General features: G+C 39.8%; 2 protein-coding genes, 2 long non-coding RNA genes and 1 other non-coding gene across 9 annotated transcripts; 2 read left to right on the top strand and 3 right to left on the bottom strand.

Moving 5' to 3' along the window:
- Positions 1–6016: 6016 nt before the first annotated feature.
- On the top strand, positions 6017–118393 carry EPSTI1 (epithelial stromal interaction 1). Of its 4 annotated transcripts, none has more exons than XM_057533001.1 (11): positions 6017–6298; positions 27798–27856; positions 30923–31006; positions 35261–35334; positions 43186–43269; positions 53035–53108; positions 67736–67829; positions 77149–77229; positions 105284–105357; positions 110483–110582; positions 117798–118393. In XM_057533001.1, the coding sequence occupies exons 1-11, from the start codon at positions 6123–6125 to the stop codon at positions 117804–117806; spliced, it is 909 nt and encodes a 302-aa protein (XP_057388984.1). In that variant the 5' UTR covers positions 6017–6122; the 3' UTR covers positions 117807–118393. The 4 variants fall into 4 exon arrangements, with proteins under 4 accessions (XP_057388984.1, XP_057388983.1, XP_057388985.1 ...); XM_057533000.1 differs by having other exon boundaries at positions 6017–6301; XM_057533002.1 differs by lacking the exon at positions 77149–77229 and having other exon boundaries at positions 6017–6301.
- Positions 36100–125370, bottom strand: LOC130705618 (uncharacterized). 2 transcript variants are annotated; one of them, XR_009005938.1, is made up of 5 exons: positions 125234–125370; positions 79807–79918; positions 77870–77974; positions 76509–76648; positions 36100–43185 (listed from the first exon to the last, which is right to left on the bottom strand). It is a non-coding gene; the product is annotated as an uncharacterized LOC130705618 (long non-coding RNA). The 2 variants fall into 2 exon arrangements; XR_009005939.1 differs by having other exon boundaries at positions 125205–125332.
- Positions 125371–125372: 2 nt separating this feature from the next.
- LOC130705617 (uncharacterized) lies at positions 125373–178744 on the top strand. The gene is made up of 3 exons (XR_009005937.1): positions 125373–125699; positions 157722–157809; positions 178425–178744. It is a non-coding gene; the product is annotated as an uncharacterized LOC130705617 (long non-coding RNA).
- LOC114238477 (U6 spliceosomal RNA) lies at positions 132398–132503 on the bottom strand. The gene has a single exon (XR_003623829.2). It is a non-coding gene; the product is annotated as a U6 spliceosomal RNA (small nuclear RNA).
- A 20613-nt stretch (positions 178745–199357) lies between the features above and the next one.
- Positions 199358–204626, bottom strand: FAM216B (family with sequence similarity 216 member B). Its single transcript, XM_007187053.1, has 4 exons — positions 204622–204626; positions 203602–203713; positions 201283–201403; positions 199358–199575 (listed from the first exon to the last, which is right to left on the bottom strand). Exons 1-4 carry the CDS (start codon positions 204624–204626, stop codon positions 199358–199360), a joined length of 456 nt encoding a protein of 151 aa, XP_007187115.1.
- Positions 204627–243793: the final 39167 nt, after the last annotated feature.

Below are 243793 nucleotides of genomic sequence, written 5' to 3'. Positions count from 1 at the left end.
AGCTCTGTAACGTTTTAGCGATTGAAAGCCAAGAGCTGCTGGAACTGAAGTTAAGAACTCTTTGAGGACAAATTTAAGTATTATTAGAAAACATATATAAAGCTCTAGCCTTGACAGCTCAAAAAAAATAACTTCCATTTATACATCATCAAGGTGCAATTTACGAACCACTTTCACATATGTTATCTCATTTGACTCTCACAAACCCCCAAAAGTAGATTGGACAGGTGATATTAGGATTAATATTTCCATCTTACAAATGAAGCAACCAAAGTTCAGAGCGTTTTAGTGGTTGCCTGAGGTCAAAAAACTCTTAAATAGCACTGCCCGGTCTCAAGGTCAGGTCTTTTGCTTTCCCGAGCCGGCCTCCCAGAACCACACATTCTCTTAATGACCCCGTGATATTTACAAAGGGCTGTGAATGCTCACAACAGAGTTGGCTTAGAGTTAAAACATCAGAACAGTAAGGAGTTCCCTAAGAGGGGGCACTTTTGGAAAAGGCACAGTGATTGGATAAAAAATAGTGCTCTAGAGAGTTTCTCTTTGATTCATTCATCACAGCTAAAGAACCAGTTCAGGGGAATCTCTCTCCCAAGCCACTGACTTGAGTCTTCAGAAGTTTTTCCAAAGTTAAGGGAGATTCCTTTCTCCCTGCAGCCAGTAGAGGTCTTGTGATGGCTACTACACAGTGTTAGAACCCAGAGACGGAAGCAACTACCTATTCCTCAGATTTGAATTTACAAACAACGAAATTCAACCACCCTCCAGAAGATAAGAAATATCACGGAAAGCACATTTCTATATTCCTTATTTTCCCAAGTGACAGGACACATTGTCATCAGAAAAATAGAGGGAACAAATGTACATCTTTCCATTCTTAAGTAGAATTCTTTGTGATACACTATAAAGCTAACTATTTTAACACTGTTAAAGAAAAGGAATTTGAACCAAAATTAGCATGTTTGATATTCATGAAAATTTGACATGTTATATAAAGTACTGTCATTGTATAGATAGTTTGATCATGTAATTATAGGGTTGAATATTGGAGTGTTAAGGCTTTTATTAATGTAGATTCTGATAGGTTTAGAAACTTTGACACAACTGCTTTGGAAAATAATATACAGCTGCTCTTTAGGAAAATTATAATAATTGAGAAACGTTCCAAATTTCGAATTTTGTCAAAAAACATATTTTGTCACAATCATCTTTCAAAATGTAAAAAGCTAGACTTGGACTCAGAAGACCTAAATTCAAGTTCTGGTTCTGCCATAGATTTGTTAACATAATGCTGACAAGTCACTTTACCTCTCTAAATTTCTGTTACCTAAAATAGGTGGTAGTTAGATAACCTTAAACATGGAGCTAGAATAACAAGGTTCTGTTTGTTCCCCACTGTAGTGTCCGGGTCTGATAGAGTAGATGGCATATACTTATCATTCAATAAATATTTCTTACATGAACTTAAGGTAATTTATTACTGCAACATTCCTGATTTTATGTTACAAATTTGAAGAATTTCTAAAGAATATGAAATTGTCATGATTGATAGAAATATGCTCACTCACACAAACACACACACACACACACACACACACACACACACACACACACTTAAAAAGAGGAGATGCCAAGTATTAGGTGTTTCACATAGCTCCTTTGTTAGAAGAGGGAAAAAAAGCTTTAGAATAACTGCTGTCCTACATCTATTGGATTAATCTAGCTTTCCACTGCAGAATCAAATTTAAGGAAGCAAGACTTTTTAGAAGTTTCAGACTGTTTTCACGGGACACTTAACAAGAAAAAGCCAAGTCTATGTGTCTCTATTTATATATATTTATTCACACTAATGAAGGAATAATCTAAGGCAACCAATTTAAAAACCAGATATATATTCCCATTTGTTTCCTCAGAAAATAAAGACATACTTGGATGTTAGCATTAGACCAGATCAGTGAAGGTTCTTTTTGATGTAATTTTTGCTCATTGGGCTAGCTAAAATTGCTTACTGAGCCCTGAATTCCCATTTCCCGACAATGTCTCATTTTACAGCATTTTCTTTTGCACAGCTTTTGAAATCCTCCTCTTTTCACTCAGCTTCCCTCTTACCCCACCAAAATGTCTTTTGCTCAGATTAAACTCCTTTACCTAAAGGAAGGAATAAATGATTATTTCCCAGAGGCAGTTCTGTTTTAAAAGAAAACCATTTCCTAAACAAATCTCTAATTTGCCAAATTTCAGGCAATTTAACAATCTCACTAGACTTCAGGTGTTCCCCAGGTCCCTTAAAACATATAGGCAATTGTCTAGTATAGTGGTTCTACAAACTTTTAAAGCCATGGAACTCTTGCTTCAAACAAAAATCAGGCAGCAGTCCACTGTATAGAAGAGATAAGGGCTATAGTACTACGGTGGAAACAGTGATGGGGACCCAGAACTTTCCCTATTCTCCCTGCTTCTCTCCACCAGCATTGCTACAGAGGTGCACACCTCAGGATAACCCATGTAAAGGCCATCTTCTCATACAAATGCACACACATAAGGTGAGATAATGGGTGATAAGCCAGTAGATGACTCACTCTCTTTTTTTTTTTTTTTAACATCTTTATTGGAGTATACAATGGTGTGTTAGTTTCTGCTTTATAACAAAGTGAATCAGCTGTACATATACATATAGCCCCATATCTCCTCCCTCTTACGTCTCCCTCCCACCCTCCCTATCCCACCCATCTAGGTGGTCACACAGCACCAAGCTGACCTCCCTGTGCTATGAGGCTGCTTCCCACTAGCAAGCTATTTTATGTTTGGTAGTGTATATATGTCCATGCCACTCTTTCACTTCATCCCAGCTTACCCTTCCCCCTCCCCATGTCCTCAAGTCCATTCTCTACGTCTGTGTCTTTATTCCTGTCCTGCCCCTAGGTTCTTCAGAAGCATTTGTGTTTTTTTTTAGATTCCATATATATGTGTTAGCATACGGTATTTGTTTTTCTCCTTCTGACTTACTTCACTCTGTATGACAGTTTGTAGGTCCATCCACCTCACTACAAATAACTCAGTTTCATTTCTTTTTATGGCTGAGTCATATTCCATTGTATATATGTGCCACATCTTCTTTATCCATTCATCTGTCGATGGACACTTAGGTTGCTTCCATGTCCTGGCTATTGTAAATAGAGCTGCAATGAACATTGTGGTACATGATTCTTTTTGAATTAATTACTTTCTCTTTCAGATTTTTCGTCTTTAGTGTATAGGAATGCAGGAGATTTCTGTGCATTAATTTTGTATCCTGCTACTTTACCATATTCATTGATTAGTTCTAGCAGTTTTCTGGTAGCATCTTTAGGATTCTCTATGTATAGTATCATGGATGACTCACTCTTGAGCACCCTGAAGAAGCTTTTAGATGTCTATTGCAATTCACATTTTAGAAAGCATATTCACATTTTTAAAAACACTTTGAGAATGTAGCAAAGCAAGAAGTGAACAGAATAAGCAATTTAGATTTTGCCCATTATCTTCTATTTCTATCTCATGTTTGAAACGTGGGTGTGTTACATGGTTGTGTTGTAAAATAAATATGGTCAACTAAATGCATTCCTGAAGTCAGTATTAGTATTACCAGCTTCTTTAACAGAACTGGTTTTCCCCTAATGGGCTTTCCCTTACTGAAAATTTGAATTTAATCCAACCACCAAAACAACTACTTTCTCTTCAGAAAACAAAAGTTTCTGTGGTGTTTTCCTAGCAGAAGAGATTTTGAAGATCACCTCCAGAAAGGCCACCCAGATCCACTATTTGCATTTCTCACCCTGCAGGCACCTCCAACCCAACTGTTCTCAAACTCTCACCTTCCTCTTGATTCATGATGAATGGTTGTACCACCTACCCATTTTACAAAGCTAAAACCTTAAAGTCACCATAAAAACAGCAACCATTAAATTATTGGGGTTCTCAACTAGACATATCGTGTAGGTCAGGATTTTTTAACCTGATCTACTGACATTTGGGGCAGGATGATTCTCTGTGTGTGGGGCTGTGCTGTAAACAGTAAGGTGTTTAGCATTATTCCTGGTCTCCACTAGATGCCAATAGCCCTACTTCCACCTGCTTCCAGGCTTCACAATAAAAATGATCTCCAGGCGTTGCCAAATATCTGCTGGAGGCAAAGTCAACTCCATTTGAGAACAACTGATGTAGATTAACTCTTTACTCTTCACAATACCCCACAGGGTCCCACCCCAGACCTACTGAATCAGAAACACAAGGGTTAGGGTCCAGAAGTCTGTTTCAATACACCTTCCAGGTGGTTCTGATGCGCTCTGACATTTGAGAACCCGTGGTCTACCTGACAGACCTCTAACGCTGCAGGTGGCATAGAAACCCTGACTTCCTTCCCTAACAAGTCCCTTGCCTTTACCTCCTTCTCTCCTGTCCTACTCCACGCACTGCCCACCCTTCATTTAAATCTTTCATTAGCTACCAAACATGTGTTTGTCTTTATCTTCTAAGCACCAGTAATATAAGCAAAACAATCGAACTCCTAAGTGGCTTGCTGACTACAGGCTGGGGTGTTCCAGCCATCCTGCCCCACCTGGAGTAGGTACACACCTTGTCAGTGTAAGCCACAAGCCTCCGGCATTGTGCCTCCCTCTTCTTGGTGAACCCCTTGACTTTTGTGGCTCATTCTCAAATGTCCCTTTTCTTTGAATTATTCGGAGGGCTAATCCCTACTTTCCCTGAACATCCAATAGCCTTACACATCTTCTTATTTCGCTTATCCCATGGTGGCATTAACGTTTGTTTACGCGTCTCCTAGAGTAGCGGTTGGGTGAGGGAAGAGCCTTCTTTTATCTTTGTGTAGCCAGCTACACAAAGGACAGTGGTGATCATCGCAGCACACATCAGAGTCATCTAGGAGCTATTAAAAAATTGGATGCGGGCACTCACCCCCGGACCTATAGAATCTTGCAAATCCATATTTTAAACTATTCCCACACCATAGTTGAATTACTGCCCAATGTCTTGCACAGAGCAGGTATTTAATCAAAGTTTCTTGAATGTCTGATCAATCACGTAGCAGGGCTGCATAGAGAATCATCTCTGTCTTCCCCTCAGCTTGCTGCTCCAGTTCTGCTTTTTGTTTCACTTTTGATTTCACTTTCCATTTCCTTTAACTTGGAAGTACTTGGCAGGGGCTTCCCTGGGCTTTCCTGGTGGCACAGTGGTTAAGAATCCGCCTGCCAATGCAGGGGACACGGGTTGGAGCCCTGGTCTGGGAAGATCCCACATGCCACGGAGCAACTAAGCCCGTGCACCACAACTACTGAGCCTGTGTGCTGCAACTAATGAAGCTTACGCGCCTATAGCCCGTGCTCCACAACAAGAGAAGCCACCACAATGAGAAGCCTGAGCACCGCAACAGAGTAGCCCGTGCTTGCTGCAACTAGAGAAAGCCCGCGCGCAGCAACGAAGACCCAACGGCAGCCAAATAAATAAATAAATAAATAAATAAGTAAGTAAGTAAGTAAAATTTAAAAAATGAAAGTACTTGGCAAAAACCAAACAGTCAAAACTGATAAAAGGCCAAATTTTGTTTAGATGATTTTAATTATTGACCTAATCTCTGGAATCTGAAGGTTAATATATTGTTCACAGTCTCAAATATCCTGCAGGAACCTCAAATTAGGGTGACCTGTTAAATAGTCCTAAAGTGTCTTTCAGGATTTCAGTTACCTGGTGGCTACTTCCTACTCCCCGCTTGCATGAGGTCTCCGTGATTGATCATAGATAACGTTATCACCCTTTAAGGTGGTTGTGAGACCTCAAGCCAACTCACCTGTATGTAGCTGGCCAGGCGCGCTCCATTCAACATCCCCGGCGGGGCGGCGCGGCCGGCGCTGTCACCTGCGATCAGGTCGGAGGGCGCCAGGGAGGAGCAAGGTCGGGGAAGTCCTGGGGGGCGGGGCAGCCCGCGGCTGGTGGCGAGAATCGAAACTCAGCTGCTGAAACCGCCGTTCACGCTCTTCTGAATCGCATCTCGAGACCCGCGAAGTGTCCCAGCTCGGCCCTCACCCTTCCCGCAGCGGCGGCGGCCCGGGCCCCGCGGGCTCTGAACCATGTACACCCGCACTGGGGTGCAGGGCTCCGGGATCGGAGCCCCCGCCGCCTCCCGCCCGGCCCGGGACCCCCCTGCGTGGCGCAGGGAGCTGGGCCCGCCGCAGGGCCCCAGGCGGGGTTTGGAGGAGGCTCTCGAGAGCCCTTCGCGGGAGAGTCCGGAGCACGCGGGCCGGAGGTTGTAAGTATTTAATCACCTGTCCTGCGGGGCGGAAGCCCAACCCCAAACGAGCCCCCAGGTTCTTCTCGAATCACTGAAGTTTGAACCACAGGGGCCCCATTACAGGGTCTCTAAGAAAATGAAGGCTCGTTTGTCTAAACAATAGCATCCATGAATTACCTTATAAATTGAGTGTGCCGGTCCGGGATCCTTACTGAACATCTGAGCCCCCGTTCCCTTTGAGGACACTACTTTCCTGATTCTTGTGACTGGCTACAGGGCTAGGCTACTACTGGGTGTGTAGTAACTGCCTAGGCTTCTTACTGATTTTCCAGATACCTCCAGAACTCATGTTAGTATGAAAATATTTTTTTCCCTTCCTATCTTAAGAAAACTGATGCCCTAAATAGTATCTTCACATCAGCTGGGAGGGTAAGGGTGAAGAGGGAATGTGTTATGGGGTAGAAATGCAAATGCTGCCTCTAGGAGCCTGCATTCCAACAAAACTCCCGGATAAAGTAGCCTCTTAGGACCAGAGGACTGACCCGGAGAGGAAGTGAGTGGGTGCAGTGTTTCTTGATAAGTGCTCTACACAGGAACAGGTAGGTAGCCTTTATTCCTGGTCTTTGGTTCAGGGACTACAGTTACTATCCTGGAAATATTTATTATGAAAAGTGTCAGTGATCCTTTCCCACCAATGGAATGAGATGCTTTAACCCAACAGTAGGGTTTGTGAAGACATGACTGCTTTTGAAGTGCTGCTTCTGTGAACTGGAACTTTCCAGATGGTTTCATTTTCAGTTCCCCCTTTTCATTAACTTCTAGTTACATGAAAGACAAACGTTGGTTTCTAAGGAACAGTATATAACCTTATGCCCAATAAACAGATTTTCTTTCATCCCTTAACTTTTGAAAGAATTCATAAGTACCAGGCTTTTTAATATTATTCAGCTTTGGGTTGCCTTTAGGTGGGGTGGGTGATCTGCGTGATTTCAATTAGAGATTGCTGCGTTTCTTTCCTACTCAGAATGTGGGGCGGGGCGGGGCGGGGGGGGGCGGAGCGGAATTCCCCAGCGGTCCAGTGGTTAGGACTCAGCGCGCTCACTGCTAGGGCGGGTTCAAGTTTGATCCCTGGTGGGGAACTAAGATCCTGCAAGCCGAGCGGTGCGGCCGGAAGAAAAAGGGGGGGATATCTGGTCATAATGGAAGTCCTTTAATTCTGAGTAATCTACATCTCTGTAAGCTGTAGCATTTGATGTAACAGAGGTCACGGATGTATGGTTTCACGTTGATGATAAATACGCTCTATGTGCCTTTTCTTCTATTTTAAAGATCTACTTAGACATAATCATTTAATTGCAAGCTCATAACATCTCATAAACATTAGCAGTTGCATCTGTCTGTTTTCTTACTTGTAAATTAATTGTAAATTATCCCAGAATCTTGCTGGACTAAATTACTCAGAAAGGGGCAGTTTTCTAATTAATTTTCCAGGCCTCAGTATCTGATGACCTCACTACATTTTGTGATTTCTAATTTGCCAGTAGACCATTAGAGAATACATGGGTGAGTTCACTTGTGTTTCACAGAACTCATTATTTTCATGTGAACCAGTTGCAATAAGCAGAACATTATAAGATACATTTCCTTTTAGGTATATAGCAAGTAAGATCCTGTATGGACCACTCTGAATTCTTCTTACATCTCCATTAGTCACTTGTATCTACTGTTTATTCTTGCTTGTCTCCTTTAATGGAAGCAGGAAACCAAAGAAAATTGTTGAATGGCAAATAACATCTCAGTAAAATTGACCAAAAAATGCCGTTAAGATTTGATTTATTTTCTTGGAGAGAAATTAGAAGCATTTTCTGATAGAAAATTAAGAAAAAGGAAGGATAGAGTTAAGTGCTTAATTGTGAAACTTCACTTGTTCACTTGCAATATGAGCTTATTTATATGATAAAGGGTTGAACTTTGACCTTGTTTTGTGTGCATCCTTCCATTTATTCATTAGGGAAGCCCCAACGTGGGAAAAGGAGCAGGAGCTTTGATGCCAGGCAGACTTGGGTTCAAGTTCTGATTCTGCCATTACTTACTCTCTGAACTTCAACTACTTTATGTCTCAGTGTCCTCATTAGGTGAAGTGAGATAATACCAACCTCTCAGGGTCTGTGTATGTGTGTGTCTGTGTATGCATGAAACAATTTCATGCCTGGCAGAAAGCAAGTATCCAGTAAATGTTGGGTGCTGATAGCCTTGAATTCATTTAACAAATGTTTATTATTATTATTTTTTAAACATCTTTATTGAAGTATAATTGCCTTACAATAGTGTGTTAGCTTCTGCTTTATAACAAAGTGAATCAGTTATACATATACAATATGTTCCCATTTCTCTTCCCTCTTGCATCTCCCTCCCTCCCACCCTCCCCATCCCACCCCTCTAGGTGGTCACAAAGCACCGAGCTGATCTCCCTGTGCTATGCGGCTGCTTCCCACTAGTTATCTATTTTACATTTGGTAGTGTATATATGTCCATGACACTCTCTTACCCTGTCACATCTCACCCCACCCCCTCCCCATATCCTCAAGTCCATTCTCTAGTAGGTCTGTGTCTTTATTCCCGTCTTGCCACTAGGTTCTTCATGGCCTTTTTTTTTTTTTTTCCCCTTAGATTCCATATATATGTGTTAGCATACTGTATTTGTTTTTCTCTTTCTGACTTACTTCACTCTGTATGACAGACTCTAACTCCATCCACCTCATTACAAATACCTCCATTTCATTTCTTTTGATGGCTGAGTAATATTCCATTGTATATATGTGCCACATCTTCTTTATCCATTCATCTGTCGATGGACGTTTAGGTTGCTTCCATGTCCTGGCTATTGTAAATAGAGCTGCAATGAACATTTTGGTACATGACTCTTTTTGACCTATGGTTTTCTCAGGGTATATGCCCAGTAGTGGGATTGCTGGGTCGTATGGTAGTTCTATTTGTAGTTTTTTAAGGAACCTCCATACTGTTCTCCATAGTGGCTGTATCAATTTACATTCCCACCAACAGTGCAAGAGTGTTCCCTTTCCTCCACACCCTCTCCAGCATTTATTGTTTCTAGATTTTTTGATGATGGCCATTCTGACCGGTGTGAGATGATATCTCATTGTAGTTTTGATTTGCATTTCTCTAATGATTAATGATGTTGAGCATTCTTTCATGTGTCTGTAGGCCATCTGTATATCTTCTTTGGAGAAATGTCTATTTAGATCTTCTGCCCATTTTTGGATTGGGTTGTTCGTTTTTTTGTTATTGAGCTGCATGAGCTGCTTGTAAATCTTGGAGATTAATCCTTTGTCAGTTGCTTCATTTGCAAATATCTTCTCCCATTCTGAGGGTTGTCTTTTGGTCTTGTTTATGGTTTCCTTTGCTGTGCAAAAGCTTTTAAGTTTCATTAGGTCCCATTTGTTTATTTGTGTTCTTATTTCCATTTCTCTGGGAGCTGGGTCAAAAAGAATCTTGCTGTGATGTATGTCATAGAGTGTTCTGCCTATGTTTTCCTCTAAGAGTTTGATAGTGTCTGCCCTTATACTTAGGTCTTTAATCCATTTTGAGTTTATTTTTGTGTATGGTGTCAGGGAGTGTTCTAATTTCATACTTTTACATGTTCCTGTCCAATTTTCCCAGCACCACTTATTGAAGAGGCTGTCTTTTCTTCACTGTATATGCTTGCCTCCTTTATCAAAGATAAGTTGACCATATGTGTGTGGGTTTATCTCTGGGCTTTCTATCCTGTTCCATTGATCTATATTTCTGTTTTTGTGCCAGTACCAAACTGTCTTGATTACTGAAGCTTTGTAATATAGTCTGAAGTCAGGGAGCCTGATTCCCCCAGCTCCATTTTTCGTTCTCAAGATTGCTTTGGCTATTCGGGGTCTTTTGTGTTTCCATACAAATTGTGAAATTTTTTGCTCTAGTTCTGTGAAAAATGCCAGTGGTAGTTTGATAGGGATTGCACTAATCTGTAGATTGCTTTGGGAAGTAGAGTCATTTTCACAATGTTGATTCTTCCAATCCAGGAACATGGTATATCTCTCCATCTATTTGTATCATCTTTAATTTCTTTCATCAGTGTCTTATAATTTTCTGCATACAGGTCTTTTGTCTCCTTAGGTAGGTTTATTCCTAGATATTTTATTCTTTTTGTTGCAATGGTAAATGGGAGTGTTTTCTTAATTTCACTTTCAGATTTTTCGTCATTAGTGTATAGAAATGCAAGAGATTTCTGTGCATTAATTTTGTATCCTGCTACTTTACCAAATTCATTGATTAGCTCTAGGAGTTTTCTGGTAGCATCTTTAGGATTCTCTATGTATAGTATCATGTCATCTGCAAATAGTGACAGCTTTACTTCTTCTTTTCCGATTTGGATTCCTTTTATTTCTTTGTCTTCTCTGATTACTGTGGCTAACACTTCCAAAACTATGTTGAATAATAGTGGTGAGAGTGGGCAACCTTGTCTTGTTCCTGATCTTAGTGGAAATGGTTTCAGTTTTTCACCATTGAGGACAATGTTGGCTGTGGGTTTGTCATATATGGCCTTTATTATGTTGAGGAAAGTTCCCTCTATGCCTACTTTCTGGAGGGCTTTTATCATAAATGGGTGTTGAATTTTGTCGAAAGCTTTCTCTGCATCTATTGAGATGATCATATGGTTTTTCTCCTTCAATTTGTTAATATGGTGTATCACATTGATTGATTTGCGTATATTGAAGAATCCTTGCATTCCTGGGATAAACCCCACTTGATCATGGTGTATGATCCTTTTAATGTGCTGTTGGATTCTGTTTGCTAGTATTTTGTTGAGGATTTTTGCATCTATGTTCATCAGTGATATTGGCCTGTAGTTTTCTTTCTTTGTGACATCTTTGTCTGGTTTTGGTATCAGGGTGATGGTGGCCTCGTAGAATGAGTTGGGGAGTGTTCCTCCCTCTGCAATATTTTGGAAGAGTTTGAGAAGGATAGGTGTTAGCTCTTCTCTAAATGTTTGATAGAATTCACCTGTGAAGCCATCTGGTCCTGGGCTTTTGTTTGTTGGAAGGTTTTTAATCACAGTTTCAATTTCAGTGCTTGTGATTGGTCTGTTCATATTTTCTATTTCTTCCTGGTTCAGTCTCGGCAGTTTGTGCATTTCTAAGAATCTGTCCATTTCTTCCAGGTTGTCCATTTTATTGGCATAGAGTTGCTTGTAGTAATCTCTCATGATCTTTTGTATTTCTGCAGTGTCAGCGGTTACTTCTCCTTTTTCATTTCTAATTCTATTGATCTGAGTCTTCTCCCTTTTTCTCTTGATGAGTCTGGCTAATGGTTTATCAATTTTGTTTATCTTCTCAAAGAACCAGCTTTTAGTTTCATTGATTTTTGCTATTGTTTCCTTCATTTCTTTTTCATTTATTTCTGACCTGATCTTTATAATTTCTTTCCTTCTGCTGGCTTTGGGGTTTTTTTGTTCTTCTTTCTCTAATTGCTTTAGGTGCAAGGTTAGGTTGTTTATTCGAGATGTTTCCTGTTTCTTGAGGTAGGCTTGTATTGCTATAAACTTTCCCTCTTAGCACTGCTTTTGCTGCGTCCCATAGGTTTTGGGTCGTCGTGTCTCCGTTGTCATTTGTTTCTAGGTATTTTTTGATTTCCCCTTTGATTTCTTCAGTAATCACTTCGTTATTAAGTAATGTATTGTGTAGCCTCCATGTGTTTGTATTTTTTACAGATCTTTTCCTGTAATTGATATCTAGTCTCATAGCGTTGTGGTCGGAAAAGATACTTGATACGATTTCAATTTTCTTAAATTTACCAAGGCTTGATTTGTGACCCAAGATATGATCTATCCTGGAGAATGTTCCATGAGCACTTGAGAAAAATGTGTATTCTGTTGTTTTTGGGTGGAATGTCCTATAAATATCAATTAAGTCCATATTGTTTAATGTATCATTTAAAGCTTGTGTTTCCTTATTTATTTTCATTTTGGATGATCTGTCCATTGGTGAAAGTGGGGTGTTAAAGTCCCCTACTATGATTGTGTTGCTGTCAATTTCCCCTTTTATGGCTGTTAGTATTTGCCTTATGTATTGAGGTGCTCCTATGTTGGGTGCATAAATATTTAGAATTTTTATACCTTCCTCTTGGATCGATCCCTTGATCATTATATAGTGTCCTTCTTTGTCTCTTGTAATAGTCTTTATTTTAAAGTCTATTTTGTCTGATATGAGAATTGCTACTCCAGCTTTCTTTTGATTTCCATTTGCATGGAATATCTTTTTCCATCCCCTCACTTTCAGTCTGTATGTATCTCTAGGTCTGAAGTGGGTCTCTTGTAGACAGCATATATATGGGTCTTGTTTTTGTATCCATTCAGCCAGCCTGTGTCTTTTGGTGGGAGCATTTAATCCATTTACATTCAAGGTAATTATCGATATGTATGTTCCTATTCCCATTTTCTTAAATGTATTGGGTTTGTTATTGTAGGTGTTTTCCTTCTCTTGTGTTTCTTGCCTAGAGAAGTTCCTTTAGCATTTGTTGTAAAGCTGGTTTGGTGGTGCTGAACTCTCTCAGCTTTTGCTTGTCTGTAAAGGTTTTAATTTCTCCATCGAATCTGAATGAGATCCTTGCTGGGTAGAGTAATCTTGGTTGTAGGTTTTTCTCCTTCATCACTTTAAGTATATCCTGCCACTCCCTTCTGGCTTGCAGAGTTTCTGCTGATAGATCAGATGTTAACCTTATGGGGATTCCCTTGTGTGTTATTTGTTTTTTTTTTCCCTTGCTGCCTTTAATATGTTTTCCTTATATTTAATTTTTGACAGTTTGATTAATATGTGTCTTGGCGTGTTCCTCCTTGGGTTTATCCTGTATGGGACTCTCTGTGCTTCCAGGACTTGATTAACTATTTCCTTTCCCATATTAGGGAAGTTTTCAACTATAATCTCTTCAAAAATTTTCTCAGTCCCTTTCTTTTTCTCTTCTTCTTCTGGTACCCCTATAATTCGAATGTTGGTGCGTTTAATGTTGTCCCAGAGGTCCCTGAGACTGTCCTCAGTTCTTTTCATTCTTTTTTCTTTATCCTGCTCTGTAGTAGTTATTTCCACCATTTTATCTTCCAGGTCACTTATCCTTTCTTCTGCCTCAGTTATTCTACTATTGATCCCATCTAGAGTATTTTTAATTTCATTTATTGTGTTTTTCATCATTGCTTGGTTCCTCTTTAGTTCTTCTACATCCTTGTTAAATGTTTCTTGCATTTTGTCTATTCTATTTCCAAGATTTTGGATCATCCTTACTATCATTATTCTGAATTCTTTTTCAGGTAGACTACCTATTTCCTCTTCATTTGTTAAGTCCAGTGTGTTTTGAGCCTGCTCCTTCATCTGCTGTGTGTTTTTCTGTCGTCTCATTGTGCCTATCTTACTGTGTTTGGGGTCTCCTTTTCACAGGCTGCAGGTTCGTAGTTCCCGTTGTTTTTGGTATCTGTCCCCAGTGGCTAAGGTTGGTTCAGTGGGTTGTGTAGGCTTCCTGGTGGAGGGAACTAGTGCCTGAGTTCTGGTGGATGAGGCTAGATCTTGTCTTTCTGGTGGGCACGTCCATGTGTGGTGGTGTATTTTGGGGTGTCTGTGGCCTTATTATGATTTTAGGCAGCCTCTCTGCTAATGGATTGGGTTGTGTTCCTGTGTAGCTAGTTGTTTGGCATAGGGTGTCCAGCACTGTAGCTTGCTGGTCGTTGAGTGAAGCTGGGTCTTGATGTTGAGATGGAGATCTCTGGGAGATTTTTGCCGTTTGGTATTACGTGGAGCTGGGAGGTCTCTTGTGGACCAGTGTTCTGAAGTTGGCTCTCCCACCTCAGAGGCACGGCCCTGATGCCTGGCTGGAGCACCAAGAGCCTTTCGTCCACACGGCTCAGAGTAAAAGGGAGAAAAAATAGAAAGAAAGAAAGAAAGAGGCTATAATATAGTGAAGTAAAATAAAGCTATTGTAAAGCAAAGCTATACAGACAAAATCTCACCCAGAAGCATATACATATACACTCACAAAAAAAAGGAAAAGGGGAAAAATTAATATCTCCTGCTCCCAGAGTCCACCTCCTGAATTTGGGCTGATTCGTTGTCTATTCAGGTATTCAGCAGATGCAGGCACATCAAGTTGTTTGTGGAGCTTTAATCCGCTGCTCCTGGGGCTGCTGGGAGAGATTTCCCCTTCTCTTCCCTGTTCGCACAGCTCCTGGGGTTCAGCTTTGGATTTGGCCCCGCCTCTGCGTGTAGGTCGCCTGAGTGCGTCTGTTCCCCGCCCAGACAGGATGGGGTTAAAGGAGCAGCTGCTTCGGGGGCTCTGGCTCACCCAGGCCGCGGGGAGGGAGGGGCACGGAGGAGGCGGGGCGAGCCTGCGGCGGCCGAGGCCGGCGTGACGTTGCACCAGCCTGAGGCACGCAGTGCGTTCTCCCGGGGATGTTGTCCCCGGATCCCGGGACCCTGGCAGTGGCAGGCTGCACAGGCTACCGGGAGGGGCGGTGTGGAGAGTGACCTGTGCTCACACACAGGCTTTTTGGAGGCGGCAGCAGCAGCCCCCGCGTCTCACGCCCGTCTCTGGGGTCCGCGCTGATCGCCGTGGCTTGCGCCCTTCTCTGGAGTTCGTTTAGGCGGCGCTCTGAATCCCCTCTCCTTGCGCGCAGCGAAACAAAGAGGCAAGAAAAAGTCTCTTGCCTCTTCGGCAGCTGCAGACCTTTTCCTGGTCTCCCTCCCAGCCAGCTGTGGTGCGCCAACCCCTTCAGGCTGTGTTCATGCCGCCAACCCCAGTCCTCTCCCTGCGATCCGACTGAAGCTGAGCCTCAGCTCCCAGCCCCGCCCGCCCCGGCGGGGGAGCAGACAAGCCTCTCGGGCTGGTGAGCGCCGCTCGGCGCCGAGCCTCTGTGCGGGAGTCTCTCCGATTTTCCCTCTGCGCCCCTGTTGCTGTGGGATCCGCGCTGATAGCCGCGGCTCGCGCCCTTCTCTGGAGTTCGTTTAGGCGGCGCTCTGAATCCCCTCTCCTTGCCTGCCACGAAACAAAGAGGCAAGAAAAAGTCTCTTGCCTCTTCGGCAGCTGCAGACCTTTTCCCGGTCTCCCTCCCAGCCAGCTGTGGTGCGCTAACCCCTTCAGGCTGTGTTCACGCCGCCAGCTCCAGTCCTCTCCCTGCGATCCGACCGAAGCCAAGCCTCAGCTCCCAGCCCCGCCCGCCCCGGCGGGGGAGCAGACAAGCCTCTCGGGCTGGTGAGTGCTGGTCGGCACTGCTCCTCCGTGCGGGAATGTCTCCGCTTTGCCCTCCGCATCTCTGTGGCTGCGCTCTCCTCCGTGGCTCCAAAGCTTCCCCCCTCCGCCACCCGCAGTCTCCGCCCGCGAAGGGGCTCCTAGTGCGTGGAAACCTTTCCTCCTTCACAGCTCCCTCCCACTGGTGCAGGTGCCGTCCCTATTCTTTTGTCTCTGTTATTTCTTTTTTCTTTTGCCCTACCCAAGTACGGGGGGAGTTTCTTGCCTTTTTGGAGGTCGGACGTTTTCTGCCAGCGTTCAGTGGGTGTTCTGTAGGAGCAGTTCCACGTGTAGATGTATTTCTACTGTATCTGTGGGAAGGAAGGTGATCTCCGCGTCTTACTCTTCCGCCATCTTCTCCAATCCTGCTTCTACTGTTTCTAGGAGGATCAACAAATGTTTATTGACCAAGTACTGTGCTGTCACCCTGAAGTGTTTATGCCTTGTAAAAACACACTGATTTAAAACGCTGACTTACATATAAATATAAAGAGACTTTAAGGCAAGTTGTTAGAATGATTCCTGAGGACCTCTAATAGACTCTAAGGCAAGGCTGAGCCCTTAACTATATTTGGATTTAAGTAAAGTGTTTACTAATAAATATTGGATTTCCTAATTATTTTCAGTTCGTGATTTTATCTTGTCCTTAAATATTGTAAGCTCTTTATACAGATTTAAAGAGAAAAAAAGTTCACACAAACTTCTAATCCAAAGTAATCCTTTACCCTTCCCCCAAACTCTAGATAAATATAAGGCTAAGGCATGGGTTTTTCTGGAAGGGAATTTTACCTCATTTTACCCAATTCTGGGCAAAAGGCTCTTGCCTATGACAGTAATACAGGCAAGGTTCACTTTGTTCAGATACTTGTGTATAACCGTACCTAGAGGTGGTCCTTTAGCTTGATGCTGTTTGAAGGAAATATAAAGATATTCTGAAAATGAACCCATAATGTGGAATTTTACTATACAGTTAACTTTAACATAATTTGTATACAAACTCAGTTTACCTTAAACATATTTGTGGCCAACTTTATAGCAAAAACTGTAGAGACTTAAAGATTAGCAATAATAATGGCAAGCACTTATGTATTTAACTTATGTTTGTTAAAGTGCATTACATATGTTAACTCTTTTTAAAAAATTTATTTATTATTTATTTTTGGCTGCATTGGGTCTTTGTTGCCATGCGAGGGCTTCCTCTAGTTGCGGTGAGCGGGGGCTGCTCTTCATTGCGGTGCGCAGGCTTCTCATTGCGGTGGCTTCTCTTGTTGTGGAGCACGGGCTCTAGGCGTGGGAGCTTCAGTAGTTGTGGCACAGGGGCTCAGTAGTTGTGGCTCGAGGGCTCTAGAGCGCAGGCTCAGTAGTTGTGGTGCACGGGCTTAGTTGCTCCGCGGCATGTGGAATCTTCCCGAACCAGGGCTCAAACCCGTGTCCCCTGCATTGGCAGGTGGATTCTTAACCACTGCGCCACCGGGGAAGTCCTGACATTCTTATAACTTAGAATTCCGAGCATTTTAAGGAGCTCTGAGCCAGGAGCCAGGGACAATGATTGAATACTTAAACTTTATTATACCACGGTAGTTTAAATAGCCTCTATGACAGCCAGAGAAGCTTGCCATTCAGATCTTCAAAAGACTTTACTGTGGGGAGCACAGTTCAACTGCCAGCTCTAGTTGCCATCCTTTTGAATCCATTGTATCCTTTGCTCTGAGAGCACACTTATTCTGCACTCTTCCCACCAGTGTCTGAGCATTCCAGGTGGGACTCCTTTATGGGGCAACTTTTGCCAGAAGACTCCCCATTGACCTATCCAAGATTTTCTCAGAACCGTATACCAGTCTGAGGCTCTTCCTACTCAATCCTCCCTCTCTCCTTTCACAGGTGTCAGACCTGCTCATGTTCTTAAGGCTTTCCCTGCCTACTGCTGCTTGCTTACCTTTTATCCTTCACAAGCCTTCCTCCCAGTAAATCTCTTGCTTGTCTAATCTCATCTTGATGTCTACTCGGAGGACCCAAACTGACACAGCCTTTAAGATACACCATACCCCTGACAATAGCAGCTTAGACACCACGGCTGTTGGAGTGCTTATGTCCTGGGGAAACCCACTCCTTTTCCTTATTTCCTCCCTTGGGGCTCAGGGGACATTCGCTAGTTTCCTTCCTCTAACTTCAATACTTTGCCCAGTTTGTTGTGCTCCAGGGAAGAAATTAACCCTGGTAACTGATATGTTTTTTTCCCCTTCACCCTCAAACTCTCAAGGGAGAGCGAAGGGAGAATAAAGAATGGCTTGGTAAGCCCACTTATTAATGGTCAATTCCTGATTTTTCTCTCTTAAAGAACCCTGTGTTATTTTAGTATTAAACATTTCGTAAATGTAAGATGAGATATAAGATGGGATAGATGATAACAGTCATTAAGTTATAGCATTAGTTCTATTTTTATAAACATCACTATTTAATCATTGTTGAGTATACTCTTAATCCTGATGTATAATTTATACCCAAGACAGACCATCAAAAACTTCTTAAGTCATTCTTGACTCAGCTCATTTGAATCTGAACTAGCCACATAAAATAGTCTTAAATGAAGTGCAAGTTTTTACAAACTTATGAGAGCCTACAGGAACTACTTTCACTTTTTTTTCTTCACTGCAAATGCCCCAGATTTCTCTTCTGTCTCCTCTTATGACTGTGAGAAAATAAGCTTTTGCCTGTAGTTGTTAAATGGCATGAAAGCATCAGGCTATTACCCCTCCTTGGAGATGGAGAAATGAATAATGCCTGAGTTCCTTTTAGTGCTCTGAAATAATGGTACCTAGGAAGAGAAAAATCTATGATTGATTCTAATGAGTAATCTTCTTGATGGCTCAATATAGATAGCGATTCATTAGGGAACTATTTAACTCAATCTCCAGGCAAGGCTCGTAGGCATTCAGAAAGTTTGTAAAACAACGGACAGTACTTAACTCAATGATAATTTTATGACTCAGTGAGCTGGGTAGGTGTCTCTATGACCAGATTCTACTACCAAACTAATCAGTAGAGCTCTGCCTATTTGACTGCTTTTAGGTCTTGTGCTCTTTGGAAGCCTCTGTTTGACTGCTTTTAGGATTGAGAAATGTGACAAAGCATTGCAATACTGTGGTAGCAGAAAGGAAATTAGTTATGACCTAGAACAGTTAAACCGGGTACTCCGAGGAACTAAAACAAAAATAACAATCAATAGCTCTAACTTTTATGTCTTGAACTTACAACCACGTGCTAGACCCTGTGCTACACGCATCATATAATTCATTTTTCTCTTCACAATAAACACTTTGCCCCATTATAGTTGAAGAAACTGAGTCTTGAGAGAGTATATGATTTCCTAAGTTCTCATGGCTTTTTTTAGTCACAGAACCAGCCCTCAAACCTGAGTCTGTCTACCAAAGTCTGGATCCTGAACATGATGGACCTGGAGGACGGAGTGACAGTGCAGCTCGTGAATTTCCCATCAGTGGTCCTATTTTCACATCAAGAAAATAGAATTTCTATAGACTAAAGAGAGTGGTACTATAGAATCAGCAATGTGACATTTATTTACAGCTTTAACATGATTTGGATAGAGAAGTAGTTTGTAGGAGCAAAGTTTCTGTGGCGATCCTGTTTTCTCTGCTGCTTTTCTTCATGACAGCTTGGTTGGCTTACATTAGAACAGCTTTCTCACTGTCACTGTTTCTGAGCAACCTAAACCACATACTGCCTTCCAGAGATCTTTCAGACTTCTGACCACAGCCTAAAGTTAGCAATGCATTTGACATTCATGACCTAGTACATGTATGGGTATATGTGAGTTTATGTATAAATGAAAAAAGTGTCAGAAAACAATTCTCACCCTTACTATATGTGATGGACTTTGACATTTTCTATTCTTATTCATTAAAAATAAACCCATTAAGTTGATTTCATGGCCCATTAGTGGGTTACCACCTACAGTGTGAAAAGCAAAGCATTGTTCTTTGCATGGCAGAAGAGATTGTTGGAGTGGATGGAAAGAAAAGACATTTTGGTTTGATTAGGTCAAATTTACCTTTCTGTTTATACAGGAGGGGAGAAATTATGGTCCTGTTTAGGATGAATTTCCAACTTTTCTGCACTAGATTCCACTCCTTAATATGGTATGCCTTTGAATTCTGCTAAGTCTTGGGGAGCAATCATGTTTGTTCAAATACAATATCAAAAATGAGTGGGCATTTCTCAAAAAGTCTGACACTGAAACAGTGAAACAATAAATCAACGGGATGATGAAAGCTTGAAAACACATAAAACCTATAATAATCGGTAGAAGCATAGCAGAAATGAGAAAAAAGAAACTTAGTTCAATTACACAGTAAGGTTACTTACTTCAAAGTCAGTAGAATGCTGTAAGGTTATACTATTGTTAAGGTTAATTGCATCTATGCAGAATGTATTTGAATCTGAAACAAAACCTTAACAGGAAAAAAATCATCAAAGGGAGAAGACTGCATTTGAAGGGTCTGTTCTATGTCAGAGAATCAGGCAATGTTGGTTCCTTTGTTCTGTAATGTTTGTAATTCATGCCCCCCCCCACCATGAACACTTAAAAGGCAATTTATTAAAGTCCTGTAGAAAAACTAAAGACGTTTCCCATCATTAAAACTCAAGAGCTGGTATTGCCCAGTGTTTGTTTTGCTAGGGAACCAGTGAGAGCGGAAATCCTGTGCTACCTAGTCCTGTAAGAAAATCTGAACCCCTGATTTAAGAAATCTTTATTTTAAATATTTTCTCATTTAATACTTCTTGGAATATTTTTTCATGGTTGTAAAAGTAAAGTCATATCTGCTTGTTATAAAAATCTAAACATTACATTGGGAATTCCCTGGCGGTCCAGTGGTTAGGACTGAGCACTTTCACTGCCGTAGCCCAGGTTCAATTCCTGGTCGGAGAACTAAGATCCCACAAACCATGCAGCGCGGCCAAAAAACCCAAAAAACTAAACATTACAAAACTAATATAGAAAGGAAAAGTCCCCTGCAATTCAGATCCTTAGAAATAAACACTTCAAGCTGTTTGATACAAGGACCTCTTTATCTTTAAAGTGTAAGTTGTTCTTTTTGACTTTTAATCCAAGTAGAAAGACTTAGAGCCATTATGCCCTTCAATTTCTACTGCTAATAGAAGGTGACAATAATAATAAGTGTCTTATACATAATATGTTATATATAATTATTATAATAAAATAGATATCTCCAAATAGGTGTCTTAAGCATAGGTGGCTTTGTTTCTCTCCTATAAAGTAAGTCTGAAGGTAGGTAGTCTGGGGCTGATATAGTACAAATAATAGGCAATCATAATAGAACATTTGTTATTTCCTAGCCTTGTTCTAAGCACTTCGTACACTAAGAGATAGATATTTGTTATCCCCATTTTACCGGTGAAAGAATAGAAAAACTAATTTGCTCAAAGTTATAGTTAGGAAGTAACAGAATTAGGGTTCAAAGCAGGGCAGTTTGGCAACAGATTGCCACTAGTGTGGTAGTTTTACAGATTGCTTCTTTCTGCTCTGCTGTTTCTGGTGCATGTCTTACATATTCAAGTTGCCTCACTGACCAAGATGGTTGCTTGAGCACCAGCTTCCACTTCAACCTTCCAGGAAGGGGGGAGGGCAACAAAAAAGCTTTTCCTGTCCATCTGTCTATCTTCATTTAATGGAGCTTTCCTAGAAATCCTTCTCAATGGCTTCCCCTTATATCTCAATTTGCCAAACTTAATCACACAGTCATATTTGGCTATAAAGAAGGTTGGGGACTATAGTCTTAATGGAGCACATTGTTAACCTGAATAATATAGGAGTGCTTTTAGTAAGGAGGTGGTGAGAATGAATGGTTAGGTAGGCCAGCATCTATTCTGGTTTAGGAATTGAGGAGAGTCAAGCATAAGAGCAGAAATTAATCATATGATCAAACTGTCGCTGGAACTTTGGAAATGCAAATGGGATATCTAAGGAAGAAAATTTTAAATGTAGTCCACATTCCTGTTCAGAGTATTAATTTTAGAGGACTGTTAAGGGTTTTCTTCTGGATAATGTTCTGTGCAATCTTTGTTTTATGCTTTGCACATCCTGCAGGATTGTTTATAATAGTGAACAATTGAAACAACTGAAATGGTTAAGTGTGTGGTTATAGTAATGGTGCATTGATGTTGTGAAATATTATGTAGCCATTTAATATTAAGCTTGTTACGTGCATAATTGGGAAAACCACTTATAAGTGAAAGCAGCATATAAAATTGGACTTAATATATGACTGCAACTGTGTAATATGTACAGAATATAGACTGAACTGAAATTAACCCAAATAACACTGTAATTGAGATCTCTGAGGAGTGGGGTTATGAGTGACTTTTAAATGTTTTAAAGATAATTTTCTGCATTTTCTCATGTGAGCATATGTTTATTTCAAAATCAGGATGAATTTCGTTTTTAAATATTCTATGCAGATATTTAGATATAACTACTTTATGTCTTGCATTTCTAGTTTTCTCCTTTAAGTTATAGATGACCTTGAGGAGCAATGCTTAAGACATGTGGACATATGCAGAGCTTAGCCTAATGATAATAATAATAATAAGAGGAATAATAATAATAGAAAACGTATAACAATTTGATAAGTGTTTTTATGCAGATGCCAATTTTATCACTAAGCCATTCTTAAATATTCTCTTGTTGGAAAAGATAGTCCTCCTTGGGCCTCTTGCACTCTAGATGTCTTGCTGGGTATGCCAAGATTGCGTACCTGACTACTCTAACCTGGACTATTTCTTAGGGTTGTTGTGTAGCTGGGAACCTTGAGAGATGAGGTGCATTCTCCCCAGAACAAAGACCAGGCTTGCTTACTATCTGCTATAAAAACGGTGGATTCCACAATTCAGGGTTCCTCGGCTGCAATGCAAACACACTGTGTGTGTGCAGCACCCATCATGCTGACTTGGAGCCAGAGAGAACAGACATAAATACGCTGGTGCCGTGCCATGAGTGATGAAGTCCACGTCTTCTACCAGCATCCATGAAACAGTAACAGCCTAACTGTTAGGCTAACTTTAGCTTGCAAGTAGGTTCAGATCACATCCCAGACCTGACATCTCTATGTTCTGAAAATATGAATTCCGTGTAGTTACTTTTACTGAGGAAGCAAGTTAATACATTTTGCAAGTATACTTACCAATTGGTCCCCATCTCTACTTCCATCACTGGTTTTTGCCCTCATAACGATGGTGAGTCTCTCCGATATTATATTTCATATATATTCTTTGTATCTTTAGAGTGAATCTTGCTTCTTTTTTTAATAGATGAACTTATTTTTATTTATTTATTTATTTTGGGGGGGAGATTGCGATTGACACATATACACTATTTTTAATTTATTTAATTTATTTATTTTTGGCTGTGTTGGGTCTTCGTTGCTGTGCGGGCTTTCTCTAGTTGCGGTGAGCAGGGGCTACTCTTCGTTGCAGTGCACAGGCTTCTCTTTGCGGTGGCTTGTCTTGTTGCGGAGCACGGGCTATAGGCGCTGGGGCTTCACTAGTTTTGGCACGCGGGCTCAGTAGTTGTGGCTCTCGGGCTCTAGAGCGCAGGCTCAGTAGTTGTGGCACACGGGCTTAGTTGCTCCACGGCATGTGGGATCTTCCTGGACCAGGGCTCGAACCCGTGTCCCCTGCACTGGGAGGCAGATTCTTAACCACTGCACCACCAGGGAAGCCCTCTTGCTTCTTTTTTCATAGCTTTTATCATTTACGTGTATATGTGTTTTAAGTGAAGAAGCACAACATCTTTCAGGTCTATCCTGTATGATTGTGCCAGTTGGTAACTATACAGACTTGCCTGGCTAAGGTAGTAATTTGAAGCTGAAATACATACCAAATCATTTGCCTTAGTGTGGGGTTACCTCCACCTGGCAGAAGGGGCACTTTTTTCTAATTTGCATAAATTTACCACCTCTCACTAAGCTGTGGGCCTATGTGAGGATCCTGGGATGGCTATGTGTGTGTGTGTGTGTGTGTGTGTGTGTGTAACAAAGGCCATCTGGGCATCTATTCCGCCCTCCAACAGAAGCTGTGAGTTATAGAACTCACCAGCTTCACATCAGCCTCTTGGGTGTGCAAACTATGTCTGGGGCTCTGCAGGCTTTGAGACCAAAGAGAGTTCATTAGTCCTTCCACACCAGAGATGTGGAATGTAGGATCAGGGCTGGTGTGACGGGCTTAGGGGACAAGGATGATTTACTCAGTCTGATCTTGGTATTTTTTTTCTTAGGAATATGGTCTGTTTATAAAAGAAGTTTTGCAAACCTGAATGCCTCATAAGGTTTGGTTCACGTTGGTTAAAAACAGTAAGCTTCAGAGTCCTATGTTGAAGACCATATTAAAAAAGCAATATAGAAAAACATACCTAGAATCTAAATCTCTATCCAGTGTCTTTGATTAACCAGAAATTTTCCTTTGTTTCAATTTCACCCAAGGATAAGATTTTCTTGAACTATGAAAACCTCAAACCAATTTTTTGTAGGACAGTAGACTTTATGTGTCTACTATTCTGCTTGAAATTATCTGTTTGTCACTTAATCTCTTTCTGAATTTTTGCTCTTGAGTACATTTCTTTTTTACTCAAACCAGTGTTGTTCCTAATTAGAAATTTAGATTACATCTGCTGCAGTTTGTACACACCAGGATATATTTATGTAATACTTTTAGCCAGCCAAGATATTTTTCATGACTCCAACATACCATTTTTTTTCATAGAGTGCTTATTGATGAGACCTTATAAAAATGCGCAAGAATGTGCACAGAGAGGCAGTTGCGTAGCTCAGGAGAGACCTCACAAGGAAGAGATTTCTTAAATATATATATTTAAGAAATATATGGTACAGAAAAACACGTCTCCCTCTGTCTTAACGCTGTTCTTTATACGTTCTCCCTTAATATATCTCATGGATGTGTGCTGTTGGAAAGTGAAAATAATCTTACAAATGGAGATATTTCATTAAATTTCAATGAGGTAATTAAGGAAACTCATTTTCAAAGATATACATTTATTTCAGTGGCTTGAATGTTGCTTCATCAGGAAATGACCAGAATACTAAATACAGGTAGGTTGGGCTTGTCTCCATCAGTAGCTTTGAGAGTCAGGCTGTTGAAAGGGATGACATGGAGGTTAAAACAGCAGAGGCCCTTGCTGTGGGTGGAAACTAATTGGCTGAAAACATGAGTAAGTTATACTTGTTATTCATGTCAAGGAAAAGCTAAGAGAGAAGGGATGAATATTTGTATCTACCCAGGCATTATGCTCTGCCACAGGATATTAAAAAATAAAAAGCCGATATTTAGACTTAAGCTCCTCTTCCTATAGGAAGGAAGAGGAATAGAGGCTCCATTACTTGGCAATGCTTTCTTCTGAATATTATATTTCAGATTTGACATTTTAAGCCAATAAAATATTGCTAAGAAGGTTGCTAAGGAATTCTCTAACATAAAACATTTATTACTGGGACCACTGTCCTTGAGCCTGGGGTTATGTTTGAATGTTTTCAATTAAAAGCCTCTGATTTCAAGGCTAGATAATTCTCCCCCTTTTTTCATGGCCCTATATTGTCTGGGTACTTGTCAGCTACACATGTTGGCCATAGATTGACCACAGTCCTATTCCTAAGACTAAAGATTCTAGTGTGATGTTGTCACACTTAAACTTAATCAGATTAGATACTGTAGAATAAAATCTTTTACAAACTGTTTTTTCTTTTCAAACCTTTCCTGATATTTTCATAAGAGAGATTCATGGAACTTGGAAAATTCTCTATGAAGCTTCTTTTAGCAAAGTGCTAGCACAGAAACCCTTTTTGCCACTTGAGATCCTATCCTTTAAGCCTCAACTTGCTATTCTTCTCTGAAATTTTCTACTCCTCTGGGGTCTCACTGACTCCCCTCCACCTTGCATCTCTGACTACTTCCATCATCCCACTTTGAGGCTTGTTTGAATATCCTTGTGGTCTGCTCTGGTGGTTTCATGAATTGTTCCTAATTAAAGTATAAGCTCTGTTAAAGTGGTTGGTGTCTGTTTTTTTGGTATCTCCCCTCATGCCTCATAAGCCCCTAACATAACAAGTCCATAATGGGTGCTTGGCTAAGTAGATTTACTTTGTTTGGAAGTCTATCAAGAGGCCGAAGTTAAGGACAGTTATATTTTATGTTTTCTACATTGAGCTGAATACTTAGCTCCAGACACCCACCTGGTCTAAGTCAAAAGTGCTTGGTTTGAGTCTCAGCACTATTGCTTAATTAACCTCATGATCTTTGGCATATGATTTAACGTCTGTGTCTTTATCAATGATTTATTAATCCCTCAATTCCCTTTTAGTCCAAATGTTTGAAGACAGCTTGATTGATCTACAGCACTGGTTCTCAAAGTGTGGTCCCCAGATCAAGAATATCATCATCATCTGGGAACTGTTAAAAATGCAAGTTATAGATGCCCCCCATCCCATACCTACTGAATCAGAAACTCAACATTTTACAAGCCCTCCAAGTGATTCTGATGCATGCTAAAGTTTAAGAACAACTGATTTGCAGTGTAGTCAAATCCCTGGTATGGTGAGAAGCTCCATACCACAATGTTAACGGACATTGATGATTCTGCAGTCATTTCATGGTTGGCATTTAAATCCACTATCTCGTTTCATCTTTAAGTCTCTGAAGAATGGCTCACTATTGCATCGTACTCAAGTTTGCAGGTACTACCCACAGAACTGCAGCTCCTAAGCTTCTATAAAGTGTGGACAATTGAGGAGTGAAAAATCTTTCTGAGGGTGAACAAAGAATATGCAATGGACAGGGGATTAATTTCCAGCGGCTGCCTCCTAATTTTGTATTCATCCCATTGTACGCATGCTAGGCTACACATGCAACGTCTGCTGATATACATTAGGTAACTGGGCATCCAGCAGCCCTGGTTGGTTGCACACCTCCCATGTACAACTCTAAAATTAAAGCCCAGTTTGAAGCTGGCTGAAGGCTTACTGCTAGGAAAATGAGATAAGGAAGAAATGGCTTCTGTTAATCAGCGCTTTTGGCCTCTACTCTTCAATCTTTGCTAATTTGTCCTTTGAAATTGTACGTTCTGTGTTGGACAAAGACTTCTAAGAGTATCTGGGATTTTTATAAAAAGACTTACATTTATAAGCTGATTGTATTTATCCACAACATTTCCCCTCACACTATACCTACATGTACGCTGCAGTCTTGCTGTGCTATATTTTTGCTCTATGAAGTATTCATACTTCTGTGGGACTACATGTATCATCATAAAGAAGAGCCACCCCAGCACAGACTCACGGACTGGGTCTCTGGCATCATTTCATTTCAATTCAGCCCACATTCATCAAGCAGCTACTTTGTGCCAGGGGCTGGGCATATATGGATCCCTCAAGCACAGTTTCTGCCCTCAAAAGCTCACAATATTGTAACAACTTCTTGTACCTTAGTGGTGAATATTTTTGCTTAAATGAAGTCTTCCCTGGTTCCCGCTCCATCCCCCCCACCCCCCCACCCCCCCAGAGAACTGAAGTGACTCCTTACTTCTCTGAACTCCTGATTATGCTCGACCTGTGTCCCCAGGAGAATGAGGGGCCCAGCGGACCCCTGCCTAGAAGTCAGAGCCCCAAAACACAAGACTGTGGCCATCTGGCCACTCAGATGGGTCATCAGGAGGTGGTGGCTGCATTGCAAATGGCCCCTACGCCCAGTTTGTGGGAGCAAAAAATGTGTGAGTGTTTCCTGTACTCCTGTAGTGGGTGACATGGAAGAGAATGCCAGTCATCTCAAAGGGATGTGCCCGTGAGCGCCACCTGGAGGCACAGTGGATCCCTACAAAGACAGTTTACCAAGAGCTGACCCTGAAGAAGTCACTTGTCATTCTTCATCAACTGCTTTATATTTCCGTATGTGGCCATGTGCACTTGTTTTACTTTACCAGCTAGATTGTAAACTCCTGGAGAACACACCTGGGTCTTAAGAGGAATATTATCTTTCCTAGTACCTATTTGATGGTGATGATCATAAATACAGTATATTATCAGAAAGAATGTATGGTGCTTTATATGCATTAATAATTTCTCATGATAATCGATTTTTTTCCTCTTCATTCTAGCACAGGTGCATATACCTTGATAGTACCAAATGAAAAACGAAGAAATGAGATGCAACAGAGTATGTATATTATTTACCATTCAAAATACGTCTCATTTTCTTTCTTTTTGTTTTTAAACTACAGTTTTTGTTACTTTATTCATAATTTTTTAAAAAATTTATTTTTGGCTGCTTTGGGTCTTTGTTGCTGCGCGTGGGCTCTCTCTAGTTGCAGCGAGCGGGGGTTATGCTTCATTGCGGTGCACGGGCTTCTCACTGTGGTGGCTTCTCTTGTCATGAAGCACGGGCTCTAGGCACGCGGGCTTCAGTAGTTGTGGCTCACAGGCTCTAGAGCGCAGGCTCAGTAGTTGTGGGTCACGGGCTTAATTGCTTCCCGGCATTTGGGATTTTCCCAGAGCAGGGCTCGAACCTGTGGCTCCTGCATTGGCAGGCAGATTCTTAACCACTGCGCCACCAAGGAAGCCCAACTTTGGCAGTTTTAATTATACCTTTTAAAATTATTCTATTGTTAGTGCTTCTAAATTTGTTTCTCTGTGTTAATAGCAGAACTCATTGCACGGTTATAAATCTGAGGTTTCTGTTGGGCTTAAACAATTTCACACCTATTGTCAATAGACCTATCAAGTTCCTGTAAAATTGGGCTCACTGCAGATATCCTTACAGGACTTGGAACACTTTTGAAAGAGACAAGTGATATATGAAATAGATTATAAAATTCTCTTTGTAGATCTGTCCCATTCCTTCTTTTTTTTTTTTTAATAAAGATGACAGGGTTTTTTTAAACTTTGGGTTTATTTTATTTATTTATTTATTTATTTATGGCTGTGTTGGGTCTTCGTTTCTGTGCGAGGGCTTTCTCTAGTTGCGGCGAGTGGGGGCCACTCTTCATCGCGGTGCGCGGGCCTCTCACTGTCGCGGCCTCTCTTGTTGCGGAGCACAAGCTCCAGATGCGCAGGCTCAGTAGTTGTGGCTCACGGGCCTAGTTGCTCCGCGGCATGTGGGATCCTCCCAGACCAGGGCTCGAACCCGTGTGCCCTGCATTGGCAGGCAGATTCTCAACCACTGCGCCACCACAGAAGCTCCCATTCCTTCTTTTTTATAAATTTTTATTTATTTATTTTTATTTTTGGCTGCATTGGGTCTTCGTTGCTGTGCGCGGGCTTTCTCTAGTTGCGGTGAGCAGGGGCTACTCTTCGTTGCGGTTCCCGGGCTTCTCATTGCTGTGGCTTCTCTTGTTGCAGAGCACGGGCTCTAGGCATGTGGGCTTCAGTAGTTGTGGCACACGGGCTCAGTAGTTGTGGCTTGCGGTCTCTAGAGCGCAGGCTCAGTAGTTGTGGCGCACGGGCTTAGTTGCTCCGTGGCATGTGGGATCTTCCTGGACCAGGGCTCGAACCCGTGTCCCCTGCACTGGCAGGCGGATTCTTAACCACTGTGCCACCAGGGAAGTCCCTGTCCCATTCCTTCTTAATGGAATTTTTTTTTAGTCTCTGTGTTCCCATAATTTTGTAACTATCAGCAGTTTTTATTCGTGACTTCACTACCCTCAGCTGTTTTTATTCGTGACTTCACTTTCCTTCTTTAGATTATAAGCTCTTTGAGGGCAGGGGCTACATCTTACTTGTTTTTGTGCTCCGTGTACCTAGTGGGCATATAACATGCTTAACTGAAGTTGTACAGTAAAATAAATGCTGCCCTTTAAAGTTACAGTATTATACCTTAGAGTTGGAAGGAGAACTAAAGTTCATTTAATTCACAAACAAGTTCTGAGGCTTGTTCAAGTCAACTGTGGGGCTAGCACTGAGATTCTGTGCTCTCCTATCTTGATCTTAATAGGAAATTTAATTTTGTAATGACCAATGGACATAAGGGCAAAGCAGGAAAGCAGCTTTATAAAGGTCTCCACTGGACAGGTAGGCCCCTGGGTGGTACATCTGAGTCTGTGCAGAATATGACAATCACATCTATGCTAACACGGTGACTGTGGGCACTGCCTGCAGGTGACCAACGGAATCCCAAAGATTCTGGCATCTTACAAGTTTTTGATTTAAATAGTTAACAGGAATTTAAGCCTCAGTGCAGTCTGGATTTTTGAGATGTTGCAGAAAGTTTTATTCCCTCTAATAATTAAAAAATATTATAAATGGACGTTTGAAATAATCACTTCTAATGAGATTCGGGCATACGTTGGAAGAACAGAACTAGTGTCTCTGGCGCCCCCTGCTGCCAGTCAGTGTATATTTGGGGAATGAGCACTGCTCTACAGGGAGTAGGCTTAGCCTAGCGGTTCCAAGTGCCAGGAATCTGAGAGGCCTCGTTCCTCATGGTTACATTAAGCTTGGGGAATATTTAAAATAAAGTGAATACGGGCATTAGAATTTTATGGGGATTTATGTTTACTGTGTGTGAAAAGTTCTTATTGACACATGAATGTTTTGCACACACTCTCTATAGGAAACTTTTAACATTAAATGATATAGGGTTTGAAAAATGCCAGAGTGGGAGGAAAAACTAAACTTCTTTATTTAGTAGGAGTTCAGGTTGTTTTCAATTTTTTAAAAAATTTCATTTAATTTATTTATTTTTGGCTACGTTGGGTCTTTGTTGCTGCGCGCAGACATTCTTTAGTTGCGGTGAGCGGGGGCTACGAGCAGGGGCTACTCTTCGTTGTGGTGCGCGGGCTTCTCATTGCAGGGGCTTCTCTTGTTGCAGAGCACGCGCTCTAGGCGCAAGGGCTCTAGGTGCGCGGGCTTCAGTAGTTGTGGCACGTGGGCTCAGTAGTTGTGGTGCACGGGCTTAGTTGCTCCGCGGCACGTGGGATCTTCCTGGACCAGGGCTTGAACCCGTGTCCCCTGCATTGGCAGGCGGATTCTTAACCCCTGCGCCACCAGGGAAGCCCCTGTTTTCAAATTTGAACCTTCTGTGCAGACTCTTGGAGAGAAAGTGCCTTAGGGTGACCCCAAGGGGTTAGGACTGGGTGGGTGGTGTCTTCCTTTCCTGGATATCTTGTCCACTCATGCTTGCATGTAGTAAATTGTCCATCTGATGGTGGTTTGTTATGCTTTCAAGGGAGCAGTTCCCTTTTCACGCTCTAATAATTGATGATTTGATATTTCTCACCTGGCTTAGTGGCTGCAAAAGAGCTGAAGGACCTGGAGAGGTGGAAGGAGCAACAAAGGACGAAGCCCATTAACCTGGCACCCATGCAGCTAGGTAAGCCAGCAAGCCAGTTGCTTGAATGCGGAAGGACAGGGCCACCCAAGGATCCTGTTAGCATCTTGCCCACATCTGTCTTTCAATGTACGTTATAGGTCATTGGACCATTGTGCTGCTTGAAATGGAATGCATTTAATGTCAAAACATGCACTTAAAGTCAAAAGTATGCAGGTATACTGTTGTTTCTGATTTTCTGCAAGTAGCAAATGGATGATGCCACAGTTATGTGGGAATAAAAGGATGGCTTAATTGCCAAATAATCTAGAGCCTCTTAGTTGATCACCTCTAAAGAAATCTTACTTGGGCGCTGCATATGCCCTGTCATAGCTTTTACTCCCATCCTGGTTAGTGCTATCACAAGCATATTAATCATGGCAGTTAACTGGTTATGGGAAAAAGAATGAATGGAGAGTCAATTCCAACACTAAGATGCGAGTGGGCTGGGGACACAGGGTGGGTATAAAGAGAACATCGCCTGTGTTTTCATTCACAAGTAGAGACTCTTGGGCCTCTGGAGCACGTGGCAGTGTGATGAATTGTCTGTGCTGCCTTTGCCTGGTGTTTGAATCATTCAACAGGGAAGCCCTCTAATGGGAATCATTCACATCTTCTCTCTTCCAGAAGCAGCTGAGAGCTTAAAGGGCTGGACACACAGTTCCCACAGATTTAGTTCACACAAATGTGTTACGAGTCAGAGGCCACTTACTCTCACAGTGGTTTTATCTATTTATTTATTTTTTGGCTGCACCGTGTGGCATGTGGGATCTTAGTTTCCCTACCAGGGATCGAACCCACGCCCCTTGCAGTGGAAGTGCAGAGTCTTAACCACTGGCCTGCCAGGGAAGTCCCTCATAGTAGTTGTCAAGAAGTATTTTTTCCAAGATGTGGGTAAAAAATAACCTAATTTGGTAATCACTTAATGGGTGCAAGTAATAGTATTATCATCATCATCCCACTGTATTTCATGAAAGGGGTTAATCTCGTGTCACCATTTTGCTGAATAAGCTGCATTTGAGGGGTGCAACCTGGAGACAGCTTTGTCCTTCCTAACGGGCCCCCTCACACTAGCTATGTGGGTCTACTTTTTCTTATGTTCTTTGGATGAAATTAGATCTTTTTGGTATTTCTCAAATAATAAAGTTGTCCAGCTAATTCTAGGCATAAAAACAGTGTCATTTCAGTAATTAAGTTTAGTCCTAAATACTGGTCAAAACTTTGTTACTGACAGAGATTAAAGCTTCTTCCCTGCTCCAGCCCAGGTCTATTTTGGATAGAAAGTTGGCAAAGGAAATGGGGTGTGGCTGAATTTTTCACTATTGACTCCACTGTTCCCAGATTCTGACCCCTCATGGGTCAAAGGGAGAAGGGGAGGTTAGGGTCTATAGTGCACCGATCCCAGTTTCTTCAAGTTTTGGTGTGTGTTTACTGTGCATCTCACCCCTGGGGTTCTTGGAGTTCTTCAGAGTCCCTCCTTGCCTGCCAGCCATCTCTCACCTGGATTTCCTTGATAAATATGATACTTTTTCCTGCTGGCAGTGCTTAGCTTCACCACTGGCTCTTGGTAGCTGGACTATCTTTGTAGAGCTCCATTGTACCTCTGGGTGGCCCACATGGGCAAGGCCCTTTTTAATTTTTTTGGCCATGCCATGTGGCATACAGGATCTTAGCTCCCCAACCAGGGATCGAACCTGTGCCCCCTGCAGTGGAAGTGCAGAGTCTTAACCACTGGACTGCCAGGGAAATCCCGGGCAAGTCCCTTTAAGATGACTTTAGATTGGCATTCTCTTTCATGACAACCAGATTGGGAGTGCAGGAAACACTTGTGCATCCTTCCCACAAACTCTGGGAATACAGGCCATTTGCCCTGCAGCCGTCTCTTCTTTATGACCGGTCTGAGTAGCCACATGAGAGCAGCCATGTGCCTTTTGGCTCTGACCTTCCTAAGCATGGGTCCACTAGGTCCCTCAGTCTCTTGGGGACACAGATTGAGCTCTTCAAGTGATTTTCATTAAACCTCTCTTACTCACATTGATGTGAAGATTCCTCCTTCCCCAAACACATACACAGAGAAGATGAAATTCACAAAGACATCTTCTCTCTGATTTCTACCTTCCTTTGACCTAGCTAACCTCTTTTATAGACTGAAGGTAGTTGCCAATTAAGGTTCCCCAAACTGGTTTTCAGTTACCCCCTTGCAGATCCTGCCTAGGGAGCGAAGCACTTGCCTTGGGGATTTGGAGTTGTTGGTGCCTACTGTCTTGGGGCCTTAACCAAGAAAAGAGCAGGAGTTCTGCTATATGGTGTACCTAGGAATGGTCAAGGCGGAAGAGGGTAGCGAGTAGAAAAGAATTCTAGAATGTTTTAAACTTTGAGATGAGTTTTAAAGAAAACCTGCAAATGCTTATACATCTTTTTCCATTTTTATTTTTTAATTTAATTTTTTAATATTTTGGCCACGCCATGCGGCATGTGGGATCTTAGTTCCCTGATGAGGGGTTGAACCCGCACCCCCTGCAATGGAAGCATGGGGTCTTAAACACTGGACTGCCAGGAACATCCAACTTGCTCCATTTTTAAATTCTCAACTCCTCCTCTATTCCTCTACCCTGTAAAATAAAATATTGGAATGGTTCTAGGCGATACTGAAAGTGGCTGTAACATTAGATAAAAGCCTCAATAGCCCTCACTGTTTCTTTCCTTAGGGCCAAGACCAAACAGGTATTATAGAGCTTTTGGGACTCAGAAGTCTCTGTGGTGTCTTTATCTGTTCAATTATAACAACTATGATGAATGCAAATTGTTTTACTGCATCTTCTGTGCAAGTGAATCTTTCAGAGAACTGACACTTTTAGTGACCAAATCACCAGAGAATTATTTCAAAGGAATCTTTAAAATATGCACGCCAAGCTTGCAAGAACACTGAGAAATCCCTAAACAGTAATTCTTAGATGATTGTCAAACTGCAAGGATTTCTGGCCCCCAGTTATTATAGGTTTAAGAGAGAGCAGACGAATGATAACATCCATATTTTTCTCTTGAATACCTAAAGAAAAGAACAATAAATAGTATGGATTGACGATCAATTTTAATTAGAATATTCCCATTGTACTTTTAAAAACTGGATTATAAAGACTGTATACTCGTCTCATGGCAAGACCTCTGAGGCTTTCCTGAGCTTTTGCTACTTGAATACAGGGCAATAGAGTCAGAAGAAGAAAAACATTGGAAGCATCACTGATCATCATCTTTATTAGGTTAAGGAATGGTCATACTCTAGCAGAAAGAATGTTCTGGAATTTCCAGAGCACTATTTCTTATTATTTAGCATGGACCTTCAGGTGTGATTTCAGTCTAAAGAAAAATTTGAATACCTACATGATTGAAAAACCTTAGTAGCATTGTCCTCTTCTTGGGGGAATATGGCCTTATCTTTCTGTCCAGCTCTTTATCTTTTATGCAATTACTATTGTTTAATGTCTTATTTAAAAAACTGGTTATGTTACCGAACCAAATCTGGGCCTGCTCACCCATGCGCAGTAAAGCCAAGCTACTGACACTGGGTTGTGGTGAAGGGAAGTGCAGTTCAGTAAGGCATCATCAGCCAAGGAGTTGGGGATAGCTAGTGCTCAAAAAACCTGAACTCCCCGATGGGTCTGAGGAAAGCATTTTTAAAGGCCAGGTGACAGAGGGGAGTGATCAGCTTGTGCACAATTCTGATTGGTTGATGGTGAGGTAACAGGGCTGGCTGTGTCACAGGGGTTAACGTTATCAATCCTTAGGCTCCAGGAGACTTGGGGGCTGTGTGCTCACGGTCATCACGTGCTTACATCTTCCATTTGGTGGGGGTTTTAGCATCTGTAAAACAACTCAGGAAATGTGCATCAGGTACTATTCTGTAGGTACTTCAGGGAGGAGCTAAAGCAGAGGATACAGGGGAGGGGTCTGTCCTGGGAAGAACCCATAGGGTCTTGCTCAGTTACAGTTCCCCATTTTCTTTGATACTCCTTAATCTTGAGAACAGGTGTTGGACAAGAAAGGGAGTAACGTTTTGTATAGAGAGGTTAATCATAAACTCGGCAGAGGAACTTGGTTTTAGGGGGACTTGGTTTCAGTTATGTCCTTATTTCCAGGGGTATGAAAATGTTAAAGAAACTCATGGTGTAGACTTATCATGTGTTTAATTAGTCTTTGATGGCTGACAATTAAGCTTAACATTCATGTTTCACCTTCATGACTTTTTTGTTTACTTAGGTGGAAACCAGTCAGAGGTTGAAGTCAGGCAGAGACAACAACTTCAACTGATACAATCTAAATACCAGAAAAAGGTCAGAATCCATCTCTTTTAGCTTAAATTTGGCAGGAAATTAGAGTACCAGCACTTTCAAAGTAACCATGAAATAACACAGTAACTTTACCAAAAGCATAAAACCTTCGAACAAACTGCAAAAGAAAGTCTCAAAAATCAAAGAAATCAGGATGTGAGAAGTGAAGGGATAAATACTGCAAATTCTCACCCAAGCTGTCTATCAGTCAGTGAGACCTTTGGTAAAGGGGTTTTTTCCCCCCTAGTTTAAGTCTCTACTATGTTTTGAATATTCGGGTTCCAAGAACATGGATTTGTTTACTCCATTCCAGTCCTGAAAGTACTACAAAAATTTTTAAGATTCCAGCAATTTTTTTTTTTTAACAGTGAACTCTGAGTTTTATAATCAGGAAAAATCACCTGCCCTTTCTTCTCTCCAACCTGGTGGAGGTGGGTTGGGGACAGAGGAGACAGAAAGACAGAGACCAAAGAAGAAACACAAAGAAATTTCATGGGCAGCAGACGTGGGCTGACCATCCTCTGTGATCTAAGTAGCTCGAAGAACCAACCTATAATCATGGCACGCTATAGCACAAAAAATACTGTAATATGCCTTTCATCATAATTTTTTTTAACATCTTTATTGGAGTATAACTGCTTTACAATGGTGTGTTACTTTCTGCTTTATAACAAAGTGAATCAGTTATACATATACATATATCCCCATATCTTTTCCCTCTTGCCTCTCCCTCCCTCCCACCCTCCCTATCCCACCCTATAGGTGGTCACAAAGCGCCAAGCTGATCTCCCTGTGCTATGAGGCTGCTTCCCACTAGCTATCTATTTTACATTTGGTAGTGTGTATATGTCCATGCCACTCTCTCACTTCGTCCCAGCTTACCCTTCCCCCTCCCCGTATCCTCAAGTCCATTCTCCAGTAGGTCTGCGTCTTTATTTCCGTCTTGCCCCTAGGTCCTTCATGACAATTTTTCTTTTTTTTTTAGATTCCATATATATGTGTTAGCATATGGTATTTGTTTTTCTCTTTCTAACTTACTTCACTCCATATGACAGACTCTAGGTCCATCCACCTCACTACACATAACTCAATTTCGTTTCTTTTTATGGCTGAATAATATTCCATTGTATATATGTGCCACATCTTATTTATCCATTCATCCGATGATGGACACTTAGGTTGCTTCCATGTCCTGGCTATTGTAAATAGAGCTGCAATGAATATTGTGGTACATGACTCTTTTTGAATTATGGTTTTCTCAGGGTATATGCCCAGTAGTGGGATTGCTGGGTCGTATGGTAGTTCTATTTGTAGTTTTTTAAGGAACCTCCATACTGTTCTCCATAGTGGCTGTATCAATTTACATTCCCACCAACAGTGCAACAGGGTTCCCTTTTCTCCACACCCTCTCCAGCATTTATTGTTTGTAGATTTTTTGATGATGGTGATTCTGACTGGTGTGAGATGATATCTCATTGTAGTTTTGATTTGCAATTCTCTAATGATTAATGATGTTGAGCATTCTTTCATGTGTTTGTTGGCAATCTGTATATCATCTTTGGAGAAAAGTATTTAGGTCTTATGCCCATTTTTGGATTGGGTTGTTTATTTTTTTGATATTGAGCTGCATGAGCTGCTTGTAAATTTTGGAGATTAATCCTTTGTCAGTTGCTCCATTTGCAAATATTTTCTCCCATTCTGAGGGTTGTCTTTTCGTCTTGTTTATGACTTCCTTTGCTATGCAAAAGCTTTTAAGTTTCATTAGGTCCCATTTGTTTGTTTTCATTTCCATTTCTCAGGAGGTGGGTCAAAAAGGATCTTGCTGTGATTTATGTCATAGAGTGTTCTGCCTATGTTTTCCTCTAAGAGTTTGATAGTGTCTGGCCTTACATTTAATCCATTTAATCCATTTTGAGTTTATTTTTGTGTATGGTGTTAGGGAGTGTTCTAATTTCATTCTTTTACTTGTAGCTGTCCAGTTTTCCCAGCACCACTTGTTGAAGAGGCTGTCTTTTCTCCATTGTATATTATTGCCTCCTTTATCAAGGATAAGGTGACCATATGTGCGTGGGTTTATCTCTGGGCTTTCTCTCCTGTTCCATTGATCTATATTTCTGTTTTTGTGTCAGTACCATACTGTCTTGATTACTGTAGCTTTGTAGTATAGGCTGAAGTCCAGGAGCCTGATTCCTCCAGCTCCATTTTTCTTTCTCAAGATTGCTTTGGCTATTCGGGGTCTTTTGTGTTTCCATACAAATTGTGAAATTTTTTGTTCTAGTTCTGTGAAAAATGCCATTGGTAGTTTGATAGGGATTGCATTGAATCTGTAGATTGCTTTGGGTAGTATAGTCATTTTCACAATGTTGATTCTTCCAATCCAAGAACATGGTATATCTCTCCATCTATTTGTATCATCTTTAATTTCTTTCATCAGTGTCTTATAGTTTTCTGCATACAGGTCTTTTGTCTCCTTAGGTAGGTTTATTCCTAGATATTTTATTCTTTTCATTGCAATGGTAAATGGGAGTGTTTTCTTAATTTCACTTTCAGACTTTTCATCATTAGTGTATAGGAATGCAAGAGATTTCTGTGCATTAATTTTGTATCCTGCTACTTTACCAAATTCATTGATTAGCTCTAGGAGTTTTCTGGTAGCATCTTTAGGATTCTCTATGTATAGTATCATGTCATCTGCAAACAGTGACAGCTTTACTTCTTCTTTTCCGATTTGGATTCCTTTTATTTCTTTTTCTTCTCTGATTGCTGTGGCTAACACTTCCAAAACTATGTTGAATAATAGCAGTGAGAGGGGGCAACCTTGTCTTGTTCCTGATCTTAGAGGAAATGGTTTCAGTTCTTCACGATTGAGAACGATGTTGGCTGTGGGTTTGTCATATATGGCCTTTATTATGTTGAGGTAAGTTCCCTCTATGCCTGCTTTCTGGAGGGTTTTTATCATAAATGGGTGTTGAATTTTGTCGAAAGCTTTCTCTGCATCTATTGAGATGGTCATATGGTTTTTCTCCTCAGTTTGTTAATATGGTGTATCACATTGATTGACTTGCGTATATTGAAGAATCCTTGCATTCCTGGAATAAACCCCATCTGATCATGGTGTATGATCCTTTTAATGTGCTGTTGGAGTCTGTTTGCTAGTATTTTGTTGAGGATTTTTGCATCTATGTTCATCAGTGATATTGGCCTGTAGTTTTCTTTCTTTGTGACATCTTTGTCTGGTTTTGGTATCAGGGTGATGGTGGCCTCGTAGAATGAGTTTGGGAGTGTTCATCCCTCTGCTATATTTTGGAAGAGTTTGAGAAGGATAGGTGTTAACTCTTCTCTAAATGTTTGATAGAGTTTGCCTGTGAAGCCATCTGGTCCTGGGCTTTTGTTTCTTGGAAGATTTTTAATCACATTTTTAATTTCAGTGCTTGTGATTGGTCTCTTCATATTTTCTATTTCTGCCTGGTTCAGTCTCGGAAGTTGTGCATTTCTAAGACTTTGTCCATTTTTTCCAGGTTGTCCATTTTATTGGCATAGAGTTGCTTGTAGTAATCTCTCATAATCCTTTGTATTTCTGCAGTGTCAGTTGTTACTTCTCCTTTTTCATTTCTAATTCTATTGATTCGAGTCTTCTCCCTTTTTTTCTTGATGAGTCTGGCTAATGGTTTATCAATTTTGTTTATCTTCTCAAAGAACCAGCTTTTAGTTTTATTGATCTTTGCTATCGTTTCCTTCATTTGTTTTTCATTTATTTCTGATCAGATCTTTATGATTTCTTTCCTTCTGCTAACTTTGGGGTGTTTTTGTTTTTCTTTCTCTAATTGCTTTAGGTGTACAGTTAGGTTGTTTATTTGAGATGTTTCTTCTTTCTTAAGCTAGGCTTGTATTGCTATAAACTTCCCTCTTAGAACTGCTTTTGCTGCATCCCATAGGTTTTGGGTCGTCGTGTTTTCATTGTCATTTGTTTCTAGGTATTTTTTTATTTCCTCTTTGATTTCTTCAGTTATCTCTTGGTTATTAAGTAGTGTATTGTTTAGCTTCCATGTGTTTGTATTTTTTACAGATTTTTTCCTCTAATTCATATCTAGTCACATAGCGTTGTGGTTGGAAAAGATACTTGATACGATTTCAATTTTCTTAAATTTACCAAGGCTTGATTTGTGACGTAAGATATGATCTATCCTGCAGAATGTTCCATGAGCACTTGAGAAGAAAGTGTATTCTGTTGTTTTTGGATGGAATGTCCTATAAATATCAATTAAGTCCATCTTGTTTAATGTTTCATTTAAAGCTTGTGTTTCCTTATTTATTTTCATTTTGGATGATCTGTCCATTGGTGAAAGCGGTGTGTTAAAGCCCCCTATTATGATTGTGTTACTGTTGATTTCCCCTTTTATGGCTGTTAGTATTTGCCTTATGTATTGAGGTGCTCCTATGTTGGGTGCATAAATATTTACAATTGTTATATCTTCTTCTTGGATTGATCCCTTCATCATCATGTAGTGTCCTTCTTTGTCTCTTGTAATAGTCGTTGTTTTAAAGTATATTGTGTCTGATATGAGAATTGCTTTTCCAGCTTTCTATTTCCATTTGCATGGAATATCTTTTTCCATCCCCTCACTTTCAGTCTTATGTGTCCCTAGGTCTGAAGTGGGTCTCTTGTAGACAACATGTATACGGGTCTTGTTTTTGTATCCATTCAGCCAGTCTATGTCTTTTGGTTGGAGCATTTAATGCATTTACATTTAAGGTCGTTATCAATATGTATTCCCATTTTCTTAATTGTTTTGGGTTTGTTATTGTAGGTCTTTTCCTTCTCTTGTGTTTCCTGCCTAGAGAAGTTCCTTTAGCATTTGTTGTAAAGCTGGTTCGGTGGTGCTGAATTCCCTTAGCTTTTGTTTGTCTGTAAAGGTTTTAATTTCTCTGTCAAATCTGAATGAGATCCTTGCTGGGTAGAGTAATCTTGGTTGTAGGTTTTTCCCCTTCATCACTTAAAATATCTCCTGCCAGTCCCTTCTGGCTTGCAGAGTTTCTGCTGAAAGATCAGCTGTTAAGCTTATGGGGATTTCCTTGTATGTTATTTGTTGTTTTTCCCTTGCTGCTTTTAATATTTTTTCTTTGTATTTAATTTTTGATAGTTTGATTAATATGTGTCTTGGTGTGTTTCTCCTTGGATTTACCCTGTATGGGAGTCTCTGTGCTTCCTGGACTTGATTAAATATTAACTTTCCCGTATTAGGGAAGTTTTCAACTATAATCTCTTCAAATTTTTTCTCAGTCCCTTTCTTTTTCTCTTCTTCTTCTGGGACCCCTATAATTTGAATGTTGGTGCATTTAATGTTTTCCCAGAGGTCTCTGAGACTGTCTTCAATTCTTTTCATTCTTTTTTCTTTATTCTGCTCTGCAGGAGTTATTTCCACTATTTTATCTTCCAGGTCACTTATCCATTTTTCTGCCTCAGTTATTCTGCTATTGATCCCTTCTAGAGAATTTTATTTTCATTTACTGTGTTGTTCATCACTGTTTGTTTGCTCTTTAGTTCTTCTAGGTCATTGTTAAACATTTCTTATATTTTCTCCATTCTATTTCCAAGATTTTGGATTATCTTTACTATCATTATTCTGAATTCTGTTTCAGGTAGACTGCCTATTTCCTCTTCATTTGTTAGGTCTGATGGGTTTTTACCTTGCTCCTTCGTCTGCTGTGTGTTTCTCTTTCTTCTCATTTTGCTTAACTTACTGTGTTTGGGGTCTCCTTTTCGCAGGCTGCAGGTTCGTAGTTCCCGTTGTTTTTGGTGTCTGCCCCCAGTGGCTAAGGTTGGTTCAGTGGGTTGTGTAGGCTTCCTGGTGGAGGGGACTAGTGCCTGTGTTCTGGTGGATGAGCCTGGATCTTGTCTTTCTGGTGGGAAGGACCACGTCTGGTGGTGTGTTTTGGGGTGTCTGTAACCTTATTATGATTTTAGGCAGCCTCTCTGCTAATGGGTGGGGTTGTGTTCCTGTCTTGCTAGTTGTTTGGCATAGGGTATCCAGCACTGTAGCTTGCTGGTCGTTGAGTGAAGCTGGGTCTTGCGTTGAGATGGAGATGTCTGGGAGATTTTTGTCGTTTGATATTATGTGGAGCTGGGAGGTCTCTTGTGGACCAATGTCCTGAAGCTGGCTCTCTCACCTCAGAGGCACAGCCCTGATGCCTGGCTGGAGCACCAAGAGCCTGTCATCCACACAGCTCAGAATAAAAGGGAGAAAAAGAAAGAAAGAAAGAAAGAAAGAAGAAGATAAAATAAAACAAAATTAAAAAGTTATTAAAATAAGACAAAAATAATAATTAAAAAATATATTTTTTAAAGTAATAAAAAGAAAGAAGAGAGCAACCAAACCAAAACACAAATCCACCAGTGATAACAAGTGCTAAAAACTATACTATAAAAAAAAAAAGATGGAGAGACTGAACCCTAGGACAAATGGTAAAAGCAAAGCTATACAAAATCACACACAGAAGCATACACATACACACTCACAAAAAGAGAAAAAGGGGGAAAAAAAAAGTATATCGTTGCTCCCAAAGTCCACCTCCTCAATTTGGGATGATTTGTTTTCTATTCAGGTATTCCACAGTTACAGGGTACATCAAGTTGATTGTGGAGATTTAATCCGCTGCTCCTGAGGCTGCTGGTAGAGATTCCCCTTTCTCTTCTTTGTTTGCACAGCTCCTGGGGTTCAGCTTTGGATTTGGACCTGCCTCTGCGTGTAGGTCATCTGAGGGCATCTGTTGCCCTTCCAGACAGGACGGGGTTAAAGGAGCATCTGATTCGGGGGCTCTGGCTCACTCAGGCCGGGGGGGAGGGAGGGGTACGGATGCGGGGCAAGCCTGCGGCGGCAGAGGCCGGCGTGACGTTGCACCAGCCTGAGGCGCACCGTGCGTTCTCCCGGGGAAGTTGTCCCTGGATCACGGAATCCTGGCAGTGGCGGGCTGCACAGGCTCCTGGGAGGGGAGGTGTGGAGAGTGACCTGTGCTCGCACACAGGCTTCTTGGTGGCGGCAGCAGCAGCCTTAGCATCTCATGCCCGTCTCTGGGGTCCACGCTGATAGTCGCAGCTCGCGCCCGTCTCTGGAGCTCCTTTAAGCGGTTCTCTGAATCCCCTCTCCTCGCGCACCAGGAAACAAAGAGGCAAGAAAAAGTCTCTTGCCTCTTCGGCAGCTCCAGATCTTTTCCCGGACTCCCTCCTGGCTAGCTGTGGCGCACTAGCCCCCTTCAGGCTGTGTTCACGCCGCCAACCCCAGTCCTCTCCCTGTGATCCGACCTCCGAAGCCCGAGCCTCAGCTCCCAGCCCCCGCCCGCCCTGGCGTGTGAGCAGACAAGCCTCTCGGGCTGGTGAGTGCTGCTCGGCACCAGTCCTCTGTGCAGGAATCTCTCCGCTTTGCCCTCTGCACCCGTTGATGCGCTCTCCTCCGAGGCTCTGAAGCTTCCCCCCACCACCCACAGTCTCCGCCCATGAAGGGGCTTCCTAGTGTGTGGAAACCTTTCCTCCTTCACAGCTCCCTCCCACTGGTGCAGGTCCCATCCCTATTCTTTTGTTTCTGTTTTTTCTTTTTTCTTTTGCCCTACCCAGGTACGTGGGGAGTTTCTTGCCTTTTGGGAGGTCTGAGGTCTCCTGCCAGCGTTCAGTAGGTGTTCTGTAGGAGTTGTTCCACATGTAGATGTATTTCTGATGTATTTGTGGGGAGGAAGGTGATCTCCACGTCTTACTCTCCTGCCATCTTGAAGCTCCTCCTTTCATCATAATTTTGTGTTCCATTGGTTCAGACTGAAAAATAGTAACTGCTTTTTGTCTTCTGTAATCTCAATACAATTTAGCTGAAAAGAGAAGAATATATAAGAATCAAGAGGGAAGCTGAAGAAGCCGAAATCCAAAAAATGAAGGCAGTTCAGAGAGAAAAGGTAAGACATTGGAGAGAATGGTGAGTCAGCATTTACTGAGGGCTTCTGATGTGCCAGGTTCTGTCCTAGACACTGTTCATATACAAAGTGTTTAATCCTCACAAGAGCCTATGAAGTGTATAATATTCTTATTACCCAAGTTTGCAAATGAAACTGACAGAGGATTAGATAACTTGCCCAAGGACTCGTAGCCAGTAAATAGAAGTAGGGTTTGAATCCAGTCTGACTGATCTCAGAACTAGAGTTCTTTGTCATCACACTCTCTCGCCTCCCAGGTAAGTGATCAAAGGAGTAGCTGTGTATTTGGCCAGAAGGCACAGCAATTAGTAACAATGGCCACCAGTGGTACACCATCATATTTATATCCAAATATTGAATTTTCCACGGTGAGTGTTAAATAGGTGAACATACCTCTCTCACTGATAAAGAAAAAGCATGCATTTACATTTCAGTATTAGTGATATGATCTATTTCAAACCTCAAACTGATGTGTTTAGCTTTGATACTCTTTCTGGGGCTTGGGGGGAAAAATCTCTTAAAAATGCTCATCTGCTAGAGAAGGAAGAATGTACTGTTCTTCTATCCCCATTCCCGCCCCCCCCCCCCGCCCTTCCTGCTCCCATTCCCCACAAAGTCCTAAGCTGTAATGGGTTTTAAGTGTTGGAGGTCTGGGGGCAAGAGGTTGACTCATGATACTGATGACCAAGTATGACATCTGCTGCAGGTTTAAGTCATGAAAACACAATTCTTTTTCTTGCTGTCTGTATCTCTCTTCATCCTTCTCTTTCTTTTTTTCCTCTTAAAGATTCAGTGTTGGTCAAAATTTAAACGTGGTTACCAAGCAATAGATATTTTTACTAGAGTTAATGAAGCCCAAAGCTGATGGCTTGTGGAATGTGCAAGAGTGTGAGTCTTTTCTTTCCCCGAGGAGCTCTCTACCTGGCTGGGGAGCAAACTAAGTCTTTCTTGCAAGGTGTCCTGTTGTGCTGTGTGACCTTGGACAGGCCCCTACCCCTCTCCGAACTGTTCCTGTAAAGTGAGTCTGTAAGCCTCACCTCCTTGTCTCTCAAGGCTGGGAACATGTGTAGATGTAGAGATGCTACATCTGTAGAGATGCTACATCTGTAAAGAGGTAGGCTCTGGGGTAGAGATAAGACTGGACTTATAAATGAGGAATTGAAATGCTGGAGGTATAAAAAAAAAAGAGTATAGGCACTTTGTTTACTAAATTTGATTCAGCAGTTCACTTCCAAGTCATCAGCTATTACACCTTCATTGAAAAGATTCTCATAATAACTTTTTAAAACCTGTCTTTCTCTCTCTTTCTACCTCTCTATTCCTCAGTCTTTTCCATTCAACCCCACCCCCGCCCCATTTTTTCCTTCAAAGGAAGGTTCACACTTCAGTCTTGTGAATGTAGAGAAGGTATTCCCTTTATATAGCATAATCATTCTATATTTCAGGTGCAACTAAGAAAATCATCAAATCTAATTAAGGGGCTTGCAGATCCTAAAGAATTGTGTTGTAAACTCTTATCGTAAAAGTGATTTATTAGTTGTCATTTAATACCCATAATTGGCCAGCTTGTGGGTCATTTATAACTCATTTGTTCTTTGGTCAAATTATGTATACTATTCAGAAATGTTAGTGGCTGAAACAGTTTTCTTTAACATTGAGTAAAAGCAGCATTCCCTCCCTTTCCAAGTTATACTATAACACTAGATGTACAGCAATCATTAACTACAGAAGTCTTTACTGGGTTGGCTTTTCTAACATGACAAGTGTAATGATTATTGATATACATTTGTCCAAAAGTGAGAGATGGGGAGAGGGAGTTGATACGTATAGATCCATCCCAGTCAAAATGTGGTCCTTGAACCAGCAGCCTTGATATAACTTATTAGACATACAGAATCTCAAATCCCACCCCAGACCTTCTGAAACAGAACCTGCATTTTAACAAGCTCCCCAGGTGGTTCTTGTACACATACCGGTTTGAGGAGCATTAATCTAAATTGCCTTACAGGAGAAGGAGCAGCCCACTCTGGTCCTTCCACAGACCTGATTTCTCTGGCTAATTGGCCCGGACTGCCACCCTGACCTAGCTCTCCCTGTTGTATATAAATCTGTTGCTTTTCATACTAAATGTGAGCCCATTTAATAGCTTGTGTCAGATAAAAGAAAAGTGGACATTAGCCATCTAGAAATGGCATACTTCACTTCGCCAGTGTGAAAATGGCCAAGGGAAGCGATAATGGCTGTGCTCATGGAGCATTTATTCCTTAAAATGCACAGCAAACACACACATGGACACCAGCTTACAAAATACCACCGTCCCCCTCAGGCAAATGGCTGCTGTCCAGGAACTATGAGCCAAGTCGAATGCAAGAGCCTATTGCCACCCGAGAACCTCTAACTTGGCCTCTTGGTCTTAATCCCCCTTGACCTTCAGTTTGTCCTCTCCCAGGAGGGGTCACCAGGGAACACTGGGTCTCTTTCTGATTGGTCACCACCTGTGTGTGAGTAAGGGGAGAGTAAACTGTACTCCCTGCCAGCACATATGGGTCCTTAATATGCACAAAGGTATGAAAGGCAGCCAGCTCTTTAGCCTCTGATCATGACAATGGGATCCAGGAAGGGTTAATCCTGTGGGTTAAGGGGAACTTTGGAGAGGGCACTCGGATGCTTCAGTTAAACTTGTATTCCCTACATTAGAGTATGTTGATGTTATGTATTGTTCCAGTGGTGTACCGGGGCCTCCTTGTACTGGCTCATGAGAGTGGACTGTTCTATTTTGTGGGCTAGCGGACTTCATGTTGGTAGACTGAAACTGACCATGAGGAGTATTTTCACCACAGAAATCAGTAAATGCTACAAATCAACCTCCCTTCCTCCTCCCTGCTAGAGCTGGTTGTTAAGCTTATCAGCACACCACTGCTTTGCCCTAAAGGAAAGAGGTCCTCCTTTCACTGCCTCCGCCTCCCGCCCTGCCACATTCCCAAACCAAGCTTCAGAGGGCTTGGCGGCAAGGGCAAGGATTTTATGAATTATCTGGCACATTATGTGTCTGATACTTACTGATTTAAAAATAGATTACAACCCATGTGGTAGGCAGAAAAATGCCCCCTCTTCCACATTCTAATCCCTGGAACCTAGGGAGATGTTCTGTTATATGGCAAAGGGGAGCTAAGTTTGCAGGTGGAATTAAGGTTGCTAATCAACTTACTTTCAAGTAGAGAGAGTGTGTATCCTGCATTATTCAGGTGGGTCCAATGTTATCATAAGGGTCCTTAACTTGGAAGAGGGAGACAGAAGATTGAGAGCATGAAGAGATGGAGCAGGAGAAAGACTCAGCCTGCCATTGTTGGCTTGAAGTAGAGAAAGGCCATTGGATAAAGGAGACTAAACCTATGGGTAGGAGCTACAAAACCATAACTGTGGTACCCCTAACTTCTACACTGAACAAATAGATGATGGACATCTTAGGATAGCAGAGCATGCAAACAGAAGATGTGATTCTGGAAATAAGAGTCCTTATTGTAGGGGTAGAAAGAAGTAAAGACCCTGCTGTAGTCTTTGGAGGGGACTCATACTGCTAGCTACCGAAAAGCCTTGTGGACATAACAGCTGCTACTGGTACTGGAGTCTGCCAATTTCCCTCAACATCAATATATTATTTTAGCCCCGTTAGACCCGTTTTGGACTTCTGACCTCCAGAACTGTAAGATTATTAACAAATTTATGTTGTTTTAAGCTATTAAGTTCATGGTTGTTATAGCAGCAATAGAAAACTAATACAACTCATGTGGTTTTATAGTGTATTAATTTCTCTTCCTGGAGATCTGTATGGCAGAGTAATAATTTGATTTTTTCCAGACTTTCATAACGCCCACGAACTTAAAAAATAAAAATCTCCAATTCCATGTCAAAGACCCTCCGTACCTCCTGGATTCATCTTATTCTGCCTTTGATCCTCGTATGTTTGAAATCATATTATATAGGGCTATATAGTTTACAAATTCTTTCATTTGATTCTCCCAACCTCTTAGGGTATTATAACCTCAGAAAGGGCAAGAAATCAGCTACAGATCTGAGTGGCAAACGAAGCCTTTCCTTGTTCTTTCCAGTAAACTATAAAGTCATAAAGCTGATGAAGTTATGTGGAGCCCTGGAGGTCACGGTGTTTTATGTAGACACTGAGAAGCATCATTAGTTCGTTTGAATGTTATAAAATGAAGTAGGAACTACTTTGTACCTACTTCATTTCCTATTAGCATAGAAAACAAGGTATGCATATTAGATGCAGAGATGCATCCATATACATGTTTTTTGGTTTTTTAAAAATTAATTAATTAATTTTTGGCTGCATTGGGTCTTTGTTGCTGCGCACAGGCTTTGTCTAGTTGGGGCGAGCGGGGGCTGCTCTTCGTTGTGGTGTGCGGGTTTCTCATTGTGGTGGCTTCTCTTGTTGCAGAGCACGGCTCTAGGCACGTGGGCTTCAGTAGCTGTGGCTCACGGGCTCAGTAGTTGTGGCTCTAGAGCGCAGGCTCAGTAGTTGTGGTGCACGGGCTTAGTTGCTCCGCGGCATGTGGGATCTTCCCGGACCAGGGCTTGAACCCATGTCCCCTGCATTGGTAGGTGGATTCTTAACCACTGCACCACCAGGGAAGCCCCATATACATGTTTTTAAGAAATCACACTGTTGCTTATTTCTAGGAAACAAGTACTAGCGAGGGCTAATGGTTTTAGGAATAAAACTCAACATCAAGGAAATTATTTCAATATTGTTTTTATAAACTGGGAAAAGTTTCCATTTCTGAAAACTTTCAAGGAACAAAACAGAACTTTCAAGTATTTCCCAGAAATACGGTTCCTACATCATGCATGTCTTTGTGGATGAACTGGTGTGGGCATTAACCCTCTGGTTGTTGGAATGCAGTAGGGTCCCATTAATTGACCCCATTAATTAATCCCATAATGTTGGGATGTTAATGATATCTCTGAAATGCAGATGTAGTACTAAAAGGGTAAGCTGTTAGCTTATGTTTCACTTTCCTTAGCTGTAAAATGGGTATAATAATATAATAATGGGACTGGTGGGATTAAAGGATACAGTAGGTGCAAATCTCTTTGTACAATGGGTAGCACTAAGTAAGCAGTGAAAAAGGGTGCCCTGACCTAATTAACTATACATGTAAAGAAGTGCCCTATTTCATTTGACTCTACTATTATATCAACCTCTTGTGTGGAAGGCAGAGAGGATTTTTGTCTTACGCATGAATTGGATCGGTTTAATTTATTTCTAAATTAAATAAACCCACATGAACTGGGTTACTGGAGAAAAAACACACTGGCTCTTCCTGTCACACGAGATTGCTGGGCTTCCCTCCCAGCTGGGTCTTTAACAATTCCTAGTGCACAGCATTTTCCTTTGCAGTCTAGGCTCATCTCTAATTACAGACATCTTCCTCCCTTCACATTCTTCTTATCCTCACGTTTCGTTTTCAGCACATGACCTCATTTCCCACCTTCTAGTGAATAAAGACCACAAGGCTGGAAGTACCTATATTTTTCTGTTTCCTTACTTTTCCTTTGCTGTTTCTGCCCCCGTCTCATCTCAGCAGGAATAAGAAAGTGCTCTTCCTTGTTGCTATGATGGATTCTCCCACCCATGCTTCCCATCCCATCTTTCTTCCATCTCCCCGGGAACATTGCTGCTCCATCGGTTAACCCTCCTTTTCTCCTGTAGCTTTCTTCTTGTTTCTGTTTTTCTCTCTTGGGGTATAATCATAATGAAATCTCTCATCTTAAAAACAAAGTGTCTCTGTTCTGGTTTGCTTTCAACTCCTCCCTCCCAAGCATCACAGCTCAGCTTCTTGAAAGCCTTTTCTACCACATTGGATTCCTACATGCCAGTATGTAGACTGACTCCTTATCAATCACCTGAACCAAAAAAAAAAAAAAAATCATCTCTGTTTTAAACAAAGTTCCCCAGGTGATGCTGAGCTCAACTAGCTTAGAAACTTACCTTCTTTGAGTCCTCACCTTCACTTGTTCCTTGGTGGGCTGAGTTTGACTTCTGTCTCTAGTAATTCATTGGTATTTATCTAGCCAAGAATCACTAATGAGCTCTTAGTTGAAAAACTCAGTGGAGACTCTTCAGTTCCTAACTTATCTAAACTGTTTGTAATATTGTAACTATTTAAATAGTACTTTGTCCTTCAAATTCTACCCCTCTGGATTTCCTCTGGATCCTTTTCCTCTGCTTGTTTTTCTGCTATTGATGTTCTATCCAGGTCCCATCCATTCATCTTCTCTCATTTCCCTGTGCCTATGCCACCATATTCTTAGGTGAAAGCCCCCCGCATTTCCACGTCTGTGGATTTTGCTTGTGCTGATGATTTCTGAAATCCACATCTCCAGACCATATTCTTGAATCCCAGAACCATATATTTTCCTGTATGCTTGATATTTCTTTCTAGATGTGCCACGGTGTATCTGAAATTCAGTAGGTTCAAAACTGACCTCGTATTCATTCTGATGCTCTTAAATGATAGTCACCTGTAATCTTCCCCCCTTTTTTGACTCATTCTATATTAATATAGCCTACCTCCTACTATTTCTTTTTACTCTCCTCTTATTTCTGTCCCCCACATTTTTCTAGAATTTGTCCTTTCTTTTCTGTCCCTGTTGTCTTAATTTGGGACTCATAATTTATGGCCTGGATTACTGTGAGAACCGCACCGTTGGTTTTTGTATTTGTGGTCCTTTCTGTGGCTTATCCTTCGTGTTGCTTTCAGGGTGAGCTGCTTACCATCCTGCTTAAAATAACATAATGGCTCATCATTGCCTTTAATGAAGTCCAAACTCCTTTACTTGGCATATAAATTTCTTTATAATTTGCCTCTTCCTACTTTCTCAACCTTGTCCTCCACCCATCTCACTACAAACCCCTTTGAATTTATCCACAAGCTTCTTGGGGTTTCCCGAACTGGCATATTCTCTTGTGCCTTTCTATATTGAAAATATTATGTTATAGGAATGCCCTTTTCCTATTCAGGGCCACTACTATCCCATCATTGCCTTTGTGCAAATTAGAAACAGATTCTTCATCCAGGCAGTCAGTTCTGTGGGTGCTCAGATTGGTGACAGATGGTGCTTTTGTGAGAAATAGAAAAAGACACCTCTGCTGTGCTGAAACACCCCATGCTGGGTTGCAGGCCTTGGTAAGCTGAATGCTGCCTCTGTTTCAGCCTTTTTAACCTCTCTGCTAGGCCCCTGGGCAGTAAGAAACCATACAATGGAGTGCAGTAGCCTTGCTCCCATCACCTCGTTTTCCTCCTGGAAAGTTCTTGCTTAAGATTGGTCTCTATCTAGAATTTCTACCTCTCATTAGACCCATGGTTCTTATCCTTTTATTTGGTCATCAGCCCCTAGGGAAATCTGAAGAAAGCTATGGACTCACGCTCCATAAAAATGAGCATACTCCTATCAGACAGCTTATTCATGAACCCGAGGTTAGAAACCATATTCCAAATGTTATTCAAATTTTGGCTAACCTTAACCCTAACCCTAACCCTAACCCTAACCCTAACCCAGGATGGGGTCTACCCACATAGAAGGCACTGAATGAATGTCTGTGGAACTGCTGAAAGCATTTCCCAATTGCCCACTTCTGTGCTTTTTCTTTGTATTCATATTACATATTTGCAAACCTCTATTCCCTAATATATTTTACACACTGCCATCATGGCTTTCTTGTCTGTGTTCCCAGCTAGCTTCTAAAATTTTCCAGAGTAGGCACTGCTCTGTTTGTATTCCCAGAATCTAACAGAACATAGTACTGATCATATAATAGGCATTTGATAAATGTTTGTTGAATACATGAGATTCAGTGATATTAAATGATTTGTTTAAGGTCACTCAGTGATGGTGGACCTAGAACTCATTCCATATTTTTTCTTCTGGACCTCATGTTCTTAGATCTTTTATATTATGCATTTGTATACATATAAGTATGGTTGGGTGACTCCTTAACTCACTGTTAAATGGGAAGAAATAAGTAGTCTGACTAAATCTTAAGTATTTGGATTAGTGTACTAAAATAGCTACCACAGTGGTAGGTATCGAATACTTAAATACTCCAGTATTTTGCAAAATACTTCTCCATCAACTCTTGAGGGATAAACAGACCTTTGTTGGAAAGAATTAAGCTACTGAGTAACTGTTTTTGTAAGTTGAGTCCAATGATAATCTATTAGTGAAGAGATGAAAATCCATGTTCCAATTTCTGACCTTGCTAAAGGAACCCAGCCCTGGTCTCTAAATGCTTGTGTGATTTTCTCACTGTTCTCTAAGTAGCATTCCTAATCCTGGTTTAATCAATACCTACTGCTTGCTTGCTTGCTGTCTTTTACCTCCCGGCCCCCTTTTCTTCCCCCAGAGATGTGGGGAGCTCATCACAATTGACTACTTTTGGTCTCATGAGTCAGGATTTTTTTCTAGATTGAGATCATGTTTATTCAGTTGTACAATTTTCTGTTAGTTTTCTTCCTAGAACAGTGATTCATTAATAATCCAATTGCCTTGTATTATAATTGAATTACAACTGAATTGTATTACAATTCTCTTGGATTGTAGTAAATTTCCTTTATGTTTTTTCTGAAGCTGAAATCATCCATCTTACCTTTCAAAATGGGATGAGTAAATAGTTCTGTGTGAATGAAGACTTCCATGGAAATGAACAATATGAACAGTTTTTTCCTCTCTTTGGAAGATGGAGCTAAACTTATGTTAGAGTTTGGAAGTGACGATTTCCATTATTCACTTTTCACAGGTCTTCCTGAGGGACAAGTCCATTTTTTTTTTTAAAGCAAATCCAGCTGCTTGACTTCTCCCTTGGATTCAATTAAAACTTCAAGTCCTCCTGTGTTGTAGAACTTGTTTCAACTCCCCATTAAATTTGTTGTCTAGGAAGTCTACTTGTTTTTCACAGGCAAATTTTAAAAAATGACAGTTGTATCATAGTAAAAATACACAAGCGTTTCTGGGTTATTAAGTTGGATTAAAATATGCCAGAGCCATGGTGACAGTAATATCAAATGTGAAGTTCTTTATCTCTAGACTCTCCAAACAACTAATTTAAAAAATGAGAGGATTCTTCTATTCAAGTGGATGGCTTTTTTTGGACATTTGCTGTTCAGTCTCTCAACAGCTTTAAGTATCTGATTCTAAGTCAGAAGGGAATTGAATTGGCTTATTTTTTTTTTTTTTTTTTTGAATTGGCTTATTGAAAATCTTTTCCTGAATGCTTTATTGTAATGTGGAGATATATATGTAGTATCAACTACTTAACCATTTATATATATATATATATTTTGTAACATCTATTTAATCGTTTATTATAATTTTAATTTAACATGATTGGTGTGGAAATTTCATGTTTTCCTTAGAACATTTTGAAAACACTGCTTAAGATATAAATGTTGCTATCATCTGAACTAAGGTAAAAATGTGAAATACTGATTCTGTGATTATACCAATCAAGTTGGGAGAGGGGAGCCATGGAAAGAACTTGGAGCTCCTGGCTTTCAGTGTAGGGCACATGGGTTGTGACAGGGTTATCACCTTGGAAGCCCTGGTAGGTACCATATTGGATTACTGAGGCCACTTGAGCCTAAAGATTTTGGGCCTTGGGTAACTTTAACATCATGATTCTGCTTAAAGCTTTCCTAATAGATTACATTTTGATACTTGAAATTTCAGAGCAATAAACTAGAGGAGAAAAAGAGGCGTCAAGAAAACCTCAGAAGAGAAGCTTTTAGAGAACATCAGCAATGGTAAATTTATATTTTCAGAACTTTGTACCTTTTATAGACATATTGTTCATTGTGCTTTTAAATTCTAGGTGATAGTAACTATTCAAAACATCTGGTGTTGGATTGTTGACTATTAATTATGTAATTGAACTCTAGAAGTGAGGTTCTAAGTTTGGAGATATCTATACTCATTAAAGTATTCTTTAGCAGTCAACAGATTAGAAAGAATACTGCCAAATTTGAGAAATTCCCCATTCTAAATAGCTTGGAGGGCTTGCTTTTTGGTGATCCAGGTTACTCTTGATTATGAAGACTTCCAAAACACCAATATAAGGAAGATGTTGTTCGAAAGAAGTACCCAAGTAGAATCTAAACTAACTAGGGATTTACCTAATGGACTGAGGACTTCTATTTTTGTAAACAAGAATTGAGAAATAATTTCACATTTATCAGCAAAGCTCCCAATTTGTGGTCATACATCAAGGTAGTTTTTCCAGTATGACTTGTGAATTACAGCAGCTAACATGTATAGGGCAACTACTATGTGCTTTATAATGTAGATAATCTACTCTCTTATACAAGCTTTAAAGATAAGTTTGTGTTCCAGCTCTAAGTAGCTAGGTTACTTGCACACTGGTTAAAAGAATAGACAAAACCAAAGAACCATATTTCTGTCCCTAGGTTAATTCCAAATATGGTAGAATTAAACAAGCAGATTTGGGTTCAAAATCCCAGCTCCATTCTTCAGCTGTGACCTTGGACAAACTACTAAACCTCTTTAAAGCTTAGTTTTTCTAAAAAAAATTAGGGTTGGTAATATCTTTCCCATCGGCCATTTATAAGGATTAAATAAAATATCTTATATAGGGCTTCCCTGGTGGTGCAGTGGTTAAGAATCCGCCTGCCAATGCAGGGGAGACGGGTTCGAGCCCTGGTCTGGGAAGATCCCACATGCCGCAGAGCAACTAAGCCCGTGCGCCACAACTACTGAGCCTGTGCTCTACAGCCCGCGAGCCACGATTACTGAGCCCACATGCCACAACTACTGAAGCCCGTGGCCCTAGAGCCCGTGCTCTGCAACAAGAGAAGCCACCGCCATGAGAAGCCCATGCACCGCAACAAAGAGTAGCCCCCACTCGCCACAACTAGAGAAGGGCTGCGTGCAGCAATGAAGACCCAACGCAGCCAAAAATAAATAAATTTATTTTAAAAATCTTATTAAAAATTTATTTAAAAAAATAAATGGTATATAAGTGACTGAATTTCATGGGGATTTGATATGTAACTTCTTACAGAGGTTCTTGTTGAATGGGATCAGACAGCTTATTTTGTAGAGACCGTTTAGAGATTTCTGGTTCCACCAGAACTAGTCATCGGCCTCCCATTTTCCGATGGACTGTACTGACTGCCTCCTCTTATCTGTTCCCATCGTTATACCTCATTTGTAGAATTTAAGATCATTCTGATGTTGGGGTGAGCATATGTGACACCCTAAAGTGTGTCCCTCCTCCAAGTACAGCATCCTCTGGTTTTCTCATTCCGCTGAGATTCTCCTGCCTCTACTGTAAGCAACAGCTCCTTGCTTTAAGACTCAGAGGTTGGAATGTACAAGAAGTTTCTCAGCACTTCACTTTGCCCATTAGCAAGTTGGATACCTGGCCTCCGCTACCCAGGACAGGAAAAGAGTGGGAGATAGAATGGGGTTGGGTGGAAGTGCTAATGAATGACGTTATCTTTCCCCACTTTTGTTCTAAGGCAGACATGGGGGTAAGGAAGCTGGTGTGAAGCTAAACACCAGGAGAAGTTGGCTGTCTTAGAGAGAGATAGAGGGCGGCAGGCAATAGATTAAGGGTTAATGTATTATTGCCTCCCCCTTCTTTGGTAGAGAATGGATGAGAGTTGATTTCTCGGCCAATCAGAGGAGTTGAATGCCCCCAAATGCTATGGGGGCATTTGTAGCCTGGAGACACAATAAGAACAAATGTACTTATCCTGTGGCATCCTTGTTTACACTGGAAAAGGGAAGACCTGCTTACCAATGAGGGGTCTTAGGTACAGGACTGGGAAGTTGAACAAGCCCATCCTCTGGGGAGTTTTAAACATGATAAAGTGGAGGATGAGAGATTCTTGGGGTTTTAAAGGATGTGGGAGATGGTGTCCTCAAACCTTTTTTTACTAGTCCTCCAGCTTCTTGAGTTTGTGTTTTACTGAATACTAGAGATCACCCTTTTTCTGTAAAGAAAGAAGAGTTCTACCCTCAGGCACCTCACACACTATCAGTGGAGCTGAATTCAATTACACGCACATTTTACTCTTGATCTTTCTTCTGCTTATCATAAAAGTCCCAGTTAACCAGAAAAAAGAGAAGTTGGCTAAAAATGAGAAGTATCTCAAATTGATTGTTAAAGCCTATTGAGAAACACAAGAAGAAGTATATGTGTGTGTGTTTTAAATGTATTTTGTTTTGAAGTACTTTTGAAATTAAAAGACCAATAGCTAATGAAATGAATGACCATTATATAGCTAGAAATATGAAAGAAACTTCTTGTATAAGATGGATCCTCTGTATAACAAGCCTTTATCATATTTTCTTAGAATCAATTTATGGTGGAAGAATTGTATAGGAGAGCTATTAGATTTTTTTTAACATCTTTATTGGAGTATAATTGCGTTACAATGGTGTGTTAGTTTCTGCTGTATAACATTTAATTTTTATTTATTTATTTATTTTTGGCTGTGTTGGGTCTCTGTTGCTGCGTGTGGGCTTTCTCTAGTTGCAGCGAGCGGGAGCTACTCTTCATTGCGGTGCGTGGGCTTCTTATTGCGGTGGCTTCTCTTGTTGTGGAGCGTGGGCTCTAGGCATGCAGGCTTTAGTAGTTGTGGCACGCGGGCTCAGTAGTTGTGGCTCACGGGCTCTAGAGCGCAGGCTCAGTAGTCGTGGCTCATGGGCTTAGCTGCTCTGTGATGTGGGATCTTCCCGGACCAGGGCTCAAACCCATGTCCCCTGCATTGGCAGGCAGATTCTTAACCACTGCGCCACCAGGGAAGTCCGAGAGCTGTCAGCATTTTAACAGCACAAAGTTTTAACTAGACCAACTAGGCTGTTCCCTATTCCATCCCCTTCACCAAAAAATTAGATTCTCCTGAAGCTGTCAAACTAAGGATCACAGAATAGAAACACAAATAAGGAATTCTTTCAATGCTGTGATATGTGTGGTTCAAATAGCAGACTAGGAATGGTGTTCTTTGTTTTGTTTTGTTTTCTGTAGAGAAGGGCAACCATGGACTTGAGCAGACTGTAAACCCAGGTTGCTGGAGAAAAAGCTCATGATATCATCCTGGGGCACCACCATGAGAATCTTAATGTATTCTTTCTTACCACTTTGTTCCTGACTTCGTTCATTTGCTTCTGATTATTTTTAGTGTTGTCAATTATTTAGCTAACAGGCAGAAAACTAGGCTTTTATTGACATCCAGAGGGACTCTCCTGAGTGTAATAGTGAAAGCAGTTTATTGAATGCCTGTGGGGTTGCTTTCTAATTGTACGCATTAATCTGCCCATGCAAGCTGGCTGAAAATACACAAGCAGATTGCATGTGCAGATGGAGCACATGGGATGGTTTTTATGAAAAGACCTCTGGAATGTACTTCTGCAGTACTGTCTTTTCCTTAAAAATCAAATGACTGTGACTATTTCAATTGGCGGCTGAGAACAGACCAGATTAATGGTGCATTAAGTCTGCCACTCTGGCTGGGGACAGACTCGAATTTCACAGTGTAGAGTTAGTTCTAGGATTCTTGAGCATGAAAGTGAAGGGTAGAAATAGGCTTCTAACCTTGGCATAGTTTTCACCATTATTTTACTCTGTCATTCTTTACTACTTATAAAAAGACAAATGTGATTTTTCAGGATGGCCTTTTTAATTAGTCAATATTACTGGTAGCTTTGAGGATTTGAAGTAACAGTTAATATACCTTTGTGTGTGTGTGTGTGTGTGTGTGTGTGTGTGTGTGTGTTTTGTTATAATCAAAGAAAGGATGTTGTGATTTAGATTATTTAAATTTCAGCATTTGAAATTTAAATGGTAATTTATTTTGAGTCATAGTCATCTTTCTCACCATGTGGTTTTTGGATGGATGTTGAGACAGATTTGAATTTTGAGCCCATGTAATGAGTTATGGGGGTTAGGGTAAGATGTGAATGGGGCAGTCAGATGCATTTTGGGTGCAGGTGTTAGGAAAAACAATGTTCTCTTAAGGATTTGCTGGAGAGATGAGAATTGGGTATATTTTAAGCATTTACAATTTTAACTCATATCTAATAATCATTTAATCTAATAGATTGTACATTTGTATAGTTTTTAAAATATACAAAGTGCTTGGCTCTTTTAAATGTTATTTCAAAGTAATAAGCTGTTGTATTATTGAGAACCTATGGAGTGTCAGCAGTGTTAGGCATATTATATACATTTTTTCATTTAATTTTTAGATCAACCCTATTAGGGATATATCATCTTCATTTTACAGGTGGAGGGTTGAGTAATTCAAAGTCACAGACAGTGAGCAATGCAGCCAAATCTTGGTCTTGAGATTTGAAGGACCAGGAATAATGAGTAATTCAGAGGTGTGCTATACTCACAAGGTCAGGATTATCAGGCTAGGGTGGGGGTGATAAGCACTGTAGCTTATGGGGGGCCTGTGGGAGGCCTGTGGAGAAGACTGTAGAATAGGTCAGTTCAGAGATAAAGACTTGGGCAAAATTGACTTCTGATTCCTCCAAGGAAGATCTAAATTTGGCCTGCAAGAGGCAAAAGAAAAACTGAGGAAGTATGTCTGCTTTCTCTGATTTTCCTCAGACCCAAAGGACATCCCTTTCCAGGTCCAACACTGGATTAATTCCACAGTTAAGCTTCCTGTAGGGTACATGGGGTTTTGTGAGCTCTCCTGGCTGGACTGTACTCCTAGGTACCAATATTTCTAGGGGAGAAGGAGCTCAGTTCTTAAAACCTTGGTTGAAAAAGCCCTTGGAACCAAGCTCATTCCAAAGTAGGACCTTCTTATTTCTGAATTGCCAAGCACCACCGTGAGCTCAGCCTGCCGATGGTAATGTGGGGAAGTTTTCTTCATTTCCGCCATTGGAACCACGCATCTCTTTAATTTCCATTTGAATGATAGTGTGATTAGTACCTAGGAGGCACATCTTCATCTGTTTTAGTTTCCTAGAGCTGAGGATCGAGGCAGGTCTGCTGAATATGCACACTTAGGTTCCAAGTTTGTCTTCTAATATGCTCACTAAACTTCTAATGCCCTTCGTGGGAGCTTCCAAAAGACACTTAAGGGCTAAACTGATCCCTTATCCATATGGTAGGCTTAAATCCAACCTCACGTTTTATAATCCCAGTAAGGTGAACTGAAAGTCATCCTATTCATAACTTTCTATCTTATGCTAATGAAGTGAACTTACAGGTACAAAAATCCTCTATTTTGTTCAGAATGAGACTGAACAGTTTACGAGAAATCTGAGAGAATCCCTGCCTACTGAATGTTAAATCATGTTGATGGTTAAAATTTCTACCCACTATCAATTTTTCCTGCAGATGTCCTAGTGAATGTTAACTCATTTTCATTCCCACTGCCACCACCTTCATATAGGTATTTCTCACATGCCACTTGCATTATGGCTTCTTTCTCCTTGTCATCCCCTGAGTTACTGGAATGGCTTTCTTACTCTCTTTGCCAACAGTCTCTTTTCTCGATTGTCTTATATGTTTGTCAGATTTCATTTTCTACAGCACAGCTTTTGTCATGTCACTATCCTATTCCAAAAGCCTTGATTATTTCCCATTGCTTATGAAATAAATTCCAAATTCTCTAGCCGCACGATGGGGGAATTGTGAGCCACCTTAGTAAGAAGACGTCAGAAAGGACTTGATTGGGTTTGGGCCTCTGTTGGGTTGATTTCGGGAGAGGGTTTGAGGAAGCAGGGTTTTGTTCTGGGTTGGCTATTAATCAGGAAGCAGGGGTAATAGTGATTAGGTATCAGGTATCTTTTTTTTTTTTAACTTTTTTTTATATTGGAGTACAGTTGATTAACAATGTTGTGTTAGTTTCAGATGTACAGCAAAGTAGGTATCAGGTATCTTAATCTTATTTAAAACAAGGGAAGATCAGAGTGAGACTAATACTGTAATTGATAAATAAGCAATAGTCACTCCTATTAGCCAAAATGTTGGGGTGTTTGGTCACTTTTGTGGTTTAGACAAGGTTCATGTATTTTTCTTTGTTCAGACATATCATGGAGTGGCCTTTTTTTTCATGATTCATCACCATCATAAAGTGACCTCCTCTGATATTGATATTGTGTGAAATCACTTTCAATAGGAGAACACCAAGGCTTAGCTGTGAATGCCAGGGCAGCTCCTGGATGTCAGGAACAGCTTCTGTCTTTTTCAGGATGTAGTTAATAATTGGTTAAAGATAAAAGTTGACTGGTGCCTTATTTACAAAATAGTTTCACTTAAGTATCTCATCATTGGAACCTGGTACCATCAGTGCTCCCCTCTTGGGAGGGTAGATCTAGGATCAGCCTGCCTGCCTGGTCTCAAACTTTAACCTCTCTCCTAACATTGAGCCTAGGTTTCCTCATATATAGCATGGGGTGGGGCTAATATTTGCTAACTCAAAGATTAATCAATATAACCCATGTAAGAAATCTAGCATAGTGCTTGGAGGGAGAAGGTAGAGTATAAAGGAACTCCAAACAAGGATAGCAGAGGAAGAAGAGAGAGGGACCAGCTGACTCTGGCCTTTATCTCCAAGGGTAGAGCCTAAGAACTTTTGGACACACGAGAAGACCCTGGGGCCCGGAAAGTGCTCCTGGTAAATGTACTATACCTGGGGGAATATGTGCCCCCCCACCCCCGGCCCCTGCCATCCTGGAGACAAGCTACCTGCACAGCCAGCCAACTTTATCACTTCTGTGTGAGTTCTAAGATCTTTACTGAAACAAACTGCCACAAAATAAACTCTGGTCAAACAAATAAGGAATCCAAGAAAGAGGAAGATGTAAGATATCAGAACAATTATGAATAAAGAAGACAATGACATTTATAGCCAAATATATGATTAGCTTTTTTTCTTTTTTATTATTAAGAATCAACATGATGAAATTAAACTCATGGAGGATTTCAGTGCTATGGAAGAGGCACAAGGGAGAGAGGAGGATAGGAAGTAAAACAATTATTTTTTTTGCACGAGTGAATGCTAGTGAATTCCAGATATTGATAGAAAAAAATAAGTAATTATGTGTTTATTATATGTTTAATTGTATTGTATGTACAAATAGGATATATAACAAAAACGTAAGAAGAAAAAAATCAAATGAAAAATTGATAATTACAACAAAAGGCAGAAAAGAGGGTGGAAGTTTTATAAGCAACAAGACAGCAATCACAAAAAAGGTATATAGGCTAAATTTCCTTATTTAAAAAAAAGTTCCTGGATTGCAAAAAAAAAAAAAAAAAAAAAGAAAAAAAGCAAAAATCTAGCTATATGCTACTCTAAGAGATATCTATAAAACAGAAGAGTTGGAAACAAAGGCATGGAACATATATTCATAAATGCTAATAAAAGAAGGCAGATGTAGCAATATTAATATGAGACAAAATTGAATTCAAGATGAAAAGCATTCAACAGGATAAAGAATATTTTATGCACATAAAATATGTAATCCCGAAGATAATGTGAACTGTAAATATCAATATACATTTGAAATATATGAAATAAAAACTGCTGAAGTCTGTAATATAGATCATGGATTTGTCAAATTTTCCTTTTGTTCTCCGTAGAAATTAATAGGTCATCATGTGAACCAAAAAACTTCATAAGGAATAGAGGATATGAATAACAATGACTTGGCATGATAACATAGACATAGTTACAAAGTGTTGTACCTAGTTTATGAAAATACCTATTCTTTACAAATATGACTTAACTACCATTGGCCATGACTAAGGCCTCAAAGACTCTCAGTAAGTTCCAAAAATACCCCCAAATCCTATAAAGCCACTATTCCTAAGAAAAATGTAATAAAATTAGAAATTAAGCAATAAGAAATTTTAAAGTCTATCCACTTAAAAAATTTTTTCTAATTACCTTTCTAAAGGACTGTTAGGTTACCATCTGTCACCACACTAGACTTATTGCAGTGATCATTTCATAATGTATAAAAATATCAGCTCACTATGTTTTGTACCTGAAACTAATATATTTTGTGTTAATTATTATTCAGTTAAAAAATAAAAATATTAAAGATTCGGGTTCCCTGGGAGGATGGGGGGAGACTATTAGGATAAAAAATTTTGAAACCAAAACTGAAATTACAAATTACTTTGGGATAAGAGAATATAAATTTCAAAGTATTCCACATTAAAATCCATGGGATGTGACTACAAAATTATTTAGAAGATGCAGAAGTTTAAAAGCTTTTAGAAAAAATGGAAATAAAATAACTAAGCATTTTACTAAGATAAGATTATAGCCATAAAATAAATACAAATAGAAGGGAGGAATAAATAAAGGGGAAAAAGTGATGAAGTTGAATAGAAAAATTTATCATCACTAAATTAAACCAAAAACTAGGTTTTTTTGAAAATTCTGGTAAAATAGATAAACTTTTGACCTGTCTGAGTAAGGAATAAGGAAGAACTCCAAGGATAAGAAAGGAAGTATAACCAAAATTCGAGAAGAGATATACTGTGTCCTACTTCTGTTAATTTTTTTAAACCAGATTTCCTAATTTATTTCATAGGAAAATATATGCTATTAGACTTGAACCCAGAATAGAATAAAAACTCTAAATGGAAGGGAAAATGTAGTTTGATCTCACCTAAAAAAGACAGTAGGCCCAGTTGGTTTGAAAACAGAAGAAGGTAACTTTCTCAGTAAAGTCTGGAACAGGATAAGAAGGGCATTTGCTATTTATCACTGATACTGATTTTTAGATAGAAAATTAGAGTTTCTATTTGTAACAAAGAAAGAATTTAAATATTGGAAAGGAAGAGATAAGTGCCTCTGATTGCTCACCTAAAACCTCTCAAGGACATCAACTAAAAAATTATTAGAACTAATACAAGTAGTTTGACTATCATGAATGAATCTAAAATCAATATGCAAACACTTCTGTCTTTGCACCATCAGACACACCATCAAAAGCTCATTATAAAATATAATTGAAAGAAAAATTTCATTTACAATAATCATCCACACTGTAAAACAGATGAGTATAAGTCTAATACACCTATATATAAAATAAAATACCTAAAATAAAATGAAAATATTAAATGTAGATCATCTATTTACTATAGAAGGGAAAAAAATCAACATTGTAAAGATAATTCCACTCTTATTCATATATAAATTAAACAGGACCTTTTGTGAAATTTGATAAAACATTTTTAAAGAGAAAATATTAAAAAAAAATAGACAAACCTGAAAAACTGAAGGAACAGGGAGAAGCTTGTACCAGGTATCATATACAACATAGGTATGGTAGTAATAACAAAGTGTTATTGGCATTGTAATAAATAAATTTAGTGAATGGGAGAGAGTCTACAAATAGACCCATGGATATATGGGAATTTAGTATTTAGGACTTTAGCTATTAATAAAAGTATTTGTTCAATCAGTGTCAAAAAGACAGATAATTTGACAAATTGTAATAACTCAGCACAATTAGAATGTAATGAAGAATGCTTTTATAATTTTGTGGTAAAACTCCTTTCTACGCTATATACACAACTTGGAAGCCATAAGAAAAAAAATACAGATTTGACTACAGAAAAAAACCTATGATAGATGACGTAATGAACTACGTTACAAGTAAGTGATAGTCTAGGAGAAACTATTTGCCTCAAAAATAATTGGCAAAGGCTTAATTTCACAAAGAAGCCTTGAAAATTAATAAGAAAAAGGCAACTCTAGAAAAACTGGCAAAGGGCTTGAAATAAATAGTTAGAAGAAGTATAAATAAATGAAATATTCAGCTTCACTAATCAGAGAAACAAAAATAATTTTTTTATTTATTACACTGGTAAAAATATAAATGTATTGATAATATCTCACATTAGGAAATGTGCTTTCATTTATTCAACAATTTGTACCTGGTATGTGTCAAGCACTATACTAGGTTAGTATATACTAGGTTAGTGAGTTCTTGGTATGTACTGTGAATATCACTGAGTCGTGTTCCCGTTGCCCTCCCTCTATCTAGGCCCACTTCACTTCACTCATTTATATCACCATCTGCACCCTGCAGTCATTGGCATTTGTGTGTCAGCTGACAGGAGGTGAGAGAAGGAAAAACTGCCCCATTCACTCCCAGCAAGATAAAAAGAACCAGGGAGAGATTTGTCACTGGTATTTTTTCAGTGAGGGTACCTTTTAAATTATGACTATTTAGCTTTAAAATCGGTAGTTTAACATTTTTATTAGTATGTTCTTTTTTTTTTTGATGTGGACTATTTTTTAAAAAATCTTTATTGAATTTGTTAAAATATTGCTTCTGTTTTATGTTTTGGTTTTTTTGGCTGCAAGGCATGTGGGATCTTAGCTCCCCAACTAGGGATCGAACCCACACTCCCTGCATTGGAAGGCAAAGTCTTAACCACTGGACTGCCAGGGAAGTCTCTATTAGCGTGTTCTTATGTGTCTTGTCATGGTGCGAAGTTGGCGGTTACCTGGTGGGTAACCAGGTGGAGGAAGGTGCGTAGCACCTTGTAGCCCTGGGGTGTGATTAGTGGCAGGAGCCTGATTCACAAGCTCCTACAGATCTAAGTGAATGTTTTAAGCGTATTCTTTTTTAAAATCCTTGCTGTTTATCTATTTTATATATGGTATGGTGCATCTGTTAATCCCATACTCCCAATTTGTCCCTCTCCCCCCTTCCCCTTTGGTAACCAAAAGTTTGTTTTCCATGTAAACTGATTCTTCCATGAACGTTAGAAACCCTAGTTGTCTTCTCTAATTATTTTTTTTAAAAGCCTTATAGGAAAAAAAAAAAAAAGCCTTATAGGAATTATCTTTGCATTTCTGTCATATTTAAATGAGCCAGCAGACACATATTTCACTCTCTGTGGCCTTTCCTATATATATAGATATTTTTTAAAACTGCAGGTGATTTTAAAAAAAATTTTTTAAAATTTTTATTTATTTATGGCTGTGTTGGGTCTTCGTTTCTGTGCGAGGGCTTTCTCTAGTTGCAGCAAGTGGGGGCCACTCTTCATTGCGCTGCACGGGCTTCTCATTATCGCGGGCTCTCTTGTTGCGGAGCACAGGCTGCAGACGCGCAGGCTCAGTAATTGTGGCTCACGGGCCTAGTTGCTTCACGGCATATGGGATCTTCCCAGACCAGGGCTCGAACCCGTGTCCCCTGCATTGGCAGGCAGATTCTCAACCACTGCACCGCCAGGGAAGCCCTCCCGTATATTTTATCCTTTCAAAAAGGTCAAAAACTTTTTGATTGATGAATCTCCATAAACATTAATATTCCATCATATTGCAATATAAGCAGCCATATCCCTTTCCTTTCCTGACTTTCTCATCCTCAGTTTCTCCTTCCAAACCCCTACGTGTCCTCAAACTACTGGGATAAATGAGTATACGTTTTTATACTCTGGGCCTAGGCAGCTCCTAGACCTGATACCAAGACAGCTTAAGGATGGGTGGGTTCCTTCCCTTTCCCACATTCTCCTCCCCTGACTAAGGTTCTGAAATAACTAAGATGCCTAGCTTAATCCTTGAGAATTCTATTCTTCTACTCTTCCTCAGCTCTTCTTGGCCTCTTCTTATGTACTACTTGTGGAACTGATGACCTAAATTGAGAGATAATTCTCTTGTATATATAAATCTATGTGGTATTACTAGGGTTGGCTAATTGCTGTGATCAACAGACCTCAAAATAAATAGTTGCTTGAGCATTATTATTATCTTTTTCTCATGTAAGACATGGGTGAACAGGTTTGAGAGGAGACCCCCTCCACTCAGATAGTCAGGCATCAAAAACTGTTAGCAGTGCTACCACCTTCAATACACAAATGACTTCCAACTTTGTGCTGCGGTTTGCCTCTATTCCAGACAGCCAGAAGGAGGAGGAAAATGTATGGAGGTGCATGCGTAGGAAACTTATTATGAGTTCATCCTGGAAGTGGTGTGTATCACTTCCTTCCTCATTCCATTGGTCAAAACTCAACCACATGGCCAGCCTTAGGAGTAAGGGAGGCTAGGAAATGTAGTCGGGTTGTATGACTAGAAGAGGAGAACTTCCATTTTGATGGATATTTAGCAGTCTCTGCTACAATGGAATAATGTCCAGGTGATGCTACCCTGAAGAGACATTTTAGGATAAGCCATAGGCATCACCCTAAGAACAAGTGTCATAAGTTGGAGAGGAGTTAAGTAAATCTTCAAAACCAGTCTGTTATTGGTGGTCCATCCTCAGTTGTTCTATGGAGAATAAAGGAAGGGATCCTGTATTATGCCTGGGTCAAAGTGATAAAGTGGGAGAGGATCACCCCCCCTCAGTAGGTGGCAGAGTCACAGTGGTGACAAAGAAAGAACCCCAATGAAAAGGTGACTCAGTGCTAGAGTCCAGGGTTCTTAGTTTTGTTGGATTTCCTCTCCAGTAGATGTTCCTCCTTTTGCCCCTCAAGGAGGTTCATATATTTTGTTTTTATTAAATACGACCATAATTACCTACAGGGATTCCAATCCAGTTCAGCCAATGTGTGGAATTTACAGTATTGGTAGTAGAAAAATGCCATTTAGCCTGGTAACTTGGAACTTGTCTTGTTTGTATAGTTAATCACTTGGGAGTTATCCACCATTCTTCACAGGCCCCTACTTGTATGCCTCTGACAGTCCAGTGGCCCTGTCACTATGATTTGATCTTGTGGCATGAGTGGGGCAGGGATCGTTGGCACAAAGGCCGTGCCTGGTGGTTAGCAACCCAGCCAGCTTAGTGCTTGGCATTGGCAGGTAAGAAGCAACTGTTGGAACACAATGCAGGGCTGCCAGCCTACTTGGTCTGAAGCTCCTTATTTGCTTATTATCATGGTGCTTCTTTTTCACTGCTTTCTCCCGTGGTCTGCTCTCAGCTAAGGATATTCAGAAATCTCAACCAAACTTCTGGCAATACTCTTCTTTTTGCACTTTTGACTGATGGCTTCATAAAGCCCCAGACAATGGGGCAGCTTCCAGCCTCTGCGACTTCATTAGTCTCCTTGTCTATTCTGGGCAAGATAAGCAATCCTAGACAAATGGAAAGCCCGCTTGTCTCAGCTGCTGAAGCCTTGTGTTTCTCAGGGTCATGTTTGTCGCTTAACTTTCAGCTCTTCCTTTCCCAGCTCAAGCTTCTGACCTTGTTCAAATGCCATGTTCTACCTAAGTAATTATTTGAAGTGATGTTGGCATCTCTGTTTAACTTCTAATTCCTTTTTTGATTCCCCCCCTCACTGGATACCATTTATTTTTACCAGACCATTTGTGTCTCCTTTGATGCCCATGCCCTAAATGCTTGATAAATTGGATCTTAGCATCAGCCTAAAGTATTAGGGGGAAGCAGAGGGATGACAAGGAAGGAAGCAGAAGGGGAGAAGGCTGCAAGGGTCTGGTGCAGTATAAGTCTGGCCTTGCTGAGCTATTTGATTGTGAATATGGAGTAAGGGGATCAAAATCCCACAAATCACATGGGGAAAGGACAAAGGAACAGAAATTCATCACTGGTAAGCAGAATGGGGCAGTTGTTACAGTAAGGACTGGGAAACAATTCCAATATTCATGCTTGACATACATGAGGGGAGGAACTGGGATGATGGTGTGGATTTTTAAGGAAAAAGCAACTTATTAAAACAGAGGATTCATCTAGGTCCATCTTTCACAGTCTCTCAGAGCTAAAAAGAGATGCCAGAAATACAGACCAGAACTGGCAGCACTTCTTGCCTTCCGTGGAAGGTACAAATCAAGTATAAAGGTGTGTGTGTGTTTGTGTGTGTGTGTGTGTGTGTGTGTGTGTGTGTGTGTGTGTAGGGAGAGGGTCTGTTTCTGCTTTCAGAATTCCAAAGGGGTCCATGACTCATAAATGGTGAAGAGTTATGGATTAGAAGCTCTGTGTATCCTGAGAGTAGTCAAAGCATGAGGGCAGTGAGATGACTAGGAGAGAGACCCCTGGAGGGTGAAGGGCCTAATATGACACCAGTGTGGAGTGAGGTGTTGTAGGGGAGGGATATTCCACAGCCCTACAGTGAAGTCTGAGTGTCACGCTTTAAATGTTCAGATAGGAAATTAGGGCCCCATACTGTGGAATCTGAGAGGACATTTATCTCCATGTCAAAGTACACGAAGCAGAAAAAAATGAAATCATAGGTTCATATTCCACAAACCTAGTTTTACACTTTTCAAACTATGAATGCAGTCTTGCAATAGCATTTTGTTTTGATTTTCTACTCTACCGTGTCCACAAACTCACCTTTTGTTCTACCTAGGACACTTTTAGTCATCCCCCAATAAAAGTCTAGGCTAGTACCCAAAGGCACAATAAATAATGATAGTTCTACTTTTACGAAGGCACTAACACCTATTTGGGTTGCTGCTAGCAAAACTGCTGAGTTCTTGAGAAGACTCGACACAGAGTCGCCACACAGAGGTACCTGTCCAGTGGCTGTTAGTGACCCACAATCTTCAGCTTCGGTAAGTGGAACGTCATGCAGGGTGCCATCTGGCACTTTTTAAAGTGGATGAAGATTAAGGCCAGAGAGTGACCTGTACAGCATAGAATTCTGGAACTAAAGGCAGATGATCTGAGCTGAAACTTTGACCTCAACTATTGTCTCAGCTGTAAAACAATGCTTGTACTTGTTGCCAACATTATGGACTGAGCATCAGCCTCTGAAAAACCTTTGATCTCACCCAGTCATCCGTCCATCTATCCATCCCTCAGATTTTTATGTTTATATAAGGTCTACCAAGCACATACAATTTCTGCCTGTAAGGACCTTAGTCAAGTGAAGGAGCGAACCAGGTATAAAGCAGAGTGGTGAGTGTAGAGCATGTAGCAGTTGGAAAGCTGAAGCTTAAAAGATGAGTCAGAAGAGAGTCATTCCAGGTGTCAGAAATTAGAAGCAAGAATTAAGGTATAATGGCAAGAAAAAGCATGGCTGTGTTAGGGATGAGTTTTGCGTAGCCACAGTCTAGAAGGGCAAGCTAGAAGGCTGGAGAAGAAATCAGGAGCCATGAGGAGAGTTTCTCATTTGTGGCAGTCTGGGTGGGATGGTTCATTGTGTGGGCTGTCTTGGGTAGTGCAGGATTTGTAGCGTCCCTGACCCCGGGTACAAGATGCTATCAGCAACTCCCGGACATTGAGGTTCCAGAGATGCCCCACACAGGAAGCTCATGGTGCTTCTGGTAGAACACCACTGCAGACATGTATATGCCACATTGGAAAACTTGAACCTCATTCTGTCAGTACTGAAGGTACTGAAAAGTTTTAAACAGGAAAGCCTCAAGGTCAGATTTGCATTTTAGCTGGATCACTGGTAACCAGGTGAAGGACGGGTCTGAAGTAATAGAGAGGTCTCTGAGGCTTCTATATTAGCCTTGGCAAGCAATGATGAAGACTTGAAGTAAGGTGGTGGGTGAGAGGATGGAGATGAGAGTGCAGGTCAGAGAACCACTTAGGAGGTGAACAAGGCAGGGCTTGGTTACTGACTGACCAACTGGGGGCAAGGAAGTAGTGTCATTAAGGATGACCATCGGAAAGGGTTGTAGTTGAAAGAAAAGATTGGTTTAAGTTTTAAAAAGTCTTAGCTTTTCAGGGTTTGGGCAGGTAAATGAGAGGTTGTTAGAGACATCTGATCTTCCTCTCCACCCAGCCCCTTTTCTCTTTAGTGACCACATTTTAAAATGTCAGGAAGACATTAGGACACTCCTTGGGAAAAAGTAATTCTCCTCTTACCTACAAACCTCTAAATGCTTCTTTTTTCCATGCTTCTAAGGTGGTGTTCCAAAGTCCAAATTTACTAGTGTGGGCTCCACAAGTTACATCAAATCCCTCATCCCTCTCCCCTCATTGCAGGGTGCTGGAGGAAGGAGTTGAGAAGCTGTAGGTAGTAGAATTAAACCCCGTGTAGAGACACTCCATGACATCTGTCTGGATAGCCTTTTCATGATGGGGGAGGGGAGGGAAAACAGGAGTTGGCTAGCTTTACCACCTGGGTGTTTGGCTGGCAGGATGGTCTTGATTTCTGTTTGAGGGCTTCTTGAATTCTGTGGTTGAAACACCTGTGTGCTTGCTGTATTGATTTTGGCTCGTTTCTTCAATTTAACAAGATCATCCTGGAATTTTAATATTGTCTTCCAAGGCATTAGTAATCTCTCCCAGAGCTGCATTTTCTGTGGATTGATTACTGCCTTAGTCATAAGATCCTCAGAGCTATTAATAGGAAATATGGAGCAGTATTGGCTCCTTAGCAACAGCATTCAATATAGCTGCTCCCGTTTTGACACCAAACTATTAATAATTTGTGGGTGTTCAATATATTTAACTGACTTTTTACCCATATTGTGTTCTTCTCATACTGTCTAATCCATATGCATAGAAGTCCTCAGAGAATGCACTGCAGAACCATTTCTTAATGCTTTAGGAAAATCAAATATGTACATTACACTTCTGCAAAGTTAAAAGAAGACACCTGCAGTTTGCCTTAACTGTGGTTAATGCACAGAAGGTGAACACTGCATGATATCCATATAGGCGGGGCGTGAGGAGCCGCACTGTCTCAAGTTTTTTTAAACACAATTTAAATTTTGCTATATAATGCAACTTTCCTGAGAAAATTGTTCTTCTCACACTTATTTAAATGTGGGGCTGCCATGGCAGATGGGAATTTAATAAATGCCATATGACGATGTCAGTGAAAAAGACAAGAAGAAAATTCCTGTGGGTGTCACACAAGAGAACTTCAGACAAGAAGAACTTACAGGGCTTCCCTGGTGGCGCAGTGGTTGAGAATCTGCCTGCTAATGCAGGAGACACGGGTTCGAGCCCTGGTCTGGGAAGATCCCACATGCCACGGAGCAGCTGGGCCCGTGAGCCACAGCTGCTGAGCCTGCGCGTCTGGAGCCTGTGCCCCGCAACGGGAGGGGCCGCGATAGTGAAAGGCCCGCGCACCGCGATGAAGAGCGGTCCCCGCACCGCGATGAAGAGTGGCCCCCACTTGCCGCAACTAGAGAAAGCCCTCGCACGAACCGAAGACCCAGCACAGCCAAAAATAAATAAATAAATAAATAAATAATAAATAAAATTAAAAAAAAATAATAATAATAATAAAAAAAAAAAAAAGAAGAACTTACAGTGTCCACTCACACATGGATGGATGTAGTTCTCTGTACTGGCGGTGGGTGTGGAAGCAGAAGTACCAGCATCATCATACCCTCCCCAGTCCCGATCACTGAATGTTTCCAGTTGTACCATTAATGTACAACCCGTCTCTGGTTTGCTTCTCCCTGCCTCTTCTACAGGGACTAGTAATTTAAAAAAAACCTCATCCTGTTGTTCCACTGCCCAGTGGCTCCCTATATCTTCAAGGATCAAGTCAAAATGCCTTAGCTTAAGCACAAAGCCCTCTCTGCCCTCTGTCCTCCTGGGCCTCCATTCTCCCCTACCCCCCACAACTCACCTCTCTGCGGTCCTGCGGTCTAGGTCTCTGCTGCTCCAAGTGTGCTCCAGAGACCAGCAGTATAAGCATCACCTGGGAGCTCCAGACCTGAATCAGAGCCTGCATTTTAACACGGTCCACAGGTGATTTGTGTGCACCTTAATGTTTGAGGAGCACTGCTCTCTAATTCCCGCCTTTCTGGCCATATCCTCTCACTTCCACTCCTCTGAACACTCAGTGCAGTTTGCTTTAATTTTTTACCTATGTGTCACATGACCTTTAAAAAGTCAACACTGAAAGGCATACGTCCCTTGCATCCCTTCAATCCTACCTGCATTTCAATTCTTTAAACTCCTTGTATTACTTTTCCATTGCTGCTGTAATGATTTTTTGCCAATTTAGCGGCTTAAAACAACACAAATGTATTCTCTCGTAGTTCTGGAGGTCAGACGTCAGACATGAGGATGAAGGGACTGAAGTCAGGGTGTCAGTAGGGCTGGTTCCTTCTGGAGGCTCGAGGGGAAATCGGTTCCTTGCCTCTTCCAGCGTCTCTTGGCTGCCACCATTCTTTGGCTCCTTGGCACGTGGATCACTTTAATCTTGACTTTTCATCCTCACCTCACCTTCTCTCCACACTTTGACCTTCTCGCCTTCCTCTTATAATGACCATTGTGATTATATTGGTTCCACCTGGATCACACAGGCCCATATCCCGGTCTCCAGATCCTCAATTTCTGCAAAGTCCCTTTTGCCATATAAAGTATAACATTGACAACTTCCAGGGATTAGGACGTGGACATCTTTGGGGGGCCATTATTCATCCCGCCACATTCCCTTAGCTGTGTCTTTTGTTATTTGGCTCTGAATATCTGTTAACGTGTATATTGCTATCTCTTGATTAATCAATGTTAGATCTTATTAATTTCTTTCCCCCATTCTCCCAATATAATCATTCAGTATTTCAGGCTTTCCTTTATTATGACTCTGAAAATATTTTCTCACTGCCAAGCCAGTTATACTCTACATTTTTTTCCTTTCAAAACGTTGAAAAAATTTCATTTTATTTTTGCATTTTCTTAGTTTCCTTTGAACATTTGATGGCCTTCCTTTAGCTTTTGTGACTGTTCTACAAAGTGCCTCTTGATGAAAATTTCCACACAATTTTCCACTTTGTGCCTGTCAGATAACTTGTCAATTTCGGGTTTCTTTCCCTTCTGGAAATATCCCTCCTCTCCTCCTCCTCCCTCCTGACTTAACCTGTGCTGGTTGTTCTTTAAGCCTCCTACACAGCTGTGGTTCTGGGACTGTCCTTTCATGGAATGATTCCCAACCTCATCTGCACATTGGAATCACCTGGGGGGCTTTAAAGTTCCCTGATGCCTGGGTCGCACCCCCTGAGCTCCTGCTGTATTGTGGCCTGGGCTTGAGGCTTTTAAAGCTCCCCAGGTAATTCTACTCTGCAGCCAAGGATGAGAATCACTGCTGTAACATCATCTGGGGAGTTGCTTTTGTTGCTTTCCTGTGTTGGGTTCCCTGATTTCTGTTTCTCTATTTTTTAAATTTATTTCTTTGTTTTGGTGGAGCATATTATTTAGTAGCTTGCCAAGAGAAGATGTATGTTCAAGCCCTTGCATGTCTGAAACTGTCTTTATTCAGCCCTCACACTTAGCTTGCAATTTTCTGTTAAGTATTCCAAATTGCAAATAATTTTCCTTTAGCATTTTGAAGGCATTGCTCTTCTAACTTTGAGTTATTTGTTCCTGAGAAATCCAAGGCCATCTGAATTTCAGTTCTTATATGAGGTCTTTTCTGTGCTTCCCCTGGAAATAATTTAATACCTCCTTTTTTCTGATATTCTGTAATTTCATATTGTGCCTTAGTGGGAGGGTCATTTTTATTCATTTTAAGTCTGGAAACTTATCTCTAGTTTTAGATGTTTTTCTTGTGCTATTTCTTTGATTTATTTCCCTTCATTTTCTCTTTATGGAATTCTTATTATTCAAATCTTAGGCCTCCTTGATTTATCTTCTTTTTCGTAAAAATTTTTTCTCCTCTAATTTACCTTTGACTACTTTTTTCCCCTTACTTCCTGGCATATTGAGCTAGAAAAAAACCCAGTCCTTTCTCTCCTGAGTGTCTCCTTTACTCCTGCTCCACTGACACACACACAACACTTCTGAGGCCAGGTGTGTGTGGTGTTTTCCCCACCAAGCAATCCTGCAACACCAGCTGGGTGTCCTACCATTTAACTCAGTTCTGACACTCTCTGCCTGGTGATAGCGTCAGATTCCACAGGGTAAGGACTCAGTTCCACAAGACTGCTCCCCACTTCAGATGCCAGTCACAAGTGGTAGGTCCCCAGGGTACCCACAACTTCTGTCCAACTTGGCCACAAATCACAAGTTCCCACAACCTGCACCTGGGGTTTACTTAATTTACTAGAGCCACTCACAGAACTCATACTACTATATACTTACTTATGTTTACCAGTTTATTAAGGGGTGGATACAGATGAACAGCCAGATGAAGAGATACATAGGGTGAGGTCAGGGAGGGTCCTGAGTGCAGGAGCTTCTGTCCCTGTGGAGTTGGGGTGTGGTCACCCTCCTAGTATATGGATGTGTTCACCTACCTGACAGTTCCCGGAACCCCCATGCCTCTGGGACTTTTACGGAGGCTTCCTCATGTAGGCATGATCAATTATTAATTCCATTTCCAGCTCCTTTTTCCTCTCTGGAGGATGGGGGTTTGAGACTGAAAATTACAAACTTCTAATCATGGCTCCGTCTCTCTGGTGACCAGCCCCCATGCAGGAGTCACCCAGGAGCCCACATGGAGTTGCCTCAGTGGAACAAAAGATGCTCGTTATGCTCTAACCACTTAGGAAATTATGAGGATTTTAAGGAGCCCTGAGTCAGGGATGGGGTCAAAGACGAAATATTAGAACAAGAGATGCTCCTAAAGCTCTTACCATTTAGGAAATTACAAAGGTTTTAGGAGCTTTATGCCAGGAACTTGGGGCAGATATATGTATATATATACACACACACACACACACATATATGATACTATATACAAAATGTATATAAAAATATAAAATATACATAATTTTTTTGTTATCTCACACATTTTATTGACCTTATCTTCTAAATATTTTACTGGTTTGTCTTTTTGTGGGGAAAGAGGAGATATTTTTAATTTCTAAGAGCTCCTCTTTTCTTTGCTGCTTTTAAAAAATAACAACCTGTTCTTGTTTCATGGATAAAATCACCCTCTACGTCTCAGAGGAAACAGTACAGGGAGCAGTAGAAAACTTCAAAGAAGGGGGCCCAGAGGCTCACCGCTTAGTATGTAGGAGTTTACACAATCCTTTCATTCTTGCCCTGGGATATGACCACAGCTGCCTTCTGTACTAGGCCTGTCTGGTTTAGTTGATCCAGAGGATACACTTTTGATTTCCTCTCAAGGCTGGGAGAATTAGCACCTGAATTCTCAGGGTGGAAGCAGACATAGGCACCATCCTTTCATCCAACTGTCTTACCCAGTAGCTGGTGCATCAATTTCTGGGGCCCTCACATTGTTCTGTGGAAAAAGCTGGCTTCTTGTGAGTCCTCTGTCCCCACCAGCAAGTCTTTAGGTTTGCTCTTTTCTCTCCTAGCCACTTACCATTTCTTCATCTACTTTGCCTTCATAGATTTTTGTCTGGGAATACAGATTTCTCTTGGGTTTTGAAGCAGGGTTTGTGTTTGTTTCATTTCCTCCTCTGTTTAGGGTAATTTCTGAGATGGGAATGGAGCAGAAACATATTCACTTCACCATCTTGAAATGGGAACTTAGTACTTGTCATGGATTGAATTGTGTCCCCTCAAAATTTATATGTCGAAGACCTAACCTCCCGTACTTCAGAATGTGATCTTATTTGGAGACTGGGTCTTTACAGAGGTCAAGTTAAAATGAAATCTAATCCAATAGGAAAGGAATCCTTATAAAAATGGGAAATTTGGACATAGGAACAGACATGTATAGAGGGACGATGATGTGAAGAGACACGGGGAGAAGACGGTCATCTGTAAGCAAGGAGAGAGGCCTAGCTCCTTCCCTCACAGCCCTCAGAAGGAAACAACCTTGCAGACACCTTGATTTTGGACTTCTAACTTCCATGTGAGGCAATGAATATCTGTTGTTTAAGCCACCCAGTCTGTGGTACTTTGTTATGGCAGCCTGAGCCAACTAATACAACGCCATTTTTCATTTATTCACACAGTGCCCCGCCCCGCTTAGTCTGATTCCTACTCTTTAAGACACAACCTAGTGTCACCCAGTTTGAGAAGGTGTCCTTGATCCAGTTTAATTAAATGTCCTTCTTTTTAGCATCTTTTGTCGCAATACCTCTCATGATGTCACAATACCTGTAATCATTAGTCTCATTAATCTTTTTGTCTGACTTCCACACTAGGCTATGAGCACTTGAGGTCTGGGGTCATGTCTGACCACAGTGCTTGTGCATAGGAGGCTGAAATATTGCTTATTGAATGGATATATTATAAGCATAGCTTGTGGGGGAGGATGACTAAAAGTGTATATTTTAGTTGAATAACAAAAAGTTTATTATTAATATGTTAAATCAGTATTTTATGATAGAAAAATAATGTGAATATGACATAGAAATTTCTGGGACTTAGAACTAAGAAAAATAGTGATCAAAAGTTTTTTTCCCCCTATTTTTGAACAGAAACTTCCTGTCGTGCCCAGGGATCACAGCAAGCATTAGGACTGCAAGTAACTTTGAACTCTTTGTAGTTGAGATGCCATGTGACTTCCCAGTTTCTGTGGCCTTTTCATTGACACTTTATGTGTCTAACCATTTTTTTTTCTGACTCAAAAACTAGGACCCATATTTTGATAAAAGAACAGCAAAGTGGTTAAGTTTAAAAGAAAGGTATACAAATAGGTTCCTCAATAAAGTCATCATATCTGCTTTAACTATCTTACTCCTCCTTTTAGTCCCTTGACTATAAGATGTGCCCCCGGCCCCCTTCCCACCTTTCAGATCTTGTATGGAATATTTGTGATAAAAACTAGCCTTCTCTAATATAAAAAGAAGGGCTCATTGGAGAATGACTCGCCCTCCTTTATATCTTACCACAGTCCCCTTGTCTTCAGGATATGGACACAACAAAGTCCTAGGATATGTGTGCCTGTCTAAGGTAGCAGGGTTTGGGTAGATGTGGGCTTTCTGAACACATCTGGAGCTCTACCTTTCTAATTGGTAGTGCTATAGCTGATACAATTCTGAGAGCCTCTCTCTCTTTCTGGCAAGTGCTTCTCATTATTTGATGGAATATGGGTTTTATAGTGACAGAAATGGGGGAATGAATTAAGAAGTGCTTGAGAAAAATTATGGTGAGAGAAAAGGGGGGATCAGGCTACAGAAGCTTTATGGATTAGTAGTCCAAAGAACTAGGCCTGAAATATGTCACCTGCTGCCATGATGCTGCTGGTAGTTTTATGAGAACAATGGATTTCCTACGCATTAACTTATCAGGCTGGCCTCTCTGCCTTACAGAGGGTGGGCTACAAATCAATGTGAGGGAGAGAAAGTGACATGAACAGATAGAATACTTGAAATCTCATAAATTCCAGCACACATGGTCTCTGCACCCATGGGGAGAACCCTGACATGGAGGGTCACTGGGACTGAAGAACATCTTACCATGTGTGCTGGCTTTTCCGAGGCTCCCCCTTGAGGTCCTAATTCAGCCAGAAATGATGGCTCCTGTGCTCCTGAACAGGCTTTGCTTTCCCTCTCAGGAACAGAAGTGAGCTTCAGGTACAGATTAGGGACGCAAAGACCTAGAGAGAAAGGCATCTCTGGGATTACATGGTATCAATCAGCAGCTGACATGCTGTTTAATAGGATAGCATTAATGAGCAGTAGACATGTCAGTGCTTCTGACGTCAGTGTCACCATTGCTTGCCTCTGATATTTACCAGCTAGTTGGAATATTCTTGAAAAATATATTTAACTTTCCTCTGATTCAAATCCTTCTCATTAGAAAGAATAAACTATGTTGATTATCTCTGAGGGGATATTTTTAAAGCTTAATGAAACAAACATTTAGATCATCCTTTAAAATGTGCTGGATGATTGTGCTTGTACTCACCTTCTTTTTGTATACCCCAAGGGGCGTCTGCAGACATATGCATAAATCACTCAGTAAGCAACCGTATATGGAGAGCTTACTATATGCTTAGTATGAGGTTAATTTGTTAGAACCAGACCCATGATAGGCAGACCAGTACATTGTTGTGATGCTTTTTTTCCATGATTTTTTTTCCCTATACCATTACAGGCCAGAAGACAGGCTTATATGGATTCTGTAAGGGAAGGAAGTAAAAAATTGCAAAAGATGAAGGATGAACACCGCCAGAAGGTATTCAAAGACCCAATTAGCCACTGCTAATTATTTGCTTGGGGTACTAGATAATTTTGAAGGGTTTCGGAACAGAAATACCTACATACGTGAAAATCACGATAAAAAACCCCCACAGGTGTTAAAAATGGTGAGATGTGAGTGTGTTTTAAAAGTATGGTGGTGTGGTAGCTCCTTCTGGTCAAAACTCTCACGATACTTAGCCTCATAGGGGCTACAATGTGTCTGCTGTAGTTGATGCCAGCATCTCATGGAGAAGATGATAGAACACTTGGGAACTTATGATCTACAAAACATAACCAATGCCACTGCCATTTTTTAAACCAAAGATATATGATATTGCAAATAGTGTCCAGAGACTACTATAATGCATAACAAACAAAGCAGGCATCCAAAATCATGAAACTGGCTTAAATGTTCATCTAAAAATACACATAGAATGAAAAGTAAGGATACTCTACACATATACAAATATGTAAGGCATTCCAAACAAAACATAAAATTCCAAATAAAACGAGCAACAGAAATCAGTGAAATGAATACAGAACCTCCTCAGAAAAGTACTTAAAGGGTAATCCTTATTAGAATATGAAATTTCTGGCATGTAACTGAAAACAGTGTTGTGACTTGATGGTCATACCTGCCTTTGATATGTAGGCTCAGTGGTGCCAGAGGCTCCTCAACAAGGGCTGGGAGTGATGGGGAAGATGGGAGTCAGCTCCAAGGGGCCACTTCATTCCAGGTCCTTTAAAAAAGCAAAATAAATTATTCAGCTAGTTGAAGACCATTATATTCCCCATCATCTTTATTTTCCAACATTTTTCTTGCTGTGTTTGTGGTGATATCCTGTCATTTCTTCCAGAATATCTTTTTTTTTTATTTTATAAATTTATTTATTTGTTTTTTGTATTTTTGGCTGTGTTGGGTCTTTGTTGCTGTGCACGGGCTTTCTCTAGTTGCGGTGAGCGGGGGCTACTCTTCGTTGCAGTGTGCGGGCTTCTCATTGTGGTGGCTTCTCTTGTTGTGGAGCACAGGCTTTAGGTGCGCAGGCTTCAGTAGTTGTGGCACATGGGCTCAGTAGTTGTGGCTCACGGGCTCTAGAGCTCAGGCTCAGTAGTTGTGGCGCATGGGCTTAGCTGCTCCATGGCATGTGGGATCTTCTCGGGCCAGGGCTTGAACCCGTGTCCCCTGCATTGGCAGGCGGATTCTTAACCACTGTGCCACCAGGGAAGCCCTCTTCCAGAATATCTCTTAAATCTGTTTCTTCAATTATACAATTAACTGAATTCTAACTCCCATTCTGAGTTCCTCGATTTCGTTTAATTTGGTTTTTTTTCCCTTATGTCTTTGTTGCACAAGGTAACTTATTATAGCAATTGTGTGTGGAAATCATATTATGAAATATGTACTAATTGTCGTTGCTGTAATTTGACCCTTTTGAGTGCTACCTTCCTCCCCAAAGTGGTCAATTTCTTACTCATTCATAATTTCATCCAGCATACAATATAAATGACTGTGTCACTGAGCTGTTTTGTGCGTAGTACGTAGTAATTAAATTGTTGAAAGAAATAATGTAAGTTGGCAATTTAGTTATTAAGCTACTATATAAGCAATAAAGAAACCATGAAACATTTTTATCCCTTGGTGTTTAAAAAATTTTTTTTCTTTGGACAAAGGCCTCATACTGAAATCTACAATTAAATAAGCAATGTTACAGTAAGATTCTAGTAATTAGCATGTGGAAACTAAATCTGGTATACACTCATGTTGTATTTTCAGTAATGTCTGTTAAATCACATGAAGTGTTTCTGTGATCTCTTTTTTTTATAAATTTATTTTATTTATTTTTGGCTGTGTTGGGTCTTCGTTTCTGTGCCAGGGCTTTCTCCAGTTGCGGAGAGCGGGGGCCACTCTTCATCGCAGTGCGCGGGCCTCTCGCTATCGCGGCCTCTCTTGTTGCGGAGCACAGGCTCCGGACGCGCAGGCTCAGTAGTTGTGGCTCACGGGAGCAGCCGCTCCGCAGCATGCGGGATCCTCCCAGACCAGGGCTCGAACCCGTGTCCGCTGCATTGGCAGGCGGATTCTCAACCACTGCACCACAGGGAAGCCCCCTGTGATCTCTTAACTTATTCCTAGGTCCTGAGGTACTTAGATACTGAGGGGAGTGTTATGAAATCAGTGTAGGTATGATTTACTTTAAAATAACTTTTAGTGAATTTTAAATAGTGTTTTATAAAGTTTGGTGTATATATTTAGAATGTAAAAACCATTAAAAGTAGAACATTTTACAAAGAGAATGCTCAACAGATTAGAAAATCAGATCTGGGATTTAATTTTCAGGTTGAGCAGTTATTTTAAACAGTGAAAATTAAGCTTTTTATTTCTTAATCTTGTTTTTCTTCTGGAGTTAGACAAATATTGATACATACATATTTTCTGGTTACTGATTAAACATATTTTTTTAACATAAATTATTTCCCTTTACTTGCTGAAGCTTTCAGTAAAATGAATCATGAGCGTATAGATAATTCCATCACTAGGGACTTCAATAAGGGTAGAATACATAAGGATATTTACCTTCTTTTTGCTTCTCTCCCTTTTTGCTCAGTCTGTTGTTGTTAGAAAATGTCCCCTGGAGGCATTTCCTGGCTGGTAGAGTCTGTTACTCCTTATCACTTCAGTGGTTTACCTTAAGAAAACAAGAAGAATCATGTTTATGGTAGGAAGATGCAGAAAATAACACATTTGAATAAACCTACCTAGGGAGAAAAAAGACCTGTATGCAGAAAACTATAAGACACTGATGAAAGAAATTAAAGATGATACCAACAGATGGAGAGATATACCATGTTCTTGGATTGGAAGAATCAATATTGTGAAAATGACTATACTACCCAAAGCAATCTACAGATTCAGTGCAATCCCTATCAAATTACCAATGTCATTTTTTACAGAACTAGAACAAAAAAATATTAAAATTTGTATGGAGACACAAAAGACCCCAAATAGACAAAGCAGTCTTGAGGGAAAAAAGTGGAGCTGGAGGAATCAGACTCCCTGACTTCAGACTATACTACAAAGCTACAGTAATCAAGACAATATGGTACTGGCACAAAAAGAGGAATATAGATCAATGGAACAAGATAGAAAGCCTAGAGATAAACCCACGCACCTATGGTCAACTAATCTATGACAAAGAAGGCAAGGATATACAATGGAGAAAAGACAGTCTCTTCAATAAGTGGTGCTGGGAAAACTGGACAGCTACATGTAAAAGAATGAAATTAGAACACTCCCTAACACCATACACAAAAATAAACTCATAATGGATTAGAGACCTAAATGTAAGACTGGACACTATAAAACTCTTAGAGGAAAACATAGGAAGAAGACTCTTTGACATAAATCACAGCAAGATCTTTTCTGATCCACCTCCTAGAGTAATGGAAATAAAAACAAAAATAAACAAATGGGACCTAATGAAACTTCAAAGCTTTTGCACAGCAAAGGAAACCATAAACAAGATGAAAAGACAATCCTCAGAATGGGAGAAAATATTTGCAAACGAATCAACAAAGGATTAATTTGCAAAATATATAAACAGCTCATGCAGCTCAATATTAAAGAAACAAACAACCCAATCCAAAAATGGGCAGAAGACCTAAATAGACATTTCTCCAAAGAAGACATACAGATGGCCAAGAAGCACATGAGGGCTTCCCTGGTGGCGCAGTGGTTGAGAATCTGCCTGCCAATGCAGGGGACACGGGTTCGAGCCCTGGTCTGGGAAGATCCCACATGCCACGGAGCAACTGGGCCCGTGAGCCACAATTACTGAGCCTGCGCGTCTGGAGCCTGTGCTCCGCAGCAGGAGAGGCCGTGATAGTGAGAGGCCCGCGCACCGCGATGAAGAATGGTCCCCACTTGCCGCAACTAGAGGAAGCCCTCGCACAGAAACGAAGACTCAACACAGTCATAAATAAATAAATAAATAAATAAATAAAAGAATGTGAATTTCTTTAAAAAAAAAAAAAAAGAAGCACATGAAAAGCTGCTCAACATCACTATTATTAGAGAAATGCAAATCAAAACTACAATGAGGTGTCACCTCACACCAGTTAGAATGGGCATCATCAGAAAATCTACAAACAACTAATGCTGGAGAGGGTGTGGAGGAAAGGGAACCCTCTTGCACTGTTGGTGGGCATGTAAATTGATACAGCCACTATGGAGAACAGTATGGACGTTCCTTAAAAAAGTAAAAATAGAATTACCATATGATCCAGCAATCCCACTACTGGGCATATACCCAGAGAAAACCATAATTCAAAAAGAGTCATGTACCAAAATGTTCATTGCAGCTCTGTTTACAACAGCCAGGTCATGGAAGCAACCTAAATGCCCATCGACAGATGAATGGATAAAGAAGAAGTGGTACATATATACAATGGAATATTATGCAGCCATAAAAAGGAACGAAATTGGGTCATTTGTTGAGATGTGGATGGATCTAGAGACTGTCATACAGAGTGAAGTAAGTCAGAAAGAGAAAAGCAAATATCGTATATTAACGCATATATGTGGAACCTAGAAAAATGGTACAGATGAACAGGTTTGCAGGGCAGAAATTGAGACACAGATATAGAGAACAAACGTATGGACACCAAGGGGGGAAGCGGCAGGGGGGTGGGCATGGTGGTGTGATGAATTGTGCGATTGGGAATGACACGTATACACTGATGTGTATAAAATTGATGACTAATAAGAACCTGCTGTATAAAAAAATAAAGTAAAATTCAAAAAAAAATCATGTTTATGGTAGGAAGATACAGAAAATAAAATAACACATTTGTATCACTGCGTCTATTCATGTGTTTGTTCATTCCATTCATTCAACAAGTATTTATTGAACACCCGCTGTGGAGTAATTGGAAAGTAGATTCTCTAGGTTAAGTTGAGGTGACAGCACATCGATCCTGCCCTGTATGTCCCTGACTTTCACATTCTTACGTTACGCTGGTCTCTGGGGACTGTAGGTTCTTCCTTAAGTTTAACTTCTCAGTATTTTACATTTGATTCAATTCCCTCTTCTAGAAATTTATTTACAATTCCCTTTCCAACCTATACCTTCAGTATATTCTCCACTGACTACTACATTTTTTGTCAACAAACATGCTGACTCTTGCCATTCTAAATGAAGAAGCCAACCAACTCCTTCCTTGATTCTGCTATCCTCAGAGCTAACACCTTTTCTGCTTCTACCCAAAAAAAAAAAAAAAAAGACAAAGGTAATATTACTGTAATCACACCTTTATTGCCCACTTTGTCCTTAATGCTTTATGTTCTGGTTTATATTCATAAATGTTCTTACTGAAACTGTTCTCTACAGGTAAAATCCCTTCTGAACATTCAATTCAGTGGTCTTTTTGAAATCCCTCTATCCCTGTAACTCTGACATTATTTAACACCATATTAAGCTTTCCTTTTCTGGCTTTTTTTTTTTTTTTTACTTTATTATTCTGGTTGATCTATCTCAGAGTAATCCATCCCAGTATTCATTCATCCATCCATCCATCCATCCATCCATCCATCCATCCATCCTCTCAACAAACATGTATTGAGCTCCTATTTTGTACTGAGCCTTCTGCAAGATGCTGGAGCTCCAATTAGAAACAGGATAGACAAGGTCCCTGCTCTCCTGAATTTTACTTTTTCATGGAGAAGATGGACAATTAAAAGGAGACAGATAAAAAACATTGCACTTTTATTTTATAGTGATTAATCACTTGGTAGTAATTAATGCTACACAAGAAAAAATTGTGTTGTGATACCTTCAGAGTGGTGTATCAAATATTGTCAATTGCTTAATTCTCTCCTAAAACCCTGTTTTTTTCCTTCATGTATTCATCCTACTTAGCATGGCCTGTGTTTCCGAGAAGTCAGAAGAAATCAGTCCAGGGATCCATTTGCAAATGCTCTAACTGATCAAGGAAATTCTATTCTCCTTAACTATGATTGGTTCAGCCATTGATATGGGAAGTAGTCCCAACCAATGAGACTTATGAGAAGCCTGCCTTTCAGTACAGATTTTTATTAATATGTAATATACTACTCTTCCCATTTAGTGATTTTTGGCTTCATGTTTTTGGTCTTTTAATTTTGTCTGATTCTAATATATTTTTCTGCCATCCTTCTTGTTAGAACTTATGTGGCAATTTCTTTTTCCATCACTTAATATTAACCCCTGTGTGTCACTTGGCTTAAATTAGATTTCTAGTGACAAAAATGGCTTTTTTCTTTTACCCAAGTTTGTAGTCTCTTTTAACATATTCTCATTTATTGGAATTGCTAGTGTATTTGCACATATTCTTGCTACATAATTTAATTTTTTTCTAATATCTTTATCAGAGTATAATTACTTTACAGTGTTGTGTTAGTTTCTGCTGTATAACAAAGTGAATCAGCTATATGCATACGTATATCCCCATATGCCCTCCCTCTTGCGTCTCCCTCCCACCCTCCTTATCCCACCCCTCCAGGTGGTCACAAAGCACTGAGCTGATCTCCCTGTGCTATGCAGCTGCTTCCCACTAGCTATTTTACATTTGGTAGTGTATATATGTCCATGCCACTCTCTCACTTCGTCCCAGCTTACCCTTCCCCCTCCCCTTGTCCTCAAGTCCATTCTCTACGTCTGTGTCTTTATTCCTGTCCTGCCCCTAGATTCATGAGAACCATTTTTTTTTTCGATTCCATATATATGTGTTAGCATACAGTATTTGTTTTTCTCTTTCTGACTTACTTCACTCTGTATGACAGACTCTAGGTCCATCCACCTCACAACAAATAACACAATTTCATTTCTTTTTATGGCTGAGTAATATTCCATTATATATATGCGTGCCACACTTCTTTATCCATTCATCTGTCGATGGACACTTAGGTTGCTTCCATGTCCTGGCTATTGAAAATAGTGCTGCAGTGAACATTGTGGTACATGACTCTTTTTGAATTATGGTTTTCTCAGGGTATATGCCCAGTAGTGGGACTGCTGGGTCATATGGTAGTTCTATTTTTAGTTTTTTAAGTAACCTCCATACCGTTCTCCATAATGGCTGTATCAATTTACGTTTCCACCAACAGTGCAAGAGGGTTCCCTTTCCTCCACACCCTCTACAGCATTTATGTAGATTTTTTTGATTATGGCCATTCTCACTGGTGTGAGGTGATACCTCATTGTAGTTTTGATTTGCATTTCTCTAATGATTAGTGATGTTGAGCATCTTTTCATGAGTTTGTTGGCAATCTGTATATCTTCTTTAGAGAAATGTCTATTTAGGTCTTCTGCCCATTTTTGGATTGGGTTGTTTGTTTTTTTGATACTGAGCTTCATGAGCTGCTTATATATTTTGGAGATTAATCCTTTGTCAGTTGCTTCATTTGCAAATATTTTCTCCCATCCTGAGGATTGTCTTTTTTTATGGTTTCCTTTGCTGTGCAAAAGCTTTTAAGTTTCATTAGGTCCCATTTGTTTATTTTTATTTCTATTTCTCTAGGAGGTGGGTCAAAAAGGATCTTGCTGTGATATATGTCATAGAGTGTTCTGCCTATGTTTTCCTCTAAGAGTTTTATAGTGCCTGGCCTTACATTTAGGTCTTTAATACATTTTCAGTTTATTTTTGTATATGGTGTTAGGTGGTGTTCTAATTTCATTCTTTTACATGTAGCTGTCCAGTTTTCCCAGCCACTTATTGAGGAGGCTGTCTTTTCTCCATTGTATACTCTTGCCTCCTTCGTCAAATATAAGGTGACCATATGCTCGTGGGTTTATCTCTGGGCTTTCTATCCTGTTCCATTGATCTATATTTCTGTTTTTGTGCCAGTACCATACTGTCTTGATTACTGTAGCTTTGTAGTATAGTCTGAAGTCTGGGAGCCTGATTCCTCCAGCTCCATTTTTCTTTCTCAAGATTTCTTTGGCTATTCGGGGTCTTCTGTGTTTCCATGCAAAGTGTGAAGTTTTTTGTTCTAATTCTCTGAAAAATGCCATTGGTAGTTTGATAGGAATTGCAGTGAATTTGTAGATTGCTTTGGATAGTACAGTCATTTTCACAGTATTGATTCTTCCAATCCAAGAACATGGTATATCTCTCCATCTGTTTGTATTATCTGTAACTTCTTTCATCAGTGTCTTATAGTTTTCTGCATAAAGGTCTTTTGTCTCCCTAGGTAGATTTATTCCTAGGTATTTTATTCTTTTTGTTGCAATGGTAAATGGGAGTGTTTCCTTAATGTCTCTTTCAGATTTTTCATCATTAGTTGTGTAGGAATGCAAGAGATTTCTGTGCATTAATTTTGTATCCTGCTACTTTACCAAATTCATTGATTAGCTGTAGTAGTTTTCTGGTAGCATCTTTAGGATTCTCTATGTATAGTATCATGTCAACTGCAAACAGTGACAGTTTTACTTCTTCTTTTCCAATTTGTATTCCTTTTATTTCTTTTTCTTCTCTGATTGCTGTGGCTAAAACTTCCAAAACTGTGTTGAATAACAGTGGTGAGAGTGGGCAACCTTGTCTTGTTCCTGATCTTAGAGGAAATGGTTTCAGTTTTTCATCATTGAGAATGATGTTGGCTGTGGCTTTGTCATATATGGCTTTAATTATGTTGAGGTAAGTCCCCTCTATGCCTACTTTCTGGAGGGTTTTTATCATAAATGGGTGTTGAATTTTGTCACAACTTTTTTCTGCATCTATTGAGATGATCATATGGTATTTCTCCTTCAGTTTGTTAATATGGTGTATCACATTGATTGATTGGCATATATTGAAGAATCCTTGCATTCCTGGGATAAACCCCACTTGATCATAGTGTATGATCCTTTTAATGTGCTGTTGGATTCTGTTTGCTAGTGTTTTGTTGAGGATTGTTGCATCTATGTTCATCAGTGTTATTGGCCTGTAGTTTTCTTTCTTTGTGACATCTTTGTCTGGTTTTCTATCAGGGTGATGGTGGCCTCGTAGAATGAGTTTGGGAGTGTTCCTCCCTCTGCTATATTTTGGAAAAGTTTGAGAAGGATAGGTGTTAGCTCTTCTCTAAATGTTTGATAGAATTCTCCTGTGAAGCCATCTGGTCCTGGGTTTTTGTTTGTTGGAAGATTTTTAATTACAGTGTCAATTTCAGTGCTTGTGATTGGTCTGTTTATACTTTCTATTTCTTCCTGGTTCTGTCTCAGAAGGCTGTGCTTTTCTTAGAATCTGTCCATTTCTTCCAGGTTGTCCACTTTATTGGCATATAGTTGCTTGTAGTAATCTGTCATGATCCTTTGTATTTCTGCAGTGTCAGTTGTTACTTCTCCTTTTTCATTTCTAATTCTGTTGATTTGAGCCTTCTCCCTTTTTTTCTTGATGAGTCTGGCTAATGGTTTATCAATTTTGTTTATCTTCTCAAAGAACCAGCTTTTAGTTTTATTGATCTTTGCTATCGTTTCCTTCATTACTTTTTCGTTTATTTCTGATCTGATCTTTATGATTTCTTTCCTTCTGCTAACTTTGGGGTTTTTTTTGGTTCTTTCTCTAATTGCGTTAGGTTGTTTGAGATGTTTCTTGTTTCTTGAGGTAGGATTGTATTGCTATAAACTTCCTTATTAGAACTGCTTTTGCTGCATCCCATAGGTTTTGGGTTGTCGTGTTTTCATTGTCATTTGTTTCTAGGTATTTTTTATTTCTTGTTTGATTTCTTCAGTGATCTCTTGGTTATTTAGTAGCGTATTGCTTAGCCTCCATGTGTTTGTACTTTTTACAGTTTTTTTCCTGTAATTGATATCTAGTCTCATAGAGTTGTGGTCAGAAAAGATACTTGATACAATTTCAATTTTCTTAAATTTAACAAGGCTTGATTTGTGACCCAAGATATGGTCTATCCTGCAGAATGTTCCATGAGCACTTGAGAGGAAAGTGTATTCTGTTGTTTTTGGATGGTATGTCCTATAAATATCAATTAAGTCCATCTTGTTTAATGTGTCATTTAAAGTTTGTGTTTCCTTATTTATTTTCATTTTGGATGATCTGTCCATTGGTGAAAGTTGGGTGTTAAAGTCCCCTACTATGATTGTGTCACTATCGACTTCCCCTTCTACGGCTGTTAGCATCTGCCTTATGTATTGAGGTGCTCCTGTGTTGGGTGCATAAATATTTACAATTGTTCTATCTTCTCCTTGGTTTGATCCCTTGATCATTATGTAGTGTTCCTGTTTGTCTCTTGTAATAGTCTTTATTTTAAAGTCTATTTTGTCCGATATGAGAATTGCTACTCCAGCTTTCTTTTGATTTCCTTTTGCATGGAATATCTTTTTCCATCCCCTTACTTTCAGTCTGTATGGGTCCCTAGGTCTGAAGTGGGTAGACAGCATATGTATGGGTCTTGTTTATGTATCCATTCAGCCAGTCTGTGTCTTTTGGTTGGAGCTTTTAATCCATTTACATTTAAGGTAATTATCCATATGTATGTTCCTATTACCATTTTCTTAATTGCTTTGGGTTTGTTTTTGTAGGTCTTTTCCTTCTGTTGTATTTCCTCTCTAGAGAAGTTCCTTTAGCATTTGTTGTAAAGCTTGTTTGGTGGTGCTGAATTCTCTTAGCTTTTGCTTGTCTGTAAAGGTTTTAATATCCCTGTAGAATCTGAATGAGATCCTTGCTGGGTTGGGTAACCTTGGTTGTTGGTTGTTCCCTTTCATCACTTTAAATATGTCCTGCCACTCCCTTCTGGCTTGCAGAGTTTCTGCTGAACAATCAGCTGTTAACATTATGGGGATTACCGTGTATGTTATTTGTTGCTTTTCCTTTGCTGCTTTTAACATTTTTTCTTTTTATTTAACTTTTGATAGTTTGATTAATATGTGTCTCGGTGTGTGTCTCTTTGGGTTTATCCTTATGGGACTCTCTGTGCTTCCTGGACTTGACTGACTATTTCCTTTTCCATGTTAGGGAAGTTTTCGACTATAACTGTTCAAATATTTTCTCAGACCCTTTCTTTTTGTCTTCTTCTTCTGGGACCCCTATAATTCGAATGTTGGTGTGTTTAATGTTGTCCCAGAGGTCTCTGAGACTGTCCTCAATTCTTTTCATTCTTTTTTCTTTTTTTTTATTCTGCTCCCTGGAAGTTATTTCCACCCTTTTATCTTCCAGGTCACTTATCCGTTCTTCTGCCTCAGTTATTCTGTTATTGATTACTTCTAGAGTATTTTAAATTTCAGGTATTGTATTGTTCATCACTGTTTGTTTGCTCTTTAGTTCTTCTAGATCCTCGTTAAATGTTTCTTGTATTTTCTCCATTATGTTTCCGAGATTTGGATCATCTTTACTATCATTACTCTGAATTCTTTTTCAGGTAGGTTGCCTATTTGTCTTCATTTATTTGGTCTTGTAGGTTTTTACCCTGCTCCTTCTTCTGTAACGTATCTTTTTGTTGTTTCATTTTTTTTTGTTTGTTTTGATGGGTGATGCTGTATTCCTGTCTTATGGTTGTTTGGCCTGAGACATCCAGCACTGGAGTTTGCAGGCAGTTGGATAGAGCTGGGTCTTGGTGCTGAGATGAGGACCTCCGGGAGGCCTCACTCTGATTGATATTCCCTGGTTTCTGAGGTTCTCTGTTAGTCCAGCAATTTGGACTTGGAGCTCCCACCACAGGAGCTTGTGCCCGACCTCCAGCCTGGGAACCAAGATCCTGCAAGCCTCATGGTGTAGTTAAAAAAAAAAAAAAAAAAAAAAGTTAGAAAGAAAGAAAAAAAGCAGTACAATATCAAAGAATTAAAATACAAAATAAAATTAGAAAGATAAAAAATATATTAGGAAAAATAAAACTATAATTGAAACAACTGCAACAAGGTAAAATAAAACCACAACAGAAAAAAGAAAAAAAAAACAAAAAACAAAAAAACGGGGGCAGGAACATGCCAAAAGGAGAGTACAATAACAAAGTATAAAGAATTAAATAAAATTAGACAAGTAAAAGATTTATTAGGAAAAATAAAAATATAAAAGAATCAACAACAATGAATCAACAAGGTAAAACAGAACCCCAATCTAAAAGAGGAAAAAAAAAAAAAGAAGCCTTGGCTATGGGGGTGGAGTTTAGGTGGGGGGTGGAACTTAGGCAGGGGTGGGGTTTTGGGTGGGGTGGGACCTAGGCGGGTGGGGGGTGACATTTTAGCAGGGGGCAGGGCCTAGTCGGGGTGACGTTGAAGCATGGGGCAGGGCCTCTGCTTAGGACCTGCATGTAAGGGGAAAGGCCAGATGTCGAAAGGAGGGCTTCTGGAGTGTGGAGTTCCGGAGTTTGGAGGTAGGGCGCTGCGTGAGGTTGTGTGGGTGGGGTTTAGCCCCAGCGCATTGGAGGGGGTCTCAGAGTGCAGAGGTGGGGCCCTGGGGTGTGTGTAGGGGTGGGGCTTGGGCTCTGTGCAGCAGGAGGGAGGCTCTGAGGGCAGAGGATTAGGCCTGGGAGCCCAACAGGCTTCCTGGTGACTAATGGACAGGGAGAGCACTGCCCCCATTCCCTTCCGTTCCTTTGTGCCCCTTCCCTACCATGTCCCCCAGGGTCTACCCCATCACCGCTGGACCCCTAACTGTGGGTGGGTCCCGCTGGGTGCAGTAACTCCTCCCCTCTCCCAGCCACCCCTCAGGGGTGCCAGTCCTGGAGGTCTGGCCTTTACTTTTGCTCCCTCTTCCCTCCCTCCCACTCCCTCAGGACCTGTGCGGCTGGAGGAGGCATAGGTGGGCAGAGGATCAGGCCCAGGATCTCAGCAGGTTCCTGGGGGCCCAAATGGGCAGTGGAAACCTGGCCACGCTCCCTTTTGATCCTCTGCCCTCCCAATGGTTCCCCATTTACCCCTTTGGGCATGGGATGCCTTTCCCTCCCCCAGCCGCCCCTCAGGGGCACCAGTCCCATCCCACCTCCACTTCTCCTCCCCCTTCACTCCTCCTATGACCCACATCCTATCCGGTTGCTGGGGGTTCCTCCTGTCCCCTTCGATGTCTGTGGTACCCCACTGGTGCCTGGTAGGTGCCCTAGTTGTGAGGAGATTCGAATACTGCGTCCTCCTAGTACGCCATCTTGACTCTGCTCCTCCTACATAATTTACTTTTTAACTACATTTTCTTTCTTGCTTTCTGTTTTTTATTTTCTTGACTCTGAATTTTCTGTTGCATTTATTTATTTTTCCTCTTTTCTCTCCTCTCCTTTCCTCCCCATCATAAGAAATTTCACAGTGTTTTTGTTTTAAATTTTGTATGACATTTGGTTGGCCTATTTAAACTCAAAATATAAGTCTCACTCCAGTTCAGGGAAATTTCTATTTTCCTTTCACATTTCTTCCCCTGTATGGTCTCTTCTCTCCATTTCTGGGTTATGTATCAAGTGGGTTTCAGAAGTTCTAGATCTGTTCTCTCTCTTAATCATTTTTCTTATACTTCCTGTCTCTTTGGCCTTTTCCATTGCATTCTGGAAGAAACCTTGAGCTAGATCATCCTGCTTACTATGTTACTTCATAAGTGTCCATTCTGCTTATTTGGCACATGCATCAAATTTGTTTACCAAGGTTGCTGACTTACTTTTTCATAGCCACGTTCTGCTTTATAAGTGCAGTAGTCTTTCTGATCTCTTCATTGATGGTAATTATACAACCATTAAAATTTTCTATTTACTATTTTAGCAGTACTTTTTTTCCTTTCCATTTTAAGTTTTATCTTGTGTAGTTTTCTTTCTCGAATGTTTGGTGATTCTTGGTTATCTCCTCATGTTTCTCTGGGCACATGGTCAAGTGAGATATACAGGAGCCTGTCTTCTGCATGTGGCAGCCTCTTGTTCTCCTAAAGTCAGCAGGTATTGGGACATTGTCCTGTTTCTCTGAGCTCAGACACCCTTCCTCCATTCACTGTTACCCAAGGGGCTGTGTCAGTGCTTGCTGCTATGTACGCAAGCGTGGGAGGGGAAGAGCCCACTGCCAAGCTCATCTCAGTGTAGTTCTCCAACTGGTCATCTTCATGACTGCCTCCCAGAGCTCCTTCAGAAACACAGCTAACTCAGCCCTGGTTTATCCTGCATGCTTGTTTCTCCATATAATTTATTTTGTCTCCTTTCTACCTTCTAGGAATTCAAAATTTTTTTTCTGATAGGCTGAGTGCACTTACTGATTTTGCATGATTATTGATTTTATATAGTCATTTGGAAAGTAAAAACAAACCAAAAAATGAGAACATACTTAAATTATTCAATGACAGAAAATTATCATAGAATACATTAGAAATCATGGTGAGAGAACTTTATGGGGAATGCATTCAAAGCTGTACCCTGAGATGCTCTACTCAGAGAAAGAAAAATCATAACTTTAAATCCAATCAGTACTCAAAACAGAAATGAATTAAGTATCCAGCCTAAGAATTTAGAACTAGAACAATAAACTATACTGAAGGAAGTAATTAAGAACAGAAATTAATAACAAAACTTCAAGAAACAGCTGTTATAAACATCCAACAGCGTGTTCTTTGATAAGGTCAACAAAATGAACAGATCTCTGGTAAGTCTAATGAAGAAGAGATTAGTAAAAATGCACAACTGCATTTCTACTGTTTCTACACAACAGTAGAAATGAGGGGCTAGAACCACAGTTTTAGAAAAGGTTAAGTTTATATTACTATAGATAATACTATACTAATGAATTGAATATGTGGATTGAGTGAATGGTTTTATGAGAAAATGTAAAACTCTAAAATGATTCAAAGAATTAAAATAAAGACAAATGAAAATGTGAGTGATTTCTAAAATTTTCTGAGAATTACTTCTCCTTAACAAGCTAAACTTGGATAATTTTCCAGGCAAGTTCATTATAATTTTCAAGGAACAGATTTTTTTTCTATGTTCTATGAATTGTTTCAGAGAAAGGAAAACGATGAAATAATTTAGAATTAGAATTAATATTATTTAACTATCATCCCCATGATGTCACAACCTTTTAAAGGGAGCAGACACACACACACACACACACACACACAGATTTATAGAGATTAACATCTGAAAGAAAATTCTAACTAATGGGATATTTTTTTTCTCTTAAATAATTTACCAAGACATAGTAAGGTTTTTTCTCAGAATGCAAAGATGACTAGCTATATATTATAACTTTTAATATCATATCACTGCAAATATGATAGGTCATGAGAGAAAAAGAATTTGACTACCTCTGTAGTTGTAAAAAATGGGAATTGGTAAGTTAAAATCTATCAATTAAAAAAAACATAGTGAGCTAGAAATAAAATTTTTTCTCTTAATATACATATATATAGTCTTCCAAAGCAATAACCAACATTAATGTCAGTGGGAAAATATTAGAATAGTGAACAACATAAGGGTATTTGCAAACCCTACCACTAACCAGTGTTGTCCTGCAAATTCTAACCTAGTGCTTCTCAATGTTATTTGACGAAAAACTCTTTTTAGTGAAGGGGAAAAAACCTTCAGTTTTGCATGGAGCAAGGTTTGGGACTTGTTTTAGTCAACTTGATAAGACAAAAATAAAAAAAGGAGTTTGTCTAATTATTGGAAATAAGTAATTTATAGATGACAGCAATCTGCCCATACGACCCAAGAGAATCAACTGAAAAATGCTTAGAACAAATGGAGTTAGAGTTGGTTATAAAACATTTATATAAGAATCAACAACTGCCTCAAATATTAGCAAAAAATTAATTAGAAAATAGGGGATAAAAAGATCTCATCAAAAAGCAACTATGGGGACTTCCCTGGTGGCACAGAGGTTAAAAATCCACCTGCCAATGCAGGGGACACGGGTTTGAGCTCTGGTTCGGGAAGATCCCACATGCCATGGAGCAACTAAGCCCATGCACCACAACTACTGAGCCTGTGCTCTAAAGCCCGCACACCACAACTACTGAGCCCGCGTGCCACATCTGCTGAAGCCCGCATGCTTAGAACCCATGCTCCGCAACGAGGGAAGCCACTGCAATGAGAAGCCCGTGCACCTCAACGAAGAGTAGCCCCAACTCGCTGCAGCTAGAGAAAGCCCGCGCACAGCAACGAAGACCCAATGCAGCCAAAAGTAAAATAAATAAATAAAATAAAATAAGATTTAAAAAGCAAGTATGTAAAAAATTGCTCAATCCATAAAAAAAAAAAACCCACCCAAACCCCCCAAACCTAAAAAACCCTGCAGAAAATGTGAGAACTTTCCTGTGATCCATTAAAGTCAATTTGAATAAAGTAGAGATGGCTGATGCCCCTGAGTGGTAAAATCAATACTGTAATAACTACAGTTCTATCCAAATTAATTAGAGAGTTAAATGGAATTCCAATAAATATCTCAATAGAATTTGATGTAGTTTGAAAAACTATATCTACACTTCAACTGGGAGAATAAGCACAAGATTAAACAAGAGGGCTTCCCTGGTGGCGCAGTGGTTGAGAGTCTGCCTGCCAATGCAGGGGACACGGGTTCGAGCCCTGGTCTGGGAAGATCCCACATGCCACGGAGCAACTGGGCCCGTGAGCCACAACTACTGAGCCTGCGCGTCTGGAGCCTGTGCTCCGCAACAAGAGAGGCCGCGATGGTGAGAGGCCCGCGCACCGCGATGAAGAGTGGTCCCCACTTGCCGCAACTAGAGAAAGCCCTCGCACAGAAACGAAGACTCAACACAGTCATAAATAAATAAATAAAAGAACGTGAATTTCTTAAAAAAAAAAAAAAAAAACTCTTTAAAAAAAAAAAAAAAAAAAGATTAAACAAGAAGTTTTATAAAAATACAGATAATTTGTCTGTTTGCTGGGGCAAGGAGGGCTTACACTATTAGCTATTAAAAAACATTACAGACTCCCTTGTACTGCTGCTGGTAAAAGGGGAACTGAAGGGCTATCTGATGATACCAAATTCTAAAGAGTTTCCTAAATATAAAAGTATTAGATCTAAAAGGTATACATCTATTCTGAGGAAATAATCAGAGATGCACACAAGTTGTTTATATAAGAGTGTTTATTTTAAAAATCATCTTAATGGAAAATGTGAAACAATTTGTTCAGCAGTAGAGGATTTGAAGATTTTGAAGTTTGGAATACAGTGCATCAATCACTACTGTGTTTTAATGACGTAGGAATATGCTCACCTATGTGAAACTGAAAAAAGGCAAGATTATAAAATAGAGTCTGGGTGAGTTTTGAAGCCCACCTCTTCTTATGGTACTTTGTGTGTGGATTACTTCGTCTCTCTAAACCTCATCTGTTATGGATGATAGTGATGTTATTTACCTCATGACATTGTTTCTAAGATTACGTGAGAGAGAGCTTGTGGAGAGTTTATCCTAATGCCTGGCATGTGGAAGCTTGTAAATGTGACTCGAGGTGGTGATAAGCAGTTATAATTTCTGTATGTATGTAAATCAAGAAATGAAGGAAATATACTGACATGTTAAAGGAGCTTATGTCTGGGTGGAGAGTTTTTATGAGTGATTATTATGTTTTCCTTCATAGTTTTTGTACTTTCTACATTTTTGACAATGTATAAGTAAATTTTACAAGAAAAAAAATTTTTTTAAGTTAGAAAGAAATTTAATTTCTTAAAAAAATTTTTAAGTTAGAAGAAATTTAATAGGAAGTATTTATGGGTGGGAGATAGAGAGCTGTGTGATTCAATGACTATTGTAGCTGAAAGTCTACAATAGTAGACTTTTCAGAAAGCTGAAAGTTTCTTTATATTAAAATGATAGAATTAACAATAACTAGTAAGAAAGGAGTACACATTAATGCTATTTTTTCACTCTCCTACTTTACCCATGAGTATTTACTTCCTTGGATTTGGTTGGTCTCCTCTCAATATTTTGAGGTCATTTCCACTTTTTCTCATAGCCAAGGACATCTTTGTCCTTCTGAGCAAAGTTACTACTGTGGGGAGCCACAGAACCAAGACTCCTCTAAGCTGTCCCCGGCCCCAAACTCTTCTCCTGTTTTAAAAATCATTCAAAGTAGGGGTTCTTGAACTTCATGGCATTAACTCTCCTGCTTCTATTATCCTTTTCCTCTTGTTGAGTTGAGAGAACACTCTCTCCTGGGAGAAGTATGTCCTGCCCGTGTGATGGCACTTTAATGTTTACATAAAGCAGTCAAGCTGAACCATGTCAGAACATGCCCCACTGGAATTCAAACATGATTTTAAAATGACCCTATCCTAGTCTCCAGTTACTACAGCCTTGCTTTGGAACATGCCTTTAAACTCATCAGCTTTCTCAAGTATCCAGGCTTGAGCACACCTGTTTGTTGTATAGTTGAGCCTTTGGTAAATTGCAACACAGAGAAGTGATTTCTATAACCTCTAGCAGGAGATGGTGACCCTTTTCCTTCTTGCCGTTAGCTTGGGCCCCCAGCACTGATCCCTGGCAGCCCTTCCTCCAGTGAGAGCAATCCTGGCAGGGTGGGCACAGAAAGTGGCACCGTTTGCAGTGTTGTCCTCATTTACCAAACACAACTTGGCCAGTGTTTACAGGAGGTTCTGCTCTTGGCATCTCCAAGATGATATTTTGTTTTTCCTAGTACTTAAGTACCTTCTCTGTATGGAGCTCTGTCTGAATGCAGGGAGATGAGCAGAGCAGTGAGAAGACACACACTCTTTCCCCTGGGAGCCTTCATGGATGCACTTAAAATGTCAAACATTCAGGAATATTTATTCCTTGTCTCTCATTTGCATCCCTTCCTTCGTATTCCCGTGTCATGTTGCTTGAACTTGTATTCAGTAATGCATTTCTTTTTGTTTTGTATCACAGTTGTTTCTGGGTCTGTCTCTCTCATTATACTGTGATTTCCTTCAGGTTGGAGCTGGGTCTTCCTTGCATCTGTACCTTCAGCCTGAATCCAGGTGTCTGGAAAACGGTTGGTGCTTCACAAATTTGTGTTGAGTGAGATAAGATTTGACAGTGTCTCAGATGCTGTGCGTCATGTCCCTCTGGCTTAGAGTGTTTTGATTTTCTCAATGTCCAAAGCTCAGTCCTTGGAACAGGAATGACTTATTTTGTATCTATCCAACGAGGTATTGCACTTACGTGTAAGAACCGCATCAATGAACCAGGAATACGCTTATAAAGCATGCAGATGCATCTGTAGTGGCTGTCAGTTCAGCAGAACAAATTAATTAGTTGAAATAATCCTTTGTGGCACCAAAGGAAAACCAGCCTCTCCCTAGTAAATATGGTTTGCTGCTTATAGAATAATAATCCTGAGTGCAGTGGAGCTAGAGCCCCTGCTTCTGCCACCTGGAGCAGTGGTCTTGCATGGTGATGCCTCATCAGTTCCCTTACCCTTCCCTCCTGCTCTATTTTCTCCTCTCCCCTGTCCTTGCCTCTATAACAGGATGCTGCATGCTATTCTCTTCCCGTCCTCTTTTTTCTTTCCTGACAGTCCTTGGCCTCATGATGTAGTATTTTGCTCTTTTACATTACAACTGTATATCCTTTGGGATTTTTAAATAAAGGAAAGCATAAAGAAACAGAAATGGTCTCCTACACAGATAAACCTTCTTGATGGTTTGAGGAAGTAATATATTCACGTGGTTCAAAATTAAAAAAACAAACACTATTTATGATATTAAAGTTTCCTTCCTCTGCCTATCTACTCGCTATGCTTTTATCTCCAGTGATAGTTATAGTTAGCATTTTAGTATGTGGTTTACCATAAAAATGTCTAAAATATGATGTACACCGGCATATGAGTTAAAATGGATGTATGTGTATCTTTTCTATTTACATGGAAGAGTCCCCCACAAAATTGCTCTGAACCTGACTTTTATTATTTAATGTGTCTTAGAGATCTCACCATAGGCACCCCCCTCAGTCTATCTAATTCTTTGTAACTGCTGCATAGTATTCTGTTGTGTGGATGGTCTACCTTACTGTGCCAGGTCCTTGTTAATGTGCATTAAGACTTTCTCCTGAACTTTTACTGTTTCAATAATACAAGTATGCCTCTCCTTTTATACATATCTTTGAACACTTCTGCAAAGGATGTGTACATTTTACATATCGATGTTTATTGCTCTCCAAAAACTAAATTAGTTTTTATTAACTTAGACACTCCACCAAAGTGCTGGGATGTACCTGATTCTCTATCAAACTTTTCTAGTTTCTCTCACTGTGATAGAAGAAAAATTTTATCTCATTGTTTTGATTTATATTTCTTTGACTATGTGTGAAGATGACTATTTTTAATTTACAGGCAGTCTGTAGTTTACCTGCCAACTTCCTCCTCCTATCCTTGGCCTTTTTCTGTTTGGTGGTTGTGTTTTCCTTGTTGGTTTATATAAGGTCTTTAGCTACCTACTCAGGCCTTCCCTGAGACTCCATCTAAAATAGGAACTGAGCCACTGAGCCTCACAACAGTGTGTTTAATCCTCTGCATAGGATTACGGGCGGATATTTTTCTCACTTATTCATGGGCTTCCTTTTTTCTAGAATATAAACTCTTAAGGAGCAAGGATCTCATCTATCTTGTTCATTATCGTTTCCCTGTCATGTAGATCCAAGCCTGCCTCATAATAAGCACTCAGATATTATTGAATGACTGAATAAAAGAATAGTTGAGTTAGCCTATGTATGTCATAAACATTTTTTTAAGTTTTTTTTTCCCCAATTGAAGCTTTGAATTTTCATGCAGCCAAATGTATTAATCCTTTTCCTTTATGATTTCTGGACCTTCCTCATTCCAAGTTTATCAATAAACTTACCCATGCCTCCTTTGGAAACTTCTATGGTTTCATCTTTTAGATTCAAATCCTAGGGCTCTATAAAATTTATTTTGATATAAAAATAAAGGATCTTGTCCTAATTTTTCTCACAGTAGTTGGCTAGTCCATCATCATTCATTGAACTATCTCTCCTGCAAGGGTTTAGCACAACAACTTATGGTAAACTGTGTTTCCACGTAGTAAGTCTTTTCCTGGACTCAATCAAATTGTTTTAATTACTGTAGTTTCATGATATGTTTTAATATTTGGGGAAGCTGGTTTTCCCTCTTTTCTTTTTTTTAGGATTTTTTTATTGCTATGATTGCAAATTTAATTTTTCCAGATAAATTTCAGGATCATTTTTGCCAAGGCTGAAAAAAACTATCTTAAAAATTAGTTTAAAGAAATATGTAGTAATATGCATATATAAAATATATGTGTTTTATAGGTGTTTTTTTTTTTAACATTTGTATTGGAGTATAATTGCTTTACAATGGTGTGTTAGTTTCTGCTTTATAACAAAGTGAATCAGTTATACATATACATATATCCCCATATCTCTTCCCTCTTGTGTCTCCCTCCCTCCCACCCTCCCTATCCCACCCTTCTAGCTGGTCACAAAGCACCGAGCTGATCTCCCTGTGCTATGCGACTGCTTCCCACTAGCTATCTATTTTACATTTGGTAGTCTATATATGTCCATATATACACTACTACTCTCTCACTTTGTCACAGCTTACCCTTCCCCCTCCCCGTGTCCTCAAGTCCATTCTCTAGTAGGTCTGTGTCTTTATTCCTGTCTTGCCCCTAGGTTCTTCATGACCAATTTTTTTTTTTTTAAGATTCCATATATATGTGTTAGCATACGGCATTTGTTTCTCTCTTTCTGACTTACTTCACTCTGTATGACAGACTCTAGGTCCATCCACCACCTCACTACAAATAACTCAATTTCGTTTCTTTTTGTGGCCAAGTAATATTCCATTGTATATATGTGCCACATCTTCTTTATTCATTCATCTGTCGATGGACACTTAGGTTGCTTCCATGTCCTGGCTATTGTAAATAGAGTTGTAATGAACACTGTGGTACATGACTCTTTTTGAATTATGGTTTTCTCAGGGTAAATGCCCAGTAGTGGGATTGCTGGGTTGTATGGTAGTTCTATTTTTAGTTTTTTAAGGAGCCTCCATACTGTTCTCCATAGTGGCTGTATCAATTTACATTCCCACCAACAGTGCAAGAGGGTTCCCTTTTCTCCACACCCTCTCCAGCATTCATTGTTTGTAGATTTTTTGATGATGGCCATTCTGACCAGTGTGAGATGATATCGCATTGTAGTTTTGATTTGCATTTCTCTAATGATTAATGATGTTGAGCATTCTTTCATGTGTTTGTTGGCAATCTGTATATCTTCTTTGGAGAAATGTCTATTTAGGTCTTCTGCCCGTTTTTGGATTGGGTTTTTTGTTTTTTTTGATATTGAGCTGCATGAGCTGCTTGTATTTTGGAGATTAATCCTTTGTCAGTTGCTTCGTTTGCAAATATTTTCTCCCATTCTGAGGATTGTCTTTTTTATGGTTTCCTTTGCTGTGCAAAAGCTTTGAAGTTTCATTAGGTCCCATTTGTTTATTTTTGTTTTTATTTCCATTTCTCCAGGAGGTGGGTCAAAAAGGATCTTGCTGTGATTTATGTCATAGGGTGTTCTGCCTGTGTTTTCCTCTAAGAGTTTGATAGTGTCTGGCCTTACATTTAGGTCTGTAATGCATTTTGAGTTTATTTTTGTGTATGGTGTTAGGGAGTGTTCTAAAATCATTCTTTAACATGTAGCCATCCAGTTTTCCCAGCACCACTTACTGAAGAGGCTGTCTTTTCTCCATTGTATATTCTTGCCTCCTTTATCAAAGATAAGGTGACCATATGTGCGTGAGTTTATCTCTGGGCTTTCTATCCTGTTCCATTGATCTATATTTCTCTTTTTGTGCCAGTACCATACTGTCTTGATTACTGTAGCTTTGTAGTATGGACTGAAGTCTGGGAGCCTGATTCCTCCAGCTCCGTTTTTCTTTCTCAAGATTTCTTTGGCTATTCGGGGTCTTTTGTGTTTCCACACAAATTGTACAATTTTTTGTTCTAGTTCTGTGAAAAATGCCAGTGGTAGTTTGATAGGGATTGCATTGAATCTGTAGATTGCTTTGGGTAGTATAGTCATTTTCACAATGTTGATTCTTCCAATCCAAGAACATGGTATATCTCTCCATCTATTTGTATCATCTTTAATTTCTTTCATCAGTGTCTTATAGTTTTCTGCATACAGGTCTTTTGTCTCCTTAGGTAGGTTTATTCCTAGGTATTTTATTCTTTTTGTTGCAGTGGTAACAAAATCTTTTGTCTTGTATCTAGAACTGATGAGTTTAGTTTGTTCAGGGTTCATATTATCAACTTAGAATGGGTTGGATATTAGAAGTTGCTCTTTGGAGAAATGGGTTAATACATGTGGGAAGAATTAGCATCCTTTGACAAGAGGGATTTAGGTTTTGTTTTGTTTTTTTCTTTTTAAAAACAGCTTTATTGAAGTATAATTGATTACAAAGAACTATACATATTAAATGTATATAATTTGAAGAGTTTGTACATATGCATACTCCCATGATACCATCACCACAATTAAGGTAAAAGACATATTCAACACCTCCCAGAGTTTCCTTGTGTCCCTTTGTTTTTGTGATAACAACATTTAACATGAGATCTATCCTCTTAAATTTTGAAGTGCACAATACTATATTGTTAACTATAGCCACACAGCAGATCTCTATAACTTATTAATGTTGTACAGCAAATCTCTATATCTTATTAATATAGCATAACTGAAACTTTATACACACTGAATAACAACTCCCCATATCCCCCACCCCCTAGCTCATGACAACCACTATTTCTCTTAGCAAATGTCCTCAAGGTTCATCCACATTGTTGCATATTGCAGGGTTTCCTTCTTTTAAAGCCTGAATAATATTCCATCCTATGTATATACTAACTTTTAAAAATTAATTCATCTACTGATGAACACTCAGGTTTTTTCTGTATCTTGGCTACTATGAATAGTGCTACAAAGAACATGCGACTGGAGATATCTCTTTTTTTTTTTTTTAATTATTTATTTATTTATTTATGGCTGTGTTGGGTCTTCGTTTCTGTGCGAGGGCTTTCTCTAGTTGTGGCAAGCGAGGGCCACTCTTCATCGCGGTGCGCAGGCCTCTCACTGTCGCGGCCTCTCTTGTTGCAGAACACAGGCTCCAGACGCGCAGGCTCAGTAATTGTGGCTCACAGGCCCAGCCGCTCCGCGGCATGTGGGATCTTCCCAGACCAGGGCTCGAACCCGTGTCCCCTGCATTGGCAGGCAGATTCTCAACCACTGCGCCACCAGGGAAGCCCAGAGATATCTCTTTGATATCCTGAATTCAGTTCTTTTGGATACATACCCAGAAGTGGGATTGCTGGATAATATGGTAGTTCTATTTTTGATTTTTAAAGGAACCTCCATACCGTTTGCCATTCCCCAACCAACAATGAACAAGGGTTCCTGTTTCTCCACAACAGTGTCAACACTTACCCTTTATTTGCTATCCTAACAGATGTGAGGTGATATCTCATTGAAGTTTTGATTTGTATTTCCCTGATAATTAACGATATTGAGCATCTTTTCATATACCTGTTGGCCATTTGCATGTCTTCGTTGGATAAATGTCCATTTAAGTCCTTTGCCCATTTAAAAAACTGGGTTATTTATTTTTGGCTATTGATTTGTAGGAGTTCCTTATTTATTCTGAAAATTAACCCCTTATCAAACATGGTTTACAAATATTTTCTCCCATTCTGTAGCTTGGCTTTCCATTCTGTTGATTGTTTCCTTTGCTGTATGGAAACTTTTTAGTTTGATGTAACCCTACTTGTTTATTTTAGCTTTTGTTGCCTGTGCTTTGGTGTCACATCCAAGAAATCATTTCCAAGACCAATGTCAAATAGCTTTTCTGTTATGCTTTCTTCTAGGAGTTTTACAGTTACACATTTTATGTTTAGGTCTTTAATCCATTTTGCATTGATTTTTGTGTATGGTTTAAGGTAGGGGTCCAATCTGATTCTTTTGTATGTGGATATCCAGTTTTCCTAACACCAGTTGTTGAAGAGACAACATTTCCCCACTGTGTGTTCTTGGCACCCCTGTCAAAGATTAGTAACAGTATATGCATGAGTTTATTTCTGGGCTCTGTATTCTGTTCCATTAGTCTATATGTCTGTCTTTATGCCAGTACATTACTAATTTAATTACTGTAGTTTTGCAAAATATTTTGAAATCAAGAAGTGTGGTGCTTCCAGCTTTGTTTTTCTTCCTCAAGATCACTTTGACTATCCTGGGTCTTCTGTGATTCCAGATGAATTTAGGATTGTTTTTTCTATTTCTGTAAAATATGCCATTGTAATTTTGGTGGGTATAGCATTGAATCTATAGGTTGTTTTGGGTAGTGTGGACATTTTAATATTAATTCTTCCAATCTACGAACACAGGATATCTTTCCTTTTATTTGTTTCTTCTTCAGTTCTTTCATCCATGTTTTGTAGTTTTCAGTGTACAAGTATTTTACCTGCTGGTACTCAGCATGCAGTCTGCAGTCGCTGTTTGGGAGGCTCCCTGCTCTGCGAGGTAACGGTCCATGCTCAAACTCCATGAGGTCCTGATGGCCCCTTAAATGAGTTGTTCATACACTATCTGAGAAAGCTCCTATTCACATCTCCCAATATCTTTAAAAGGCTTGAGTGCATACATGGGGGATGTCCCAGACACGGCTTCTGATGGCAGGCCGCCTACGGGCACCTCGCTTGGGGCACAGGTGGTGCCCGCACTCTCAAATGCCGCGGCCTGTGGGCTGCCATCTTGGGAACGCCCGCCCTCCCGGGATTTACGTTTGAACTTAGGTTAGATAGGATCTACTAGAACTTTTGAGTGTAAATGGGCCCTATAGTTCTAGATATGGCTGTTTATTAACTACTGACAAGTTATCCTTAATCTTAACTGCCTATTTTGGATGCATTTTTACAGAAGATTAGATAACAAAAAAAGTCTAAGCTCTAGTCTTTATTTTGCTACTTAGGAGCCACTTAGCATTTGATAAAATACTTAAACTGAGTCTCTGATCCTTTGTTTCCTCATCTATGAAACAAGCATAATAATGCTCATCCATTCATTCATCAAATAACACTTTATTTACCTGCCTACCTTTGAGAATTGTTGTGAGGATCAAGTAACAGAATTCTAGTGTAATTTTTGTTTAAAAATGTTAAGGTCTTCTGGTTAAACACTGCACTTTCAAAATATTTCATTTGCTTATCTCCAGTCCCTCTTTCACCGAATCCCACTAAAAACACAATACTCGAAATGTTTTTTAAAAAAGCACAATAAGCCAGTATGTAGAACAAAAGAACAGGTCAGGAGGCTGGAGCAAAAAAACAAAAGAACAAAAGAACAACAGGATATCAGCACAAGTTCAAGCTAGAAAGTAGAGCAGGAAAAGGCAGAACTCATTTTCAAGAAGTGGTAACACTGAAGTTGAAGCAGTCCCAATACAAGTGTGGAATTGGAGGCACCTGGTATCTCTGAGGGCTAGGGTTGAAAAAAGGATGACTTGGAAATCTAACTCAGGAATGGTAAGACCCCTAGGACCCTTCCCCTACCTCACTGAAAGTTAAAGAAAAAAAAGTTGTAAGGATGAGGGATGAGGATAGTGGTGTACCAGGAAGGGAAGTTGGAATTGGGATGGAGGTAGTAATAGAGATATAAATCTTCTCCATGGTAGGAAGCCAAAAATATTACTATTTTTTTAAAAAAATTAAGAAATAGAAGAATATTCATGTTTTGAAGAGGTAATTGACAGATGAAACCACACACAAAAATTGAACGTGATTGTGTGGGTGAGGGGGAGGACTGGAGCTTCTTTTATTTTAATTTAAGCCTAGTATAAGTAGTATTGTTGCTTGGTAGACTTTTAAACTATGTTCATATAGCGACAAAAATTAAAATGAAAGATTTTATGCCATTGTAGAGAATGAGTCTCTAGCACAAGGCTTGGCATCTCGGTATTTAATAAGTACTTGTGAAGTGGCTGAATGAATATTATTCAGTTATTTAGAAAAGTCTCCAATTTTACCCTTGTCATTGGTGCTAGGTGGAAATTAGAATTAAATAATGTGCTTTAGGGATTAATGAGTAGCATATTTGGATTATCACAGTATAAGAAACCAGTCTTTTTATTCTGGAGGCTATAGAATGTTGGAAGGCCTTTGAATATAGTTAAAAGAATAAAATGTCAATCTGAACTTTGAATTTATTTTATACTTTTCATCATGGAAGTTTGGGGGTTAAAAAAATACATGTGTTGGTATGTGTTTATCAAGAGGTGACAATATTTTCTCTCTCAGAAAACCTCTTTGACTTAGGCACTAACTTCTGACATGGGCCTGATAACTTCCCTCTGCCTTTTTCTGTCTTTGACATGAGGTTATAACTTGGTCTGCCTCAAGATGTACGCAGTTGAGTATTGAGATTCTCTGGCACCTAGTTCTTTGGTTTAATACTGTAAACACAGTAACTGAGTGTGGAAGTTGTTGCCTCTTCCAAGAAGATAATTAGAATGTCAGAAGCTAGAGATTTAGTTTTAGTAACATGATCTCCTATTTGAAGCAAGGTATCCTCTCCAGGGAGTCCAAAGTTCTGCTAGTATATGAAGTAACCAGTCAATGATAGGTGAGTATTATTCTCCAAAATGGAAAGTGTTTTTGGAATTGCTCTACAGAATAAAGTCCAATATGTATTTGTAAGTAGCCATGAATTTGTTGGGAAAAAGAAGCTAGAGAAATTACCAAGAAATAGTATTGTGTAACATTCGTTAAGGAACTAATTTGTTTTGTTTTTCTTTGTAAGACACAGGTGAGTTTGGCTCACATTGTGTTTTCCTCTGTGTTATGTTGTACTGAATGGTCTCATATCTTGAACATGCACATTGGCTTTTTAATCTCACGATTTTACACTCACAGAGTTATTATTTGACTAAGGCACAATTATTTTTGCTACCTGGTTATGTAAGAAAATAATTTCACATGGAAATGGTACTTAAGTAAAAGTTTCAAAAATGAAATATTGTACCAGCTAAGGTCAAATATTTAATTGATTTGGGTGTCTTCTGTACAACCATGTTAACTGAAAACCATATTTTAAAATTTCATTGTTCCTAGAGTGAATTACTGGAATTTAAACGAGAGCAACAGGAGGAAGAAAGAGCCAGAATCCACCAGGCTGAACACTGGAGGTATAAATGGCAATAAAATACGCATCCTTGGTTAAAACACTACCTATAAAGTTTTTTCAATGTTTTGGGGAAACACTAAAGTAATATTGAATACAGTTTTGGAATCTATATTACCTTTTAATCTTTATATTATTGGGGTGTGGTATGTGTGAGGATGCCAGCTGCTATGCACGCACACACACACATACACATACAATATCCAATTTTTCTGAACTGGTGGCATAAATTGACACTAGAAAGTGGAATCAGCTCTCAAGCTATATGTTTATTTAGGTCATACTTAATTTTCCCCCCATGGAACAAAGCATATTAATCATTTGATATGATGCTTTACCATTTGTAGACTACTTTAGAATGATTGAACTAGTATAGATGGTAAGATACTCACACTTGAATATAAAAGCTCAGACAAGAACTACCATTAAAGTTGTTTTATGTTGACTAACATATTAGGGAAAAAATCTTAAAATAGAACCAGTAAGTAATTTTTAATAGTGGAAATAGTGTCTGTCTTATTTCTAATGTCAGGCAGTAAGAGTACCCAGAATATCATGTTGATGTTGGACCAGTGCTAATAACTACCATAGATATCATTATTCTAGATTTTCCTAGGGAGCAGTTGTGTTATTTGAGTTTACTGCAGTGTGATTGTCTCAGGAGGAGAATTTAATGTAAAGGCTTTCATGATTTAAAGGAGCAAATTCTTTTGAAACTGACTGGCTTCATTTATGTGTTTAACCTTCCCACTATCACTAAAGTGTATTTTAAAATTGTGGTGGTTTCATTTTGTAAATGAGACTTTAAAAAGTGTTAATGGAAGCTCCCAATTCCGCTGCAGCTGCCAACTGTGGATGTGTACTCATATTATTTTGACTGGATTATTCTGCTTCCATAGCCCAGTCAGAACAGTTTTATGTGTTCTTCTCTGGTTATAAGGAAACACAAAAACTCTGATACACTGGCTATTTTGTTGGGTAAAGGGGAACCGTTACTGCTACCTATTTTATAATAAAGTAGGTCATGAATTAGTATAGTCTTCTACTTTTTTTTTCTCTTTAAAAGTCTTCCTATTAAAAAACCTGATATTGTATTTCTATAACACTGGTTAGTAGTAGCCAGTTATTTCTCTGAATTTCTGAGAGTTGGATTATAAAGCTTTAAGCATTTTAGAGATAGTGGTATGTCACATTAATAAGTCCCATTGCTAAGAAATTAATCTTCAATGGGCACCCAATAAAAATGCGTTATTTGATTAGAGGTGGAAAAGATTACTTTTTTGTTACAGGAACCTTGACCCTTATTCTTTATTTCCTTATTGCTGAATACCTAAATATTGGTGGCACTATTTATTTCCTGCACCTCCTATTCTTTCTATTGATTCTAGTTAAATGTAGATCCAAATTTAATCCAATAGGAAATCTCTCTGGATAATAAACTCAGTAATCAGTTTTGAAACAACTGATCAAGTCTTTAAACATATTTTATGCTATCAGTTTTTGATAAAAGCTTATGTTTGTATTGTCCTTTGGAGTTTATAGTGAGCTTTTCTATGTTATCATATGAAAATACTCGTTCAGTTGTCTCTTAATGAATAAAATAGCTGTGTCCATTCCTGCTGAGGGCAACAATACAAACTATGTAGTTTGAGCATACGGGACATAAGTTAGGTTTTCTCCAGGGACATAATTTTATTGGAGACAAAAAGACAATGTGTTTCCTACTGTTTGGAAGTTCACATAGCAGAAAGTGCAGCCCTGAGTTTTATAATAGAAAGCTTGTAGATTCCTAATAAGCTTTACAATGAATCCCATAATGATTGAACCTGATTGCACCTGAACCTGACCCAGTGTAACTTTTTGAGTAAGAGAAGAAAGTTGAAGCTCCAGTGGGAAAAGACAGAGCACTGGGGTCAAGGACTTGAAAGGATCTGGGCCACAAGCTGGAAATTGGAAAGAACTGAACTGATTTATTGAAACTTGAACCATCCTTGAACAATAGTTTTTATCCAAGTTAATCCTTAGAAGAAAATTCAGAGCACTAGCTTGACAGCAATGAAATGTATGTATTTTCTAACACTAGTAAACAAAAATATAAACTGGTACTTTTTTCCCCTATTTGAATTTGTTACTGAGTCCAAGCTCGTACTTCTCGTCCCATGACAGGCCAATAAATCAGAGACGAGGTGCTGGGGCAAGGAATAGCGACTTTATTTGGAAACCGGCAAACTGAGAAGATGGCGGACTCGTGTCCCAGAGAATCATCTCGCCTGAGTTAGAATTCAGGCTTCTTTTATACTAATAGGGGAGGGAGTAGAGTCAAACATTTCCTGGTTCTGTTAGCCTCCAGAGGGGATGTGTTAATTTCTTCCTCCTTGCAGTCATTCACAGGTGGGCCTGGTCAGCATGTTTCCTGTGAGCTAAACAAAGGTATTTTACCTCATTATCTGAGAGGAAGGGTTCTCAAAAATGGGCCATTCTGTATAATTTAAGCTTATAGGCAACATCCCTTTAGTGATTAACTTGTAGTAGAATACGAAAGATTCTTCCCTATTACAAATTCTTGATAGAAATTGAAAAAGGTAATCTGTTTACCACCCATGATCTCTAGTTGACCCACTCTGCTGTCCTCTTAGTAACATGCTTAAAAGTGAATCACATCACCTTGTGTGCATCACAAGTCATCCATCTTCAAAGTGTTTGAGTGAATTGAGTGCAGTGGACAATGAACTACATTCACTACCACGGGTAATTTCACAATGCAGCTGCAGTCACAGAAGCAGGCCGAGGTGGGGACCATGCACCTGGACAATTCATTCATTCACCTCTTACCTATCAGGGCACACTCTGTGAAGGCTTTGTTCTAGGCACTGGGAATAGGCATAAACAAGGCAGAGAAGGTCCCTGACTGCATGGAATTTACAATCTGGAGGAAAGAAACAGAAGTCAACAATTTAACGGCAAGATTATTTCAGACAGTGATACACACCAGGAGGACCACGTCACAGAGTGATGTTAAGGGAGAGATTGGAGACGATAGTTCCTCAATGAAGAGGTGACATCCAAAAACAAGAGCCGGTCACATAGAGATGGGGGGTGCAAAACATACAATGGAATGTCCCCTCTTATCAAGCATAGGAACAAAAGCAAAGGCCCTAAATCAGGAATGAGCTTGGTCTTTTTGAGTCCCAAATGATTTGATTATAGATGGTGAGGAAGAGAATAATACAACATGAGGTAAGAAAGGTAGGCAGGAAATAGAAGATTCTGTAAGCCAATGATTTTATTCTAAGACTAATAGGAGTCATGGGAGGGTTTTAAACAAAATTCCAGAAGGCATGATCCCTTTTATAATTTAGTAAGGTGGTTGTATGGAGAACAGATTGCAGAGGGCAGGAGTGGAAGCAGAAGCAGGATGAGAGAGGATAGGGATTTGGACTAGAATGGTGGTCATCAAAAGAAATGGGTGATTCAGGATGTGTTTAGTGGGTGGAGCCAACAAAAATTCTAGTGGATTGGAGGTGGGGCGGGATGGGGGATATTGAGGGAAAGCCCATCTTTGTTACTGACAAAAAGACTGGATAAAAACAGCCCCAGGTGTATGGACCATCCAGAATACCATTGGTTGTGTAGTTTTAGGGGGATCAAGGTCAGTTCTGTCTTCCTTAATATTCAAGTCTCCAGCTCAAGTATCTTACTTCGATCTGCATGCTGAGAGGTCTAGAAAAGGTGACTTAAACATTCAGTTCTGCAGTGAACCAGTCTGACCAGAATATGGCACGTGGGTAGATTTTATGGTGAGAGATTAAAAAAAGCCTTCTAATAACTAAGATGTGACCACTGCCAGACGCGGCTTGGAGTTGAGGAGAAAACAGCAACCCCATAAGCCAGAGACTAACCTGGGTCAACATGCAGTTGGCATTTTAGCTGGCACACTGAGCAAGACCGCTAGGCAAACCCCCAGCCTCTGACTTTGCCACTCCGCAGTCATTATCCTCAAAGTTCCCAAATCTCCCACAGTCGCTGACTTACAGCCACCCACCATGACCACATTCGCTAAACTTCATGACTAAAAAGGAGGCTAACTTGACTGGGTCCTGCCTATCCTCCCTTCCACAAGCATGGATTGAGTGGGTGCTGTGCTCCAGGCACTCTTGTTTCTGCTGAGAAGCTTATGGTCTTCATGACACTATTCCTCAATAATCCGTTCACATCACAGGGTACCTGTTCCAATGCTATTTCTCCAGCCACCACGTCCCTGACTCTACTCAGCCATACATGGGCAACTCAAGAGCATGGTGTGGCCTTTTACTTTTTTAAATTCAAAAATTGTAAGATATAACACACAGAAAGTCCATGAAACGAATATTTAGGATGATTAATTATAAAATGGACATCCAGGTAACCAGCTCCAGGAATAGAATATAACCATCATCCTATAGGTAACCTTATCCTGACCCTTATGATAATCACTTCTTGCCTTTCTTTATCGTTTTACCTCCTATATGTTAAACTTAATTTCTGAAATTGGTTGCTGCAAGTATGACCGAACATCAGGGAAAAATGTACCCCTCCCTTCTTTTGAAAGCTTGGGCTTCCTTCTTCTGATATTTCCCTTTTCCCACACTCTCTTCCTATTTTCCTTCTACTTTTCACTAATGGGATTTACCTTAGCAAGACTGGCAATGGGGTACAGGATATATGGGAGGGGACATCTGTCTTGTAAAAAGAGCACCACAGAGCTATGTTTGGTTTCTCTTTATGTTTTAGTTCTTGCTGAAGCTTCCATCTTTCCTCAGCTTCTGGGGTTCACTCCTGGCATGGCCCTGAGGGGTATGGATGCTTGGGTGACCAAGGCTCTTGTAGAACTGGTAGAGGTGGGTAAGTGAAACTCTGAAGTTAAGAATTTATGCCCCTTTTGGCCTCAGCCAAGACTGGCACCAGCTCCACCAGAGGACTGTTCACAGCGTGTCGTATGGTTAATGTGAAAAGAAGTGTCTGTAGATTTCTTCTGAGCTGAATGGGGGCAGCAGTCCCCACAGTCCGTTCAGACAGCACATTAGGTTCTCAGAAATCTCTCAGCCCTGCAGCAAGCTTTCCACTTACACACATTTTTCATTGTTTTAAAGGGTAAATAATGCTTTTCTGGACCGACTCCAAGGTGAAAGTCAACCAGGTGGCCTCCAGCACTTTGGAGGCAATTGGAATATGAATAGTGGTAACAGCTGGGTGAGTTTTTTTTTTTTCTAAAAAAATTTCTTTCAAAGTTGAAGAATGAAAACAATGAGAGTTTTAAAAATATGTTGTGGCCTTCTCCCCAGATACTATTTTTTTTTGGCGTGCTAGTCAGCTGTGTGATGGACAGTCAGCCAGGTTGATTACTGTAAATTCCACAATAGCTTCTGAGAGATGGAGAAGGTCCTGATTTCAGCTCCAGTCAATGCCAATCACAATAAAAAATGACACCTGCCCTTTGTTTGCTGTGTGATTGCCTGGACTGCAAGGCTTTTTAAAAAATCACCCTTTGCCCAGACCTAAAACAAAAACAAATGAACATTTTTTTTCAGGAAGATTTTCAGTGAAATATGGTTATAAAAATAGTAAGCATTCTCTTGTAATATATTCTTACAGTGAAACTAGCAGGTCAAAGAAACCAGCATTTAATTTTTCACTACAAAATGATTTTTAAAAACCCCTACAGCTAAATGCACTTTTTGAAAATGAAATGTTCTTACAGATTTCCGTGAAGAAAACCTTGCAACTGTGTTGTAATATGTGTGTAATGTGTTTTGTGTGCACAATATATTATTGAAACAGCACCAAAGCTTTGGAATGTATGGAATTGTGGGGTTTGCAATGTGTACAGAATCAAAACTAACTACAGTGGGTTTTACAATTTAATTGAAGCCCAAGTGCATATGTACCTACTCAAAAAAAAAAAAAAAAAAAAAAAAGAACGGATAGAAACCTTTAAACTGGTAAAATACAACAAAGTAATCAAATGCTTGCTGACCTGGAAACTAGAGGAAATCACCCCTTAACAAATACTTGATGGACAAAAGATCATTTTTGAGAATACAATCTGTTAAAAAATCTTATATGCATGTTTCCTTGGAATGCATCTAGTGGTTAAAATTTATGGATAGATTTCAAAAATGTATATATATATTGAAGATAATTAAGTGTCGGCAAATTTGTAGAGAATGCACAGTGGATGTGTCTATTTATAATGTATACTCGTGTGTATCACTATGGATTCAGAATAGGGACAATGTACAAGACAGAAAAAAGAATCAAAACACAGTATCTTTGCATCTTGTGTGAAATTGACAAATTACTGACATAAGAATACGTGAGTAGGAATCATGTGGAAAATAGGGCATTGTGAATTTAAGACTATCCAAGTTTACAGAATTTATAAGTTGTGAAATGTGATTGAAACTCAGATTTTGGACAGGACTTGGAAACTTGCTGTACATTTTCTCCTCTACTTAATAATTCCCCCCCCCCCCCACCAATTTAGAAGGTACATATACGTAGAAAAATACCTGGGATTGAAGGGAAGATGATGGGAGAGAGTAAATGAATACTGTATGGGCTGCTGTTATTAGAATGAGGATATGGGAGTCTGGCTCACCACTGACTATTGGTAGGTCTTAGGTAAGTGAGCTGTGAATCTCCACTTAGGTTCCTCACAGATAAAAAGAGCGGAACATTGCTTTCTCATGATGTGATGTGAGTGAGGATGATTGAAGATTCCTTAGTAAGACAGGCATATCCAAGTCCAAAGTGGATATTGGCTTTTCCCTTGCATGAAAGAAGCAGTGACACAAAGGTGAGAACTTGCTCAGCCTCCCATCTCCACCTCACTTACTTACACACATCTCTTCCTCTATGTCTGCTTTTCCTTATGGACCAGATTCTATCTCCTCCTCCTACTGGGGGACTTTGTTCTAACAACGTTCTTCTCTCTCTCCTGAACTGTCAGCTGTCATCTTGACTAGAAAATTCCCATCAGCAGAAAACTTAAATAAATATACATTATATATTGAAGCCCCTTTCCCTCTTGCTACTGTCCTGTTTCTTTGTTCCCCTTTAGAGAAAAACTTTGAGGTATCTGTCCTGTCTCCAATTTCTTTCCTCCCTTTTCTCTTAAACCCAGTCTAATCGGAATTTAGACCATAACTGTCTAACCACAATGTTCTTCTCATGGTTACTGACATTGTCTACATTACAAATCAAATGGTTATTTCTCAATTTTCATCTTTTGACCGATCAGCATCATTTGTCATGGTGAATCACTGCCTCCTCTTTGAACCTCTTTCTTTTCTTGGCTTCTGGGACACTGCACTCTCCTGGGTTTCCACCTATTTCAGTGGCCACTCCTTTCTATTCTCCTTTGCTGAATCCCCTGTATCTTTCTGTCCTCTTAACACTGGAGTGCCTCAGGGATCCACCTTGGACCATCTTCTTTACATTTATTTAATACCTTCATGGCCTCATTCATTCTCATGAAATTAAATATCAATATGCTCTGTACTCCCAAATTTCAATTTCCAGCCTAGACCTCTTCCTCTAGACTTGCAGATCCATTTGTCTACCCAACATCCCTACTTGCATGTCTAAGACAGTTCAACCTTAACATGTCTAAAACTTCACCTTTGATCCTCTTTACCCCAATGCTCTATCTTCACTTTTTCCTGTTTGCATAACAGTACAACCCATCTCTCACATCCTCACAGCTGACCCATCAGCGAATCTTCTTGACTCTTCCTTCAAAATAGATCCCAACCTCTATCACTGCTCATCTCAATTCTTGAAATAGTCTCCTCGATGGTTTCCTTGCTTCCACACTTACCCACCTAGAGTCTGTTCTCAATATGAGACTGAAAAATAAGTCAGATCCTGTCACTCCTCTGCTCAAAGCCCTCCAATGGCTCTGACAACTCTCCAAATGTTTGGAGTAAAAGCCAAAGTCCTTAGAGTAAAAGCCAAATTTTTGTATTTACTAATTTTGTAAGGCCCTAATCCTTACAGGGGCTCCATGATCTACACCCCACTCTACTCCTCTGGCACTCTCCTCCTACTGCCCTTCTTCCTCATTCCTCCCAGCCATGCCAGCTTTCTGGCTGTTCTTTGAAAACTTAAGAACTGGCTGCTCCCTCTATACTCTTCTCCAAAGTATCCAAATGATTTGTTCTCTTTCAAGTATTTTCTTGAGTTCCAAGAATTCTTTGGCCATTCATTTAATGCTGCCACCTGTGCCCTTACCCCAGGCTCTTGTCATTCTCTTTGCAGTCTCCATTTCTTTATTCAATAGCACTCTGCAACTTCTAACATCATTTTCTTAGATGTTTTGTTGACTAATTACTCTTATTCTCTCCCTGTGGTAATTTATGTTCCATCTTCCATCAGAGCAGGGCCCTTTGACTGTTTTGTTCACTGATATATCCCAAGCATAACACAGTGACTGGAACTTACCACAAGCACAGGGAAACATGTGGTTGTGGCTGAGGTCACCAAAATGACAGAGATTTAGAACCAAATGATTTGATATACTAAAATGATTAGGTACTGAATTTAAAATAACTATGTATAAAACATTTGATAGAATAAATATTGGATTTGAAATGATGAGCAAAAACAAGAGATAAAGACAACCAGGAAGATTTCAAAGAGAGCAAAACAGAACTTCTAGGAATAAAAAAATATAATCTTGAAATTAAAGCACTCAATGAATTTATAACAAAAAGAATACAAATTAAGAACTAAACCAAAATATCATTTTTCATCTATTATTTGGCAAAGCACAAGAGACTGACAACATACTCTGTTGGCAAGACTGGGGAAACAGTTTCTTTCACACTTTGTCAGTGGGAATTCAAAATGATTTAAACCATATCGAGATTAGTTACTGTCTTCCCATAAAATAAAAATCAGGCCTACACATATTACAGAAAAGTTTTACTAAATGTTCAAGCAACAGATTATTCCAAATGTCTAGAATGTTTTCCAGATAAATGAAAAGGAGGGAGTATTCTTCCAAAGGATTAAGCAGGTGAATTTAACTGTGAATCAAAATCAAAGACTATATAGAAAATAAATTATAGGCCAGTCTCATTCATAAATATAGATTAAAAAAATCACAACAAAATTTTGACAGATTCAATAATGAATTTCTTTAAAAAAGCATAGTATATCCTTATCAAATTATATTCACCCCAGAAGTACAAGCTTGGCTTATCACAAATAAAAAAAAACCCAGAAAAATCTCCGAGATAATTTACCTCATAAATTATAGGAGAAACACCATATGATCATCTCAATAGATACAGAGAAAGCATTTGATAAGTTTCAATACTCATTTGCAGTCAAAACTTCTAGCAAACTAGGAATAGAAAAGAAATTTCTTTAGCTAATACAGGGATCAAAGTTCTATAATAAAAACACATCAAAAGCTTTTCTTTTGAATCAGATATAAGCATTGAAAAGGAAAAAATTTATAAATCACAGATGATACAATTATCTACCTAGAAAATCCAAAAGAATTTATATTAAAATTATTAGAATAAACAAGGGCCTAGCCATGTTGGTAGATATAGGGTCAATATATAAGAACTAACTTTGTCTCTACACGTGGAGAATCAACAAAAGAACCTAATAAAAAGGTAAAACCAAAGATGTATATTACCTTTAAAATACCTATAAAATTTTATAGAAAGACATTAAGGAATAAATAAACAAATGGTGTTTTACCACGTTAATGGATATGAATGAGCTCTCAAAAATCTGTTGATTTAGTTAAATTCTAATCAGAGCAAAGAACCAAGAATAGCCAGTTCACTCCTAAAAATATAGAAGTACATATGGGACTTAATAAAATATTTAATATGGTATAGAATTGGCACAGGCAGACCCAACTATTTCTAGAATTTTGTTGTATGACAAAAGGCAGAGCCCATCATCAGGGGAAAATGGACTCTTCAAAAAGTGCTGTTGGGACAACTGAGTACCCACATGAAATCATAAAAAAAATCAATTCCAGGTAGAGTAAAGCTTATAAATAGAAAGGAAGGCTTTTTAAATTCTAGAAGAAAATAGACTATTTATAAAATTGAGCTAGGGAGGATTTCATAAGACCCAAGGTATAAACTAAAAAGAAATGATAAATATACATTAAAATAAAACATCTGTTCATCAAAGGACACCATACAAAAATAAGAAAAGTTATCAACTAAACTTTTATTGTGGATATGTTTTATAAATAACAAGTGAACAAGAGGTTAGTATACAGAATATATTTAGAATGTGGCATTTGTTTAGAAGTTGGTAGATAACAATTGAGCTCCTACAAGGAATGAGAGAGGAGAGCTCACAGATGGGGCTTGGAGGATATGTTGGAATCAGTAAAAAGCCAAAGACAGAGAAAGAAAGGAGGAAGGCAGAAAATATGATAAAACTATGATGAAAGCCAAAGAAAGAAAAACCTGTTTCTTGAAACATCATATAGACACTTAAGTAGTAGGCCTTTGATCAGCATATTTTGGGTAGAAAAATTAGACCGATATTTATTTTTAAAGCTTTTTCTAATTTAAATCACATTCTTCTCAGGTTACTTAATACATATTTGTTCTTTGATTATTTATTTATAATTTTTATTTTTTAAAGATTTTATTGGAGTATAGTTGATTTACAACGTTGTGTTAGTTTCAGATGTACGGCAAAATGATTCAGTTATACCTATACATGTGTTCATTTTTTTTTTTTTTAATGGGAATTATTTATTTATTTATTTATTTATGGCTGTGTTGGGTCTTCGTTTCTGTGCGAGGGCTTTCTCTAGTTGTGGCAAGTGGGGGCCACTCTTCCTCGCAGTGCGCGGGCCTCTCACTATCGCGGCCTCTCTTGTTGTGGAGCACAGGCTCCAGACGCGCAGGCTCAGTAACTGTGGCTCACGGGCCTAGTTGCTCCGCGGCATGTGGGATCTTCCCAGACAAGGGCTCGAACCCGTCTCCCCTGCACTGGCAGGCAGATTCTCAACCACTGCGCCACCAGGGAAGCCCCCATGTATTCATTCTTATTCAGATTCTTTTCTCATACAGATTATCACAGAATATTGAGTAGAGTTCCCTGTGTTATACAGTAGGTCCTTGTTGGTTATCTATCTTATATATAGTAGTGTGTGTTAATCCCATGCTCCTGATTTATCCCTTCCCCTCCCTCTGGTAACCATAAATTTGTTTTAGATATCTGTAAGTCAGCTTCTGTCTTGTAAGTAAGTTCATTTGTATCATTTTTAAAAAATTAGATTCCATACATGAGTGATATCATATGATATTTGTCTTTGTCTGACTTACTTCACTTAGCATGATAATCTCTAGGTCCATCCATGTTGCTGCAAATGGCATTATTTCATTCTTTTTTTATGGCTGAGTAATATTCCATTGTATATATGTACCACATCTTCTTTATCTATTTCTCTGTCGATGGACATTTAGGTTGCTTCCATGTCTTGGCTATTGTAAATAGTGCTGCAGTGAACAATGGGGTGCATGTATCTTTTCAAATGATAGTTTTCTCCGGATATATGCCCAGGAGTGGGATTGCTGGATCATATGTAACTCTATTTTTAGTTTTTTAAGGACGCTCTATACTGTTCTCCATAGTACCATATTCTTTGATAATTTAAAATTGCTTTTATATTAAAAATTTTTTTGGTCTTCTAGAGTCCTTTATTACTTTTCATGATGCATCTAGGGTAGGATGTTTAAAGAATCACTTCAAACGATCCTTTCTCTGATACCAGTAGGTGAGACCCTTTGAGATGCTGTGGCAACGCTGAATCCAGTGTCTTCAAAGGCAGTTAAGCATTTGCCGTGACCCATGAGGCAACCTGAAATTTTAGTTTCCCAGAATGTTAGAGCACCAATAGTCTGAATCCCAGGTGTACCTTGGCCCAGCAGTCTGGGAGGCTTGATGGAGATGTCATGACTGTTTGCACATAGTGGGGGGAGGGGACTCATTTAAGTCTATCTCCTTTCCTCAGCATCCCCTTAGAAGTCACCTTCCTGCTGTATAATACAGTGCACCTCTACTCCATACAGTTCCATTTAAATTGCTCTGCTCCATACTATATTTGCCCTGTCCTTGCTGTAACTATGGAGGTGGGTGACAGTATTTGTGAACACTATTAGTTGTGACCCGTGTTAGCCTATCTCTCAGAACACAGCTGACGAGCTATCATTCAATAAGCCATTACATTGTTGACAGAGACCATTTTGTGACTCAAAATGGAACTTGAAACTTAAATCATTTCACTGGGACTTGAAATCATTGAAAAAATAGTCAGGTAGTCAGAGTGTTTTTTGGAGGAACTTCATTTTGGATTTACAAAGGCTTTGAATTTTGTTGCTGGTACTAATTTTTGTTTTCTTTTTCTTCCAGGATACATGAGAAATATTTGCTTACATCTGGCCTTTGTCAACTGACCTTGAAAAACCACACGAGATGTTTTTCCTTCTTGCAGCTTTGTTCAGCCTCACTGTTTTTACCTTGACTTCCACTGCCCACCCACTCAGCTGAGCAGCTGGGGATGACTGGTTTCTCCCTGTCATTATTTATGCATGTTTGTAGGAGCTGATTACTGAACTCATATTTAATCTCTACTGCCAGTGAAATGCTGCATTATTTTTCTAATTGGTTTCACCTCTTATTGGAAGTATAATTATAGATGTGTTAGTAAGATAGAAAAGGAGGGAATCATTTGATGCTTTCAGGTTAGCGAGAGCTGTGGGTGCTGCATGCTTGTCTCTCTAAACAGCTAATTCTTATCTAATTCTCAGATCAGGTTTGGGGAAGCTTTGGCACCTTTAGATTTGAATCCCTACTTTCTGCATGCTTGTCTCTCTAAACAGCTAATTCTTATCTAATTCTCAGATCAGGTTTGGGGAAGCTTTGGCACCTTTAGATTTGAATCCCTACTTTCTTAATTCAGGGCACAAATGTGAGCCAAAGAAAAAAATAAATCTTTTATATGCTTTTAAACAAATTTATAAATAAAATTTGAACTGCTTCTGTATAAATGGCTTGTGTTTGTTTTTTAATGAAAAGCTCTTGAGGGGTCTCATTTTTATATTCTCCCTTACAGTCCATAGAGATCAAATGTAGTACTATAATCACTATTGGATTTGGCTTTGGTCTTGACTTACTTACTAATACTGTTCCTCTGGTTTTTCAGAGTGGGACAGTTCATTTCCTGAAAGGCCATGAAAAAAATCAGCTAGACACAGATACCATGTGTGGTTTGTAGGTATTTTGGAAACTTGTCTTTGCTCATGCAATCTATTTCCTATTACTAATTCAGTAGGCTTCCCTGTTCTACTTTTATGACCTTGAACCAGTTTATAGACACTAGTGTGAGAATATTGGTTTTCCACACTGTATGGTCTGGCCACCCCCCATCCCCTCACGTTATGTAGGCGAAGCGCTGTAGCACTGCATTTAGTCTTAGAAGGAAGGTTGGAAGAGTAGATAATTTTTGCAGCTGGACACGAGTAGACAACACTTTGCAGCATTTAAGATATCTTCTGTGTTACCAACTGCTCTGTTGAAAGTAACTTTCTAAACCTATATTTAGGGAAACACTGGGATTTCAGGTTCTTGGGCCAAGATTGGGGGAGCTCACGGAAGTGGGGTGAGGGTGTGGTACAGAAAGAGCTGCACTGGGTGGCGGTGGCTGACAGCAGATGGTGCTCAGCTCGTCTCTTTGGAGTAAATAATGCAGACACTCTTGGTTTCCCTCACTTCTGCCAGCTGAACCTAGGTTAGTGCTATTGACAGTAATATAAAATGTTTGGTCCATCTGAAATCTTTGTCACTGCCTAATATGGGGAAAATGAAATCCCTCAGCCTGGGTTGGAAACACCGCCAAACTGCTTGTAAGTGTGTGAATGTCACAGGCATTTTACTGCTGTGGCATGCAGCCATTTCAGTCCTACACCTGCCAGCCTGGCTACCTCACAGTCCACGGTCATGTTCTGGTTTTTGTGTCTACGCTTGGCATTCCTCACTTGCTGCTATTTTCCAGTGTGTAACCAGGAGTCAATATAGGGGAAAGACATGCTTTCTTACTTTGGGGACTCTTAGGAAAGTTGGTGTCAATTTCTCTTCTACTGCCTGCCATATCCTGCATTCCCAAAGATTTTGTTCAGGTGTCTGGTCTCATAAAAAAAATCATTGTGCAGGTATGGAAAGTTGTGACTTTATGGCCAAAATTATCTCAACTACATATGGGATGGTAAACATCTTCCTTGAACAATTCTCTATGTAGGCAGAAGTAACCAGAAAAGAAGCAAGAGTTGCTGTGTAAGGGAGTCTACCATTTTGCTTTTCATATTTAATCTGCTCTTGATTGGAATACAGTTTGACTTTTGGGTAACGCTGGATAGGAATCCCAAAGTTCCAATCACCTTTTCTATGCTTTTAAAGTACATTTTCTGAAAAAGAGAATACAAATGAGACAAACTGTTACAAAAGTAGTAAGTTTTTGTTACAGACACTTTAGACATACAGATGAGTAATAAAAAGGAAAAAAATTGGTGATTGTTTTTTTTCAGATTCTATTTGTTGATCTTCATACCTTAGTATTTTGGTATGCATCCTTCCAGATATTTTTATCTGTATGTGTATCAAAATCCGTGCAATAAAATCCTTACAGATACTTGTCTAATGATTGGATGAGGACAAATACCTTGAATTAGAACTGGTGGTTTTAAGGGAATCCACATTTATAGGGGTTTTAATATATGTAGTTAAATTACTTTCCCAAAAGTTGACATCAGTATTTACTGCCACCAGAAGTATGCTCTATACCCTCCCTCATCCCATTACTATTTTTTAAAAATCTTCGCTTATAGATGTAGAGAATGGACTTGAGGACACGGGGAGGGGGAAGGGTAAGCTGGGACGAAGTGAGGGAGTGGCATGGACATATATACACTACCAGATGTAAAATAGAAAGCTAGTGAGAAACAGCCACATAGCACAGGGAGATCAGCTAAGTGCTTTGTGACCACCTAGAGGGGTGGGATAGGGAGGGTGGGAGGGAGACGCAAGAGGGAGGAGATACATATACATATGTTTATGTATAGCTGATTCACTTTGTTATAAAGCAGAAACTAACACACCATTGTAAAGCAATTATACTCCAATAAAGATGTAAAAAAAAAAAATCTTCCCTTATATGTTGAGTGAAAAATGTCATTTGGAGAGCTTAATCCCTCTTTTCTTTTTCCTTAGGTCTACTGGTCATTTTTTATCTTCTTTTGTGTGCGTGCATGCGTGTGTGTGTGTGTGTGTGTGTGTGTGTGTGTGTGTGTGTATAGCTGATTTGTAAAAGATTTCTCTGTTGAGATATTACGTTGTAAATATTCTAATTTTTATAAATCTTTTAATTTAGTATTGGGTTTTAAATATTTGTGTATGGGGATGTATCAGTCTTTTTCCTTTGTGGTTTCTTCTTGGTGTTATGTTGATAAATTTTAAAATGTGCAGCAAGGCAGCAACCCACCCAAAGAGAAAATGAAGGACTTCTCCTGGGTGTAGTTATGGGTGATATGGGGCAGAAGATCTTACTCCGTTCATAGCATAGACCTGAGCTCACAGGTTTGTTTTATGTATTTTTACACTGGAGAAGTATTTCCTGTGGTCCCTAAACACTTTGTTTAGGTTGAAAAAAATTAGATTCCTTCCATAGATTGAGCTTGTTAAACATTATAAAAATTCTCTAAGCTGATTTTTAACTTGAAGATTTGTTTGTCTTTTAGAAAGTATCTTTAGGAAATTACATTATAGTTATATTAAACGTAGAAATACTTCCCTCCAAAATAAAGCACTTGGCATATATAAAAAAACTTCAAGTTAAAATTCAAAGTTTTGATAACTCTAGCTAAAAATTTGTAATTGATTTTAGGAAACATAAATCATAGAGACAGTGCCTGCAGGCTGAATTTTAACTTCCAGAGTATGAAACAGATGGGCTGCGATTAGCTGGACCTTCTCCTATGAAGGGGCGTGTTTGGAGCTGTGGCTGCCAGAGGAGGTAACAGACATTGTGTTAGAACTATTAATAGGTAGAAGAAAATAGTAAGAAGGCTGTGGGCTTTTTGTTTTCAATTCTATGAACCAATGTACCTAGTAGGCAGCTCTGGGCCAGTGTCCATGAAATAAGATTGGAGTGATGAATAATATACTTACATGAGGAAGAAAAAATATGCCTTTCAAGTTACTGTGAGGATTACAGAGAGAATTAATACACGTTAGGAATTTCAGGTAGAGGCTCTGTGTTGCGCCCCTTTTCTTTTTGAATAGTCCATTGTTCAACAGTGGCATTTAAAAAGGATCACAGAAAGAGGATTTTTTTTCTCTCACAGAATCATATGCTCAAAACTGAGGGTTTTTAAAGCATATAAAGGCAAATGGCAGAAAAATTTTATTACGTTTATTACATGTTATTGCGCCATCTGCTGGGGCAGAGGATACAGGGAGACCTGCGCTGTAACACGCACTTCCCCTAGTAAGCTGATTATTACAATCCCTTTGCCCTACCACTCAGAGCTTCATACCCATGCTCCAGCCTCCCTTACTTCCCCGAAGAGCACTGCTACAGCTGAGCTGGAGGAATTGTTCACTCAGTCATCAGAGGGTAGACATCTCATTCTCCACAAAATGTTACGTGAGTGACCAACCCTGGACTATGAACTGGTTAGAAATTTTAATTTTTATATTTTAGAAACCAGAATTGTGCCAAAATGGAGCAGAAAATGTGCTTTAGTAATGAGACAGCAGAAACAGATGAGAGAGAAATATTTGAAATTGGACATTGTGAATTAGGAAAAATCAGAAATCAAAATTTAAATACAGTACTTACAGTCTTTTTTTTTAAAGATTATTTTTTTTTTGATGTGGACCATTTTTAAAGTCTTGTTACAATACTGCTTCTGTTTTATGTCTTGGTTTTTTGGCCGCGAGGCATGTGGGATCTTAGCTCCCCGACCAGGGATCGAACCTGCAACCCCTGCACTGGAAGGCGAAGTCTTAACCACTGGACCGCCAGGGAAGTCCCTCTAGTCTGTTCTGAATATGGCACCACGGAGACACAAAGATAAATGGTACCGTTCCTGTCCTGAGGGAATGGAGTGGTCAGGATAGACAAGGTTATGCGACCGTAGTAAATCCCCATATCTCAGTGGATCGGTAGTATTTGTTTCTTGATTATGCTGCACTTCAAGTACAGGTGAGCAAGAGGCTCTGCTCACCTTTGTCCCTCAAGGGCCCAAGCTGATGAAGCCTCCATTTCCCTGTGTGCTTCCCCTACAGCAAGGGGAAGAGATAGCAGCAGTATCTTGTATTGGGTAATTAAATGCTTTCCCAGGAAATGGTGCACGCCATTATTATTCATATTTTATTGGCCAGAACAAATCACATGGCTATCCCCAACTTTAAAGGGAGTGGGAAATACAATTCTACAATGTTCCCAGAAGGAAGAAGAGAACAGGAACATTTGTAAATAGTTCTAATGACTACCCCCAAAAATGCACTGTAAGGTTGAAGAAGAAACACCCATGAAAACTTAAGACATGCATATAAATGCAAAACAACAGTAGAAACCCAGTCCAGTTAAAAATTTATTAAGGGGCTACTATATGCCAGGTACTGTGCTAGGCATGAAGACCACAAAGATGTCCAAACCAGCCATGAAAAAACTCTGAGTTAGGGACACAGACACACACAGAGAGCTTAGGAAAAAAATGAGATAGGAACTATGTAAAGCAATGAGGCAAGAAGTGTAAGACATGATGGAAGTTGGAGGGCTTTGTGTACCATATCAAGTAGCTTGGGCTTTTGAAGGGTTATGAGCAGAGAACGGACCTGATTAGATTTTTGTTTTAAATAAATCATGAGAGTTCTCATGGAAGGCAGATTTCAGGGAGGCGAGACCAGAGGCAGAGCAACTAGTTAGAGGTGACTGCTTCAGTCCAAATGACCCATGATGAGAGTCCTAAGCTAGAGCACTGAGTAGAGATGGGGAGAACAGAATAGGCATGTGGAATTCTTAGGATATAAAAAACCAGGACTTTGTTAGTGACTGAATATAGATGGAGAGTGACAAGTGAGAGATGAGTTTCATATTTCTAGCCTGGGTCTCTAGTTAAGGGGAGAGAGACCAAGATGGCAGAGTAAGAGGACATGGAGCTCACCTCCCACCCATGAACATATTTCTAGCCTGGGTGAATGTGTTGATGGTGATGTGACCACAAAGACAAAATCTGTGGTATTTCAGAGGACAGGGAGCCCTGATGTGATCAATCAAGAGTTTTAAAGACTATAGATTTAAACCTGGTGAGCTCAGGGACTTTGTCTTGTTCAATGCTGTATTCCCAGTGCCTTGAATGGTGCCTAGCACATAATAGGGATTCAGTGAATATTTGGTAAGTGAATAGGTTTGATGGAGGAGTTAAGATTTTCAGAGATTGAGAGAAATAAGTATGATGGTGGTTGGTGGAGGATTGGGTGCAGGGACATTTAGGGCAAGTAAACCACAGCAAGGCAGTGGTTGTGGTTAAGTGTGTGGGAGGGGAGGACAGGAGGGAGAGCAGGAGAAGGAGGAGTGGGGGAAGGAGGGCGAGAGAGAGAGAGAAAAAGAGAGAGGGGAAAGCTATGTTAGGGGACTAATACAGTTGCTGCTCAGTGTCAAAGGAAGTGGGAAGATCAGAATTAGGAGAGGAGAAACACTCTGAAAGAGCTTCTCTTGATGCTTTGGGATTTCTCATAGCTAACTGACCAACCCCAGGTGTGGCAGCCAAGGTTGGAAAGATTCTTGGGACGAGGCTACCAGACGAAGCTAGTCAGTTCAGCCCCTGTCACTGGCAGCTGCTGGCACAAACCAGTGCTGGCTTTGCCTATTTGTAATTCAAAAAGGATGCGGTGATGCCTGTCCTTCAATGCCTACAGATCATTAGCAATGCCCTGAGCCATAGCACCTGGGAAAAAGAAAGGAGAACCACTCAGGAGACGTGAGAGTCTAGCTCTGTCAGCCACTAATGTTGAAACCCTGGACTACTCTCTTACCTCCATGTCTACTTCACAGGATAGTTTTTGGACAACCTGGATGGGCTAAGTGCTCTTAAAAGGTAAATAAGTGTACAAGGTAAGGGAATGGCAAATGCTAAATTAGTATTAAATAGAAAGAGGCTCTCTCAACCCTTGCACTTCAATATTAAAAGTGTTCGCTCTTCTTCCTCCCTACTTTATCACCATCCCACAGAACACCTCTGACTACAGAACACCGTCGACTCTTGCAGGACTCAACCGTCTTTTTTCCCCTCTCATCCATGCATAACTTACTGCCAAGGCTTATCAGTTCGACTTCCACAATATCTCTAGCAATTGTCCCCTTTCATTCAATTTACTGCCATCCACTTGACTTGGTCCCTCGGTATGTTTCAAAGAGACCACTGTCAGAAAGAACTACCTGATCCTCCGGCCTCCCGCACCTCACTTCCATGGTATTATGGAAGCGACGGGAATCTTGTTAGGAAGCGACTGTGGCATTTTAGGATCTCTGCTAGCCCAGCAGAGGCTGTAAGTGCGCGGACGTCTCCGGTTCTGAATGGATTACAGTGCAGGGCTCTGAGCAACGTGCGCATTCGTCGACTTATCCAACTCACCTAACCAGGGAGACCTTTTGACAGTCTCCCCCCCCCGCCCCGCCCCGCCCCCCGGCACGCAGTGAGGACGACCGCGACGAGGCGGCAGCCAGCCCCACGAGGGGGACAGCCGTGCCTCCCTTACCGTCTCAGCTCCCCGAGAGAGCAGCTCACCGTAAGCACCGCCGCAGTGGGGACCCGAGGGGCTCACAGGGAACAGGAGACGACGCCACCGCTCGGTCTCCGGCACCTGAACGCCGACCTGGAGCGCTCCAGGGGCACCGCCAAGGGCCCGGCGGGACGCACTCCGGCACCGACGGACGCACGCCGCCGCCGCGGCCCCAGCCAAATCCCACCGCGGGGAGCGCTTCTCGCGAGACGCGCTGAGGCGGCGAAGCGAGAGTGGCGGAGGACGCCGGCCCGCCCAGGCCCTGAGGCTGGGGTCGGGAGACCGGGGGTCGGGCCGGACGCCGCACCCCTGCCTTCCGACACCACCGACCGGCGCGGAGGAGAGGCGAGGGGCCCCGGGCAGAACGAGAAGGGCGGCCCAGTTCGCCATGAACGTCCGTCCATCGTCTGGCGAGGCCTAGGCCCGGCCCCAGCGAGCCGGACGTCACCACATCCATCGATCGACCTCAAAGTAAACTTTTAAAACTACTTTTTTTTAATAGTGAAAAGTAAATATTAAAAAGGAATCAGAATAGTTATCCACCCCCTTTAATGAGTTTCTTAAAACACATGTATCTCAAATGCCATGCTACTTTATTTTTCTGAAGAATGTGTTTTTCTTTCCACAGCGATGTGGTCTTGCTGTGTTACATTTTTAAAGAAAATTACCTGAAATTTTCTTTGAAGTTGCATTTTGTGGCTAAGAAATTTGAAACGAACCCTCAATGGATCACTGTAGACCATATTATGTTGGAGAATGTACTCTCTCTAGTCTACTTAATGGGATCAGAACAAATTCTAAGTGGATGATATTCTCAATTCTAATGTATTTTCAAGGGTAGTTTTTGCCTCCATTCAGAATACCTTTCTTCAGAAAGTATTTTCGCAAGGCAAAGCTTGTCAAATTAGTTTTCTCTATTTTGCCAAGTTTATATTTTGCAAAATTTAGTTCTCAATTTTCCCCTAGTTTGGTACAGGAAAGATAGGAGCTGTATTTGAAAAAAAAAAAAAAGAAAACTTCTTTCTACAATGTGAGATATTACAAAGTGCAGTTATAGAATTTCAAAATTAAATCTTGCATATCATTTGAGCTGTCACCATTTTTTTTATTTTTGGAAACTTAAAAATATTTATTAATTCATTTATGATAACAAAAATCAACCTATTACATGTCAGCGTAAATCACGTTTTTAACAGAAAATATCTATATTTTTCAAAACAAGAGAAAATATGTGAGAAGAGTGGCATTGTTTTACATTAAGTTCTTTTTACATAAATTTACATCACATTTTTTTAATTCAAACAAAGTCACAAAAATTATAATCATCCTCATCAGTTCACTCAGTCCCATGTAATTAATTTTTTTTCATCTTGATCTTTTGTTAGGACTTTTATGAATTCATCAGTTTTCCATTAGAGTTCTGAAAATCCTTATTCATTCAGTTCAGCAGTATAGTCAGTTACTAGAAACCTGTACTTGTCAGAGTCTTTTCCATGAATTCCTTGAAGATGAAACCCTTTTATAGGAACATTTTTGCAAAAGCATCAGAGTACACCCAGAACTGTCTGTAAATGACAAAAGACTTAAAAATGACCACGGTTAAAGATTTGATGAAAGTTCATAATAATGCAATTGACAAGGAAATTTAGTTATTTCTGAGATATACATTTTAAAGTAATAACTAGAATTATGACTTATAACATTATACCAGAACATAACAAGATTTTTAGAAATTTCATGTAATGTCTAAAACATTTATATTAACATATTTCCATACAAATAACCCAAAGAAAGTTTAGTATTAGTTTTTAAAAAAAATTTTTGAATTTTATTTGATTTATTTTTTTATATAGCAGGTTCTTATTAGTCATGAATTTTATACACATCAGTGTATACATGTCAATCCCAATCGCCCAATTCAGCACACCACCATCCCCACCCCACCGCGGCTTTACCCCCTTGGTGTACATACGTCTGTTCTCTACATCTGTGTCTCAACTTCTGCCCTGCAAACTGGTTCATCTGTACCATTTTTCTAGGTTCCACATACATGCTTTAATATACGATATTTGTTTTTCTCTTTCTGACTTACTTCACTCTGTATGACAGTCTCTAGATCCATCCACGTCTCAACAAATGACTCAATTTCGTTCCTTTTTATGGCTGAGTAATCTTCCATTGTATATATGTACCCACGACTTCTTTATCCATTCGTCTGCCGATGGGCATTTAGGTTGCTTCCATGACCTGGCTATTGTAAATAGTGCTGCAGTGAACATTGGGGTGTATGTGTCTTTTTGAATTATGGTTTTCTCTGGGTATATGCCCAGTAGTGGGATTGCTGGATCATATGGTCATTCTATTTTTACTTTTTTAAGGAACCTCCATACTGTTCTCCATAGTGGCTAGATCAATTTACATTCTCACCAACAGTGCAAGAGGGTTCCCTTTTCTCCACACCCTCTCCAGCATCTGTTGTTTGTAGATTTTCTGATAATGCCCATTCTAACTGGTGTGAGGTGATACCTCATTGTAGTTTTTTTTTTTTTTTTTCCTCATTGTAGTTTTGATTTGCATTTCTCTAACAATTAGTGATGTTGAGCAGCTTTTCATGTGTTTCTTGGCCATCTTTATGTCTTCTTTGAAGAAATGTCTATTTGGGTCTTCTGCCCATTTTTGGATTGGGTTGTCTGTTTTTTTTTTTTTTTTTTTTTTTTAATATTGAGCTGCATGAGCTGTTTATATATATTGGAGAGTAATCATTTGTCTGTTGATTCGTTTGCAAATATTTTCTCCCTATCTGAGGGTTGTCTTTTCATCTTGTTTATGGTTTCCTTTGCTTTGCAAAAGCTTTTAAGTTTCATTAGGTCCCATTTGTTTATTTTTGTTTTTATTTCCATTACTCTAGGAGTTGTGTCAAAAAAGATCTTGCTGTGATTTATGTCAAAGAGTGTTCTTCCTATGTTTTCCTCTAAGGGTTTTATAGTGTCCGGTCTTACATTTAGGTCTCTAATCCGTTTTGAGTTTATTTTTGTGTATGGTGTTAGGGAGTGTTCTAATTTCATTCTTTTACATGTAGCTGTCCAGTTTTCCCAGCACCACTTATTGAAGAGACTGTCTTTTCTCCATTGTATATCCTTGCATTCTTTGTCATAGATTAGTTGACCATAGGTGCGTGGGTTTATCTCTGGGCTTTCTATCTTGTTCCATTGATCTGTATTTCTGTTTTTGTGCCAGTACCATATTGTCTTGATTACTGCAGCTTTCTGGTATAGTCTGAAGTCAGGGAGCCTGATTCCTCCAGCTCCGTTTTTTTCCCTCAGGACTGCTTTGGCTATTCAGGGTCTTTTGTGTCTTCATACAAATTTTAAGATATTTTGTTCTAGTTCTGTAAAAAATGCCATTGGTAATTTGATAGGGATTGCATTGAATCTGTAGATTGCTTTGGGTAGTATAGTCATTTTCACAATATTGATTCTTCCAATCCAAGAACATGGTATATCTCTCCATCCGTTGGTATCATCTTGAATTTCTTTCATCAGTGTCTTATAGATTTCTGCATACAGGTCTTTTGTCTCCCTAGGTAGGTTTATTCCTAGGTATTTTATTCTTTTTGTTGCAATGGTAAATGGGAGTGTTACCTTAATTTCTCTTTCAGATTTTTCATCATTAGTGTATAGGAATGCAAAAGATTTCTGTGCATTAATTTTGTATCCTGCAACTTTACCAAATTCATTGATTAGCTGTAGTAGTTTTCTGGTGGCATCTTTAGGATTCTCTATGTATAGTATCATGTCATCTGCAAACAGTGACAGTTTTACTTCTTCTTTTCCAATTTCTATTCCTTTTATTTCTTTTTCTTCTCTGATTGCCGTGGCTAGGACTTCCAAAACTATGTTGAATAATAGTGGTCAGAGTGGACATCCTGTCTTGTTCCTGATCTTAGAGGAAATGCTTTCAGTTTTTCACCATTGAGAATGATGTTTGCTGTGGGTTTGTCGTATATGGCCTTTATTATGTTGAGGTAGGTTCCCTCTATGCCCACTTTCTGGAGAGTTTTTATCATCGATGGATGTTGAATTTTGTCAAAAGCTTTTCCTGCATCTATTGGGATGATCATATGGTTTTTATTCTTCAATTTGTTAATATGGTGTAACACATTGATTGATTTGCGTATATTGAAGAATCCTTGCATCCCTGGGATAAATCCCACTTGATCATGGTGTATGATCCTTTTAATGTGTTGTTGGATTCTGTTTGCTAGTATTTTGTTGAGGATTTTTGCATCTATATTCATCAGCGATATTGGTCTGTAATTTTCTTTTTTTGTAGTATCTTTGTCTGGTTTTGGTATCAGGGTGATGGTGGCCTCATAGAATGAGTTTGGGAGTGTTCCTTCCTCTGCAGTTTTTTGGAAGAGTTTGAGAAAGATGGGTGTTAGCTCTTCTCTAAATGTTTGATAGAATTCACCTGTGAAGCCATCTGGTACTGGACTTTGGTTTGTTGGAAGATATTTAATCACAGTTTAAATTTCATTACATGTGATTGGTCTGTTCATATTTTCTATTTCTTCCTGGTTCAGTCTTGGAAGGTTATACCTTTGTAAGAATTTGTCCATTTCTTCCAGGTTGTCCATTTTGTTGTCATAGAGTTGCTTGTAGTAGTCTGTTAGGATGCTTTGTATTTCTGCGGTGTCTGTTTTAACTTCTCCTTTTTCATTTCTGATTTTATTGATTTGAGTCCTCTCCCTCTTTTTCTTGATGAGTCTGGCTAATGGTTTATCAATTTTGTTTATCTTCTCAAAGAACCAACTATTAGTTTTATTGATCTTTGCTATTGTTTTCTTTGTTTCTATTTCATTTATTTCTGCTTTGATCTTTATGATTTCTTTCCTTCTACTAACTTGGGTTTTGTATGTTCTTCTTTCTCTAGTTCCTTTAGGTGTAAGGTTAGATTGTTTATTTGAGATTTTTCTTGTTTCTTGAGGTAGGCTTGTATAGCTATAAACTTCGCTCTTAGAACTGCTTTTGCTGCATTCCATAGGTTTTGGATCATTGTGTTTTCATTGTCATTTGTCTCTAGGTATTTTTTGATTTCCTCTTTGATTTCTTCAGTGATTTCTTGGTTCTTTAGTAACGTATTGTTTAGCCTCCATGTGTTTGTGTTTTTTATGTTTTTTTCCCTGTAATTCATTTCTAACCTCATAGCGTTGTGGTCAGAAAAGATGCTTGATATGTTTTCAGTTTTCTTAAATTTACTGAGGCTTGATTTGTGACCCAAGATGTGATCTATCCCAGAGAATGTTCCGTGCGCACTTGAGAAGAAAGTGTAATGTGCTGTTTTTGGATGGAATGTCCTATAAATATCAATTAAATCTATCTGGTCTCTTGTGTCATTTAAAGTTTCTGTTTCCTTATTTATTTTCATTTTGGATGATCTGTCCATTGGTGTAAGTGAGGTGTTCACGTCCCCCACTATTATTGTGTTACTGTCGATTTCCTCTTTTATAGCTCTTAGCAGTTGCCTTATGTACTGAGGTGCTCCTATGTTGGGTGCATATATATTTATAATTGTTATATCTTCTTCTTGGATTGATCCCTTGATCATTATGTAGTGTCCTTCCTCGTCTCTTGTAACATTCTTTATTTTAACGTCTATTTTATCTTATATGAGTATTGCTTTCTTTTGATTTCCATTTGCATGGAATATCTTTTTCCATCCCCTCACTTTCAGTTTGTATGTGTCCCTAGGTCTGAAGTGGGTCTCTTGTAGACAACATATATATGGATCTTGTTTTTGTATCCGTTCAGTGAGCCTGTGTCTTTTGGTTGGAGCATTTAATCCATTCACGTTTAAGGTAATTATTGATATGTATGTTCCTGTGACCATTTTCTTAATCGTTTTGGGTTTGTTTTTGTAGGTCCTTTTCTTCCCTTGTGTTTCCCACTTAGAGAAGTTCCTTTAGCATTTGTTTTAGAGCTGGTTTGGTGGTGCTCAATTCTCTTAGCTGTTGCTTGTCTGTGGAGCTTTTGATTTCTCCATCGGATCTGAATGAGATCGTTGCCGGGTAGAGTAATCTTGGTTGTAGATTCTTCCCTTTCATCACTTAAAGTATATCATGCCACTCCTTTCTGGCTTGTAGAGTTTCTGCTGAAAAATCAGCTGTTAACCTTATGGGAGTTCCCTTGTATATTATGTGTCGTTTTTCCCTTGCTGCTTTCAATAATTTTTCTTTGTCTTTAATTTTTGCCAATTTGATTACTATGTGTCGGCGTGTTTCTCCTTGAGTTTATCCTGTATGGGACTCTCTGCGCTTCCTGGAATTGGGTGGCTATTTCCTTTCCCATGTTAGGGAAGTTTTCTACTATAATCTCTTTAAATATTTTCTCGGGTGCTTCCTCTCTCTCTTCTCCTTCTGGGACCCCTATAATGCGAATGTTGTCACATTTAATGTTGTCCCAGAGGTCTCTTAGGCTGTCTTCATTTCTTTTCATTCTTTTTTCTTTATTCTGTTCTGCAGCAGTGAATTCCACCATTCTGTCTTCCAGGTCACTTATCCGTTCTTCTGCCTCAGTTATTCTGCTATTGATTCCTTCTAGTGTAGTTTTCATTTCAGTTATTGTAGTGTTCATCTGTTTGTTTGTTCTTTATTTCTTCTAGGTGTTTTTTATTTAATTCTTCTATGTCTTTGTTAAACATTGCTTGCATCTTCTCAATCTTTGCCTCCATTCTTTTCCCGAGGTCCTGGATCATCTTCACTATCATTATTCTGAATTCTTTTTCTGGAAGGTTGCTCATCTCCACTTCATGTAGTTGTTTTTCTGGGGTTTTATCTTGTTCCTTCATGTGGTACATAACCCTCTGCCTTTTCATCCTGTCTATCTTTCTGTGAATGTTGAGTTGAGCCTCTGATTTAAGGAAGGTCGGTCTGGCTGGTTGCTGTGAGGAAGATGAGAGAAGAGGAAGAGTGGAAGCAGGATGTCATGGAGGAAATGCAGAAGGTGGTGGCTTGGGGTGGGTGGATCTGTTAGTGTTTGAGGGTCACCTGCGAAGGAAGTGGGGGCTGCTGTGGCTCACTGTGGGGTCAGGGACACTGGCGGTGGCGGCTCTGGCAACTGCTCATTGTCATGGGCCCTCTAGGATGCTGCCATCTTCTCGCCAAGGCCTGGAAAAACATGGAACACTTCACACATTTGCGCATCATCCTTGCACAGGGGCATGCTAATCTTCTTTGTGTCATTCCAATTTTAGTATATGTGCTGCTGAAGCAAGCACTGTAATATATTTTGAAGTCAGGAAGTGTGAGACCTCCAGCTTTGTGCTTCTTTCTTAAGATTGTTATGGAATAAGTAATTTTTTTAAAGTTTAAAGCAGTATATGTTTAGTTTTTGTTTTCAACTTGTCTCTTCTTTTTCCTAGTGCCACCTCTTTGATTTTAGTTTCCATTCTTATTTTATAATCTCTTTCAGATTTTGTCAACTACTCTACAATGTGTGGTATTAAATCTATTAATGCTTGTGTCTGCTCTTCACCTTCAAATGGTTTTATTTCTTGTGTGGTTTGTAATTTGTTATTGTGAACGCTTGTTAAACTGGGGTTGTTGTCCCCATGTAAGTGAAGCACTCCTTTGTGGCTCAATTTTGCATTCACTTTTGCTTGGGCTTCAGCAGTAGTAGAGAAATTTTTATAATATCCTCTTGGCTTGAGTTTATTACACTCCCTGGGCATTGTAACTTCTGATGCTCTTTCTCGTGTGAGATTTCAATTTCAAGAAAGATTCTGTTTGTTTTCCATTTAAATTCCCAGCAATTTGTAAGCTTCCTTTTCTCTTTCCTGAGCTGATGGGTAGAGCTCTTCTAGTCCTCTTTATCCAGACAGGGAAATCCTTTCAGGAACTTTGCTCTGTGCAGGATTCTCTTCCTACCTCACACTGCCCCTGGGCCATATTTCCTTTTCCTACCTTCAAGGTAGAACACACCCCTCCTATGCCCCCACTCCCACCCCCACCTGACTCTGTTCCCAGCCCTAGCATCAGGGCTGATATCCATATCTATGCCACCTTGGGCTTCTCTCTCAACAGTTGTTAGAATTACCACTCAGGGTTTGAGTTCTTTTTTCATCTTGGTTTCTTAAGGCTTTTCTCTTCCTTGCTCTCCTCTTCCTTCCTTCTCTTCTTTCCTTCCTTCTTCTGAGTTGATTATGTATTCTCTATTATTGCTCTGTGCTTTTACACAGCATTTCTGTGTGTTTTCAGTTGGATCTGTAGTATCTGTGTGTGGAAGTGATGGTAATGAAAGGAAGCAACTGAATTCAGCTCATGTTGTCTGAGGATCTTGAGTGATCTTCTAAAAATAAAATATATCTTGTCATCCCCAGGTTAAAGCCTGCTGATGACTTGCTATTGCACTTGGATAGATAAACTCTAAAGTCCTTATTTTGGCTTAAAGTGTCCCATATGAGTTGACTCCTATCTCCCTTTGCAACCAGAGGTTATGGTACTTCCCCCCTCATTTAAAGCAGCCTTCTTTCTTTCCTTAGAGTTGTTGCTTCTGCCTGGAATGGACATCTCCATCCAGATGTCAGATGACAGAATTTTCACCTTCCTAAAGAGGCTTTCCCTGGGACTTCCCTGGTGGTCCAGTGGTTAAGAATCCGCCCTCCAATGCACGGGACCCGGGTTCAATCCCTGGTTGGGGAACTAAGATCCCACATGCCACGGGGCACCTAAGCCTGTGCGCCACAACTACTGAGCCTGTGAGCCACAACTAGAGAGCCCGTGCACCACAACTACAGAGCCCACACACTCTGGAGCCCATGCACCACAACTACAGAGTGCTACAGAGCTCTGGAGCCTGCACGCTACAACTAGAGAGAAGCCTGTGCACTGCAACAAAGAGCCCGTGTGCTGCGATGAAGATCCCGTGTGCCACAACTAAGACCCGATGCAGCCAAAAATAAATAAATAAATAATTTTTAAAAAGGCTTTCCCTGACTACCCTACCAAAAGTATGACCCCGCTCCTTCCTCTAATATCACCCCCATTCATAGTCTTCATGACACTTATCACTATGTTAATTAATATTAATTTAAGTTTTTACTTGTTCATTATTCATTTTGGAGGCCAGTTGGACAGCGGTTGCTGATGGAGAAGCAAAGAAATAATCAAGGATGAATCCTAGATCTGGGGCTTGAGCAAGTGAGCAGATGCCTGTGAGAGAAATAGGTATGGGATGGAATCAAGAGTTGTTTTTAAAAGGCTCATGTTTGAGATTTCTATTCTTCATCCTAATGGATACATCAAGTGGGAAGTTGCATATTAAAGTCTGGAAGTCAAGCGAAAATCAGGGATGGACATAAAAGCTTGGGCATCATCAGCATACAGATAATATTTAAAATCATATGACAGTAGTACCCAGGGAAAGAGTGAAGAGTCATTAGAAAAGAGAAGGTAATACATCTTTTAAAGCAATCACCAATATGGCATAGTCAGAGCTGCAAGGTAATTCCATTGAACAAATATGCAAAAAACAAGGGAGGGCCTTTTGATGAAGAAATTAAGCAGCATGTTCCAAACTTTATTTAATTAACTTACCTCTTACTCTTGTCAGTGGGAAGTTTGGTGCATGGAAACTCCAGTGATGGTCAGTGTAGATTTCCAAAGGAGGAGAAATAAACTTTCTTGACTCTGTCTCCAGCAGAACTTGAGCAAATGTACACAAGGATTTCATGAATATTGATTCGTTCCTTCTTTTCCATAGGAATCGGTGTGGGGTATTCTGACAGAGATGACACATGGGTTTTGTCCAACACGAACAGTTATGTTAGAAATCTCTGGGAAGCTTTGTCTTGGCAGTATCCCTGAAGGCTAGAGAATGGACCAGAAGAGAATTTTCTTCTCTCCTTATTTTGGGGAGACTAAATTATACAGTTAAGCAAGTTATTTGGACTTAAGAGGAGCAGAGTAGTACTAAATTTCTTCAGACAATTTAGTTCAAGGTGGGAATTATGCTCTGTTGTTTTGAGATATGTGATAAGGTTGAAAAATTGTCCACTGTGGTCCTGGTAATAGAATGAACAGGCTCTCTGTCTGCTCTGAATTCCTTGAGCTACAGATCAAATCTTGCTTTTAAATCTAACTTACTTACTACTTTCATTGTCTTCTAGACTTATTTAGGCTATAAAAGGTTTGCCTAGAGGTATGGATTGTTTATGCATATGGTGTGGCTGCAACTTGCAGTATATCCATGCCTTTGCTTTATGATTTCAGTCAAAACAAAATTAAAGAATCATAATCACCTGTGTTCAGGAAGTAATGAGGAATATTTTAAAGTTCATGTTTTCATAGATCTTTTGTCAAGAATAGGACTGAAGTTCCAAATGAGATGCATTTTCTATAATGCATGTGGTGGCCCGTCCTGAAATAGCTATTGTTTTTGTCATTCTGATTTGTTGGGCAGACAGTTGAATATTAAACAATAAAAAATAAGTTTTTGTACATGACATTTCATTTTTGGATAACCAGCAACCAAAATTCCCAGGCATTGGGGTTAGTATATTCATCTCCACAGGTGTCCAGAAATGAAATGAAATGTCACCTAAAGCAGTAGACACACTTCATTGCTATTACACCTCAAATTTCCTCCAGTAAAATATTTTATTAAAATTAAATGAAAAACCAAAAGCTGCACAATGGTTGTTCCAGCAGCTTTAATGGGTTTTAGGATGGAGCACACTCCCTACAATTCTACAGTGGATATTTTATTATGCCCAAGACAGTTACTCTGAGAATATTATACTATTCTTTCCTCATCTTTTTGGCTGTGTGTTGAATCAACTAAATTGCAACTTATAAATTTCTGCTTAAAATCTCTGAGAAAATAGCTTTTGTTTCTATTTATAGGTGCAGTATATACTTCCTGAAAATGTTTTCCCTCTCTCCTAATCATTCTCCTTTCTCATCATGTAGTTGTTCATTTAGCATATATTTATTTATGTGCTGTGTTACTGTGTTCATTCTTAGGGGTAATCAAAGTTCCTAGGCCCTTATGGAGCTTATAATTTAGCCAAGTAGTCACATGACAACAAAACAACAGCGACAGAAACAGCTTCTTATACTTATTAAATGTTTACTATTTGCCAGATATTATTCTAGGTGAGGTCATGTATTAAATCACATAATCATTACTCTAAGATGTGGGAAAGTGCTATGAGATAGGTTCCATTATTATCCCCATTTTATGGAAAAGGAAACACAGCTGCAGGGAAGTTTTAAGTAACTTACCCAAGGTCACGTGGCTAGAAGTGGCACTAAAGATACAAGGTAATGAGATATAGGATGTTAAGGATATTGTGAAGATCTGATATAGAGGCTCCTGACCTGGTGTCTTAGTCTGCTCAGGCTGCCATAACAAAATACCATAGGTTGGGTGTGGGTGTGAAACACAGAGATTTATTTTCTCACAGTTCTGGAAGCTGGAAAGTCCAAGATCAAGCTTTGGCAGGGTTCAGTTTCTGATAAGGGCTTTCTTCTCTGGCTTGTAGGTGGCTGCCTTCTTCTTGTGTCCTCACATAGGAGAAAGAGAGCAAGCTTTCCAATATTCTTCTTTTAAGGCCACTAATCCCATCCTGAGGGCCCCCTCCTCATAACCTCATCTAAACCTAATTACTTCCCAAAGGCTCCAGCTCCAGATACTATCACATTGGAGGTTAGGGCTTCAACACATGAATTTTGGGGGGACATAATTCAGCCATAGCGCCCAGTTTTAGAAGTTTTCCAGGTCAAGGATTACAGACCCCTCTCCAGATGAGAAATAATGTTTAACAGCTATGAATAAGACTATTTTAAAAATATCTATCTTTGCTAGATCCCAAAAGAATTATAATGGGTTACTATGTGGATTAGCTTTTTAAGGCCTTTAAGTCTTGGTTTTTTAATCTATAATTTGGGAGGAGAGTTGTATATTTATATATATACAGCATTTCTATATGTTAACAGTATATATTTCCATATATGAATATATATGTGAATGGTAAGGTGTGCATGTATGTGTGTGGGGCAGTCAGTGATCTTTTTTGGTATTTTCATGTGTGAAGCACTTTTTAAAAAATAAATTTATTTATTCATTTATTTACTTTTGGCTGTGTTGGGTCTTCGTTGCTACACGCAGGCTTTCTCTAGTTGTGGTGAGTGGGGGCTATGCTTTGTTGCGGTGTGCGGGCTTCTCATTGCGGTGGCTTCTCTTGTTGCAGAGCATGGGCTCTAGGCGTGTGGGCTTCAGTAGTTGTGGCATGTGGGCTCAGTAGTTGTGGCTTGTGGGCTCTATAGTGCAGGCTCAGTAGTTGTGGTGCACGGGCTTAGTTGCTCCACTGCATGTGGGATCATCCCAGACCAGGGCTCGAACCCATGTCCCCTGCATTGGCAGGCGGATTCCTAACCCCTGCGCCACCAGGGAAGTCCTCATATGTGCAGCACTTTTTAAAGTGCTTTTTAAAGCACTTGGTAAAGTAGATGTGTTTTATCTCACCTGATCATCACAAGTGAGGTGTTATTTTTATTGTCATTTTTACATGTGTAGAAATCGAAGCTAAGAGATCAGGTTTCTTTCCTTTTCAAGGTCTTGCATGCAGTTGGTACGTGGCCAAGCCAAGGTAAGGTACAAGCCACAGACTTCTGATTCTGGGTCAGCACTTTTCGTCTGCCCCATAGCTGCCTGGTGCTGGTGTACATTTTGCCTGACACCTGGGCTCTGAAAAAGATATTTATTCTCTCGTATTCTCAGCTGACATTTCATTTTGCTTCCTTGCCATCCATGACTACACCACAGTGTTCAGTGTTTCAGTACATTTTTGAAGTATTGATTTTCAGCTGGCCCCCATCTCAAAGACTCTACCACACACCCATTTCTATTTGCCTCACTTCAGCTCACCATTTATTGTTACTAAGAGTTCCTGGTTTACTCTCACTCAGTTTACATGCAGACTTGCAGAGTTTTACCGCAGCTCCAGTACTAGGAAAACAGCCGAGTTTCAGAAATGGGAGCAGGTTTTGCTGATTTTTAAGGTTAAAACAATCCTCTTTATACATGTAGAAATACATGCATTTGAATCGTGTCGTAAAATCTATACATTGGGTCATATCATAATACCTTTTTTTAAGTGAAATATTTTTTCTTTATTTGCCCTTACCTACTTTCCTGACCCATGTCAGCCTCCACCCCCAGCTAGTCCATGTGTATAATCTAGCATGTGCCCTTCCAAATAATTCTCAGTGCTCAGCTTGTAAAGTCACATGTAATGTCACATGTTTATATATGTGTGTGTTTTACAAAAACAGGTCATTGTTCTACAAAAATGGGTTCATATTATTCTTACGTGCGCTTTACATCATCTTGCTTTTTTCTTTCAACATGAGATCATGGAAAATGCTCCAGGTCAACTGTCAGAACTCTAGTTATTCTTTTATTATTTTTAAATTCAGAATGGAAAATTTAAGACATATACAAAGATAGAGAAAATAATATGTTGAATCCCCATTGCCCATCAGCTGGCATCAACAACTATTGGCATTTTGTTTATCTTATTTCATCTATTCTGCCTGACTTAAATTTTTTCTTTCATTTATTTTTTGCTGGAATATTTTTTAAAGCAAACCTAGACTTTGTTATTTTTATGCAGTAAACACTTCTGTATTTTTCACTAACAGAGATGTTTAAAAAAACATAACCATATACCATTATCAGTTAAAATTTACAATGGTTCTTTAAAATCATCTATTATCCAGTTCATGTTCAAATCCCCCCAGTTGCCTCAAAAATGTCTTTTTTCAGTAGTTTGAGGATTTGAATGCCAAACATTGCATTTTCCTGATAAGTCTTATGAATTGCTTTTAAATGTATGACAGTTTTCCCTTCCCCTCCCCCTTTAATGCCCCAATTATTGAAGAAACCAGGTTATTTTCTTTGTAGAACTTCCCACCTTCTAGATTTGGCTTATTGTAGCCTTATGGTGTCACTTAACACATTCTTCTACCACGTTTTTCCTTTATATACTTACTTGAATATAGAGGATCGACTAGATTCAGGTTCAGTTCTTTTATTTTTTTATTAATTATTTTTATTTTTGGCTCTTTTGGGTCTTTGTTGCTGCACGCGGGCTTTCTCTAGTTGCGGTGAGCAGGGGCTACTCTTTGTTGCGGTGCGGGGGCTTCTCATTGTGGTTGCTTCTCTTGTTGTGGAGCACAGGCTCTAGGCCCGCAGGCTTCAGTAGTTGTGGCACATGGGCTCAGTAGTTGTGGCTCGTGGGCTCTAGAGCCACAGACTCAGTAGTTGTGGCACACGGGCTTAGTTGCCCTGTGGCATGTGGGGTCTTCCTGGACCAGGGCTCGAACCCGTGTTCCCTGCATTGGCAGGCGGATTCTTAACCACTGCGCCACCAGGGAAGCCCAAGTTCAGTTCTTTTAACAAGAACACTTAATAGCTGGTGCTGTCTGCGCGCTTCCTCTTGCATCAGCATTGGGAAGAATAGAACATTGGCTGGCCCGCGTTAAGTGACATTGAAATTCATCAGTGGGTTCAAGTGTGGTCAGCTTCCTCTCCCCAGTATAAACTTCCTCATTAACCTTTCCTAATGGTTTTAGCATTCAGAATTGAACATTAGTTACATCCATTATTTCACTCAGAGTTGAAAAATGATTTTCTAAATCTATTAATATTTTTCTGCATTTATTCTCTGGAATTCTTCTATGAAGACCTCTCCCTTGTCAATCATTGGTAATCCCAAAAAGCAGTTGTATAGGAAAGGCAGAATAAGGGCTTGATCCTTTCCTTTTATTTGTCAATTTTATGAAAAATGAGTTGGTGCTTTAACAACCCCCAGTGATAGTCAGTTACATATTTGGACTTGCAGATTTTCATAGCTATATGTTTTATTTGAAGCTATTATTTTATTCAATGTTCAAATGGTTCCATCCTTGGCCAATGGAAAGCCCTCAGATTTTCTCCTTTTGTCTTCTTTTAATAAAACCCCAGTAATTCATGATGTTTTCCATGCTTTCTGGCACAATAAGGTATAGGCTAGACTTAGTACATTTTCTACACCAGATCTAGATTGAGTCATTTCTCCAAGTAGGAATGTTCCCTTTTAGTGGAAAATGATATGTAGAGACCACAATCTTGGTTCTAGAAGTAAATTTATTATCCTTTTAATGGGTCTGTGATACTCTGTGACATACCATGATATATTTAACCATTCTCCATTGCTGGCATTCACCTTTCCCCCAGTTTTGTTAGATTCTGCCATTCAATTGCAAAGCCATATAGAAGATACAAGAAAACTGTTTAAGAAACTTGCTATGGTCCTTGTATCATTAACAGAAATTGAAAAATTGAAACCCAGTACTAGGAGAGTTGAAATTCTTAATAGAAATCTGGTAACCAAACAGTTCTTGGGCATTATGTGAGGACTAAAGGAAAATAACACTTCTTCAGGTCGATAAAGAATTTCTCCTCTACTTCCTGGAGCTTATCTTTAACAAGATGAGAAGCTGATACTCTTTTCTCCTTTCCTCTTTTGGAGAAGAATTTTCCTTCCTTCCCTCAGGGATCTTAGTGGAAACATATTTTCTGTTTGCTTTTTCTAACTGTGCTTCTGGCAAAGGGATACACACTAGCTCTCCAAGTCACGAAGCAGCTTGGACCCCTCATCAGCCCCGTACAACTTTGGATGGAGGTGCAGCTGTGTGCCATATTGGCAGTGCATTCTGTTCTTGCAGAGCGCATTATGGCTTTTTTGACTCTATGTTTTATTTCTTTGCCAATCATCAGACAGTGTGCAGTGGAGGAAACAAAATTTATTGAGAGCTTTAGGCTCTGTGACTAGCAATAACCATTCCTGGCTGGTTACAAAGTTCCCCAGATGCACCATGGTATATAACCCTGACTTTCTAGTTCATTGTAAAATCACAACACTATACTAACTCTGCCAACTGGCCTTCTTTTCAGTATCTACATAAAAAAGAAAGATATTGGTAACACTCTTTTGATAATAAAGCTTTTGATAATACTGATTGACTTTACAAAAAAACTTTTATGGTAGTATAATATACATTACAGAAAATTACACATAAAGTACAGCTTGATAAATTTCTTCAAACTGAACACACTCATATAATCAGCATTTGGATCAATAAATAGTTCATTTTAAGCACTCCCAAAGCCTTGTTATGTTCCTTTCAGTATCTCCCCTTCTACTTCCAAGGCCAGCTATTGTCCTGATCCCTAAAAGCATAGATTACTTTTTCCTGGCTTTGTACTTATATAAATGGAATAGTATAGTATATACTCTTTTGCATCTGGCTTATTTCTCTAAACATTTGTAAGGTTCAACCATATGAATATGTGTAATTGTAGATCGTTCATTTTAACTGTCATATGGGATTCTGTTGTGTGTCTCTACTACAATTCATGTATCCATCTTCTGTTTATGAGCATTTGGGTAGTTTCCAACTTGGGGCTATTAAAATAATGTTGCTATCAGCATTCTAGTACATGCCTTTGCTGAACATACATGTGCATTTCTGTTGGATCTACACCTAGAAGGGAAAGTTATGGTCACAGTGTATGCAGTATGTTCTGCTTTATTAGATAATGCCAAATAGTTTTCCAAAGTGGTTGAACCAAATCAAACACCCATCAGCAGTGTGTGAGACCTCACTGAGACTTGGTATTTTCCATCTTTTTCATTTATATGTATATATTTTTTTCCTTTTTAAAATTTTATTTTTTATTGAATGGAAGATTCTTTAAATTCTACAGTGTTTTACAATTTTCAAAGGTTTCTCACACATGATTTCATATGATCCCATAATAACCACCTTTTTTCCCCTACCCCTATATTGCCCCTCCCCACTGTAACCACTGGTTTATTCTCTATATCTGTGAGTCTGCTTCTTTTTTGTTTTGTTCACTAGTTTTTTGTATTTTTTAGATTCCACCCATAAGTGATGTCACACAGTATTTGTCTTTCCCTCTCTGACTTATTTCACTTAACATAGTGCCCTCCCTGTCTGTTCATGTTGCTGCAAATGGCAAAATTTCATTCTTTTTAATGGCTGAATAATATTCCATTGTGTATATATATATATGCCACATCTTCTTTATCCATTGATCTGTTGATGGACACTTAGGTTGCTTCCATACCATGGCAATTGCAAATAATGCTGCTATGAACATTGGTGTGCATGTATGTTTTCGAATTAGTGTTTTTATTTTTTTCAAGTATATACCCAAGAGTGGAATTGTTGGGTCATATGGTAGCTCTATTTTTAGTTTTTTGAGAAACCTTAATTATATATATATATATATATATATATATATATATATATATATATATATATATATGTATGTATATACTTCTGAGTGGAAAGAAAATTCCCAGAGTAGAGAAGACTTTCTAATACCAACCTCCAGGTTCTGTCTGAAGTGTAGCAATAGTTATGGGGTAGTTTAGGCAGGGTCTCTGACAACGCCATAATTTATCTCATTGATGATGAAGGATTGGCCAGATGTATACAAACAGCTTTTGAATACCATCAAGGAGAAGAAGCCTATGAATTTACTGACTTTAGAGCGCAGTCAACTGTTGCCTTCTGATGTTTATTATTATATAAATTTTATGACAAAAAGACAGCAGAAAAAATTCACAATTCCATAACTGTAACACAATAATAATACTTGAGTTCACTCATCCACAAACATAGCTGAATTATATATGGTTGTAATCATAATCTAGACATAATTTCATATGATGCTTTTTTGAACTGAATGTTGTATCTAAAGACTCTCTCATGTTGTTTCAATATTTCTTTATTATAAATTTGATTGCTTCTAAAGTTTTACCATTCTAGAGAGGTCTGTAGAAAATATCTTCATCAGCTTACCTTTCCTTTTTTTAAAAAAAATTCTTTAGGCTAAATTCCTAACAGTGGGATTACTGAATAGAAAATTATCTTTTTTTTTGGCTCTGGATTTATCATACATCTTCTTTCCAAATGGCTCTCCATAATTTATGCAAGTGGAATCCAGTCTTCTTGGAAACCAAAAGAGCTTAGTTTTACTTACAGCAACACACACTTTGTTAGGTTCATTAACAAATAAAATGTACAACATATTGTAAAAGTAAATTCCTTGCATATGGAAGATTTAAAAGTTCTTTCTTTATTTGTAATATCCAAATCTGGGAACAATCCAAATTTCCAGTAGTAGATCAATAGATATTAAATTGTGGTACATCCATACAATGGAATACTGTTTAGCAATTAAAAGGAAGGAATCATTGATACATGGCAACATGGATGAATTACAAAATAATTATGCTCAGTGAAAGAAGCCAGAAAAAAAAGAGTATATATTGTATGATTCCATTGTATTATCTCTAAAAAATGGAAACTAATAGTGACAGAAAGTAGATCGGTGATTGCCTGGGGACACTGAGGTGGGGGTGGAGAGGGGCAAGAAGGACAGACTACAAAGGAGCACATGGAAAATTTATGGGTTGATGGATATGTTTACAGTAAGTTCCCTACATATGAACGAGTTCTGTTCCAAGAGCGTGTTCATAAGTCCAGTTTGTTCATAAGTCCAACAAAGTTAGCCTAGGTACCCAACTAACACAATTGGCTATATACTGCTGTTTTTATGCTTGCTTCCGGGCATCCTGGGCTTGAAATAAAGATACTGCACTACTGTACTCTATACAGTACTGTACAGTAAAGTACACAAAAGCACAACCACTTGTAGAGGAAGCACACATGACAGTGTACTCCAGGTATGTGAACTAACTTATGTGACTGGACATGCTAACCCATGTTCGCATCTTTGAAAGTTCGCGACTTGAAGGTTTGTATGTAGGGGACTTACTGTACGTGATTGTGATGATAGTTTCATGAGCATACAGTCGGTCCTCCATATCTGCAGGTTCTGTATCAGCATATTCAACCAACAGAGGATCAAAAACGTTGGGAAAAAAAAAATTCCAGAAAGTGCCAAACACCAAAACTTGAATTTGCGATGCTTTAGCAGCTATTTACATAGCATTTACATTGTATTTACAATTATTTATATAGCATTTACATTGTGTTAGGTATTATAAGTAATCTAGAGATGATTTAAAGTATACGAGAGGGGAGACCTCAAGATGGTGGAGGAGTAAGACGTGGAGATCACCTTCCTCCCCACACATACATCAGAAATACATCTACATGTGGAACAACTCCTACAGAACACCTACTGAACGCTGGCAGAAGACCTCAGACTTCCCAAAAGGCAAGAAACTCCCCACATACCTGGGTAAGGAAAAAGAGAAAAGGAAAAACAGAGACAAAAGAATAGGGACGGGACCTGCACCTCTGGGAGGGAGCTGTGAAGCAGGAAAAGTTTCCACACACTCGGAAGCCCCTTCGCTGGTGGAGACGGGGGGTGGGTGGGGGGAAACTTTGGAGCCACGGAGGAGAGTGCAGCAACAGGGGTGCAGAGGGCAAAGTGGAGAGATTCCTGCACAGAGGGTCAGTGCCGACCAGTACTCACCAGCCTGAGAGGCTTATCTGCTCACCCACCGGAGTGGGTGGGGGCTGGGAGCTGAGACTCAGGCTTCGGAGGTCAGATCCCAGGGACAGAACTGGGGTTGGATGCGTGAACACAGCCTGAAGGGGGCTAGTGCACCACAGCTAGCCGGGAGGGAGTCAGGGAAAAAGTCTGGAACTGCCAAAGAGGCAAGAGACCATTGTTTCGGGGTGCACGAGGAGAGAGATTCAGAGCACTGCCTAAGGGAGCTCCAGAGACAGGCATGAGCTGCGGCTATCAGCGCGGACCCCAGAGATGGGCATGAAATGCTAAGGCAGCTGCTGTAGCCACCAAGAAGCCTGTGTGCAAGCACAGGTCACTATCCACACCTCCCCTCCTGGGACCCTGTGCAGCCTGCCACTGCCAGGGTCCCCGTGATCCAGGGACAACTTCACCGGGAGAACACACGGTGTGCCTCAGGCTGTTGCAACGTCATGCTGGCCTCTGCCGCTGCAGGTTTGCCCCGCATTCCATACCCCTCCCTCCCCCCGGGCCTGAGTGAGCCAGAGCCCCCTAATCAGCTGCTACTTTAACCCCATCCTGTCTGGATGGGGAACAGATGCCCTCAGGCGACCTTCACAGAGGCAGGGCCAAATCCAAAGCTGAACCCCAGGAGCTGTCTGAACAAAGAAGAGAAAGGGAAATTTCTCCCATCAGCCTCAGGAGCAGCGGTTTAAATCTCCACAATCAACTTGAGGTACCCTGCATCTCTGGAATACCTGCATAGAAAATGAATCATCCCAAAATTGAGGTGGTGGACTATGGGAGCAACTGTAGACTTGGGGTTTGCTCTCTGCATCTCATTTGTTTCTGGTTTTATGTTTATCTTAGTTTAGTATTTAGAGTTTATTATCATTGGTAGATTTATTTATTGATTTGGTTGCTCTCATCCTTTTTCTTTAATATATAGAGATATATATATTTTTCCTTTTTCTCTTCTTGTGAGTGTTTATGTGTATGCTTCTTTGTGTGATTTTGTCTGTATAGCTTTGCTTTTACATTTGTCCTAGGGTTCAGTCTGTCCTTTTTTTTTGTTTGTTTTTAGTATGGTTTTTAGAGCTTGTTATAATTGGTGGATTTGTATTTTGGTTTCGTTGCTCTCTTCTTTCTTTCTTACTTTTTTTTTCTTTTTTTAATTTAATTTTTTTTATTTTTAATAATTTAAAAAAATTTATTTTAATAACTTTCCTTCCTTCCTTCCTCCCTTCCTTCCTCCCTTCCTTCCTTCCTTCCTTCCTTCCTTTCTTTTCTTTCTTTCTCCCTTTTCTTCTGAGCTGTGTGGCTGACAGGGTCTTCGTGCTCTGGCCAGATGTCAGGCCTGTGCCTCTGAGGTGGGAGAGCTGAATTCGGGACACTGGTCCACCAGAGACCTCCAGGCTCTATGTAATATCAAATGGTGAAAGCTCTCCCAGAGATCTCCAACTCAACGCTAAGACCCAGGTCCACTCAATGACCAGCAGCCTACGGTGCTGGACACCCTATGCCAAACAACTACCAAGACAGGAACACAACCCCACCCATTAGCAGAGAGGCTACCTAAAGTCATAATAACGTCACAGACACCCCAAAACACACCACCGGACGTGGTCCTGCCCACCAGAAAAACAAGATCCAGACTCATCCACCAGAACACAGGCACCAGTCCCCTCCACCAGGAAGCCTACACAACCCACTGAACCAACCATAGCCACTGGGGGCAGACACCAAAAACAACGGGAACTATGAGCCTGCAGACTGCAAAAAGGAGACACCAAACACAGTAAGTTAAGCAAAATGAGAAGACAGAGAAACACACAGCAGATGAAGGAGCAAGGTAAAAACCCACCAGACTAAACAAATGAAGAGGAAATAGGCAGTCTACCTGAAAAAGAATTCAGAGTTATGATAGTAAAGATGATCCAAAACCTTGGAAATAGAATGGAGTAAATACAAGAAATGTTTAACAATGACCTAGAAGAACTAAAGAGCAAACAAACGATGATGAACAACACAATAAATGAAGTTAAAAATTCTCTAGAAGGAATCAATAGACTAACTGAGGCAGAAGAACTGATAAGTGACCGGGAAGATAAAATAGTGGAAATAACTACCACAGAGCAGAATAAAGAAAAAAGAATGAAAAGAATTGGGGACAGTCTCAGAGACATCTGGGACAACATTAAACGCACCAACCTTAGAAATATAGGGGTCCCAGAAGAAGAAGAGAAAAAGAAAGGGACTGAAAATATTTTAAGAGAGTATAGTTGAAAACTTCCCTAATATGGGAAAGGAAATAATCAAGTCCAGGAAACACAGAGAGTCCCATACAGAATAAATCCAAGGAGAAACATGCCAAGACACATACTACTTAAACTATCAAAAATTAAATACAAAGAAAAATATTAAAAGCAGCAAGGGAAAAACAACAAATAATATACAAGGGAATCCCTATAAGGTTAACAGCTGATCTTTCAGGTAACTCTGCAATCCAGAAGGGACTGGCAGGACATACTTAAAGTGATGAAAGGGAAGAACCAACAACCAATATTACCCAGCAAGGAGCTCATTCAGATTTGACGGAGAAATTAAAACCTTTAGAGACAAGCAAAAGCTAAGAGAATTCAGCACCACCACACCAGCTTTACAACACATGCTAAAGGAACTTCTCTAGGCAGGAAACACAAGAGAAGGAAAAGACTTACAATAACACACCCAAAACAATTAAAAAATGGTACTAGGAACATACATATCGATAACTACCTTAAATGTAAATGGAATAAATGCTCCAACCAAAAGACATAGACTGGCTGAATGGATACAAAAACAAGACCCGTATATATGCTGTCTACAAGAGACCCACTTCAGACCTAGGGACCCATACAGACTGAAAGTGAGGGGATGGAAAAAGATATTCCATGCAAATGGAAATCAAAAGAAAGCTGGAGTAGCAATTCTCATATCAGACAAAATAGACTTTAAAATAAAGACTATTACAAGAGCCAAAGAAGGACACTACATAATGATCAAGGGATCAATCCAAGAAGAAGATATAACAACTGTAAATATTTATGCACCCAACATAGGAGTACCTCAATACATAAGGCAAATGATAACAGCCATAGAAAGGGAAATCGACAGTAACACAATCATAGTAGGGGACTTTAACACCCCGCTTTCACCAATGGACAGATCATCCAAAATGAAAATAAATAAGGAAACACAAGCTTTAAATGATACATTAAACAAGATGGACTTAATTGATATTTATAGGACATTCCATCCAAAAACAACAGAATACACTTTCTTCTCAAGTGCTCATGGAACATTCTGCAGGATAGATCATATCTTAGGTCACAAATCAAGCCTTGGTAAAATTAAGAAAATTGAAATCGTATCAAGTATCTTTTCCGACCACAATGCTATGAGACTAGATATCAATTACTGGAAAAAATCTGTAAAAAATACAAACACATGGAGGCTAAACAATACATTACTAAGTAACCAAGAGATCACTGAATAAATCAAAGAGGAAATCAAGAAATAACTAGAAACAAATGACAATGAAAGCATGACAACCTCAAACCTATGGGATGCAGCAAAAGCAGTTCTAAGAGGGAAGTTTACAGCAATACAGTCCTACCTCAAGAAACAAGAAACATCTCAAATGAACAACCTAAACTTACACCTAAAGCAATCAGAGAGAGAAGAACAAAAAAACCCCAAAGTTAGCAGAAGGAAGGAACATAAAGATCATATCAGAAATAAATGAAAAAAAAATGAAGGCAACAGTAGCAAAGATCAATAAAACTAAAAGCTGGTTCTTTGAGAAGATAAACAAAATTGATAAACCATTAGCCAGACTCATCAAGAAAAAAGGGAAGGCTCAAATCAACAAAATTAGTAATGGAAAAGGAGAAGTAACAACTGACACTGCAGAAATACAAAGGGTCATGAGAGATTACAACAAACAACTACATGCCAATAAAATGGACAATCTGGAAGAAATGGACACATTCTTAGAAAAGCACAGCCATCCCAGACTGAACCAGGAAGAAATAGAAAATATAAACAGACCAATCACAAGCACTGAAATTGAGACTGTGATTAAAAATCTTCCAACAAACAAAAGCCCAGGACTAGATGGCTTCACAGGCAAATTCTGTCCAACATTTAGAGAAGAGCTAAAACCTATCCTTCTCAAACTCTTCCAAATATAGCAGAGGGAGGAACTCTCCCAAACTCATTCTACGAGGCCACCATCACCCTGATACCAAAACCAGACAAAGATGTCACAAAGAAAGAAAACTACAGGCCAATATCACTGATGAACATAGATGCAAAAATCCTCAACCAAATACTAGCAAACAGAATCCAACAGCACATTAAAAGGATCGTACACCATGATCCAGTGGGGTTCATCCCAGAAATGCAAGGATTCTTCAATATACGCAAATCAATCAATGTGATACACCATATTAACAAATTGAAGGAGAAAACCATATGATCATATCAATAGATGCAGAAAAAGCTTTTGACAAAATTCAACACTGATTTATGATAAAAACCCTCCAGAAAGTAGGCATACAGGGAGCTTACTTCAACATAATAAAGGCCATATGTGACAAAGCCACAGCCAACATTGTTCTCAATTGTGAAAAACTGAAACCATTTCCTCTAAGATCAGGAACAAGACAAGGTTTTCCACTCTCACCGCTATTATTCAACATAGTTTTGGAAGTTCTAGGCACTGCAATCAGAGAAGAAAAAGAAATAAAAGCAATCCAAATCGGAAAAGAAGAAGTAAAGCTGTCACTGTTTGCAGATGACATGATACTATACATAGAGAATCCTAAATATGCTACCAGAATACTAGAGCTAATCAATGAATTTGGTAAAGTAGCAGGATACAAAATTAATGCACAGAAATCTCTTGCATTCCTATACACTAATGATGAAATATCTGAAAGAGAAATTAAGGAAACACTCCCATTTACCACTGCAACAAAAAGAATAAAATACCTAGGAATAAACCTACCTAAGGAGACAAAAGACCTGTATGCAGAAAACTATAAAACACTGATGAAAGAAATTAAAGATGATACAAACAGATGGAGAGACGGACCATGTTCTTGGATTGGAAGAATCAACACTGTGAAAATGAGTATACTACCCAAAGCAATCTACATATTCAATGCAATCCCTATCAAACTACCAATGGCATTTTTCACAGAACCAGAACAAAAAGTTGCACAATTTGTATGGAAACACAGAAGACCCCGAATAGCCAAAGCAATTTTGAGAAAGAAAAACGGAGCTGGGGGAATCAGGCTCCCTGACTTCAGACTGTACTACAAAGCTATGGTAATCAACACAGTATGGTACTGGCACAAAAACAGAAATATAGATCAATGGAATAGGATAGGAAGCCCAGAGATAAACCCATGCACATATGGTCACTTTATTTTTGATAAAGGAAACAAGAATATACAATGGAGAAAAGACAGCCTCTTCAATAAGTGGTGCTGGGAAAACCGGACAGCTACATGTAAAAGAATGAAATTAGAACACTGCATAACACCATACACAAAAATAAACTCAAAATGGATTAAAGACGTAAATGTGAGGCCAGACACTATAAAACCCTTAGAGGAAAATGTGGGCAAAACACCCTATGACCTAAATCACAGCAAGGCCCTTCTTGACCCACCTCCTAGAGAAATGGAAGTAAAAACAAAAATAAACAAATGGGACCTAATGAAACTTAAAATCTTTTTTTTTTTTCACAGCGAAGGAAACCATAAACAAGACAAAAAGACAACCCTCAGAATGGGAGAAAATATTTGCAAATGAAGCAACTGACCAATGATTAATCTCCAAAATTTACAAGGATCTCATGCTGCTCAATATCAAAAAAAAAAAAAAAAAAACCGAATCCCAAAAATGGGCAGAAGACCTAAGTAGACATTTCTCCAAAGAAGATATACAGATTGCCAACAAACACATGAAAGGATGCTCAACATCACTAATCATTAGAGAAATGCCTATCAAAACTACAATGAGGTATCACCTCACACCAGTCAGAATGGCCATCATCAAAAAAATTTACAAACAATAAATGCTGGCGAGGGTGTGGAGAAAAGGGAGCCCTCTTGCACTGTTGGTGGGAATATAAATTGATACAGCCACTATGGAGAACAGTATGGAGGTTCTTTAAAAAAGTGAAGATAGAACTACCATACGACCCAGCAATCCCACTACTGGGCATGTACCCTGAGAAAACCATAATTCAAAAAGAGTCATGTAGCACAATGTTCATTTCAGTTCTATTTACAATAGCCAGCACATGGAAGCAACTTAAGTGTCCATCAACAGATGAATGGATAAAGAAGATGTGGCACATATATACAATGGAACATTACTCGCCATAAAAAGAAACGAAATTGAGTTATTTCTAGTGATGTGGATGGGCCTAGGGTCTGTCATACAGAGTGAAGTAAGTCAGAAAGAGAAAAACTAATAACTGTATGCCAACACATATATATGGAATCTAAAAAAAAAAAAAGGGTTCTGGAGAACCTAGGGGCAGGGCAGGAATAAAGACACAGACATAGAGAATGGACTTGAGGACATGGGTAGTGGGAAGCGTAAGCTGGGACAAAGTGAGAGAGTGGCATGGACATATATACACTACCAGATGCACAATAGATAGCTAGTGGGAAGCAGCACATAGCACAGGGAGATCAGCTCGGTGTTTTGTGACCACCTAGAGAGGTGGGATAGGGAGGATGGGAGGGAGATTCAAGAGGGAGGAGATATGGGGATATATGTATATGTATAGCTGATTTACTTTGTTATAAAGCAGAAACTAACACACCATTGTAAAACGATTATACTCCAATAAAAATGTTTGAAAAAAAGAAATTAAACTGAGAAAAATTTAAAACATTAATTCATTTAAAAATAAGTTAATTACATTTTAACATAAATTTTTGTTAATGAAAACTAAGTAAACTTTCCAAAACAAACAAAGAAAAATAAATGAAGTATTTGAGAGACTGTGCATAGGTTATATACAAATACTACACCATTTTATATAAGGGAATTGAACATCTTCGGAGTTTGGTATCCACAGAGATCGTGGAACCAATCTCCTGCAGATACAGAGGGACAACTGAATGCGTATGTCCAAACGTATTAAGTTGTACACTGTAAATACATGCAGTTTGCTTCATATTAATTTTACCTCAATCAAGCTGTCTCAAAAAATAAAATTTGTTGCTCAATATTTCCAACTCTTTGAACATTACAAGCAAATGAGGAACATGAGTTGTTGTTAATTCATTATTATTAGGTAGTAATAATGGATTTAAGGACACAATATTGTATTTCACCCTAAAATATACTCAAGTCCTAACCCCCACTACCTAGGAATGTGATCTTATTTGGAAACAGGGACTTTGCAAGCACAATCAAGTTAAGATGAGGTCATACTGGATCAGGGTGGGCCTCGAATCTAGTGCTTGGTATCCCCTAAGAGGAGAGGATGCATGGACAGACACACAGAGAGAATAACGCCATGTGTAGATAGAGGCAGAGACTGGAGTGATGTAGCTACTCTAATCCCAGTAACACCAAGGATTGTTGAGAGCTACTATAAGCTGGGAAGAGGCAAGGAAGGATTCTTCTCTAGAACTTTCAGAGGGTACATGGCCCTGCTGACACCTTGGTTTCAGACTTCTAGCCTGTAAAACTGTGAGAGAATACATTTTTGTTGTTTTGAAATTACCAGAAGTGATAATTTGTTACATCAGCCCTTGGAAACTAATACATACAGCAACATGCTTTTATTAGCTAGTCTACTCTAATTTTAAACAAAGTTGATTATAATACCAAAGGAAATCTACATGATATCTGTATTATAGAACCAGATGTCTGATTATTTCATGTCTGATGAAACTTTGTATTTTATAAAGTGAAACTCCCTTTGTTCTGTCCTTGTTTCTCTCCTCTCTCCAGTAGCCACATGTGTTACCATCATGTCTTTATATTAATATGAACACAGTGATTATCAAAGAATTGTCTGTGGATGCTTGGTGATCCCTGAGACACTTCCAGGGAGTCTGTGAGGTCAAAACTGTTCTCAGTTTTGATTTTTTCACTGTGTTGATTTTTTGATGTTTTCACTGTGTTGACATTTGTCATTTGTCAGTGATAGTACAAAAGCAATGGTATATAAAACTGCTGACATCTTAGCACAAATCAAGATAGTACCACCAACTGCACTAGTAGACGTTTTATTCTTCATCTGCATGTACTGGCAGAAAACAAAAAAAAAGAGTTTCACTTAGGAATCACCTTGATGAAGCAGCAGTATTATTAATTTTATTAAATCTTCATCCTTGGGTGTACGTGTCTTTTTAACAGCCTGTGTGATGATATGGGGAGTACAAATAATGTCTTTCTGTTACATAGAAAAGTCCAAAAAAAAAAAAAAGCACTTGTGTGGTTGAGTTTTGAACTGAACTAGCAGCTTTTTTCATGAACACCATTTTTATTTGACAGACAGACTCTGGTTATTCAAATTTTTCAGACTTGGGTACTTAGCAGACATGCCCCTCTATGCCCAGAGATTTTCCTTTAGTGACAGAAATCTTAAGAGATTGTGTTTCCTTTACTGAGAATGATATTTCCTGTAAAATCTTAAACACAGGTAAAGCTCAGGGAGTTACAGGGATTTGCTGAAGGACACATACCATAAAGTAGCAGACATGGGCTTAGAAACCAGGCCCCCTTACTTCCAGCCTGCTACTCTTCCCATTTCACTAAATGAGACAGGTGGCTTTTCATATTTCATGCATCCTCTCCTTGAGACAGAATTAATGCTGCAAGAGAAAGAAATGCCAGGTGGAAAAACTGACAAGTCAGATATTACACAGGCACTTAATTTTTATTTTGTAATTTTCACAATCTGAGCAACCAAGTAGAATACATAAAGAAGACACTAAAATGTGGCATAATAAAATTCATTTGACCAGAAATACGGGCTTCCATGTTTTTGTCTCCAGCTCAGGTTTTTTTTTTTTTCATTTTTAATGTCAACTGTTCTCTGAGCCCAGCGCTCACTTTGGCAAAAACTACATTTAGTTGCAAATTGAGACACGGTGCATAGCTGCTATGATTAAGGAATTCAGAATCTTATCCAATATAAGGCCTTGAGGGCAGAAAGAAGTGCTGAGCGAAAAACATTTCAATGTTGCCATGTCCGGATGAGTGCCTGAAATAAATATTAACTGTTATTTCTGCAAACTTTCCCTCTGTCTTATGTACTTCATTTCCCCCACTTTTGAGTCTACAGTGTATTTCAGCAACATTATGGGTTTCTACTCATGATGAGTGTTCTCAGCGTGGGCTGGGTCAGTGTTTGTAGCTCAGCTGGCTGGTGCCAGAGTGGAGGGCACGTCTGATTTGATTCCACCCCAGGCACTGAAGGATTTTGAAGACTTTCCTCCTAATCTTTGGCTTTACTTGATAATCCCAGAGCATGCTGGGAAATCTCAGCAAGAGGAAAAATTTAGTAACCACAGGGAGGCCTGCTTGCAGGGTTGTGGGTAAGTATGAAAGCTTATGAGTATGACTGTTAATGACTTGTATGTTCTGCTTTTCACAAGATTTTCTTGCAACAAAAAGTGTGTAGGCTTGTGAGGACAGACAGCTTTTAGAAAACTCAGCCGTCCCCAGAAAGACAAATGCATGATTTGAGTCATTTCCCAAGAGAGAAGCCACTAGTCAGCCAGGTATGTGGAACCATGTGGTTCAGAATTTAGAATTTCAAAAGCAGGAGCTGGCAAAGGGTTACATGGGATTTTAGCCTCACGTTTTCATCATCATTTTTCTTTCTTACTTTTGAGTAGTGAAATTGCCCTTGGCATATGCAGAATAAGAGACATGCTATCTACCTCTAGTCAACGTTGGAGAAAGTGTTCAATTCAGAAATAGACTTTGTAGCCGAGAAGGTGATCAAATCTCAGAGGCTTGAAGAGTTTTTCTGTGTGTGTGCAAACCAGTTTCTCATGTATCTTCTTTTCGATTCTGTTTTCCCCCTTTTTGTTGTTGTTGTTTGTTTATATATAGTCACTAAGACTCTCTGTCTTGGAAATGTTTAACAATAGGCTAGATATTTATTTGGTCTGGGTGCTCCAGATGTGAGCTGGCCCAGAGGAGGTGGTGGTGGAGATGGAGCCTTTGCACTATGCACTGGGAGTGGGCAGATTTCACTGACTGGTTTACAAGGCTCTGAAGCATTCTGTACTTAGAACTAGCTTTTCTGAGCATGCAGAGGCATGTGACAGTGGCTGATCTTGACATAGAGGGAATCTAGCCAGAGGTGTCTGTGTACAGCATGTCCCAAAGTACAAGGAAGCTTGCCTCATGACCCTGTACCTATAGGGCTAACCTAACATGACAGCTAGGATGGCTCTGGTCTTCTATATGCTGGAGACAACTTCACCTTCATTTAATTAAACACAGCTCACTTTATTAGGTTCCTACTAAGAAAAATGGATGAGATTTGAACATAATTAATTCTTGTGACTTACTACCCTCACTTTATTTATTTATTTATTTATTTTAAAAAATCTATTTATTTATTTATTTATTTATGGCTGCGTTGGGTCTTCGTTGCTGTGCGCAGGCTTTCTCTAGTTGCGGCGAGCGGGGACTACACTTCGTTGCAGTGTGCGGGCTTCTCATTGTGGTGGCTTCTCTTTGTTGCGGAGCACAGGCTCTAGGTGCGCGGGCTTCAGCTGTTGTAGCACACAGGCTCTAGAGCACAGGCTCAGTAGTTGTGGTGCACGGGCTTAGTTGCTCCGTGGCATGTGGGATCTTCCCAGACCAGGGCTCGAACCCGTGTCCCCTGCATTGGCAGGCGGATTCTCAACCACTGCGCCACCAGAGAAGCCCTACCCTCGCTTTAAATTGTAGGAAACAGAGGATTAGAGAGAATAAGGGGCTTATCCAAGTTCATACAACTGGTTCTTCTCACCACATATCTTCATTGTGATAAGAGAGACAACTTTCCTTTCTGTGACAAAAATACAGTCTCCTGCTCACATTAGTGAGTCTATGATTTTTTTTAAAAAAAAGACTTTATTTTTCTAGATTGCTTTTAAATTCACAGAAAAATTGAGAAAAGGGTACAGAGGTTGCCCATATATTACCTGCCTCCCTGACCCCCACCCATTGTCAACATCCCTCTCCAGATTGGTATATTTGTTAAAGTCAATAAGCCTACATTGACACATCATTATCACTCAAAGTCCATAGTTGACAGTAGGGTTCACTCTTGGTGTTGTACATTCTATGGGTTTGGACAAATGTATAATAATATGTGTCCATTATTATGGTATCATATATAGCATTTTCACTGCCCTAAAAATCCTCTGTAATCTGCCTATTCACCTCTCCACACTGCCCTTCCTGCAACCCCTGGCAATGACTGATCTTTTTACTGTCTCCATAGTTTTGCCTTTGTCAGAATGCCATATAGTTGGAATCACATGGTATATAGCCTTTTCAGATTGGCTACATCCACTTAGTAATATGCATTTAAGACTCCTCCATGTCTTTTAATGGCTTGATAGCTCATTTCTGTTTAGCACCAAAAAATATTCTACTGTCTGGATGTACCACAGTTTATTTACCAGTTTACCTACTGAAGAATATCTTGGTTGCTTCCAAGTTTTGGCAACTATGAATAAAGCTGCTATAAAAACCTAACTGCATTCCTCAAATTTTGCTATGTAGCGTTTTTATTATTGTTCTAAATTTTTAGAATGATTTCTCCATTCATCCATGAATTATTTAGAAGCATATTTTTAACTTTCTAAATACATGGGCTTTAAAAAAATCTTTCTACCATTGATTTCTAATTTAATATTATTAGATTAAATTAGAATTTAATGCAGAGAATGCAGATTATGATAGGATTCTTCAAAATTTATTGAGATTTTCCTTATATGGTCAGTTTTTATAGATAGTCCATGCATACTTCAATAGAATGTTTACTCTATGTTCCGTAAATATGTATTAATATAGGGATTATTTGTTCTTCAAATATTCTATTACTCTTTCTTTGCTTTCTTGATCTCTAAATTGCTGAGAGGTGTGTTAAAATCTTTTACTATGATGGTTGATATGTCAGTTTCTCCTTTTCACTCTGTAACTTTTCGTTGTACATATTTGAAGGTATTTTATTGTGTGCATACAGGTTTAGAATTTTTATATCTTTCTGGAAAATTAACTTTTATTAATACATAAAAGCCTTCTTTATTAACAATGATTTTTACCCTTAAAGCTTATTTTTTGTCTGATATTATTTTAATTATACCATATTTCTTTTGGTTAGTACATGCATAATATGTAATTTTTCTATACTTTTAATCCTCTGTGTTTTTTTGCTTTAGATGTTCCTTTTGTAAATTTTGTTTTTTGATGTGACTATTGAAAAAAAATATGGTTTGACATTCTTTGTCTTAGTTGGACAGTTGAGTCTATTTACATATATTTGGATCTTCTTCTTCCACCTTCTTTTTAAATTTTGTTTGACCAGACTCCTTTTGTGCAGTAAGTAGGTTGAGCTTTCCCCACTAAGGCAACGAAATTATCAAGGTGTTTTTTGAGCACAGTTTAATACACATACCTATGCCTATTAAATACATACCCCTCTAAGAAGTAGGTTATTTTTACCTTCATTTTACATCCAAGGAAACTGAGCCAGAATGGTTAATTACCTGGCTCTAGGTCACAAAGCATTTGTGTGGCAAAGATTAGATTTGAACCAAGATCTTCTGGAATTGGAGTCCAAGTCCCTTATCTTTTCATGCTTCCATCTTGTCTTCAGGATAGAGTCATCTCCAGTGGAACTGAAGATAAGAAAGAAGATCAAAGGAAGAAGAGGACTTCAGGAAAAGCCAGTAAGGAGTGCTGAGGTCAGAACTTTTATTGTCTTTAAAAAAGGATTGATTAGAGTTTTGAAAGTAAACAACTTTTTGCTTTGTCCTTGTTTCTTTGATGGAATTTACTCATCAGAAAGTGAAGATGTTTGCTACAATATAAGCAGCATTTAAACACATAGTCATTTTTTTATTAGTCATGGTATTTCACCCATGATGAAATGAAAGTTTCATAAAACCGTAATTTGGAACAGAAATGGATGGTGATTTTGTCAGTTTTCTTGATAAGTAGAGAGATATGAAGAATATTATTGAACAAGCCTGACAATGAGAAGACCTAAGCCCATGTTAATTTCAGTGATTCACAAAAGAGAGCAAAGTAAAATTTCTCTCTGTTTAAAGTATTCTGTTTTATTGTTTAAAAATTCACTTGGCAGGAATTTCTTGAGAATTTTTCTCAGGGTCACTGAAGCTAGTTTTGGTAATAAGTTTAGGCTTTGAAGGCAAGCAGTGATTTGGTTGAATGAAAATTTGATCATTAATTGTCTAAAAGTATAGAGATTGTGTGATTAAGGGGTAGGGAGGCAACTGCAACTATTTTGGGGGGACTGAAGACTATAAATTTAAACAGTCTGATTTTGTTTATGGATTCTATGAAATTTCAAGGTAATCATTTCTTCTGCCTTAGGTCACAGCAGCAGCTTTGTAGATCTAGTGCTATGTCCCCTTGTCTAAATTGTAACCCCTTTATGGTGATGTGGAGCTTCTGATAAGAGCTCTAAGTAGCTTGAATATACAGTGAGAATCACATTAAAGCTGGCTTCAGAACCCTAGTTTTGTAGGTCTAGGTGACTAACATCTTTGATAAAGTAAGCTGAAAAGTCCATTTTCAAATGAAATGTACTTATTTTAAAAGTAAAATACCTCAAGTGAGCAGAATCTGCAGTTCTAGATCTTTTTAAAAATTTTTATTATTTATTTAATTGAAGTCTAGTTGATTTACAATGTTGTGTTAGTTTCAGGTATACAACGAAGTGATTCAGTTTTATGTAAATATATATATATTTTTTCAGATTCTTTTCCCTTATAGGTTATTATAAAATATTGAGTATAGTTCCCTGTGCTATACAATAGGTCCTCATTGGTTATTTATTTTATAAATAGTAGTGTGTATATTGCAGTTCTAGGTCTTAAATGAAATTTGGGCATAAACAAAGACTGAGTGTCACTTTGATTCACTGATAATCTACGTTACCAAAACAGGATGCTGATTGTTGATGTTCCTTTTCTTCTATTGTAGGATCACCTCTACTTTGTATTAGTATGGGAAGAGTCTGTGAGATGTATCAATAGTTAAAAGATATTGCAGTAGGCTTTTAACTGTCTCCTCTCTTTTATTTTTGTTCTGTAAAATTTTACACACATATTGCCACTGGAATAATTTTTTTAAGCTGGTTGAATCTTATGGATAAAGTGCTAACTCTATAGCTTGGACTAAAAGCTATTCCCAGTCCAGTCCAATCCCAACCTGCATTCTGTTCTCAACTCCAGTCCTCCATCACCACCTCCACACACACACACACAGACACACACACACACACGGAGTTCTAACCACTTGGTATTTGTTCTTACTTTCTTTGCACATGCTATTCACACTGCCTAAAATGCTCTTGACTCTCTCCTCTACCTCTATAATCTCAAGACCCTGATTAAATATCACTTCCTCTTTGAAGCCATACAGAACCTACTTCCTACAGTTGTTTCTTCCTCTGTGCTTGCAAAGCACATTATAAATTCACCATTTTATGGAATTTACCAATCGTATTCTAGTAAGCCATAAACTATAAGATGTTGCAATACAGTGAAAGCCACAAAGAGTAGCTGCATAAAGATTAACTTTCCTCTTCTAGTTCACTACCATGCTTTTGTCATTTCCCACCTTGCTCCTAATTAGTTCTGGGGTGGAAAAAGAATAAAATTGCTGCTGGTGGGACTTAGACTTAAGTAAGTAATGGAGAAGATAAAGAGGACCAGTAGTAAGAAATGACAGCAAGGAGACAGGGAGATTCTGTGACCCTTAGGTGGTCTATATGGGCCTGCTGTTCTCAAGTAGCCATCTGTACCTAGGGGATGCACAGAAAACAAGTGTATGTGAATCTAAGATTACCTGTATGAAAAGCATATTCTGCTTAAGTCTAAGAAAAACCAGGATTAGATTAAACATGTGAAAAAAAGAATAACCTTCTCCAAGTGTTAACATTTCTATAAAACTCACGTTAATCATATATCCTATTTGAATGTAACAGAAACACGAGTAAATGTTTATGCTGAAATAATGTAAAAAATAGTTCAGTTTTTACTTAAAATTTGGAAAAGTGTAATAATCTGCTAACCACAGTTTTAGAAAGATGAGCTATTCAAGGCTATAGACTAGTCTGGTAATAATAGTAACGGTTGCCATTTATTCAGTGCCTATTAAATCCCAAGCACTGTGAGGAATGCCTCATAACTATATTTTATTTTATATATTTTATTTTATTTAATCCATGCAAAGCTAGGTACAAGCACCCCCATTTTTTAAAACAGACAACTGATGCCCCAAGAGGTCAGATAACTTGCTCAGTGTCACCCAGTGTGTGGAGAGAGTCTGAATTAGAATTCCAGTCTTTCTGCCTCCAAAGCACATGCTCTTTCTGTCATACCAGGTTGCCTCACAAAGTAACTTCTGAGGATGAACATCTAGGAAGAAATAAAGAGCTTCTCAAAAATCAGATCTGCAAACTAATGCCTACAACTCAACAGCAAATGAGTCTACTAGTTAAGAAAAATGTATTTAAGAAATCAATTTGGTGTCCCTAAAAACATGCCTACCGCATGCCACACAATGACTACAAAAACACTCAAAATAACTGATCAGATATAGTTATCTCCTGAAGGTTTTCCACCACTGTCTAGCCCAACATGAGGCCCTCTGACATTGGGCCAGGGGCACCATGTAAAAGTTGTGACCTACAACCCGGTCTGTCCATGGCCCTGTTCCACACTTCAGTCTTCTCTCTGCTTCTCTTGGCTTCCTGTTTTCTGACCCTGTGTCTGGTCACAGCATTCCATGCTGTCTTCTTCACTTTACTCTCTGCCTTACACAGGGTTCTGTCCCTTCTGGGTACAGCCTTGGTGATTCCGTTGACATTGGCCTACCTCTAGGTTCGCAATGCAGACTATGGCCTTAACAGATACTCCTGCCATGATGTTTATCCAAGAGTAGTTTGAAGACCACTTCTGTCAAGATTATATTGGGAGGGAAGCTTGTGAAATATCTGAGTTGACTGAATCAGGACCTCTGGGGAGTGGGGCCCTGCAATCTGCACTTTAACAAGCTTTCTCTGTGATTTCTTTTGTGACCAGTGTTTTATAGGTACTGTTCTAGGTTTGATGTGATCCCTAGGCATCCCTATCCTTTCTGTCATCCTCTGCAATGACTCCCCTATATGTGAGGGCTCCCTGGCCTGACCTGACTCTGTGCCATGAGTGTGGTTAACTGTGGGTTGTTTATATTGCTTGGGCCTCTTAGAAAATCCAATCCTTAGCGTGACTGCCTGCCCTTTGCAGTGACAAATGTAATTTTCCCTTTACTTCATACATAACTTCAGTTTCCCCAAAGCCTCATCTGTTTATGGGTACAAATAAAGCCACTTATTGTTTATAACCCAAATTTCACTGACTCATGCCCATACAGACATAATACAAGACCTTAATTTCCTGCAGAATTTTCCCTCAGTGTTTCTGGGAGGTTTTGGGACGGGCCTCCCAGGTGTCCTCAATGATGCTTCTTTGCGCCGTGCTGCTGGTTGACGTGTGTCACTTTTGGAGTCACTAGGCTATGCCTCTCCATGAATCCAAGGCTGGTGGCCTCCCTGCAGGTGTTGATCTCCATGACCAGGACTAGATGCTCTCTCTCTGTACTTTCAGAGCTGCAAACCCTTGAGGAGCCGGGGGTGATGCTTTGTTTCCAGGCATCCTGACTGGGTTGGAGCCAGTCTGTGCTTGGCATAGAAGTGAGAGGATGCTGTTTGCTCTGACTCTGTGTTGTATTTTTTCCACCCAAGCAACACTATTACTCTCCTGGGTCTCCAAAGTCCTTCTCATTCAATTTCCGTGTGCAGCTCCTCTCTCCAACACCCCAAACACTGGTCTATATTTCCAATCCACTCACTTCCTTGGATGCCCACAAATAAACCATATTCCCCGAACAAAACCACTGTGAAAAATCTACTCCTTATAGACCTCTTCACCAGTTCATCACAAATGCTCAGCCATATCTAAATCTCTGAAGCTCATTTTAAACTTAGGTGGGCACTCTTCCCCTACCCAACACACATCTTAACATCTGTTAAGTTCCTGACTCCAATGATCCCAGTTTTAGAGCTACTACAGAGAGACCCTTGAGAAAAGGTTGAAACAAACTTTAGAACATAGGATAAGCTGTCAGAGTGAGAGAATGCAACAGTAAAGATACTGGAAAATTATTTATTTTTTGTTTCAAAGAGGACGTCTGATAAATTTAAGTTGTAGAATATGAAAGAAAAGAGAGAAGCAGAGAATGGAGCTGCATGCGGGATTCAGCATCGAAATGAAACACAGTCTCCCCTACTTTCCTCCTCCTTTACCACACAGGGCCAGCTGTCACCGAAAGCTGTTTCCAAACCAATTACAATTCCTTTACCAGAAAGGAGGATAAAATCTTAACAAAGGAACAGATGATTGGATGCTATTGGTTCTTCTGACTCTGGAACTGCTTTAGAAAGGAAGTTGAATCTTTGCAGAATTATTATTATCAGTCATTCTTTATTGCTTCAGCTTTCTTTATTGCATTCTAACACACAAAGTAATGAAAACATATAATAAAGAGAATAAAACACGTAATGCATCACTGTGCAGATATTGCAATCATAGCAAATCCAATGTAAATGCCCTATAGGGAATACTTGAGCCTTCCAATACATTGCTAACAGTTTGCATGATACTACATCATGTTATTTATCTACTAAACTTTTCATGCTTTGCTCTGCTAAATATCATGCCAGCATCAACCCCAAATAGCACTAGGACTCTTTTCCATTTTCCACATGGAAGTATATTTCTTTGCTGTCACTGGTTTTAATGTTTGCAAAGAGTAGCTCCAGCTCCTGAATAATTAATGCATAATGATTACTAAGCTACGGGTAGTTTACTATTCTAGCCCCTCTGGTCTTTGCAAAGTTGCTTGCTTTAATATGCACTTCAAATTGGAACCAAGAGGTAGTAAAAGTCATTAAGACGTCATGGAGCTCAGTCAGTAATGATTTACAGAGTTTGGACGCATCCTGGGTTTTTCATTCATGGCTCTCAAGCCCCATCTGCTGCTTGTTTTCTTACTTGGTATCCTGTTTGCAAATGCTTCTCTGATGGAGGGTTTCTGTTCCGTTTACACTTAAAAGAATCGACACTCAAGAGTTCAGGTCAAGTACACATTTCCTCTGTGGTGTTTCCAACACTGAAAGATCATTGGCAATGACTAAATACACTAGGAATATTTCTGCCAAATATATATACATGTCAAGCAACTTCATGATCTCATATGGTATGGACACTTAGTAAATATTAAATAATGATAATAAGAGTGATTCATCCAAAGCACTGTAGAAGAGACTTTTTAAAAGCTAGCTGGGAGGGTTTTAAAGAGGAGCAAGAATGTTCTCATGGTGAGAGTGGGAGAGTACTAATATTAAGACTGACACTGCTATTTGCTGCTTGTGGTTTCTTCTCAAGGACATTCCTACAGATTAACTCAGACTTTCGTGATTCCCATGCGCTGTAAGCTGTGTTATCCCAAAGGACAGAGATGGTCATTTTAGGGGCCTTGCCTGTGAGCTGGAATGATCAAATGTGCCAGGGATATCTAAGGAGAAGTTGTGAGTGACTATGGCAGGGCAAATTCCCCTTGGGTGGGCATTAGAATGAGAACTAGTTGCCTCTAGAAAGTCAGTGACTCAAATTTTATTTTCCCTGGTACCTGGTCTGGGCCTGAACATACAATATACAATAGAAAATTGGTCAAGATATTTGTGGGATGGTGCTAAATAGAAGAATATATTGTAAACACCATTCCACACTAACCAAATTGAGGTTTCGGTTTTATATATATATATGTATATATAAGTAAAAATATAAATATAAATATCTATCAATCGATCAATAGATATCTTGGTTGCTCAATGTTTTCCTCCCATGGAATATTATGCCATTTACCTTTTTTTTGGAGTCCCTCGAATATCTCCATTAAATACAATTTTTAAAAAACATTTTAGAAATAAATATATAAATGCTTTGAGTCTGGTTTTGTAGAATGAAAAAAGGATGAGTTTGCTTATGGTAGGAGATGTTAATTCTTTGAGATGGTTCAGAAAAGGTCTTTGACTAAGTGAACCCTGGTGACCTCCATGTTAGCATAAGTCTAAAAGTCAAACTTGCTATTTCGTCCTCTAGCAGACCAAGCCTTACGTACTGTAATTGGTGCTTTGCCCTTTCCAGCTCTTAGATTGTTGCTAGGCCTGGCACTGGGTTAAATGGAAGGGACCCTTGTCGTTGGTGGAGTAAATGGAAGGGAGGTTAAAGGTGTGCATTGCTCCACGCCTGCGAATGGTTTGCTAATGAATCATTTGTCAGAGAGGAATGAGGGGGAAGAGAAATAGCTGCAAAATGACCCGAGAAGCCTCACAATATAGTGTATGATTAAATAACGGACCGAGTATCACAACCTCTGAGTACTTCAGAGAAATAGAAGGCATTGACCACAAGTCAGTATCACATTCTGTGACAGATTCCCCACAGAGGACTCCCACTGAGTCAGGTTCTTCCACAGTTTATGGTGTGCGGTGAGTCCATTGGGTGTATTCGTAGTTTAATGGGTTGGTTGCTGATTGCCATAATGGAGGGAGTGGGGGTGAGAGGAGTCAGGGAATTTCAGGGGAGACCACAAAAATACTTTGGTTCAGTCCTCGGGGCTCTCCCTACCCCATTGCCCTCTCCCTCCAGGTGTCAGGGCCCTATCTTCCTTTCCAGGTGTTTGTGGTTACTTGTGTGAGTGACCCAAGCCATCGAAGGGGAGGGGGGGTGACTGTCCACGTGAAATGGGTTTAAGGGAATGGAGAAGCGAGTTTAACTCCTGCTTGTCAGCCAGTGGGGAGCACCCAGACTGCTGTGGCCTGAGTGCTGTCGCTGCCATCATGAAGCTCCCGGGGGCAAAGCTGGGCAGCCTCTCAATGGCCCTCCATTCCCACCCATGAGATCTCGCCTCACTCCTTCCCAGCCATGAAATTGTTTCCTGGACGGAATGACATAGGGGACCAAAGATCCTCTATTTTTCCTAATTTGTACCATCTGGTACCTGCATTTCAACTTGTCAAACAGGAGAAAAATATTTGACTCCATTCTTCTCTCTCCTCTGCTTTAATACTCCTAAGGTGATTCATAATACCTTGCTTGAGTCAGGAGAGACACCCTGTGGAACCTTTGAAGAAATTCTGGGAAAGAGGAGAGTTGATGTGGGAAGGGGATTGAACACAGTTAAAACTTTAAAAATATCCTGCCATATTTATTATTAGATGTGCAGATAACCTCCTAAAGTGTGTGTGACCTTGGGTAAATAATTTACCCTCCTCTCTGTACCTTCATGTTTTCATTTATAATGGGTATAACAATTGCATCTAATTCCTAAGGTTGTCAGTATTGAAAGTATATACATATACACTTCAATATAGTACTGGGCATGTCACATAAAGATGTGCTCCATGTGAAGGAGTCAGCCACCCTTACCACTTTGGAAGGCTGGAAAGCTACTATCACTTCCCAAAGCTCCTAGTCATAGTCTGGGATTGGGTCACATTCCGAGCATCCCTGGCATGAGATACAGGGAAACAGGTTTGGGCTTTAAAGTCAGAGAACCTCGATTTGAATCGTGGCTGAACCTCTTATTTGACTCTAAGCCAATTACCCAATGTGTTAGTTTTCTGTGCTATAACAAATTACCATAAGCTCTGTGGCTCAAAACAACGGAGGTTTATTCTTCTACAGTTCTGTAGGCTAGAAGTCCAAAATCAGTTCCACTGGCTCCAAATCAAGGTGTCAACAGGGCTGCACTCCCCTGGGAGCTCTAGGGAATTCCGTTCCTTGCCTCTTCTGCTTCCAGCGGCTGCTGGTATTTCTTGGTTTGTGGCTACATCACTCCAATTTCTGCCTCTGTAGTCACATTGCTTCCTCGTGTGTGTGTGTGTGTTTGTGTGTGTGTGTGTGTGTGTGTGTGTGAAATCTCCCTCTGCTTCCCTCTTATGAGGATCCTTGTGATTACATTTAGGGGCCACTGGATAATCTCTTCATCTCAAAATCCTTAATTTAGTGTTATCTGCGAAGATCCTTTTTCCTTATAAGGTGATGTTTATAGGTTCCAGGGATTAGGAATTAATATCTTTGGAAGGTTATTATTCTGCCTACTACTCCGGACTTCTCTTAGTCCATTATTTCAGTTGTAAAATGGGAACAATAGTACCAAATTCACAGGTTACTGTGAGGATTAATTCAATGTGTTATACAAGAGGTAGTAAGAAAGATCTTCAAAATTCCATTTAGACCAGTATAGCTGCAGTGTGCACCCTGCTGTCCTGTGGCAAGATGCAGCATGCAGCCTCTGTTTTCTGAAATGGGGTTAGGATAGTCGGAAGTGGAAAATCATAAGAAGTCATTAGTTTTTGTTCAGGTCAAACATTACAGGCCTACTCTTTGCTGGACACTCTTCTGAGGACTGAAATTAGAAGGATAAAGCCCGAATCTTGAGGAATTCCATTCCTGATCTATTCTCTTTGGGGTGCACAGGCATATGCAGTGTGAATCCACCGCATTAGGTGTCCTGCGAGGATGAGCCGAGAGCGCTGTGATACAGAGTGGCCGTGGAGTTGGCCAGGGAGGGCTTCGCATCTGTGTGGGTGGTGACGTTGGGAAAACTCATTTTGCCTGTGGATCCGGCCCCTCTCAGTTTCTTCGTAGTTACAAGTTAAACAGGTCATTTCTATGCCCTGTGGCTCCTGAATTTTGGAGTGGAGTAGATGATGATGCTGTGGAATGAGAATAAAAATGTGAATAAAAACATGGATTTTACTGCTTGATTCTTCTCCAAAGCTTGCAGGTCACAGAGAGTTGTATCAGGGAGATGCTTTTCAATTTAGCACAGAGCCCAGGAGGGCTCTTAGTCCTTTTCTCCCACTTCCCAATTTAAGCATGACTGAATCTTTAATAATCAAACCAAATAAATGATGAAATGCCCAGTGACAGCTGGTGGGTTTGATGGAGCTGTCCCTGGAAATAGATTTGTAATTCTGTCGTGTTGATGGGAAAGGAGATGTTGATCAGTATGTTCCCAGTTCATTATCATGTTCATGAGGGCTGCTGCCTCATGATTTCCTGTCAGATCCCTTGTTCAGTCTGCAATGGAGGTAGACCTGGGAATGTGTCATTCTCATCTATTGGGAATAGATGTTGTTTTCTCCCAAATTGTTTCAGCCCTCTAAGTAATTATTATATGAGAGCTAACAATTATAGTTCTAGTTTTAGAGAAGCTGATAAATTATGGGGATCCTATTTGGAGAGATAGGGCATATTTATCAAAATATAACAATTCCCAGTAGCATATTCCAAAGCAGCAAATAAGTGGCTCAAACAAGGAGTTTTGGAAGAGGGTGGTGTTTGGGGAAGACTACACTGAAGAGGTGGGTCCAGAGCTGAGCTTGCGCATGTTGGCAGTTAGGAGGAACTTGGAAAGGGTTTCCCAGGGACACAGAAAGAGTGGAACTAGTGAGGGACAGAGGCAGGAATGTGCTAATGTGCCTTTAGGACAAGATTTGTATCCATGTGGATAAAGTAGTATGATTAGAGCCATATGATTGTAAAATAAATGTCTTAATAGGGAGGTTCAGTCCAGATTCACTCATCCAACATTCATTTATTCATTCATCAGCTGCTTATTGAGAGTATACTGTGTACTAGCCTTGACCCCGAAGTAATGTATTTTGTATGTTGCAGTATTGGTAATGAGAAACTAAGAAGATTTTTAAGCATTGGAGAAAAGTAAAACCATATAAAATCATGGAGTAAACTAAAAATGATGATCTGAGAAGATTCATTGAGCTGCCTTGTACAGAATGGATTAGAATGGGAGATACTGAAAATAGAGAGATGAGTTAGGGAACCATTGCAGGTGAAGGACTTTGATAAGCGAGGCAGCAGAAGGAATGAATACAAGAGATGTTATCGGGGGAAAGTGGCTGTTCTTTTGTGTTTCCATAGCACTTTGTAGCATGTGTTGTTTGCTTACATGTCTATTTCCCCACTAGACTGTGAGCATCTCAAAGACAAAGGCCATTTACTCATGTGTCTCTACAACCCCAAGATATGTGCCTGGCACACAGTAAGTTCTCAAAAAACATTTGTTGACTTTCTGATGATTAAAAATGGATTGAATGTGAGAAATGAGAGAAAAGAAGAGTCAGAAAAGACTCAAGTTCTTAAAACAGGGAGGGTTATTCATTATCAACAGGAAAGAAGATGGTCACAGCAGAGCTGCTACTTCGAGAAGATGTTCTCCTCTCATTGATCAGGCATTTGTGACGTTGAGGTGAAAATGAGACATTAAGACTGATTTACGTTTCTAGGTTACATTTTAGGAAGAGAAACAAAGGGGCATGGCATCTAAGAGAGTGACTCAGAATCTTGGAGAGGAGGGAGACAGTGAGTATAGTTTGAAAAAACCTATTCTTTACTCTCACACAAATCTGATTTTATACTTGGGAAAAATACAAATCATAGAAAGGGACTTAAATATTTGCTTATCAACAGGGGAATGAATTTTAAAAGATTAATATACTTTGATAAAAAGTCTAACCAAAGATCTTTTCTAACACCCTTAAAACCGTACCTTACATATCTGGACAATTGTCTCAGAAGGCAGGCTCAGCAGGCAGGCAAAGAAGGAATCTTTCATCCCATTTTTAAAGTCTTATATACCAGAAACTCGGAATAAATTTATGCCCATTGTAAATAATTCAATCACACAATTCAAACAATGCAGAAATGTTTGCCCCAGAGAGCAGAAAGTTAAAGTCCCCTTCACAGACATCCATATCATTTTCATTATAGGCCACCATTGATAGAAGTCTGGTTTGATTTCTTTCATATATTTTAATCTATGCACATATAACACATACAGAGATTTTTAAAAGACACATAAGTGAGATCATACTATACATATTTGTTTTGGGGTACCTTTTTTTCTTTAACATCTATGATCTTGCCATGTCCATATATGTAAATCAGCCTCATGCTTTTAATGGTTGCATGGTATTCCATTGTAATAATAAGAGTTAACATTATTTAACTATTTGCTGTATGTCAAGAACTGTGCTAAGCATTTAATACTATTATCTCATTAATACTTATGCCAATCCTAAGGGATGGGTACTTTTATAATCTCCATTTTGGTGATGAGAAAACGGAGGCACTAAGAGATTAGGTAAGTTTCCCAATAACACAAAGATAGCAAGTGTCAGAGACAAAATTTTATTCCAGGTAATCTGATTTTAGAGTCCTTATTCTATACTGCCCTCCTATGGATCTACTATAATTAATTTTTTAAAAAAAAATCACCATTAATGGACTCTTACTATGTTTTCAGTTCTTCAATTCATTCATTTATTTATTGAGCAAGTGTGCCTACCATCTACCACACACTGTTCTAGGTACTGGGGATTCAACAGTGAACAAACTAGACAAAAATTCCTGCCCTTATGGAGTCTACTGGTGAAGATAGACAAGATAAATAAATAAAGTATGTAATATTATAGATAAATAAAAAGGATAGCAGTGAAAAGAGATAGGACCTGTTGGGGGTTGAGAATTTTAGATACAGTGTTCAGATGAGGCCTTTTTGAGAAAGTAACATTCGAGCAAACCCCTGAAGGAGGCAGAAGCACCAGCTTTGTCAATATCTGGGAGAAGGCTATTGCACAGCTAACTCTCCTAGATACTTGTAGATATTGAATTATCAAATGTCTCCTCCTTAGTAATTGCAGAGATCAGAGAATTATTGCTTTGTGGTCTGGTTACTCCTCAAGAGATGTTGCTGAATTATAAATATCAGAGAGCAACAGAAGAAGGAGCCAAGTTGTTTTGCTTTTACATCAAACCACTCTGGGAGGGATGACTTCACTCCTAGATCATATGGTGACACCACTTTGACAAATATGTTCTCTCCACCAACCATTTCTTTCTGACTCTTGGGAGCCTGGATGGTTATCTGTTTTGACAGAGATGATGTTGGCCAAAAATCTTTCTGAAATAGAAGAGTCTCTTCTAGGTAGGATTTTAAAATTTTAAATGGAGGTGGAGGAAAGAGCTCTGTGTTGGATAGCCACTGGGAGGAAGTCAAGATTTTTTTTTTTCATTTTTGTACTCTTTAAACAGCCTGGGCTGCTTTTATTCATTCTTCTTTATAGTGTCCTAGGCAGGTGTAACTGCCACATAGCAAAAGATGGACTTAACAGGGTGCAGTCATAAAATAACTTTGTTTCCTCCTGTGGCCCTTCAGACCAACTCATTGTGCTTGCTTAAGTCTCATAGATTTTTCTAGTAACTCTTAGATTATCAAAAGTCCTCAGTCACTTCAAGTCATAAGAATAATCTCAGTTCAGCAATTTAAAGGTGCAGCCCAGTTTAATAATAAAAACTCTGAACTTCATTTGAAGTTTGAAATTTTCCTCTCCCCCAACTTAATACTGCTGCTTTGGGATGGGAAGCTAAGGAGAGGAGAGGAGAGCGTATCAACTTCTATATTTTCCACTTTGTGCTTAATCTTCGCACACCCGCTTCATTCTATCCCATTTAGTCTCCTCCAGAATTGAAGTTGGGGGCAGAAAAAAGAAGCAAGGGATAGGAAAGTTCTTCCTTCATAGAAAGGATGTTATCTGGCGTTGAAGATAATTCCTATGCAATTTCAACTTTGTAGGACATAGAAAAATAAAGAAATTCTCCAAAGGATTTTTTTTATGAAGCGAATAGAACATTGTCACCAAATACTGAAAAAGATTGCACAAAAACAAAGTCACAAATTTTCATTTTAATAGTGAGACAATTATCCTAAATAAAATGAAAATTAAACGGAATCCAGTAGCACCTTAGAAGATAATATGCCATGACCATGTGAGTGTATTTGGGTGATATATAGTTGATTTGTTATAGAAATACATCATAATGTATTTCATCATATTAATAGTTGTACATTGGGAAAATGCTCTGATAATTTTTATGGGTACTAAAAAGGCATTTGATAAAGTTTGACATCTATTAAAATTAATTAAATAGGAATATATAGATTCTTCTTTAACATGGTAAAAAATTCCTTTCTCAGTCCACAAAACAGCATCACACTTAGTGGACAAACACCAGAAATAACATTTCCATTAAAGTTAGAAACAAGAGAATGACCACAAACACCGCTATTATTTAACACTGTTTAGACTGATGTACTTAGGTAATGCAAATAGACAAGGAAAATACACATGGAAAAAGAGGAAGTAAAATCTTTGCATACAATGTGATTTTTAAACTTGTGAAACCAATGATCAGTGGAAAAGTTACTATAAACAATAAGATAATTCAGGAAGATGACTACTACAAAATTATTATACATAAATAATTAACTTTGATATATACAGACAAAAACCAATTAGATAATAATGGAAGATCTCATTTATAAAGCAATAACAAGATAAATTTCCAAGAATGAACTCAGGAAGAAATGTTCAATTTCTATACAAAGAAAACTTTATAAGACACTTGAGGGACACAAAAATGGTGACTTGAACAACTGAAAAGGTATGCAATATTCTTAGAGAGGAAAATGATGTATCATAAAGAAGTTAGTAGTTGCCAAGTTACACTATATGTATAGTGCAAGCCCAGTGAAATAAAATAGGGAATCATCAGAGATAGTCAAGCTGGTGTTTCTCTACTGAAAAGTTGTTGCTGTCCAATATTTAATTTAAATTTTTAATCCTTTGTTAGTCATTTCCTTATCATTTTATATAATTAATGATTGTTTAGATTCATTCATACGCTTACTGGTATTTTGCCAACATTTCTTTTGCATAGCAGACCTTTCATCTAGGAACATGTTCCTTCTTCCTAAGTATAATCTTCAGTATAACCCTCCTTTATTGAGGGCTTGGTAGTAGTAAGTTCTCTCTATCTCTCAATTTTTTGGAGGGCCTGGAAATTATTTATTTTGATTTAAAAAAAAAGTTCACTTAGCTAGGAACTGTTTTGTACCATATTTGTACCATATTTGTTTGTACCATATTTTTTGTACCATATTTTTTGTACCATTTTTTGTACCATATTTGTCTGACAGATTTTTTTTCTTGGTACTTTGATGGTATTATTGTTTTGTCTTCTGGTTTCCATTCTTTCTGTTGAGAAGTCAGCTGTCAGATTAATTGTTGCTCTTATGTAGATGATTTGTCTTCTCTTTGGCTACTTAAAAAATTTTTCCCTTTGTCTTTGATAATCTGCAGTTAACTCTGATAAGTCAAGGTGTAGATTTCTTTTCTTCTGTCCTGTATAGGATTAGTAATATTTCCTGAATTTAAGAATCTATATCTTTCATTAATTCTAGAAAGTTCTCATCTATTATTTCTTCACCTATTGCCTATTTCAAATTCTTTTTTGCTTCTTTTGAACGTAGACGTTTTTTCAATCTGCCCTCCATGCCTCTGATCCACTCTCTCCTCCCTATTTCTGTCTCCTTTTCTTGCTATGCTACATTCTTAAAAAAAAAATCTTCAGTTCTGTCTTCAAGCACCCTAGTTAGAGGAGCAGCCCATTTAACTCAGTACTTTTTAGCCTATTTTCCAGGCACTGTATGAAGAAAGGGAACACACAGTAAAAATACCTTTAGCTACAAATGTGTTGGTGAGCCCTCAGCTCCAGGCTGACTTAGAGATACCTGCCATGTCCACAGACTTGCCCACAGAATTCTTGATCCCTGGTCTCCTGACCAAAGGGCAGAGTCCCAGGTTCGGTGTACTTCAGTCTCCCATGTGGGCACTACCTGGTCTCCCCTCTCCAATGGAAACCTGCACTTGGTCTCAGAACTCTTACCCTTCTCTGGGGTCCAGAAACTTCTGCGTTGTCCAATTCAAATTGTTCCTGCAACTCCTCCCTTTAAAGAAGGGACCCAACTTAATTCTTAGGATAATAAGGAACTCTTTTGTGCTATAGCAGTCTTACAGATGAGGAAACAGAGGCATATTAAAGGCCAGGGCTCAAGTCACCCAGCTGGTAAGTAGCAGAAGCAGAATTTGGGTGTGGATGGCCTGACTTCAGTCCCTGTCCCTAACCACTCTATTGTGTTGCTCTTTGCCTGCAACACAGAGGCCTCTCACTTCTGCTCAACCCTGGGTATGAGTGAACATGTCCCAGCTTTTAAAAATACAGTGCTGCTCTCCTTTTCCTGGGTACAATGAAGGAAGAGGTATTAATTCTCAAAAAGATTTTTAATAACTCACTCTGTTATATACCTAGTGAAAAAGAATATATTGCTTTGAAAGCTGCACTAACTTAAGGTCTCCATATCTTAGTTTTCTCATATTAAATTGGGGATAGTCATTCAACTATGATTTTGCCTCTATATGTTGCTTCATCAATATTTGGTGATAGGAGAAAGAAGATATTATCTAAGAAGGTGTTTGAAATCTTCAGGGAAAAAAAACCCATGTGATATTATAAGAAGATTGATACACAGCAGATACCATAAGTGGTAAAATGAATTTTAACTTTGGTGTCCCTAGATGGTCCCTATTCAGTTCTAAGTAAAATATATTTCAATCTAGAAGAAAATAGGGACCCTGCCAACTGTTATTAATGCTTGCTTGCCTTTTAATTGAAGTGCACTCTTGGAAAATGTCGTATGTATCTGGGGAAATATAATGCATTCAGCATAAGAATAAATCTTTTTTAAGTGAGTTAGACCCAGGGATTTTTTTCACTTTTCAGCCAATCCACAGTCTTTCTGGTTTATCAGTTCCTTTTTCTTTGCTAAGCAGTGATGGTAATGCATACATTTGCCTTTTCCAGTAAATCATCCTTTTATAATTTGGCTTTCTTTCAATCTCAGATTCCCATCAGAAGGGTTTTACCTCAAGGCATATAGCAACCAATTTCCCCCGTAATTAATGCCATATCTGCCTCAGAGTCCATTTCAATTCCCAAATGAAAATTGATGAGGCAGCCAACCACAAATAAGGATCACATACCGCTGATTAAACTATCAGTCTAGTTTCCCAGCTATCACATTACAGTGCTGACTCATAACCAGAGGGTGAGTTTTTAGTCTTTTGCAATGTATATTGCTCATAGTAAGTGTCCATAAATTGCTATTAGAAGATGAGGAGAGAGGGATTTTATATGACCCCTATCAAATTCCACCAGAAAGATTAAAGAGGTTTGTGTTACAGGGACTGAGACTCCACAGCACATGGAGACAAAAAATGTGTCTAGACTTGATAAAATGTGCCACAAACTGTGATGAAAACCTCCAGGAAAAGAAAAACTACCCAGCAAGGTGTTTTTTCTCATCCAGGTGGACTGTGGATGGATGGTTAAGTCAAACAGCTTCATGTTGTCTAGGGAACATGGAGACCAAATTCTCCACCCACCAGCCTTCAGTTCAATTCCAGACTTCAGGGTGAGAGTGGGATTGGAGGTAGCGTATGAAGTAACTATTCACCAAATGGTCAGAGTAAGAATTCATTCACTCATTCATTCCATTCATTCACTCATTCACTCAGTGTTTATTTACCTATTTTCCAGGCACTGTGTGAAGAATGGGAACACACAGTGAAAAAGACACCCACTCTGTCCTGGTTGAGCTGATGCTCTAAGGTGGGGGTGATGTTACCAAACCAAACTTGGGTCTGCTTGACCGTGTGCAGTAAAGCCAATGTAGTGACACCGGGTTGTGGTGAAGGAAAGTGCAGCATTTATTGCTGGTGCCAAGCAAGGAGTCTAGGCAGCTAGTGCTCAAAAGATCCGAACTCCCTGATGGCTTTCAGAGAAAGGTTTTTAAAGACAGGGTGAAGGAGAGGGTTGTGGGGTGCTTGATCAGCTCGTGGACATTCTTCTGATTGGTTGGTGATGAGGTAACCGGGAGTCAACATCATCAACCTTCTGGTCCCAACCAGTCTGGGGTCTATGTGCCTGTGGTCAGTATATAGTTAAGTTCTTCCACCTGGTTGGGGTTTCAATATCTGCAAAACAGTTCAAAGGACATGGCTCAGAATACTGTCTGTAGCCCTTGAGGAGGAACTAAAAGTCCTTGACTTTGTTTAATGGCTAAACTATTATTATTTTGTCTTACTTGACTGTTTTCCGTTGTTTCTGCATTTTCTCACTTCTCTGATTAAACTTATTCTTTGGAACTTTGGGAAGGCCAAGGAGGCTAAAGTTTTTCTATAGACAAGAGGCAGGCAGAGGACAGGGTGATGAGGGGGAGGGGGGTGAGGTCCATCCTGGGAAGGCCTATAGGGTCCTGGTCATTTACAGTGGTGGTGGGGGACAGATAAGTAACCAGATCATTCAATAACGGGTATTAAATGCTATGGGAGAAGTAAGCATGAGGTACTAGTCAAGTATGTAGATTTTGTGTGTGTGTGTGTGTGAGAGAGAGAGAGAGAGAGAGAGAGAGAAGAGGTTGGGGAGGGAGAAGGCTTCCTGGAAGAGGTCACTTGAGCCCTTAACAGATGGGGAGAGTTAGCTAGGTTAAGAAGGAGTCAGGGCAGGACAGGCATTCCAGGTAGTGGAAGCAATTTGAGCCAAGTTTGGGATGGAAAGAGAGCATGATCTCTTTGGTAAATGAAAAATTAGTCGTAGCTGGAACAAAGGTGTGGGAAGAGTTTTGTGGAGAAAAAGATGACTAGGGGGAGGCTGCCAGATGTTCTCCCCTGAAATGTTTGACCATCAGTGAGAGCAGGGCAGATGTGAGTGCGATTATGAAAACATACATATGTGTGTGAGTGTATATATATAAATTTACCTCTAAATGCATTGCGTATTTCAATCAGTAATGCATCCTTGTTGTTTGGGTATCCTTTTGACATACTTTTAAGAAAGTCATTTTAAAAATTAAATTCAGGACTACTGTAGATATGAACCCTGCCCCCAAGGGACTGTCTGTGACACTCTCCAGCACATTCTTTATGTCCCAATTTGTAAGATCTGACTTTGGTTTATCTCACTAATATTTGTAGCTACCCCCAAATTAGTGGCAGAGCTGAGGAAAGAAATTCCAGAGCTTTTACCCCATTATAGAACTAGCTGTACTCAGAGGGGACCTAAATCGCATTGACTTACTAAATTAAAAAGGTTGGCCCATGCACCTTTCAAAGACTCAGCCACCCTGTCCAATTTTCCAGCTGCCCATAACCACTGAGTAGCACAGTATGTAGAGGGCAGTCATAGCAGTCCAGGTGAGGGACCACGTGGTCTGCTTGTCATGTATGCCCTGTAGAATCAGTGGATGCTCAAAAAGGACTGTGGCTCAAAAAAAAACTGAAAAAAAAAAAACAACCTGTTGAGCAGTTGGTTTAGTATTATTAGCTATGCTTGTACTTTTTGATAATCTGATTTCTTTTAACAATTTATTTTAGATAACAAAACTTCTTGTCTTAAAAAATGATAAGTTAACTTTGCAGCTATTGTAATTCTTAAAACTGAGGAGATGATGATGATGACAGTAGTTATTTGTATAGTAACATGCCCAAGACAAATCCTAAGAGAGGAACACAATCAGAATCAAATGGAGAGATTTGGCTTTGCCCACTTGCCTCCCAACTAGAAATTTTTAAAGGTATTTTGTGTGGCATGCTGTACTGTGTGCATTTTTTAGCTTTTTAACTTCAAGGACATCAAAGTATTGGAAGAGGTTCAAAGAATGATAATAAAAAGCTTATGGGGCTGCCTTACAGAAGTGGGCCAGTCACGTAAGACAACAGCACTGTCGAATGAGCCCTTGCTGAGGAAGCCACCACACGGGGCGCTGAGACCTCCTCCATCCCAACCATGGGAAAGGGCTTAGACCCGTATTCATCGCCTGGCTGGCCTGCCTGTGAAGAAGAGCAGTGCAGGGCATGTTCAGAGCATAGAGCCTGGCTATGTGGTTTCTTCAAAGAGGGTTTAACTGCATGTTTGCCATGGACTCCTCCTGCTCCTTCCTTCCAGTTTTTCCCTCAAACAATTATAAGAGGAGGGAAGTCTCTGGATCTAGATCCCAACCCAAGAGTAGATTAATGAATGCCACGACTGCCCCTGGGCAATGTGCACCCTCCCAGACACGCTGGATCTCAGACTTCGTGCCAAAAAGGAGAGAGCTGAGCTCTTCACAATGCTGAGTCCATTGCTTGGTTGAAGAGGGTGACCAGGAGCACTAGAAGGTTTCAAAGCCCCAGGTGTTTTTTGTTTTTATGTGTAAACTGCCCTTGATGTATTTGTTCCTCTGCATCCAGGCAGCCACCAAGTCCTATTGGTTTGTTCCTGCTCCTAGCTTTCAGAAGCATTTAGGCCAGGGTTTGCAAAAGCTCCCCATTATATACACATCACAGTGAAAGAAACTGCCCTGCAGTACAGCTGCAAACTCACCCTCTCTGTCTCTTACACATGTGGGGGCCTTATCCTCATCTACCGAATTATAACAAATTTCTCTGCTTAGTGTTTCAAGTCCTCCTCAGAATGACCTCCATCTGCATCTCAATCTGACATCTCTTTATGTCCCCATGGGTACCCTGCAGTCTATCCTAACTAAATGCCTCACTGCTCCCCCAAATCATCACAGTTCTACTTCTGAAACTAACAGCAAGGGAAAGAACCTGTTAACAATGAAGTTTTCAAAAGAAGCCACCCCAAGAATCTGGGCCTAATAGTCATCCCTTAAAATTGAGCTCTTAGAATTTGCTTCTTTCACTGGGCCATTATTTTCACGTGTGAAGAAGTGTTTCCTTAGTTCTGTTCTTGAGAACAAGTGTTGGTACAGGATGGAGGTAAAGACCTTGACACCAGGTTCTGGCCCCTGGCATAGATGATGTGAAAGTGAAGAGGAGGAATATGTGAGGGGAACCTATGTTCTCTGAGTTCCCACCATGTACCAGGCACTGAACTAAAGGTCCTGTGCACTTTCTCTTCTTCAATCCTCAAAGGCTTCCTTTGATGTGCACTTTAGGAACCCTTTGTTGGGCTTGCTGTGTTAAGGTGACATGCCTAAGGCCACCCAGAAAATAAATGGTGGGGCTAAGGTCACACTGGATCTTTCTGGCTCCTAAGCCCTTGTTATTTCCATTATGTCACATTTCTTTTCAAGGACATAGAGAGTAGGGGTGGGGAATACTGTGGAAACAAACAAAAAAGACTTATTTGTGTTCAGTATCCAAGAAGTACTATACCTTCTTTGCTGGCCCCGGCTTTATTTATGTATTTTTTTAAGAGGATAATGACCAGAAAAATGAGCAATCAAAACCTTTCAGGTTTGGGGCTTCCCTGGTGGTGCAGTGGTTAAGAATCCGCCTGCCAATGCAGGGGACATCGGTTCGAGCCCTGGCTGGGAAGATCCCACATACCGCAGAACAGCTAAGCCCATGCGTCACAACTACTGAGCCCGTGCTCTATAGCCTGCGAGCCACAACTACTGAGCCCGCGTGCTACAACTACTGAAGCCTGCGGCCCTAGAGCCCGTGCTCTGCGACAAGAGAAGCCACTGCGATGAGAAGCCCGCACACCACAACGAAGAGTAGCCCCCACTCGCCGCAACTAGAGAAAGCCCGTGCACAGCAACGAAGACCCAATGCAGCCAAAAATAAATAAATAAAATAAATAAATTTATGTTAAAAAAAACCTTTCAGGTTCTACTCCATGCCTATTTTTCTTCAAAATCTCAGTCATTAGGAAAGGATCTATTTAAAAATCTTGTTCTGACTAGTTTCTGTCTCAGTACAGGTTGTTCAGGAGCTTTCCGGATTCTCAGTGTTTCTACACTTTGTTCATTAGTATGGCTGTTTTCTGTATTTTATAATTTCATTATTACAAGTAAACTCTTAGTAATAAAAATTACCTTGTCACCTACTGGAGCCCTTTAATGCACCCCAAAATAGGGGGCAATTGGCATTCTGAGTAATCCCCTGCCTTCTCCTATTTTAACAAGGAACCAAAAGAACTTAGAGTGAATTTATTCAAACGTGGGTGAGATCCATTGACTCAATATTCCCTTCAGTAATCACACACTTTGGTTGCACATGTTAGTTTTCCATGTCTCTTTATCCTGCCCCACCTAAAAAATGTAGGATTGGAGTTCTCTGAAGAGCACAGAATAGAGGGACAGAGGATGTCAATCCTTCAGAAGCTTGAGGTTAGAATTCTTTCTTAACCTCTGCCCACGATTCCCTCTGTGGAGAAATGCCACAGTAGAAATAGCTTGAGAGTTAACCCATGGATTACATAGCCACAATTATATAAATATTCAGCACCTCTCAACGAGCCAGAACAATGGCAAACTCAGGAGTAAAAAGACATACGAAGAGATAAAGATAAAAAGATTGAATAATAAAATGGATGAGTCAGTTAGCAGAGCAGAAGAGAAAGGTACAGTCATAGGCTGGCAAAGGTTATAATTATCAAGCTCCGTGAGTGCCAATTCCAAGAAGTACTGGGAAAGCAGAATTAGTGGAGACAATGGCAGAGAGCAAGGTTAAGGTGGGAGAGACGTGGACAAGGGAAATGGAATGAGGCCAAGTAATTAGGAATGAATCATAAGAAGCAGAACCAGTAACAGCAGAGAGCAAAGATCAGGAGGAGCAAGAAGACACTCCAAGTTGAAAATTGCAACAAAATAAGGAAAAGAATGAATTATATATGAGCATTGAGTTTAGGGGCAAGATGACATAAATTTCAATGACTCCTGAGGCTGGCATCACTGGATTATAGCACAGTACCATAACTAGTGCTTAGAATGATGAGGCTGAGCCACTGAGAATATTTTAAATTATGAATATATTATATGGAAGACTGCAGAGACATATAATAAATTTTAGAAGGATTTTAATAAAATATAGTTGAAATTTAAGTTTTATCAGTGAACACATAAACATCCAGCTATTCGCAAGTATAACAAGTTCCTAACCGTCCTAGGTTAGCTAAAGCATTGCCAAAAATGTCATTTGCCACACTTCTAAAGGCACAGAAATGTGAAAGTAGGGAAAGGAAATGGATTCCTGTTGCTAAATCATAGGGTTCACGGGGGAAGGATGGAGATAGTGTGGAATTGGAAGGCTTGGGGAGCCACTGAAGGCATTTCAGCAAGAGTGTGCCATGAGTAGACCTATGTTTTAGCAACATCACTCTGGCAGGACCATATAGGAAGTTGCGTTGGGAGAAGACTTGGTAGCAGAGTAAGGCAAGTTAGGCACTTACCTTGGATCCAGAATTTAAGGGGCACCAAAACCTTCAATAATCAAGATAAATAATATTTTAATGGAGTATTTTAAAAAATCAAAATTAGTGCCAAAAATCCATGATAAACAAGATATCAAACTTTTGAATAAAGACAGAATTAGCAGTAACATTAAAAACACCCAGGAGAGACTGGATGAAACAGAGAGATGATAGGAGGAAGGATTAGGTGACTGGTGTAATGAGCTGACAGAGGCAGATAGGGGAGTCAAGGACAAAGCCCAAGTTTATGACTCATGTAGCATTGTCAGTCTCCAACCTAGGGGATTCAGAGAAGAAGTAAGTATGGGGGAGGATGATGATGAGTTGTGCTGTGAGTTTGTCACATGTGAGGTGTTCATGGGTTATCGAATGGAGGAAATCTAGCCAATGACTGGAAGTATGGTCTAGCATTTGGCAGAGAAGTCTAGACTGGCTGTAGAGAGAGGGGCTTTTTCACATGTAGATGCTACTGGAAGCAGAATGTATAGATGAGCCTGCCCAGGGAGCAGGTATATAGACAGACGAGACAGGCAATGGTACTGAACATAATAATAAAAAGCAATAGTAACATTTATTGAGGCTTACTAAGTGCTAGCCACTCTGCTGAGTTGTTTACAAGCATTATATAATCAAATCCTCACAACAGCTCTGAAAGTTCTATGCTGTTTTCCTCATTTCACTGATGAGGAAATGGATGTTAGAGAGCTTAAAATAGGGGTGATTTGAGATCAGCAAGTAAATGGCAAAGCCAAGATTTAAAATCAGAAAGTCTGAAGAGAAGAAGGAGGCAACCTGGCTTTGGAGAGCAAGGACCAGAGTTTGAATTCCAGCTTCGAGGGCTATGTGATCTTGGCCCCATTTATCCTTCTGGAGTCTCTGTTTCCTCATCTGTAAAATGGGGATAACAAAGGCTGCCTCTTAGGACTGATGGGAAGATGAGATGGGAAATGTCAGGTGTCTGATGCATAGTAGGTGCTCAGCATGAACTGGTAAGTGTTGCAATCATTAGGAATACCCCAGGATCAGGCAGACATTGAAAGGACCTTAGTGTAGAGGAGGCTGGGAGGCGAGTATGATGGAGAGGTAAACACAGAGTCAGGAGAAATGGAATCAAAGGGAGGAAGGGGTTGGGCCCACCAGAGTTTGGTCGATTTGTCCGCCATTGATGTCCTTATCAGAAGCAGTAGGTTTAGTGGAGTAGGTGCGGAAGGGGGAGCATTAAATGATGGTGAAGAAGGAGAGGTAATGAATGTGGACAATGCTTCCCCAAAGCTTTGCTCTGTAGGGAAGGAAAGGGAGGGATGTTGCTTAAGGGAGACACAGAGGTCAGGAAGAGTATTCTTCTCACCCCACAAACATCCTGTAATGCGGGAGCATTTTTCCCTTGACAAAGGAAGTGCGTGGAAAGTGAAAGAAAACACTAGGCCTAAAAATAATGATGACTTTCCACTTAAACTTGTACAGTAGTGGAACACATTCAAAAACAGTTTTGCATCCAGTGTGACATGGAGGCTTCAGAACAATCCTGTGGAGTAGATCAGACAGGTAGAATCTCCAATTTATAGATACTGAAATGAGGACTCAGGAGAGATTAGAAATAAATTCAACGATTGTCAGTGTGAAAAGATTAAGAGACTCCCTCCTCACCCCAGCTGGTGTGCAGAGTGGAGGTCGTGGGCTGATTCTGTAGAATAGCGATGATGGGCTAGTCATGGAAGGGGTGAGCTCCATGTAGGGGAGAATGCATGGGAGGGAGGAAGTGAATGAGACGGAGCAGAGGCTTTTTGCTACTCCCCACACAGCCACAAGAGAGATGTCTGAAAAAGATGGTAATGTTTAAATTTACATTAAGAATACACTAAGACTTTTAACATTTTCTTAAGACATTAAGTGAAAATTGGAATTGTTTGCAGTGTTTTGGCTTTTCTGCAGCCCTGAGCACATGGGACATGGTAATATTTGGATTATATATGGCTGGCAGATGGCGGCACCAGACTTAAGCCCAGGTCTGCTGATGCGGAGCCAGCATCCTATCCACCAATCCCCATTGCTTTTGTTTGTAAGTAAGACTCTCAGTTTGTAGAAGCAGAGTAAAAAAAATTTATTTTCTTTTTAAATTGTGAGGATTCTAATTTCAACCACACTGAATCACAAACAAAGCTTCCAGAGAGACAAAAGGTTAGGGATGATTCACACAATATTAGTTAGATGAGGAAAGGCTTTTATTTCATTAGATTGGTTTAATAATCATTGAGGGCCTGATATCATGGAGAAGAACTTAGAGGGGATTGTAGAGAGAAACTAAAAGCAGGCTAAACTTAACCTATTCACTGAAGTGCCCCAAATCTGAAGCTATTCATGCTAGAACAGAATTTGACTCATCAGCGTGTACCTGACATGCCCTTTGGAAAGTGTGCTAACCATTTGATGCAAGACGTGACATTTCATCCAGGTTCACTTATTTGCATACTTGTGATTTCATTTGCATGTATTTTACTGTGCTGCACTCTGGAAATATATTTACTTATTTCTATTCCCTCCTTTAAATTCCATATACCCTCTACAGTCCTTTGGTAACGTAACAGATCAAATATTGAGGAAAACATTCTCGTTAGGAAGACAACTGTGGAGCTTCTATATCCAGTCTGTCATCAAAACTTTTCTTCCTTTAAACATCTGGTGGAGGCTCAAAGATGTATTATACAACCTGGGGAGTATAGCCAATATTTTTTAATAACTGTAAATGGAAAGTAACCTTTAAAATTTTTTTTAAATTAAAAAATTAAAAAATATGTATTAAAAAAAACATCTGGTGGTTGTGCTCCCCTACTTTCTATTTTCACTGCATCACCCTAGACTGGGGATTTCTCACCTCCTAAGTAGTCTCTTGCCCTTGAGTCAAAACCATGCAATTCAGTCGATTCCCTACATCCTAACTAACTCACCACTTACTCGATGCTCAGTGGCCCTCAGAGTGAACTAATAGCACTTTTATATTATTAGATTCATCATATTCCAAATTCTTAACTTCTGCCATTGTGAAACTGCTAGAAATTAATAGCTGTGTTTATGACCTTATCCAGTTTACCACTAAAGAGAGATAAGTCTTTTTAAACTCTGCTTCCCCCTTCTTCTGTCCCCTAAGAAATACTGTGTCCTCAACAGCTTAGTTCCTTGTTGGGGCAACAAGGAAAGGAAAGTAGAAAATAGAGAACAAGGAATGTATCAGAAAGGCTGGAAAAGTGTTTTTCTTTTGTGGGAAAAGAAGAAAAAACAGAGATGGAAAGAAGGGGGAAGGGAGTGGAAAGATGAGGGTCTTAAGAAAGGGTGAGGTTTCAGAGTAAGACTTAGAGTTTAGGGAAGGTAGTTGAAAGTGAATAGAGATGGGCTGAGGGCAGATTCTGGGAGAGGAAATCTAAGCTGAGTATTCAGGAAAAACAAGACATGGAGAGAAGCTGAGTGAAATTGTTCTGATGTTGGATTGACTGCTTTAACAGTGACCCAAATAATAGTAGTGTAAAAAAGATGCAAGGTTTTATTTCTCTCACAAAAAAGTCTGAGTTGAAAGCAGTCCAGGAGGAGAAGGGTACTCTATGAGGTTGAAAGGTGGCCCAGGTCCTTCTGTATTTTTGCTCCCACACACATTGTCCTTGTCTGTGGGATCAAAGTTGGCCCCTCCCTTCTGCATCCATATTCCAACCCGATGGAGGGAGGATAGAGGAAGTGAGAGCACTGAGTTTTATTCCAAGAGCAGAAACTCTGAATTGCACACATCACTCTGCTCACATTCCATTTGCCAGAACATCATCAGTTGGCCATACTAGCTGCAAGAGAGGCTGGGCAATATCGTCTCTAAGTAGGCAGTCCTGTGCCCAGCCCAAACTCAGGGGAGTATGTTACTAAAAGGAAGAAGAGAAGCCTGTAAACTGAGGAACAGTCGGTCTCTGCACTCTTAGTTAGATACCATAGGTAGATAGGCAGAAGATCTTAAATAAGTGAGCTTGAAAAGGTTATGCAGAATTTGAGGGCTAATCTGAATTCAGATTATAGAAGTGGGGTATGTTGGAATAGAAAAGGAAAGCTTGGAGGGTTAATCTGTATATTGAGTATGATTGACATTGTAGGACAGCAGGACACATTCTAAGGTCCCTGAATCTGGCCCATAAGTATGTCTGTAGCTCAGGGATCTGCAAACATTTTCTGGAAAGGGATAGATAGTAAATATTTTAGCCTTTGTGGGCCACACGACCTCTTCCAGATCTACTCAACTCTGATGTTGGAGCATGAAAGCAGCCTAAACAATATGTAAGCAAACAGGTGTTTCCCAATGAAACATTATTTATAAAAGCAGGCTGTGGGCCAGATTTGACCTTGGCTATAGTTTGCTGATCCCTGCTCTAGTCTGTTGTTTTAAAAGTACAGTCTTCTGAAGTTAACATCTGACCCCATTAATCATAACAATTCTATCTACCCTTCACTAATAAATTTATTTAACTGAGTGTGTTCTATGCTAGGTTCTGGGATACAAAGGAAAGTGAGCCATGGTGACTGAACATGTAGGGAAGTTATCATCCAAGGAGATATATAAGAAAGTAATTTCAAAATACCATGATAATTTCTATAATAGGTATATTGGTCAGATTCTATAAGAGCACAAGGGAAAGAGTACGAAAGAGAAGGTTTCTCAAAGGCAACACTTATGCTGGGGCCTGAGGATTAATAGAAGAATCCCTGGCTTACCAAAGAGGGAAGGGTATTTAAGAGAAGGCAATCTAAGGGAATTTAAGGACACAGTGTGTGCATAAAAATGGGAAATAAGAGAATTTGGCATGTTTGGAGCACACAAGTGTTTAAGGAGCAGAGAGGTAAAAGGCTTAGAAGTTCAAATTGTAAAACGCCATTTACAAGTCATTCCAAAGAATTTTGTTTTATCTCAGTGGGGGAGCCATTGAGAAAAAAATGGAACAAGGGGGACTTCCCTGGTGGTCCAGTGGTTAAGACTTCACCTTCCAATGCAATGGGTGCGGGTTCGATCCCTGGTGGGGGAGCTAAGATCCCACATGCCTCACAGCCAAAAAACCAAAACATAAAATAGAAGCAATATTGTAACAAATTCAATAAAGACTTTAAAAATGGTCCACATCAAAAAAATCTTAAAAAAAAAAAAAAAAAAAAAGAACCAGGCAGTGACATGACCAGATTTGAGTGTGAGAGAGATCCCTCCTGCAGGAGCGTGTGCCATTGACTGGAGGGGAGTGAGACGAGAGCGGGGAAGCTGGTAAGGATTATTAGATGTTTAGGCAAGGCAGAAGGAGGGCCTGAAATTAGTTACCAGCGTTGGGAAGGGAAAGAAAGGAATAGACTCAAGAGATTTTGGGGAGTCAATATGACAAGAATTAGAGGTTAACTGGAAACAAATTGTGTGGGGAGAAAGAAGAATCCAGTATGGTACCCAGGATTCTGACTTGGGTTTCCAAGCACATGGGGGCACTTATCAAGGCAGAGTATGGAATACAGAAGGACTAGGTTTTGGGAATTTGATATGCCTACAGAAAATCTAGGTGAAGTCCACAATGCAGATGGATGTTTATGTCTGTTGCTTGGGAGAGAATCTGGACTAGAACTACAGACCTATTCAATAAGATGCTTCAATTTTGGGGAGATACTTACACTCTGTTACATCCTGAAAAACCAAGTTACAAGACCAAAACAGGCAAATACAGAAATCAGGGGAAATTCAAAATATGGATCTGAGATATAAAATCAAACCAAAAACTGCCTATACTAACAGTAGACTTCAAATGTTGCACTGAAATTCCTTACGACCAGTACAAAGAATGAGGCAGTAGCTTGAGTCTATAGAATAAACAATCAATTATTTAGGGGAAGCCAGGTGGTCTTGGTACTGAAATTTGAGTTTCCCATGTTATGTGGTGAGCAATTTCTCCAACGATATCCCCATAACAAATAAAATGACTTTCACTGAGTTGTTTTCTTCTTTGGCACTCGAAAGATCGTACTAAAGCAAAGCTGTACCAGAGCAGTTTTATACGGGTCAGTAACCCTTCTCTGGCTGTGACAGAGAAATTCTGAACCAGGTAGAACTTATATGTCCTCTGGTTCCTAGAGTGGGCAACATCAATTAAACAATGGCCTTACTGACTGTTGTCTTAAAAAGACAATTTTCCTCTCTTATTTTATGGACTTTGTTAACTTCATTGTTCTAGATGTATACGTTTAAGAGATTTCTGAGTTAGGTCAACATTATAGTGCAGGTATTTTCAATGTCACTAGGTTTAGGACAGAAAAAGCTTTTCTTGTTCAAAATGTTACAAATAGATTGGCAGAATACTGTTGCTCTTAGCCATTATCTGGAATATGGGAATGAACTTGTCCTGAACCCTTATTATCCAGGACTTTTTCCTGTCTCTGTAAAAAGGTGAGCTAAGTACACTTAGAGTCTGAAATAGAAGTGGAGCAGATTATCCAAATTAGAACATACATTCGTCAGTTTTCTTCTCAAAAAGAGCATCTCTCAAGAGTATGTTTCATCTTCTTGACGATCCAGGTTTTATTCTTTATATCTGTCAATGAAAAAATTAATTAGTTGATCTAAGAAGGAAATGGAAAATTTTATTAGAGCAAAATTGAGGATTATAACCTGGGAATAGCTTCTCAGACAGCTCCAAGAATTGTTCTGCCTGTTAGAGGTCAAAGCACAGTTATATGTTTTTTGTTTTTATTGAAGTATAGTTGATGTACAATATTGTGTTAGTTTCAGGTGTACAGCAAAGTGATTCAGTTATAAATCTATCTATCTACCTATCTGGTCTTTTTCAGACTCTTTTCCCTTACAGGTTTATAAGTTTTTGAGACAGAGGCTGTGCATTAAATGATGTATTATTGGCAGTTTACACAATCCAGATCTACATGAACAAAGGGAGTAGTGGGTCATGGGTTATAACCGCCCCTTACAAGATTAAGAAGGAAGGTATCTCTTAAGGAGTTGTGACCCTTGATGAGATTAAGAAGGAGATGTACAATACATACAAAGGGGGAGGGAAGAGGCCCAGACAGGCAGACAACAATTTTATGTTTAAATTTTTCTCATCTTGCCATAAAGTATGTATTTTCTTTCATTACATTTAAGAATCAGATCCCTTATGCATGCTGTGAGAATATCCTTAGGCATTGCAGTAAGCTGGATTTATTTATAATTATCCTTCAATCTTTTATGGTTGGAGGTGCTGGGAATTGAATTGGTGAAGGGAACAAAAAATTTGGAGAAGTAAGTGCAGAAAATGATGCTCAGGGTGGAGTATATGCATATAAAAAAGAGACTTACTTTGCTTACATCCAGCTTAGGTTCCTAATGTCTTTCCTCATAACATTTTTATTTCCATTTATTAAAAAATTCCAAACTTACATCTGGGATTTTAAAGTAATTTTTGTAAACTATGGTACATAGAAAGAAAAATGATCAAAACATAAATACATAGTATTACAAATTGTTATGAGCAGATAGTTAAGTAGTAACCAGCCCACAGATCAAGAAATAAGGTATTGACAGAATTCCAGAAACAACCTCTACACACCCACATGCCCCTTCCCATCATCAGCTCCTTCATCCTATGGTAGTCATGGAGTATAAGTGCCTGACATTAAGCTTTTGATTGCCAAGGCATCCATTTCAAAGACATCCATCTCAAATAAACATACTGCCAGCTACACAACTAGATGTAGAGCCAGGCTGCCTTACTCATCAAGTCCCCTTTTAGAAAGCCCAGGGTAACATAGATAACTGACCACTTGAGTGACTTCACCTTTCCTATCCTGTGCCCTAATTGCCCCTCCTATGCTTTGAATTTGCCAATAAAGAGTGAACCAGTGAAACGGTAAGTATCCCACCCTTGGATCCTAATATGACAGAGCTCTGGGTCCTCACTCCCTCCTTCCCTCTCAACCCACAATCTCACTGTGGCCCTTGGGAATGCTGTATACCCTTTAGGAGCTATGAGTAATAAATCTTGTTCTTTAAAGTTCCCTGATCGTTTTTTGGCTGAGGTGTGTTTTACAATTATAATAAGAACCACAAGGGCTGGTCCCTTGTGGGACATTATGGAAAAACCCAAATGAACTTTTTGGCCAACCTAATATGTCATATATCATATATATGCCATATATATGTCATATCATATCTGTATGTCATATATATGTCATATCATTTTTTGTGTCTGATTTCTTTGACCCAATGTTATGTTTTTATAATTCGTCATGGTTTTGTGTGCTGTAATTCATTCATTTTCATTGCTGTGTAATATTCTACTGTCTGAATAAACCCCCATTACTTATCTATTCTATAATTGATGGACAGCTGGGTTGTTTCCAGTTTGGATCTTCCCCGTACCCGATTTCTCAAGTCACTTCTATTGCTTTTCCTTTGTAATGTATTTTCCAAAATATAATAGTATTTGAAAGAGGAGATGATGAGAATTTACCTACAGAGAGATATTACAAACTTTTTCTGGAAAATTACAATATAGTCAATAAACTTATTTAACCAAACTTACCTTTTAATTAAGTGTGATACATATAAATGTACCAAGTAAATGGTAAAACATTAAAAATATTGAGTATTAGTTGTTCTGTTGCCACAATTATTATACTTTTTAAACCAAGGTAATTAGTTAGCTCACATGAATGAACACATATAATGTCGAGGATTGTGTGTTAATCGGCCCAAAACTCTACAAAGTAGGGACTGTTACTTTCACCATTTTACAGAGGAGAAGACTGAGGCACAGAGGTGGAATCCTTCACCTGCAGTCACACAGCTGGTAAGTGATGTAACTAGAATTCAACCCAGATGATCGGACTCCATAGTTGTACTCTTCACTATTGTATTAAGTACCTTAACGAAAAACAAACATGGGGAGAAAAGGTAAAACATACTTCTGACCAGTTTATGTTTGCAAGATCATATGATACTTAGTTCTGATCAAAAACAAACCTGTCTATACAGCCACCATAACCCATGTCAGGGCAGAAGGATTTGTAGGTAGGCTCCTCTGCAGCTTGTTTGGATGCTTCCCTTTGTTCTCCCGCTGGACTTAGTCCTGCGCAGGTAGAGTGGCTACAGAAGATGACCTCACAGAGCCCTTACATGAGTGGAAGTTGCAGTCTACAGCTGCCACTCCCCAGCACCTGTGGAGAAGGTCACCTTGGACTTGGTCACAGCCCATGGTCTGAGAGTGGGGGCCACAAAGCTGCAAGGTAAACAGCAAAGACAAGCTAAGCAGAAGTATTTCATTCCATATACAATTTTCAGTGCCTTCCCTAGGACCTGCTTCCTCACCTACACTCAAGAAATGTTTGGTGACAGATAAGCTAGAATAAAAAATATGAAGCTGCTTTCACTGGTTTTTATGAAACTGGATTCTTTTGCTGTTAATGAGAATAATCAGAATGTCATTCTGAGCAAAGCTCTGATTTCCATGCTTCCCTCCTCTTTGGAAACATTTTATTCTTTGGAACCTGCTGTGGGCATGCTCATAAACAGGGCTGCACAGGGGGTTCCCTGCCAATGCATTTGTTTGTGGTGGTACAGACACAGCCATGAAAGTGTGGCATTGTCTTTTTGCATCCAAAAGTGAAGGCAGTCAGTTAAAACCCTGATTTATTTATATAAATAAATATAATTTCCTTCCATTGAATATCTTGTTCAGAAGAATTCTATTAATATGATTTATCACAATAAACAGCACGGTTCCTGCTTTAATTGATTTATTTTTTTCTCCATATAAAATTTCCCCTGTATCTCTGTTCTGCACCAACTTTTATTGTCCTTTTCACCCCCTCCCCTGCCTATCTGTGTTGGCTCTAGGGACTAGATTTTTTATACAGTCTGCATCCTAAATCATTCATTTTCTCATTTTCAAAGTGCTGACTATAATCATCCCTTACATTTACTGAAATTAGCATGGGTTTTAAACCATTAGTCAAAAAAGAAGGGGCTTTTTTTTTTAAAGCTTCCTGCTGTTCTTTGTGGATGAAACAGTTGACATTTTGTTAAGAGATTTTTGTCTGACTTCAATTCTCTATCTTTAATGTATTCTTAACAGTTATAAATGGAATGATTTGTCCTAAATGGAAGTATATCTATGGTAGCATAGTTATATCCAGTCTTTAAAATGGGTCATTTCATTTCACACATGCTATAGAATCTTGAGTTTCACCTTTACTCATGTCAATTTCTTTACTAAAAATGACACTGTTGCTCCAAATTCCTACTCAATGGATTGGGTACATCACATTGTGGTAGTAATTGTTCATAAGTACATATTTTATAACATGTACTAATAGAGTAATAAAATATATTGCAATAACAATGTGCTCTGCCTGATAGAATTTCATCATGAGACTCCATTAACACATTCAGCTGGTATCAGCTTTTGAAAATGCCTTCCATTTTGGTGGAAGAGAGATACTCTATGTAAATGAATGGAGAAAATGGGATTCAAATAGGAATTTCTAGGAAGGCTGAGTAGAATGAAAAAATACAGAAACTTGAATGGATGCTGACCAAGCATTTTTTGACATTGCTTAAAAATCTGAATTCGTTCTGTGGCTCCCTGTACTCTCCTAACACCAGTCCAGCTGCCCGCCTCGTGCCCGAATGACACTGCCTTGCTAAGGTCACCAGCAGGCTCTTAACTGGACACCCCAATGGCCATATCTCAATCTTTATCTTCCTCATGCAGGCATTAGCTCTTCTTTTTCCAGTTTCCCTCTTCTCTTGGCTACTTTCTGAAGGATCCCTTTCAAGCATGCTTTTGTCCTCTAGGGTAACACACTGCACACTCCTGCCCCATTGCCAGGGTCTGTCCCTGACTCTGTTCTTGCACATCTGCCCTCCATCCCTGGGAATCTCCCCTCTTTTCACCTCTTCACAGCCCCCAGGATTGACCTCTCACTCCATGGCAATGCCCTTGAAATGCAGAGACCTCAAACTCAACTTGCCCAAAGCCAGACAATATTTCACTGTCCCTCAAATCAGCTCTTCTTCTGAGGGCCATTTGCCCTCAGAAGAAATTTGGGTTTCCCCTGTGCTGCCCTCAGTCTCTTCTGTTACACCAGACCAAGTCACTGATTCTTCAGTCACCACATCTTTTGCTTTTGTTCCCTGTATTTCATTCCTGAGTTTAGTGCTCCTCATTTCTGCTCCTGGAATATTGGGACAGATTCCTGAATTGTTTCTCTGATTCCTTCCTCTTCTTCTCTGATCCAGCCTGCTCAGTATTGGAAATCGGTCCTCCTAACATGTACTCAGGCCAAGCTCCTACTAAAAGCAACTCCAGTGATTCCCTATTGTATGCTAATTAAAGTTTATTAAAATTTATCTACGACTGGGCTATAATTTCTTCCTAGACTTATTTCCCACTACTTGTGTTTATATATGCTCTGCACTTCAGCCAGAGCGTTGTGCTTGTAAACATAATCATTAATTGCTGGTAAACATAATTATTAATAAATACTATTCCCACTAGCTCTCAGGTACTGCAAATATGTGAACATATAAATGACTAAATAGCATAAGAACTGCCTAATATAGCCCATCTCACCATGAGATATTAATCATAAAATTATAATTTTGAAATAATATGTAAAGTTTTTCTTTTTGTAATTCTTTACTTGTTCCAGTTATGTAGGTTATCTTAAGAATTATAGTCAATTCTAAAATGACTTTCTCTTTTTGTGTGTGCCTGTGATATTGTGATTTATAATAAGAAATGTACATTTGGTCTTCATCCTGTTTCTGGCACAGAGCTCCTAAAGCCCTTGGAATTTCCTGTGATGAGAGCAATAAAGGTATCTTTGGTTATGTTAATGAGGTGATTTTTGGAAAGTACCCAAGGAGCCTTTGGAGTCAATCTTGTGATTAGAGGGGTGGAGCTTTCAGTTCCACCTGCCCGTCCTCCAGGAAGGGACGAGAGAGTGGCTGGGGATTGAGTTCAATCACCAATGGCCAATGATTTAATCAATCATGCCTACTTAATGAAACCTCTATAAAAACCCCAAAGAACAGGGTTCAGAGAGCTTCCAGGTTGGTGAACATGTGGAGATGCAGGGACAGAAGTACCTGGAGAGGACATGGGAGCTCTGAGCCCCTTCCTGTATACCTGGCTCTATGCATCTCTTCCATCTGGTTGTTCCTGGATTATATCCTTTCATAATAAACCAGTAATCTAGTAAGTAAATATTTTCCTGAGTTCTGTGAGCTGCTGTAGCAAATTAATTGAACCTAGGGAGGGGTTCTTGGGAACCTCTGATTTATAACCAGTCAGTCAAAAGGGCAGAAAACAACCTGGATGCCTTGGGATTGGCATCTGAAGTGGGGACAGTCTTGTAGGACTGAGTCCTCTACCTGTGGAATCTGATGCTAACTCCAGGTAGATAGTGTCAGAATTGAGTTGAATTTGTGGGACAAATTCCAGCTGGTGTCTGAGAATTGCTTGGTTTGGGGGAAAATCCCACACATTGGAACTGGGAGCTGAATCAGAATACCCTTCTCCTTCTTTTGGAAAAGTGCCTGACAGCTTGAACATTAACACCTGACTTTCTCTCCCAAAATGAAAGGCCATTTAACTTACATAGATCATACATATATTCTCTTGATCTTAGTTAACTTCTTATCTGGCTTCATGCGTTTCTTCCTAACACTTCCATCATCTTGGTCATAACCATTTGACACACTTCTCAGCTTTTTCCGCTCTCAGACCCTTCAGTTAGGAAATGGAGCCACATTTTACACCTAGTGCCTGACTCTTACACACAATCTGGCCCATCAGCAGCCTCCCCCTCCTCCCCACCTTCCCCTAACCCAATCTTAGATGTGCTTCAAACAGACCCCCTGACTTTTGGGACTTTACCCTCTGATCTTTCCTTATTTACATAAATATACAATGCAACACATACTGTAATAGCTTATTGAGTTTAAATAAGGAATATATTTACAATGGTGTGATTTTTTTCCTTATACGGAGCTGGGCTTCTGAAACATCACTGACTTTCTATGATACCTTATCAAGTCATTTTGATCATTCTTCTGGAGTCATTAGATTTTTTTTAAAGTAGGAAGTTTCTTTCTCTAGAATCTTCTGTTTATAAACAGGTCCTCATTTCCCCTCAGGTCTATGCTGTTCCATGAGCCAGAGGGGTTCTTGGGAATTCAACCCATGTAGCATCTCATTGTTTGGCTTGGTTACAGTTGGGCAATTGCCTCTGACACTGCACCTAAGCTTTGATTTTCAAAGCAACAGGGATTTCCTCTCCTTCTGACCTAATGGAATCCATTGTGTAACTGGCACAGTATGAAAGCCCTAATATGGAGAAAAATGAGGGACAATTCTCTGGAGGCAGACAAGGGTTTGATTTCTAACATAGGGATTGATTACATTTCAGACAATGGACTATAAGTGTCTGAATGCTGATATAATGGTTTCTTCTACAAGCACCGATGCAATTAACAACCCATTTTAATCGAGAAGGTGCAAAAACTCTTGGACAGGTTCCTATAGCCTTCGTCACAAAACAGGAAATGGGAGAGAAAATCAAGTCAGGATTCATTTTGGTGGAATTGTAAGGCATATATAGTAATAACCAAGTCTAGGAAAACTAAATCATTTTTGTTGATTCAAGTACTGTTATACCATTGGTTTGACCTAGCTTTGTTACCGAACCAAACTTGGGTCTGCATCCCATGTGCACTAAAGTCCATCTACTGACACCGGGTTGTGGTGAAGGAAAGTGCAGCATTTATTACAGGGTGCCAAGCAAGGAGTGCTCAAAAGACCTGAACTCCCTGATGGCTTTCAGGGAAAGGTTTTTAAAGACAGGGTGAGGGAGGGGGTTGTGGGGTAGACATTCTTCTGATTGGTTGGTGATGCGGTAACTGAGAGTCAGCATCATCAATCTTCTGGTTCCAGCTAGTCTGGAGTCTACATGCTTGTGGGCAGCATACAGGAGGCTAAAGATTTTCTACAGCATGGGACAGTTGTCTGAGAAGACAGGCTCAGATCAGATGTCTAGGCAAGGAGCCCTGACTGGGTGTTCAGAAGTCAACATAAAGGTATTGGGTGCGTGTGGCAGACAGCAGAGCCAAGACTAAAGTACAGCAATGAGGTGTCTAGGTAGGGACTACATGGGATTCACACTCAGGATCATGCAAGAACAAGTGTTTCTTTCCGTTTTGCACCCCAGGCACCTCACTCAACTTACCCTAGTCTTGGCTTTGGTAGATAGCTTCTTAAATGGTTTGCAGTGATTTCCCCCCCCACCCCAATTGTGGTATGCCTGCCGTTGTGTAATCCCCTACCCTTGTGTGTGGGCTGGACCTAGTGACCTGTTTCTAAGTAGTAGAACATAGCAAAGGTGTTGGCATGACACTTCCAAGATCAGGTTACAGATGACTGTGACTTCCACCTTACACACCACTCACTCTTGCTCTCTTTTGTTTTTTAACTCAGATGAAACAAGTTGCTGTTTGTGACTTATTGAGATGTATTGATATTTCTACCCTATTGAGGGACCTTTATGGCAGGAAACTGAGGGTGGCCTCCAGACAACCCCCAGTAAGTAATTGAAGCACTGAGTCCAACAGCACCCAAGAAACTGTAAGTTCTGCCAACACACACAAGCATGAGCTTGGAAGTAGATCCTTCCCTGGTTGAACCTTCAGATGAGACCAGAGCCTCAACTGACACCTTGACTGCAATCTATTAGAGACCCTGAGTCAGAAGCCCCAGCTAAGCCATTCCCAGATTCCTGACTACAGAAACTGTGAGATAGTAAATATTATTGTTTTAATTCACTAAGTTTTAGAGTAGTGTTTTCTGCAGGAATAGGTAACTAATACAGTGCTTAAAGATTTTGGTGGTGGTGGTGGGATGCTGGTTCCTGAACCTGAAGAACTATGCAAACAAGGAAAGTGAAAAGGTACTAAGGACACACTGAACCACATCATCGTTTTGACCAGGGGTGGTCCTTTCTGCAGGGGTTGCTTCTTTTTCTTCTTCCTCATCTCCTCCAAACCCTTCCTCCCTTAAAATAAGCTGGAGAGATTGATTCTTAAACTTTGAAATTTCTGCTATTAAATCTTCATGATTATTGCCATCACCACCCTCATGTCTATCATGACTTCCTTCCCTGAAATTTGCCATGATTCCCAGTAAGATTGTGACTATAACTGATAGTGGCAATATGTCCCACTTATCCAAGTTCTCTTCTGCCCAGCAGCTACAGTCACTAAAATACAAAAATTAAAATGTCTGACATTGCAAGGGTATAGAGCAATTAGAACTCACACGTTGCTAGTGGGAATGCAAAATGGTGCCACCACTTTGGAAAACACTATGGCACCATCTTATAAAGTGAAACCTAAATCTACCATAAGACCCAGTAATCATATTTTTAAGTATCTACTCAAGAGAAATAAAAACTTATGTTCACATAAAAGCCTACATTAAACTGTTTATAGCAGCTTTATTTGTAATAGTCCAAAGCTAGAAGCAATCCAAATGTTCATAAACTAGTGAATGGATAAGCAAAGTGTGACATGTCTATACAACGGAATGCTACATATGCAACACAATGAACCTCAAGAGCATCATGCTAAGTGAGAGAAGTTGTACACAAGAGACTGCCTACTCTGATTCCAATTATGAAAATTCTAGAAAAGGCAACTACAGTGATAGAAAGCAGATCAGTGATTATCATGGGCCAGAGTTTGAGGGAGGAGATTGTCTACAAAAGGACACAAGGAAACTTTTAGGGTAATGGAAATGTACTATATCATGATTGTGGTGGTGGTTTCGTGACTGTATGCATTTGTCAAGACTCACTGAACTTTAATTGCCTGCATTTACTGCATATAATTTGTACCTCAATAAAATTGTTTAAAAGAATAAAAATGCTGGGGCTTCCCTGGTGGCACAGTGGTTGAGAATCTGCCTGCCAATAATGCAGGGGACACGGGTTCGAGCCCTGGTCTGGGAAGATCCCACATGCCGCGGAGCAACTGGGCCCGTGAGCCACAATTACTGAGCCTGCGCTTCTGGAGCCTGTGCTCCGCAACAAGAGAGGCCGCGATAGTGAGAGGCCCGCGCACCGCGATGAAGAGTGGCCCCCGCTTGCCACAACTAGAGAAAGCCCTCGCACAGAAACGAAGACCCAACACAGCCATAAATAAATAAACAAATACTTAAAAAAAAATGGCTCCCATGTATCCATATTAAACTGCCCTTTAAAAAAAAAATAAATAAATAAAAATAAAAATGCTAAGTGGCCACATAAAGAATGAAGTAATTCAAGTTCTTTTTCTTGTCTTTACGGTGATGGTGTAATCATTGTTCATTCAAGAATACGTAGTACCACAGTGGTTGGAGATATGTGAGCTAATATGGTTTTGAAGTTCTCTGAATTACTTTCCATGCAGAATAAAATGATTATTAAAGGAAAAGCAATAAGAATGTGTTACTTTGAAGCTTACGTATACATTATTAAAACTCAACGGTAACCTCAGCAATTATTTAGACCCTAGGCCAACAAAAGATTTTTGGTAGAGGAATATTTCCTCACTCATATAGTTTAGAATTGCTGGCTTATGGTGATAATAGAAAGCAGACCAATGTTTAATGAGCTTTATTATTGTTTTAAAATCCTTTCCAGACAATTCACCCCTATTGTTGGCACCTGGATGAGCTGCTCCTGTGCACTTAATAAACTGCTTGTGCTCCTCACTAGTAGTTGTGGCATCCTGCGACCCTAGAATAATAGCACAAGTTTACAGGCCAGTCTGATTTTCAAAATCTTTCAACATTTTATAATTATTCAACAAGTATTATTGATTACCTACCACAGACCAGGTGCTGTTCTAGGTACTAGTAATTTCACTGAAAATGGTCAGTGATCTCAAGGACTTTAAATACTGATGGTATCCACTGACATTGTGAAGGCAAGCCATAGGGTCTCCAACAGGTCAAAGTAGTAGAGTTTCCTAAGAGTCACAGTTTGTCCTTTGTTTCCCTTTGATCATCTTTCTTAGCATCCCCCCAGGTGAGCACCTTTCTTCTAGCACCACAACCAATCATATTCCTCATAAGCTTTGGGTGTGGGGCTCAAGAGGTAGGACATTATCTTCTCAGAAGGGAGATCCAACAAGTGGGACCTTCTGCAACAACTTAGATTTATTTGTTCTTTTGTGCCTTGTAACATTCACCTGACAATTAGCTTTCAAAATCCTCTATCGGAAACAAGGTACTTCTGAAATTTTTGATGTAGGGATGCAGCTCAGAATTATAAGTGGCCTCCTTGATATTCTGCATCAGTAGCTAAGGTTTACACAGCAAATATCTGTGCCCATCAAGAAAAGGGTCTAAGATAAAAGCGATGCAAGAAGTTCAAAAGGATAAAAGCTCCATTGTGGAAACAATGGGAAGGTTAATACAGGCCAAGTTAGGTCGACCACAAACCTCTGTGCCTTAAGAGGGCTATGCTATCGCCCACCCCAGTTTCATTTGATTTTTTTCTTCTTTTAAGCCTACCTAACAATTCTTAACTTAGAACCATAAGGCTGCTTAGAGTACATGAATTGGGGCCCAGATTTACAGAAGTCAAGAAGGTTCTTTTTGATTAAGTGAATGAACCCAGCAATGTCAGCATTGGCTTACCCAAGTCTTCCTGCCAACCATGCACCCTTGTCCCTCCCAAAGAAAAGTAGATCAGATATCACAGCCAGTACTGGGAGTTTTCAGAATCTCATAAGAACTTTTACATCTTCTATGTTAATAGTTGCAGAGAGAAGAAGATAATAATCATCAATGAGTTTCTTTTTTTTCTTCTCGTAATATTGCAGCATCTTCCTTTCAGATCAGTGTTAGCATATTCCTTGTCAAGCAAGTTAATACTCCATCTCAACCAACTCCTTTTTAAAGTCTTGACAAAGTCATTGTATGATTTGAATGAGAGAAGAGGTTGAACATTTAGAAATTAGATGAAGAAAGGCATTTTTAAATTTTGACTTTCTGTGATCTCTGGTGACTTATTTTTAACACAAAAAAATCACTAGTGATGTAACTATTAAATGTAGCTAACATAATACTCTACCATTTGTATGATGATCTGACTCACTATTACTCTCGTTTTTTGCATATTTGTGTAGTCTTAAAACCATTAAGACCATAGAAAGGTTGGACCTGAGATCCGCTCTTTGGGGCTATTTCTTCTTCTGCTGAGAATGTATCTTCAGCTGCCAGGGGAAGATGTGTGCATGAATCCTCTTACCTGTGTCAAGGTCAATTACAGCTGTGTAGAATGAACCCAGCTGTAGCAGGTTGATAAGTCCAAGTTTCAAGAGGACACAAAGTGACTGAGTTAGGCAAGAACCAGATTTGGGGCCAAGTTTAATGCTGTTGTTTGATGGCGAAGTTGAGAGCAAGGAGGCCATGGAAAGGTACAGTCCAGTAGCTGCTGAGATGTTAATGGTCCAGAAGCCCTGTGTGCCCAGTGTCCCGTCTGTGTTGGTTTGTGTATTTTCAATATGCACAGTAGGAGGCTTGCAAAATTTGTTCACCCCGTGACAGAGGACCTGAATCTTCTGGTCACTTGTCCCCTTCCACTGTTCTTGGGATTTCTCTGGGATGTTCTAATTCAAAGGAAGAGTTTACTTTGAAAGCTTCAAAAGTCATTTTACTCTACAGATTATATATAGAATGAGAGGCTTGCTGACTCTTAGCTCCCATTGCTCTTAAACCACTCAACTTGTTCTTGCTGGTTTGCTGGTAAAATGTATGTGAATTGGAGAGGTTATTTCTAGGTATGGTGTTTTTATTAGATGTTACTCTTTTATTCATTCTTATTCAACAAATATGCACTAAATACTCACTAGATGCCAGGGGTATATGGGTGAACCACCTGTTCAGAGCTTGTGCAAAGCCTTGGTCCTGAGGGATCGGAGCCCTATGCTTTGGGCCCTGAGTGGAACCACAAACACAGGCAGTGCTGAGGGCCGTGTTCTTGTCCCGCCTGAGGCTCTCTGGGAGACGGTTCTATGACAACCTGCCTTGGCTGAGGCTCTTTTGGTTGAATCTCTAAGTATGGCAGCACAAGCCAAGGCCTCCTGTTGAGTAATATAGCCTGGAGGGAAGAAATGAGATAAACCTCACAGTCAACAGTTTTACAAAACAAACAGTTCTGCAAATATCCACATATGCACAAAATTCCTTCTACTTTGCAGGGTAGAAACAATTATGTTTAGCACACTCAGATTGTATACTTTTTCAGGATATGAAGTATATTTTTCTTCTGCTGCATTTCTCATTTAATAAGTTAATAAATAGTCATTGATTAACACAACAAATTATTTGGAGAGGAACTTGAGCCATGTGGAATCTTCACATGAATTGCTTATCTTCAATATCAAAACTTTCTTCAAATAGAAACAGATATATTCAATCTCTCTCTGTTTTTAAAGTGTAGTCTGCAGACCACGCACTACAGAATCATTTGGCTGAGGCCACATTAATAATGCTTTTTAAAAATGCAGATTTCTGACTCTATTCCAAAGAACTTCTGAGTCAGAAACAGAGAGTTAGGCTTGGAAGTCTGTATTTTAATAACATAGACAGGTGGGTTTTACGTGCTCTAAATGTTGCATATCTCTGTTTCTGGTTTTATTGGCCTCTATGCAATTTTACTCTACAAACAAAGCTACCAGATGATGCCTCTGTAACCCTTCAGGACAAGCATGGGGACCAGGCTAAACCCTGGCTCTGCCATTTACTAGTTGCATGACCCTGGTCAAGTTATTTAACTTACTCATGTCTCAATTTCCATCTCTGTAAAATGTGGGTTATAAAGGCACCATGTAGAGGTGTTTGAGTTTTAAATAAGACAATACATGTAGAGCACCTTGAACTATGCCTGGCACGTAGGAAGCCCTAATAAAAGGTAGCTATTGTTGTTATTGTTCTTGATATTAAATCATTTGCAAAAACCATGTTTTCCTTTTGTGCAAATACAGGAACAATACTAATAAGGTAGATGTGCTAATGCCAAGTGAGTGTATACAGAAGAAAGGACCTGTTGTAGTTAGAAGAGTGTAATAAGGGGGAACTGGAGACTGAAAACATCTCCTGGAAGGAAAGAGATTTAATAATAACTACACCTTTCTGTAGGTTGTTGCTTATGGTCTGTGAAAGTTTTTCACAACCATTCTTTCATTTATGGTTCATAAAATCCCATGAGGTTGGTGGAAGAAGAGAGATGGCAGAGTATGGGGTGAAGGTGCATGGTCTTTGGGGTGATGGTCCTAACTGACATTTACTCTCTGTATGATCTTCTTCAAGTCACATAACCTGTCTGAGCTGCAGTTTCCCACAATAGTAAAGTGGGGGAGAAAATGAAATATTCTATGTAGAGCTCATAGCACAATGTTGGAAACATGGTAAATACTCAATAAATATAAATATTATTGCTGTGAGTCAAACAAGCCTTTGAGTCTGCACAACCAGCAATGGACTGAGCTGTGGTTTGAGCCTGGACCATCTGCCTAAGCCCATTGCCAGTTCTGCTAGATCAAGTTCTTGCAAATCTCAGAGAGCTGTTGACATTTTATAACAAACCATACTCCAATTTCTTTAAGTCCTCTTAATTTCCCCATAAAAGCTTGCTTTTTATTGTCAGAGATAATCATTTTTAAATTGACCTGCCAACCATGCTGATAAAATATCAGGCTGACAGAGGCCATTCTACTTGAATTATTTATCTGGAAACTTGACTTCTAGCTGCAACATACGAGTCCCTTCCTGAGATGCCTGGTTCAGGTCAGGTAGTTAAACTCACCAAGCAGCTGCTGTTGCTGAAGGCCGTGAACATAGCAGGTCTGCAGGGCCACCAACTGGGCCCTGGGATTGTAAATCCTCATGATGCTGTAAAAGTAGCGCTGCTGCCCTTGGGTTAGGTCCTGTCAGAGCAGAGCAGGTGATTTTGATGAGTCGGTGGAATTTGATAGGATTAGAGTGTGATGTATTCAAAGCTGACTTCCACAGAAGTAAGATGCTTCTCTCTCTCTCTCTCTCTCACCTCCCTTAGTTTACTTAAACAGTCTTCCACTGACATGTGTAGTGGTGAAAATGAGTTAAAAGAAGATTCTAGGTAAGTAGGTCAAAGTATTGGGCTGAGGGAGATCCAAGGATTTTCAATATCTGATAACTGTACTGATCTATTATACACCTTTTTGAAGAAGGTAAGCTATGAGAATCTACACAGGGCCTGAAGTGTGCCAGGCTCTGGAGGGTAAAAGAGAACTTTCCACTGAGAGTTCTCAGTGAGCGGGGGAGAGAGCTAGGTAGATAAGTAGATGGGTAATGTGATAAGGGTGCAAGGTCATTAGTGAAAAGGTGCTATGAAAACAGAGAAGGAAAACAAGCTCTGTGTTAGCAGTCAAGGAAGATTCCTGAAAGAGATGACCAACACGTCTGAGTCTTCCAGGTGAGGAGGGATTCCCTAAAGGGACTAGAATACTGGTTCTCAAAGGGCATCAGCATCACCTAGGAATTTGTTAGAAATGCAGATTCTCAGGTCTCACCCCAGACCTACAGAATCAGAAACTCTTGGGGGTGGGGCCCAGCCCTCTGGTACCCTCCAGGCGCTTTTGATACACGCACAGTAAAATTTGGGAACCACTGGGCTAGAAGGAAAAGAAAGGCTGATTAGAGGGAGAAAGTGGTACAGATTTTCTAATGGGACACAAAATATCTGAATATATTGGGAACTAGACTTTCGGCATTTTTTTAAACTTTAATCAGCATATAGAGTCTAAGCTGGCAAAGCCTCTAGAGTAAGTAAGGCAGGGGAAGATCATGGAAGCCTTTTCTACTATACTAAGAGTTTAAAGATTACCTTTTATATGAGGAACGTTGGTCTTTATTTAAAGCAGTGGTTATCAACACAAGTGATTTTGACCCTGAAGGGACGTGCAGCAATGTCTGGAGAAATTTTTGGTCGTGACAAATGGTGGGAGGGAGGATGGATGCCACTGGCATTCAGTTGGGGAGAGGCCAGGGAGGCTGCTGAATAGACTACGGAGCATGAGACAGCCTCCCAGTTCCCTGCAACCAAGAATTACTCAGCCCCAAATGCCATTCTTTAAGCTGACCAGATCTGCATTTTACAAAGATCGCGGTGGCCCTGCTGTGGACAATGGCCTCAAGGGAAGACAGACCACTGGTAGGGAGACCATTTAGGAAGCTACCATCTAGTGCTAGGGAGGAACAAGAAGGGCTGGACTACAATTACTTTTATATACCTGATATACCATAAGTGCTCAGTATATTGAGATGGGGAAACAGAGATAGTGGCATCAACATTTTAGAAAAATCAAGAAAAAATAAGTTCCCCTTAGGCTAAAAAATTCAAAACAATGACAGAATTTCAAAACTAGTTGATAACCATGTAATACAAGCTAAACTTAAGATAAATACATATAAGCTAAGTGAATTTTATCTGCTAGAAATTTTGTGTGAAGTTGACATCTGTGAGTCAGATTTTTTTGGCATCTAGAGACCTTAAACTTGATACTAAAAATATGTTCAGAGGGAAAGTAGCTGAGCCAAGTACTTCGCACTTTGAGACATCATTTTAGCTTTACAGTTTCTGAATTAGATGTTTTAAAAGATAATATATTTGAAGAAGAGAATAGATCCCTAAGTAAGACTTTTCAAATGATTGAGAACAATATAACAGGAAAATTGCAAGCCATTTCAAGAGCAAAGCTCCAAAGTGCAATGGGAGTTTCCATTATGTAAGATAAAGCTTTAAAATTTATGGTTTTATTTTACAAGGGGAAAAAAATGCCTAGTTCTCTTCCTTAGTAGAACTCTCAACTTCCTAAATGAGTAGTAACAGATAACATTTTTAATATTCTTACTGTGTTGCTTAGCCTTCCTTGAGGAGAAGGAAGAGCTCCTGAAGTGGGATAGGTGTAGAATTAGATCATCCAAGTGCTCATTCATTCTCTCACACACGTGGTCGACATGCACCGAGGGCCTCTGTTGGGCCCAATGTTTTCCCTAATGCGGGGTAAACAAAGAGCCAAGAAACCCTCAACCCTTGAAGAAGAGACAGAGAAGGTCCCTCCATCTGTGAATAATATGCTTGTACCTTCAGCAGTGAAGTATCAGAGACAGAGTGAGGGACTCGAATGCAAGGAATCTGTGGAACATTCCGTAGCTTTTGTTGTCTTTTCTGTTTTCCTCCCACCTTCATCCTGTACCTCCAAGGAACAACAAAGCATAACATAAAATTTCATTTTGTTCAACCAATTTTGGGGATGTGCCTAAGTAAGTAAGCAGGCAAACAAGTAAATAAATAAACAAATAGATAAATATTATTTATTTCAAGGGATAAGACATTTTCTCAAGTGTTTCCATGGAATTAGACCTCACCAGACTTCTTAGTTCTCCACTTTTCCCAATTCTTACCCCTTACTTACCAAAGGAATAATTCAGAGCCCTTTGTCTTTCTGCTTCACTCTGCCTTTGGAACAGGTGGGTTGTAGAACCACACCAGGTCATAACAGTTATTTCTTGATAATTTTAAATAATAATTATTGCTTCATCTGATTCTAAAAGTAATATATGTCATTTTTGAAAATTTGGAAAAATTTAAAAATTGAAGAGGAAATAAGATCATCCATAATTTAACAGTGCATAGCTATTGTTGGCATTTGATTGATTCCATTTTATAATTTTTTTCCCGTGTACATTGTGTGTGATTTTAGAACAGGGAGATCATTCTCTATGTGTTATGCACCTTCCCAGAACATTAAATATCCTTTGAAAATATGATTTATCTTGGCAGTATAGTATATCTTTACATCACGCTCCATTTCTTGCACATTCAGATTTGCAATTTTCCAACCTTGTACTATAAAAGAAGCTATTAAATCTAGCCATGCTTCTAACCTGACAAAGATACAGAATGAAGGAGCCACATCTGCTATGAGTAAGTCTCATTTCCTTTCCATGTAATTTAGGGTTTAGAATCTGAGGTGTATAGCATAATTTAGAAATTAACAATCAAGGAAGAATGGACATATTGGAATAGGGTTGCTAAGGCAGAGTGGAAACCCCTAACATTTTCTCCTCTGCTCACTCCTTTGCCCTTGTCAACAACGCCTACCTCATCGGGTTGTTTGATTACCTGAGAGGTTTTTAAATTTTTATTTTATTGAAATATAGTTGGTTTACAATGTGTTAATTTTTGCAGTGCAGCAAAGTGATTCAGTTATACATATATATACATTCTTTTCCATTATGGTTTATCCCAGGGTATTAAATATAGTTCCCTGTGCTATACAGTAGGACCTTGTTGTTTATCCATTCTATATATAATATTATTAACTGAGATTTGAATACAGAATGATCTCATTAGGCCAGTTCCTCTTCTCTCCTCTACCCTATTGAATGCGCTTAAGAAGGATTTTAATGCGTGAGAAAACTCTGGTTCTGAGTTCACAGAGCTAATTGCTCAGATCTTCCAGAAGAGAAATTTATTAGGAAAACATCAGTCAGCATCTTTGTGTGTCTTGTTTCCATGATATAAACTTATAAATTAAACTATAAATACTGCTTTCCTTCAATGTGCACTCCAGAAACCATAGCAACCAAGATATACTCTTTTAATATTGTCCATGATAGAAGCCTGCACTCTATCCTGTAATCAAATCATCTCAGTATCCCTCTTCCCATTTTCCAGATCTGTAGAGCAGAACATAAATATTCTTCAAAGCTGGGAAGATTTCTTCTCTCCTCAAATAGCATAAGGAAATGACGGACGATCTTTCTTGGGGCAACAATTCATGTGTGATTTTCTTGGACTGTTGCTGAGGAAATCCATCTTACCTATTCAAGTGGTCTGTACCGATAAAGTTTGATTAAAATGCTTGCAGAATTCAGGGAGGAAAAATCTACAAAAAAAACTTATATCTGAAACAAAAAGACAGATTTGCTTAAAAGAAACTTAGCCTGTATTGTAATCTCCCCTTTTTAAAAAGCTGGTATTCATATTCAATGTAGTTTTCTTGCAAGGTCCCTTTCTTCATGCAGTCGTGGCGGTAAAATTCAGTTTGTTGATAAGCTGATATCCAGACAATGTCATGTGATGAAGCAAAGAGCTGGGGAAGTTTGGCTGCATGCCTTTCCCTGCCTCTGGACAGCATGCAACTGCACAGTTTAATCGTTTTTCTTCCAAATTTTGTATCTAATCAAGTGTCAACTTTTAAATCTACCATATCTGCGTTTTATGCAGACATGGGGGAGAAAAGTGCATGGAGACAGAGAGGCTGAATATTAAAGGTCAAGAAATCCATCAGGGCAACAGGCCATTACATGTGTTCTTCTCAGATTTGGAGTCAGTAACCCCATCCCCGTTGCTCAGAATGATGAAGGAATAATTCCTAAATATAGAGGTACAGGCATACATTTGACTGTGGTAATCTATGGAGTTGTCCCATATATTAAGATATTGTTCCTTAATTTTTGAAGGAGTATGATATTCTCCATATTTGATCTTGAATAGAGGCCGTATGATAATGAACTTATGGCACAAGATTCTTGCTCACACTGATGTCATCAGCATAAGCCTCATTTTAACCTGATCCATGAGAGCAATCTTATCCCTTCCTCTGGGCTAGCGTTATTATTACAGACTTCTTTCTTTCTTGAGAATCCTCTCTCTGAATGCTACATTATCTGCAAAAATGAAGAGTTCCTAGAGAAAATGGAAGAAGAAATACCAAAAGAAAACCACAAATTCAAAATTCTTAGGAGACTAAGGGGAAGAAAAATATAGGGAGATAAAAGTGATGAACTGTATAGCTTAAAAAAGAAAGGACTCAACACACAAAAGTGTTTGCATTTTTCCCCAATAATTTAAATGCAGACCTTCTGGGGAATAAAAATGGCACAAGTAAGAGTCTGTAAATGCCAGTCAATACCACAAAACCTCTCAGATCTGGATCTCAGAGGTTGGTGATTCTCTACTGAGAGATAAAGAACAGTTGTCTGCAGAGTAGTCATTGTCAGCTGAGTCTCCCTTGAATGTTTTTCCAGGATATGATGAAATGCCTTCTAGAGCAAACCACATCTGCTGACTGTTACACACACTTGCTGATTCATAACAGCATGCATTACTCCCTGCTCAGTCAGGAAAATAGAAACAGACCTAGGTGTTTGACAGAGAGGGAATTGAACATAAGGAATATAAAAGTTTTGGAATGGGCTGTACAGGAGCAAAACAAGAAAGGTTAGCTTATCCAAAAATTGGCAATTGCACTAAACTATTACCACACCGAGAGCTGGGGGGCAAAAGTGAAAATGATTTCACCCAGAGTCCATGAACACTGTGCCATTGAGGCTGCTTCTGTTGGGACACTGCTGCCTGAGTAGCACCCCAGGACCTGGTACACACCTGCTGTTCTTGCTTCTGTGTTCTTTCCAAAACTTTAAATATTACTGTTGCTCTCACCACTGTCACTGCCCTGGCTGCTACTATTGCTGTTGCCGCCACTGTTACAGATGCAAGCAGAAACCATTCTCCTTCTTCTTTCCCCCAGCATTCCATATCCAGCATCCCATTGGATGCCAGCTCATGAGGAATTCTGCAAAATGTATTTTGCAGTCTTCCCACTACTGTGGTAAAGAGAAGGATATAGAAGGGTAAGCATGAAGCTGAGTGATAATGGACACCACATACAGTCAGTGTTTGCCTAATACCACTAAAGTTTGGAATTTTGTAAGAAAAGACAAAAGATAATTAACTAGCTGTATAGATGGTATCAAAGAATGAGATATAAATTTTGGGACAGTAACTTAAGACTTAGGAATGATGAAAAAATGTATATCATCAATTTTGGACAAAGAAATTGTTTTCCCAATGACTAGCTAGACTTTTCAAAGAGAATTAAAACTGACTACAAAAAAAAAAAAAGTAGAAACACCCATCATATAATTACTATAGAAAATATAATTTTGACTAATGATGAAGGTGCATACTATTTCATAGATGAAACATTGGTACAGCAATGGGACACAATGCTTAAGACATTGGTATGTCTACATTCCAGTGCTTAGAACATGAGTCATAAAGTGTTTTTATAGAATAGTAGGGTAGATATGACCTCATGGGCATTACCAAGTGAGAAAAAGGGACCCATGATTGGAATCCAAGATGAGATTAATCCCTAATTCAAAGAATCCAGTCTGCTAGAACAAGAGGCAGAGTATCACTGTATATTACAGAGATAAGTACTTCCCAGGAAAACCATGAACCCAAGAGGAAATTATCTGCTCATATCCTTCTGCTCCTACTTCTTCTCCAGGATCCTTCTAGCTGCAGGGCTAATTCTGCCAGGGGATAACTCTGCCAGGCACAGATGTCCTCCCTTGGCTACCCCAAGCCCTCAGAGGGCATCAGTGAACCATAATAAAGTGAAAGAAGTATCCTTCCCCCCATTCGGTGCTGCTGTTTATCACTTGGACTCCTGAGTGTTTCCATTCAGAGCTTTCACAGTCTTTGTTGGACTTTCTTTCACAAAGAGCTGTGTAGTCCACTGAGTGCAATCCTGTTTGGTGGGGTTTTTCATGGAGGCTGATTATTCCTCTGTTATCTTTTGTTTTTTTTCATGCCATCTCTTCACAGAAAACTCCTATTTCTCCAAGATCCCCAAACCAAAGCTCTTACACATACCGACCGCTTTAGGGTCACTGGTCTCAAAAGCAAGGAAACTAAGAATCCTGGTTTGAGCTGTAAGAGCCACTTTCAGTGAGTGAAAACTACTTTGGACACTTAGAAGCAGTGATTAGCAGCAAAGGAAAAGCTGGGTATGGTCATATATGTGCCAAGGACTTTGGGAAAACAGATTCATAAAGTTCAGAAAATAATCTAAAATGGAATATAACTCAAGGAAATACCCAGAGATTTAACTTTGACTCTATAATCCCAAATAACTCTATGGAATAAAAAGGTAAGAGGTCAAAAGGAACTAGAGTAGGTGCCCTGGGTAGACAATTCTAGACTCAAGGGCATGTTATTTTTAAAAATTCTAAGAATATACAAAAATGTCTTTCACTGGGGATTAACGATGATCCTCTGAAAACAGATCCTATGGCATAGCTATTAAATAGTAGAGCCAGGACTCAAACCCATGGTTACCTGAAGTCTATGATTTCTCCCCTTGGACTCTGGAACTAAAAGGGAATTCAGGCAACATATATGTGCTCCTCTTATCCAGCCATTACCCACAGACAAAATTCATGCATCTTGATTCTTTCTGTCCTTGGGGTATATTTCATTTCCATCTTGAATACTACTTGGTTGAACAAGGGGAGGCTTTAGTTTCACAAAGACTTATGGTTATAATTCTGGAGCAGGATATTAGTCTTATTATACCGTATCATTGACCTTCTAATAAGGCTCCTGGAAAGGCTTCATGGAAACAGGTGTCTAGCTGGCCAGTCCCATCAGCCTTCAAACCTGCCCAGTCATTTCCAAGTTCACAGAAGATGTGGGTGTAAAGCTTAGGTCCTTACCCAGGAAAACACTCTCTGCATGTATTCTGATTTTTTAAAAAGTGGACTGAATAAAAATACCATCTATCACTTGACAGTGAATTAGTAGAGCAACTTTCATTGAGATATAGCTAACATATAATATTAGTTTCAGGTGTACAATATAATGATTCTATATTTGTATGTATTGCAAAATAATCACTACAATAAGTCTAGTTAATATCCATCTTTATAAACATTTAAAAGATCAGTATTGACAGCTATGTTTTGAACAGTGATTTCCTTTTTTGTTGTTGTTAATAGGGATAGGATTCTGAGACTTTTAGGTGTAGTAGACCTGGTATTTCTGCAATTAACAAGGTGCCTTGTGAAATCCTCATGGACAGATAAGTACAATTTGAAACTTGTTAAAAAGTAATACTAGAGGTGCCAATTAAAGGGTCACTGACAACCTAGATAGGGTTTTGGTGACATGCCCTGATCTATTCCACAGTTTTACCAAGGTCTTGAATGAAGACATAGTAGGCAATCTTATTAAGTTTTCAGCGGACAAACATCTAGTTTCCAAACGACAGAAATCTATTCAACAGGTGGGATAGAAAACATAGTGGATGGCAGAATCAGGACACAGAAAGATCTTGACAAGTTAAAGTGATGGATTGAATCTAATAGGATAAAATGTAATAACAATAACAACAAAAATTATATTCTGCATCATAGTTTGATTTCTAGTTGGAAAAACTCAGAAATAGAATTTGGAGTTTAGTAGCAGTTTAGGCATAGGGAAGGAAATGCAGAATGAGGCTGCTAGAGGGGTTCATGAGTGTGTAGGCTACATCAACAGAAGTATAGTTTCTAAAATAAGGGAGAAATTGGGATTGCCCTGGTGTGCTTTGTGCTGCAGTGTTGTGTCCACACAAGGGATATAGGCAAGGTGGAGTGTGTGGCTAAAACAGAGGTGCTGTGTCATAGGATGAGCTGGCACATGCATAAGAACTATCGAATCTGGAAAAGACCTATGGCAGGAGGGGGTGGGGTGGGCAATAAAGCCTCACAAAATATTTGGAGGGCTCATGTGTTAAAAACAATTTCTGGACAGCCATCCCCCACCTCTGCAGGAGACCCTCCAACACTAGCAGATTAAAAGTTAAAGAGAAGGGAAGGACCTTCAAGATGACGGAGGAGTAAGATATGGAGATCACCATCCTCCCCACAAACATATCAAAAATAGATCTACATGTGGAACAGTTCCTGCAGAACACCTACTGAACACTGACAGAAGACCTCAGACTTCCCGAAAGGCAAGAAACTCCCCATGTACCTGGGTAGGGCAAAAGAAAAAAGAAAAAACAGAGACAAAAGAATAGGGACAGGACCTCCACCTCTGGGAGGGAGCTGTGAAGGAGGAAAAGTTTCCACAGACTAGGAAGCCCCTTCGCGGGTGGAGACTGCGGGTGGCGGAGGGAGGAATCTTCGGAGCCATGGAGGAGAGCACAGCAAGAGGGGTGTGGGGGGCAAAGCGAGAGATTCCCGCACAGAGGGTCAGTGCCGACCAGCACTCACCAGCCAGAGAGGCTTGTCTGCTCACCCGCCGGGGCAGGCAGGGGCTGGGAGCTGAGGCTCGGGCTGCGGAGGTTGGATCCCAGGGAGAGGACTGGGGTTGGCTGCGTGAACACAGCCTGAAGGGGGCTAGTGTGCCACAGCTAGCCAGGAGGGAGTCCAGGAAAAAGTCTGGACCTGCCTAGGAGGCAAGAGACCATTGTTTCAGGGTGCGCGAGGAGAGGGGATTCAGAGCACTGCCTAAACGAGCTCCAGAGAAGGGCGCGAGCTGCAGCTATCAGCGCGGACACCAGAGACGGGCATGAGACGCTAAGGCTACTGCTGCAGCCACCAAGAAGCCTGTGTGCAAGCACAGGTCACTATCCACACCTCCCCTCCCGGGAGCCTGTGCAGCCCGCCACTGCCAGGGTCCTGTGATCCAGGGACAACTTCTCCGGGAGAGTGCACGGGGCACCTCAGGCTGTTGCAATGTCACTCCGGCCTCTGCCGCCACAGGCTTGCCCTGCATTCTGTGCCCCTCCCTCTCCCGGCCTGAGTGAGCCAGAGCCCCCTAATCAGCTGCTACTTTAACCCTGTCCTGTCCGGGTGGGGAATAGATGACCTCAGGCGACCTACACGCAGAGGTGGGACCAAATCCAAAGCTGAACCCCAGGAGCTGTGCGAACAAAGAAGAGAAAGGGAAATCTCTCCCAGCAGCCTCAGGAGCAGCAGATTAAATCTCCACAATCAACTTGATGTACCCTGCATCTCTAGGATACCTGAACAGAAAATGAATCATCCCAAAATTGAGGTGGTGGACTTTGGGAGCAACTGTAGATTTGGGGTTTGCTTTCTGCATCTCATTTGTTTCTGGTTTTATGTTTATCTTAGTTTAGTATTTAGAGCTTATCATCATGAGTAGATTTGTTTATTGATTTGGTTGCTCTTTTCCTTTTTTTTATATATATATATTTTTTCCTTCTTCTCTTTCTGTGAGTATGTATGTGTATGCTTCATTGTGTGATTTTGTCTGTATAGCTTTGCTTTTACTATTTGTCCTAGGGTTCTGTCTGTCCATTTTTCGTTTTTTTATTTTAGTATACTTTTGAGTGCTTGTTCTCATTGCTGGATTTGTTTTTTGGTTTGGTTGCTCTCTTCTTTCTTTTTTTTAAATTACTTTTTTATTTTTAATAATCTAAAAAATTTTTATTTTAATAACTATATGTTATTTTATTTTATTTTATTTTTTCTTTCTTTTTTCCCCTCCCTTTTCTTCTGAGCCATGTGGCTGACAGGGTCTTGGTGTTCTGGCAAAGTGTCAGGCCTGAGCCTCTGAGGTGGGAGAGCTGACTTCAGGACACTGGTCCACCAGAGACTTCCCAGCCCCACGTAATATCAAATGGTGAAAGCTCTCCCAGAGATCTCCATCTCAACGCCAAAACCCAGCTCCACTCAATGACCAGCAAGCTACAGTGCTGGACACCCTAAGCCAAACAACTAGTGAGACAGGAACACAACGCCACCCATTAGCAGAGAGGCTGCCTAAAATAGTAAGGTCACAGACACCCCAAAACACACCACTGGACGTGCTCCTGCCCACCAGAAAGACAAGATCCAGCCTCATCCACCAAAACACAGGCACCAGTCCCCTCCACCAGGAAGCCTACACAACCCACTGAACCAACCATAGCCACTGGGGGCAGACACCAAAAACAAAGGAAACTATGAACATGCAGCCTGCGAAAAGGAGACCCCAAACACAGTAAGTTAAGCAAAATGAGACGACAGAGAAACACACAGCAGATGAAGGAGCAAGGTAAAAACCCACCAGACTAAACAAATGAAGAGGAAATAGGCAGTCTACCTGAAAAAGAATTCAGAGTTATGATAGTAAAGATGATCCAAAACCTTGGAAATAGAATGGAGAAAATACAAGAAACGTTTAACAAGGACCTAGAAGAACTAAAGAGCAAACAAACAATGATGAACAACACAATAAATGAAATTCAAAATTTTCTAGAAGGAATCAATAGCAGAATAACTGAGGCAGAAGAACGGATAAGTGACCTGGAAGATAAAATAGTGGAAATAGCTCCTGCAGAGCAGAATAAAGAAAAAAGAATGAAAAGAATTGAAGACAGTCTCAGAGACCTCTGGGAAAACATTAAATGCACCAACATTCGAATTATAGGGGTCCCAGAAGAAGAAGAGAAAAAGAAAGGGACTGAGAAAATATTTGAAGAGATTATAGTTGAAAATTTCCCTACTATGGGAAAGGAAATAGTCAATCAACTCCAGGAAGCACAGAGAGTCCCATACAGGATAAATCCAAGGAGAATCATGCCAAGACACATATTAATCAAACTATCAAAAATTAAATACAAAGAAAGAATATTAAAAGCAGCAAGGGAAAATCAACAGATAACATACAAGGGAATCCCCATAAGGTTAACAGCTGATCTTTCAGCAGAAACTCTGCAAGCCAGAAGGGAGTGGCAGGACATATTTAAAGTGATGAAGGGGAAAAACCTACAACCAAGATTATTCTACCCAGCAAGGATCTCATTCAGATTTGACGGAGAAATCAAAACCTTTACAGACAAGCAAAAGCTAAGGGAATTCAGCACCACCAAACCAGCTTTACAACAAATGCTAAAGGAACTTCTCTAGGCAGGAAACACAAGAGAAGGAAAAGACCTACAATAACAAACCCAAAACAATTAAGAAAATGGTAATAGGAATATACATATTGATAACTACCTTAAATGTAAATGGATTAAATGCTCCAACCAAAAGGCATAGACTGGCTGAATGGATACAAAAACAAGACCTGTATATATGCTGTCTACAAGAGACCCACTTCAGAGCTAGGGACACATACAGACTGAAAGTGAGGGGATGGAAAAAGATATTCCATGCAAATGGAAATCAAAAGAAAGCTGGAGTAGCAATTCTCATATCAGACAAAATAGACTTTAAAATAAAGACTATTACAAGAACCAAAGAAGGATACAACATAATGATCAAGGGATCAATCCAAGAAGAAGATATAACAACTGTAAATATTTATGCACCCAACATAGGAGCACCTCAATACCTAAGGCAAATGCTAACAGGCATAGAAGGGGAAATTGACAGTAACACAATCCTAGTAGGGGACTTTAACACCCCACTTTCACCAATGGACAGATCATCCAAAATGAAAATAAATAAGGAAACACAAGCTTTACATGAAACATTAAACAAGATGGACTTAATTGATATTTATAGGACATTCCATCCAAAAACAACAGAATACACTTTCTTCTCAAGTGCTCATGAAACATTCTCCAAGATAGATCATATCTAGGGTCACAGATCAAGCCTGGTAAATTTAAGAAGATTGAAATCATATCAAGTATCTTTTCCGACCACAACACTATGAAACTAGATATCAATCACCGGAAAAAATCTGTAAAATATACAAACACATGGAGGCTAAACAATACATTACTAAATAACCAAGAGATCACTGAATAAATCAAAGAAGAAATCAAAAAATAAGTGGAAACAAATGACAATGAAAACATGATGACCCAAAACCTATGGGATGCAGCAAAAGCAGTTCTAAGAGGGAAGTTTGTAGCAGTATAGTCTTACCTCAAGAAACAAGAAACATCTCAAATAAACAACCTAACCTTACACCTAAAGCAATTAGAGAAAGAAAAACAAAAGAAAACCCCAAAGTTAGTAGAAGGAAAGAAATCATAAAGATCAGATCAGAAATGAAGGAAACTATAGCAAAGATCAATAAAACTAAAAGCTGGTTCTTTGAGAAGATAAACAAAATTGATAAACCATTAGCCAAACTCATCAAGAGAAAAAGGGAGAAGACTCAAATCAATAGAATTAGAAATGAAAAAGGGGAAGTAACAACTGACACTGCAGAAATACAAAGGATCATGAGAGATTACTACAAACAACTCTATGCCAATAAAATGGACAACCTGGAAGAAATGGACAAATTCTTAGAAAAGCACAACCTTCTGAGACTGAACCAGGAAGAAATAGAAAATATAAACAGACCAATCACAAGCACTGAAATTGAAACTGTGATTAAAAGTCTTCCAACAAACAAAAGCCCAGGACCTGATGGCTTCACAGGTGAATTCTATCAAACATTTAGAGAAGAGCTAACATCTATCTTTCTCAAACTCTTGCAAAATATAGCAGAGGGAGGAACACTCCCAAACTCATTCTACGAGGCCACCATCACTCTGATACCAAAACCAAAGATGTCACAAGGAAAGAAAACTGCAGGGCAATATCACTGATAAACATAGATGTAAAAATACTCAACAGAATACTAGCAAACAGAATGCGAGGTTCCTTAAAAAACTAAAAATATCACTACCATACGACCCAGCAGTCCCACTACTGGGCACGTACCCTGAGAAAACCATAATTCAAAAAGAGTCATGTACCACAATGTTCATTGCGGCACTATTTACAATAGCCAGGATATGGAAGCAACCTAAGTGTCCATCAACAGATGAATGGATAAAGAAGATTTGGCACATATATACAATAGAATATTACTCAGCCATAAAAAGAAACGAAATTGAGTTATTTGTAGTGAGGTGGATGGACCTAGAGTCTGTCATACAGAGTGAAGTAAGTCAGAAAGAGAAAAACAAATAACCGTATGCTAACATATATATATGGAATCTAAAAAAAAAAAAGATTCTGAAGAACCTAGGGGCAGGACAGGAATAAAGATGCAGATGTACAAAATGGACTTGAGGACATGGGGAGGGGGAAGGATAAGCTGGGACGAAGTGAGAGAGTGGCATGGACATATATACACTACCAAATGTAAAATAGATAGCTAGTGGGAAGCAGCCACATAGCACAGGGGGATCAGCTCGGTGCTTTGTGACCACCTAGATGGGTGGGATAGGGAGGGTGGGAGGGAGACGCAAGAGGGAGGAGATATGGGGATATATGTATATATATAGCTGATTCACTTTGTTATACAGCAGCAACTAACACAACATTGTAAAGCAATTATACTCCAATAAAGATGTTAAAAATTTTTCTGGTTTTATTGAGATAACAATTGACATACATCACTTTAAAAATGTAAGGTTTACAGCATAATGGTTTGATTTACATGTACTGTGAAATTGTTCTGCAGTAAGTTTAGTTAGCATCCATTATCTCACATAAATACAATAAAAAAAGAAAGCAAAAAAATGTTTTTTCTTGTGGTGAGATCTTTTAGGATTTACTCTCTTAGCAACTTTCATATATGACAAATAGCAATGTTAACAGTAATCATCATGCTGTACATTACATCCCTAGTACTTCTTTATCTTGTAACGGGAAGTTTGTACCTTTGACCACCTTTCTCCAATCCCCCTATCCCTGCCCCCAGCCTCTGGTAACCACAAATCTGATCTCTTTTTCTCTGCGTTTGGTTGGGAATTTTTGGTTACTGTGTTTTTGTTTTGGTTTGTTTTCAGAGTCCACAGATAAGTGAGGTTGTACAGTATTTGTCTTTCTTAGTCTGACTTATTTCATTAAACATAATATCTTCGAGGTCCATTCATGTTGTCTCGAGTGGCAAGATTTCCTTGTTTGTTTTTTTTATGGCTGAATAATATTCCTTTGCATATATATATATATACCACAACTTCTTTATCCATTCATATGTCAGTGGACACTTAGGTTGTTTTCGTGTCTTGACTGTTGTACATAATGCTGCAGTGAACATGGGGTGAAGATAGCTTTTCAAGTTAGTGTTTTCATTTTCTTTGGATAAATACCTAGGAGTGGAATTGCTGGATTATATGGTAGCTCTATTTTTAATTTTTGAGGATCCCCCATACTGTTTTCCATAGTGTCTGGTAAGGAGACAGAGAGGAACATGAGAGACCTTGGAAGATGGCCAAATCAAAAATTAACTTCTACTACACATGGAATATTTCACTGTGGACAGTAGGTGCACACTGAAAGTGAAGGAAGATTCTCTGAGAGAAATGAAGCTTTGTACCCATCCATGTGGTTACAGGGAATATAGTTCCCTAGGGGACATCCTAAATGCTTGGGTATCTGATGAATTAGCTGGTAATGCTGACTGTATGAGCCACTGCACTCACAAACAGCAATGTAATACATGACATCTATTCACAAACCAGAAATAATTCTGTGAATTGTCAAATATGTTAGCTTATGTTATAAAAACTAGAAATCTTAGTGTTAAGTATCACTTAGGATACATTTCAGCGGTAGATAACAGAGATGCCCAGCAAATCTTGGTATAAACAAACAGGGATTTATTCTTGTCACTTTGCAAGAACTGAAGCAAGATGGTTGGTGGTATTGGTTCAGGAATTCTGGGCTGGTCTCTCCAATTCTCTTGGTCTTCTTTTCGTGGTCATAACCTGGCTATGTCAAGATGTCAATCAAAGTCCAGATGTGGCACTGAGGAGAAAGTTTATCTTCCCAAAACTTTCTCTTATCAGAGACAAAAACTATTTCTCAGAAGCTTCTCTGCTACTCTTGCCTAATATCACTCAGGCCGGTGTTATCAGTCAGTTGTTTCGATTATTGCTGAACAAACAACCACAGCATCATCTCAGGGACACACAATAACACACATTTACTTCTCTCTCGTCAGCCAGGGCAGCTGTTCTATGGGTCTCTCCTTCTTATGAGAGCTGGGCTACCCAGGGCATATCTCCTTATGGCAGAAGCTCCTGAGGGGCAAGCCTTGGCTTGGAATTGGCACATTCTTCCTTCTGCCGTATTCCAAGTCCAAAATCAATGCGGCAGGAAAGGATACTTTTCTCAAGGAGGTCATGGGGAAGGAATGAATATTTGCTGAAAGGTAATGTAATCTGCCACAAAAAGTCTGGATTTAGGCCAGCTCCTAGACCAGGGGCTGGGGTGACCTTCCTGGAAGCCAAAGGATATTTATCCAATCTTAAACAAATACGGAGGGCTGCTATCCAGAAAGAAAAAATGTAAATGGCTTTTAGATAGGTTAGGAACGGTGTCAACTGTGTCTGCCACAAAGCAAGGGTTTGATCCCGAGGGAATTTTTATAGTTCTATCCACACCTTAAACTATCAAAGTATTCAGAGGTAGTGTGTTTAAACAGATAATTGGCTTTTTCTGCTTCACACCTCCAGGGACAGGAAAGAAGATAATGAAGGAAACTCATTTATTATGTGTCTAATATATGCCAAAAACAGTGCTAGGAATTTAAGATAGACTATTTTATTTATTCTTCATAATGCTTTGAGATAAATATTATTAAACTAGTTTATGGAAGAAAAAAATGAGGCTCTGAGAACTTGACAGTTTATATATATCATTACAAGGTGGAGCCAGGATTTATGCCCAAGTTTGTCTGGCACTAAGGCTATAAAACCTTTCTATTATACCGTGTTGTCTTTTCTACATTTTGTTCAATTTGTTTAGAGCTATTTCTAGAATATTCTATGTGGATTCTCATAGAGGAAACTGAATTATCCTCAAACAAGATAATTCTTTATATGTGTGAAATCAATAATTCTGTCTCTCTAAGTCATTGCCTCTCCAGGTTAAAAAATAGTTTCTTCAATAATTCCTCTTATTATATGTGTAAGCCCTGTAATGGTCCCATTTTTCAGAAGGTCCCTAGGCAGTCAGATGTAGAAGAAAAACTCTTAACCAAAACAATCAGGACTCATGGCTGACTGGCTAATCACAGAAAGGCAAGCGAAATAAAAAAATCATCTAAAAATGATACTTACATGTCTTAAACATATATATTCTTAAATTTAAAATATGTAAGTCCATTTTCTAACTTTTTGAGGTAGGGCAAAGCCTTTTATTTTAATACAAGCAGAAATTCATGGCGGGGGCACTAAAACTCTTATGTTTATTTTAAGGAGTACTTGGAACTGTGCAAAGTGGACTCTTCAATTGTCACAGTGACTGGGGGCCACCATAGCATTTAGTGGGTGTGGACCAGAGATGCTGAATGTCTCAATGCTGTGCAGTCCTGCAAAAGAAAACAGCTCACCTAAGATGTCAGTGAGACTCCTATTGAGAAGATTTGGGTCATTTAGCTGATGGAATTTCATGTTAACTCAAATAAAACAAGCTCCTAATAAATTATCTATGATTTCCAATCTTGTTTCTTTAAAATTGAGGGACCTCTTGGAAGACACTTGTGAAGCAAATGGGATACAGAATCCTCCTAGCTTTTTTTTTTTTAATTTATTTATTATTTTATATTTACTTTTGGTTGCATTGGGTCTTCGTTGCTGCGCGCAGGCTTTCTCTAGTTGCGGTGAGCGGGGGAGACTCTTCGTTGCGGTGTGCAGGCTTCTCTTGCTGAGGAGCGCAGGCTCTAGGCACGCGGGCTTCAGTAGCTGTGGCACACAGGCTCAGTAGTTGTAGCACACGGGCTCTGCAGCATGTGGGATCTTCCCGGACCAGGGCTCGAACCCCTGTCTCCTGCATTGGCAGGCGGATTCTTAACCACTGCCCCACGAGGGAGATCCCCCTCCTAGCTTTTAATTATTTTTTTCCTCTTACCTTTTGCAACTGTCTTGCTCATATCTAACCGGGCAGCACATTTTTTTCATTACTCTTTTTTTAAATGCTTTCTAAGCATTCAACTTGGTTTTTGTAGAAACTACTCTCGTAATCAGTCTATGTAATATTTAATAAAAGCATGCAATTGCAGTGAACATATGCAGTACCATCAACGGGTTTGGGAAGTATACAATAGACCTGAGAGCATCATTAGTTAACCAGGAGATTCCACAAAAATAAAATTGGTTCAGAGAACTTCCATTAAAATATGTTTCCTGGAATTGCTAACAAAGGCCTAAGGAAAGTCCCTTGCAGCCCAAATCGCAGATGTAATAGACTGAAATCTATTTTATGGTTAAATGTCCACTCAGGTCTGTTGCTTATTTTCCTTCTTTCTCACTCTAGCAGGGTCTTCTGCTTTTCTGTCCTTTGTTTTGGTCTTTTAACCCTTTATCAGTTATGCAATATGTAACCCAAAGAAGAGTAACTTAATGAAATACAGATTTATTATTATTATTATTTTTTGAAGGTAATGATAAAGAGATTTCCCTCCTTGTTTACCCCCCTCCTATTGCTGCATGTGGATCTCGTGATCCAGTTCCCTCCGAAGAGCTCAGCTTGGTGAAGCTGACTTAGCAACTGTTTATGATGTTGCCTTTTATAGTTGTCCCTCTGTCTTTTTTCCAGCACTCTGATCCTTAACTATTGGCACAATCATCAAAACTATGGCCTCTCACTCCGTCTGATGTTGGAGGTTACACCTACTGGGCATAATCCTCAGCCCTTCCAAAACCCACAGGTGATATTACCTTTTGTATTTTGGTGGTTTGTCCACAGTTGTGATTTGGGCTCTCTAGTTACTTTGAGATCAGGTTAAAAACAGTCAAGTCCAGAGATTAAAATCTCTGAATCTTGAATCAGAAAAACATGTGTTTGCAGAATGGTTTCACAATATTCTACCTGTGTAACTTTGGGCAGGTTCCCTAACCTTTCAAAGTTTTAGCTTCCTTATTTGTTAAAAGGTTATTTCAATAGATTCTATATACTAGGGTTGTTCTGAGCATTAAATGAGATAGAGAAGCTTGAGATACAGCAAGTATCCAATCCATGATCAACTTGCATAGTGCTTATCTGTCAAGCATGAGTCTAAGAACTTTACATATATCATCCTGTTTAATCCTCACATCAACCCCATGAGCTAAGTGCTGTTAGTCCCATTGAACAGATTAGAAATCTGAGGCACAAAGAGATTTAGCGGCTCAGAGTTATGTAGTTCTTAAGTAGTAGTCCCAGGATTTAAACCCAGCCTGGCTGACTCCAGAGTTTGCCCCATTGGCTGCTATGCTATGCTGACTCTTCATGCGTAGCTCTGACTATGGGTGTTACTGCCCATACTTGCATAATGTTGAGAGACTGGAACCTGAAAAAAGACTGAGGTTCCTGTTTGTGCATGAAGTCATTCTTCCTGCTCTCTTTTACCACCAACGTGTGCTCCCCTTTCTCCTTTCCTGTGCAGAAGATAAATGTCAAACCTCTTCCCTCTGCCCTGCTCCTCACTAGGAGCTTCCTTTGTCACTCCATGCCTCTAATTTAGCTTTAGCACCTGACAAAGCATAAACTGACACCTTTCTAGGTTATGGCTAATTAAAGGAAGGCTCCATTTGGTTTCTAAATTCCTCCAAACTCATTGCGCTCTTCTGGACTACCTTGGTTTATCAGGAGCCTTCAAAACATTTCCTCCTGTACTAGATTCCACGTGAATGACCAGAGCAGATTCTGACAAGCCCAGTTACTTCCAGTGACTCAGATGTTATACTCCTTTTTATACCTTCCTAGAGAGTGTTGGTTCCCTTGGAAGCCACGTATGGATTAACCATGTTGAATCATACTAAATTCACAATCAACTAAACCATCAAAGATAATTCCCAAGGATAGTCACCTTCTTTCTGTAATGGTAAAATAGATATTTTGCTACTTTTAACCCTGCTAAATTTTCTTATTAATTTTACACTTGCTTTCAACCCTGTCAAAATAATTTTGATTATGGATTATATTATCTTTTATATTTGGTACTTCCAAATGTTTGCACCATCTGACATTCTTATGCGTGTGATATTCTTAGCAAAAATCTAGACTTTCATGGCAAACAATTAGCTCATGAGCATCTTAGAAAAGAAGATGGGTGAAGGGGGTCAAAAGGTACAAACTTCTAGTTATAAACTAAATAAGCCATGTGATGTAATGTACAGTGTGGTTAACTATAGTTAGTAATACTGTATTGCATATTCAAAAGTTGCTTAGGAAGCAAGACAATAAATAGCATAACCAGGTGAGTTATATCATATATTATAAGATAAATGTAGTGGAAAAAATAAAGGAGAGCAGAGATTTAGAGTTCTGGGTTAGGGTGTGAGTTGCAGTTTTAAATAGAGTGGCCAAGAAAACTCAGTGAACCAATATCCTTTGAGCAAAGACTTGAAAGAGGTGAGTAGTGTGCTAACCTTTTGTGGTTCATATTAATTCCATGTCTCTTCTCTCCTTTTTTAGACATAGGTTCTTATGTTCCGAATCAATTATAGAAAAAACAGTGTCACACTTTACCCCTCCAATTTCCATTAACACCTCCCCTTTTTCTTTTAGAAAATCAGGGACTAAGATCTACAGACTAAAACTGTGTCCAGTTCTTAATTTCAGCTGTCAGGTAATCCTGTCTTGCCACATAGTAGGCACTTACCAAATATTTATTAAAGGAATCAGTAACAAAGGCCACTAACTCATAATAGAAGGTGGTAATTAATAACTGATTTTGAAACCTCCAGGAATATAGTCTCTTGAGCGGGATTGCAGGCAGACTGGAGGAACAGCAGGTGGAGGACCTGTAGTTTGCGGCTGGCGCCCTCCCTATGCTCTGCCTTCAGAAACACCTTTGGTTAAGTAGGCACAGAAGTTCACTCCAGTAGCTGCCCCTGAACTTGGGAACTATACATTCACACACTGATTCGTGAGAGTAGGAAGTGGGAAAATCACCCATGAAGTATTTTTCCATTTAGCTTTTAATCATCCAAGTGAGCTTTGCTGCCAGTCACCACAAAACAAACAGTGAGCAGTTTTTCCCAGGGTCCCACATCTTAGGAGGGCTGAATGCAAAAGGCCCTTGCCAAGTGCCTGCAGTGAGTGTGCTTTTCATAAGGAAAGAAAACAGGAATTCACAAACCATGAAATTCTGACGTACCGTGCAGGAAACCTTCTGGGACACAACTTTTCTTCCGTGGTTCGAAATATGCAAACTGTGGAAATCAAATGCATTCTATATTCTATGACCATAGGTAATGAGCAAAAGAAACTTTTAGACAATGGGTAACCGTATAAATTTATTGTCCCAACTGGGAAACTCTTAAGAGTGAAAAGGTTTCTCTGAATCATCACACTGGGAAAACAGGCACAAACCAATCCTTTCTCAGATAAATCAGAATATATGGTGACCCTCTGTGGAAGAAAAGTATCGTGAAAAAAAGCGTACAGAGAAGTACGGGTAAAATTTAATATTTTCCCCAGACTGCCTATTTTACATACCTTTGATGCTGCTGTCCTTAACCACGGAAGCACCAAATCATAGAATTTTAAGGCTCAGATTGGGCTTACAGATCATCTATGCCCTTCTACTTCAAAGACCAGCAGCATCAGCAGCATCTGGAAGCTGGTTAGAAATGCAGACTCTCAGGCCGTACTCCAGACCTACTGAATCAGAGTCTGTGTTTTAAAAAGATCCCTGGGAGATTCGTATGTGTATTAAAGTTTGAGAAGCACCAATTTCAGCCACTTAACAAATAAAGAAATTGAGGCTCAGGGAGATTTAAACGTTTGAACAAAATCCGCTTGTTATATCAAGAGCATTCTCTCCTATCTCCTCCCAGGCTAGTTTCCCTTCCAGTATGCATTGGTTCTTTCTTGTCTATCAAGCGTAAAGAACACCGAGGCTGGCAGAACAGACCTGAATTCTATTCCTGCTTCCACCTCAAATTCAGAGAAGTCACCGCATCCAGTTTCGTCATCAGTAAAATGAGGAAATTTGACTAAGTTGCTCCTCAAGTTCTAAAGTTCTATAATTCTATGAGTTGTGGAGCATCTGATAAGGCTGAAACTTAAATGAAAGAGTTGCAAAAACATGGTGTAGGACAAGTGTTCTCAATGACCGCTTTTCATCAGGAAGACATGTTGTTTGTGACAATGAATAGGAAGGGTGTCCTGGGAGGTTCAGTGGCAGAAACAACAGTCTGATGGGAGGAAAGAGTACTTGGGGATAATGGAGAGAGGTGTTATGGGATGTCTAAGACAAGGAAAAAGAATATAAGGCAGCTTTAAGCATGTTCTTCATAAATTTAGACCATGGCATACAAAATAGCCCCTAAGGTAATGAAAGCTTTCCTCAGTTGGAAGTAGTTTATATATTCACTGCCTCTGAGACTTCCTTTTCTCAACCATGGTTAGCTATGGCTATGGACAGTGTGATGGTTAATTTTTAACTTGGCTGAGCTCTGGTGCCCCATTGTTTGGTCAAACACTAGTCTAGATGTTGCTATGAGAGTATTTTTCAGAAGTGATTAACATTTACAATCAGTAGACTTTAAGGAAAGCAATGAGAAGTCTGCGCATCACAACAAAGAGTAGCCCCTGCTCACCACAACTAGACAAAGCCCGCGTGTAGCAAATGAAGACCCATCGCAGCCAGAAAAAAAAAAAAAGAACATAGACTTTGTTGCAAGAATGTCTGGGGTTGAATCCCAGCTCTGCCATTTGGTATCTGTGTGACCTTGGGAAAGTTCCTTAAACTTTCTTAATCTCAGTTTATCCATATGAGAAATTGGCATAGAAATGTGCCTGCCTCAAAGGGTGAATGGGGAGGTTAAGTGAATTAATATGAGTAAAATTACTCAAAATGGTGCCTGGTATCCAGTAAGCACAATAGAAGTGTTAGCTGTGATCACTGTTATTATCTCCCATGCAACTGTGCTAACTGCTGGATACAAAAAAAGTAAGACAAAATGGCAGGCTTTGAGGCGATCAGTCAGACAAAATAATTAAACACAATGTGGCAAATGTGCGAAAGACATATGTAAAGTGCTTGGCAACACAGAAGGCAGCTAATTATCGAAACCAAGTCGCCCATGAAGGCTTTAAGGAGGAAGTAAAATTTAAACTAAATCTTGAAAAATGAGTAGGAGTTCACAGGGCAGAGAAGTGGGAAGGGCATTCTGGTGGAGGAGGCAACATACACAAAAGCATAAAGACATGGTTTAGGAAATGATGAATTCTGTTTTGAACCCGAGGAACGTCTAAGAAGAAATACTCAAGAATGGCAAGAGGGTCTAGAGTTCATGAGGAGGAAAAGGCTGGAGGAATAAATCTGGAAGTCATAGAGTCAGCAAACTTGTCACAGCAGTTCTGAGCTCTGTGCAAGAAAGAGCATATGGGTGAGAGAATACGAGGGTCACCGAGGACCACAGTGTGTAAGGAGGGGTGATGGGTGACATACTTGAAACCAAATCAGTCAGAGAGGTAGCAAGGAACTCCGGAAGAGAACGGTATTGTGAAAGCCAGGAAAGGAGAGCATTTCAAGAATGAAGGCATGCTAATCTTTTTTCTGTCACTATGGATTTGCCTCTTGTGTAAATGGAATCATTAAAATATGTGGTCTTTTGTGTCTGGCTTCTTTCACTTAGCATAACGTTTTCAAGGTTCGTCTATGTTGTAGGGTGTTATTGGTACTTTGTTCTTTTTTAATTTCATGGCAGAATAATTTTCTGTTCTATGGATATTACACATTTTGTTTATCCATTTGTCAGTTGATGGTCATTAGTGTTGTTTCCACTTTTTGGCTATTATGAACAATGCTGCTATGAATATTCATGTATGAGTTTTTGTGTGAACATATGTTTTTAATTCTCTTGGGTCTAACAATTGGAGATTAGCTAGATAATATAACAAAATACTACATAACCATCAAAAAGAATGATATAGAGTTATATATACTCACATGGACAGAATCATTAAATGAAAATACAAGGTACAGTACAATGTGTATTGAATAAACACTTTTTTGTAATTAAAACAAACACATTGATAAATATGAAAACAAAGAATTAAGGAATACTGGGAAGAAAATAATTGTTTCAAGTCTTTCCTTCTCCCCCTATACAAGCTCCAGTATGTAGATGCCTTTAGAACATTCAAAAGGGGATATACCGGTGTGCTTGTATTTAAAAAAGAAAACAGTCAAAAAAAGCCTCACCAATAGCACAACTTAAAGGTAATCTTATTCCACCTCTTTGTGAGTTTTCCGTGAATGTATAATTAAGATAATTGTCAGTAACTATGTGAATTTAGTCAGTGGAAGTAGGCTGTTCTAGAACTTGTGTGGGCACAATTAAAAAATAAAAAAGGAAAACATCTGTGAATGCTCTTGAAGAACTTCCAGTGCTTTCAGTCCTAGGATTCCACCCCCCAAAATTACCATAAGTCTTAGTTTTGTCCCTGTAGAGCCGTCTATTAGCAGGGGAGCTTTCCTATGTACCTATTTTCCTTTGGTTTTATGGAAATCTTTCCCAAATGCTGCCCTAACCCGTGACATTGGTGTCGCCCCCTGGAACTTGGACTGGCCTGTCCTTCTCCATCACCAGTACAGTGTGGCCGCCATGGAAGTGATGCTGTGCCGGTTCTGTGTCTAGTCCTTAAGATGGCCTGGCAGCGTCTGCTTTTGTGATCTCGGGAGCCCTAAACCACCATGTGGGAAATCTGGCTACCCTGCTGAACCCAGCCCAGTTACCGAATCCTGAGCAAAACCGGGTTACTGTATTTTAAACCACAACGTTTGGGGATGGCTTGCTCTGCAGCAATAGAGAACCAAAAGCGGTAACTGGTTCTTTCTCCTGAGAGTGAGGTGTAAGAAATCCCAAAGGAATTTAAATAACCTTACCTCAAAAGGTTAAGAACTAACGTCTTCATATGTCCAATTAGCCCTTTTATAATCAACCCTTTCTTATCACAGGCAGAGACACTGAGACTGTTAAAAGCCAAGTGAAGCAATGAGCTGGAAGGAAATTTGTTTCCTTCAGTCCACACATTTTAATCAAAGCAGTGTCCCTTTCCATCAGAGTTGTACATCTTTAAATTTTCTCTCCGTCTGCAGTTTTCCTGTGTGTGCTTGCTGAGAAGTATACTCAAACCCACATTCATTCCCTAGAACATTCCTTTCCCTGTCTCTCCAGCTTTAATACTCCCACGGAACCTACTCTCCTCAGCATCTCCTCTCATTTTCTTTGTACCGTCTGTGTCCCTGTGGGTACACTGGTTCTCAAAGTGTGGACCCTGGGCCAGCAGCAACAGCATCGCCTGGGAATTTATTAGCAATGCAGATTTCTGCCTCCACTTCAGCCCTACTGGAGCAGAAACTCTGGAGATGGGGCTTGCGATCTGTCTTAACAAGCCCTCCAGGTGATTTCTAATGTACACTAAAGTTTGAAAACCACCGCCATGGAATACAGGTTGGCAAACTATTTCCATCGAGGGCCAGGTGAGAAATATTTTAGGCTTTGGGAGCCAGATGGCCTCTGTTGTAACTACTCAACTCCACCATCGTAGTATGAAAGCAGCCACAGTCAATATGTGAATGTATGAGTGCAGCTGAGTTTTAATAAAACGTTACTGATGGGTACTAATATTTGAATTTCATATAATTTCATGCATTACAAAATACTGTTATCCTTTGATTTTTTTCACCCATTTAAGAACATAAAAATTATTCTTAGCTTAAGGGCTGCACAAAAGCAGGCAGTGGGCTGAGTATGGTCCACAAGCTTTAGTTTGTAAACTCCTGCCTTAGGCCATCTCTGGTTTGCTCTTACTTAGGACACATTTGTTAAAGCATCCATCTTCAATTCAGCAGTCTTTTCTTTCTGCAGCCCCTGCATGGTCTCCCACACTCTCCAGGGCATTGACCTTCCCTGAGGCTATGTCTTGAGGAAGTGATTTGGGACACGGGGTCTCACTAAGAAGAGGTCTGTGTGTGGCCTTTCAGCCAGGGCCTTCCTTCACCATCAGGAGAACGGACCCAGCCTCAGGTCAGCCTTGATGGGAGCGGATTCAAGCACTCCACTCCACAACTGACCGTCTAGTCTGTGGTGAGCACGCCGCCCCCGCACCACCACAAGCCCCAAATAAGCCAGAAGTGTGGAGTAGAGATGGCCTCTCCAGAGTCCTCCTAAGCAGGGATGCTCTTGGGCCAGGCCACATCCTTCCAGCCACTCCCCTCTGGAGCCTTTTCTGGGTGTCTGGGTGCTTCCCAGGGAGCCGGAATCAGGGCTGTTTGTTTAGTGCCATTCCCAAATCACACCTTCAGGTTGATCCAGAGAAGGAGAAATATGTGTCTTGGCAGAGTTGGGAGAGAGAGAGCCCAGGGAACAGTGGGCTGGGAAGATAGCAAGCATTAGAGTCTTCTAATTTTAAAAGAAAAAAAAAATAACACAGAGCCCTGCTTCTCTCTGGAATGCCCACACCGTTCCTCTCTTCCCTTCCTCTCCCCAGGGAGCAGAAGGCCCAGATACCTTAGTGGTGGCTGGTGTTTATTTTCCCATGCTATCTATACACAGGCACAAACCCTTGCAGCCATTAAACAGCTTCCTCCATCTCTGCCCCTGCTCTGAGAATTGCAGTGCTTCCAGCCTCCGGAGGTAAATGGCAAGCAGATGGGACTTTTCTTTAGTACTATCAAAAGAAGCAAAACATTTCTGGGCTTCTTGTTTCTGGCAAAGCTGAGGATTTTATTGTTGTTGTTGTCATTATTGAAGTAAAGCAGAAAGGAATTAAATAGCTGAACTTCCTCTCCTGCTTCAGAATCAGAACAGAATCTGTCTCCGGGAAAAGATCAGGAACAGAGTACAGGTTTTGTTGTTTTCAAGCTTCTTCACATGGAGCTTGGAAATTGCCCTTTGGCAGAGTTCAGGGTGCAACTCAGCCTGAGCAAAGGGGTGGGTTCCTAACCAGTGACTGTGTCACAGTGTCGGGGAGAAACACAGGGATGGGCCCGTAGCATGGTTGGGACAATTGTCATCATTAGCATGTATGATGTTCAGGGCACTTGACACAAGAGATAGTGAAATAGAGGAACAGAGAGATAAGTGACTTGCTCAAGGTCCACCCAGTTAAGTGGCCAAAATTGATTGCATTTGGAGATGTATTTGGCTCCGTGATATACCTGCCAGCACCAACCAGTAGGGCCCTTTTCCTAAGGCTGGCACTTAGGGTGCTACCTGTCACGTATTGTTCCAAGCAACTTCATAATTAACTCATTTAATCCTCATCATTACATAGTAGACACCGTTATTATACAAATTTATATAAGAGGCAGTTGAGATACAGAGCAAGTCACTCCTCATACACAGCTAGCAAGTAGTGGTACCGAATCAGGTCCGGCTGCTTGCCACTTGAAAATCAATGCTCAGAGAGAGAGACAAACGTTGGCAGAAAGGGAAGGTGCTTGACAGAACGCCGGCAATCTGGGGAGATGGTGGACTCAGTGTCCCCAAAAGTCACCTCCGAAGGTTTTGCTCAGCCATGAAAGCTTTTAAAGGGAAACGGGAGTAACCTCAGTTGATCATCGAGATGGGGGTCAGAGTCATCGCCGTCCCCCTCTGTGTGCAGGCTTGTCGACTTGTGATTTTTCTTTAGAGGCTGTCTTGTTCAAGTTTGTTCAGGAGATTACTGAAGGGGAAGCTAGGGAAGAGATCTGGTCATCAGTTAATTACTTATTCTTCATTTCTATTTCTTTGATCTATGGAAAGAACCAACAAGTTAGGCAAAGTATCGTGTGATCAGAAGATTTGAAAGGTGTGCTTGGGCTGGAGACAAGTAGAGCGTTGGGGTGCCTGGTTTAAGGTTAGTGTCAAGACAAAGGGGTGCCTTCTGCAGAGACCTCCTTCCTGCCAGAAGCTACTTACAGTAGCTCAGGAATCTGAATCCAAACCCACTGGTTTTAGATCCTCGTTCTCACCACCAACCAGGGCACCACGTGCTCTGCAATGACATGAAATGTTAGAGTCTCAGCTCTGCCTCTTGGCTGTGTGATTTTGGCAAGTTAACTCTCTGTACCTCAGTTTTCTTATTCTTAACATGGGTGTATTAAGGTTAATAGTGACAAGTGAACTGTCCCTTAAAAAGCCTTCTTGCCAGACAGGTAGCAGATGCTTTAATAAATGGAGGCTGTTACTTATTATTACAGATCTAGAGTCCATCCAGGCTAAAGGAAGGGAAACATGGGCTTTTTAATCCTTTTTAGTAATTTTTTTTTCTTGCTAAAAAAATGCATGACATTACAAAAAATGCAGTAAGAAAGAAGATAGTCTTGAAATTCTAGCAATAAAGGATTAACACTATTAACATTATGATATCTATTCTTTGGATCTTTTTTCTATGCATGTGTATACAGTTATTTTTAAAAAGTTGAGATTATATTGTGCCTTACGTTGTAGACTAAATTGTGTATTATGAACATTTCTACATCATTAAATATTCTTCTACAATGTTTTAAAGAATATATGCGTTTTTCACTGTATGGTTACACTATAATTTTAAAAATTGATTCTCTATTGTTGCATATTCAGGTTGCTGTCAGTTGTTCCCTATTATATAAGTAAAGTTTAGATGAAAATTATTGTGTTAACTGTAAGATCACAGCCTTTCACATCATTTGAGATTTAAGGATCACATTTGAGATCTGCATTTTGCCCCTTTCCGGCCACATATTTACTGTGTAACCTTGAACAAGTAACTCACCCTTTTTTGAGTTTCAGTTTTCTCCTTGGTAAATGAGGATAACAGTAATAATAACTACCTCACAAAATGATTCTGAGATTAAATTGAGAGACTTAGCATAGACCCTCAGTGTGTAACTGCCGGGTCAGATGATATGCATACTTTCAAGACATAGAATAAAATTACTCTATTACCTTCCAGAAAGGTTGAGCTATTTATATCCTTGCCAACAGTACCCATTTCCTTGGAAACCTGGCATCATTAGATATTAACATAAAAAGAACTTTGCAGACTTGATTGGCAAGAAAATATTTGTGTTAATTTGCATTTCTGATCATGTAGATTTTTTTTTTTTTTATAAAGGGAACGCTATTTGTTTATTTATTTATTCTGGCTGTGTTGGGTCTTCGTTTCTGTGCGAGGGCTTTCTCTAGTTGCAGCGAGCGGGGGCCACTCTTCATCGCGGTGCACGGGCCTCTCACTGTCGCGGCCTCTCTTGTTGCGGAGCACAGGCTCCAGACGCGCAGGCTCAGTAGTTGTGGCTCACGGGCCTAGCCTCTCCGCGGCATGTGGGATCTTCCCAGACCAGGGCTCGAACCCGTGTCCCCTGCATTGGCAGGCAGATTCTCAACCACTGCGCCACCAGGGAAGCCCCATGTAGATTTTTAAATAAATGTTTACCTATGTGAGTCACGCGATACCACTGTCTGAGGAAAGAGAAAATGGAGGAGTGAACAGAAATACTCCTAATAAAGGATGGCAAAAGTTATAAGATATGTAGGTAATGGGGACAGACAGGATTTGGAGGAATAACACGTCGTAAGCATATTAACTGTGCCTCCAGAGACCTGATCTCAGATATGTAGGCAGCACTTTACATTGGGTTGTCTGGGGATTGAGGCAGCCCAAATCCAATGCTTGGAAACGAAGTCTCATGTGGAGGACGGAGAAGAAAGATGAAACTGCTCTTCACGGGCTGGTTTGCAACACCCCTCCAAACACCACTGAGCCCTGTTCCTTGCGTGACGGGAGGATCATGCCTCTGCGTCTGGTGCCCTCTGCTTCCCGATGTCACAGTCATGGGTTGAAGGAGGAGCAGGACAAGACTGTCATCAGTTGGTGATGCAGTTCCTCTGAAAGCTGCCAGTGAGAAAGGGCAAACCAGCCTCTGTGCATTAAGGAGCATTAGCTTCATCTGGGAGTTAGTCCTTGGCTCATCTTCGTGGCTTTATTCCAGCTTGGAGGAAAGAAAGTAAGCAACAGATGGAAACGGGGATGAATTCAGCCTTCGTGGACCTATTTCACCAGGCTTCTAGGTTGTCATACACACCCACACACAAACAGTACTGGAAGTTATTTTCAATTTTGCCAAGTTCATCTACTGATTTATTTCTCGCCTGAGGTCTTCTGCAGTGTACTTGTTACCCTAACCTAAAACCAGGACTCATTTATTCACTCAGTCGTGCTTGACACTATGGATGCAGAGATACACAAGGTATGGTCTTGTCCTGAAGATGCTCTAAGTGATCTGGGGAAATCCCCACTCACTTGCAAATGTTTCCAGCTCAGTGCTTTGGAAATCTTGTAAGTACAACATTAAAAAAATTTTTAATGTAATTGTTAGCAAGTACAAAGGATCTTCTAGTAGCTCACCCCATCTTGAAGGACAACAAGTATAAAGCTAGGGCAGGTACAGTCCCTGGTGGAAAAGAGACTTTCCTGCTCTGAGAGCCGCAAACCAGCCTGTGACCTTCCTCTGACATGTGTTGGCCACACTGAACGCTTCTAGTGGCCACTTGTCAGACCCTCAAAGAACTGCCCCGCTGTGTGCCCCACCACCTCTAAGACCTCTTCCAAGCCTGTTCTCTCTGCCCCGCTGGTGGACAGGCCCCAATATTCTCACTGCCAGCCTTCTTTCTCAGTCTCCCAGCACACTCCAGCACTTTCTTAGCAGAGGAGGCCAGAGGATTCCCTTTAGATTGTAGATTCCCCCTTCCTTGCTTTTCTCCATTGTCCCCCAGGAAAATCTTGGGTCCCTTGTTCATCCAAGGTTTCCCCTGACTATCCAGCCTCTCAGATCATTGGCCTTCCTTGTCACATTTGTCTTGCTTCCTTGTTCACCTCCAATAGGTAGTCTATCCCCACATCTTTCTGAGTCTACCTCCTGAATCTCTCTCAAGTCTGCTCGCCTCTGATCATCACCAGCACTGTCACCCTCTGTCAAGCTAGCATCCTTGCTCTCCAGGACTCTTGAGACTTTTGGTCTCCACATTTTCAGTCTTGTTCCACTTCAATATGTTCTCCCCACCAAGCCTGGGAGACCTTGAAATACTTCAATGGCTTCCCATGTTGCTTTTAGGAAAGTCACAATCTTTAACACGGCCTCTGTGTTCATCTTTAGCTGCATCTCTCACCCTTATTCTCTGGGTGTCTGCCACCTGGCCATGTCATCTTTCAGTTTCTCAGACCATCTCTGTTCCCTTCTGCCTTGGGGCCACTGCATTTGTGTTTCCTTCAATCTGGACCACTTTTCCCATTCCCCATTGAATTCCCCTGAATCCTTCAGATCTCCCCCCAAGAGTTACTTCCTCATAGATGTCCTTCCCCACTTCCCTGACCAGATCAGATCCCATACATGTTCTTACTTCTCCATGTAATTTGTCCTTCATAGGCTTTTTCACAATTCATAAATTTGTATTTGCGTACTTATTTAATTTACATCTGTAGCCCATTAGACTCTAAAATATGTGAAGGAAGAGACTATGGTTTTCTTACTCACTATTATATTTCTAGCACACATTCTATATAGTAGATAATCAGTAACTTACTTATTAAAATGATTTAATAAGACCAGCTAGCTTTCTCAAGAAACCCTAAGATTTTTCCTCAGAAACAGACACGTCCCCTCTATGTGTGAATCTTCCTGGTTCTGTAACTTTGGGGAACTTTGGGCAACGGGATCAATGAAGCCATGGGGTTCCATGAATAGGGAGAAGGTACTCAGAGTCTTTATCCTTTTATGTCAACTTCGTAGGTTATCATGCTGATATAGGGTGGGCATAGTGTAGGGTAATACAAGAAATGTGTTTAATTAGCTTATTCTTCCCTAACACCTCCTACCCTTGGCCTACTCATCAGCCCTTGTCACAAATTTATGCAGGAATCCTTTCAGCATTACAGGAACAAACTCTTCTTCTTGCTGCCTCCAATCATTGGATCATTAGAAACAAGTTTTGTTATCATTACTTTGTTTTCAGAAGCACTGGTCAGGCAGTCTATAGAATGCCCCTCAAGTTCTATTTACCTGATGTTTTCTTCCTTCCTTCCTTCCTTCGTTTCTTTCTTTCCTTCTTTCTCTTTCTACCTTCCTTCCTTTTTCTTTCTTTCTTTCTTTCTTTCTTTCTTTCTTCTTTCCTTCCTTCCTTCCTTCCTTCCTTCCTTCTTGAAATATATTTGACATATAACACTGTGTAAGTTTACAGTGTACAGTATATTGATTTGATACTTTTATATATTGCAACATGATTGCCATCATATCTTTAGCTAAAGAGCATGTAATATCTTTGCAACTTTCTAATAAATATAAAATTATTACAAATTTTAAAAAGGTTTTTCTTGAGCATATACAGGGGTAAGAACTGAACATACATATGTGTGAGGACTGTGTACTATATTTCCTGTATGTTCTGTGCTTGGAATATGATCCTTTTCCCTATCCATCTATCTTAATCTTACTTAAATTTCTAGGTCCAGCTAAAGTTCCATAATAATTGTCTTCTTTATTGTGTAGTTACCAAGAACCAAACATTGTGCTGAGCATATTACATAAATTATTTAATTTCATCCTTAGTACATGGTGGGGTGGGTATCACTTCCCTTATTTATTTATTTTTTTAAAAAGGTAAGGGCAGTAAAGCTTGGAGACTCTGAGTGACTCCTTCAGTGCCATCTGGCTGGCTCCAAAGCCACACACTTCATCTCTCTGTGTCCTGTTGCCTCTATTTACCCAGGAATCATGCTTGGCCATTGTCACTCTCACTGACACCCTTTTCCTCCAAATTGCTATATAGTTCCTTCTGGCTTGTGACACTCAACTCCAGATTTTATTATGTTCTGTGCTAACTTGTTGGGGCTCCATGAAGATTCTCCTTGTCTCCCCAGTTGTCCTTGTGCAACAGGAGAGTGATGGCTGCCATCTCTGAGCCTCCCCACACTGGGCTGAGGTTGGTCCACATCAGACACTCTTTATGGTTGCTTATACCCCCAACATGGCATGGAAAAGTGGGAAAAAAGGAGCAGGAGTTCACTGGGGGAAAAATCTACATGAGAAGGATGGTTGAAGGAACATCCTGGACCAGGTGGGGTGCCCAGTGAGGCAGCCAAGCCCTTGGCAGTGCTGTGGTAGTTCTGTTCACATTTGCACATGTCCCGAGCAGCTAAATAATCATGAAAGGAAGTACTGCATCCATGGAAAAGGCAAACATAAACCCCTTTGAAAATAAAGTGTACATCTTACTGACGGGATGGCATTCTACAAAATAGAGAAACGTATGCTATTATGGTGGTGAGTGTTAAGATAACAAACCATAGCCCAGTGCTGCCTCCCAAGCAGCTTGGTTTTTCTTAATTACAAGTTGCTCTAGCTCTTTTGCTTTCTTGAGTGAGCCTCTATCCTAATTGTCTCACAGGCTCGTAGTAAGGAGGCTGTTCAGCCTGTATTTACATCATTACCCAGACACCGCCATAGTGTCCTGCTAACTGGCTCTCCTTCCACTTGCTTGTTGGGTTTTGTTTTGTTTTGTGTTCTTACTTGTATGTTCCACTGCTTAACTACTTTTTCTTCACATTAATCCAAACTCCTACTTCTGCTTTTGGTCATGAAATCTCCCTCTCCCAAGTCCTTGGGGTTGTAATAATCAGGTTAAGGCTCTCTTTTCCAGGCATTTTGAATGACACTCTCTTCTCTGAATCCATTTTCAGAAAAGTAGGTCAAAGTCATAAAGAATAGACTTCCTGCACGGAGACTTTCTGACTCATCATTAATCACGTCCTTGGGAACAATCGGGAGAATAAATTTCATGTGATTCCAGGCAGGTATCAAGCAAGATCCTCTGTTGTGTCCTGTGAGGATATAGGTAATTTAATGGAACTGGGAAAATAAAAAGTTTTACATTTTTCAAACCTGAGATTTCTCCTTTTATTGTAAAATCTCAGTAGCTTCCACTTTTATCATTTCAGTAAATCCTGGGTAATGATTCCAAGGAGCTTATTTGTACAGTTGGAAGAGAGTAAGTGCTTCAGTGTGTAAGGGACATAAAGAGGTGTTCCCAGTTCAACACTGGCACAGACTTTTCTCAGAAATAATTCCTACCCTGTGGGTTGGATTTATTAAACCAGAGGTCTATGGCTCAGAGGAAGGTAATGAGCCATGTGGACCCTTTAGTTCTAAATTGTCTTTACCTAATTGTGACCCTTTATTTATTATTATGGGCTACAACCCATAATAAAGAGATATTCACACTACAAAAGAAAGTCTCTAGAAGGTAACCCCAGACTTGACATGCACTTATTACCACAAGGTGTTTCAAAGCTCTGTTAGAGATTTTGACTTGTAATCAAGTCTAGAATCTTTTCTTGGTAGACTGTGCAATTGTCCTACATCTTTTAGGAATAGTGAACTCAGAACCAAGGCAGAATACACTGCCCTTTATTTGGCGTGTGGGATTTCAAACAGGGCTGAGCTGGACGTGCAGAAGTCCAGCTTCCACAGGGCAGCATAGCTAGTAGCTGATGGACATCAGCAGCCTAACTTTTCATATCTCCTTCAGAAACCAGGCCCCTAGAAACTGAGCCACCAGCAGGAACACCCCCAAAGCAGCCAGCACAGCTACTGAGCAAAGGGGCCTAAGTGTGTTCTCACTGTGGAGAGACCCTGGTCTTTCCAGTCACCTCCTTACTGACAGAAAGCAGCATTATCCAGCCCTTCAAGAATAAGCATGGGGCTGCTGAATGCAGGGATGGGGCACCATAGACAAAATATGCCTATTTTATTGGTGAGAGCGATTTAACATACTGATAAGAAGAGACAACTAGAAATGTGATAAAGCCAAGAAGTGACACTCTAGCAGCAAGTCCTCCTCAAAATGCCACACTCTGTATTTCCACAAAGTCCTCACCCAAACACCCGGCAGAATGCAAGACTGCTGTCAACCATTTCTGCTCTAAGTGAGAATGTGGGTTGGAAAAATGTTCGATGATGTGGTTCTCTCAATTGTATTCTTTGGTTAAAATATTGACTCGAACTTTAACAGGCACCACTGTTTGTTTTAGTGTGGTTGAGAAAGATGGAAAATTACAGCCATTTCCTCTTACAAAAGGTTTCTGGAAGGTTAGTGGTAGTCGCTTACCTTTGTCTGGGGGGGAAGCTTCGAAGGGAGTCTGGGGATGTGAAATTGAAGGAGCTGTGTGAGCTTTCGCCTCCGTGAGGAAGGCCTCCACATTCCTTTTCTACAACTCCTCACCACAGGACCACTCCAGGAACTGTGTAATACTTCCCTCCCTTCCCTTCAAGAGTCACAGCCAGAGATATTGGCACCTTTTATGAGACAAGCTTTATTTTGTGTGGTTTACAGATGTTGTAGGCAGTTCTGGGATGTGAAATGCTATAAACCTCATTTCTTGTTCTTCTTACAAAAATGCTTTATTGAGGTGAGATTCATACACGGTGACCTCCTTGGGCTCCTATCTCAGGGCTCACAGCCTGACAGGGTCACCCCAGACCTCACCACGTGCAACTCACGGTCTCTGCTTTGACCACCCTCCCCCAGCAGGCGCACACAGCACTCGCCACCACTCAGCTCCAACCCTGGGAGCAACAGTCACCTTAGGCCTTGTTTCTGGAGGTGGGCATCCTGGGATGGCTTTGACAGAGCTCTGGGCATCTTTCACTTGGGAAACCCTCGGCCCCTCCTTCCCAGCTGTGTGAGAATAGAGACTTAACAGGCTGAGAAAATTAACTTCATTTGGATTTTTTTTCCGGCCACTGGATCCTTTTTTTCTCTGTGGTCTGAGTCTCTAGGACCAGCAAAAGCCACAAAGAGCCATGCATGAGCAGCCCCCAGGGAGCAATTTGGATGGAGCAGCTGGGAACATCCGTCAAAGGAGCCAGGATGCTCTTCAGTGCAGAGACCACATCAAGCTGCATTAGCATCTTCCCTCAAGCCGGGCAAAATGGGGTGTGACAATAGAGTAGGCTGTCTTATCTCCACTCCACACTAGAGAGAGTGTGGTCCTTGTTGATTACAAAGGGAGATTAGAACCATGGGATTAGAAACTTTCAAGATTTAAGGGCCTTTAGTCTAGCAGTTTTCAAATGCTCTTTAGCTATGAACGCTTTATTCAGGGAAGCCATCATGGAAGCATATTACTAGAAACAGAGAAAGGCAGATGTGTTCTGATTGGCAGGAGTGGGGCAAATCCTGGACCCTGTCCATTTAGACCCCAACTCAAACCCTCCAGAGTTACATGGTCCAGTATGGAAGCTGTGCGCCACATGGGGCTATTTAAATTTAAATTAATTAAAATGAAATAAAATGTAAAATTCAGTTTCTCAGTCTCACTAGCCACATGTCAAGCACCCAACAGCCTCTAGTGGCAAGTGGCAAACTTATTGGACAGCATGGACATAGAACACTTCCATTATAGCAGAAATCTCTATTGAACAGCACTGCTTGAGAGGCTAGGAGATCCCTAAGGGAACTCTGGAACTCCTAGGACTCTGGGAAACAAGATAGAAAACCACTGATCTAAGCTAACACCTGAGCAAGAAGAGAAGTCCAAAGAAGTGAGGCATAGTTTGCCAGCCATGTGACTGGTTCTTAAAGAACTAGAACTCTACCTCAGGTCTCTTAGGCTACTTCTGCCTGCCCCCAAGGACTCACCACCACCTTAAGCCTTCTTCTGACATCTCTACCGTTTAAAGAAAGGGAACCCAGGTCCTAGGCATCACTGATACTTGGGAAGGGGCTTTAAATTTTGTACGTGTTCAGTCAGCCTCAGGCACATAAATAGAGACATTTAAACTCACATCAAGCCCAAGCAGATGTGAAGGGAAATACTGTCAATTAGTGAGAGGCTAATTAATCTTTCTTTGCCACATACACTCTGGCAGGATCTAGAAAGTGTTGTTTTGCTCGGAGCTACAGGATTGCTTGCTATGGAAACAATGCCTGATTATGATGTTGATTTCTTGGCTTTGTTCAGAAGCTGGCAGTGGAGGGCAGAGCTTGCCAGCAGTCACCCCTGCAGTTAAAAGGAAAGGAATTAGAAAATAGAAAGATACTTTAATTCATGAAGCAGGGCATTTTGGATTCTTTACTTTTCATAGAATAGGAATTCTGAGTGAAAAAAAGCCATCCCCCACTTGGTCGTGGTGTATAGTCTTTATTAAATATGCTGTGAATTCAGTTTGCTAGTATTTTGTTGAGAATTTTTATATCTGTATTTATATACTGGTCCATAGTTTTCTTTCCTGTGATGTCTTTGTATGGATTTGGCATCAAGGTAATACTGGCTCTATGGAATGAGTGAGGAAGTGTTTCCTCCTCTTCTATTTGTTGGAAGAGTTTGAGAAGAATTGGTATTAATTCTTCTTTAAAGTTTCATAGAATTCACTATTGAAACCATCTTGTTCTGGACTTTTCTTTATTGGGAATTTTTTTCAATTACTGATGCAATCTTTTTACTTGTTGATGGTCTGCTGAGATTTTCTATTTCTTATTAAGCCCGTTTTGGTAATTTGTATGTTTCTAGGAGTTTGTCCATTTCGTCTAGGTTATCCTATTTTTTGGCATGCAGTTGTTCACAGTATTCTCTTACAATCTTTCTTATTCACCTAAGGTCAGTCTTAATGTTCCTACTTTCATTTCTGATTTTAGTTAAGTCTTCTATCTTTTTTTTTTCTTAATAATTCTAGCTAAAAGTTTGTAAACTTTGTTGATCTTTTCTAAGAACCAACTTTTGATTTTATTGATAATCTCTATGAAAAGAATAGATAATTCTATTAGAGAGTAAGGAAGTCTTAAGCAGAAGCAGGGATAATAATTATTAGGCCATTGTGATGATGATGATAGCGATGATGATGATAACAGGCGGAGTACTATATACTGTTTTAAGTGCTTCACATGTATTAACTTATTTAACCCCAACAAAACTCTATGAGGAATTTACTATGATAATCCCCACCTTATGGATGAGGAAATTGAAGCGTGTAGAGGTGGAACATACATGGCAAAGCTGAGATTTGAGTTCATGCTCCACCCACTTCCCTAAATTGCCTCTCCAGTTTTCATCTAGGCTTGTACTAGGTGTGTCAGTGGAGGTGTGAGGAAAGGTTGAATTTTGGATATATTTTGAAGGTAAAGCCGATAGGATTTGCTGATGGGTTAGATATAGGGGGTAAGAGAAGGATCAAGGGTAATTCCAAAAATTTTGACTGTGCCAACTGGATGATTGGTAATTTTGAGATGGGAACACTGAGAGAGAATCAACCAATTAGTGATCATCAGGAACAGACTGGTTATCTAAGTATAGATTTCAGAGACAGGTTGGTGCTGTAGATAAAAATTTTGGAGTCGTATGTAAATGGTATTTCAAGCTATAAGGTTGAATGAACTCCTCTGGAGAATGAGTATACAGTGAAGGGAGAGAAAGGCTGAAACTTGGGGGGCACTCTAATGAGCAAAAAAGAACACTAGAACTGAGTTCTGGATCTGGCAGTCAATGTGAATGTGGACAGTGACACGTCAAGAGTCATTTGAATGGAGTGAAGACAAATGCTTGATTGAAGTGGGTTCAAAAGAGATTGGTACCTTTTTTTTTTTTTTTTGGAGAACAGTTTACAATATCTAGTAAAGATAAAAATGAAGGTACTCTAGATCCAGCAACTCCCTTCTTTTCAAAGGCAAGGTTGAGGGTTGAGGCTATGGAATACTTTGCTGATTGCAGACAGTGCCTTTCATGGGCATGAAGGCTTGAGTTGTTGAAAAGCAGTGGGAGCTTGAGTCACATTAGGTGACAAGCAGGGCCCCGCATGGATGGGAGTCTGGGCAATTATGAATGGTGTGCGGGTTTCAGGGGAGCGACTGCGATGAACACGGATAGGATATGCGGCATGATGAGGCTGGTGCTGACGCTCTCTCAGTGGAGGCAGATGAGCAGCTCTAGTTGTCACATTCCCTTGTCTGGTGTCTTAGGCCATTTATAGTGTGAGTGGAGACCAACAGGGACAGAAAGGCTGAGGTCTCACCCCACGCATGTGATGTGCTGAGATCCTCCTGCAACCTTCCACAGTGGTGTGAGGCTAGAGAAGAGCCAGCTTACCAGGAGGATAGGACAAACTATCCAAGGCCCTGATTGTTGATCTGAAAATTCACACTCTGTCCTGCAGGTAATGGTGAGAGATTGAAGATTTTTTTTAAAGGGAATAGGCTGAGTGCTGCCACATTTAAATGATGAAACATGCAATCAGATTTATGCAAGGATTTACATAAAATGAGCAATTTTAAAAGAAGGTGTTTTTTTTTAAACTGTTTTTATGATTATTTATCTGATTCACGACCAGTCTCAGTCAAGGTGGTGTTCTTCTTTAATGCATTAAGTGATAAACTCATGGTGAGGGTACCAAATGCAAAATGCAGCTGAGAAAGACCCAAACTACCTAAAGAGCAACAAAGCAAGATTTGGTTTTCCACCCTCAGTGGACATGGAGGTTCAAAACTTAAAATACTTTCTGTAGAGATAGATAGTTGCCATTTCATACCACTGAATTTATATTCTTGGAGTGGTCAGAATAAAAGAATGGTATGGGGGAGTGAATGGTGGCCTCCAAAGATATCCATGTCCCTATCCCCCAAAACTGTGAATGTTACCTTATATGGAAAAAGGGACTTTGCAGATGTGATTAAAGATATTGAGGCAGGGAGATTATCTTGGATTATTAGGATGGGCCCTAAATGCCGTCACAAGTGTCCTTATGAGAACAAGGCAGTGATGATTTGACCACAGAAGAGGAGAAAGCAATGTGACCACAGAAGTAGAGATTGGAGCGATGTGATACATGCCAAGGAATGCCGGCAAACACTAGAAGCTGGAAGAGCCCAGGAACGGATTCTCCCCTGGAGCCTTCAGAAGGAACCAGCCTTGACATCACCTTGATTTTATTTAGCTCCATCAAACTTACCTTGGACTTCTGGTCTCCAGAACTTCAAGAGAGTACTTTTGTGTTGTATTAAGTCACTAAGATTTTGTGGCCATTTGTTACAGCAGCAATAGGAAACTAATACAGGAAGGTTGCAGAGAGGGTGATTTGTCTATTATTTTTTCACTTGGAAAAAGGAGAAAGTGGAATTTTTCTTTTACAGTCAACACATTTACTCAAAGGGAACAGAATCCCCATCCTTCTGAAGAGAAGAAAGTTGGCAAATCCATGTGCTACAAGAGCATGGGCTTGGAATTCAGGGACCTGGGGTTCAGATTCTTGCACATACACTTACACAGACTGTGGGAGCAAGGGCAAGTTCACACCCTCTCTGAGCTTTATTTTGTTATATGCAAATTGAGGAAGGTGCTTGGCACAGCACAGATACTCATTAAATGTGAGCTGGAATTGTACTTTCTTCCTGCCTCTCCCTTCAGCCAAGTACCTAAATAAGCAGCAGTTTTTTTTTGTTTTCATTTAAATGAAATCCAGAAAGGACTGACTTTTCCTTTTGTCACCCATCCCTACCACCACACACACACAAGCACAGGAAAGACCTGGAGTTCAAATGCATTCATTGAGGAAGAATGAAGGAAGGAGAACCAACAAAGACAAAAAATTGGTTCAAGAGCCTCCTGGGAACAGAAGTGTCTGAATCTCCATGGGCTCTTCTGTGGGTGTTACAGACCAAACAAAAAGTCATTTTTTGTTTGTTGTATCTTCAGAAACCAGAAATTGATTACACTAAGATGAGTCATAGCTATATTATGTCTCCTTTTAATATTAAGTAAATTAAAGTCAATTACACTGGATTATGTATCATTTACATGTCAGCCTTCTAGTGGTAACTGAGGAAAAACAGTCCTTAATCACCATGGTTTCTTTGGTTTGCCCTTTATGTCTTGACTGCATGAAGCACATAGGAAAGAACTGACCAGATTTCTTAATGCTAACCATAAAGCCCTTCCCACTCTTTTTACCTTTGAACTGCTTTGTTCCTCCAGATAGAACTGACTTTTGTATTCTGGGTTCCTGCCTCTTTAGTGACCATGTCATATCTGTGACTTTCAGTGAACTGAAGCTTTGACTTAAATCCTAATGAACTTGGTAACTACTTTAGTATCTTCTAAATCTCTGATTGGTTGTAGGTTACAGAGAAACACAAACAAGGACTGTTTATTGGCCAAAGATAATTTATTGAAAATTAAAACTATAAATTAAATTATATATATATTTAGGTATTCAAATATAGTTATTATTTCTTAAGTATTGTGTAGATTGCATGTACATTTCTACATGAGAAAATTCACATGTATAAAAATATAAATATTTCATGTTGCATATTGACATTACCTTGCTCTGTTTTGGTTGTTGATTTCCATCTTTAGAGTTCTGGACTCTGAAGGACTGTTGAAAATAATCCCAGGTAATGTCTAGTGAACATTAAGGGGCACCAGGTTAAGCCAGTCATGACTTTTCCTATTGAGTGGTCCAATGATTACTGGAGAATTGATGGCAGCTAAGCCTTCTTGGCTTCCATGATGCAGTTACACATCTCTAGCTGAGAGAAGAAGTGGATTTAGAGGAAAAGTCTTTCTGTATCTCACATGGTTATTTTAAGGATTAAAGCACTTAGGCCAATGTCTGACATCTAGTAAGGGCTCAATAAAACAACCATTTTACGAATCTTTATTTAGTGTGTACTATGTGCCAACAGTGACTAAGGCAGGCAAGATTCCTGCTCTCTGGAGCTACACTCTGGTGAAGGAAGCCAGGTAAAATATGCTAGGTGATCTAGTCACCTAGTAGTATATTTTGTGTACCCACCATGTACTAAGTACTATGTTAGAGCCAGTGGGTGGCGTTGCAGAGGGGATGGGCCATAAAGGTGAGTAAGACATAGTCCCTGCCCTTAATGAACCTATAATCTGTTTAGGAAGATGAGTCCGGCACACAAGAAGCACTATTTTTCTATCTGTAAATAATTCAATGTATGTATGTGATCTATGGCCACCTCTATCTTTTAATTCTAATTAACAAGTAATAAAAGACCATATAGTTTTAAGACTGCTGGAGTATGAGGTCTTGGTGCAGTAGAATTTTGGCAAAAGGGAAACTGTGAAGACTGGAATCATAGGAGAAATCCTATTCCAGTGGGGAAGGCTGGTTATGGATGCTGGGTGGGAATTGGCTTACCTAGAGGACTGTCTTCTATGGCAGATTTTTTTCCTCTTTGCATGGTTAGATGCCTCTTTTCCTCTGGGTTAAGCATGGCTGAGGTTCTAGTCTTCCATCGGTGAGTGCAAACAATACTGTTTGAGAATAGGAATTCAAGTTGGAGATTACAAATAGATATAAGTAAGTAGGGAGGCCTGTTGTCTTTTTATATTTTACTTTGGGGTCCTGTATATAGACGTTTTGGATGGCCTCTTTTCATTCAAGTTGAAAAGAAAAAATCTAGGGCCTAGAGAGAACAGGTCTAGATTTATTTGACCAACTTCACTGCCTATTAGCTATGGAATGTGGACAAGTTGTTGGTCTTCAGCTTACTTACTAAAACATGGGAAATATTGGGGGAGGCTATGCATGTGTAGGGGCAGAGGGTATATGG

This window comes from Balaenoptera acutorostrata, chromosome 18 (genome assembly GCF_949987535.1).
Source record: "Balaenoptera acutorostrata chromosome 18, mBalAcu1.1, whole genome shotgun sequence".
Taxonomy (NCBI): domain Eukaryota; kingdom Metazoa; phylum Chordata; class Mammalia; order Artiodactyla; family Balaenopteridae; genus Balaenoptera; species Balaenoptera acutorostrata.
This window is presented reverse-complemented; position numbering and strand designations above follow the sequence as displayed.

Bases quoted from the DNA above. Each gene is read 5' to 3' on its own strand.
- EPSTI1 (XM_057533000.1), top strand. From the start codon at position 6,123: ATGTACACCCGCACTGGGGTGCAGGGCTCCGGGATCGGAGCCCCCGCC. The intron at 6,302-27,797 runs GTAAGTATTTAA...TCTTCATTCTAG, and splicing joins GAGCACGCGGGCCGGAGGTT to CACAGGTGCATATACCTTGA. The intron at 27,857-30,922 runs GTATGTATATTA...CACCTGGCTTAG, and splicing joins AAGAAATGAGATGCAACAGA to TGGCTGCAAAAGAGCTGAAG.
- FAM216B (XM_007187053.1), bottom strand. The intron at 201,404-203,601 runs GTACAAGCATAT...CTGCTCTGACAG, and splicing joins CTGATACTTCACTGCTGAAG to GACCTAACCCAAGGGCAGCA. The intron at 199,576-201,282 runs GTGAGTTTAACT...TCTTCCCTCCAG, and splicing joins TCAGCAACAGCAGCTGCTTG to GCTATATTACTCAACAGGAG.